The 288,358-nt window shown below is 45.9% G+C and overlaps 1 protein-coding gene across 3 annotated transcripts; it reads left to right on the top strand.

Moving 5' to 3' along the window:
• The first annotated feature begins 53,305 nt into the window (after window positions 1-53,305).
• Window positions 53,306-288,119, top strand: DPYSL5 (dihydropyrimidinase like 5). Of its 3 annotated transcripts, XM_069233634.1 has the most exons (14): window positions 53,306-53,402; window positions 126,635-126,899; window positions 209,592-209,750; window positions 218,427-218,606; window positions 222,274-222,342; window positions 223,416-223,460; window positions 236,891-236,966; window positions 247,598-247,754; window positions 254,483-254,624; window positions 256,473-256,615; window positions 258,751-258,958; window positions 260,696-260,864; window positions 276,234-276,290; window positions 281,561-288,119. In XM_069233634.1, exons 2-14 carry the CDS (start codon window positions 126,639-126,641, stop codon window positions 281,644-281,646), a joined length of 1,752 nt encoding a protein of 583 aa, XP_069089735.1. In that variant the 5' UTR covers window positions 53,306-53,402; window positions 126,635-126,638; the 3' UTR covers window positions 281,647-288,119. The 3 variants fall into 3 exon arrangements, with proteins under 3 accessions (XP_069089735.1, XP_069089736.1, XP_069089737.1); XM_069233635.1 differs by lacking the exon at window positions 276,234-276,290; XM_069233636.1 differs by lacking the exons at window positions 276,234-276,290; window positions 281,561-288,119 and adding an exon at window positions 275,744-275,827.
• The last annotated feature ends 239 nt before the right edge of the window (window positions 288,120-288,358 follow it).

Genomic DNA, 288,358 nt, shown 5'->3' with positions numbered 1-288,358 from the left:
CAAATCGATTGACTCTTCTGCTTGTTGTCTGGCTTGCCTGAACTCAAAGCGTTCGTAGTCTATGTTTGCCATGGGTTCGAAATGCATGTTTAGGGCAGCTATCAGGGTCAAATGTGTTTTGGGGGTGGCCTTTGTGAGGTTCTTGGATATTTTGTAGATGTCTTTTTTCCCCCGAGGTGCAAGATCATAGCTCTCTTCTGTGCATTTTTGACTTTGGTGGCCTCGAAAAATAATAGAACCATGTCGACCCAGTCTTTCCATCGCGTGGCTTGCACAGATTGGGGCCCCTCCAAGGACAAAAGGCTCAACTGGAGGGATGGCTGACATGTTGAGTCAGAGCAGGTAGTGTATGACGTGGCTCTCTCTGATTTGCAGTGCGCGAGGTGGGGAGACCTTTGTGTAGAAGTCACAGTACCTGTGCCATTTGCAGTTTACAACGAACACTTCTTGTTCTGTTGCACTACGCCCTCTTGCTGATGGCTGTGCGGTGTGCATTCAATGTTTTTTTTACTTTTGCCTCCTTAATGTTGTGCAGCACTGTGTTTCCTGACTTGCATTAACCAAGGCTTATTTCTTTTGTTTATTTTTTGTGTGCTACTTCTGTGTGCTTGAGACAATCACAGTACCTTCTGGGTGATGCTTTGATGGAAGGATGTTGAGTTTGCAGCTGCCACCAGCTCTTCTCCAGTCTCAGCACGATTGCTTCGCCCATTAGCAGCGTGCGGCTGACCGTCTCTGGTCTTGGAGCGGGCTCGGGGGAGGTGGGGTCTTGGAATTGGGTGAGAGTGCGTGAGCATGTGTTGAGACAACGTGCTCTGCTCTTCACAACAGGTGCATAGTGCTCCGATGGACCGACCAGTGATTCCACAGCCTTCGCGATGATCGGACCATGTAAGAGGCGTCGCCGTGGAAACGCACGTGGCACGAGCACCGCATGTGAACAGCGCCGCCATTGCGTGAGGAACTCTGGTAAGGCTGCGACACCCTTGTCGCCAAAATATAGTGTTGGTGCACTACAATTGGCCTGCGCGGCCGCTAGCGCTGAAATGATATGACGACACAGGGTGTGTGTTTTAGGTGGCGGCATCGGCTTTTACTCCTCTATCTGGGCCTTTCTCCCTGACCCCACACACTGGCCACACTTTATTAATATAAGATTTACCACGTGACCTGCAGGTCAGATGCATTTTACACGGACACGGAGGGGGAGTCAGGGCGGCTCCCCTCTGCTTACCTTTTTATTACTAATGGTTGTGCTCCGCGACCAGTTACATCACTGGCACAATACTACAGGCCTAATTTAGGAGGTCCTCGAAACACACTGTGCCACCAAATTAATCATGTTTTTTTTGTGCTCCAGTGGCGCAGTGTGCTGGCCTATATTTACCCGGCCACGCAAAGCCACTTTGCATGGCTTTTCATGACTTATAAATAACATAACACTGTGTGAAAGGGGCGTTCCATGTATGCTGCTGTAGATGTTACCACAAAACATCCATGAGACCTGATGGAATCCCAATGCATTCCCAGATTTACAAGTCTGAGAATGCATACAATCCATATGCCACCTCAGGGGTGGTGTTAAAGCGGCGTTAAGGGGAGCAATAACATTATTTTTCCCCATGTTTTCCTCTTTCTACGTGTGCTGCTTTGTGCAGCATACATAGAGGAAAACGCCATTAATGATTGTTTATGTGCAGGAAGGTGCCCCTTTCTGCACATAAACAATCATCCCCGCATCACAGGTACCCTTGCACCATGGTGCCTGCGTTGGTGCTAGGCAGTAATTTGTGAATGAGCGCAGGGGACAAGGACAGGAATGCGCTGTATCTTATAGATACAGAGCATTCCTGGCCTTTTTTTTTTAGGCAGGGCAGCGCAACAAAAAGGCTCACTGGGCTGCCTTGCACCAAAACGTAGTAAATGAGGCACTGAATTTTTTAGAGAGGGATACAAGATTCAATAGATAAAAGTGGTGGGCCCACTCTTGTGCGCTTACTTTTTATGTGCAAATATATTGGTTCAGAAAGTGTGCCTTTTGTGGGATTGTGTAAATTCATTCAGTCGTTTTTGAGCAATTACAGCTCAAGAACTTTGTATATTTCACACTGCTGAGGGTCTGTGAAGCTGACAGCTCTCATAATGAGAACTGATTGGCTGCCTCCACATTGGCAAGACGTGGCAACAGAACATCTTAGGACTTTTAACTCAGTCCTCAGCTGTAGGAAAAAAATGTAAAAAAGATTTAAGGGGACAGGGTAGGGATACTCTGCCTCCCTTGGCCTGGTGGTTAGGTCCTAGAAAAAACACCCCTTGGGCCAAAAACATAGTTTTCGTTTTAATTTTAAATCTTAAAAAAGCACAGCACTCTTAAAAAATAATTACTTCATGGGGTGGGCCAGGGCCTGGAGGGGCGGAGCATCAATATATTTTGGGAAGGGGGGATGCAGTCGTCTCCACAAGGACCCAGGGACCTAATCCACTGGGGCCGATGTAATAATGGGAGGGGGCATGTGCCCCCCCCGGTCCCACAATGAGGCCTGGGGATCACATTCTTCAGTGCCAAATAACTAAAAAGGGGAGGGGCATGCAGCCCCCTCCACAAGCCGCTCTAGGGCCCCGTGCACCTCATCCCCTAGGGTCGATTTTTTAAAAAGGGGAGGGAGTGCTCTCCCAATTTCCCCAGCCTGTTGAGGCCCTGGGTACCCCATCTCCGAGAGCCAAATTTATTTAAAAATGGGTGGAAGGTAGCACGCTCCCCTCCCTGAGCTGGTATTGACTCTAGGGACCCCCACCCCTTGGGGCCCGATACTTCACAGTGTCCCAGGGTACCCTCCACCTGCCCACACTCTCCCACACAAGAAACACTAGTGCCATAGGGGATGAGGTCCCAGGGACAATGCAGCAGCATCATGCCCTGGAGTATGAGGTCCCAGAGGACAACAAAGAGTAAGGTAGGAGGGTCGTGCCCTCCTTCCAGTAGTATGAAAAGCAGCCCCAGGGTAATGGGGTACCGGGGGCCTAAAGAGGGTTCATGGAAGGGGCGCACCCTTTAAATGAAAAACAGCCCAGCAGATGGGGTCCCCAGGGCCTAGAAACACTTGGGGAGAGGGGGTTGTAGGAAAGTAGCATCTTTCTGGCATAATTGCCCCCACTTTTTGCCTGCTGTCAGTATATTTAGACTTTAGTACACTGGGATCCTACTAACCAGGACCCCAGTGTCTGTGTTCCCTCCCCGAAATTTAGTCATATTGTAACTTTCGCACACGACTATTGGCATACTGCTGCACCCATGTAAGTCCCCAGTATATGTAACTTAGCTACCCAGGTCATTGGTACACCAGGGGTCCCACATGGGCTGTAGCATGTATTGTGCCACCACTAGAGGCCATTGCAAACTCTGACTACAGGTCTACCATTGCAGCCTGGACGAAATGGTACATGCACCTTTCAAGGCATATATAAAGTTTACCTTATATCATAGTCCCTACACTCTGACCCTGTAAGTCAACCCTAAGGAAGGCCCTTTACTCCAAGAGCAGGGTGTATGGTTCTAAGTGTGAGGTCACTCCTGCACGATAAGAGGTGCCCCTTCAAAGCCCGGACTCCATTTCCTGGGCTTTGTAAGTGCAAGGAAGCCATTTTAAGGTATATAGTGGACACAGGTCAACACAAGTTGAGTACATAATAGTTTCACCAAATCTAGGCATGTTTGGTATCAAACATGTTGGAATCATGCAACTACACTGATTCCAGTGCTCGTTGCATGATACCATGTACTCTTGGGCTTCCCTAGGGGACAGCCTTGTACTGCCTGGCGGGGTCTGCATGCCAGCCCATGCTGCTGCCGACCCCTGACACTGTTCTGACCTCCTGCTGCTGAGCCTACCGCGGGCAGGGGAAGGCAGAACAAAGGATTTAGTTTAAGACAGAGATCTTGATGCATTACCTGGACTCTTCTTTAGAAATAGGTCTCTGGACTGGGGTGGGGGTGCCTCTGAGCGCCACCAGACTGCCACATTTGGTGCCCTCCTTGCATAAACCGGTTTGCACCAGCTCCGATTCTGGCACAAAAACACACAAAGGACAGGGGAGTGACCATCCCCCTGTCCAGCTCCTCCCCTAGAGAGGTGCACAAAGCTCTGCCAGGTGGCCATTTGATTCTGCCATCTTGGGAATAAAATGGGCAGAGGCCCCTGGGAGCATCTGACTGGCTTGTCCAGCTGGGTGACGTCCCTGACCCCCTCTGATAGGTGGGTCACTGCAGTAAGTATCCAACCCCCTTCCTGGCTTACTCAAAGGCTCCTCTGAGGGTGGATCCCTAGATTCATCTACAAGACTTCAGGAACCGTCCGCAAGTCTCCCCTGCAAGACACTTCTGCAACCTGGACACCGTAACCTCTGCTGTTCTTCTCAGGAACCAATAGCAAGACTGTAACCAGTAGGATGGCTCCTACCGCAACTTTGTTTCCAAGTCCAGCAAAGACTTCGCGGCTCCGTGGCCGTGCATCATCCAGAGTTACTGGGACTCTGTCTGCAATTAGGAAAGCAAGATCTCCCATTGGAGTGAGTGAATGACTCCCCTGCACCCGCTGGCACCTCAACAATGCCGATCAGTTTGTGGATCCTGCTGTCCCATGGAGTCTCCAAGGCTCTGCAACACAGGCACTCCAGAGGTCTGACCTATCTTACATGCAGTTGGGAAGCTTGTGGTCCCTTGCTGGAGCTGCTTGTCTAGAATCCCTGTGCACTGCGTCTGCTTGTCGTTGCCAGGGCTTGTTGGCTCTTCAGCCGGAAGACCTACTAGCTGCTAGAAGCCCCGACCTCCAGCACTCTCCAACTCCAAGAACGACGTCCTCTCTGCAACACCTGCTATGTGGGTATCCCTCTTTGCTGTGCTTCTGAGGCCTCCCTGTGACTCTCTGTGCCTACTACCAGAGGGTCCTGCTGGGGGCTCCGATTATTCCTCCTGGCTCTTATGCCCGCTGAGGGCTGGCCCTGACCTACCTGCCAAGGTTGGGTCACCTTGACCTTGCTGGTCCCCACAAATCCTGCAAACTCTATTCAATGCTTTGTTTGCCAAGGCTTATTGGTGGTCCTGCTGACCACTGACCCCTCTGCAACTCAACGACCGGTGTGGGACAGCTCGTGGACTACTCCTAGGATCTTGCTGCATTGCCTGGACTCCACAGCTGCACAGCTCCGTCCTACAGAGCATCTCCAAGAAGGGTGGGCTTTGCCCTCTTGCACTCCCGGGGCACATCAGGGTGGTATGGACTCTGTCCCCTATTTCCTTAGGTCCTCTTCTTCCGGAATCCACTCCAGGGTTCCACCAACCTGGTCCACGGGTCACAACAGCAGCTGAATAACAGTTTGGTGGTTTGTAAGGAGATCCGGCGCTCACAATACACTACATCATAAGTTTTACATCAAAAAATCACTCTGTTATCTCTCCATCCGACGGTGCTTAAACCAGGGAATCCACCCAAGACCCTGTAAGATAGCAATCAATTGATTGTCACCCCAAAATCAAATAACAGAAGCACACATCTTAAATTCAGTCCCAACTGGTTCAAAGTAATCTTCTTTATTCTCTTCTTTCACTTCCACTTCATCCAAGCCAACACGTGTTTCATCTGGGATGTAACCCAATGACTTTCCCAGTGCTTTTTAAGACTGTAAACAATATGTGGTTCATAGTACTTAAATGTACACCCATATCTCCCACCATCCCATTTCCGTGCAACACATTGTGTAAACTAATCTTAATAGGTGGAAACCAATTATATAAGTGACTCTCATGCTGATAGGTATATGTATTCACATTATATATATCCATTGTACCAATCACCTCTATACGCAGTGTTATCCAATCTCATACAAGATATCCCAATCTTAGGTATATAAGCATGCACACATAAGTGGAACAGACCCCTTGATATGGGGATATTTGTGATCTTGTCTTTTATATCCCTTATACCCTTGAAACTATACCTGTCCTAAACCACTACACTTCCGTGTAGTTTCTTCCCATACAATACGGCCGTAACAAATCCCGCTGGTCCTGTCAGTTTATATACTGCAGATCAAAGCTTCTGTATAACATGACCAAAAAAATCATAAACATAGCGATTACACTGACCCTACTTAATCCAAATACAACATAACTCTCCTTTGAATATCCTTCTCAATTACGCTCACCCGTTCTTCTCCAACTTCTTCAGTCTATCTCGCTCTTTGGTGCTTCGTGTCCCCTAATAACGCGATATTATCCGATGAGCAAATTGACATCATCTTAGTCTATAAACACCTCCGTAAGGCAATTTCTTATTTGTAATTTCCCACTCTGTAACGCTCAGCCCAATTCACACACCTCCGTTTCTTGTTCATTTCTTTGTGTATTCTCCGTAGTCCCACGAGTACACCACTGAAATTGTAAACGGAGTCCGTTTTCTACTCTCCTCTATATACCCGCTCTCTGTAGTCATCAAAAGAGGACTGTGTTGCATATAAGCTTAGCGATACTAACCTTCCCGAGCCAAATTAGTCTATACACTTGTTCAAAACGTTAAAGAAATTTCAATGTACTAATTTCTAACTTGTTGTTTTTGCTTTGTCGCCCTAAGTGGGAAGGGTATGCCCAGACGTGGGTCCCGTGCTTCCTATGCCACTGGATTCAAGCTAGCCTGGCTGATGAGGGGTGAAACCCCGAAACCGGTCCCAGGATGCTTGTTTCCGGTCCAGTGAGGACCTGGCTTGGCAGTTCGGTCTGGACTGTTCCCTTGAGGAACAGGGTCAAGACTGATTTGCATATGGCTGGGTCCAAACTGGGGTGGCATGGTGAGCAAAAGAACGATGGATTAAACCCAGATCTATGACTGGGGGTGAGTGTTTGACAATGTTCAGCATTCCGTCCATCACTTGTTGTTTTTGCTTTGTCGCCCTAAGTGGGAAGGGTATGCCCAGACGTGGGTCCCGTGCTTCCTATGCCACTGGATTCAAGCTAGCCTGGCTGATGAGGGGTGAAACCCCGAAACCGGTCCCAGGATGCTTGTTTCCGGTCCAGTGAGGACCTGGCTTGGCAGTTCGGTCTGGACTGTTCCCTTGAGGAACAGGGTCAAGACTGATTTGCATATGGCTGGGTCCAAACTGGGGTGGCATGGTGAGCAAAAGAACGATGGATTAAACCCAGATCTATGACTGGGGGTGAGTGTTTGACAATGTTCAGCATTCCGTCCATCACTTGTTGTTTTTGCTTTGTCGCCCTAAGTGGGAAGGGTATGCCCAGACGTGGGTCCCGTGCTTCCTATGCCACTGGATTCAAGCTAGCCTGGCTGATGAGGGGTGAAACCCCGAAACCGGTCCCAGGATGCTTGTTTCCGGTCCAGTGAGGACCTGGCTTGGCAGTTCGGTCTGGACTGTTCCCTTGAGGAACAGGGTCAAGACTGATTTGCATATGGCTGGGTCCAAACTGGGGTGGCATGGTGAGCAAAAGAACGATGGATTAAACCCAGATCTATGACTGGGGGTGAGTGTTTGACAATGTTCAGCATTCCGTCCATCACTTGTTGTTTTTGCTTTGTCGCCCTAAGTGGGAAGGGTATGCCCAGACGTGGGTCCCGTGCTTCCTATGCCACTGGATTCAAGCTAGCCTGGCTGATGAGGGGTGAAACCCCGAAACCGGTCCCAGGATGCTTGTTTCCGGTCCAGTGAGGACCTGGCTTGGCAGTTCGGTCTGGACTGTTCCCTTGAGGAACAGGGTCAAGACTGATTTGCATATGGCTGGGTCCAAACTGGGGTGGCATGGTGAGCAAAAGAACGATGGATTAAACCCAGATCTATGACTGGGGGTGAGTGTTTGACAATGTTCAGCATTCCGTCCATCACTTGTTGTTTTTGCTTTGTCGCCCTAAGTGGGAAGGGTATGCCCAGACGTGGGTCCCGTGCTTCCTATGCCACTGGATTCAAGCTAGCCTGGCTGATGAGGGGTGAAACCCCGAAACCGGTCCCAGGATGCTTGTTTCCGGTCCAGTGAGGACCTGGCTTGGCAGTTCGGTCTGGACTGTTCCCTTGAGGAACAGGGTCAAGACTGATTTGCATATGGCTGGGTCCAAACTGGGGTGGCATGGTGAGCAAAAGAACGATGGATTAAACCCAGATCTATGACTGGGGGTGAGTGTTTGACAATGTTCAGCATTCCGTCCATCACTTGTTGTTTTTGCTTTGTCGCCCTAAGTGGGAAGGGTATGCCCAGACGTGGGTCCCGTGCTTCCTATGCCACTGGATTCAAGCTAGCCTGGCTGATGAGGGGTGAAACCCCGAAACCGGTCCCAGGATGCTTGTTTCCGGTCCAGTGAGGACCTGGCTTGGCAGTTCGGTCTGGACTGTTCCCTTGAGGAACAGGGTCAAGACTGATTTGCATATGGCTGGGTCCAAACTGGGGTGGCATGGTGAGCAAAAGAACGATGGATTAAACCCAGATCTATGACTGGGGGTGAGTGTTTGACAATGTTCAGCATTCCGTCCATCACTTGTTGTTTTTGCTTTGTCGCCCTAAGTGGGAAGGGTATGCCCAGACGTGGGTCCCGTGCTTCCTATGCCACTGGATTCAAGCTAGCCTGGCTGATGAGGGGTGAAACCCCGAAACCGGTCCCAGGATGCTTGTTTCCGGGGTGGCATGGTGAGCAAAAGAACGATGGATTAAACCCAGATCTATGACTGGGGGTGAGTGTTTGACAATGTTCAGCATTCCGTCCATCACTTGTTGTTTTTGCTTTGTCGCCCTAAGTGGGAAGGGTATGCCCAGACGTGGGTCCCGTGCTTCCTATGCCACTGGATTCAAGCTAGCCTGGCTGATGAGGGGTGAAACCCCGAAACCGGTCCCAGGATGCTTGTTTCCGGTCCAGTGAGGACCTGGCTTGGCAGTTCGGTCTGGACTGTTCCCTTGAGGAACAGGGTCAAGACTGATTTGCATATGGCTGGGTCCAAACTGGGGTGGCATGGTGAGCAAAAGAACGATGGATTAAACCCAGATCTATGACTGGGGGTGAGTGTTTGACAATGTTCAGCATTCCGTCCATCACTTGTTGTTTTTGCTAATTTCTAACTATACTATACATGTATCCTAAACTTGTTTTCTCTTATTTTTCTAAAATCTATCTTATCTAACTATTTATCACATACATTACCACAGAAGGAGGATAAGCTTTCCTCTTTATATTTTCATTCAGCTCTAACATTATCTATTTTACCTCTCTAACTGTAACCTATCTAATTCAGTTCTAAATCAGCATATTAACATAGGACGAAGGACAGGCTTGTCTATCTATTTCCTATAAAAACCCTTAATCGACAATATTGCCATCCTTCCTAAAATAAAAATTATTAGTAGTGAGTTATACTCTCTTCTTTTCCTACTACAATTTCCATATTTTTATGTACAAAATCTGATAATATACTACTAATATATATATTGAAGTTCGACTTGTGCATGCATTACTCATATCTTAAATATATTTCACATACCTTTATATCCATATTCTATTTCCCTACATTATTCACAAATAATCTACATATCACAACCAATCTATTTCTCTCCCAGGAAGTATACTAATATTTTTTATTATTATTATTGAGGGTCCTTGACTAGTAGTGTGGGTTGGGAGTGACTTTTGCATACCATTTTTTAAAATATGGTTGTGCCCCTCCTATGGGGGCCCATGCTATTTTATGCCTTTGTTCAGCTGTTGCTAAGTATATTTTTGTATGACCATGATTATATCTCCGGTTAGGATATATACCAAAGTTAGTTCTAGTACGTGTGTTACAATAAATATAGAATATTTTTCTAACAGTGGTGTGGTTCTTTCCTGTGTGTATGTCACTGACTGACCTGTGTGGTATTTGCACCCACTTTACACCCTCCTGGATAAGCCTTAGCTGCTCTCCACAGCTACCCCTACGAGAGCTCTGGTTATCTAGAGCCACCTACACCATCACTAAGGGTTGCCTGGACTCAGTACAGGGTGCCTCACCTATAGGTGTACACATTATACTGAGCCAGCCTCCTAAAGGGGTCACAAAAAATTAAACTGCCAACCCCTCCGGGTCTTGGCGCTCGCTGAGCAGCTCAGATTTATAAAGGGCGGGACCACACAAACAGGGAATATAATCTTTATTCTGTGCCTGTACTCTTGTGGGAGGAGCAAAGTAAAATAGCCAGCTTTGGCGAACACCACAATGGGTGGTGGCTGGGGAGCTGTCTGGGTCTGCCGAGGTCCCCTTGTAGCCCCCAACATTGGCACATGTCGTAGATGCCCCAGGTGTGCACTGGGGTGCCCACTTTGTTTAAGAAAAATGCTAGCTCCTACCAGAACCACAATTGATGCTGGCTTGGGGGCTGGCTGGGGCCAATTGGTCCTTGTGGTTTACCTTGGGGCCCCCACATTGGCATATGTTGAGGGTGCCGAGGGTGGGCATTAGGGCACACACTTTTTTGCGATTACACTGACGCTACTTAATCCAAATACTCCCGCCAGCACCACAATGGCTGCTACTTGGGGAGCCGTAGTGGCCTTGGGGTTTCACTTGTGGCCCCCAACATTGGCATTAGCCCATTTATTATTCACTGCTCAGTACAGCGACAGCCCCATAATGCCTTGCAAAGACTTTTTAATATTTAATAATATTTTTATATCTTGGTGGTGCTCCTGGAAGGGGTAGGGGCACCACCAAGCAGTATTTTGAAAATGTTCTGGACAGCTGCTGCACAGAAGCCCCCTAGCAACATTAATAAACACAATACATCTCCTGTATCAGTGAGTACATGACCTGCATGCTTTTCAGCCGGAGTGCAGGGACCCTTTGTGGTTAGTCATACAGTTGCACTTTGTGGCCTGCAAAATGTTAAGAAAGACTCAAAGGCATGTTTAATGTTTCACTTTAAACAATGCCTTTTTGAAAATATATTCACTGTTATTAAATATTGCAATGTGTCAGTTTATGGAATATATATTTGATATTTATTGATGATTTTTTGAGAAAGTCAATGGGACTGTTTTATATATGTTGATGTGATGACCCCTTGATACCGCCAGTAAGCCAGCTGACCCTTTGACAAAGCCTGCCTTACTTAAAAACGTATCCTTCATATTGTTACACAACATTTTAAGTTGTGTGCAGTGGTTTGGTTAGACTGAGAGCCCTGTGCCAATCCCCCATCACACAAACTGCGATGAACATCTTCCTTTACATTAAAAAAAAGTAGAAATTCACTGACAAAAGTTTTGGTTTTGTTTTAGTTAGGAGTTGTAATAATATCTTACTTTACATTAAAAAAAGCCTTAGAAATTCTCTGAAAAAACAAAGGTTAAAGACACCTTATTGTTAGGTGAAAATACCAGTTAAAACATATCAAATTAAATTAACAAAACTACTCACGCCCCCTCTGTGCACAGTGTTGTTATCGATGATGTAATTTCCAATCTCACAGTGAAGTTATCAATGATGTCATGGAGCATGTCGTGTTTTATGTAATATTTTAAGTAATTAGCAGTGCATGGCGAGGGTGCGAGTTATAGTTACTTTAAGGCATGAGTTTTAGTTGCTTGCGATAACTGTAACTGGTGAATTTCAGTGGTTTTGTAATTTATAACAGTATATTTTCACTTATATTTTCACCTAGCTATAATGTCCCTGTAACTTTAGTTTTTTTCAGTGATGTTCTAAGGTTTTTTTAAGGTAAAGAAATATATTTTATGTATATATCTATATTCACTGAAAAAAACAAAGGCTACAGGGAAGTTATAGAAATATAATTTTAAAAACTTTAGAAATTCACTTAAAAAAACAAAGGTTACAGGGACGTTATAGTTCATTCTGAATTTACTTGCACAAACCGTAGAAATTCAGCAGTTATAGTTAGAGTTTTTTCAAGTAATTATAACTTGCAGCCTAAGGTAATTATAACGCCCTCACCATGCACAGTTTTTTTCCTCAATAATTTCAGTTCTAATGTTTCATTGATATTGTTATTGACGTTATAAAAGTTGTCATGAGTGCTTTAATATCTAGGGTAATTAGCAGTGCATGGCGAGGGCACAAGTTATAGTTACCTTAGGGCCACGAGCTTTGACACCTCCTGCCAAGTCAGAGCAAACACCTATGTCCCAGGAGTGGGTACCCTAGGACGAAAGCAGTAGCCGGCCCTGGGGGGTGGCGGTCCCCAGGGCCATCAAGGGCTCCACGAGGGGGAATGTGCAGCCCCCCTCCAATGTTGTATTTGCTACCAGGAGGTGGTGGTCCCTGGGCTGGACGGCAGCAATTGTCCCCCTTCATTCTTTCATTGTAGCCCTTCCTCGTATATGTGGCCTGCATATAATTCAATATTTGCCCCAGGGAGGTGGCAGTCCACAGGCCTGGTGTGGGGTGCTCGGCCCCCCTGCATATACTTGAAAGTTGGTCCTAGGGAGGTGGCAGTCCCCGGGGCTGCAGGGGGGCCATGCAGCACCCCCCCTCCGCATACAATCAAAACAGCCCCAGGGAGGTGAGGGTTCCAGGTGCACAGAATGGTTCTTATTTCAATTAAACTTTTGCCCTGAGGATGTGGTGGTCCCTGGAGCACAAGCCCTGCCCCCGCCTTCAGTGTAAATTAAACCCCAGATAGATGGCGGTCCCTGGGGCATAAATAAGCCCAGGAGTAGGGTTCCGTGCACACACCCTCCTTATTTTTGACATGGCCCCGTGGCCTGGCCCACCCCGGCACTTTATGAAAACAAGTGCGGGAGACCACGCTTGGTTTGTTTTCAAATGTTTTTGTCGCAGATTCACAGCCCCATCACAAATTGGTGGCAAAAAGTTTAAAAAATGTTTTCTTGCATTGGGGGGTCCCTCTCCGCACCAGAACCAAAGGGTTAGATTGTCCCTACCCTGGCCCCTTTTATTTTTTTAGTTTTTTTTCTTGGACTTCTCCTTGTCCTTCTCCTAGCCACTCTCTTCTATTGCATCTAGTCCTGCTCTTCATGATGGACCTCCTCTCCTTTTTCCTCCTCCTGCTGGTGATCAAGGTTGTCTTGGTTGTCTTTGGCCTCTTAGCTGTCCTCTTCCCACTACAGGCAATCTCCTTCTGGTCCTCTTGGTCCTGGCCTTCTGGTGGTTCTTGTGCTGGTCTTTCTACTACTACTTCTCCTTCTCTTCTTCCTGGTCCTTCTCTTTCTCCTGATTCTCCAGCACGATGTGGTCCCCACCTCTTAGTCCTCATCCCGTCCCTCCTCCTCTTCTCACTCATAATCTTCCCAGTTCTCCTTGCCCTCCTCCTCCTCATCATCCTGGTACTCATCTTCATCTTCATCCTCCTCCTACTTCTGATCCTAGTCTTTCTGGCAGTGCTGGTCCTCCTTTTCCTCCTGATGTTCCTGTTCTAATTGATCTTTTGTGGTTTCTGGGTCTTGCGGTCCTCTTAGAGAGCTGTCTTGGTCATGATCTGCCTTATTGTCAAGATAGCCATGTCTTACACCTCTTGATCGATCAGTCCTGTTGCTTCTGTTCGTCCTCGTCCCCATTCTATTCCTCCTTCTACTCCTCCCTCTCCTGGTCTTTCTGGTGTGGTTCTCTTGGTCTTTTTAGAGCTTCCCCTCCTCTTCCTCCTGTCCCCGTTGTCCTGTGGGTCATATTGGTTCTCCTGGTGTCCTCCCCTTCCCAATTGTCCTTGTCCTTCTACTTCCTCCTGATAATTGTCCTCTTTCTTCTCTTGGTCCTCTTCTTCCTACACCTGCTTCTTCTTTTCCTCCTCATTGTGGTCCACCTGATCTTAGTCCTCATGCTGCTGGTATGGGTTCTCCTGGTGGCTTTGCTCCAGGTGTTCATAGTACTGCTGGAGGTTCTGATTCTCTTTCACCTAATGGCCCTTCTCTTTCTCCTCATCTTCCTTTTCCAACACTACCTCCTGCTGGTCATCCCCATCCTCTTCATCTTCCAGAGCCTCTTCCTCCTCCTAGCCTCCCTCATCTTGATCCTCCTGGTCCTTGGTAGGTGTCCTGGAAGTCCTATTCTTCCTGATCCTCCTCCTTCTCCTCATCATCCTCTTGTCATTATTCTCCAGGTCCTGACCCTCTGGTTCTGGTTCCCTGGGCTTGGTTCTCTCTCTCCTTTGTCTTCCTCATTTTCATGATGCTCCTCCTCTGACTGGTCATCACCTTCTTCATCCACCTGGTTCCTTTCTTCCTCCCACTGAACACCCATTGCGTACCCCTTCTCCGCTTATCCTCCTTCAACCCCCCCAATGAAAGTCACCTAGTAATGACCACCCAGTAGGGGCGGAAAAGGGTGAATCAAGCCCGAGTAATCCTCCTTTTACTGCCCTGGATATACTGAACAGGAATTGTGCTGAAGTACTTGAGGACAGGTAACTTTTTTTATTTTATTTTTACAAGGTGAGGGGAATGCAGGAGCTTCAGGGCTGAAGCTTCCTTTTAGATACAGCTTTAGAAATACCTTTCACACCTTTATTGATTCTAATAAGGAGGAATATGAACACTTCGAGAGAAGCACCCCTGAAGTAACATTGCACTGGCCTCAGAGAAACACGCAAGAGCATGAAGCATGCCTAGAGACATGTGTTCATTGATTTTAAGGCAATGTTTGCAGTTGTTTATACAATGATTTCCAAACACTCTAGTAGGTACGATATGTATTATTTAAATAAGCATTGTTTTTTATCAACCTGAAACATGAAAAGCGGAGCAGACAGGGGCTGGGGATTGATGTCCGGATTCAGACGAAGTGACTAGGATTCCCTAGTCATTGTATTGTACTTATAAATTATTCTTCCTGCTGCCCGTTACAAAAACAATACATAAGGTAAGCATCAGGCGAGGAGACTGGTCCTGTTGTATTAAGGAATCTTTCCTCATGCATAAGTAGCTAGGCTTCCTTATTGCCACTCACATATTTAGAAAACACAAAGTCAAAAAGCTCAGACTGGCTCCTACCAACTGAGTGCCCTCTGCAAAATCAAGCGCTGCCTACCACAACCACCTTTCAATTAATAATACAAATGATCAACCTCTCTCACATCAATTTCGACAATTCTGTACTCAATTTTCCTTACCAGAGTATCCTCTCCTCTCCCTAAAATCAGTCTTGCAAGGCCTCACCTTGCAGCTAGCAAATGAAGGTTTAAGCACACAACTGTCACACTCCTCTCCACTCACTCCTCTCTAAGCCACATCACCATCAAGGTTACATGGATTCCCTTTAAGGCTCCGACACTCAATAAATAAATGTAACTAACCAAGAAACTGACCATTTCAGGATTTAGCCCCATGGTTCAGTGCTACTTAGGCTTGGAGATACCTAAAGGTCTAAAAGGAAAGATTCTGAAAAAGGCATTTGTCACCTTTCAGCCAAGACTTTGGAGCTCAATTGTATTCTTCCTCTGCCAATGGCCACCCTCATACCTTTCAGGTATGATTCTCTACTAACATCTCCCCAACTAATTTTGCTATTGTAAGCCAAATTCAATGTGACCATGCTTATACTGTGTGCACTTAAATTCTTCCATCTGGTGCTTAAGTAAAGCCTTTTATTAACCTGTAGGGAGGAAGATTCTCTACATCCCTTTGCCCCCACTAAAAAGCCATATAGCGGCGTGGAAATGGTTCTATAGGTCCCAGAGCAAGCAAGAAAAGCATTCACCCACCTAACCACTCATTGAATAGTGTGGGCGTGCAGTCAACCAGAAAATCTGTGTGTGCCTGAATTATGGGGCTCAGGTACAGTGTTAACCTCAAAGTCCATGAGGTAATGTGTCCCAGAGATGAGATTCAAATCCAGTGGCAACTGGTGACCTTTAAAAGTAGTGAAGCATAATCTTTGGCTTGAATTCCAGTGAGCGAGTCTGACCTGTCAGTGGGTTCGGGGGTGGGACGGGGCCAGTCAGTCCCAATCTGACCCACTCACTCACTCTCACTTCATCTCACTCTGACACACTTATTCTCAGTTACTCTAACTCAGTCCCACTCAATCTCACTCATTCTCACCTAGCTCCACTCATTCTCAATCAATCTCACTCTGACTCACTTATCACTCAGTCTTACTCTGACTCGCCTAGTCTCACTCAGTCTCACTCGTTTTCACTTAGTTCTACTCATTCAGACTCACTCAGACTGTGACTCACTCAGTCTCACTCATTCTTAGTCAATCAGTCTTGCTTTGAGTCACTCCATCTCGCTGACTCGCCTTGTTTTAGTAAGGGGTGGGGCAGTGCATGGAGTCCTGCTACGCAGAACTTTGCAGTAGCAAAAAAACTCTGCTGCGCTACGCGGATTTCCACGGCAGGCAGAGTTCCCCGTTGCACCCATTCGCATTGCATTTTACATCGAAAGCAATGTGAAGTATATGTTCTGGCGTTCAAAATCGCACGTGAACAGCACCACGAGGTTCGCATGAGGGCGGCCCTCTTGTTTTTCATTCTGTTTATGGTCCTGGGTCTGTTTTTTCATCCCTCATTAACCTTTTCAATCCTCCACCCTTCTAATTAATCTACCCTCATTTTAATTTATTGCATTAGTGTGTCTTTTTGGGCCCAACTATTTTTCATTTTTTTTCATTTTTTCGTGCTTTCTGTGAATTTTTTTATTTTTGTTTATTTTTCCCTCATTTCTTCCTTCCTTCTCCTCCTGTTTCTTTTCTTCTTCACCCCAGCACCCAGCACCATGGCTGAGCAGGGTGGCGCTGGTGAACAGGGCAGCAACAGCGCCAGGCCTCCCTGGACAGCCAGCAGCAGCCGCCTACCTTATGCTTGGCAGCGCTGCCAAGAGGTGCAACCTTGGCCCATCTTTAGTGACGAGGAGGTGGCAGCACTGTTTTTTTATGTGCAGCGCCACCTCCCGTTCATGCTGGCAGCGGGTGGCAGGCCGGATAGCAGTTACTCCCTGTGGAGCATCGACTGCGTTGGGCTAGGGTGCGCCGGTGTGTCTGACGCACCACTCATGTCCAGCACACAACCGAGCAGCTGGGCAGATATAATTGACCGTGAGCAGGACCTGCTAGGCATTGAAATTCTGGGGCTTGGTGAGTACTAATGATATTATATGTTGTGTTTGTGTTTTACAATGCTAACTTTTTTTCTGAATAGCATGCTGCTCACACTCAGAGGTATATTATGTTTAGTTTACATTAAGAATATTATTATGTGATCCAGTTTGAGCTAGGCAGGTGTTCAGCACTACCTAATCGTATTCGTCAACTTATTATTTCTGAAGACTTTGCAATGTATACTCCTCTATCCTCCGGTCACCATAGTGAATTAGTGATATCAATGAGTTAATGTTCTTTGTGACTTTCCTTATCTAGCTCGTACAGACCCAAGTAGTTTCACAATGATGTGTATTCCTAGTATGCATCTATGCATTGCAAAAAAGGGAGACTGAGTTGGTCTATCTAGGGGTTGAGAAATGAGAATAGCATCAAAGATCATTCATTGCAATGTATTAATTCCAAATTTTGTTTGCTAATGAAATTTGGAATAGGGAGTTTAGAAGTTTAGCCAACTCAACAATAGTCGATCATACTAGTATCATAGGTGATCTGATTTAGATAACTATAGTGTTACTGTGTTTGCCTGTTATAATCATTTTGTGGAGATTAACTGTACCACTAATCTACTTTTTATCTTCTTTATTTTTTACTTCACCACCTAAGAGAAAGAAGAGAGGCACCACAGAGGCGGGTCCTGCAGGAGCTGGGGAGGCGCAGGCCACCAGCGCTAATGCTGCAGGCTCTGCTCCTCCCGGTAAGTCATGTTATTTAGTATTGGTATTATTTCCCTTACTTTTACCTCTGCCCACTATTATACTACTTTAATTTTGCCTTGTTTACTTTACTTATACTGTCTCCTTTTTTTCCAATTCCTCTATCCAATTTTAGTTTAATTCCTGTTATCCCTGTATTATCTTTTTTTTACTGTCGTTCATTGACCATTTGTATTCCAGCCCTTCATTGCGCTTCTTTGATTCCGAGTCATCATTATCGTAGGCTATAGCTCTGCCTTTCCATTACGCAAAGTTTTTGGTTAGCTTGACAACCTGGCTTTTCTAACACTGTGAACCAACAAAATGCCCAGAGTGATATTTTTGATAGAAGATACTGCAGTGCTAACCGAACTGTAACGATGTATTGCGGTTGCATTTTTTTATTAAAAAAATTAAGGGGAGGCGTACTCGCATTTAAAAACTGTATAATATTTTTTTCTAGCCACACTGACCACCAGTGGAGCCAGCTCAAGTTCCGCTGCAGGACCAAATGGAGCAGGGGGAGAAGCAACTGCAGGGACGGGCCGTGGTAAGTCACATTGCTTGCTTATTGACAATTACTATAATCAGTAGCTACAAGGGCGGCGGCGCGATCGTGAACCCCCCATGTTACATCTACAGTGGTGGTTGGGTTACTTATGGCCTCTTCTATCAGCAACTCAGCAAAAGCACACATAATGCACTCTAAAAATGATGGCTTGACTTGATGGAACCGGGAAAGAACTGAAGGTTCAAAGAAAGGGTGGGCGAAATGAACAAAAGGAAATGATGCATGGGTGGGTGAAAGGGTGCATGGGTGAGTATTGGGTAAATGGATGGATGGATAAAAGGATGATTGAAAGAAAGGGTGAATAGTGGATACTGAGTGGATAGATAATAGATTGTGAATTTTGGTGAAAGACTGGATGAGAGAAAGTAAAGCTTAAATGATGGTGGCTATGGGTGAATAATATAGCGGGAAGAATGCAAGGCTGATTGAATAATTGCTTGGATGCATAAACAAGGAAGCTTTTCTGTAGAGGGGCATGGTGCTCACCTACTTCACTTTATGTTTTATAGTTATCAAAGCTATGGTTCAAAGTGTGGGGTATTTTAATTTATGTTCTAATCCCTTGACTTACTGTATTTGTTAAACAAGACAGATATGTATCCCACCCATCATCATCATTCATCACCTCCCTCCCTGCCCATGGAATTTCACCACCCATGACCGAAGAAGTGTAGTATGGTTCAATTCGTACCTGCAGTGTTGGCTGTGCAATGTGTGTCTGCTTCGGTTAATGTACTATAACAAAGTTTTCAAAGCACTGCAAACCAAACACACAAGGTGTGTTGTTTTCCCTCTGCTCACTCAGTCACCTCTTAGTACTTCACTCCTTTATTTTTTCCTAAGTTCTTCCATCCCAGCCTGCAAAACAAACTGAAATATCTATTCTTAGCATGTGCCAAATTTTTATGGCTATGTGAAGTGCTTCCAAAATATATTTCATGGGTTCCCATAATAGATTTATTTTACGCAGGTTCAGATTTTTCCCTTTAGACTTTTGTTTACAAAGTGAGTTATTAAGCCAAAGCATAGGCACATGATGAATTGATGATCGCTGACACCCCTCTATTCTATAGCAAAAGCTTTTACCTATCCGCCTAATCCCTAGGCCTTACTCTGTCCTTTCCTTACTGCCCAGTGAATGAATTTGTTGGAAAGAATTTGTGGTGGTGGGCGAGGCCAGTGATTAAAGCAGGACTAGTGCCCAATTTGATTTCAAGTTTGACGTAGGAGATAATCTTTGACGAATGTGCCAAATACAATCTATATAGCCTGTTCCTTTTCCTATAGTGCAGTGCATCATTTTCCCTCGCCTATTTACGGCAGATAGGATAAATAATATATCTGCATTTTATACATGACATGTGAAGTATCTGATTTATTCATCTGTCTCTTTGGAATCAGGGTAGAAACTAAGTAAAAGGCATTTGGGAAAGAGCAGGGCCTTTGAAATTAAAGATAGATAATTGTCAACTACAGCTGCCCTAGCTGCAGACAGTAGCAAAGTACTCAAAGTGCTGACTAGCATGCCTCCATTAATTTAACACAACAACTTGTACTCCATAGTTCATAATGCCTTACTCATAAATGAGAGGTAATGTATGTTTATTTTCCCACTAAAAGTGTTGGTTTGGTTACTAGAAAAGCCTCTAAAAGAAAAAAAAATGAAATCACTGCTTTTTAATCTGGTGTTATTCTGCCTTAATTCTTTTCTACCTGACAGTCAGTGCTTTGTATCTGAGGCATGTGTGGGTAAACAAAAAAAATGGGTCCTGTGACTCTCCTAATCATAATCACATCTAATTCCAAAGTCCCTAAGGCACCAGCAATATAGTGCTACTGTGCCATCCACTACCTACTTTTGAAGAAGTGTTTGTTTAGATCATTGTTTATAGTTTGCCTTTTTTATCTTTGTTTTTCTCGATATAGCTACTGCTGCTGGATGACCACCGACCAGACAGGAGATAGTGACCTGTCTGTGGCGGCAGAGGCTGGAGAACATCCAGGCCAAATACCAGCGGCTGGTGGTCCTACAGGAGAAAGTGGGTAAAATAACTGCCTCGGACCCTGGACCCAGCTCAGCGGCATTCCAGCAACATTCTCCAGCTTTCCAGCCACTACATTGCTGACACTGCTGCCAGCTGTCAGGGTCTCTGACTGCCACTGCTGCCACCCCCTCCTGCTCAGACAGGATTTTCCAAATGTGTGTCCTGCAGCAGCTCAACTGCATTGAAAGCCAGCTAGGGAGCATAGAGCAGAGCCTGGGCCAGCTCCAGACCCATATGGACAATGCCCTTTTCTAAGCCCTTTTTGTAGTTTTTTGTTTTGGTGGGAGGGACTTGTTGTGGGTGGAGAGGGGGGGAAGGAGTTTGGACCAGGTTCACTTTGGACTTTAGATAGACTTTTTGGGGACAGGGCTACTTGTTTGGGTGGAAGGGTGTTTTTTTTGTATTTGGTAAAAAATAAAAAGAGAATATATATATCGTACTTGGTTTATGCCTTAAATATGTATTTTGGTGCTTTAGTTTGCACTGCTGTCTTTTAGTGCAGCCTGTTTTCTAAATCTGCTAAAACAAAGTGTATGTCATTTACATACACCCTAGCACTACTGTCCTCTGCTACTATATTGACCACTAGGAGATGACTGCCATTGCCTAGTTTGCCTATAAAAACCTAGATACACAGAGACATCTTCTTCAGTAGGAGTTAATTACTAACTAAACAAGTTAACTTCAATCCATAGTTCTTCTATTACCTGAATAGATGAAGCGAGGGAGTCTTCTTACTGCAGGGTTTTTCCCAACAACCTAACGGGGTGGTAGGTAGTGGTAGTAGCAGGCTAACAGGGAAGAAAAAAGATGCCACTTCCCCAAGGCAAACTCCAACTGCAGGATTAATCAAAGGGTAATCCATCAATGTCAACTAGATTGAAAGAAAGCAGAGAGTTAGTGGGTCATATTATATCATATCTTTAAGAAGACTGAGACCAAACTACCACAATGACAGTATTTGACACACAACAAAGAAGACCTGATATGATAATAAAAACTAGCAATGTCAACTTCTTCTGAGCAATGGTGAGAGCTAGTATTTAAAAACTAAGCTTAGGAAATGAAATCATGGAGTCAGGAGAACTTGGTTCATCAGAAGAGTGGTTGGACAATGTTAAGCATTTACGCAACACACAACAGGCCTTAATGAGGATGTTGATGGAGACGATGTGGAACATTGCTCAGGTAATAGAAGGTCATGCAGAGAGTTGGTGTTGCTTTCACCACACCCGCCCCAGCAAGTGTGTGATCCATTTATGGTGTAAAATTTAAATGCATTGCAAACAATCCTTCTGCCCTAAAGAGACCCAAGATAGTATATCTCTAAATGTTATATCTTCTAGATTTGAAAAATACAAATTATGGAGGATTGAAGTTAACTCACCCAGTTTTTAAAATTATGATTGTGTAAAGGAAAATTATACTGTATTGCCGGATTGGACGGTGCCTATCCATTCTTCTTGGAATATCTGTCACTCTTGGGTTCCTGGCTGAACCTGTTCTGTAGGTAAGCTGGAGACCTGAGCTTTTGTCCGTGCAGGAGAGGACTAAGAAAAGACCTGTGTATAGAAAAAAACAGTAACTGTATTATAGAGTAAAGGAGGAGGACAAAAGGAAGCAAGGTGAGCTTCATGAGGAGTCAGGAGTGTATCAAGAAGACTTAGAGTCTGAGCAAGAACATAAAGAGGAGTTTCACATTTGAGCCAGCAATGCAGCAAACACACACTCAGCAGCATTTCCCACATCAGTGCACTTCTCTCCAGTCCACAGAGCTGAGTGAGCACTAGGCCTCAGACTCTTTGCCATCATCATTTCCCTTTAAAGTCAATAGCTTTCTCTGTCTAGCTGTTGAGGTAGCCCTGCCCTGAGTCCGCCCATCCTCCTCATACAGATTCGGAGGAGCTCCATCCTAGTCCCAAACCGAGTGAGGTAGACCTGTGTTGTTAAGTGTACTGTGTTAAAGAACAAATAGAGAAACAGAACGGGACTATTTTGTGTAGATTTGTGTTTGGTAACTAAAGTAACTGGTCTGGTCTGAGGAACCAGAAAAAAGGAGTAGACCCTGCATGTAAATTTCTGTAACTCCCTCCCTCACTTTCAGCCACCACATACAACATCAATCATTACTCACAATCACTCAGTATATCACCACTCATTGGTGCAATAGTCAGTAGTAACTTCAAGCATGTGGTTGAACAAACTATTATCTCCTCCATTGGTAGCAGCTAGCAACACATTGGAATTTGGCATTGGCAGTGGCAGTCTTTTAGTCAGTGATCTTCTGGGGGGCAGCCCTGCTAGTTGATGTAAAAAAAAAAAGGATAGGCAATGGCATGTGAGAGAGGCAGGTATTGTCTCCAATGTCCCGAAAGAAATGTGGGGGCTTCTTCATTGCACATGGGTCCAACTCCAATCCGGCCATCTAAGAATATGCAGGGCAGCTTAAATCTGACACAAACATAATTTTACACTAGCAATCTTGTTTTTGCAAAGAAAGAAAGAAAGAAGTTCAATGAGAAATAATTAAAAAGTTCTATGGTGGCACAGGCATACTCACTCTGGGAAGTAAAGTTGTTCTCAAACTCAGGTGGTTCGCCCAGAAATTGGCCAGCAAACACACTTGATCCTGACCAATCATCCCCTTCTTCCTCCTGTGGTGTTTTGGGAACAGTGCAATTAGGTGGTATAAAAGTTAATCTTTCCATGTTTTGAGGTGAGATTGGTCCTTCTCACTGTAACAACTGTGCCAGCTGCACTGAACACATGTTCAGCAGACAAGCTGGCTACCGGACAAGCCAGATAACTTATTGCCAGCCTGCTGAGCTCTGCCCTTTGGCGAATCTTCCCATACCAGTACACCAATGGGTTATGATCCACATATACCTCTTTTGGGTCATCCAGATACTCCTGGAACATCCTCTGAAGTGTCATTGGTGCTGCCACTTGCTCAACATCTTTTGCATTCACCTCTGCACTGTACTTAAGACCTGGCACTTGAAACCAAGCCAATGCAGAGGCTGGGTCCAGCACTAACATTTTTGCCAGCTTCCCATTGTACAATGTGCCATTTGATGGTTGTGGTCATAGGGCCCCTCCTGCCTAAACATACCTGTAATTGTACTCTGGATTTTCTTCTTTTGTGGGGTTACTGTCACAGGTGACCTTTGAGATGTAGATGGTGTTAGACTCAATGTGCATCATGGTGCAGTCACCATATGCTTTGGAGCCTCCATCTGACTCTGAGTCTTCCTGTGCCATTGTGAGGTCACTGCGGCGGCTGATTCTGGTGCACTGCTGGAGATAGAGCTGCTTTGTGTGAGGATGTCACTCTCTTCTTCTTCACCTTCCACCATGAATTGACCAGTTGTAGCTGATGTTTCCTGGCTCTCCCCACCTTCACCACCACAACCACGTTCAGCAGTTTTTTTTAAAGTGCTCCATCCACTGGATTGCATGATGTTTTTTCATATGGGTTGTCTTGCCTCCAGTACTATAATGTGAACCAGGCTTACCTTGATGAACACTCGCATGGCAAATGGAGCATATTGCAATGTTCTCCTCCTGTCTGCTAATTGTAAAAAAGTCCCAAACTAGGGCAAAGTACTTTCTTAGTGAGCCACTGCCAATGCCTGAAGAAGCACTGGAGGTAGGTGGATGTGTCGATTGCTTCTCTGCAGTGCATACTTCTACTGATGTACGTGTTGGTGCAGCTCTCTGCTGGGGCCTTAGAAATATGGGATCTGGCAGTGCTGCCTGTGCCACATCCCTCGGAGCAGGTTGGATAGTAGTGTCAAACTCCTCTGTGCCAGCTTCCACAATGACTGGCTCGTTGTCATCATCCTACTCATCAGCATACCCTTCCATGAGTCTAAGGCTTTCTGGAACTTTTCTTTTCCCTTTCCTCTCCTGGTGTCTGCCAGGGGTCCACTCCATGTTGTTATCATCATCATCAGAAGTCAATCAATCAATCAAGTGATTTCTTAAGCGCACTACTCACCCAGTAGGGTCTCAAAGCGCTGGGGGGGAGTATTGGCTGGTTACTGCTCGAAAAGCCATGTTTTTAGGTGCTTTCTAAATGTTAGTAGGTCTTGGGTCTTGCATAGGTTTGTGGGGAGGGAGTTCCAGGTCTTGGCGTCGAGGTAGGAGAAGGATCTACTGCAGGAGGTGGTGCGTTGGATGCGGGGGACTGTGGCGAGGGCGAGGTCGGCGGAGCAGAGCTGGTGAGTAGGTATTTGGAAGTTTACTCGTTTGTTGAGGTAGGCCGGTCCGGTGTCGTGGAAGGCCTTGTGAGTGTGGACGAGGACTTTGAAAGTGACCCTTTTGTTGATGGGCAACCAGTGTAGGGATCTGAGGTGGGTGGATATGTGTTTGTGGCGAGGGAGGTTGAGGATGAGTTGTGCGGCTGCGTTCTGGATTCGCTGGAGTTTTCTTTGGAGTTTGGCTGTGGTCCCAGCATAGAGGGCGTTGCTGTAGTCCAGTCTGCTGCTGATGAGGGCGTGGGTGACCGTTCTTTTGGTTTCAACGGGGATCCATCTGAAGGTCTTGTGAAGCATGCGAAGGGTGTTAAAACATGAGGATGAGATGGCGTTGACTTGCTGGGTCATAGACAGCGATGAGTCCAGTATGAAGCCGAGGTTGCGTGCATGGGTGGTGGGCGTTGGGGCAGACCCCAGAGTGATGGGCCACCAGGAATCGTCCCATACTGATCTGTTGGAGCCAAAAATGATGATCTCGGTCTTCTCCAAGTTCAGTTTGAGGCGGCTTGCTTCCATCCAGTTGGCGATGGCGTGAAGTCCAGTGTGTAGGTTGGTCTTAGCAGTTGCGGGGTCCTTCGTGAGGGAGAGGATGAGCTGAGTGTCGTCTGCGTTGAGGCCGTAGGATTGGACGATGTTGGCGAGCGGTGCCATGTAGACATTGAGGAGGGTGGGGCTCAGTGAGGATCCCTGGGGGACACCGCAGATGGTCTTGGTGGCTTTAGACAGGAACAGGGGGAGGCAGACTCTTTGGGTTCTTCCAGAGAGAAAGGATGTGAGCCAATCCAGGGCTCTGTGGTGGATTCCGGAATCGTGGAGGCGTGTGCGAAGGGTGTGGTGACAGACTGTGTCGAAGGCTGCGGAAAGGTCAAGGAGGATGAGGGCAACGGTTTCACCTTTGTCTAGCCTGCTCCTGATGTCGTCGGTGCAAGCGATAAGGGCGGTCTTGGTGCTGTGGTTCTTGCGGAAACCAGACTGGGAAATGTTGAGTAGGCTGTTGTCCTCCAAGAAGCGAGATAGTTGGATGTTGACTATCGTCTCGATGACCTTTGGAGGGAAGGGGAGTAGGGAGATGGGACGATAGTTTTTAAGGTCTTCGGGGTCGGCTTTGGTCTTTTTGAGCAGGGCGTTGACTTCAGCGTGTTTCAGCAACGGAGTGTAGCCACTTAGCCCATTTAGAGGAGCCGCCACTGTTCAAAACAGCATTTAAAAAACCAGTCAATAAAGGACTGACTCTAAAAGATAGTTTGAGATCAGAAAATTTGGAAACAAAAAACATGATGGCTTTTTATGAATTAAAGTACAACTCTGAAACTCAGGAAAATGCAGATGCAGCATTGAATCAATAAAGGTACATAGAAATCAATTGCCATAAAGGCTGTCAGATATAGGGAAATACTAAAATGTGCAAAATTATAAAATAAAGAATATAGACTGAATTGCAAATAATCCGGTAAATCAATAGAAAATCTAGGTTGTATCCCTAGAGGATCAGGAAAGAGGCACCAAAGAATCTGTCTCACCCTGTCGGGCGAGCTGTATGCGTGGCATGCCGACGGTGCAGTCCCTTTAGGGACGGGGAGCGTGTAGCCTTTAAGTCTGCACACTGCACCGTGACGACTGCTCATCGTCTGCGACACTCTAACCCCCTGTACCTACCTGCTCTAATGTCCTGCTTATCCGTTGGCGTCTGTGTCAGCATTTTCTCGCTGCTCAAGTCGGCATCCTCCTGCCTACTTTCTCCAGTCCTTTGTCCCGAACGCTCTATGTTCGCCATTCTTCCAGAATCACAGCGGGTTTGTCGAGCTTTGTCTTCCCTTACAGAGTATGTGATGGACTTCATGGCGACCTGCAAAACAAAAAGGAACATCATGTAAAACTGTAATCCCTTTGCGCTGGGTATCATTATTAAGTCATTCTACTAAATATAAAATAATACTTATCAGATGGATTATTGTTGAAACTAACTGTTGTTGCTTGAAGGAACTGGTGAATTCAACCATTTTTGGTTTTCTAAAAAGGAAAAGAAACATATTATTATTTGTACAAGGTCTGATGAACTTATGAACACTGATAATGCGAGGTGTTTATTGCTGACTTTATTTCATTAATGGCATTTGAAACTAAATCATGAACTTGTTACACACTTTACAGAAAGTCAGTTGTTTGAATAAGTAGAAAAGTACTTAGAACTCCAGACTCTAGACAACCTAGGTAGGTGTTAAAAGGTAAATGTTCCGTAGTCATATATATATATATATATTGTATATGCATTTTTTTTTAATGGTTCACATGAATTAACAGTTCTAAATTCTGTTTTATAGATATAGTGAATACCAGTTAAAAGGAACCTCTTGCTCAACTAAGGAGGGAGGGACATTAGGTAAGGTGTTAGTGGGCCACATTATTCTAGACGTTCAATTTTTTAGATGTTCTAAGCCCTAAAGTCTTGATATCTATTTTCTAAGCTGAAAAGACAACCCCAATGTCATCAAGTGGGAATCTGGTGTCTGCCTCGATTAAGCTCCGTCCCAGTGGGTCAGGCTTGACCATTTTAGTAATCTGCTTTGCTCACAGGGAAGTAGGGGAATTACTTCATGTGCATTTCACTCTTGTGAAAAGGTAATAGTCTGACAGTCCTGACACCCCCCAAATTTGAGGGTTTAGATAGCTAATTTGGGCATAGAAAAGTATGTAAACTGCAAAATCAGCATGGTGTAAACATCGTTATAACAAATCCCAATTTGTATTTTTAAAACGTCTCATAACCCAGCCATTTTAACACTAAGCCACTTCATGACTATTGATTCACCAGTTCTAACTTAATCTCATCCAGAGGTGTCAGAACAAACAAATTCTGTAAACAACAGTAAGCAATTGTGAATGAATGCAATACAGTGAGCAAGGATGAAGAGCCCTAGAAGTGTTCCTCCAGCATGTTCTTCAAGAGCAAGAACAACATGTCATGAAAATAAACAGTCCGCATTGGACGAGAAATATAAACAGAGAATGAACATCAAGATGCAGCATCCATTTTAAACAAGTTGGCGTTCAGGCCTAACTAAGCCCTGCAGTTAGCCTAAGCCAGAAAAGCTTTAAAATACATCAAAATAATTTTGTTTCAATTGAGATAGCTCTATTTCAATACACATGTGATTTAAGAAGCAGAACCGCTAGTGTTAACGCACATTTCAGTTTAAGCACAAAACGCTTCCTTAGTAGTAAAAGACAGCCATAACTGTGGCTCAGAAGGCCCCTCGTGAGAATAGTCTCTGTACCACTGCACCTGCTGCACTGGTAGCAGCTATGCCCATGTGACTGGCTGTGTGACTTTATAGCAGGAGCATGTGAGATGTGGTGTGTTCCACTACATAGGGTCTGTTTGTGAGAGTCTGTGCAGAAGAAATGTATGGGCGTTGCTTCGACAGAGACACAGGTCGGGTGTTTGTGTTTAGTAGATGTATGTGCATTTGACAGAGCATGTCTGTTGTGTGAACCAGACCAAATCTGTGTGTACTCAGTGTGTGTCTGTGTCAGATCAAGTAACTGCATAGAGTAGATTTATGAACATGCTTGTGTACATGTTAACTATTTTCAAAAGTGTGCAGTAGATGTGTGTGACAGACTGTGTGCAGGCATGTGTCCTCTTGCAGGTGAGCAGTGTATGGATCTTACACCACCCTTTACCACTTTGTTTAGGTTCCATCCCAGGTATTCCTTTGTAAATGATGCTTGAAACCGACATTTAGTAGGTTTTAAATTGATTACAATTATTCGCAGACAGGTGAACTATCATATTTCATGATTTAACCAGACATAAAAGCTGGCAATTACTCCAACTTTACTCATGAGACAGATTTTTTGCAAGTCCACAGTGCTCTTAATCTCACACATTTGAAAATCTCAAACCTGTGCTTCAAAACCCCAATCGCTTAGAGGTGCTTAGGTTTGCAGTGTTCACTGCGTGTATTAACTCACTCACTATGGGCTTGAATTGAGGAAAGTGGCCACTTTAGCACCCCCTAACGCTACCATGTGTGCGCCGAGTGTCGCCCAACGCTGCCATGTGTGCACCGTATCTAAGATACGTTGCACCAAGGTGGAAGTTAGGGAAAACAGCGTCAAATCTTTTGATGCTAGTTGGGAGCTTTGCAGGACTAGCGTCAAAAAATGTTGCACTAATCCTGCAAAGCCAATTGAAGCCCATTGAAAACAATGGGAGCCTCCTTTTAACACCTGCTCTGAGCAGGTGTTAAAAGTGCTGAAACAAATGACACAAAGAAATCTTTTTGAGCCATTTTTTCGGCCTCCCTACGGGGGAACGCCCCCATAGCATAAATTATGCCTGGCGCAGGCATAATTTAGCACAAAGGGTTACAAAGTGGTGCAATGCATGCATTGCGCCACTTTGTAAATCTGGCGTGGCGATTTTGGCCTCGTTCGGCCACATTAGTGTAAAAAAGATTACGCTAATGTGGCACAAGGATGCACTACGGTCTCTTAAATCAGCCCCTATGTATTCTCTGTGGTTTCAGCTTCTCTGTAGGAGTGTACCTTGTAAGTGCCTACTGACATGTTAGTCTGTTTTTCCCTGGTCTCAATAGATGCACAGCTGGAGGCATGGGGAGAATGGAGAGAGCCGAGTATGGATAAAAGGGGATGGGAAAGAGATCCAGGATAGTTGTGCTGCCCAGTGCTCTGTCAAGGTAAATATTAAATCTAAAAAATAGATGCACACTGGAAGGTTGTACTTAAATATACTTTTTCTGTTAAAAGTGTGTCATACAGTATCAGGTGCCCAATGCCCATTGGGCTAAAACAGATTTTCAGTATTTTTCCCACTTTGTATGTGTTTTGTACAGTGAAGAGTTGGGAAACTGTGGACATTTTTAAAACATGCTCCACCATTACGACTGCCTTGAGGCAATGTGAGTAGATGGGGATTTGCCTTATTTTGTCCTACTTTCCAATGCAGACCAATCTCAGGGGGGACATTTCGAACCAACTGGACTCTCCGCAGATCTGCCAGTGGGAGACGCTCATGGCCTGCACCGTTCAGGCAGAGGACTGTCCTCCCTGTTTACAGATCCCCCCCTGCCTGGCCGGGATTTCTGTGCTGTGAGGGCAGCCATCATGGCCCCCCCCTTCAGAGCACTGCAGGTTTGCTGAGCAGAAACCATTTTATAAAACACCCACTCTGCAAACTTCTTTGTAATGAGAAAATCAGCTCAAAGCAGAAGCTTATTTTCTCAATACAAAACACAGATTGCCAGACGTGCAGAAAGCTTTCTACCTGTGTGTGTGGGGGGGGGGGGTGGGGGGCATTTTACCTTTTACCTGCCTATATCCACCTTGTCATGGCTCTGTTATGTTACTTCTCTTGCTGCTTCCTTTATTTGGAATGCACACCACCTTGGCCTGTGCAAAACAGATGATCATTCTCTGTTTAGGAAAGCTCTTAAAATTCATGTGGTTTATTCAATATTTTATTTTATTTTCTGATATAGTTAGTAAGTTCATAGCCAAGATGCCTTAAGGTATTCATTGCACTTTACAAATAACAACTCATTGCATTTCTTGCATGTATTTAGTGGGTGCCTTCAGGCACTAAATGCAGGACCGGTTATATTTTTAGAAGAAATTGAGCAGAAATGATGTTTGTGGCCCTTGTCCTTTGGCGATGTAGCATTACTACCTGGGTGTTTTGCACCTGACCTATGGGTAGAATGAGGGATAGCTCTGCTATTTGAAGCCTGAATGTATAATTCATGTCTCACCGGAGGCATATCCCTGCTACCTAAAGCAAACCCTTCTATGATCGGTTTCTCAGAGTACATTATAATAGAGGTGTAGACTTGCTTTATTGCATACCTTGTGTCTTTTTTCTCTGAGATGTTGAATGTGCAGAGGAAGCATGCTAGCACTCCTCTTATGTAGGGCTTGCATCACTGTGCCCTTCAAGGGTGTGTGGTTTGGCAGCACAAAAGCTGAAAAACTTTATTCTGCTGTCAAACTAAGCTTGGTGTTGTCAAAAGCAGCATAACAGTGATATTGTGTACAATACTTTACCAATAAACAAATGTAATGCACATGAAAACATACTACTTTGTGCATTAGTTCTTCAAGTGTTGCAATGACAACCTGGTAACCATGTTATGTGCCTGGTTTCTGTTGTATGCTCCATTCAAGGCTGTTGCTTTCTCTAACAAGACCAGACTAATTGTTATAATTAGAATAGACATTTAGGAACAGCCTATAGAGATAATTTAGTCATTCTTCTCAAAGGAAGTTTGAAGAAATTAGTGACAAATGTTGCATTTTGTATTACAGATTTATTCTGCAGGATTTAAAAACACCACATATTTTGTGGATTTGACACTTTATGTGGCCTTCAGAGCAGAATTGAAAGCATGTTTTATCAATATAACATCTGCTATCAACAGGCACAATTTCTGCTACTCTTTAAGTGACCTCGTGTCAGGACATTCACCATTGACCACACATTCTATATGTTCTGGAGCTTGAAGGAATGCTGGTATTATTTGCATGCATACTATTAGAGTTATTTCAACACAACTACTTTTTTGACAGTTATTTAGGCCTCTTGGCCTCATTCATCTCATATGGTAACTGCTCAATGTGGGGTGCAAACAACTATTTTGTTTTGATTTACAGCAGCACAGATTCCTGGCAGAGGCGGCAGTAATGCCAACTACCTATTCAATCGCAGGTGGAATGGAAATTAGGAATCATACCTACGACTTGCCAGTCACACGCCCTGAAATCAGGTGTGTGAAATCAATAAGTTCAATATTCTGAGGCATGCACATGTGTGCAGCGTCATACAAATGTATGTTGCAATGTTCCAATGAGCAGACTTAAGCAGAACCATTGAGCAACAGTCAGACAGGAGCTTCTTTCTGAAGATGAAATTAAAAATATTTCATTTTATCTGAAGGAACTGTTAAAAAGCATCATTGCCTCGACATAGACTTGCAAAACATGGTTCTGAAGTGCTTTGTGTTGACACTGGAAGTTGGAAGATGAAGCTTTTTAGATGTGAAGATCTGTCAGTAGCCCACAAACATTATAAAATCCAAAAAAATATGTTTGTTATAATCCTATCAGATTTGCCGAGTATGTTTAAAATCAAGAATTTAATACTTTATTTTTTTTGTATTGGCTCAAAGGATAGTTGTGCCCAATTGTTTGAATTGTCAGGTCCACCTCCATTGGTGGACCTGTTAGCATCCTCTCACCCCTGGAGCTGTATCAGTGGTTGTTTTATAATAAAGGGTAGCCAAAGCCAAGTTTAAAGATCACATGTCCTGGAACACTGTTTCTGAAAGGCTCAGAAGCAGAGCCGAAGGTGGGAGAGCTTTAGCTCCCTTTGGAGTGATAATTGAAAGCTAGAACGTGATGCTGGTGGCCGGATGATCTCATGGTCCTCATCGCCTGGTACTCTGGCAGTGCTGTTGCAGCCACTGCTCCCTATCTTTCCATGTTGTGCCTTCTAGGATAGCTCTTCTTGGATTTAGTTCTGAGTCATAACAAATTGTATTTATGAATAATTCTCTTGTCCACCCACAATGGCACCAATGTTTGCAAGGTTGGGATGAACCAACCATTTATCATGTCTTATATTGTTAAATACTTCACAAACAAACCCTGCATTAGTTGTGTTGTGAAAGTGTTCTGCAGACATATGGTCTGCTTGGCCTTTTTCTCCTTTGTCCTTCCTTGCAGGACTTTTCTCCTTGTCCAGCACAATAAGTTGTAGTTAGGCTCCCCATAATGGCTTATGGTGTCCCGGTTAGCCTGTCTCTCTACTTCTCTTTGTCTCGTCTTACTCAGTTTCTTATTCTGCTGTTTAAAGCTCAGAGGTACTATGACATGTTTACACACTGGGAAAACACATGGTTTGAATGTGGCATTTGTGTGGAGGAGGAGCATTCAAGCAGTCAGGCAAGCATGTAGGTGTGTGTTGTAGGATGTATTTTCCCTGATCTGCTCTTGACAGCCTAGGCTGACCAAAAATCGTATTGAAATTTACATATACAGTTCTGTACTATTTTATATTAGGGCACTTAGAAATCTTTCTAATAGCTACACCTGTACCAAAATTCTGTAAGTAGCAGGTTGACCTCTCAACTTCATTGCGCTAAGCAGCTTTACTGCATTGCCCTCTAAACAAACGTTCTCTAAACGTTTAAATATGCAAGGTCCACAAACCTATGTTTATAACATACAGAGAACATATGTGCAGATATGGATTATGCAAGCCACACATGCTCATTCGCAAGTGTTTGAATATTTCAAGACTAGCACTTCGGATTTTATTTTATTCTATAGCTTTTCAACCAAGTTCTTTACCAAAGCATTCGGTAAAATGCACATGTTGCCCTCTAGTTTTCAAAATTCTACATATCAGCAATCTCATCTAAAGAAAGTGAGATTCTTCTTCCCAACAAGCGGCTTCAGACCTGCTGCTCAAGCCCTCATACTCTCGCATCTATCACCTCCCAGGCCCAAGATTAACCCTTTTTAAGGGCATCCTACACGCCACAGCACATACACACTGGCAGCTGGTAACCTTTCAAAGTGGGGGAGGGGACATAAGCGTTGGGGGTGATTTTGACTCTGCAAGCGAGCAAGTCCAATGAACAAAATGGGGTTTCGGGTGGGGTGCAAAATGGGCTGGAAGGTTTCTCCAGTATTTTAAAGTGAAATTTGATAAAGAATTTGTCGTCTTCCCTTCTCTCACATTTGCTTTATCCCCTTCTCTGCCTCCACTCTTCTTTCGTCACTTCTTCAATCTTACTCATCCCTTACTGCCTCTTTCTGTTTTCCCTCCCTCGTTTCTTTTGTCTCTTGCTCCCTCTTTTCTCTTAATTGGTCAGCTCTTTCCCCTTGCTGTTTCCCCTTTTGTTACACTCCTTCCCCCACCTCTCTCCATCCTGTCTCCCACATACTGCCATCTTCTTCCCTCACTGCTGACATCCTCTCTCCTCCCATTGTGTCCACTGCACACTGGACAAGTGTGTTCATTCTGTGGAGCGAGTAGAAGCGCTTGGCATCAGCCACTAGGCGCTCACTGTAGTTAGAGTCTGTAATTGTAGGTCTGTGTGAACAGGCCCAGGAATAGTTTGTGCAGTTTTATTCCTGTTGTCCCTGCACAGTAGCCATCTGAAGTGCTGATTGGGTTGCATAGTGACATAACTTTTAAGCCCACACCTTATGTAAAACCTTTTTGGTTGCATCTCTAGTTTGTGTGCAGTCATCACATGGGATCGTCACAGATTTGAGGTTACATCTGAAAGTAAATGCCTGAAGGAGCAACCTCGGATTGAAGGCAGCAAATGGGATGTAACTGGGACAACTTGGCCAGTCTCTGTGATATGCTGAACAATGATATTTAAAGGTGAGAGTATTACACACAGCAGTGATGCTGTGTGCTGACCCACGCTGTGCCATGTACGGAATTATAGTCGGTAAATTAGGACTCGCCTTGCTTCATAACAAATTCTAACTGCTCAGCCACTGTTTGAGTCAATCAGAAAATCTTGATTTTTTTGTTATCATTCATATTCAAAAGCCAGACTTGGTTAAACACAGAGATGTCTTAAGGCCTGGGCAAAGTGGGCGCTGGCCCAGGGTCCCAGCTTTCAGAGGCTCCCTGATAGAGCCAGCTCTGTTCTGCAGACAGTCTTGCCTTGATGACCTTGAATAATTCTTAAGCAGATTGTTTTATACGCTGTTCTCCTTTAATATATTGCTAATGTAGGAGATATGTGGGTTTATATTACAGACAGTTTGCACATAAATGTTGTTTATGTTTCATGCAACATTCATAAAAAAAATGTTTCTTTTAAATCAAAACAGTACCTCACATGAGAGAAATGGGAAGGTGTGGCAGCGATAATTTACAAAAATATTAGTGGCTTGCTCCTGTGTTACAATATTGAAAACACAGTCCCTATCCCGGAATATTAGGTGTAAACAGATTAAGAATTTGAACAAGTGTGCCTGTGCCCTGGCAGTGACCTGGCCAAAAGGGACATGACAGAGGTGAAATGGGATCATAAATTCATAGCTGTTCTGAACAGGGTCCCCGAAAATACATTTGGCCCAGGGCACCCAAACTCCTTAAGATGTCCGTGGGTAAACATTTCATACAGGTCAACCCTGTGGCAACTAAATCTTGTTCTTGGTTAATAGCAGGTTCAGCCCATCCTTAAGGGCGAGGGACACTGTTCATGTTCAGGTCAGACAGACAGACACTAAATGCGCAGGTACCTGGCTGCCTGAGCTGAACTTTGCGGAGCTGAAGATTTCAAGGTCCCGAGGGTGTGAACGCCCCAACCCAGCAAAGGGCTTATAGGTCCTTCCCCTCATAATGATGGGGAGCATGTCAAAGATATACTTGGACATGGTCACTATAGATGTAAGCTCTGAAATGCCCAGAGCCGACTGTCCATCAGTGATGCTTGTCACAGAGTGGGGTGGGGTCAGTAGTCTCACTACCCCAATCCTACTCTGTGGTGAGTAAAGAACTGCTGTCTCCTCTTATTGGTTCAACCAGTCAAAATCCTCCAGGAACCACGTGGCTTCCCTCCCACCACCGAGATCCCAGCTGTGGCCGGAACATTTGTTTTTTTTAATGTTTGGTACCTGCATGCATGTGTATATGTATGAATATGTGTGTATTTTTTGGATGTGTGCTTGCTGTGAATGGGTTTGTGCATGCGTATGTGCTTGTAAATGGTGCATGTATGTGTGCACGCTTGTGAATGCATGGGTGTGATTGAGTGTACATCGAGAGGGGAGAGTATGAGTGTGTGTGTGGGCCCCCCACTGCTCAAATTACCGACTGCCACTAGTCAATGGGAAAGAGGATAGCTGAAGACCTTTTCTTTTTTTCCCATTTAGGCAAGTTATTTATTACTCACTGAACCCCAAAGAGGTTATGCTACCAGGTTAATCCTGTATCCAATATCCTAGCTGTAAAGGAGTGTTTAAGTGTACTGTTGGCTTTGTTCTGCAATACGGTTTGATTCCAGGTGGAATGTTAGCGCATAAAACAGCCATACTCCCAGAGCAGACATAACATCCATAAGCGGCTTGATGGCGAATGAAGGACCATTGTCTGAATGAAAGGTATGAAGCACTTTTTTTGCTACTGTGCACTTTTAGTCTTTTATGACCACTCGAGCAGTGGCAGTCTTTTGTTGGCAAACCCAAAGGAATTCAAAGCACGAGTCAACCACAACCAATCTATATATTTATATCGATTAATCCTTGAGAGTAGCTCGACATGGTCAAGTAAAATTACCCCAAAGGGTTTATCAGAGATAATAAGCGGAGTCTATGCTGGTCTTGCAACAATTCAATGCTTCACATATTTTTGTGAGCTTTGATAACTATGGCCACCAGGATTGTTGCTGCAGCACTGGTACAGTAGCTCTGACCCAAGCATGCGCTGAAGCTATCCCTGCATGAGCTCTACTAATTAGTACTAAACTATACTGCTCATCTCCTACTCCAGATATAAAAACCATCTGAACATTATCTTAAATTGGGGTGTAGGAATATTTAGAGGGCAAACCAGCAAGAGAGTTTCCCTTCCACCAGTGCTTGCATTGCTACTTAAATGTCCAAAATATTCTTAGTTTATGATCAAGTTACAGCAACAACCTTCGAGGTTTGTACCACTGTTTTTGCAGCCAAATTTGCTGCATAGTTCCCTTTAGCATGACTTCCTTCACTTTTATGGGCCACGGTGTGTCATACATGGAACAAAGAAAGCTTGTCTTGTAGAACAGATACCATTCTCCAAAGTTGCTTAATTTGTATTAACTTCCCTTTTGAATCTGTGAATCTGTTTTAGCACCAATGCAGGAAATCTACATTATATCCTTGAACACAGAATGCTGAATCCGTAACAATAACTCGAGGAACTAACAGATCAGCTTTCCGAAGAGCAAGTAATATTGCATCTATTTCTGTAAACTGTGCAATGGAATCACCCAATCCTTTAGTGTGTGCGCGCTGTGCTTTAAAGTAGCCATCTTCAAAAAATCCCTGCACTGTGGCACAAGCCACAGAGTACTTCTGTTTATTGTGCAGAGCTGTCCACGTAGAACATGCTCTCGTACTCATGTACAAGTAGTGCGTTCAGAGTTTGTGGAATATTTTGTGAGTATTGGAAAAGTTCTTGATATATGAAACTATCCATCAGTACCATTTATAGAAGCAGCCCGAAAACATCCACTGATTTCCACTGATCCACTGATCTCTCCAGTGATACAAGGGTTGCAGCCATACTCATCTTCTTACCCTGTGACAAAGAGCTATCATTTAGTTAACAGAACTGTGTGTGCTGTGTCTAATGCCATCTTTGGGGATAAAGTCCATCACCAGATATTGGAGCCTCTAGAAATGGTTCAAATACCACATGTCCTGCGCATTTCATTGGATTACATCATCACACCAGGCCTGATAGCTGTGGCAGTCAATGCAGTTAAGCAGCTCTTGGGAAACCTCAATTCAATGATGATCCTTATTTCGACATGGTGAACTGTCAGGAAATGTATTGCTCCCAATGCTCTGGCCACCATTTCCTTTATTACTTTAGTGCTCAACATGAATTCTAAAATTTCACACAGTGTAAACATTATTATACACTCCATGAAAAAAGCTAGAGAGATTTCCAAGATCCTGTTTTCAATCTGTAAGGGACATGGCAGTGATACAGGAGATAGTCCCAAGCTTCAGGTTTCATGTGGGTACAGTAAGAGGTTTTGTTCTATTAGTCTTGAATGTGACCTCGCCAGAACTTTGAGAGACGGTACCCTTATTACAGAGCATTAGAAATGAGCTGGCACGGTGGCTGAATATTCAGCATTTACAGAGCGGGGTGTCACTGATGCCAGTGGTATGGTGTGGGGTGCAGTCTTGAATGAGAGACTCATGCAGAGTCATTGTACATTGCAGGGTCTCCTGGACCTCACAGGATCATATTCAGAATCCTCATCCTCAAGTCTATGCAAGGAGTGGAAAATTCCAATTTTGGATCTCTTAGTCTCATGGTTTTCCACTGATCTGCAATGTTGTTCCAGGTATCAGATTTGGGGAGGGGGGAGTGGGAGGGGGTAGATGCTGTTTCCTGTCCTTCACCAAAAGGTCTTCTGCATGTATTTCCTCCATTTCCTCTGATCTTGGGGCTCCTCCTACATATCAAAAGAAAAGAAACTCTGTGATGCTGATAGCTCCTTCATGGTCCTACTCTTCTCTGTGTCCTCATCTTCAATAGATGAAGAATTACCCAAGTGGATCCAATGGATCCCTCTCCTCTGAAGTATCCATGTCTATCACTAGATGTTTGGAACCATCCACGCTTATTGGCCTGGAGGTTGAACGGTTGGGCTTACAGAACAAGGGAATGTCCAGAGAATTAGCTATTACTGTAAAGGTTCTAGAAGACAGTCTACTTGAGATCTTATTCTGGATATTGGATGAACCTCAGCGGCAGTTGGCTACAGGGCCGGGCCTGCTGCCAGACCTGTAGCGAACCCCTATATACCCCCAACCCCATGCTGCTCACTACCTTGAGCCATGCGCAGCAGGGGTTGGCCGCAAGGCTGTGCCTGTGGCTATGCCCTGCGCCCAACCCTATAACCACCCAACCCTACGCTGCTCATGGCCTATGGCCGTGTGCAACAGGGATTTTCCTCTACGCGTGGACCCCATTCCCCCTCCCCAGGCCAATGTCGGCCCCAGGGACCACACCCCCTGTGCTCAGCCTAATTATTTTAATTGTTTGGGGGGAGGGGGCCATGGGCCCCCTCCACAGGGCTGACATTGGCCCTGGGGACCGTGGGGGGAACCTGTAGGTCCCTGTGGTCCCATCAGGCTCCCCACCTCCTGTGGGAGCTGGCATTGCTGTCCCAGAGAGCTAAAGCAGCCCCTACTCTGTGAGAGCAATGGTTTTGTCTGTTTATCTGCCTGCATCTCTGAAGGCAGGGAAACAGAAGAAACCTCCACTCTGAGTGAGGGAGAGCTGTTTGACAGCTCTCCCTCACTGAGAACGAGTGTTTGCTCTGACTTGGCAGGAGCTGTCATTGCTCCTAACAAGTCACAGCAAACAGCTATGTCCTGGGGTGCGCACCCCGGGACACAGCCGGAGCTGGCCCTGTGGGTTGACGGTCCCCAGGGCCATCAGTGCCTCCTCGAGGGCGCCGCATGCCCCCTCCAACTAAAATAGCCAGGGGAGGTGGAGGTTCTCCGGGGTCCAAAACTGACCCCTTTCATTGTTTTATTTAAATCCTGGTGGATGGGGGTGGCCAGGGCTGTGGGGGGCCAGGCGGCCCGAGCATTAGGGGCCAGATGTAGCAAGGGTTTTGCGACTCGCAAACGGCCAAAAACGCCATTTGCGACTCGCAAAAGCCTCACCGGAATGCAGAAATGCATTTTGCGAGTCGGCTCCGACTCGCAAAATGCATTTCCGACTCGCAAATAGGAAGGGGTGTTCCCTTCCTATTTGCGACTCGCAGTGGGATGCAATTCCATTTGCGACCGCGTACGCGGTCACAAATGGAGTCGCAGTTACCATCCACTTCAAGTGGATGGTAACCCACTCGCAAATTGGAAGGGGTCCCCATGGGACCCCTTCCAGTTTGTGACTGGCCCCAAAAATATTTTTTCAGGGCAGGGAGTGGTCCAAAGGACCACTCCCTGCCCTGAAAAAATACCGAAACAAAAGGTTTCGTTTTTTTTTTTAAGTGCAGCTCGTTTTCCTGTTAGGAAAACGGGCTACACTTTAAAAAAAAAAACTGCTTTATTGAAAAGCAGCTCACGAACATGCAGGTCTGCTGACGTCAGCAGGCCTCCATGTTAGCGAGTGCCTATACTCGCTATGGGGCCGCAATTTGCGATCCACCTCATGAATATTCATGAGGTGGGTCATTGCGACCCCATAGCGAGTCGCAGTCGGTGTCTGAGACACCGTACTGCATAGCAATTTGCGACTTGCAAATTGCGAGTCGCAGGGACTCGCAATTTGCAAGTCGCAAATTGCCAATTTGCTACATCTGGCCCTAGGTTTGTTAAAGCACCAGGGAAGTCACTCCCCAGGGCTGTGGGGGGCTGGGCGGCTCTCCACACTTAATTTATTTGAAGCCCTGGGGAGGTGGCGGCTCCCGGGGTAGAGGGTGTCAGAAATGGACCCCCCTCATTGTTTCATTTTAGCCCTGGGGAGGTGGTGGGCCCTGGGGCTGTGTGGGGGAATGACCACCCATGCACAGTATATTATTGACCCAGGGAAGTGGCGGTCCCCGGGGCAGGGAGTCCAAAAGGGACCACCTCCACCTCACTATTTCATTTTAGGCCCCGGGAGGTGTGCACCCCCATGGCTGTGGGGGGGGTGGTAAGCGCCCCCCCCACACACAGTATCGCATTGCCCCCAGGAGGTGACAGTATCCGTGGTGGGGGGGCAGAAACGGACCCCCCAATTATTTCATTTTAGCCCCAGGGAGTTGGTGGTCCCTGGGGCTGCAGGGGCTGCAAGCGTCCCCCCCTGCATCACATTTGATTGAAGCCCCGGGGAGGTGGTGTAGGAAGGTACCATCTTGCCTGGCATGTTACCCCAATTTGTACATGTATGTCAGTTTGCTTTTGCCTGTCTCACTTGCATCCTGCTAGCCAGGACCCCAGTGCTCATAGTTGTGGCCTGAATGTGTGTTCCCTGTGTGGTGCCTAACTGTATCACTGAGGCTCTGCGAACCAGAACCTCAGTGTTTATGCTCTTTCTGCTTTAAAATTGCCACTGCAGGCTAGTGACCATTTTCACCAATTCTAATTGGCACACTGGAACACCCTTATAATCCCCTAGTATATGGTACCTAGGTACCCAGGGTATTGGGCTTCCAGGAGATCCCTATGGGCTGCAGCATTTCTTTTGCCACCCATAGGGAGCTCAGGCAAACCTTTAAACAGGCTGCCACTGCACTTAAGTAACTTATAGGTAACCTATATGTCTAGCCTTCACTTAGTGAAGGTTAGGTGCAAAGTTACTAAGTGTGAGGGCACCCTGGCACTAGCCAAGCTGCCCCGACAAAGTTCAGAGCAATTACCCCGGACTTTGTGAGTGCGGGGGCACCATTACACACGTGCACTACATATACGTCAATACCTATATGTAGCTTCACAATGGTAACTCCGAACATGGCCATGTAACATGTCTAAGATCATGGAATTGTCCCCCATGCCAAATCTGGTATTGGGTTGCCAATCCCATGCATCCCCGGGGCTCCACTATGGACCCCAGGTACTGCCAAACCAGCTCTCTGGGGTTTTCTCTGCAGCTACAGCTGCTGCCAACCCTCAGACAGGCTTCTGCCCTCATGGGGTCTGGGCAGCCCAGTCCCAGGAAGGCAGAACAAACAATTTTCTCTGAGAGAGGATGTTACACCCTCTCCCTTTGGAAATAGGTGTGAAGGGCTGGGGAGGAGTATCCTCCCCCAGCCTCTGGAAATGCTTTGAAGGGCACAGATGGTGCCTTCCTTGCATAAGCCAGTCTACACCGGTTCAGGGATCCCCCCAGCCCTGCTCTGGCGCAAAACTGGACAAAGGAAAGGGGAGTGACCACTCCCCTGTCCATCACCACCCCAGGGGTGGTGCCCAGAGCTCCTCCAGTGTGTCCCTGACCTCTGCCATCTTGAATGCAGAGGTGTGAGGACACAATGGAGACCTCTGAATGGCCAGTGCCAGCAGGTGACGTCAGAGACCCCTCCTGATAGGTGCTTACCTCTCTCTGTAGCAAATCCTCCTCTGAGGGCTATTTAGGGTCTCTCCTGTGGGTTTCTCTTCAGATAACGAATGCAAGAGCTCACCAGAGTTCCTCTGCATCTCCCTCTTCGACTTCTGCCAAGGATTGACCGCTGACTGCTCCAGGACGCCTGCAAAACTGCAACAAAGTAGCCAGAAGACTACCAGCGACATTGTAGCGCCTTCTCCTGCCGACTTTCTCGACTGTTTCCTGGTGGTGCATGCTCTGAGGGCCGTCTGCCTTCACCCTGCACTGGAAGCTAAGAAGAAAGCTCCTGTGGGTTGACAGAGTCTTCCCCCTGCTACTGCAGGCACAAAACTTCTGCTTCACCGGTCCTCTGGGTCCCCTCTCATCTTGACGAGCGTGGTCCCTGGAACACAGGAGCTAGATCCAAGTGACCCCCACAGTCCAGTGGTCCTTATGTCCAAATTTGGTGGAGGTAAGTCCTTGCCTTCCCACGCCAGACAATAATCCTGTGTACTGCGTGAATTGCAGCTGCTAGGGCTTTTGTGCACTCTTGCAAGGATTCCTTTGTGCACAGCACAACCCAGGTCCCCAGCACTCCGTCCTGCATTGCTCAACTCGCTGAGTTGACCTCCGGCTTCGTGGGACCCTCTTTTGTGTTGCTGAGATGACCGCCATGCTCAGATTTCTTGAACGCCAGTTCAAGTGCTTCTGCGGGTGCTGCCTGCTTTGCCCTGGGCTCTCTGTGTTGCTGAGTGTCCCCTTTGTCTCCTCATCCAAGTGACGATCTCCTGGTCCGTCCTGGGCCTGGGCAGCACCCTTTATCTTCAACCGCGACTCTTGCAACTAGCAAGGCTTGGTTTCGGTGTTTCTGCGTGGAAACAACTCTGCATCCTCCAGCATGCCGTGGGACATCTTCTGACCAAAGGAGAAGTTCCTGGCACCTTCCATTGTTGCAGAATCTTTGCCTTCTTCTACCCAGAGGCAGCCCTTTTGCACCTTCATCCGGGGTTTAGTGGGCTCCTGCCCCCCCCAGACACTTGCGTGACTCTTGGACTTTGTCCCCTTCCTTTGCAGGTCCTCAGGTCCAGGAATCCATCTTCAGTGCTTTGCAGTCAGTTGTTGTCTTTGCAGAATCCCCTATCTCGACTTAACTGTCTTTCTGGGGTAGTAGGGTAACTTTACTCCTACTTTTCAGTGTCTTGGGGTGGGGTATCTTGGACACCCTTAGTGTTTTCTTACACTCCCAGTGACCCTCTACACACTACACTAAGCCTGGGGTCTCTTTGTGGTTCACCTTCCACTTTCAGAGTATATGGTTTGTGTTGCCTCTAGGCCTATTGCATCCTATTGTGTTCTACAGTGTTTGCACTATTTTACTAACTATTTACTTACCTGATTTTGGTCTCTGTGTATATTTTGTGTATTTTACTTACCTCCTAAGGCAGTGTATCCACTGAGATACTTTTGGCATATTGTCACTTAAATAAAATACCTTTAATTTTAGTAACTCTGAGTATTGTGTTTCTTATGATATAGTGCTATATGATATAAGTGGTATAGTAGGAGCTTTGCATGTCTCCTAGTTGAGCCTAAGCTGCTCTGCTATAGCTACATCTATCAGCCTAAACTGCTAGAACACTACTAATCTACTAATAAGGGACAACTGGACCTGGCACAAGGTGTAAGTACCCTTGGTACCCACTATAAGCCAGGCCAGCCTCCTACAGGTGGTGGTCCCCAGGGTTGTGTGGAGGGGACACACAGCGCCCCCACGTGCCCTATTTAATTTATCCCCAGAGAAGTGGCAGTCCCCGAGCTCTAGGGGAGGCCTTAGGGTTTTCCCCATTTTAAAATAAACTTTTGCCCTGGGTAGGTGGTGGTCCCCGGGGCGCAGGGGGAGCCACGTGGCCTACGGCATTCTAATTACTGAGCACCCCAGGGAGGGTGGCAGCCCCCAGGGCTAATGGAAGTCCTAGGAAGGAGGCCCTGTACGCCCCCCTCCATAATTAGAAGCCCATCCAAAGGCTAATTAAAACAAAAGGGCAGGAGACAGCCATTTTTTTTTAAGTTGGAAAATCCACAGATCTGGATCTGCGGATTTTCTGACGTTTTAACAAAAATGCTTTTTACTCCGGGAGGAGTCCCTCTGGGACCCCAACACCAGAGCTAAGGAGTTAGAGTGTCTCTATCCTGGCCCCTTTTATCTTTTTTTACTTTTTTTTCTGAGACTCAGCTGAAGCCTAGTCCCAAGGTGGCTGCCAAACACTTCCTGCATGAAGTGTTAACAGCCAATCAGATATTTGCCTGTGACAGCATCACTCATTTGAACGGGACAGGCGCCTTTCCATGCGGGTGGGGACTTGTCTGCGGAAGCCGCTGCTTAACACCGCCACTGCGAAACGACGAACCACACAAACCAGTGGATATTACACACAAATACCTTTATTCCACCACCAGATAACACATTTTGACCAGCACGGTCTTAATCACCTGTCAGGAGCAGCCATTACATCTAAGTTTTATAGTAGCGCCATAGTGTGTGTAAGGACAAACAGTGAAAACATATTTAAGTGCATAAAATTCAAAACGTTACTGCAAAAAAAAAGCTAAATAAAAGCAGGCAAATGGTTATTTATATATTAACATCATATGTTATGCATTCATTCTGTGATATATTTCTTTGTTTCTATTCTCGTAGAGCCACAAATGGCTATACATTTTCCTCTGTATCATCAGAATTTGACATCCTTAGTTGCACATTCTCAGGTTCCCATCACCCTCGATACAGGCTCCAAGTAGCTAAATCACATCCTGAGAGTAAGTTGTAACTTGTTACAATGGTGTGATAGTCATCTATGCGATGATAGGTTGTGACTTTTAGTAACAAAATAACAAAGTGATATTGCTAAAGTAGAAAGTAGCACAAGGTGAAACAAAGTGGTTAGATAGATAGATAGATAGATAGATAGATAGATAGATAGATAGATAGATAGATAGACAGACAGACAGACAGACAGATAGATAGATAGATAGATAGATAGATAGATAGATAGATAGATAGATAGATAGATAGATAGATAGATAGATAGATAGATAGATAGATAGATAGATAGATAGATAGATAGATAGATAGATAGATAGATTAATATTGATTCAGCGCCCTCTTTGCTATCTGGAGATGGAAGAACAAACTAGTTACAAAATAAGAATGAACTATTGTGAATTAATGCAATACTGTGAACAGGCAGAAAAACCTTGAAGGAAAGTTACATTATTGAGTCTGTGCTAGAGACTCTTCTTCGAGAACAATTACATTCAGAATTAAACAAACATGACTTGCTTGAAAATGAATTGCATAAATAATAAACAGCGAATGTGACACTATGAGACATCTATTTTGAACAAGCTGGCATTGAGGCCCATCTGAGGCCTAGTTAGCATAAGCCATGAAAATGCACTTTACCAGGTCATATCAGAAGTGGTTCAGGAGCAATAGCATCATATAAGTGTACACCTGTAAATTCAAGTGTAGATCACTATCCTGCACATTGTTATTAATGCAGAATAATGTTAAATGCACAAAAACTCCTTTACTACTCCACCTCCTCTTTCTCTCGTTCGACCTCTGTCTCCTTTCCTTCATCTCTCTAAATATCTTACCCCTTTCTGTCTACTTCTGCTGCTTTACTTCTACTCCTTTTTCTTCATCTTCAACCCCTCTGCCTCCCTCCCGCTCACACATAAGCACATACTGACCACCGGCCCTCCTCCATTTCAGCCCACCCCTCCACCTCAACTATCTCTCTCAGCCTCTTTCTTTATAGATCTCTCTATCTCACCATCTCTTCCCCCTTTTTCTATCTTACAACTCTCTACCTCTTTGTAAACTGTGCTTCTCTTTCTCTCTTTCATGTAACTCTCAAGTTCTTCTTTTCATGCTACATCATATTCTCCTTCTCCCCTTTACACCTGCCTCGACCTTTCGCTCTTCCCTACTGCTGTCTTTTTGTCTACCGCCTCTTGTTTTTCACTCTCCCTACCTTGCATTAGTTTGCTGTTCCTGCAGGATCTCTGTCTACTTCCACCTACTGCTGCTTTTACCCCTTTAGATTCATCTCTTTTTCTAGAGTACCTCTCTCTTTACGTCACCCTTGGACTACTGTACTCCTCTGCCTTTCTCTACATTTCTTACACCTATCTCTCTCAATATATAGGGATGTATATATATATATATCCACCTCTCTATGGCATTGTTAAACCTTACCTAGTTCTTGGCTTTTTCTACCCAAATCTTACTCATTCTACCACTCCTTATGTTTCCTTCTAGCTGCCTCACTTTTATCTGTTTACTTTCCTTTCCTCCCAGCTTCTTATATATTTCTGCATCATCTCTGCCTGCACTCCTTTCTAACTCTTCTTGATGTTGCTTGCTATACTGTTCTCTTTGTCTCTGACCAGGTCTTCTCTCCTCCACCATTCCATTTCTTTTACTCAGTGGGGTCACAGGCAGCTGTCCTGCCTGCAAAGCGCACATTTATAAAGAGGAGGAGAGGGGCAAGGCACAGTAAATGAAATTAGGAGAAATATATGAGATTGTAATCTATGGAATTCTGATTTTTTTCAGAGCAGTTCTTTAATTTGCACTGTTGCAGCAAGAACACCGGTAGTGAGTGGAATTTATTTGTGATTACAAATATTCAGCAACTAAAGCTACAAATGTAAGCACAATGTGTATGGTATACATTAATATTATGCACTAGTCCACTAAACATGTAACAAGTGGCTGTGAGAAAGTCATCCTTTTACCATGTTCACCCCAATGTTTCTGACTGATACTAGTGGTAACCAACCCTGACTGTGCCCTGCACTCTGATTAACAGGCCAAGGGCCAGTGCTCTGAATAAAAGGTGTATGGTAAAATGGTACAATTACAATTGTCATTGAAAGACTCCTATAAGTCCCTAGTAGATAATAGGGCAAGGGGGATTCAAACTACCTATAAGTCCCTAGTATACAGTAGGGCAGGGACGTTTAGAGGCCCAGTACATTGCCTATACTGAAGTATGCACTGCTGTGTGCCTGCTATCATTCTTAAAGGCAAGCCTGCCTTGCAGATTGTCTTTCAAAAGTAAAATGTGTGCAAATTCGACTTTGAAATTAAAAGTACTTCAAAAGTGACAATCTACCTTATTTTTACATACAAGTCACCCCTAGATGTCCCAGGGGTGGGGTGCCATGTAACTATAAGCAGGGACATTATAAAAGATGTTTTATATGCCTGTGTGAGGGACAAACTGCACCTTCCATTTTTCCTCATTGTAGGTACTTAGCTCCATAGGCTAACATGGGAATATTTGCCGTAAAGATAAGTATTGCTAGTAAGGAGCTCAATGTATCATGAAAGGACTCAAAAGATTGGTAATGATAAAACCAACAATGTGCCACTGTTGAATTGATCATAACTAATAAAGCAAAGAAGTTAAAAAACTTTATTTTCTGTAATCCAAATTCCAGCCTGCTACTGGCCTCTCCTGATTGGTCAGCCTTAACAGGATTAGTAAGGCTGCTTTGGCGAGGTGATAAATAGCCTACATTAAGCAGAGGTTATCTGATGAAAGGAGGTTGGCAGATGTGGAGCCCAGGCCAGGAAGGGGGCTGGGTAAATCAAACAGGGCTTCAAATGAAGCAGAACTGAAAGGAATACTAGCCAGGCGTGCCCTCTCACCCTGTACCCGACAGATAGACAGCAGGCCCAGTAAAGGAATTTGCAGATGTCCAGGGGCTGGGGAGTGGTGATGGAACACAGCCTTGCCAGCAGGTTGGTTTAACTAGGTCTTGCTCCTCTGGAGGAAAATCGCCATCTTGGAATTTTAAAGTGCAGTGCTTTAAGGAACAAGAAAATGACACACTTTGGAGGAAGCTGTCATGCTTTTGGGTGGCACCCTGCAGCTCATTGAAGAAGGGTGCCCCCATGCTTGCCCCCCAAATTGATTGAATAAAAATGGCTGGTCTGCACTTCAACTCAAATCTGCTGCCTGAAATCACAGGAAGAAGAAGAATTGTCCTACTGGAACCCTGGTATGCAACCTCCAAGGGCTGCACTCTGGAGTACTGCTCCTGTTTTACACAATGGAACAACAGCCCTAAGGACTTTGCTTTGCTTCAAAAAGGACTCTGGAGTGAACTCCCTGAAAGCAACAGGTTAGCAGAGCTTCACCTTCATCATCTCCATGAAGAAGATCCCAGCTGGACAGCCTCCAGTAGCCATTGATGGAATTAGATGCATTCTGGTAAACGTGTCTGGAACCTTCTCAGAGCTTCTAGACCCTTGGATTGGTGTTGTGGACACCCAAAGATCCCTGCCTGGAAACAAGAAGAAGAAGGACTGCTCTGCTGATCCCCTGGTCTGCGCCAAGAAGAACTGCACTCACAAGGACTGCATCTGCTGCACACTCTGAACTTCACAAAAAAGGACTTGACCTGGCTTCTAAAGGATTCAGGAGTGGACTCCCTGCAAGCAACAGGTATAAAGGAGTTACCAAGAGTCACCTGCATCAGCTCCTTCCAAAACAGCCCAGCAGGACAGCGTTTAGTGGACTTTTAAGGATTTTGCCAGGTGCATTGTGGGAATTGTAGTCCCAACATACCAGGGAGCAATTCAGAGATTGTGAAATCTTCGATTAGGGTTGTGGACCACTTTCCTGCATCAAGAAACACTTCATTTAGTAGGTGTAAAAGTGTTACATTGTGGACTGCTGGAAATCTTAACTGTGTCCTGGTCCAGCGCAACCTTTATTTTTTAAACCTTTGAAACCTATTTGCTTCTAAGTGCTAGTTTTACTTTTAATCTTTGAAAATTAATATAGCTGGTTCCCTATATTGGATTTTTGTTGTTTTGGCGTCGTTTTAAAAATATAAATATTTCCTATTTTTATAAATTGGTGTGGGATTTTTATTGTGTGTCGTGTCTTACTTAATTACTGCACTGCTGTATTTAAATGGTTTAGATACCTAGACGATCCGTTTCCCCATTCAATATACAGTTATTATCCCCCGCCCACACAAAAAGCCTATCCACACTCTCCCCTAAGATCTCTGGTATTTTGGTATAAAAGGAGTGATCATCATTATTGGGCGCATAAGTGTTAAGGATAATGATGGGTGATCCATCCAACATATCTTCTACTAGAACATATCTACCCTCGACATCTACTTCACTGTACATGTGAGTGAATAGAACCCCTGGAGCCACCCATATGGTCACACACCTCGCGTAAGAGGAGAAGGAGGATTAGAACATTTGACCCCGCCATTTCTTGGACAGTTTTTGTGCTTCCTCCTCGGTCATGAACATTTCCTGAAGACAGGCAATATGAACCTTATGTCTCTTTAGAAAGGAGTGCACCCTGTAGTGCTTGGTGTATCTCTTCAACTCCCTGACTTTCCACTACAACATATTAATCTGACGACCCATATTGGTACTGAGCTTCCATCCCTCCCACTTTATCTCCACCCCTTACTGCACCCCACCCCATCATGGGTAGACAAGGAAGGTACACATTGGATATCTTGCCTATATACCTGTGCTGCTGGAACAACTTCAAATGTTGACGAAACTTTGCCAATCAAACCCCTCAAGCCCCCAACCCCCACCACGGATATACAGTAAAACAACCGTAACAAACCACACTGTGAATCCATACTACAGATGCTGCCAGGACAATAGCCTAAACCCCAACTACCCAGATCAGAAGTGCTACCACAGCCGTGGAGTGACCACCCCCCACCCCAGCATCAACCTACAAATGCCTGAATACCAACCCAACATAGCTCAATATTGTCATAGTCCCCCCCCCCCATGTCCCGTCAGGACCTTAGCCGTAGTCTAGCCGCATCTCTCCGCCAGAGACGTACTCTCATTTTGACACAAGCCCCACAAGTGAGGGCGCAACAGCAATCCCAGAATATTAGGGACATAGTCAGACCTGTGCAGAGACCCTCTCAGCTTCCCGCTCCAGCTCCCCATTCAAACCCTCCGCCGATCCAGCAGTCGCCACCACCATTATCCCATCCTGTTGTATCTCAACTCTATGAGTGAAGTCCTTGGCCGACACCCGAGCCACAGCATCCTCCAGGTGACCTTCGTCACAAGACCTCCAGTCCAGACCATCCGCTCCAGAAGTCCGAGGAGATACCCCCCCAGTCCTTTCCGTTCTCCCCGGAGTCACTTTATCCCACATTTCCAGCCATCTCCATACCTCCTCCGGATGCTCGAAAAGTGTGACCTACCACTTGAAAGCACCTTTACGCGCGCCGGATACAGGAGCATTTATCTGATGTTCATGGCACGAAGCTTCGCCTTCACCTCCAGGAATCTCTTTTGAGAACTCTGCACCTTGTTTGTGTAATCAGGATAAATGGATATTTTGCATTTCTCCAATACTGCCCTGTCAGATTTGCAGGCAGCCCGCAACACACAGTCTTGGTCTTTATAGTTCAAAAGATGGGCAATGATAGCCCTCGGCGGTGCGCCAGGCCGGGGAGGCGCAACAAGGGCCCTATTAGCGCGCTCCACCACAAATACCCTGGCGAGCCCGGTCGGTTGCATTACGTCTCTGATCCAAATCTCCACAAAAGTTTCTGCTGCAGACCCCTCTGCACGCTCCGGGAAACCCAGCTGTCTCATATTATTCCACCGGGACCTGCCCTTTGCATCCTCCAGCCTCACCTCCAGCCGTCCGACCGTGATATTGGCCTACACCATTTGTTTGCACAGGACCCCCACCTCCCTCTGTTTGCAGCTCCACAATAGAGCCGTCCGCCACTTTGACCTTGTCAGACACGTTTCTAAGGTCCCCCGGAGAAGGTTAACCTCTAGCGCCACCGTTTCTATCTTGCCCTCCAGGGCCAGCCTAGAGCCCTGGATGGCTGTAAGAAGTTCTGGCGTGAAGACTCCTCAGGATTCACCGGTGCGCTCAAACCTTCTCCATTCCCCCCCGATCTGGTCTGACATTGTGGTAAGGGCACCAGAGTGGTATATTGCTCCATGGTGTTACCCTGTGACGCTTCTGTCCACTTATGACGCCCCATTCCTCTGCGTCCCAAGATCAAAACAATGTCCCAGTTTCAGCTGACCCAACGATATGGCAAAAGTGTCTGGAGCTCAAGGTGCCGAAGGGACAGGATCCGCTATTCCTCCCATTGCAGGGTGCCCACTGTACACTGCTTCTCCGCTGTGCTACCAAGATCAGAAGTCCTAGGCACCCCCAAAAAAACACTCTCTGTAAGTCCAGTGCCTCCAGGCTCAGATGACTGAAAACTAGGCCCCGGGCTGTTGCCCGTGCACCCACTCCGATGCGTGCCGGCTAGCTGCCTTATCCCTTCAGGCCTCGCTGCGGTCCTCCAGAGCGGGCCCAGCTGCTCCTACCGGCTCTCACTCAGGACACCTGCCACCCATCCAAGGGCCCTGCAGTCCTCCACTCTCTGCTGGGGGTCGCGTAACTAGCGGGCCCACCGCCAGTCCAGCTGGGCACATCCTAAAGCATAGGTGCTCGCCTCCTGTGTACCTCTGCATCACCCGCCCCCAGGGGCCCACAGCCGCGTTGTCGATCTCGATACCCGATTTCGGGACCTCAGAGATGGGACTGCGCCTAACCGGACCACTCGGGGCTCCGTCCCACGGCAAGGGGGGGCTCCAATCGCCTCAGGCACCCCAGGATGAAAGAAGGATTAAGCCGAGAAGCGGGAGCTCACTAGGAGCGCGTCCCGCTGGCCATTTTGCTTGGTCACGCCCCCCACCTTTCTCCTAAGTTAAGCCTGCCTGCTCATTGCCAAGCTGCTAGGGGTTGAGCCAGGGGCTGACCTTGACTGGACCTAACATTGTTTTTGGTGCATTATTGCTCGTAGAAGCTGTGTACTTACCTCTGCTAATAACCAGCCTCCAACAGTCGCCCTTAGCATGTTTTACCTACAATGGGAGCTACAAGATGGTTATACACTCAGGGGCGTCTCCTCCATTAGGGTGGAGGAGTGTTGGCCCCCTCCTAAACTATGTTTATTATTCTTTTCTTTGAAAGGGGTGGGGCCACGGGGTGACGTGCACTGAGGGGGAGTGCCCAGCACTCCCCCTCAGTGCGTATGTATGTTTGGCCAGCCGTCTTGGGCTAGCCAAACACACATGCGCATAGGGCTCTCTCCAGCCCAGCAACACAGTTGCCGGACTGGAGAGAGCCTGCACAGGCTCCCAGTCTGCCTGGGAGCGCCCTGACTGGGTGCTACCAGCCAATCCTGACACTGCTCAGAGCAGCGTCAGGATTGGCCGCAGGGCAGGCTGGGAGCCTGTGTCTGCGTGCAGCAGAGAAGTGGCACAACGTGACGCGATGAAGGAGGTCCGTTTTTTTTCTTAATTTCATTTTTATTCCCCCCCCCTCCGCTCGCCGCCCTGCACCTTCTGCACCCCGCGAACTGCCTCTGTATACTCTACATTCCACATAGAATATTGTTATTGTAAGGAGAAAAAAAATCTAGATCCAAACTTAAAAAGAAATGTTTTTATCAATACAGTTTAAGTTTATTTACCCTACTATTAGGCTGGTGGACACTAGGCAGTTTGAGTAGTTGACTGTTTTTGCATGCACCTGTTTGTAAAGGCTTAACTTAAAATGAAATATTGTTGGAAATCAGGAGGGTTTGAACGAGCCGAAAAGAGGTCATAAATGTCCAAATTACTTACCGGTGATTGTACTACTCTGAGTTCTATTCCCTCACTTGCAGCCATTACATGTGGCTATGGTTGCAAGCGAGGGAATGTGCGAGGAGGTAATTCAAGTTTCCTCCAAACGTGAAGCCTCAAAATATATCTTGCCCAGAGCCCCACAAATCCTTAATATGTCACTGACAAAATGAGGAGTAATCCAGCAGTCCCTGGACACCAGCTAGCCAGGGCACCAAATTACAGCAAGTGGGCCGGAGAGTAACCTTTTTAATCAGGGCATAAGGAGCGCTCCAATAGGAAAAACACTATTTTGCCTGTAGCACTGAAAATCCTTACATCATTCCTGACCAGCGGGCTGTCGGTAGCCCTCGCCTGTCCCAGGGTGGGAGTGATTTGCATTAAGAGGCGACGTGTAAATGGCGACCTGACCTGGTGTAACAGTACAGGAAGGCACGAGAGGTTGAGCTGGGTTCCTGCGAGTCCTCGTGGAAGTAGCTATATTTTGCCACCCTGGGTGTGTGTGCACACAAAGGCAGAGGCTGGGGACCCCTTAGCAGCTGTGTGTTGAGAGAAGGTGGCCTTTTGTTTTGAATGTGTGGAGGAGTTTGTAAACCCCTTCTGAAGGTGTGATGTTGATTGGGGGAGCCCCTGTGCTTATGTCTCCATATGTTTATTCTAGGCACCGCGGGTAGGGGTTCAGCGACAGCTGTGTCTTTTGGTTTCAACCCATCCCCCAGGTCCAAAAGCCTTGGCTGTGACTGAAGGGGGGCCCCAGAGACCGTCTGTCTGCCTCGTGGCCCAGCACAGACACAGCCACCCCAGGCCTTTGTGAGGTACCCCTACTGATCACCATGGCAACCACGGAGGAGCTCGGTGAGGGGCGAGCCCTCTCTAGGCACAGACCCACCCGCCTCTCTGCACCCTGGGAATTGTAGTCCCCCCTCTGTCATAGCTAGCCAACACTGACTTGAGAAGACTACCGGGCACGGCAACCAATCAATGCGCCACTCTCTGGATCTACCTAGCCTGGTAGCAGCGCTCAGCGAGCGGCCATTGTCCGATGCGCTCTGTGATTGGCTGAGGGGAGGGGCCCGGCTGATTCCCGGGTACCGCTGGAAGGCAGGCGTGTACCAGGCTTGTGTGAGAGGCGAACGGGGCTCGCAGCATCCTTGCTGCAGCATCCAGCCAGTGCCAGCCCCAGCCAGCGCCCGAGCCGCCCGCGGAGACCGGAGCAGGTAGGACAGTCAGAGCCCTCACGGGGAGGGGATACTGATGGGAGTGCAAGTAGTCTACTGTCCTGATGGTTCCCGTCAATTCATGTATTCATCCATCATCCATCCCCACCCTTCCTCCAATCGCCAGCCATGAGCGACAACTATGTGTATTAGCATACTCTCTGCCAATCATCAATTCAACCAGAGGCATTCATAGAACTTTCTTATGTGACGTAATCACGGTCGGTCAATCTGTTCATCCATCTGCTTGATCCATCACCCATTCCTGCGTCAATCTTTGTGCGGACACACTCGTTCACGAAACATACAAGTGCCAGACACCCAGTGAGCTGCCATGAATTGATGCCGGCCTCACCAACCATGCATCTGTTCATCCTCTCAGTCCGTCAGTATTGATGTCTGTTCACCATCCACCCACTGCGTATTCATCCTCTATAAGTACACCTGTCAATTTTCTCATGTAGCTAGTTATGAATATATATATATATATATGTTCCCAGATACTACCCCCTTCATCCATCTGGATGTTAATGCAACAAATGTTTATCTGTCAAGCGATCTGTGCGCCTCTCAGCCCGCTCTTCAACACCCCACCTACCCGTGGCACAACCCACCGCTTCATTCATCCCCCGACCGTTCCATGCAACGATTCTTCCATTAGCTGTTCGCCGCCCCTCATACTCATAGCTCGAGCCACCCTTCCACCCAGCCACATATCCTACTTTGGCCTCCGCATCCACCGCTAAATTCATAAAACTACCCCTTCACGCACCCCTCCCCAACTTGTCTCTGATCACCGGGGCTGCATTTCACTTAAGTGGCCCCATCCTGAGCCCCCTGGTGGGGGCGCTGTAGGGAAGGCCCCACCGCTGTCCACAGACTCCGCCAGCTGTGGACCCGCCCCCGGTGGGCGGTGGTGGGCAGAACATTAGTACAACGGGCGCTTCAGGATCCCTGGCCGAGAGCCGCGTTTTCCATTGGTGATCGGATATTATGTGTTTTCACCCGTTAGTGTTGAGGCGCTAGATTTGTCGAGCTCCAAATGACCAAGCGCTGAGTCATCCTGTGAGCTGCAGGTCCTACACATATCTCTGCCGCGGTTGCATTATCCCTCGGAGCTTCCTAAACGGCGCCATCAGGCCGTCTCATTGTTCTCCAGAGGGCTCCTGTGTGGCGCTGGCCCTCCTGCGCCCTGTGCCGCCGCCCGGCCCAGAGGTTCCAGCTGGAATCAGAGGGCACCTTCTGGGGCGCGCTGGGGTACAGTAGATGTGTGTGTTTTTCCTGGGAGTGTTGGGGGATGGGGGGGATGTCAGGTGCATGGGCTGGGAGATCGGGGTGGGGGTCCGTCAGCTGCGCAGGACACACCCCTGGCACCAGACTGATTATTTTCCGTCGCCCCCTCCGGGAGTTGCCTCCCACACCACCCCGCCCACCCGTGCCACCTTGCCAGGTACTGGCACGGGCCGGAGGCCTCTGACTGGCAGCCTTCCCGGGCTGAGAAACAAAAGCCCGTGGAGACTCTGGGGTGGGGTGAGGGGTGATGGCCTGGTTAACCACCCTCTCCCCTCTCCTTTGTGAGCCGGAGCCCCCTCACAGACCACCCACGTCTGTGCGGCCTCTGCCGGGCGAGGTCAAGGGGCCCTGGACTATGCTGCTGGGGGTGCACTCGGCCCCTCCAGCTCGCTCCCACCAGTCACTGGCATCGCTTACACAGCGGAGGGGGGGTCCGCATGCTCTTGTGGTGGTATCTTATATTTATGTTCGGATGTGATTGGCTCCCCTGTTCGTGGGGCAGCCGAGCTCTGCTCATAAGGGGGTGGGACAGAAGCAGATGTCGGGTGACCGCCTGGCATGGCGGCAAATTAAGGGCAACGACTGTTAAAATTCAGGACAAAAGGTCAACATTCAGGGCAAAAAGGCAGAACTAAGGGTCAATTTTACGGGCAACTCTGAACCAGTGAAGCAAGAAAATAACATTAATTAATCAGACGCCAACACATGTCAAAGTAGGTGGATTTTCTTTGGTGTGAATGTAAAATAGCATTATTGAGCAAACAATATGTAAATATGAACTTATATCAAGATTAAACAAGCAGTTGCAATGCAATGGGTCTTGCATTTGCTCGAGTTAGAGCTATTAAAGTTATTTCCTAAGTGGACTTTTCTTGCCACATAAATTGAAAATGAAAAGTAAAACAGTTGACATAAACGAGTCAATTCAAAGCACCACGGCCGCCATAAGCATGAGCGCGAAGGAGAGACACAAAAATGAAAGAAGTTCGCTCGCAGTCAAACGTATCTGCAATCGTGCAATTATCCATCTAAGAGGGTCAGTGAGCAAGGCGGTAAAAAAAAAACGCTCCAAGGAAAGACAAACGTAAAGCATTTACCAGTGATGATAAAGGATTTTTGAAAGGTAAGCCCACGAACGAGTGAAAGTGATGAACATGCGGTGGGCGTGGATAAAAGCCCACAGTACTTACATCAGGTCGAAGCGCTTGCACACTTGACCTAAAAATGGATTCTCCACACCTAAAGACTGGCCTGTGAAGCTTTTTATTGGTGTTTCAACCCATAAAGAATGTTCAAGCAGAGTAATGTGGCACTTTGGATAAAATAAAGTCAACTGAAAAATATTGCGAGCAAAGAAAACAGAAAAACACCCATCCACCACATTGAAAAGGCGATAATATCATCAACAATTTTCATCAAGAAATGTCAGACTTGATTCATAGAGCCATTCGCATACCTACAGTCAACTTAGGTATACAAATTTGTACATACTTTGAGTAATTTCTAAATTGATTTTAGGCCTGTATGCTAAATCTACTCCTATGGCGTTCATTAAACATTCCAATGTAGAAATGCCTTCCAGAATGGGTGAACACCCACAAACTTTTAATTTGTTGGCTTTCATAAATGCTCCCGCCTTATATATAACCAAAGATTTAAACCCAACATGGGAGGAGTAAATCTGTATGTGGATGGGGATGGGACACATTGTTGGAGAGTAGGCAAAGTGATTTTGCTATGTGAAGAAGTGTTTTCTCCAGCGAAAAAAAGACAACTGAATTAGCTTGTGGAAAGACAGTTTCACTAAGCATCTCCTCAGCCCTAAATGTAGAGTATGTAAATGCGTGCTTGTGAGTATCCCATAGAAGCTGAAAATGGTTTTCCAACTAGTATTTCTGGAATTCTTTGGAAAGTCAAAATAATCTTTAAAGAAATAGATGGTGGCCAATTTTAATTTTTTATTAATTTGTCCCGTTATCTTGAAATATGAATCATAAAAATATCATAGCATCTCATAATAAAAGGTTCCAACCTCGAGGAACAGAAGACAGGTAACATTTGTTTAAGGTAAGAAGTCAATGCCTGAAGGAAAAAACAATTTGTTTGGATCATAACAATTGCAAGTTGCGATGTCTTTGTAGTTTGTATACCATGGTTAAAATGCTAAGGCACCTAGCAGTATTCACATCTGACAGCTACGCCAGTGATCGCTACAAAACAACCTGCTTATCTCCCCAAATCTACAAAATGTGCCTCTAGGCAAAGGTGAAAGTCTCAGCAGTTTCCCAAAATCTAAGTACTGAGGTCTCCATCACTAAGGGCTCCAAATCAAATCGACCTTTTCCCCCTCGAGACAGCCACACATTGGGGTTATTGTTCCCGGTTTATGGGAGGTCAGGTTACTCGCTGACATTAGAATTATTAGCGTTGTAAACTCCAACCAAACTTTTCTTGCCACATAAACTGAAAATGAAAAGTAAAACAGTTTCACATAAGCGAGCCGATTCACAGCACCATGGCTGCCATGAGCATCAGTGATGAGGAGAGACACAAAAGGAAAAAGAAGTTCGCTCACAGTCAAACTTATCGGCAAAAGTGTAATTAGCCATGTAACCGGGGCAATAGTCAAGGTGCTAACAAAACCTCCCCAAGAAGGGACAGAAGTAAACATTTACCAATGACATCAAAGGATTTTTGAAGGGCAAGCCGACAAACGAGTGATAGTGATGGGTGTGAGGTGGGCGTTGGTAAAGGTCCAGATACATACCAGCACATCAGTAAAGCAGCGCATGTGCGCTGCTATGCTCGAACTAAAAACTAGGTAACATATGCAGACAACACTAAACTTGAGAGCCATCATAAGGGACAGTGTCACTCAATCCCACCCTCTTGATATGAATGAGCACCCTGAGACTCTTATGGGGGAGTAGTTGCGCTTTACAAACTCCGATTGATTTATTGATTGAATGCCAGTGTCAGGAGCTCTCTTGGTGAACGTGCACTTGGCAGCTTCTAGGCTTAGAGCCATTACTGGTCACCTTAGAGAAGGAGTGAAATACAAAGTAAATGGGTAGAGCAGATTTGAGAGAAATAGTGCACGTTTGTGAATTTCACTGTGATTGTTTGTGATGAAACTAGTGAAGTGTCAGCCCCGCACTGCTACGTGCTCCACCCCCACCAACTTCGAAAGGGCCCGTCTCAAGTGGTAGCTGCCAGATCTTTCACTAGAAGAAATGCCAGCTGCCCCTGGATGTCCCTTAGTATTTAGATGCGCAGCCCTGGATGTCCCTCAGTTTTTAGACGCGCAGCCGTGGATGTCCCTCAGTTTTTCGACGTGCAGCCCTAGATGTCCCTCAGTATTTAGACGCGCAGCCCTGGATGTCCCTCAGTTTTTAGATACGCAGCCCTGGATGTCCCTCAGTATTTAGACGTGCAGCCCTGGATGTCCCTCAGTTTTTAGACGTGCAGCCCTGGATGTCCCTCAGTATTTAGATGCGCAACCCTGGATGTCCCTCAGTATTTAGACGTGCAGCCCTGGATGTCCCTCAGTTTTTAGACGTGCAGCCCTGGATGTCCCTCAGTATTTAGATGCGCAACCCTGGATGTCCCTCAGTAGTTAGACGCGCAGCTCTGGATGTCCCTCTGTTTTTAGACGTGCAACCCTGGATGTCCCTCAGTATTTAGACGCGCAGCTCTGGATGTCCCTCTGTTTTTAGACGTGCAACCCTGGATGTCCCTCAGTAGTTAGACGCGCAGCTCTGGATGTCCCTCTGTTTTTAGACGCGCAGCTCTGGATGTCCCTCTGTTTTTAGACGCGCAGCCCTGGATGTCCCTCTGTTTTTAGACGTGCAGCCCCGGATGTCCCTCAGTAGTTAGACGCGCACCCTGGATGTCCCTCAGTAGTTAGACGCGCAGCTCTGGATGTCCCTCAGTAGTTAGACGCGCAGCTCTGGATGTCCCTCTGTTTTTAGACGTGCAGGGCTCCTCCTGGACGTCTCTCCTCGGCAGGGCCGGGCAGGCTCCTTCCCTCTGACTCCAAATATATTAAGAATCTGAACCACATATAGGGTACACTGACGACTGAATTGCTTTAAGTTCAGTATTGACATCATTGCAGGGGTGGGGACGTGAATGTTTCTAAGTTCATCTTTGAAAGCTGTCACTTGTAATAAATGCCTCTCGATGAAGGGATATAACCTGATGTACCAAAGTGAAACGCTTGCATGTGTTAGAGAGATCTAATTTTTCAGATTTTGAAGCGGATCTCATTTTTGTACCTGTTTGTTACACAATTTACATAGCAAACATCTCCCTAGCTCGGCTCATGCAGGTGTGAGTCGGACCCTCAGCCCCAGCCTGGCGCAGCTTTCCCTCGCGATGCGTTGGCCGCGCCACCTGTACCAGTTAGTTTCAGCTGATGGAGTCATGTGGGGTTTATGGTGGCACAGATGTAGTGTACGGGTTCCCATCTGAGTTTGGTACCGTCTCCTTTTAATAGACATTTATTAAGAAAGGTTTACCTTAGGTACAGTTTAATGGCATGCTAATAAAAATATGTACTTTCAAAAGCACATTTGTTTCTTAAATGCTGAAGCTTTTTACACATTTTGTGGAATCATTCATATGCTGTGTGTAATTGTTATACACTTTTAAAATAATAATGTACAGATCCATGCTCTGCAGGAGAGCAGAGGCCGGGCCGGGCTCTCGCAGGGCAGTAGTTGCAGACAGTGACGTAACGAAACTTGAGGGGGACCCCCTGCAAAGTACCTGGAGGCCCCCTTGACCCAGTCAGGGGCCTGCGGCCCGTGCACAGTGAACTGTGCTGAGGGAGCCCCTTGGAGCCCTGTGGGGCTGCGGGGGCCCTTGTTAGGCCACAGGTAGCAGATGGCCTTCTCCCCTGTTTACTGGAAGGAGAAGCAGTGTCTCTGCTGGGCTCCTCGAGGGTCTGACTGCTCGAGACCCGCCGGCAGGCGCTGACACACTGAGATGCTGCGCGTCCCTCGCCGCAGCTCACCGATTACAGCTCCTGTAATTCCAGGCACAAGGCAGCCGCAAGAGGGAGCATAACAGAAAATGGACATAAGACTGATATAACTGGTTCTTGAAAATTCCGGACGGGTGGTCGCCCTGGGTTAATGGTGGCACACACCTGCGGCCCCAGCACGTGCGATTGCAAAGACTCACTTTCCATCTTTCTCGGGTCCCTTCCCGCTGTTCGACTGGCCTTCCTCAGCGTGGGCTGATGAGCACTGACGCAGAAATTAGCATTGTCCTAGATGACAGGGCTAGGCAGAGGACATGCCACCTCTCCCTACATACCGGAGCTAGGCAGAGGACAGGCTGCCACTCTCCTAGATGCCAGGGCTCGGCAGAGGACAGGCTGCCACTCTCCTAGATGCCAGGGCTCGGAAGAGGACAGGCTGCCACTCTCCTAGATGCCAGGGCTCGGCAGAGGCCATGCCACCACTCTCCTAGATGCCAGGGCTCGGCAGAGGCCATGCCACCACTCCCTACATACCAGGGCTAGGCAGAGGACAGGCTGCCACTCTCCTAGATGCCAGGGCTCGGCACAGGACATGCCACCGCTCTCCTGCATACCGGAGCTAGGCAGAGGATAGACTACCACTCTCCTAGATGCCAGGGCTAGGCAGAGGACATGCCGCCACTCTCCTAGAGGGCTGATCTAAGCAGAGGGCATGCCACCACTCCCTACATACCAGGGCTAGGCACAGGACATGCCACCACTTTCCTAGAGGGCTGATCTAAGCAGAGGGCATGCCACCACTCTCCTACATACCAGGGCTAGGCAGAGGGCATGCCACCACTCTCCTACATCCCAGGGCTAGGCAGAGGACATGCCGCCACTCTCCTACATACCAGGGCTAGGCAGAGGACAGGCCGCCACTTTCCTAGAGGGCTGATCCAGGCAGAGGACAGGCCTCACTTTTTTTCTGTTTACTTTACTTTCCTGCCAGCGTCTCATATATTTCTGCATCATCTCTGCCTGCTCTCCTTTCTAACTCCTCTTGCTGTTGCTGGCTATACTGTTCTCTTGGTCTCTGACCGGCTCTTCTCTCTTCCACCATTCCATTTCTCTTACTCAGTAGCGGCACAAGCAGCTTCCTGCCTGCAAAGCGCACTTTTATAACGAGGAGGCGAGGGGCAAGGCACGGTGAAAGAAATTAGGAGAAAGATATGAGATTTTAATGTATGGAATGCTGAAATGTTTCAGAGCAGTTCTTTAATTGGCACTGTTGCAGCAAGAACGCCAGGAGTGAGTGGAATATATTTGTGATTACAAATATTCAGCAACTAAAGCTACAAACTAGGACTAGACACAGGACATGCTCCACTCTCCTATAGGGCTTATCCAGGCAGAGGACAGGCTACCACTCTCCTAGAGAGCTGATCCAAGCAGAGGGCATGCCACCACTCTCCTAGATACCAGGCACAGGACAGGGTACCACTCTGCTGGATGCCAGGACTAGGCAGAGGACATGGCTCCTCTCTTCTAGATTCCAGGCACAGGACATGCCACCACTCTCCCAGAGGCCGGGACTGGGCACAGGGTATGTTATCACTATCCTAGAGGCCGGGGCTGGGCACAGGGTATGTTATCACTCTCCCAGAGGCCGGGACTGGGCACAGGGTATGTTATCACTCTCCCGGAGGCCGGGACTGAGCACAGGGTATGTTATCACTCTCCCAGAGGCCGGGACTGGGCACAGGGTATGTTATCACTCTCCCGGAGGCCGGGACTTGGCACAGGGTATGTTATCACTCTCCCGGAGGCCGGGACTGAGCACAGGGTATGTTATCACTCTCCCAGAGGCCGGGACTGGGCACAGAGTATGTTATCACTCTCCCAGAGGCCGGGACTGGGCACAGGGTATGTTATCACTCTCCCAGAGGCCGGGACTGGGCACAGGGTTTGTTATCACTCTCTCGGAGGCCGGGACTGAGCACAGGGTATGTTATCACTCTCCCAGAGGCCGGGACTGGGCACAGGGTATCTTATCACTCTCCCAGAGGTCGGGGCTGGGCACAGGGTATGTCATCACTCTCCTAGGGACTGGGCACAGGGTATGTTATCACTCTCCTAGAGGCCAGGCCTGGGCACAGGGTATCTTATCACTCTCCTAGAAGCCGGGACTGGGCACATGGTATGTTATCATTCTCCTGGAGGCCGGGACTGGGCACAGGGTATGTTATCACTCTCCTGGAGGCCGGGACTGGGCACAGGGTATGTTATCACTCTCCTGGAGGCCGTGACTGGGCACAGGGTATGTTATCACTCTCCTAGAGGCCGGAGCTGGGCACATGGTATGTTATCACTCTCCTAGAGACCGGGGCTGGGCAACAGGGTATGTTATCACTCTCCTAGAGGCCGGTGCTGGGCATAGGGTATGTTATCACTCTCCTTGAGGCCGGGACTGGGCACAGGGTATGTTATCACTATCCTAGAGGCCGTGACTGGGCACAGGTTATGTTATCACTCTCCCAGAGGCCTGGACTGGGCACGGGGTATGTTATCACTCTCCCAGAGGCCGGGACTGGGCACAGGGTATGTTATCACTCTCCCGGAGGCCGGGACTGGGCACAGGGTATGTTATCACTCTCCCAGAGGCCGGGACTGGGCACAGGGTATGTTATCACTCTCCCAGAGGCCGGGCCTGGGCACAGGGTATGTTATCACTCTCCTAGAAGCCAGGACTGGGCACAGAGTATGTTATCACTCTCCGGAGGCCGGGACTGGGCACAGGGTATGTTATCACACTCCTAGAAGCCGGGACTGGGCACAGGGTATGTTATCACTCTCCCGGAGGCCGGGACTGGGTACAGGGTATGTTATCACTCTCCCAGAGGCCGGGACTGGGCACAGGGTATGTTATCACTCTCCTAGAAGCCAGGACTGGGCACAGGGTATGTTATCACTCTCCTAGAGGCCTGGACTGGGCACAGGGTATGTTATCACTCTCCCAGAGGTCGGGGCTGGGCACAGGGTATGTCATCACTCTCCTAGGGACTGGGCACAGGGTATGTTATCACTCTCCTAGAGGCCAGGCCTGGGCACAGGGTATCTTATCACTCTCCCAGAGGCTGGGCACAGGGTATGTTATCACACTCCCGGAGGCCGGGACTGGGCACAGGGTATGTTATCACACTCCTAGAGTTCGGAGCTGGGCACAGGGTATGTTATCACTCTCCCAGAGGCCGGGACTGGGCACAGGGTATGTTATCACTCTCCCGGAGGCCGGGACTGGGCACAGGGTATGTTATCACTCTCCCAGAGGCCGGGCCTGGGCACAGGGTATGTTATCACTCTCCCAGAGGCCGGGACTGGGCACAGGGTATGTTATCACTCTCCCAGAGGCCGGGACTGGGCACAGGGTATGTTATCACTCTCCCAAGGGCTGGGGCTGGGCATAGGGTATGTTATCACTCTCCCAGAGGCCGGGGCTGGGCACAGGGTATGCTATCACTCTCCCAGAGGTTGGGGCTGGGCACAGGGTATCTTATCACTCTCCCAGAGGTCGGGGCTGGGCACAGGGTATGTCATCACTCTCCTAGGGACTGGGCACAGGGTATGTTATCACTCTCTTAGAGGCCAGGCCTGGGCACAGGGTATCTTATCACTCTCCCAGAGGCCGGGACTGGGCACAGGGTATGTTATCAGTCTCCCAGAGGCCGGGACTGGGCACAGGGTATGTTATCACTCTCCCGGAGGCCGGGACTGGGCACAGGGTATGTTATCACTCTCCCAGAGGCCGGGGCTGGGCACAGGGTATGTTATCACTCTCCCAGGGGCCAGGGCTGGGCATAGGGTATGTTATCACTCTCCTAGAGGGCGGTACTGGGCACAGGGTATGTTATCACTCTCCCAGAGGCCGGGGCTGGGCAAAGGGTATGTTATCACTCTCCCAGAGGCCGGGCCTGGGCACAGGGTATGTTATCACTCTCCTAGAGGCTGGGGCTGGGCACAGGGTATGTTATCACTCTCCTAGAGGCTGGGGCTGGGCACAGGGTATGTTATCACCCTCCTTGTGCTCTAGATCAGGTACAGTGTGTTAGCACTCTCTCACTCTCATCCTATTCTTCTTAGCACAAGTGGAATCGAGGGTCTGGGACATTGCTTCCGTGGCCACTGTTTGTGTCAGTTCTTTGGCAACCCCTGAACCCCACTTGTACAATGGCTGCAGCACGGTTCCACATACCCCTTTGATGGAGAAGGAAATACCACCGCACCCACGTGCACTCAAGTCTTCGTCCGTGGCAGCGGGGGTCGAGCTAGAGAATGGGTGAGAAGTCAGCCTATCTGAGTTTTCAGTTCTTTACTGATTTGCAGGAGGGTTGGTGCTGTTAGGTGGGGACGTTGTTACAGGTCCTTGGGGGCGTAGGCAAGCTAACAGAGCTTGTTTTCTGCTTCCTGAGGCATTTAGGGCCAGATGTAGCAAAGGTTTTTACCCATTCTGTGTCTATGGGAAAAAGTGTTCGTACATATGGCCCTTAGTCTCTAATCTGGTGATGCCAGAACTGCTCATCTGATACTGACCTTTAGATATTGTTACCTTGTTAGCTGGTTAAACACGGGTCTTGGTGCAGAGGGCTCGATATTTGATGCAGCTGATCTTGTTTGAAGATGATTCGCACTTAGAAGGCAGCCTATGTAGATCCCTTAGGGTGCTGGAGATCTGACAGGATCTCTTCTGCCCCTTGATGAGCCATGCTGCTGCGGGAAGGATTTATTTTAGAAAAGGACCAGAGCTTGAAGCTAACTAGTGAACTATAGTGTTCTGATGTCAACAGCTCATGTTGCAGGACCAGAGCTGGATTTCCATCTGCATAAAATTCCAAAAACCACAACCACTGATGGAGCAAGTTTTCGTAAATGGTTTATGTTTTGCGATCCTCATTTGCAATGATTGAGCCCCTGGATGTCATTTAGGGGGTCGCAGCTGCGACCCCTGGCCTGCCCTTCGCTACCCCTGGCACTGCCTTTGCAACCCTTGGCCTCAGAGGTGGCAAATTCAGTGCCTGGAACACAGTGGCAGCTCGTCCTTATGGAGGTCAGTTGGGGCGCCACTCTCCTTGTTTTCTGTCAATTTTATATAACACTAATAGCGAATAATAAGATAGTATTCACTATTAGTGTAATAAAATAGAGAACAATTAACTGGATATGCTATGGCAGCGGAGTAAGATAAAGAAAAACTTTTAAATGTATATTGTGTGTCTGCTTGCGGGTGAGAGTGTCTTTATGTGAGAGAGAGTATGTAAGTGTGACTTTATATATATATGTAAGTGTGTGTGTATGAGTGAAAGCAGAGGTCAAAGGGCGTGTGATGTCACGTGCTACCGCCAGCATTCCAGTGAATTGACGTCCATGACTGAGCCTTGATGAAGGACCACAGAGTTTGAAATTTGTCTTCACTATATAAATAACTTCTATTGTATATTGTGTGTGCTGCCCCATTGTTGTAGTTTTGTACATTGTAAATAACAGGAGACTTTGTTACTCAATGTTGCTCATTTATCCACCTCAGAAAGATGCCTGGCTTGGTCAGTCCTCTAGGGATGGCACTTGTGACCGAACACAACAGTAAAGAAAAAACATCATCAACGCAACATCACGCACACTAAAGTGGTCACGCACTATATTTGTCATCTGACAGCCCCAAGGAGTACGTTGCATGAGCAAACCCACACTACATAAACACATGTCTGCATGAAAGAAGGATCCAAGCAGGGCTAAAGTCGGGGTGGACATCCCCAACTATTTTTTAGAAGTGGGACTCTGTCCCCTTAGCCAGAGGGCGAGGGGTGTCACCTTGTGGCCCAGTACTGCAGCTGCTTGCATTTGTAAACACTTTAACCTTGTAACATGGCCTAGGGATGTTTGTAAATCTCCACCCCACTTTTAGCACCTTCCTTAATGGGGAGGATGGCCTAGTAGGGAGTTATGTTTTAATCTCTTAGCTGAGGAACAAAGAATCTGCCATCATGAACCCTTTTTTTGTTTAAGGAAGTGAAGATGTGCCGCACTTTGTGCTTTTGTGATAAAGAACACCAGCACGGAACAAATGCACATTAACAGCAAGTTTAATGTTTAAAAAATACACACAGCACATTTTGTTTGCACACTAACAAGCAGTTTAAAAATGTAAGTTACAAGTTCCAAATGTCTGTTTAAAACATATTGCAACTTTCAGCCATTTCCAGTCTGTTAGACTTTTGATATGTGGAAAAATAAATGTGATTTATTACAGGTAAAATCAAAACATGTTATTTTCATATTTCTTAGTGATTATGTTAATTTGTTCTTTCTGTAAAACAGGCCTGACAGTGGTGGGAGGTGGACTTGTTTTTGTTTTCCAAACTAGAAATACTTGGCAGGTGTTATCAGAAAGCAGTTTATTTATTTAACAGGCATTACGCTGGCTTTAAAAATTGCATTTAATTTATATTCTCAATGCCTCATGTAATTCTATGCTGATGAGCGCTGTCATTCTGTGCGCTGGGTTAAAGTCAAATCGTAGTCCTTCTTCAATTTAATGAAATATCCCGGTTTTTGGCTTTAAAATTCTGGTCCTCCTAGTCTGTGCCCTAGCACAAGGGCGCCGGCTTTAAATATGGCGGCCCTGCTGCGGCTGGTGCGGCGGAAGTGCGTCTTGGCGGTGACGTCATTTGGCGGCTGGGCCGCCCATGTCTTGTAATGAGCCCCGGGAGTGGGCAGCTGGGGTGGGAATCCCGGGGCTCTGCGGCCTGCTTTGTGCCAGAGGCTCGGTGCCCCTTTCAGTACCAGCTTCAAGGCCCAACACGGTGGCAGCGGGCCAGCCCAACCCATAAATAACCCTACACTGGAAGCATAGTATTGATGCTACAAACAAGACGTTTTACTCTGTCAGCGGCTGCGCCATGAGAACACTGCACCTCTGCACAAAAGCCCTTTATAAGGCAGTGGTCTGTCGGAGTGTTTATTTCACAGAGCAGGCTTGTGTTACCGCCTCGTTCAGTCTCAGATGCGCCTTATCGCTCCAAGATGTGGCCGGAGAAGAAATGAACTTTCCATCAGATTTACCGCCTGTCCAGCCCTACTAAGTTTCCCAGGTCCATGCGTGATGTACCGTTCCAGTCCAGGTTTTTGTATTTGAATTCTGGGAATTATAATCTTGTTTATTGCATTATAAAACAGGACTACAAGTTCCAGAATTCAACAGCAAAAACCTGTGCGGGAGCAACACATCATGCCTGTACCTGGGAAACCTGGCAGCTATGCGTGGCATGCGTGACACCGATATTCGGTCCAGGCTTTATAGCCAACAACACTTTGCACCCTGGCACTTGTAGGCCCATACTTTTGAAAGCAGAAGAGACAATGTTGTTCCTAATAGGCACAGCTGCGCCAGGTCCGGTGAAGCCATAACTAATAACGTGCATCCAGTTGGGACCCCTCTGTATGCCATGGATACTTCCAGCTGGCCCACATACTATGCATTGCATATTTACACAGTCCTAGGTTGGCAGCAATAGGTACCATCCACCCCAAGTGTTTGAACAAGAGTGGCATCATTTCTATGCTGGAGCTTTTTTTATTTTTATTTGACCAAGGCAGTGGCTGGCAGGTACTAGTCAGGGCTGGGCTTTTGTGGCTGGACATAACTGGATGCCCATTTCTCGGACTGGCAGAGATTGTGCTCTAAGGGCACCAGCGCAGGGCACTGTAGAAGGTACAGGGTTATTCTTGCTGTCTAGGAGGATATCTGTCCTGTGTCTGCTTACTAATTCATGGCATAGGCACAGCGAGCGTGCTGCAAGCCATAAAGCGAACAAGCAATAGGCAATTGGAAAAAAATAGAGGAATAACAGTTGGTACAGTCCTACCCTCGGTAATTCCACTCCCATAAAGCCTTTTTGAAAAAAAATACATATTTAGGTCAGTGCTCCTTACCAGGACCTGTTATGAGCAGGTTTCTGCCTCTTGCAGTCTTCATTTGGGCAATGCCCACGCCCTTCAGATCCCAGCTGGGTTGGTACCTTACCCATGCCAAGATGAAATTAGAGAAAAGCAACTCTACACCAGTACTGTGATAAGCAAGTCTCCACCAAGCCCCCTTTCCTTTCTGTTAATTCGCACCAACTTTAAAAAAGTTTGTATTGCTGTGCAAAGTTCCTGCTGCTTCTCAGACATCTCACACCGCCTCTCACCCATGTAGACATGTTCCCGTTGGTTCTAACATGTACCACTCCATGAAAAGAAAAGACTGTAGCTCAGCAGTGGGCAAAGAAATCAAGAAGCTTAATTTGAGCTGGTGATTCCCTCATTTTGGGAAACAGCACTTATTTTATCTCATCAGATATTGACCAAGAGCTCAACAGTGGAAAACACACAAATGGTAAAGAAAAAGGGCAAGGTTAGATGGAAAAACCACCCCTAAGGGAGAAAGCAGGTACTTGCCTGAGTGAGATAAAGGGACAGAGCGAAAATCATCAACAGACACCTCACCAAATACTTCAACAACCACCAACTCCTCAGCACCACTCAGTCTGGTTTCAGACCCAACCACTGCACGGAAACTGCCCTCATCGCTGCCACAGATGACATCCACATGACTCTGGATGGAGGAGACACGGCAGACCTGAACCTCCTGGGCCTCTACACAGGATCTGACACAGTCTTCTTACCCATCCTAATCCAATGCCTACATGACATCGGATCCCAGGACGCACACTCCGATGAATGTGCCCTTTCCCCACTAGAAGGACTCAGTCAGCCTGGCACCGTACACCCCAGACGCCTGTGACATCATCAGCAGAATTCCACAAGGATCATCCCTGAGCCCGACCCTCTTCAACACATACGTGATCCTCCCTGAGCCCGACCCTCTTCAACACATACATGATCCTCCCCTCTTCAACACATACGTGATCCTCCCTGAGCCCGACCGTCTACAACACATACGTGATCCTCCCTGAGCCCGACTCTCTTTTAACACATACGTGATCCTCCCTGAGCCTGACCCTCTTCAACACATATGTGATTCTCCCTGAGCCCGACCCTCTTCAACACATACGTGATCCTTCTAACCAGCATCATCCGCTCTCACATCAACATCCTCTCCTACACCAACAACATACAATCCATTCTCTCCATCACAGACAAGATGCCTAGTATCCGGACCAAGCCCCCCTCATCATATTCTGTTGGGGGCCCCATGTGTCTACTGTTACACCACTGCCCGCCACTGGATGTACCCTGGTAGGAGTGATAACTTGCAGTTTGAAATCTTACAACCAAAATGTGCCCGCTGTTAATGTAAATTTTATCCCAGGAAGTATGTAAAATGTAAAAAAGTGAATAGGTTAAACATATATGCATTAACTGTCCTCCTTGCCCGTGTCTGCTCAGCCTGCAGGCTCCACCCATACAAGCTTGCCTGTTTATGTCACTGGCGGCTGTTGCATATATCTCAGTTATGTACTTATTTTTTTTAATTATTTGTATGCATTTGCAGCTCATCGTGGAACGTGTACACGATCAATATTTATTTTCAAGCGTCCCTAAGATTTGTTACTTGTGCCTGCGTACGTTTGGCAACAGCTGTCAATAAGTTGCCGTTTTTTGTAAATAAAAAAGATTGGCACATTTGGTAGCCACAATGGAGACCCAATTAAAAGGAACAAAGGTTATTAGAACCCTCCATCTCAGTATAATCAATGTCACTCGTATATGGACCGCCCCTCCCGGCTCGAGGATTGAGCCCGTATAGAGAGGTATTTCCACTTCAGAAGCGCGCTTTACCCCCTGTAACGCGAAGGATGGTTATTCCATGTCATGACTCGGACTGAGGTCCAGGAGCAGATATCATGTGCGGAAAAAAACTTTTGTTAAATAACCCACCCGGCAGGGTTGCTGCAACCCCACGCGAGTGACGTCATAAGCCCGCTTTATGTCACTGAGATGATAAAACAGTTCTCTCCCGCCACGCATTCACTTCTACCAGGGCATTATCCTAAACTTCACTGATAAGTTCCTGGGATCCCTGGACTTAGAGGGCGGGTGACCGCCTCCCTCCTCATCGGTCCGGACACTTCCAGGCCTGACATGGATGTCTGAGGAGATGCGCCTTGAAGACGAGACGCTTTGACCGCCAGGATGGAAGCTCGGTGTGCGGAGGACGTTAGTTTAAATCCTCGATTCACAGGGGGAGAAGCTTAACCCTGGTTTTCTCCTTTTTGCACTCCTTGGATCTGATCCTGGGGATGCCTCGGCTTGCGCGACACTGGCCCCCAGATGTGGTTAGTTTTCAGGCCATGTTTGCTGCTGACTCTTTCAGCTTTGGTATAGGTGATCCAGGAGTTCTGAGGATGATCCTGGCTCTGGGAGACAGTCAGTGCAAGCCCCTCAGACTAAGAGGCACGAGACTGTATGTTTCAGCGCTTTGATGAGCCAGGAATGAGTGCCAAAGATGACTTCTACACCGGCCAATGTGGAGACCAGGATGCGGGTGGAAAAGGTGTTGTCACTTTTGTAGCGGGCGAGGACCAGGACGTTGTCAGTTGTCCTGACACGGCGGGGGTAGGTTTTCACCTTGTGCTCCATTGAAAGCTGGTGTTGTGCCAGCAGTGTGTGTCTCGTAGAGAGGGGGGTAACTGGTGAGTCGAGGTGTTTGTCGCTCCTGCGGATCTGAGGTGAGGCTACACCCAGATTCATCTCAGATAGCTTGTCTTGGGTCTGCACATGTCTGTTGTTAGTTTAGTTTCAGAGTTTGGTAGGGTTTGACATCCAGTTTAATTGAAAGTGAGGAGGGCCTTGAATTAGTTAATGTCTTGGAGCCGTGTCACTGGCCAATTGATGTATCTTGATGTGACTACCAGCCACCGGGACACACAAAAGGTTCCACCTAGAAATTACAAATGACAGGTGAGAATGTGTCCCTGAGGTACTCCATAAGTCCCTGGTAGCTGCTATGATCTTGGTGTCCCCCTATAGAGGAAATGTAGATTGGAATAACACAAACTACAGACCTGGAGTAGAGTGTCTGAGAATCCCAAGGTATTTGTTACGGCTAGCTGGGTTGCCAGTGTTGCTGATGCTGAGGAGGAGGGTGCCATCGGTGACGTGGAAGGTTGTGTTCCTGCTTGGTGGCCCGAGATCGAAGCAATTGTCACACAGACGGTGATTGTCCGTGATGTGATCAGGAAGGTGGATGGAGGCAGCTGTTTCCTGCGGTTGTAGGTCATATTACCTAAGCAATGATTACTGACCACTTAAAAATGTTAGGGACTCCCCTAGCGGCATCCCCCTCACGCCTCTGAAAAAAATCACACTGTGAAAGTCTGGAGGTATCCAAGCAGCGAAAAAACACCTCTTAGCTGGATACGAGAAGACTATTACTTCCAGGAGAGAATGTAAATGAAACCCCTTAAACTATTCCAAATACAGTTTAATTGACAAACAATTTAACAATGTTCTGCATAACATTTTAAGAATTAATGTTTTTTAAGGATGTTCATTTTTTAGATACCTCGGCAGTTTGTCTTAAAATGTTTTTCAACATCATATAGAAATATGAACATATATGAATTTGAACACAACACTTTTCAGTAGTGAAGATTGTTTTAACATTTAACATTCAATATTTAGTTTCAATGTTAACTATCACTGCCTTGTCAAGTATTTTTATTTTATTTTGTAATAGCTGTGTTGTTGTGTTTGCTATGGAAGTCTTTTTTTAAATAGTGTTTAGTGGTGTGTGGAATTCTTATGGCCCCTCCATGAGCTGCCCATGAATCTCGATTCGGCTGATAACCTACTAAACCAACCAACCCAATTCAATCCAACCCAACTCAACCTAAGCCAGCCCAACCCAACCTAACTCAATTCACCCCACCTCAACCCAACTCAGCGTAAACCAAGCCAACCCCCACAACCCAACCAAGCCCAATTCAACACACCTCACCTCAGATCAACTTAACCTACGCCAAGCCAAGCCAACCCAACCAAACCCAACCCAACCTCACTTCAAACCAACACAATATAAAACCAAGCCAACCCATCTAAATTCATCCAAGACCAAGCCAAACCAACACAGCACAACCCAACCCAATCCAGCACACATCACCCAACTCAACCTAACCCCCCAAGAGAACAAAACCCAACCAAACCCAATCTCACATATCTCACCTTATCTTAACACAACTCAGCCTAAACCAAGCCAACCCCCACAACCCAACCAAACCCAATCTCACATATCTCACCTTAGCTCAACACAACTAAGTCAAGCCAAACCAATCCAAGTCAATTCAATAGGTTCTCGACTTAGGAACATGTGAGGGGTATCAGGAGGTTTGAAAAATGGTGTTTAAGCCACGGTTGATCTCACTGGCGCTGATTCACCAAGGGTCTGTACGGCCATTCATATGTTCATTAGAGCACTCATAAGTTACAGTTGCACATGTGTGTGGTTTACAGAGGTTGGCTATTCACATACATTACCTTATGACTGGGACGTAAAGTATGCACGTCACCACATAGGTAGATAAACACATGGTTGGCGTAAACTGGTGATTAATGGCCATTTATTTAAATCTATGTATGTGAGTAGGGTAAACAATGTATGTTGCACGTATGCAGGGTATAAATATTGTAATCCTGTTGGATTTTTTGACCAATACGTTTTTTCATTCAAAACAAGAATGACTACATACATGGAGCCCTAATTCAATTGTGCCCTGAAAACTGGACTGATGTGCAGTTTAGCAGACGTCCTGCCAACCATCCCGGGTGTGCTTTTGGTGTACTTATAAGTGCAGGAAGCTAATCCTACATTTCTGTGAATAACCCAAAGTTAGTACTTTCTCAGTGGGGCCCAAAGTGGCCGTAACACTCAGTGTGAATTCACATATACATAATATATGAATGTTTGCACACACCGCTGTTATCTATGTCACACTCACATGTATACATCACGTAGTGATTTACGTCTGTGTATCGTTCATAGGTAAATTACATCGGAAATGTAGCCAACCCGCCAATGTACCACACCGACCACCATGGTGGTAGCAGCCGCTGGGCTGGAGATAACAATCTCCAACTCTGCGGCTGCTACTGTACCACCGGCGGCATTACAGCTCTGCCTACCGCCATGGTTTTTGTGGCGTTCGTAATGCCACACAAACCATGGAGGTAGGCCCTAACAGTGACAGGGAATTCCTTCCCTGTCACTGGTAGGAGGCCCCCCTCTAAGACCCCCAGACAATCCCCACCACCCATTCCATCCACACACCCCCTTCCAAACCTCCCCCCATACACGCACACTCGTAGGCACACACCACGCATTCACACACTCACTCACACAGGCATACACGCAGTCATACATGCATACATCCATTCATTCACGCACACATCCGTACACACATCCAAACTCACACACAGACACGCCTTCGCATTTGCATTCATACATGCAGTCTCACACATGCACACACACACACATGCAAGCAACACTACACACTCATGCGCATGCACGCACACACTCACACATTCATGCACCCCCCCCCCACACACACAACACCCCCCACCCCCTCCCCAAAACCCAACTTATCTGAATCCAGGGGGTCTTCCGGCAGGGGACGGGACGGGGCGCTGCTACCGACAGCAGTGCCCACCAGCAGAACACCTCCAGGCCGTATTATTTTTCATAATATGGCTGGCGGCGGTCTACTGGCGTGGCGCTGCAAGGCCACCTTAACACTGTCCGCCAGCATGGCCACAGCCGGATTTCCACCCTTCTTGTGGCGGAAAATCTGGCTGTGGTCATATTATGGCGGACGGATGTGATCTGCGGCGACGGTCTTTTGGCGGCTTTTGCCACAGCGGTAGGTGGTACTTACCACCAAAGTTGTAATGCCCACCTATGTCTATTCACCACAAGGACCATGAGCCTTACCCTCAAAAGGGATGCATTACATCATCCCCGCTCACCAAGAACTGAACACCATTGTCTGAACTTTGGAACTCTAACTTCATTTCTCATTTCCTACCACATCCCATTCCTGACCCTTAGGGGTACAAGAAAGGCTGTTTACTGGAAACTGGCCCCTAGGAAATATGTGACTATTGATGCCAACATTTAGAGGTCTCTTTATATCAGGCTGCACCTAGCGGTCTAAGCTCCTGTGCCTGATCTCAATCAATCAATCAATAAAGTGGATTTATATATTACAACTATCACCCAAGAGTGTATCCAGGTGCTTAAGAGTCATGATGTTTCAGGTGACTCAATTGAACAGCCAGGTCTTGAGTGTTATCCAGAATTTCAGTAGAAAGGTGGATGTCCGTAGCTGCAAAAACCACAAGAAGGAAAACGTGAGGCACAAGGAGGGCAAGAATCTGGCTGATCGTGGGCCGACAGCGAGTGAGAGAGATGTACCTGGGACCTACCCCATCTCTGATCGGAATGGCACTGTCTGGTTTCCTTGGAGAGTTCCACCTGCTCCTCCTTCCCAGCCCTTGTCCAGTCTGCACCACAGTGCTACCTGGAGGGCAGTGTCCAGACACATGTAAGTATTGATCACCCAAAGTCCTTTAGTTTCAGGCAGAGCATGAGTCTATGGTAGCTGCCACGGGGATGATGTCCTGAGGAAATACCAGTGGCAGAGGTTAATTCAAGCATTCCATTGTTCAGTTCTTGTTTGTCTCTTTGAGACGCCTTAAGTGGGTCGGGTATGTCCAGATATGAGTCCAGTAACGCAGTGTCCTAGGACCCAAGCTGCTCCTCGCGAATGAGGCCCAACATACATAAAACATGTCTGATGTTGCTTGTCTTCCTTGCAGTTGCAATGTGGCCCATCATTTCGGCTTGACTGTCACCTTTGTGGCAGTTCCAAGACTGATTTCCATATAGTTGGTCCCTGTCTCAAGTGGCACAGTAAGCAACAATATACTAACTCTTGCGTTATATTAATCTCTTTGTTTATTCTCCCTAAAAAAACACTATGTCCACTTGTACAATGTCTTCAGTCCCGAAAGTCATTAGTGTGGATAACAGAAATAGTCATTAGCCAATGCACCATCAAAAGTACATTTGTGTGAATTATGCATGTTTCCACCAATAAGGAAAGGACATAGGATGATGAACCAAGGTCAGTGAGAGGACATCAGTGACATGATGCACAAACTATTAGAAGGCTGTGATTGTGTGACACCCATTTGTGTAACTCATAATTTCAAGACCCACAAAATATGTTAAAAATGCTAAAACTCTTCAGCTAGAGCATGAACAATACCCCAAACAGATAGCAGCAGGCTAGGCGTAAAGATCTTCTTGGCCTGCAGGATGTCAGAGCATAACAATGTCTGTCTGGGTGCCACATCACATTACACACTCTGTGGTGTGTTCTAGATCACTGATACTCAAAGTACGGCCCGCGGGCCTCATGCGGCCCCTCTGACCTTTACATGCGGCCCTACGAGCAACAGGAGCACTGGGCAGCTGTTTGCTCGACTCTGCACTAACAATAAAAATATGAAATACACGCATAATCATTTATTTCAAGCTCAATTGGTCTTAAAGAAAGGAAGTAAGTAGGGACTCCTGCACTTAACTTTAGAAACACCTTCATTTTTAAAGACATCTTGCAACACAAATGTAAAACTAAGACAGCCTCTTCAAAATTAAAAAAGTGTATTTAGTTAACATGCAGAACCTTTTCGCCTTAGTACAATTTATTTTATCAGTGCATTGAGATGTATCCATTTAAAAGTGATAGTTTTCAAACATAAATTTGAAACATTAATTATTTCCCTAGCCCTGAGAACATCACCAATAGTAAATTAAAGAGGCAAGTCACTTGGTATGTGCACTTTATGGGTGGCCTGGGTTCCTATCATACATGAAAAACATTACACTTTAATAAATCAACCATAGAAGCAGGTTTTGTGCAGCACACCATGAATCATGTATTTCGAGGCCATATTAAATGTGATAATGCAGAAAAAGGCGGGAAAGTGAGACTAAACAATTGTCTAGGATCACACAATTTGAAAAAGCGGGTAAGCCGGGATTAGTTCCAGGTTTTCTGGTTTCCCATTGTTTATTTCAGCCACTAGATGTATATAATTTGCTTCTCCTACACCTACCTTGCCACCAATCCCCCCAGCCACCCCACCCGACCGCCACTGCCCTCGCATCAATGCGGCCCCCAGGCACATCACAGACCAAACTTTTTGGCCCCTGGGAAAATGTTTGCGAGTACCCATGTTCTAGATTATTACACCATGGGGGCCTTACCATTTCACCTTTTCCACCTGTGAGTTCCGTGATCATCTCCAGTCTTGGTATTTTTTATTGTAGTTATCGCAGGTCACATCCCTCTGTAGCCACACACTTGTTTTTGGGGGGAGGGTTTCTCCTTGCAGGGTGCAACCCTCCAGCAGCCTCCACCCCAAGGTGTTTTTGTCTTTGGCTTGGTGCCTCCTCTTACAGGTGCTTGATGACGGCTGCCATGACCCGGAAGCGTATTATCCCCACCTTGAAGGTCATGGCTGCTCCTACACCCCCCTTCATTCTGCTGCATGGAAGGAGGTGGTGCTTTGATATTTTGTTTCACCGTCACTGCTCCTTTCTACTTTCCCTGATGACACCGGCCACGTTTGGCGTACCTGTGGCGCACCCTAGCGGTGATACAGCGGTGGTGCGTTTGTCGCGCTCTCCTGCTGCCTCTACTCTAGAGGCTCTGGTGAGACAACCATGGGTCACAGGTTCTCGCTGCCTGAGGATTTACAGCCATGCTCTTCGAGTGACTGCACCACTTGCCTGCCGCGTGCTCTCCGTTGTCATTTCCTAATGAATGGGCGTGAAGTGTCATTCCACCAGGACCCATAACTCACGTTGGGGACGCTGCGCCGCGTGAAATCATTTGGGTACAATATGTTGTGATCGCCCTCCGGTGAAGGGGAAGGGGTCCCCAGGTGCATCTCTAAGCGACTGGGGAGTGATGCGACTCCTGGGAGCTGTGCGCCCATTCCAGCATCACTTGCAGTCATCCAAACCCCATTTGTGTTATGGTTGTTTTGGAATGTGTCTGTGTTCCTTATCTGCAACCCCATAGTATAATTTGGGCTTTTTATCTCTGTTTTTGTGGCATGATTGCTGCAATGACACCACTTACCATATGTTCATGTTTGACAAAATGGCCGTCTTGTGATGTCATTCGTGGTGTGAAATGTATTTCACCCTCTGATTGCTCTGCATGTCCACTGGGGTGGGGCAGGGAGATGCCACCTAGGACCCAAGAATGTGGAGATGGCATGGCAACCTATCTCTCCCCACCAGTGCCTAATTTGTAAAAAAAAAAAATATATATATAACTGCAATAGCCAATCTTTTTTCTTAGGAGCTGCGGTTGTTGCCAAATGCAAAGGCTGCCCGGTCTTGTTTTCACCTCACGCCTCTCTCTTCCCCCACATACACGTCATGTCTATTCATCTTGATTTTTCTACCTCTTTTTTTCGTTCCTGTTTCTCCATTTGTCTCTGTTTTCATACCTTTCCCTTCCTATTTTCTTCTCTCTTGCCATGGATCACAGACTGGTGCTGAAAAATGAGTGCCGGTGTCCACCATCTGCAGGCCCTGGCACAAATTCTGCACTGCAGTCAGCGTCTTAAAATTAAGATGTGGAATGTGTTTTAATGAGCAGTTCAGGGCATTCATTCAGGAATGACCAAGGGGAACATAAGGTCCTCGTCAATCTTACTTGTATGCAGGCTTTCTTCCGTTCCTGTGAGCAGATGTGGTCTGTTTTCGACACTAGATCGAAAGGGGGTGATCTCACAGAAAGCACCCCACTGCTCTTTACCACAGGCACACCCTCTGCAACATTTGTGAGCAGGCTTGACAATGAGCAGCACACACAATCAGAATCCCAGTTAGGAGCAGGCAACCATGTGTGTCCATGAGCCACCCTTCCATACTGGCAGTTTTTTTATACACTGCAATCAGGGCCACTGGAATTATGTGTCAGGAAAGGGCCGAATTATGCAGCAGAGTTGAGTAAATTATGTAGCAGGAAGAGGCAAATTATGCGGCATACTTTCTGTAACAGTATTACTTAATTATTTCATCATGTTTAAATTTGATAACACTGTCTGGGCATTGGTTGTGCCTCATTAGTACCATTTTAATGCCCAAATACACGGTCGGCCGTGTAGCGGCGTCTGGAGGTGCAGGGGTCTCGCGGACCAGGGGGGTTGCGCTGGGCGCGGCCGCGCCGCTGGCGCGCAGCCCGTCTGCGCCCGTCTGCGCTTGGACTGCGCCCAGCGCCACCCCCTCTGGTCTGCGAGACCCCTGCACCTCCAGACGCCGCTACACGGCCGACCGACTCAACGCCCTCAATCCCGGCCGCACCACAGCATGCTCCCAGTCCTCACCAAGGAACACCCACGGACCCTTCGCATGCCGCACCTGCAGATTCACCTGCGACAGAACAACAAAACCAACAAAGACCGAAACCAACCACTTCCACTGCATACTCCTCAACACCCGCTCCGCACGCAAGCATGCCATCGAGCTCTGGGACCTGCTCGACTCCACCACCCCAGACATAGCCTTCCTGACCGAAACCTGGTGGAACGACTCCTTGGCGCCCGACATCGCAATAGCCATCCCGGACGGCTACAAGATCATCCGTAGGGACCGCAAAAACTGAATCGGAGGAGGGATAGCCATCGCCCACAAATCCTCCCTCAAGGTCGACACCCACACTGACGACTCCCTCAAGACCGCCGAACACCTACACTTCCGCATCCACACTGACCCCAACACCACTCTCAGAGGAACGCTCATCTACAGACCCCCTGGACCACTAGCACCATTCAGCGAATCCCTCGCCGACCTCACCAGCACCCACGCACTCACCTCAACGGATTACAGCCTCCTCGGGGACCTAAATTTCCACCTGGAGAACAACAACGACACCAACTCCACTACCCTGATCGACAACCTCACCAACCACGGCCTCAGACAACTCGTCAACACACCAACCCACATCGCCGGCCACACGCTTGATCCCATCTTCTCCTCAAGCGCCCACGTCACCTTCAACCATACCACCGTACTCCACTGGACCGACCACCACTGCATCCACTTCACCTACAAGAAACCTACCGAGCACCACCGCACCCAACAACCAACTGCCGATGCTGGAGCAAAGTTACGGAAGTCCAGCTTACCAACGCCCTCGCCCAGAACCCACCCCCGACTCCACCGACCCAGACACCGCCGCCAACAACCTCACCCTGTGGATCAACGGCTGCGCCAACACCCTCGCACCACTCAAAAAACCCACCAACAACCAAGCCAGAAGAAAAGCCGATGAGCTCCTAAATTTCAAACGCGACTGTCGGAAGCTAAAAAAGGAATGGCTCCTCAAACGCACACCTGACAGCCTCACAGCCCACAAGGACGCCACCCGCAAGCACCACCAACTCATCAGACAAGCCAAACGATCCCACTTCAAGGACCGCCTGGACAACAACGCACACAACAGCAAAGAGCTCTTCATCATCGTGAAAAAACTCTCCAACCCCAGCGCCAACATCAACGACATCCCTCCATCCCAAGAACTCTGCAACGCACTGTCCATCCACGACAGCTTTGACGCCACTCCCACGCCAGACCCCACCCTGAACACTCCACCTGTGCAAACCACCTGACCTCCTGGACCAACGTGAACGACACAGAGACACGCAAGATCATGAACTCCATCCACTCAGGATCTCCGTCAGACCCCTGCCCTCACCACGTATACAACAAAGCCGACTCCACCATCGTCCCCCAACTACGGATGGTCATCAACATCTCCTTTGAAACAGGGACATTCCCTGAAAAATGGAAACACGCCGAAATCCGCGCCCTCCTCAAGAAGCCCAAAGCAGACCCCAACGACCTCAAGAACTTCCGACCCATCTCCCTGCTCCCCTTCCCAGCAAAGGTGATTGAAAAAGTCATCAACACACAACTAACCAGCCACCTCGAAGACAACGGCATCCTAGACCCCTCCCAGTCCGGCTTCAGATGAAACCACAGCACCGAAACCGCCCTTCTCGCCAAACGCCAGACGCCAAATGGACAACGGCGAAACATCAGCCCTCATCCTCTTGAACCTATCTGCCACCTTCGACACAGTCTGCCACCGCACCCTGAAATCACGCCTCCACGAAACCGGAATTCAAGGTAAAGCCCTCGACTGGATCGTCTCATTCCTTCCCGGCAGAACCCTGAGAGTCCGCCTCCCCCCCTTCCGCTCCGAAGCCACCGACATCATCTGCGGCGTCCCCCAAGGCTCATCCCTCAGCCCGACGCTGTTCAACATCTACATGGCCCCCCTCGCTCAAGTGCCCCGACAACACAACCTCAACATCCTCACCTACGCCGACGACACCCAGCTCATCCTCTCACTCACCAAAGACCCCCACACCGCCAAAACCAACCTCCACGAAGGAATTAAATCCATCGCCGATTGGATGAGAAACAACCGTCTGAAACTGAACTCGGACAAGACGGAGGTCCTCATCCTAGGACCCACTCCCTCCGCCTGGGACGACTCCTGGTGGCCCACCGCACTAGGAACCCAGCCGACACCGCCCGACCACGCTCGCAACCTGGGCTTCATCCTCGACTCCTCCCTCACCTTGTCTAAACAGGTCAACGCAGTTTCCTCCTCCTGCTACAACACACTCCGCATACTCCGCAGAATCTACAAGTGGATCCCGACAGAAACAAGAAGAACAGTGACACAGGCCCTCGTCAGCAGCAGGCTGGACTACGACAACGCACTCTATACAGGCATCCCAGCAAAAGACCTACTACGCCTCCAACGTATACAAAACGCCTCCGCCCGGTTGATCCTCAACGTACCCCGCCACAGCCTCATCTCCCACCACCTGAGAAACCTTCACTGGCTCCCCGTGGACAAAAGGATCACTTTCAAGCTTCTTACCCATGCTCACAAAGCGCTCCACGACACCGGACCAGCCTACCTAAACAACAGACTCAGCTTCTACACCCCCACCCGTCAGCTCCGCTCCACTAACCTCGCCCTCGCCGTCGTCCCCCGCATCCGAAGAAAGACCTCCGGCGGCAGATCCTTCTCATACCTCGCCGCCAAAACCTGGACCACCCTCCCCACCAACCTGCGACTGACTCAAGACCTACTCACCTTCAGAAGACTCCTCAAGACCTGGCTCTTCGACCAGTAACACCAGCTCTCCTCCCCCCCCCCCCCCCCAGCACCTTGAAACCCTCACGGGTACGTAGCGCGCTTTATAAATTAAATGATTGATTGATTGATTGAATAAACAACAAAAAGGTGACAGGTCCAGTTTTGCAAAGGGCCTTTCATTGTGCGGCAACATATGTCGCTGCATTTTTAGTAACTTTTGAACTGTTTGAGCTACAAACATTTTTTTTGTTTAAAACTGCAGATTATGCGGCAGATGATGGATTATGTGGCAAATGCAGCAAATGTATAATTATGCAAAAATTGCCATGGCTGCACAGTCACATAATTCCAGTAGCCCTGACTACAATCATGTTAGTGGAGGGATGACATGTTTCTGACCCTGTCATAATGGAACTGCTATAATTATTTTGTCAGGCACAAGTGAATAAGAGGCCGGCCGCCATGTTAATTGAAACGGAAGTTGTACCCCTCAATGTTAGTCAAGGACACTGCTGGCCTGCGGGGCACATCTCGAGGATGCTACACACCTCTTAGGCACATTCATATCTTTTGGTATCTTTATCTTTTTGTTGAATATTTCACTTGGAAAACAGGAGCAACATTTGAATATATCATTATATCTGTATATTTTCTTTATTTAATTATTCATGTAGTAGTGACGTTAAAGTGAAATCCCTGAACATCACAATCTGGACGTTGGAGGACAATTCAAACTTAAGCAACTCTCTTATAGTTAGTAACAATCTAGCTGACCTGTCAGCTAGCATGGTGCTGTGGTGTGTCACACGATTTCAGCTCCCTTCACACAGTCACCCAGTGAAGACCCGATATCACACAGTGGCAGGGAAATCCGGCTGGAAACCACTCACTGATCGAGTTTCCAGCTCGTCTTTGGAGACTCCAGGCAGCTTATGGTCATTAGGTTTTTGCTTTTGGAGTGAGGAGGAGCTCGAGGGGACAGATTTGCCTCACATGCAGTTTTCGTCTTGAAGCCTCGCCCCGCAAGGCCCCACCCCTCATCACCAAATGTTTTTTTAAACTTTTCTGCATAACAATATTTGGCTGGCTCAGTGCTTAATTTGTAAATAAAGAGGTGCCGGTGCCCAAAACCCTCCTCTTAAAAACGTGGCTGCTGCAGTTAAATGTGTGAACACGGAATACTGAGGCAGCGTAATCCTGAAGCCATCTCGGGCCTCTTAAATCCATTTAAAGCCCCTCCCTGCCTCTCCAGCTCACTCTTGCAGCTTTCTGCTTTCTCCCTTTGTGACACTTTTCCGTTTTTCTCTTCATCCGTCTTTCCCATATGTGTCTTTTGCTCGCAGCAAATGCTTGAGGCAGAAGAGCAAGACCCGGCCCTCAAAAATAAGTGCCGGTGCTCAGCACCGGAAACAACAAGCACAAATTAAGCACTGGGCTGACTTTGACATAATTTGCACAAGCGTCGTGTTCACCATGAGGCTTTTCTTGATGGCGGAGTCAACAACTCTCTCAGCATGAATACCGCATCCCGCCACACTCTAAAAAGGCGGGGAAACTGAGAGCAGGGTAGGCGGGTCATCTGCCATTTTTTTGGCAGATGTTGTGTTATTGCCCTCTGCTAAATGAGGCTGTGTGTGTAGATTAAACAGTTTGTAGACCTCTTTGTGTTAAGCTGTGGGAAGCAGTCTATTAGAAGAATGGTCAGGCAGAAAAACATTTTTGCACTCAGATGGAAAATGACCAAACAGGCAAACCTAAGTAGACGTTGCTCCACTTAAGCTGATGAAAATCTCAGATACACTCAGCGACCTTTACATATTGATGAGCAGCGATGCCCATGTTATTCAGCACGCAATGTAACTGTGTCCCAAGGACATCCCTTACAAGTCAATAGTTGTGTCTGGGGGCAGCCATTTTGTTGCCCTATTTCGTCCCCAGAGATCAATCTCTTGCTCTGTCGTGATCTGCTGATCAGGGCTGTTGTTCAATCTTTAAAATGATCACATCTGTGAGCCAGGCCAGAGAGAGGTCTGCGCGGACCACGCAGAGAGCTAACTGCATACATCCCCACCAGCACAAGCTCTAGACCATGGGAAGAAGGCACAGACCGGAAGGACTTCTGATGACCTGAATACTCCAGAGTGAGTTCTGCATGCAGCCCCACTGCTCCAGATCCCACATTTTCCATAAGACCCGACTGCGGCCTACCTAGAGCTTTGTATACAGTAGAGGGTGACCACTGTAGCTCATTCTTGAATCCATCCCTGAATTTTGAGCATGTGCTGCCATCTTGGATCCAAACACATTTATTTTGAACAGCATCGACAGAGCTGGATTGAGATTGGTTTATCTATCAACAACAAGATGCGCTTCACTTTTCAGCCATTGGCTTGAGACTTTGTGAATCACATCTTATCTCCGCCCAGTAGAGTATTCATCTCTCACCAAATGCTATTGGCTATTTGGGTCTATGCTTCCGCTTATGCACTAACATTGAAAGGTCTGAGGGGCTCCTTTATGACCACAGCCCTATTTGAAATAAGAACAAAAATAGGGCTTTATCGAAGGCAAAGGAGCCTTCAATACAGTCCACTTTTTATTTCTTGTCTGAGTTATTGTCATTAAGCTGTGTGTGGGCACATTAAAGCCATAATTATTGGGTTTGCCAGTGCTTGTTTACTGTCCCGCCTGCATCAGGCCGATAGCTATTCGTTTTTATTTTTTATAAAGGTACTGAAATGTATTGTTTTTATATCTGTGCTCCTTCACTCCTAAGTACAATGCTCGGATGTCTGTCACAAAGGGCAGCACATGAGCTGGTTTCTGTGCTGTACGTGGAAATGGTATATACATAAGTATTTCGACTTTGTTATATATGTGCCCAGTTTGTTTTTTACAATAAGTGATTGCTGTTTGGGTTGTGTGACATTGATTGTCAAGTACTTGCCCACAATGTTTATGTTTGTTAGCCTTGTGGTGTAGGGCATGTATGGTAAATCCCAAGCGTGTTCTCCGTGTGAGTGGGATTTAGGGGAATATTCTTACATTAAGGGGTGGGTAATGCAGTAAAGGGGTAGGCAATTCAATAAAGGGGTGGGTAATGCAGGGAATGTCCGGACCGCATGTGTGGTGGGAACAGATCTAGTCAGTGTTAAAACTGGGAGACCTGTTAGGACATGTGCGTGGCATGATCCTATAAGCCTGGGATGCATGGCCTCACCACGGGTACATTTTTAACAAGCATTTGCAATGCAATATGTCTTGCATTTGTTTGAGTTAGAGCTATTGGCATTGTAAATGACAATGTCTTCTACCTATGTGTTTTGGTTTGGAGTGTAGTGGATGTATGCCAGGTGCCACAGCAACCCCCAGGCCTTTCGCTACAGGAGAGAGGACACAACAAGTCCGTCATCTTGGGTATGTTTTTGCCTTATTCGTAAAGACTGCCTGTGATATGTGATACCTGAGAGATGCATCACTTTCTAGTATGTTTACCTAAACTTTTATAGGACAAAACAAGCCACAAAGAGGCACGTTTGTGACATTTAAACACAGAGAATGAGGGGGTCAAAAGAGTTAGGAGCAAAGAAAAGGGGGCAGCCGTATATTTCTGTGTGTTAAACTTTTAAAGAAATGATTCCTCTACTTTGGCAATGCCAGCCTAACTTTTAAAAACATTGGCTGTATACAAAGAGAATAACAGAAGAGGCAGCTTAACTGCAAATTAATTATAGCGATTTTGTTAATAATGGCACCTGCTTTGCAGCACTATAAAATTGCAGAACCTGTATTACCAAGCACTATATTAAAAAAAAGTTATTTCCAGACTGCCCCAACACACACCAGACAAAGAACCCTAGGGGAGAGGATTTGGCGTAAGGGCCAGAGCTGCTGACCTTGGAGCTAGGGAACACGGTTTGAGTCTCGTCATCAGCTCAACATGCGGTGATTCTGGGCAAATCACTTAGGCCCTCATTACAAGTCTGGCAGTCGCATGACCGCCAGACTCGCGGTGGCAGTCCCGCCGCCAACAGTTTAGCGGTGGGACCGCCACATTATGACTGTGGCGGAGCCACCACGGTCGGACCACCGACACTGCCAGGCTGCCACAAGCCGGCAGCCTGGTGGTACCGGTGGTTTTCATTCTCCAGGGCAGCGCTGCTTGCAGCATCGCCCTGGGGATTAGGAGTCCCCATCTGCCAGCCTTTCCATGGCGGTTTATACCGCCATGGAAAGGCTGGTGGAAGGGGGGCGTATGGGGGCCTCTGCACTGCCCATGCACTTGCCATGGGCAATGCAGCGGCCCCATGCACAACTCCGTTGCGCATTTCACTGCCCGAATTACGGGCAGCGGAATGCGCGACGGGTGCTGGTGACGGAGCCGGCGTCAATGTTAAGGCCCTGTTCACCATAGGGCCGGCAGGTGGAAACACTGTTTCCGCCTGCCGGCCCTGCGGTGAAATCCTATTAGGGCCGGTGGGGTTCAGGTCACACAGGCGGTCTGTAGGCGGGAAGAGTTTGCGGGGCGGTCTCCGCTGCCTGCCAAACTCTTAATGAGGGCCATAATCTCCCCTTGCTACCAAAAATGAATGTGTTCTTGTGTAATGTAACTGGTGCTCCTGTAAAGCGCTATAATACCTTTGTATTGAGTTCTTGCTGACTGAATTCTAGTTGAAGAGGCTCAATTTACATCCAAAGGCTAGATGTTTTTGCTATCAAGCTTGAGGCCGTGAAGTGCTTGGGTCTGGAGTCACGACTCCTTTTCCACCATTTTGGAGACAACACCTTTCACCATCTTCTTGCCTAGAACTAATCTATGTGCTTGGTTGGTGACCCTCCAGAGGTTATCAAGAGCACGTGCTATCCCCTAGTGTTAAGCTCTACTCAAGTCATTTGGTTAATGCACCCACTGCAGAGGTCTTGACAGAACGAGAATGTCACAGATTACAATCCTGACAGCTATTTCACCTCTTCATCTCTGTAAGGTCGAAGCAAATGAATTATAGTGATTTTGTTAATAATGGCACCTGCTTTGCAGCGCTATGAAATGCCAGAACCTGTATTACCAAGTGCTATATGAAAAAAAAACGAGTTATTCCCAGACAGCCGCAACACGCACCAGACAAAGAACCCTAGGGGAGAGGATGTGGTGTATGAGCCAGAGCACTGACTTTAGAGCTGGGGACACGGTTTGAGTCTCGGCGCTGGATCAACATCCTGTGATTCCGGGCAAATCACTTAATCTCCCCTTGCTACCAAAAATGAATATGTTCTTGTGTAATGTAACCGGTGCTCATGTAAAGCGCTGTAATACCTTTGTATTGAGTTTGCGCTATATAAAACTGAAAAAACTAAAATAAATAAAGCACTCCAATACCTTTGTGTTGAGTTTTCGCTACATAAAACTGTAAAAAATAAAAAAGTCCCCGCAGACATCGCAAAGAAACAGCAAGATGCCTGAAACCAAGGAAGACGAAGAAACAACATACTGCGATGAGTAAAGCGTCCAGGGAAAAGAGAAAATAGTGCGCCAACACTAAGCTATCTGGCTGATCGTGCAATAATCCATGTAACAGGGTCAGTCTCCAAGGCTGTAACACAACAGCCTCATGGCGGGACAAACGTAAAGCATTTCTCAATGACATCAAGGGTTTTTTGAAAGGCAGGCCCAGGAACGAATGAGTGATGGGCGTGAGATGGGCATGGTTAAAGCCAACAGAATAGATTACAACAGGTCGAAAAAGTAGCGCTTGCGCGCTGCTATGCTCAACCTAAAAACGTGTGTCATGTCTTCATCAGACGGTGTGGGGTAATGCAAGTTGTGCAGTGTTAGAAGTGTGAGAAAGACTGACCATGGCATCACATGGGTAGGTGTTCTCTCTGGCCAGGGTTGTGGAGGGAGCGCATGGCTTACGCTGGCATGGCTCAGGATATATGTAATGTTGTACGACATGAGGCAGGCTTGGACTTGTGAGGGCCTGACCTGGGCTTTGAGAGTTTCTGTTTTGACAGTGCCATGAGACGTATGTCAGGGCTTAGCCAGGTCTGCCAGACCTACACATTTAACCAGGATATAGGATTCCATAAATCATGCTTTCTTATTTCCTGAAAGTGCTACCCATGCTTGAGTATTTCAGGCCTGACTCAGCCTGCTGTGCAGAGTTTTTCAAAACATGCAATTGAGTCATACTTGATGCATGTGTGCAGTGGCTTTGCCATTGTGTCATGGACTCTAGTGCAAGAAAGGAAATATTCCCCCTGGCCGCTGTTTGAACTGTGCAGAACAGCAACAATCAGGGTTCACTGGGCCCCTCAGCCGCTTGAGCTCCAGTGCCCATGCAACTGCAGCACTGATGGAACGTATGCTCCTGCATGTGTGTTGGTTACTCTGTGTGTGAGTTTGAGCTTTGGTGGTCGCTACGGTTGTGAGAGTTGTGAATCAATGATGGATTTGCACATTGTAGGCCTTAATTAAGACTTGGCCTGTAAGGACGTGCCTGTGCACTTATCTGAAGCTTCGTGTAATCCAGGCGCAGCTCCTCCGCCAGGGCGGAGGAGCGTCGCCTCCTTGCCAGCAGCAGCAGCTGCAAAACTTTTACTACAAAACGATAATAAACCATGTTTATTATCGTTTTACAGCAAAAGGGCCGGGGCCACGGGCTATGCACCACCGTCTCGGGCCAGCCAAACACACATGCGCACTGCGCTCTCTCCAGCATGGCACTGTTTTGCAGGGCTGGAGAGAGCAGGCACAGGCTCCCAGTCTGCCTGGGAGTGCCCAGCCAGGGCCAATCCTAACGCTGCGCTGAGCAGTGTCAGGATTGGCTGCAGGGGAGCCTGTGCCTGCGTGCAGCAGAGGAGCGGCGTGGTGGTGCTAGTGGCGGTGGTGGCAATGGCGAGTGAAAGTAAGTGTATTTGTTATTAAATTATTCCCTTCCCCCCCCACACGTGCCCCGGTGCCCCGCCCCTTCAAAGCCCTGCGAGCCACTCCTGCTTTAATCCTGTTTTTTGCCTGCTTAGGCTTCAATTTTAAGAATGTTTGGAGGCTGGGTTCAGAACAAGGATTTCATGCAATATTAATATTGTGAGAGATGCAATGGTTTCAGAAATACTCCCCAGAGGTTCCCGTTTTGTACCATTGATAAATACGTGGGGCAGGCTACTCCAACGTGTAAAAGCCTTCCTGAAATTGTCATTTTACTGATGCTCGTCTTACTGCATCTGATCCACCTTGTTGAGATTTGACTCTTGAACATGGGATTGACCTCAGAGCTCTCCGGTATAAAACGTGTGAGACGTACCTGAGCGTCTTATGTGAGCTGGGCTCTGCGGAATAGAGCGGTGTGTCGAATAGTCACCCAAGTTGGTGTCTTCAGGGGAGGGTTTATGTCACAAAATAAAAGGGTCATTGATGTGTTCTAATTTCAGGAGGCTTGATCAGTACGAGGCCTGACTCCAGGTTGCGTTGTCGGATTAAGGTCCTTTTTTGGCCAGGTGTTGTTTCACAATGAATTATGAGACTTTTCAGCATTTCCTAACTTCACTAAATTATGGTTGGTTGCAGAGTTGTGGAAATTATATTCTAGATGTGTGCTAAGGATGCAGCCAACTCACGGGCACAGCCACCTTCTGGCAAATCAGAGTTTTCTTAAACTTTTCCTTGTATCCACGGCAACCCCATTTTTCTTTTCTAACTCATCCATCACAGTATTGGGACACAAACACCTTCATTTTCACCATTGCTGATATGGCTAGGGTTAGTAATTGACTAATGGCCCATTAGATCACGCAGTCACAACCTCCGCTGACTGCCATTGGGGTCCAAGGTGTGGGTTTTACTCTGCCTTCTTACCCGCTTGCCAGTTATCCCTGCTGTCACACGGTGGCCAGTGGCACTTCATGCACTGTGCCCATCCTTTATCCTGAATTTCATTCCCATTGCTTGCAGGGTACTCCAGCCTCGCCTGCTGTCAGCATCGCAGGCTTGCAACACCTTGGTTTTCAGCTCCAATCACCACGTAGTATGCCAATAGTGGGAGCCTCCAATGAGCGAGTAGTACAGCTCAGTAACAACAATACAGTGTGTATCCACTACCAGTACCTGGCCATCAAGATGGGGAATTTAAAGGGATTCTTCACCTCATTCTTCAACGTCTGGAAAAACCCTTGACCGCACTGGAAAATCTGGATCAGTGCTACAGTTCCTGTGTTGGTGTTCAGGGGTAACTCAGCACTTGCTATTGCCCTGTCTGACCTTAGGAGAACCCCTTTTCTGGTCTTCATGCCCCTGACATTTTGTTTGTGTCATAAACCCATTTTTAGACTTCCTTTCCAAAAAACCTGATTGGTTGGAACAGGGGCATAGTGATGTTATTTTTAACAAAGGGTCTCATTATGGTGAAGGCTAAGTTACCCATCACACGTTTGTTAGAAATGAGGTCTCTAGCTGGCAGTGGTTTGCACCCTGTCCAAGTAGGGACCATCACTCTATTCAGGGTAAGGGAGTCACACAACTAGGATAACCCTTCTCACCTCCTTGGTAGCTTGGCTCAAGCTGTTAGGCTTATCTCAGAGGCAATGTGTAAAGTATTTGTACACACACACACACACGCAGCAACACAGTGAAAACACCACAAAAGGACTCCACACCAGTTTAGAGAAATAGCCAATATTTATCTGAGTAAAACAAGACCAAAACGACAAAAATCCAACATACACTAGTTAAAATATCTCTTTTTAAAAGTTTAAGCAAGTCTTAATCCATAGGACTCAATGGACATATCTCTTTAACACAAAGTACCTGGTATGCATAAAAAACAACGATAATGTGGGCCATAAGGGAGGCAAGGGTCCGGCAAAACAAAGCAATGCATTGGCTCCCTACAGCACAGGGGAGGTGATGTGTTGATTCTTTCCTTGCAGGTGAGACACTGCGTCGGTTCCTTACTGGCAGGGGAGGTGATGCGTCAATTGTTTCCTCGCAGGAAAGGTGCTGCATAGCTTTTCGGACACGCAGCCTCGGTTTCTTACTGCAGTGCGGGGTCAATAAAAAATTGGCACCCATGGACGATGCGTGGAAAATCAATATGCGCTGTGTTGATCGGTCAGCGGTGAAACAGACGCTGCTTCAACTCTGCAGCCACAAGACAAGTGCTGCATTTATTTTTCAGCCGCAAGACATGCGCTGTGTTGATTCTTCCAGGGCAGCACGTTGATATGTCAGTGTTCTCTTTCAGATCACCAGTTTGCACTTCCAAGGGCACAGGGACTGGAATTGGCACCACTTGGCAACTTAGGACTCTCAGCAGAAGCACCCAGGCACTGGCAGATGAAATCTTTGATATCCCTGAAACTTCTTACCAGGAGGAAAGCAATCCAAGCCTATGGAGAACCTTTGGAAGCAGGATGTAGAAAGCCAAGTCCAGTCCTTTCACTCCCAGGATAGAAGCAGCAGGCCAGCACAACAAAGCAACAGACAGAGTGTCAGTCCCTCCTACAGCATCCAGCTCTTCTTCCTGCAGAATGTCCTCAGTCCAGAAGGTTTCTAACTATGTGGTGTCAGAGGTTCAGTACCTATACCCATTTCTGTCTTTGAAGGAGGCAAACTTCAGAGAGAAGTCTTTGTAGTGCACAAGACCCTGCCTTTCCCTGCCCTGGCCCCAGACACAGACCAGGAGGTTGGAGACTGCATTGTGTGAGGACAGGCACAGGCCTATTAAGGAGCGAGTGTCAGCTCCTCCCACCACTCTAACTCAGGAAGACCCATCAGCCTGGTGATGGGTCATCAGGATATGAAGGGCAAACCTCAGCTCCCTTTGTGTGACTGTCTAGAGTGAATGCGCATACGGTCCAACTGTCATCCTGACCAAGACGTGTATTCAGCAGATAGGCAGAGGCACAGAATAGTTAAGCAAGAAAATGCCCACTTTCTAAAATTAAAAAAATAACTTCTCCAAAATATGTATTTTTTATTGGGAGTTCAGAGACCCCAAATTCCACATATCTATTTGCTCCCAATGGAAACTTACACTTAAATGATATTTCAAGGCAATACCCATGTTACCCTATAGGGGAGATAGGCCTTGTGATAGTCAAAAATTACTTTAGCAGTACATGTCCTACCTTTTTCAAATACAGTGCACCCTACCCATGGGGCTGCCTTGGGCCTACTTTAGGGGTGACTTAGATGTAGTAAAATAGAAGGTGTGAGCCTGCCAAGTGGGTGCACTTGCCAGGCTGAAATGGCAGTTTAAAACTGCAGACACTGCAGTGGTAGGCCTGAGACATGTTTACAAGGCTACTTGTGGGGGTGGCACAGCCCGTGCTTCAGGCCCACTAGTAGCATTTGATTTACAGGGCCTGGTGACATATAGTGCACTTTACTAGGGACTTACTAGTAAATCAAATATGCCAATCATGGATAAACTAATGACCAATACAATTTAGATAAGGAGCACTTTCACTTTAGCTCTGGTTCAGAGTGGTAAAGTGCCCGGAGTCCTAAAGCCGGCAAAAACGAAATGCAGCACACAGTCAAAAACAGGAGGTCAGAGCCAAAACATTTGGGAATAATCCTGCAAAAAGGGCAATTTCCAGCAACCTTAAATTGGAAGCGGACACAAGGCCTTCTCCCTGATGCTACCACAACTAGCGAGAGGTCACCTAGGGTTCATCTTCAAAGACCTGTGTGGCGATGTTCATGCCTTTTGCAGGGCAAGTCTTCTTGCCAATCCCAGGCAGGATGATCGATGGCTTTTGTCCAGCCTTGAAACAGTGGCCTTAGGTTAGTGCCTTATGATGTTACCACCAGCACAAGCGCTGGTGCTATGCCGCAAGGGTGACTCTGGCAAAGAGCCAGAGATGTGCTCCTGAGGCTCCCAGAGGAGCGATGGGCAGCACACTCCCTCAGCTGCCCACCAGGCGTTTGTGGAACTTGTAGCAATGAGTAATCCAATACGACGAATGAAAGAAGGAGGCCTCCAGTCCAATTTCCTTCCTTTATAAGAGATGTTCTTATTTTGTTCAGCAGTGATTCTAAGGTCTTTTGTACATAGCACAAACCTTTTTGCTGTCTTAAGTTAATGTGCTAATTAGATACTCTTGGCACAAATTGCCCGTCCCCCCCTGTGGAAACAAACAACTCTAATCTTTATCACCTGTTGGTGATGTCACTATTCCCCCCACACCGCTGAGGGGGTGTCACTTGTACCACAAGGGAAAAACATCTCAAGCAGCTGAAAGGGGAAAAACGGCAGAGGAACTGACAAGTTCATTGTGTCACAGACCGTAAGACAAAAGAAGGTGGGTCCCGATCAAAAGAAGTCACCACACATACTCAAAAGAGCTTGCAAACCCACCTTGTATTCTGTAGTATCTTAGCAGACACAGGTAGAAAAGTATCTCTGGTCTGTATGTCTTTGATGGACAGTTTGATTATTCTGGAAATTATGCTGGAAGAAAAGGGAATGTTTATGATAATATGCCATGTTTCTCTCACCCGCAATCTTATTCCAGACAGTGCTTAATTTGAGCCGTTGGTTTCTGTGCTCGACAATTAATTCTCAACTCTGGCACTTATAACAATTTGCCACATGGTGGCGCTGTTTGTGTAATTTAGAGATAAGTAGAACAACAGTTGTTTATTAATTCAACATGCATAAAAAAACAACTAATAACTGTCACCCAAGCCATTCTTATAGCTTTGGGGGCATCGAGCAGTCTCAATCATCACATTTGTATGACTTAGTAGTTGTGTTGGTACTATCATTGACAGCGCTGGCAGGGGCAATGGGTGGTACAAGCTGCAGTGGCCCCCTGGCGATGGCCCTGGCATCTATATGATTACATATTAAGCACTGGTCCCAGGTGCCCGCAGTGCTGGTATCCATGTGAAAGAGATGTGTGGGGAGTTTATCATATCGTCCGATTTGTAGACTCCATGGCAGACTGAATTGTATATCAAAAGTTTTTTTCACTTGGTGAAAATGAAATATCTGTCTCAGTTTGAATCCATTTGGGGCATTTCTCCTGTGTTTAGATGAGGAATTGTTTTAATGTTCTTATAAAACATTCTTCTAATGGCGGATTCCTCACACACAGGTCTAAAGCAAAGACATCACTGTAGGTAAATTCACCAATGATATCATCAGTGCTTCTTTGGAAATGCTGTTATTGCTGCAGTCTCGTCAGCCAAATCCCATCACAGGAAAAACAGCAAACATTGGCAAAGCCAAACGTTCTGTCCTTGACAAGCTGGTGTGATGGTTAAGAAAGAAAAAGGGGAATAGAAGGAAAGACTACAGCACTGCAGAAAGCGTGAAGAAATAAACGGAGAATATTCAAAAGTAAAATACTGGCCCATTAGCCCCAACATTGAAGTGCATTACTTTTTAGGCGGTGGTGCACCTATGATCAGGAAAAATGCTGCTGCTAATGAAACAAGTGAGCCAATGGTTGAAGAGGTGACCCGCTGCCCGATGGTGTATGGTGTGAAGAGTCAAAGAAAAATGTGAATGACAGCTGAACAGACTAATGGGTGAAGAGGGCTAACCCGTGTGTGTGCGTGTGTGCGTGCATGCGTATTGTTTTAGATCTAGTGTTAACCTAGACCTTTTGATTTTAACAAAATTATATACATAATATACTTAAATGGACTTCATCCTCTAGTCATTTGTTGTAATTCACCTTTTACTTCCGCGTACTTCTGCATATTTAGGGAATAAAGGAAGATTTTAAGTATTTTCTGTAGCTTTATTATGTTTTATAACTAGGGATCCTGGTTTTATGGTATTTGTTTTTGACAGTTCCATCTCCATTTATTTATTTATTTTTTCCTCAGGTTAGAGTTATTTCTTTTGTGTTTAGTGATAAAATAAAGCTGCAATGGGTATGATTCCACTTAGTGGGTTCTAGAAATTTCCAGTACAATGCAATCATCTAGAAACATTTTGTTGTACAGCAACTCAAAAATATGTACCTCTACAGTTATAAAGACTTCATTAGGAAATCTTTTTTTTTTTTTTTTACTTCCCCGAAATGTAAATCTGCATAATACTGACCTACCCTCATGAATGGCAGTAGAGAGAATCGTACAAAAGAAGACATTTTTCCGTTTTCTTCCATATTTAAAAACAAATGAAGACAGGAAAATAGATGGTCTGTGCCTGTATTTGTCTATAAAAATCAGTAAAAACGGAAAACTGGGAGCTTTAATTATAACATTCTAAGTACATTTATAATTTGATACAAAGCATGCCCCGATGTTTGAGAAAATCCTAATGTTCTATTTAAGGAAAGAAGCTTTAGATAGTCAGCTAATATATGCGATATGGCATGATTCAGCTACAGCTGTTTTTGTGTTCACTTGAAGAACATGACCCGTGTTACAATACTGACCTGACATCTTCTCCCAGAGTAAAGTGCCCTGTGGAAAACATGCATTCATAGTCTGTTCATGGTCACTTTTTAAAACAGTGATACTCAAAGTACGGCCCGGGGACCGCATGCGGCCATCGGGACCTTTACATGCAGCCCCCTGGCCAACAGCAGCACCGGACCCAGCTCAGCATGAACATTAAAAGATGTTAAATAAACATGGAAGCATTTATTTAAAAGCTAATTTACTTTAAAGAAAGAAAGTAACTACTGTGTCTTGCACTACTTAAATCTAGAAACACCTTTATTTTCAAAAGCATTTTGCATCAAAAGTGTAAACATATGATAAAGTCTGTTCAAATTTTAAAAAGTGTATTTCATTAACACGCAGCACCGTTTCACCTTAGTACATCAGATTAAATCAGTGAACTAAGAAGCATTTTTTAAGTGATAGTTTTCAAACATGAATTTAGAAACTTTCCTCCTTCCCCACCTGCCCCGACAACAATGCTAATTGTGAACTAAGAGGCAAGTAAGTTGTTACACACACTCTTTTATATTATACATTAGCAAAATGAGAGTTTAATAAGGAGACAACCTGAGGTCATCTATTTTGACATCCTTATATGTGACAATGAAACAAAAGGAGGGAAGGTGAAATATGGAACAATTGTCTGGGATCACCCAATTTAGTTAAGTGAAGAAGTTGGGATTAATCCAGGATTTTTGGTTTCCAACTGTGCAATTCAAACACTACCTGTATATAAGGTTCGCTTCTCCTACACCCAACCATACCACCAACTCCTCCCACCTCGTACCCCAATCCTCCAGCCTGCTGGCATCAGTGTGGCCCTCGGTCAAATTACAGACCAAACTCTGTGGTCCCTGGGAAAACGTTTGTGAGTACTCATGCTTTAAAATAAAAAGGCACCTCTTTTATTTTGGCAAGCCATCTCTGTTCTAATAGCTGACCCTGGATGTAGGTTGTTTAATGAACCACTTTACCTATTCTTGGCACAGACATCCCATCGCTGTTGTGCAGGAGGTATTTTAGAACTTATCAGATATTGTAGTGAGAATAATGTGGTGTAAAATTAAATGGCTTCATTGGTGAATCAAAACAGCTAAATGTGTGCATCAACTAGAGCGAGAGAGGAAACCATGGTGCAGACCCAAGAGGTGGCCCCAACCCCCATCTCAGATGAGAAGGGCCCCGGAAGCTGTGGGGACATTCTCTCCTCTTTCATGCCTTGGACTGTTAAAAGGCAAGCGGGTAACCTCTCTAGACTCTGGGGAGGTGCATTTATTCTTCCCATGTCACATTTTATGTACTTTAGGCCTGTGTGCACTCGTTACTATTTTTTGTTAGAATTTCCAGATAATGCAGCATATGATGGACCAGGGAAAATCAAAATTCCAATGATACAATCCTTGATGTGGCAGAAAAAGTGCATCATTCTTTTTGACTGGTCTATGATAAAGTCTGTTGATAGCCCCACTGTCAGTTCAGAGTCTAAGAACTGGATATTCATCAGAATGTGTGAGTTGTGTTAGTCCTCAGAGTGGTTAGAGCTGGCGGTAGAGAAGCGAAGTTTGCAATATCTGACATTAGCTAGCATCCCTGAGCCAACATCCTGCCAGCATGGAGGTCCAGAGGTGAGGAACGAGTATATCAGACAGTACTGCTCTGTATTGTAAATATATGACTTCGTAAGAGTTGTCCATGATCTAGCTCAGTGTTCCCCAACCCCTGGGCCGCGGACCGGTGCCGGTCCGTGGATCAATCGGCACCTGGCCGCCCCACTGTGGCGGGCGGTAAATGTTTGATAATTTTTCCGTGGCCCACTTGTCACACAATGGGACAAGCGGGCCACGGAAAAATTATCAAACAGTTACCGGTCCGCGGCATTAAAAAGGTTGGACAACACTGATCTAGCTCACTTAGCGGGGTGCCTGTACCGCCCGGGAGACGAGCAGAGTTACAGGGATCTCTATGTCCAAGGCTTCCAACGAGTGGACCTGGAGGAGGGACCCCTGCAGAGTCCCACCCGGCCTAAGAAGGCCTCATCACTTGTCTGTGGGCCACACTCACCTGCAAAGTATGGCCTCTCAAAAAAAGGACCACAAGAAAGAAAAGCCCATATAGAATGTGGAGATCAGGCGCTCGACCCCCACACACCTGCCTGTGACCTGAGACACACGACTTACTGATCTTCAAACCATGTCTTATGTTTACAGTTGTGAGAAGAGACCACATTTTCCACTTCGTGTTTTTTAGAAATACTTTGTCCTTTTCTGGGTATTTTTCTATCTTTTCAGCACGACAAGAATAATCTCTTCGTATCTTTGTCTGTGAGAAGAGTTGTTTTGCTCAGTTTGTTGTTTTTCTTGGTAATCATTTCACGGTTTGCCGTGTCACACAAACACAGGAATAAAACTAAACTACACTGTGTGTCTGCAACTGACTTTAGGGAGTGGGTAACCCGCTGAGGCATACTCACAAATGTGACAGTCATGCTACCTGCATGCTTTGCCGAGGAGAGGTCTCACTGGTGGTACCTGTGGAACCGGATGTGAGTACTGACAGAGGCTCACATCACACTTTGATTACACGCAGACTGAGAGGCTTCGCACAAACTGGGCCAACTGGAAACCTTCCTGTTGACTGGGCCGGTATTGCAGTGGCCTGTTTAATCTATCACATGACCTGTTGATGTTGGTAGCATCCTAACCCCTTACATAAGCACAGGAGCGCAAAGTCTGCCACGGTACTGAAAGTGCCACCCAGTGCCAGCACTGGGCCATCCCCTTTGGGGTCTGTGGTGTGAAAAGGCAAACCTTGGCATTGACTCCGATTATCAAGGAGGAAGTGGCTTGTTATGTCAACACGTGTTAACCTTGATAATAACTGATATAATCCAGTGCTTAATTTGTAAATGAAAACGTGCTGGTGCTCAAAGCCCTCCTCTTAAACACCTGGCTGCTGCAATTAAATGTCCGAGCACGAAATACTGAGGCAGCGTAATCCTGAAGCCATCTCAGGCCTCTTCAGTCCATTTACAGCCACTCCCTGCCCCTTCAGCTCACTCTTGCAGCTTTCTACTTTCTCCCTTTGTGACGCTTTTTCGTGTTTCTCTTCCTCCGTCTTTTCCATATGTGTCTTTTGCTCACAGTACATTTTTTAGGCAGAAAAATAAGCGCTGGCCCTCGAAAATAAGTGCTGGTGCTCAGCACCGGAAACAACAAGCACAAATTAAGCACTGATTCATATTGTCATGCTGTTTCTTGACTCCGGGGCCCTCCAAGCTCCCACTTGAAATAGTTCGACCATCGACAGCGGGTGCTAACACTTTCAAAATGGGAGGGGTAAGCAGGGCATGGTATGTTCGGCCTAATGTTTCACCCCTCCATCCTCACCTTGTAGGTTCCTCCTGGAAGCCCCTAGAGGCCTGTGCTCACTCCCCCAGAGTGCACTGCGCCTTTAAGCACTGGACCACCTTCCCTCACTCACATGTAATGGTCCTGTTTGGCAACCCTTAAGCCTGTCTCCCTGTGAAGCGTCTGCACTGGTTGACATATCCGTGGCCCACAACTCTCTCAGGCCTCCCGCATCTCCACAATCACTTCATCTACCTCTGCCCTATGTAGTCCCGTCTGTGAGAACTGGAGAGCATAGATGAACTATACCTAAGGAAAGGAACCCGCTGTGGAGATGTTGGTTCTGGTCTTGGGCCCGAGGTCCCATCTAGAGAGGATCATTTCTCTTGCATCTCTGTAGGAATGTGACTCTCTGCCAGCATCAGTGCTAGATGAATTGTTGAGCTTAGAATGCTTGTGGGTACAACAGCTCCTGCTAATGATTTTGTGCTGAATAAGGTCTCCGGGTGTGACCGAAGCGTGTCAGCATTTGAAGCTGTGTCTCTGCATGCTGAGGATAAAGCCTGTTGAGTGTCCCTGGAAGGCATCCCTTTCTTTGACGCGGCCACCTAATTTAAGGTAAAGGCTCTAAAGTTGCCCTTTGTGTTCCCTTCTAATTATCAAGCTTTTTTGGACCTCGTAAGGGCTCTTTGGACACCATTAACGCTGTCTGACTCAAATGATGCATCAGTGTAGGTGAGGGAGATCAGCTTTGGAAGGATGTCTGTGTTTTCCTCTTTTTGCTGAGAAATGCAAAGTTTTCTAAATCTTGTTTAATTTACAAGATGCATAGAAGGGTTTATTCAACTGTAAGACTGATTTCTCAAGACGCACAAAAGATGATTAATGCAATGTGAAGAATTTATGGCCCTAGAAAGGCACTTAAGACAGCTTTTATGAGCCACCTTAATGTACTTCCATGAGCAGCTCATCTGTGTAAATTAACACTCCAGACCTGCTTCGCTCCTAACACATTCTCTTCTGCACTTTGATGCATGAAAGGGCCCATAGATCACAGACTGCGAGGTCAGTGTGAACCTAAGAGCACTTTGTAGCCGCACGCGACGGGTTACGCCCGTCTCCAGCCATTTGTCGTGGTAGCCTCCTAGTCTGTCTAGATCTCCTGTCTCATTGATTGGGCAAGACGAGCTAGTACCATCTTTACGTTTGTGACGTGGCTTTTGATTGGTTAGAGCAGGAGGAGCAGTTGAGGTGTTCAACGTTTTCAAGACAGAAGTAAATATGTCACAAGGAGAATTTATTGTTCCCCAATGTTCCCAAGATAATAGATTCCCCATTTGAGAATTGCCTTTTAGCCCCTTGTCTTGCAGGATCCTGTTTGTTCTTCCATAATCGCTGCATCTGTTGTTATCGGGTATTGCTTTTAGTATGTATAAGATACCTTTGTGTGCACTTTGTATGATCATAAAAAAATCTGGAGAAACGTCTCTATGTTCATTCTGAGCCAATGCTTGATGGCCTCATGTCCCGCTTGTTCCGGGTCAGGCAGCGTCATCTGATTCAATTAGGGACATGGAACACAGCTCTGCTAGTAATGTCTGCTGCTGAGGCCGGAGGGGACTCTTCACGCCCCCGTTGCACTCCTCTAAATTCTGTGGCAGGACCGGAGTCTTCGGATTATGCTTTCTCTTTTCTTTACCGACCAAACAGCAGCCAATCAAATGTAACAAAACTTTAAACTGCATATCCCATGAGACATAGCCTCATCCAATCATATCCTTTCCTAAAGACTATTTAAGTGCAATACACCAAAGTCTGTCCTCTTTGTGTATGTTGGCGTGCGGGCTACTCGATCGCAGATCCCGGGTGCGGGGCCAAGTAGAGTGGGAGCGAGGCCGGCGAAGTTTCTTTGCGTATTTCATCGAGGACCGAGTACTCTTTTCTTTGCCGTTGATGCACATGCGCATCGAGCCGGATTGGAATACTTTTATTTTCAGACTGGCTCGTTGTGCTCAAGGCTCACCGGCAAGTGCTCTGGCCTCAGGCAACGCCCGACTGGGCTGCAATAAGCATTTCAGGGCTTGGCCCTGGGGAATTTGAAGGCTCTTATGAGAGCTGTGCATTTTAGCAGGTGGCTCCCACCACAAATAACTTGTCCTGGCCAGGCAGTTGTATGATTGCCTTACTGCATCTGAATAAATATATATATATCACCTACTACAGGACTTTTCCCCTCCTTGAACCTCCTCAGTAACTCCTAGCCACGCAGCTATGGCATACTATGCCATTAAAGAGGACCTATTTCAAGATATTTCAGAAATGCCTTTGGAACACCAAATAGAGGAGAGGTTAGTGGAGGCACATGGTCTCCATGTGCAAGACTCCGTGAACTGGGCCTTGAAGCCATTGACTCACCCGAGACTAACTTTGGCCGGAGGGAACTGCTGAGCGAGGCCAGTCAGTCAACGCATTCTCAACAATACACTCCAAGTTCAATGCTCGGGGAGTTCATCTTCAGCTGAGATTTTGGCACAGATGGCAGCCTCTGTGCTGCGTGATCATGAATATGAGGGAGTTCCCCTCGTGAGGTGGCAGACACCTTCTCCAGTCGGAGGATTCACAAAAGGATTCCCCCTGCTAAAGAAAAAGTGCAAATTCCATCACTTATCCTCTGATCTCCGTGCTCCCGGCAGTCGGAACCTCCTGTTTGCTCCGGAGTACATCATTCACCCCTGCTCCACTGTGTGGGTGACATGTGCTGAAGTGGCACACTGTGCACAACAGATTACATAGGAGCTTGAAAAAGAACGTCCGCAACACCCTTAGATCGGAATGCCCGCATCCATCCCTCTTAGGCAAGGTGGCGGACACCCCTGCTTTGAATCTTTCAGACCCACTAACAAAAAATTTGGATTTGGCAATCCAGGCTTAGGAATCAATTTTGCCGCTAGACCCTGAGGTCCTTTTGGAATGGGCGCAAAGGGCTATATGCCTTTTGAGCAATACGAACTGGGCCATGTCTACAGAACGTAGATGCTCATTCCTCATGCACCTGGACCCGAAGCTAGCAGATTTGGGCGGTCATTCTGACCGTACCGCCGCCCGCCATGCGGTCACCGCCATTTGGCCGCTCCGCGGTCAAAAGACCGCGGCGGCCATTCTGGCTTTCCCGCTGGGCCGGCGGGCGCCCACCAAAGGAGTGCCCGCCGGCCCAGCGGGAAAGGCCCTGCAACATAGAAGCCGGCTCCGAATGGAGCTGGCGGTGTTGCAGGGGTGCGACGGGTGCAGTTGCACCCGTCGCGATTTTCACTGTCTGCTAAGCAGACAGTGAAAATCATGCTGGGGCCCTGTTAGGGGGCCCCTGCACTGCCCATGCCAGTGGCATGGGCAGTGCAGGGGCCCCCAGGGGCCCCACGACACCCGTTCCCGCCATCCTGTTCCTGGCGGTAAAAAACGCCAGAAACAGGGTGGCGGGAAGGGGGTCGGAATCTCCATGGGGGTGCTGCTTGCAGCGCCGCCATGGAGATTCAGCCCAGACCTCCGGCGGGAAACCGCCGGATCCCCTTTTCTGACCGCGGCTTTACCCCCGCGGTCAGAATGGGCAGGGAAGCACCGCCAGCCTGTTGGCGGTGCTTCCGTGGTCCTCCACCCTGGCGGTCGATGACCGCCAGGGTTGGAATGACCCCCTTGGTCTCTAATGAAGCCAGGACTCTGGCCAGTGCTTGCTATTCAGCATCGAGTTCATCAAAGACCTAGGTAAGTACGTGACCACTTTCACAACGCTCAATAAGGTGGAGACTTCCATAAAGAAGGTCTTCAACAACATTCTTTTTGCCAGGTCTGGGCACTTCAGGGGCTGAGCTCCAGGCTGTGGTCACCAGGTTTCAAGAGCTGCCACTCAGAGAGGTAGAGGCGATGCCTACAATCCATCACATTTCTACCCAACCCGCTGCAGAGATGGTCGTGGGCGTGCCTCCGGAGGCTATCGCAGAGGTGGTTCCACTCCAGGTGCCAATTTCACAAGTAAGGATTATTCCTTCTTCGGAAGTGGTCTTGGGGGGAACAATTCAATATTTTCTCAGTGTATGGCACATGGATGCGTGGAACGGCAGAGCGATTTTCCCCTCTGTTCCAGAAGTGATAATACAGTTGGATGCCAGCCGGTGGGGCTGGGGAGCTCGTTGTGGCTCTTTAGAGACAGGGGGTCGATGGTCACAGGGCGAATTGAACTATCACATCAATTGCCTTGAACCTCTATTGGGATCTTTTGCGATCAGCTCTCTATCCCCATGCAAGGTTTTGTGCTGTATCCTGCTTTGAATTGACAATGTGTCTACAGTCCGGTATATAGATCACCGGGGGGTACCAGGTCTTGCCTGTTAGCGGAGATTGTGAAGGACTTTTGTCACTATTGTCTGCAACGTCAGATTTCTGTGGTAGTGGAATATATCCCGGGCCAATCCAATGTGATGGAGGATTGGAATTCATGTTTCCTTCAATACTCCAGCGACTGGAAGCTCAAGCCACAAGTTTTCAAAGCGTTTCAACAGCGGTGGGGTTGATGCCTAATAAATGTATTTGCCTCCTGTCTGTACATGCAACTGCCGACTTACTTCAGTTGGAGGCCGGATCCTTATGTAGCGGGATGGATGTGTTTCTTCAGTCTTGGTTGAACGGTCGGTCTTCTCTATGCCTTTCCTCCATTTGCCATGAGTCTGAGAGTTCTCTCCCAGTTACTTCGGCAAAAGGTGGAAGTAATCTTGGTGACACCGTATTGGAAGACACAGCCTTGGTTTCCGTCAGCGATGGCTCTATTGTGCGGGTCTCCGGTGCTGTTGCCAGCCTCTACAGACCTATTAACGGATCCGCTGGGACTTCCGCATCCTCTGATTCTGCAGGGTCAGGAAGATATCATGGCTGCGACTGATTGGTCCTCTGATTCTACTTTTAAAGTGGTCTATCATAAACCAGTTGTGGATGTGGTGCCGGGGTGGTGAGTTAGCTTTAAACTAGCATAATCCAAAGCCTCTGATCCTGCCGCAGAACAACACACTTTCTAGCTAGCTTGTCAAAATTTTTAGATTCTATAAAAGACACGGTGGCGAGGATTATCCCACCCTAACAAACTTTGTGTTCTTTATGTAATTTTATATGAATAATGTTTATTACAAGCTGTGTAAATTAACTGTGAAATTACCCGCCCCTGTATAAGTGTGGATCTTGGCTTATTGCTTTGTCATCTCCGTCGGGGTGAACAATACCTCTACTTGTATTTCGGTGGCCTACGGGGAAGGATGGCTACAGTTCAGGAGCGGTATCCATGAGCGGGCGCTGTCGCTGGAGATCAGCGTTGTTAGTTGCTGACACCGCTTCAAGGATTGGATGGCTGCTGGTGCACTTATATTCACGTTGGTATCTTCTTGTTGTAGTTATATTGCAAAAAAAAGGACGGACTTTGGAGTATTGAACTTATACAGTCTTTGGGAAAGGATATGATTGGATGCAGCTATGTCTCATGGGATATGTAGTTTAAAGTTTCGTTACATTTGATTGGCTGCTGTTTGGTCAGTAAAGAAAAGAGAAAGCATAATCCTTGCCTCCGTGTCCTTAATAGAATCTAAAATTGTTGATGCGAAAGCTAGAAATGTTTTAACTCTGGCACAAGATGTGTGATAGTGGCTCCCTTGGCTACCAGGGTGCGCGTGCCCGAGGACGTGATCTCATCACAAGGGGCTTTTAAATTACACCTCGAGTTAGTGATAAGGAAATTGTCAAAGGGCTCTGACACTAACCATTTGTTAACAGAATGACGATGTGATTATGCAAATGTTTTTAACCCGCTTGTTTTCTGAGATATTTGTCAAACATACATCTGTGTGTTTTCCGGTGGCCGGATTGTCCTTCGGGAGACAGAGGGCTGGGTTTGGCACCCATTAGCCTGATAATGGTGCCAGCTCCGTAGAAGGAAGCTGGGCCCCGCCTGCCATCTGTCACTTCAGAATACCAAACGAGTCTGCTGAAGCGCAGGCTGGTCGGAGCTCTCTGTGCGCTGTAAAAGTAATGTTTGGGATGGCAGTTCCGATATTTTACAATGCAAACAATCTGATTTTTGCTTAAATTTAAATTACATTTAATTTCCTTTCATTTTTATAAATTTAATTTTATAAATTGTGTTTATACATTTTTTTTCAAAATGTATAAATTATTTATCTTATACATTTAATTTATTTGTAATTTACATTTTTAATTTGTTTCGCTCAACTGTGAAGGGTCATGCATTGTTCTTATATTTAAGAGTCATTGTGTAAAATTACAAAATTGGTTTATGTGAGTTGTTGCCCCGTCGTTTCTTGCCCCGTCGTTGTTGCCCCGAGATCTCTCCCAGTCACAGGCGAGTTTCTTATTGCGCACAAGTTATACTATGTTATAAGGATTTTATGAAGTGCATTTCCCCTAGAAAGGTCCACGCGCCGCTGTTGTAAATAGGCGAACACTTGAACTCGGTGAAAGGGGCACAGGCCCTGCCGAGGGGCACGGTTTACAGTACACGTGCCTCAAGTTTTGGGGGGGGATTCCCAATGAGTAAGGGACGTTGTTAAGACATTCCATATAGTATTTTTTGACACAATAGAGAAATTATCTCTCTCGGGAATCTGCAAATATTGATTTTGCACTTCAGTTCACCATGGTGGAAGCAGAGAGAATGCACAAGTTCACACTGGTTGTCTGTGGGAGACAGGACTGAGCTTCAGTGCATGTCAGAAGTTTCTACTTGTGACCCTGTTTAAACCCATCCTTTATTCTAGAAACCTAGTAAAACATGGACACAGTCCCTTCTACCACGTTAATAAGTGACGGCGGCCACGGCAGATTGAGTGCGGTCGTTTAAAAACGAGCATTAGCAAAGCCAAATGGCCTCGCCAAAGCAAGATTTCTTGTTTTTTTAGCCAGCTTCACGGCTACTGTGGAGCATGGCCAAAAGTTTTTAAAAAATGCGGTATAAAGCGGCCAGCATATTTAAAGACTTTGCCCAAACCTGGTAAAATACGGTCACTAGCATGATTGTAGAATTTCATGGCAAATTGATTATTTTGCATGCTTTCGTCATCCACGTATGATGGTGTCATCACTGGGCACAAGGTGCACCATCGCATAATGGTGGTGTTTCCTGCCATATTGTGGCCACCCCTGGTATGATGGAGTCTGTCGCTGCCATGTTGCTGCTGTCCACAGAACGTGGTCATTCTTGACATGTCGTGCCTATCCAGGGCCCAGCGGTGCCCTCCCATGTCAAAGTGCCAGCTCTCGCAGGACGTGGGTAATTCTTAGCATACTATGTGCAACACTTGGCACATCGTGGGCATCTACTGCCCAATGCAGGTAATTCCTGACTTATAGTATGCATCCATGGTGCCAACACCTGCTATGAGGCTGACCTCTGCATAGGATGTGAATTTGTGGCATGCATGCAGGGATGGTGTCCGCTCTGGCATAATGCTGATCCTGACTTATGTTTGGTGGCATAATGTGGGCAGCCATGTCTGAATCTGCAAAGACAATGACGTATTTACATTCTGACTATATTAAAGTTCAAGCAGTCTCAGAGAGGATCGCAGGACAAGTGAACATCTGTAATCCGTCCCCTGGTGTACTTGCTTAATCAACCGCGCCTCCAAACGCAGGATGGAGGCATCTTTGCATTTATAAATACTGTGTTATTAATTTAGTTGGGACCTTAAACTCTTTAGTATTTTATTTCTCTTGCTCTGTGACTCCTTGTACCCTCTAACACTTCCTGGGAGTGTTTGAACTTGCCCGACACAACTAGAGCGAGACCTGGGCACTTGTAATGAGTTTTTGTATCCCTCAGCAGTGGCCCTCTGTCAAGGTCTTTTTGCGGCCTTCTTAGCTTTCAGGCCGTACTAGCACCTACAATGGTTTTTAGACTCTACCCTCCCACATTCAGCCACCCGGGATAAATTGTTACAGATTCTTTCAAGCACAGGGGCGCCATGTACAAAGGTGTTTTGCAGTAGCAAAGCCTTCCATTTGCAAAAAGGCACAGAGTTTCTGGTTGCAGTTCTCACAACCTATCAGAACCCTTCCACAGTCTTTTGCAAGCCCTAACGAATCACAGATAGGCAGGGCCACTGGAATGACGCGATTCTGCGCCCGCGCCTTTTTTTGCATAATTAATGCTTTGCTGCATTTACCACTTAATCAATCATCTGCTGCATAATTTGCAGATTCTAACAAAAAATGTTTCTAGCTCAAACAGATCAAAAGTTACTAAAAACGCGGCAGTGTGTGTTTGGGCGCGTTGGAAGACCCTTCGCAGAGGTTAACTGCTCATCTTTCAGTTGCTTATTGATGTTTTTGGTTGTCAAACTGCTACTAATGATGTGAAAACTTTGCCCAGACAGTATCACCATGTGTGCAAATGACAAAATATTGAAGTAATACTTTCAAAAAATGTGGCGCACTATGTCACATAATTTGCTCATCATTTAGTGAACTCTGCCGCATAATTTTGTGCCATTCTGCAGCATCATTTCAGCGGCTCTGCAAATAGGAGCGGGTGTGAAAGGGGAATGTCCCTCCTATTAGGAGGTTTACGCCCTTCCACGTGAGAGTTGCGGTGGACTGTGTCAATGGTTTGAGACCCTAGTTGAGGTCATAAGTCATTGATCAGTTACCGACCTCCGAGACGGGGGTTGTGATAAGGGAACCCTGTCCCACAGCTTCCCTTTGGGAATCATGTGGGTGGCCTTGGGTGAAACACATCGTGTGCCATAAAAAGGAGAACATTTGTAAAACAGTTACCTGCCCCTTTTGCTGGACATGGACAGCTTTCAAGAAAAATACTTCCTGTGTGGGGATGATCCCTGCCAGACCCTAAAGGCGTTGAATACTTCAGACCTTTCTAGTACTTCAGTATTTTCTATTCACCCACTAGTGCTGGGATTCCCACGGTAGCTATGCGCTCTACAAATCCTGGATAGATAGATTTGCCTATAAAAATGATTTCTTAGCTAATAAATGTTGACAATAAGGGTTAAAGATAAAACGTATGTACTCATGTTTTTAAAGCAAATTCATAGAGGGAAATCCTCCTTGAATTGGTTAACTTGTAAGCTCCGCCCACCCCCTCGGTGCGTCGTTCGTAGATACCCCACCAGCCACAGCAATGTACGAGGATAAACAGTACAATCTCCATCCCACCCAATGTCCTTTACCGGAAATAATATAAAACCGAGATAATATGTTTATATAGCTCTTGATTCCAAGTTTGCTGTTTCTAAACACTGTGGCCCATATTTATACTTTTTGACGCACAACTGCGCCAACGCATTCCTCCAAGTGATAGAAAAAATAAGTGTAAAGGGAGTCAAAAAAAGTTACCTTAGTGAAAAAAAAGGTCAACATGTTTCTACCATATGTAGGACCTTGCTACAAGGTTCTTGGGCATTCTTCAGCACCATCAATAAATTTCATTCTGCAATAGACATAGACAATTGTATAGGTGTAAAGACCACCAGATACAGAAGGTGGCCCACAGCTTTGCACCTGCGGAGTCCACCACCATTCTCACCTAAAAGAGTACAAAAACTTTTAAACATACACAAACAGCAATGAAGTACTATACACTTGAAATACAATGAACTGTGTCCATAATGTGGAAAAACTGGCATGCATAGGTGATATTGCCCATCACCAGTGTCATGCTAAGAAAGCAAGGCACTCAACAATGGGGTAAGTCTTCCCCTACAGCCGTATGGTGCTTTACATCAACTCAAGCCTAAATTTAAGGCAACCTGTGTAACAGTGCTACATACAAGTGAACACGAGAGAGAAAAAGAAAGGAAAGAGGTAATATTGTCTCTTTTCATATCACAAATCGTATCAGCTATTATCTTATTAAAAAGAGCTACCAAATGTAATTTACTCTATAAAGAAGCCTAACAATGTGTGGAAAATCAAAGCACACTCGAGTACTGTCATGCGCGTTCATTGGTATCTCTCACCCACGAGCTAATCAAACAGTTCGCCGGGAAAGGGCCTCGAGCATTGCAATATGTTAGAATGTGAAACGCATACATATATATATGGAAAATGTCACTTACCCAGTGTACATCTGTTCATGGCATTAGTCGCTGCAGATTCACATGCTGTGCACATCCCGCCATCTGGTGTTGGGCTCGGAGTGTTACAAGTTGTTTTTCTTCGAAGAAGTCTTTTTTCGAGTCACGAGACCGAGGGACTCCTCCCATTTCGACTCCATTGCGCATGGGCGTCGACTCCATCTTAGATTGTTTTTTTTCCGCCATCGGGTTCGGACGTGTTCCTTTTCGCTCCGTGTTTCGGGTCGGAAAGTATATATATACGCATATATAGGTATGTTCCAAAAAATAGAAATCTGCCAATGATTATGCAAAGAATGTGACCAACAACATAGACTTTCGCAATGGAGCCAAATGCAAAAGGCACCCATTTCATAAAGAATCAAAATGAAATGTATTTACCCTTAAATGGACCACTGTGTCCTGTCTCTGGTGTCCCCAGCGAGCAAGCAATGCGGGCCGCTAAACCACGCCATTTTTAAATCAGCGTCTGTCGTCCCACGCATCTCTTGCATGAGCTACAAATTCTTGCGAAAGAGCATGACGAATGTAAGGAAAAGTAGTCCCTGTGCAAAGGAGATATTTGTGATAGACCGTTAACTCTGACGATACAGATAGATAGTCGAACAATGTATATTTCAACTATATATTTTTTAGGTTAATTCTGTCTCTTACGGAACTCGCCTCTCATGCGTGAGGTTAGAAATTCTCACGAGAGGGCGTGAATGCTGTTAGAATTGATGATTCCCGTTGAATGGGGACATGTTCAATTGATTTTATTAAGTTTATTGTTTGGACTCTGTGCAGGGGGTGGGGCGGAACATTCACAAAAAACAAAAAAACAACCCCCCCCAAAAAAAACGTACCTGCTCTGTTGCCTCGGCGCCGCTCCTCTTTACCTCGTCATTCCAGGCACAGGCTCCCAGCCTGCTCTGTGGCCAATCCCGACGCTGCTTTGGGCAGCGTCAGGATTGGCTGGGAGCACCCAGCCAGGGCGCTCCCAGGCAGACTGCGAGCCTGTGCAGGCTCTCTCCAGCCCGGCAACACAGTGCCAGACTGGAGAGAGCACAGTGCGCATGTGTGTTTGGCTGGCCTGAGTCGGACGACTAAACATACATGTGCACTAAGGGGAGTGCACAGTGCACTCTCCTCATGTCCGTCACCGCCCATGGCCCTGCCCCTTTTACAACAAAAGGATAATATATATATATAGTTTATTATCCTTTTGTTGTAAAAGGTTTGCAGAGGCTGCTGCTGGCGGGAGAAAGAAGCTCCTTCCTTCATATCGGAGAAGCTGTAGATGTTCTGTCACATGTTATACATAACATATCTCCTCACTCACCTGTTACAGCAAATGCTAACATAGCGCTGTTATAGCTCTAGAGGAAAGGAGATGGTAGATAAAACTAAATCTCAATCTCAAGGTGAATATAAGAATCACAAGGATGACATGAATACAAGAACCATAAAGGAAATGACCTTCAATGCGAGGAAGAGTCCAAGGAGTCCCCTGACTGTCTCTGAGTTGTTTATGGGGTCTCGTGTGTACCACCAAATCTCTCAGGTTCTTACTACATTTAAATGAAAACATGGGTTTTTCTAGATTCATCTCCCGTGTGCTGAGGACGTGCCGATTCTTAGTGGTAACTTTCCTAATGGTGTTAGTCAGATGGCTAACAGTAGTAACACATACCAATCTATTTGAGGGCTGTTCTGGTTGTTTTTTCAGGACTGCATCTCAATGGATATTTTTTATTTTTTTGTCTGTCCTTCAAACTAGGTGCAAGGGGTAATGTCTTTGTATTAAACAATCACTGAATTCATTTGCATGTTTTTTTAATTTCTTAAGTTCATAGCAATTCCTGCGTATACTCAAAACTTGTCCAACCAGAAGGTTATTCCATAAGGCATTAGGGTGAACACTTTCCTACAGTAGCAAGGAGTGCCATTCTATTGGTTTCTTGAATAGCTCTGCATGCATACAACCGTCCTTAGGGTACAATAATAGGTCCAAGAATGAAGCATACTTTTACTGTATTCACAGGTGAAATGTGAATGATCATTCCTAGTTTTGAGCCATTAGGTGAACTCTAGAAGCAGCTCAGAGTTACCCTCCCAACTTACTTGGATGTCGTCAATATATCTCTTCCATAGGTTAAGGTTAGTCAGAAATGGGTTAATGGATAGATAGATATGTGTATTTATCAAAGTCATGCATGTACAAATTTGCCATAATGGGGACAAAAGTACTACCCATTCAAGTCCCTGTCACCTTCCAATATAGTTGATTCTGAAATAGAAAGACTTTTTCTTACATGGCTATTGTGGTACAGTCCATTATGAAGGATGTAGGTGTTGAAACATCTATTTCTCTGGTGTTCAATAGCATTTCAACCATCTGTAAAGTTTCATCTTATGGGATATTAGTATATAATGACTCAACATCATAAGTAACTAAGTAAGGTACCTTAGTATCAAACTGTATCCCAGTGAACAGTGTGAGAACCTGTTTTGTGTCTTGTAGATACAACAGCATCTCTGACACCATACATCCCAAGAAGCAGCCTACAAATTGAGAGAGTGGTTCAGGTAATAGCCAATTCCGGAGACAGTGGGTCTCCCAGGTGTTGGATGTCTTAGTTTGTGAATTTTGGGTAGTATATGGAAATACGGCATCTTAGGATGTTGAGTAATAGTGGCTTGATCAGTTTTTGTAATCTGGATGTGGGGTCTTTGTGTATAGATTTTAGTATCTTTGATCACTTAATTGCCTAAAGCATTTATCCTGATACTTATCAGAGTCCAGAATGGCAATTGCCCCTCCTTTGTCTGCTGGTTTTATCACGGTCTCATTGTCAGAGCCTAGTTGTCTCAAAATATCTATCTCTTCCTTAGACAAACTAAAAAAGGGTTGCTTAGCCTGACCTTTCAATTTGTTAAAGTCTTTGATAACAGCCTTCTCGAAGGTGGTTACCTCAGATGGCATCATATATGGAGGAGTGATTGAAATTCAACCTTTTCTTGAGGTCTGTGTCAGTTCTGACATTGGAAAGAACAGTTTCCTCTGTCTGTTTAAAGTAAAACGTCAAGCGATTTTTCTGCAAAACTGGGCCAGTTCTTTGTGTATAGTGAAGTCGTCATCCGAATTAGTAGGGACAATACCCATTCCTTCGTTCAATACATCCTCTGATTTTGGGGTTAGAGTATGTTAGTTTAAATTCACAATAAAGTTGTGTTGCTTGCCGATAGAGTGGGCTCCTTCATCATTCTGCAAGTTTGTTGCGGTTACGTTGTCACGTCGCATTGTACACGGTTCCTCTTTTTCCATTGTGGTTGCTGGGAAACCTCTGTTTCTTCGTCTTCTTCCTGACCTCCCACAGCCTTGTCCTAAAAAATGCATAAATCCTTGATTGGCAAATAGAGTTAGCTGGGAAGGTGGAGTAGAAAAACCCCAAGGTTGTGGGGACCATCAAGGCATCTGATGAGGGGGGGCCTGGGAAGAAACCTCATCCTCTTGATTGTCTTAATCTATTCCTGTTAGTGTTTTCAAAGGTACTGGCATCTGAGACTTCGCTTGTACTCCAATCTTCAGAACTAGAAGGCCATTCATCTGTGTCTTGGCTCCAGCCTCTCCCACCCCTTCGGTTCTTCTTAAGGTGTTGTGGTTGGAAGTCATCTGTCGTATAAGGATGGACCTTCTCATGAGAGAACCGTCTCATATCTTCCTTCAGTTTATTATTCTTATTTTGCAACTAGTGTTCTTTGGTTTCACTCATTATCTTATTCACTTCTTCAAGTGTTTTCTTAAACTGAGTCATCTGTATCGCATATTTCATTTGATTCTCAAGAGTCTGAATTTCAACTAGAAGTAAATCAGCTGTTTTTTGCTGTATTTATTATAAGAATTAACCAACCCAGTACATCACCAGGCAATCAGGGACCAGTATTTCTTAAATGTCTTTTTTGTCTAGGAATATTCTTAGTTCACTGTTTACTATTAATCCTTGAGGAGCTATATGACTGCGTTAATACTAAGTCAGAATCGCACCATGACAAGCTTTGCGAATGTGTTGCTTTTTTAGATTCAATAATTAATCGGTCTGAGAAATGGTTTGTGTCACTTATGTGTCTAGAAGACTAGAAGTAGTTAAAGTGGATTGTACCATCGTGTCATCAAACCCCAGGCCTGTGTTGTGAGTCAGACTGTTCTTAGGAAGTGAAAAAAGGAGAAAGTAGAAAAAAGAAGTGAATACTCTGTATGTAGCTTGAAACATATGTAAACAATGGTCAGTTAGTGCGACCCATAGCCGAAAGGCTGTTCTATAATCATAACACAACAGAATATCCCCTGTGCGCTGTCACGTCTCACTCTGAGACCTATAGCCAACAACAGAGTTCAGTCATGTATTGGGCATGAAACTCCAGAAGAATTCATCATTGATCTGATATTCCTCTCCCGATTGTTTTAACTCAATTGTTAATGTACAACACACACAAAGGTTATGTAAATCCTGCAGCTTAATTAACCATTTAACATTCAAATATTACACCAGGATGCCAGGAGACATTAAAGCATATGTCAGCAATGTTTCAGCACCACCATCTTCTGCAGCCTTCATCAGGGCAAATATAGTTTTCAGTTAATTTATTGAATACACGCATTGAAGAGAGGAATACAAGGATCTGATTCTTAACAAAATAACATCAAAAACTAATTTTAGAAGATGAGGAGGATAGTACAATCTGCAGTTGACCAGGTCAGATTCCACTACAATTTTAAAAGTCCTCTTGTATTCCGTACCATTGGTATATTATGTTTCATTAAAACATGGAATGTAGTTACTTCTCACAGTACTCAGAATGCAGTCATTCCTCTTAAAAGCACTGGAAAATGTTCACCCTTCCTTAATATACAAATATAGTTCCCAGTTGGAAGATTAACAACTGTTAATTGGTTCTTCCAACATAATTCACAGTGATTTTCTCTGGTAGAGTAAATTGTTTAACAGAGAAGGGAAAATATATACAGAGAGTCACATACAGGTCAATATCTGACCTTCTGAAGTGCTTCGAAGTGCTTTAACGGTTTATTCCAATATCCACCTGCTCTATAATTCTCAAATTGTTAAGATCATTTCTGTCCAGAACAACAGGGGTGGGTGGAGGCTATTTATTATTTTGCTTCCACTTGCCCACTAGCCTCCCTTTCCCCCTCTGTTGCCACACCTTCCGTAAAATGTGATTTGGGAGGCCAAATTGGAATGGAATTGGAATCCACAGCCATTTGAGCACACAGCTTGTAAAATAAATTCAAGCAATAAATTAATAAGGCAGCTTCTGAATATTACATCACCCACTAAGAAATAGTGTCAATAATTTATTCTGAATAGAAAATCTAAACAAGTTATGCTTATCCTGGAGGGCACAGATAGTGGGCATCTCACTGTCTAGAGGATACCTCTATAGCCCTCCATTCCCTGTCTCCAAGAGGTGCCGCCATCTGTCCACATGCTGCCCTGTCTCTCACCTATTAGTAGGCTTTGTTTCTCTGCTTGTGACTGAGCTGCAGCTGAGGCAGCCGGGGTTATAATCAGGGCCACTGGAAAAATGCAATGGTGCTGCTACAGCGATTTTCGTATAGTTATAGATTTGCTGCATTTGCCACATAATCCATCATCTGCCGCATAATCAGCAGATTTTAACAAAAGAAATTGCTTCTATGTCAAATGGTTCAAAAGTTACTAAAAATGCAGCTGCACGTGTTGCCGCGCAGTGGAAGGCCCTTTGCAAAACTGGACTGGTTACCTATCTGTTGCTTGTTGTTACATTTGGGTATTAAACTGGTACTAATGAGGTGCAACCAATACCCAGACAGTGTTACCAAGTTCAAAAAATGACGACATCATGAAGTAATACTAATATAGAATGTTCCACATTATGCCACATAATTGCCCTTTTCTTGCCACATAACTTACTCAGCCCTGCCACATAATGAGGCCCTCTCTTACCGCATAATTCCAAATGCCCTGATTATAATTAGTTGTTCAAAAAATGTGTAGGGATTAAAGAGTAGAAGCCTGTGAAAAACTATCATGTTTTGATGTGCCTCACTTGGGGGTATTGGATATAAATTGGGTTAAAAAAGAAATTGTGTCATTTGTGTTTTTAAATAATGACTGTATCTTCATGTGCAACTTCCCCATTAGGTTTAAAACATTTGATAAAACGTCGGTCCTGGTACTGCCACCGCCAAGACAGCCTCCATGTCCCTGGGTGGCCCAGCTGCACAGCAGGGAAGTGCTCAATATACAAGGAGTGGCCTGGACCAGACCTAAATAAACTTCAAAATGCTTTACAAAGCCTATTGGTGCTAAAATGTAAAAAATAAAGTGATGGAGTTTGAAGAGCATCTGCAGACATGCCAACTGAAGTCTGAAGGGGTTTATTAACAAAAGAAAACATAATGATATCTGAATCACAGGTTCAATCAGCCAGAGTTTCCCCTAGCAGCAGTCAGTGGAGCAAGCTGTCAAACAGAAGTCAAGGCGTAAATGTGTACCCTAGGAAGTGCGAGCTGTGAGCCTGGTCGTGTGTCTAAGCACTAGTGGGTGCCTTGTCAGCGATCATGGGATCTAGAAAATGCAGCCTCCAAATAGTTGCAACTATGTAAGTCAGTGGTTCCCAACCTTTTGACTTCGGTGGACCCCCACTTTATCTTTACTGGAACCCGGGGACCCCTATTGAATCACTAGTGGTATCCCGGGACCCCCTCTACTGAGTCATTACTGAAAGCTGGGGACCTAGTCTGTTAAGATAATTTAATTTTATAAGAATTTGCGGACCCCCAGGGGTCCCCGGACCACAGGTTGGGAACCACTGATGTAAGTAGTTTTGGCTGAAGAAGCTCTTCCCAGTTTTCACACCTCGGACGCTCAGATGAAAGGCAGCTCCACGTCAGAGATGGGCACTTCCTATGGGCGGTGTTAGCACGAGCAAGGACATGTGGCCGAAGCATGCGGCAGTGGCAATACCGCCTAATAGGAGTAAATACAGCTCTACGCTTTCACATGGGTGGAGGACTATGCTCGTTTTACAGAAGTTATGATGAAGTTCCCTCAAGTAGAGATGACCTGTAGTTTGTCGGGAATCGCCTTGTACTCGGATTGCTGCAGGAGTGATGCTCTCTCCCATCTCTCGCCTCTTCCACCAATGACCACCTACACAGGAGCACGAGGGGCAGCGGTAGAAAGAGAGGGAACAGAGACCCTGGACTCCGCTGCGCTGACCCGTCACCTATGTTGGTCAATCTGAAGCGAAGAGATGTCTATAGCACCTTGGGGCACAGGGTTCTGCAGTTAACTATAGTGTGCAATGGAGATAACTTAACCACACCTACTCTTGGTGCTTTATTCTGTATTTACTTTGGTACTTTGTTTGGTGTGGGACGCCTAATTCCTGACACTGAAGCATCATCACTGTGCACTCAGTGGAATGACTGTGCTTTGTCATTTATACATAACATGAGCAGCATGGCCCTGACCTGTGAGTTCTTCCTCTTCTGTTACAGGGTGGTGCTTACAAGTAATGCACCAAACCTACAGTCTCAGAAGGGTCCATATTAAAAGTTCAAACATGTCAGATTTTCGTATAGTGTGACCCCAGCACACATGACATTCCCACACCTGACCCCTGCACACTGCCCCCCCCCCCACCTCCTCACTGGGCCCACTCCAACATGTCACCATGCTCAGTTCTGCTTGTTCATCTGTTCAGCCCTTATCACTGAAATAAAGTGCCATCACAATACATGAAACTTTCATCCCAGCCCCCTACACAGCCCTCTGACATCCTATGTTACCTAGAAACCAAATCAGCATATGGGATGGTAATCTGGGTGGAGGCAACTCCTCTGAACTCAATAAATACAATATTGCTAGGTCAGAACACAGTTCTGAGATCATCTCTGGCCATCCTCTGGTAGCCACGGCACAAACAGCAGCAGATTCCCAGAGAACTGCAAGTTACGTTTAAGAGGTAGCGCCAATTTTAAACTCATGAACACAAAACAGTCAAATTCTGCAGCTAAATCATTAAACTAGAGAAATAACTAATCAGAAATAAGCACAAAACATTCCAAGATCATTATGATGGGATAAGAGAAACCAAAGATATGAATGTTAAATTTTAAAGTCAAAAAGCACCTACAAAAGGTCAATTGCCATTGAAAAACCGCAGTTTGCAATTGACTGGGAACTGTGATGGAGCAGAGGTCGAATAGACCAAGTCCAGTCCGGTAGTTTGCCTTTGGATTTCATCACTGATATGGAATTCAACATCCCTCAGCGAGCAAGGTTGATGATAGTACTTCGAAGTCGAGTATATCATTGTTGGGATCCTGCCGAAGCCATTGGTTTTGGTGCCAAAAGCTCTGAGTGAGACCAAGCTGGATTTCGTTGCTTCCGAGGTTGCTTCGCTCATTGCATTGACCTGCTAATTGGTTCAATTCCAAGGTTTTACCATTGGACTTAATCACATTTTTTGTCTCAAATTTCTCCTACAGCATAATGCTGGAAACCGTAGCTGGGCAGGGCTCTACAATGCCAGGTATCTTTACCGTGAGGTCCAGATGAACTAATTTTCAGCACAGTAACAGCTCTGATCATAACATCTGGGGGTTTGTTTTTTTCTTGCCCACCTTGAGTGTAACTTCCCGGGGCAAGCCTCAGCACCCAGGTCTTCCAGAACTGGAAAAAATAACTAAGTCACATTTTTTCCCATCAACTGGGGAAGTTCCTTCTGGTCAGTCTTTTAGCCCTAGCTCTTCAGGGCAGGTGCCTAAGCACCAGGTCTGTCCCCAGCCATGTCTCCTACAGGATCCAGTCTTCTGTGGTGATCTGGGCCCTTTTGAAGCCGGAGTCTGCCTGCTTTATTTGTCCCTGCAGAAAGCAAACAGGAGGCCAACCACTTTGACCCCTGGACAGCAATGTGAGTCCCTTGGTGCCGGCAGCAGCCAGGAGAACTGGGGTCCTTAAATGAGTCATTGTCTTCCAGCAGGAGTCAGGAGTATTCCTACTTCTAGCAGGAGCTTCCTCTTCAGATGGAATTCTCCCAGGTCCAGGAATGTTTTGAGGAGGTGATGGTGCAGAGCCAGTCTTATCCTGTGTGCTAAACAGTTTTTGGAGACGTTTCCCTTCCCAATCATGGCTAAATTCTTGCCCTTGTCCCATCTCCCTTTTGCAGCATGTCCTCCTTGTCCTACAGTAAAAATAACCATTAGCCCATGTTTCCGAATAGCAGAACACTTCTGCCATCAGGCAGGTCCTCTTCAGCTCCCTAGTCACTCTCCTTCCTACCATGGTCCAAGAGGGTTCACTTCCCCACTGAGACTGGAGCCAGGTGGCTATGAGGAACCTAGGAATAATTTGAGAAGGCTTCTTTGGGATCTCCCACTAAGAAGAAGAATCAAGGCTATTATTTTCTCTGCCAGGTGTTCCTGCCCACTTCCAAATACCCAATCCTCAGTCATCAGCAGTTAACACCACTCTGAACATCCTGGGCTTAGAGGAAGGCCATTGTCATCTGAGCTATAGTCAACAACTCTCCCAGGGAAAGGGTGTGTACCAGTGGCAAGGCTGGTGTTAGGCCAGTTCTGGCTGAAGGAATGGAAAGGACATTTTCATAAATGTACTTTGTCAATAATGTTATCAAAAATCTGGTTTCACTATTAAAATAGATTTTTGAAGGTTTTGAGAAAATTAACTTTTAATTATTTTTCTAGCATTTTTCCAGGCAGAGGTGCAGAATCAGTGTTTTAGTCACTCCTGGACCTGTTCATGGAAAAATTAGCCTAGCCTACATCGTTGAACTAGAGTTGTGTTTTTTATTGCACTGTAAGGACACGCTGCTGGAAAGTGTGTCATTGGTAGTGGTAAGTATGAACCTACCACTGGCAATAAGGCTACTAACCAAATATAGGTTCAGTAAAGGTGTCTGTAAATTAGCCCCTTGCTGAACCCTTGGTAGCTGTAACCGAGCAGGCAGGCCTAACTTAGGAGACACTAGTGTAAAGCATTCAAAAACACCAATACAGTAAATAAGTAAGACACAACACACAATAAAAATCCCACACCGATTTATACAAATAGGTTATATCTTTATGAGTAAATAGATACCAAAACGACAAAAATCCAATGTAGGGAATCAGAGATATGAATTTTAAAAGAATAAATACTTTCTGGTGCTTAGAAACACAAAGTGCCAACTTTACAAAATTCTCCAAAGTTCAGGAGGTGTTTCCTGAAGTCCTCCTTGCAGGTACAAAAGGTCCAAAACACAAATCCAAGGGTCTGGAATCTCCTGGTTGGGCCTTCAGATCTAAGATATGAATTTTTCAAAGAATAAACACTTCCTCGTGCTTAGAAACACAAAGCATCAACTTTACCAAAATTCTCCAAACATCTCCAATCTTCAGGAGGTGTTTCCTGAAGTCCTCCTTGCAGGTGCAGAGGGTCCAAAGCACAAATCCAAGGGTCTGGAATCTCCTTGATGGTCCTTGGAAAGTTGGACCTCAATTCCCACAATGCACCTGGCCAAATCCTCAAAAGTCCACTGGATACACTCCAGGCTGGGGACTCTTGCTGGGGATGATGCAGGTGAAGCTCTGTTCACCTGTAGCTGCAGGGAGTCCACTCCCGAATCCTTCTTGAAGCAAGGCACCGTCCCCAGGGCTGTAGTACCAGATTGTGCAGCAGGCACAGTTCACTCAGAAGTGCAGGCCAAGGGTGCAGATCCAGATTCCAGCAGGGCAGTCCTTCTTTCTCTGTAGTTTCAGGCAGCAGATCTTTGAGGCTTTGCACCTCTCACATATTTAATCAGGCGCAGACCTGGGCCATCTCTAGTATAGTGGTTAGTGTGGTGGATTTAGTCGGTTCTTTTGGGATGAAGGGACAAATTTAGCTTTCCCAATGTGCTAATTTGTTTGACTAGCCCCTGGTTCACTGATGAACACACATCATGCATGTTTATTCTTGTTGTTATGCCCTGCATGAACTGGAGGCACCGATCTTGAATGGGTGTGTGTCCGGCAGTGGTTTTCTTTTGTGTCTTCCAGTTGCAGGTACCAATTTGTTGTGTAATGACACAGTGACTCTGTTTGGATTTAGAGGCATTCAAATGCACAAGCATACCAGGATGCAGGTATATTGAGATCCGGCATACCAACATGCATATACTCACATTTACAGATGCACCACTTGCCAGGCCTAAACCTTCCCATTTTATACATGTAAGGCACCCCTAAGGTAGGCACTAGGTATCCCCATGGGCAGGGTGCAGTGTATGTTAAAGGTGGGACATGTACTTATGAGTTTTACATGTCCTAACAGTAAAATACTGCCAGATTTGGTTTTCACTGTTGCAAGGCCTATCTCTCTCATAGGTTAACATTGAGGCTGCCTTTAAGCATCTTTTAAGTACAGTTTCCCTTTGAGAGCAGATAGAGATTTGGAGTTTGGGGTTTCTGAACTCACAATTTAAAAATACATCTTGTGGTAAAGTTGGTTTTTAGATTGTCAGTTTGAAAATGCCACTTTTTAGAATGTGGTCATTTTCTTGCTTAACCATTCTGAGCCTCTGCCTGCTTGTGTATTCCACATCTGGGTCAGACTGACAGTTGGGCTGCTTTTGAATCTCCACTAAACAGTGACACAGAGGGAGCTGGGGTGTAGCCTGGATTTACTGATGGGGCATCTGGGCTAGACTGGAGGGAGGAGTGGTTACTTACACCTGAATGGGCTGTGCCTGCCCTCACACAATGCAGTCTCCAACCCCCTGGTGTGTGCCTGGAGCAAGGCCTGGGCAAGACAGGATCCTGTAAACAACAGAGACTTTTCTTTGACGTTGGGCAACTTCAAATGCAGAAAGGGGTATAAGTATTGGACCCAAAATCCCAGACTTCAGATTACTTCAAGGCTTCAAGAGGAACCTCTGCCAGGAGAACAGCTGAAGAGCTGAGAAGTGCTCCCCCTGCCTGTGACTGTGCTTTGTTGGGCTATCCTGTAGTTGCTGCTTCTGCCTGTGAAAGGGTGCAAAGACTGGACTTTGTTGTGCATTCCTGCTTGAGAGGTATCTCCAAGAGCTTGGACTGAGTTTGCCTCCTGTTTTTGAAGCCTCAAGGACAGCAAAGGCTTCACCAACCGGTCTCTGAGTCTGCAAGCTGTGGACTCTAGCTTGCCAGAGGGTGCCATTCCAGTTCCCAGGCCCCTGGAAGTTAATTTCTGGTGGAAATCCTGTGAAACGATGCCGGACGACTCCATGCGACTTCACTAACAGCGCTGCTGCCCAAAGCCTGCGATGCTGCCTACACCTGGATCCATGGACCTTGCTGAGGTGCAACTACCCCACAGTCAACATAGGCTGGACGTCGCTGCAGCCGCTTACGTCTGCATGAACTTGTGAGTTGGAGTGTTGAACACCCGACGTTCGTGACACCTGACTCCGTCACAGCGTCTGTGACCCTGTGATGTGATCGCAACTCCATGAGGTCACTCCGCAGCATCGTGACTTCACCGGACTTTGACTTTGCCAGAGGTGCCATAGGACCGACTCCTCCCAACCGACTCCGCCTCACCTCCACCGCTCCGCAGCAAAGACCCAATGCCTCTTCGTGACGCCTCTGCTCCTTCACCCCGCAGCACCAGAACTGACACTGCATCAGATCCAGCGACGCCTCACTCCCCGACTCTGGGTACCGGCCTGTTTTCCATACATTTTGCTAAGGTACTGTACCCGGGGGTTGTCTGTGTGTCTCCGTAAATTAAGCCAATGGCATTGCATTGTGGGAAACGACTCAGTCATGATGCCGCTTTAACATCAGATTGCAGCATTTGTGCCTCTAGGCACTATTTTGGTGTTTGTAATTGCTAAAGTCATATTTCGAATTGGGTATGCTGTATTATTATTGTATTTGGTCTTATTTTATTTATATAAATATTTACTATTTTTCTAAACCTGTTTGGTGTCCATTTTGTAGTGTTTCACTGTATGACTGTGTGTGTTGGTACAAATACTTTACACATTGCCTTTAGATAAGCCTGACTGCTTCTGCCAAGCTACCAAGCAGGTGAGCAGGCTTTATCTCAGTGTGTATCTCCAGTGCCCTGACTAGAGTGAGGGCCCCTACTTGGACAGAGTACAAACTGACTGCCAACCAGAGACCCAATTTCTAACAACTACAATGTATAGAGATAGGAGGTAAACAGGTATACACATTTCCAGGTGTGCATGTGCACAGCTGTACACATTGCCACCCGTACCGGTTATCTGGTGTGTATGTTTCCAAGTATACCTGGGATGTACGGCTATACATACATGCTCCTATGTGGAAGCACACGGATGCACAGAGGGTCACGCACACACCAATACGACGGCTGTGGTCTGGTGTCACCAGGGCTGGAGGGGGCTCTTTGACTGCTTACAGTATTTTGCCACCAGCAGGCCCTGCTGTTTTTTTTTTGGGGGGGGGCGGTAGGGGGCGGCTGCTTTTCATTGTGTGAAAGGCAATCACATTGCACATGAGCGGGCCCACCTGCTCCCCCGGGGTAGGGCAGCCTGGCAGAGCCGACAGCTGGAGGCCTGGCTAATTGTGCCAATTAGACGGGGTGTTTGCACATCTCTGGTACCCAGGAACACACAGGGAGGAGATGTGCGCTGGGGGCCGCGGAGGTCAAAGTCACCGGGGGGGGGGGTGATCGGACACAGCAGAGCGAGCAATGCACTCACTGGCGTATCGCGATAGGCGCTATCGGCTGCCCAGCATCAGACGGCAGACCGCGCATGCGCAGACACAGCCCATGACTCAGCCTCCGCCATCTGCACCTATAACGACTGGCCATGCTGAGTCTGGCTGAAGTCTGCCACAGCTCCTGACCATGTGTAAATCCCCCAGCTCCTGAAAGTGCCAAGAAGGCACGCCAGTGCAGAGGGTGTGCCATGCATGTGCGAGTGTTGTTACTGCTCGATTAATATTGCTTTCCAGAAGGTCAGATTAATCACCTCAGCACTGATCGGTTTTAATTGCCTCCCCACCGAGAGATTAGCTCGTCCACGTTCGCCTGTATAGTGAGTGCATCCAGAGTTCATCAGACATTACAGAGAAAGTGGTCATCTCAGGAGGCCCTCGCGCTCAGAGGTGCTGCGTCTACAGACTCAGAGCAACGATGTATAAGCAAGCAAAGCATTGGCAAATGCAATAGGGTCTGGCGTTTGCAACAACCATTTTGTCTTTGTCACTGCATGTTTCTTTAATGGTTTCCTTTATTGTTGGGTAAGCTACCGGGCCCTCAACAAACTAAAAGAAAACATTGTCTAAAATCAAAAATATTTTTTGAATGACACAAAAACAGACCATTTGATGAAGCCAGGCTAGTTCTGAGAGGCGCGCATCCTAGGATTGAGATCATATACCAAGAGTTGAGACCCATATGTGCATGATAGGTGGGTGTCTTAGGACTGAGATCTACATACCAAGAGTTGAGACCCATATGTGCATGATAGGTGGGTGTCTTAGGTTTAAGGTCTACATACCAAGAGTTGAGACCCATATGTGGGTGAGAGGTGGGTATCTTGGAAATTAGTTCTATGTACCAAGAGTTGAGACCCATAAGTGGGTGAGAGGTGGATATCTTGGGAATGAGTTCTATGTACCAAGCGTTGAGACCCATAAGTGGGTGAGAGGTGGATATCTTGGGAATGAGTTCTATGTACCAAGAGTTGAGACCCATAAGTGGGTGAGAGGTCGGTGCAGGTGGATGAGAGGTGGGTGTTTTAGGATGGAGATTACATATCAAAATTTGATATTCTTATATCTGCAGAAGGCAGTGTATTTTTAATCATACCTTGACATCATAGCTAACCAGCAGTAACTGTACGCCACTGGCCATGTCTGCATTTTACCGTATGCTTGTCTCACTAGCCGCAACATTTAAACAACAATCCATATGTCTTTGGGTGGATGTAGCAGAGGCAATTTTGAGAAGCATTTATTCCATGACTTGAGACCACAACAAAAAACAAACAAACTTTAACTTCTTTGATTGGAAGTCTACAGTTCATGCACAACACGTGCACTCAGGTAACAGGACATGCTGTGGGAGCCAACCAGAAAAAGACCGAACATTGTCTTATGTTTACCACCTGGTCCCAGTTCGACATTGAACATCTGCAAGACAGTCCCAGAATGTGATATAGCCATGTGCACATATATGACGGAACCACGCATGTATGTACAAGGCATGCCTTTACAACACGGTCACCACAAAGCACAGTCATTCCCACGCATGCATTTACAATGAAGGTTTTTACCACGCATATGCATTTACCATGAACATTTCGTGGTAAAGGCATAGTTGGTAAAGGCATATGCGTATATAAAATATATGTAAAGGCATTAATGGTAAAGATATATTTGTGGTAAAGACATGCGTGGTAAAGACGTGTGGTTAAGGCATATGCGTGGTAATGGCTCTGTGACGCGTGGTAATGACCGCTTAGTAATTGCTGTTTCCCGCCACTTGCACCGAGAGTTTGTTGGTATTGGTGACGCATGACAATGCGGCGGCTGGTAGTAGCTCTCATACTATTTCCAAACAGTCCGGCCTGTGATGGATATTTTTTAGAAAGTCTTACTCTCGACAGTTGCTGCAATGCCACACCGATGGCAGATTGCGCGCTATACAAGTGTCGTTTAACAATAAAGCATCACAGAAAGCGGATGAGAGACATCAGTGGTGCATGTGGGGCTCCCTTGCCTAGGGATCCAGGCGCAGGTAAAGCAGAGCCGTGGTTAACAAACCAGAGCCTGGAAGCATCACTTGAACCCATCATGTGTGTTACAAATATATGTAGAGAAATCAGTGCTTTTAAACGGTGCAGCAGGAGTAGTAATTTTTTACTCCTTTCCATTATATTGCATACCTAGCCAGGAGTAAAAAGATAAACATCCTTCGGTGCTTGTAGGTGTGGTTTCTAATCATCCAGCCGTGTACTAATCCACTCCGAGCCTGATGTACATCCTGGCGGAGGGGGTTACCCCATCACAAACATGACGGATATCCGTCTGCTGTATTACGATCCCATTATATCCTACGTGAATCGCAGTTTGGGGGATGCGACATCCGTCACATTTGTGATAGAGTAACCTGTCCGCCATACTCTGAATCAGGCCCTCAGCGTTCTACGCGTTACAGTTTTTAATCCACTCAGAGGCTCCTTTGAGGAACTTTAACAAAGAGGGCATGAAAGTGCTTAATTTTGTTCATGTTGGAATTTCCACATGTAAGGCTCACATGAGATATTGCAGTAACACTCTGTAACACCCAAAGGGGCACCAGCTCCTTCTTGGCCCAGCCCAACATTTTGGAAACTGAGTATCGAGGAAGAACCAGAACATGTTTGACTTTGAGCCAGAGAGGGGGCACACCCCCCAGAAAAGGGAAGGCAGGGTGCTCCAGTTCCATTCTGGGACTCAGAAACACATCGAACTAGTATCCTGGGGGGAGCCATGCCAAGCTCTAGGTTACGCATACCCCAGTGGCAGTGCTATCCTGGTCCTGTTTCTAGTGGCGAGAGAACAGCAAATGAAGACCAAGGTACATCACTTTATGGCACATACATGTCCGTCTTCTCCCACTTGGGCATCATCTGGTAATGTACTTAAAGAGCCTGGGTCCATGGACAGACCCTCAGCGGCCAGAACCTCCAATGACTGGTTCTCTCCATAGATGTGCACCTCTTCCCCATCGCCTGGTGACGCATCGTGCACCGCTTCTTGGCAGGAATGGCTTCCACGCTTTCAGGGTTCTGGCTGCCAGAGTCTGTATGCAATGGCATCACAGAGAGTGGAACAAAGGTTGGAAAAAACAGACAACAGCTTTCACTCCAAAATATTGACTGATGAAATGATGCACTTGCATAACTTTCTGTGAAAATATTAATATGTGCTAAACACCTCGGTCCTGCTAAAGTCACTTCTGACTTATTATGGAACAGGGCTACTTTGCTGTTTTAACTCCAGTGCTGCAAATGTTTGAGGCAAGTGCTGGACAGTGGGTTTAGTACAAGGCAAACTTTTTATAGGAACATATTTCAGTAAAGTAGAGAGTTTGGTTGTGTATTTTTGAGTTTACTTCTCTGTAGTCTTTCGAGACGTACGGGTTACCTTCGCTAGGCTCCACTCAGCATCGCACAAATATATAGACGAATGTGCTTTTGGAGAATAACTAGCTTTTCTCTGACTGCACCAATCACTACATTGCAAGAGCCCAACCAACACCCATACACCAGACCCCCAACATGTTATGTTAATCCCTACACCCTATAGTTCCAGTCTAACCTACAGTTCAACATACTCAGACTGCACACACCACACACACCATCACCCGCACAACACAGCAGCAAAGCCATAGAGTGGGCAAAATGCTGGCAAATCAATATCACTGCCACAAACCACAGCAGCATACACCCTGCAGCCATGTAGATGAGAGCAGGCCAGTCATACCTCTCCCTCCTTCATCAACAGCAAGTCATAAGACGGTGTCCTGGATTGTGATGCATGCATGGAAAGCACTAGACTCTGGTCAACCAAGCTTCGCATCCAGGGGAAAAAACCTGAAAAGGCCATTCGCACACAGAATGGTCACCAAATCAGTATTTCCTGCATCAAACTCATTTTACTTTCACAATGTATACAAACTACCTTTAAACTAAACATTGAAGAAGTTCTACTAACCACGCACAACCAAACACCAACAAACAGCGGAACCTTTCGAGTGATGGATCTTGTAGTTCCACGTGAAAGGGCGCTCGTATTAAAAATGGCTGCTGTGCCATAAAGTTGAAAGTGATATATGAATGCGAAGAACATTACCTATTTTTGCAGTCTGTTTTCAGATGCTACTGATTAAAGCATCTGCATAGACATCAGTTTCCTTCCATTCACAGCCCCTATTATAAAGATTATGTTGCCATTGAACAGACTGAGGTGCCTGCACAACCATTTAAGTAGGTTCCAAAAGCACCAGCCTTTTATGAAGGTTGCACCAACACTAACTTGTCGTGTAGCTTTCACCAGCACCGACCTCTTGTACAGGGTCTACATACAGCCGGTTGCCTGAGACCATCACTACAGTGTTTCGCTAAAGGGCCAAGTGAAACCACAGCCTTCGATCCTGGCAGTCCAGCTGTGCAACATCATTTATTTTCTGGCAGGACCATCAGTTGATCCCTTATCTGACAGATGATTGACTCAATATTTTAGTGTAACCTACCATCTTACAATTTTCGTACAAAATGGGGCAATTCTCAGTCCACATTCAAACTCGGCATTATATCGGGTTGGGGGACCGTGGGCACTGGTTGGTTGTCTGGTGTCTGGTTGGTTGTCTACCACGTATAAGCTGTCTCTAGAATCAGTTGCTGGTGGACTTTTCTAGACTATCTGACCCTCAGTCAAGGTCAAGACAGGGACATCTGGACCCAGCTGAGTGTGAAAGCTTTTTTGCCTTAGGTGTGTGTTTTGAGGATGTTTGCACCTCTGCAGATCAGAGAGTCACACTACTTAATCTTTCTAGCAGGCAATCGATTAGTTTTCCACAGTCACTTCTAGTAATAGGGGGAGGGTCTCCCTGGGAGGACCCTGATATGTCTCAGAAAAGGGACTAGGATATTTTTCTAGATTCACTTCTGAGTTGCGTAATCGTCATTGAACTTAGTCTGCTGTTTCAATCAGCCAATCAGAGCCTTCGCTTGCATCCTGTAGACTAATGCATTCTGTCTTTCCTTCCGTAGAGCCATGCATGCCAACTCTGCCAATGTGCGAATCCTCATCAAGGGGGGAAAGGTGGTAAACGATGACTGCACCCATGAAGCCGACGTCTACATCGAGAACGGCATCATCCAGCAGGTGGGGCGGGAGCTGATGATCCCCGGCGGGGCAAAGGTCATCGATGCCACAGGGAAGCTGGTCATCCCAGGCGGAATCGACACCAGCACACACTTCCACCAGACCTTCATGAATGCCACCTGCATGGATGACTTCTACAATGGGACCAAGGTACGGTACGCAGCGAGTGCATGCTAGGTGGCAGGAGTCAGGAGGGTAAGGCTACAGGCTGTCCCACTTTTCAGGTTTTGCCTATAAATTGAAACTGTGTGCACAATGGATAGGTTATTAATTCCTCTTCAGCTCTGGAGGCTGAGTATCCTGGGCAGGTGAAGCTGTTTTTTTATAGTATGCATGGGGCTGCCATTCTGTTGTCTATAGGCTCACATGTGCCCAGCTGTCCCCAGATCATCCTCTTAAACATCAAACATTCTTCTGTGTTCTTGGCTCGCCTTTCTTGCCAAAATGCTTTTGGCTTTAGCGCATATCTCATTCAATTAAATATTTTTCCTCTATAAAATCACATCTAGTTCCAGGGGCGGCTCCTCCATTAGGGTGGAGGAGCATCATCCCATCGCCAGCAGCGGCAGCTGCAAAACCTTTAAAAGAAAAGGATAATAAACTTTGTTTTAATGGGGCAGGGCCACGGTGGTGATGAGCAGTGAGGAGGAGTGCACAGCATTCCCATCACTGCGCATGTATGTTTGGCTGGCCGTCTCGGGCCGGCCACACACACATGCGCAGTAGGGTCTCTCCAGCCTGGCAACACAGTTGCCGGGCTGGAGAGAGCCTGCACAGGCTCCCGGTCTGGATGGGAGCGCACTCCCAGCCAATCCTGCCTCTGCTTTGAGCAGGGTCAGGAACAGAGGAGCAGTGCACGGCAGAGGAGGTGTGTTTTTTTTTAAATTTTATTTTTATTTAATTTTTATTTACACCCCGCATGCACGTGCCGCACCGCCACTTCTCGTTGTAGCGAGCCCTGACTGTCTAATTCATAATCAACATATTCAGTACCAGCAGCAACCTGATGTGACTGAGAGTCCTATAGACAAAACATAAAATATAAAAAATACAAATTGAAAAAGATATTAAAAAAAATATTTAAAGGCTTTCTTCCATAAGTATTAAATTAACAAAAAGAACCATTTTATCCTCATCGTGCTCGTGAAAAGTGTCATTTTCTTAATCTAACAAAGTCTTTAGAAACTAAGGGCCACATTTACCAAACTTTGATGCAGTGCGCTGCAGCAAACAACTCGCTGCCCTGCATGCACAAAACCAAACCTCAGGGGTGTTTCCCTCTCTCTCAGTGCGCTGCAGAACGCAGCACACATTGGAAGAGGAAACAACGAGGAGAAATACAGATATTTCTCCTTGCTGCGCCTCTGTTGGGAAGGCGTACAATTTTGATGCATCCCTTGGTTTACCAGGCTTGGTGAATCTGGGAATGCCCCAAAATACATGGTTTGATACGTGGGAACACACACGCTCCTCCCGGCGCAGAGTAACACAAGGCAGGGATGTGCTATATAGAAGGGCTGTAAAGTTATTAGACAATATGAAGATCCCCAGCACTCCTTTTGTATAAACACTTGTAGCATTTTTGTTGAAGACAATGATGCTCTTATTGTCAATGTCTTGTCTTTTCATGCGCAAAGGTGGGCATTACCCACTGATCACTGGGTACCAATACACATTAAGATACTGGCTTTCCCTGTAGGGGATATATGTTTGTCCTACTTTCCTTGTGTTTTTTTTACCTCTCTACTTGTCACTAGTTTTTTCACTACTTTATTTTACTTTGCATGAGTAATACAACTGTCCGGAGAATTTCATTACTCGTCTGAGTAAAGTAAGGTAGAGTGATTTGAAACCCAGCACAACTTGCAAGTACATGTTTTTGTCTTCAGAATGTGGAATAACATGCAATCCCTGAATTAGCAGATCGTTTTCCACATGGGGACTATCCATTCCAGGGTCAATTCTGCTCACAGTTACGGCTTGCTTTAAAAAGGTGGTAAATGGGGGGCAGAGTGGTATATCCCGGGCAGATACCTCCTCACCTGACTCCTTTTAGGCCCCTAGTCTCCGCAGCGACCAAGGCTGTCCAGAAGCTCATACTGCCTTTTCAAGTGCCTTATGTCCTGTCTTTGACTTTATTGTACATTAATGCCCTTCTGGACAGATTTCTATCCTTTTATATGCTTTCACCCCCACCTGGGCTGTTCCCCTTCTACCCACACAGCTGATCTCAGTGACTGTGGTGGCATGTGTTTTCCAGATTTGGCTCAGATGGCTTGTGTGGTGAAGGAGGGGTTTCATCAAGGACCAGTTGACAGTTCCCATAGCAACATTGCAAAAGGATTTCAGAATCTGTGCCCCAAACCTTTTCTATTATTGTCAATCCTTTATGAGTAAATACAGTTGAGCCAGAAACCTAATTCACACGTGGGTCCCAGGAGGCGCTTGCAACCGCCGCATCATGGCAGCCGCCGTATTGAGAATCTGGATAGAGGGTACCAGTGGGTATTTATTTCCCCATGGTCTTCAAAATCCCATTAAACCTTGTAAGATTAGATCCTCATGCTGTGAGGCACACTTGAAATGCCGCCGTTTGTATCCCATGGAGGTACCTGGGACATCTTTTCACATCAACCGCTTTGTGCTGCTCGCAGAATTAGATAATTTGTAGATTCTTTTGTAACATAGTTAGGAATATTCCCAAACATGCACATCCTTGGACAGAAACCTTATGCAAGGAATAGTTTATCACGGTTAGGTTATTTACAGAAAGCTACCAGAAGAGGACCAGCTACCAGGAAGGACGACATTTTTTATTTATTTTTGGAATTGCTGTTGATGCTGGTTTGTTTCAGTTGAAAATATATTTCCCTTCAGAAAAGAATGAAACTTGGATAGAGTTGCCTCCGCCTTGAGCCAGAGCGATACCATGAACGGACACTAGATGTCCCTACAAGAAGTTACATACATGTAGGCTGTAGCGGTCCCTGCCACACTAATGTGCTCTCTTTGCTGTTCCTGCCTTCTCAGTGGAGTGCTGTACATTTGATTGTTCTGTGTTTTTCATTGGATTGTTAATTGTACTGTGTTATTCCTGTTTTTGCGGCGCCCAAACACATATACTGGGACCTGAGGATTTGCAGGGTAGGTGATGGGAAAGAGATCGTCTACAGACTTCTGTACACAGGTGTTCACCACATCCACAGCCAGCAATCACAGGCAGGAGCTCTCTTAGAGGAGCATTAGCTGACCAAGGCAGGCAGGCAAGAAGTAGTCAAATTCTAATGGAAAAAAACAGACTGTAGAAAAGTGACGGGTATCGACGAGAACCAACATCAGATCTCTTGGGATCGTTTGACCCTGGTCTGCAATTTATTTCATGAAGTGGAGGAATTACACTTCTTGTAACTCACTCTGACAGTGGCACGTTTCCATCTGTTGCAGGGTGCATGCTTCCTTTACATGACTGGACTGTAGAAATTGAATTTCCACTAGGTGTTGACGACAAATAATGAAATATATGATTGTCTTTCCCCAAATGCTTAAAATAGCCAAACTTTGGAGAATTTTGAGTTCAGTGTTCAATATCACCTTTGTCACAACTGATGTGTACTGCACCACACCATTTTTTCTTTCCTCCCTATGAAGTACCTTATTTATATACCATTTGCTGTTATACAGAAGTGAAGTTTTGACTAATAAATATCTCCTTTTGGGCTAAGTGCTTGTTGTGTGTAATGATTCATTGTCATATGAGGACTGATCCTGCATCCGAATGAATACTTTGTGCCTGATTAGCAGTCTGGCAGTCTGAAGACTGCCAGACTTGCGGTGGCGGTCCGACCACCGCTGCTGTGGCCGTCCGACTGCCTCATTACGACCCTGGTGGTCCAACTGCCAGGGGACCGCCCTCTATGCCAATATCTCTGATGCCAATTGGATGACCGCGCTCTTGGTTGTGACCAGCCAGGGTGGCGCTGAAGTCAACGCTCCCTGCTGATTACAAACTTGTTCTATGCCAGCCTTTTCACAGTGGTCTGACCGCCGTGGAAAGGCTGGTGGAGAACAAGTGCAGGGGGCCATAGGGGAGGCCCTGCATTCCCAAGCCCATGGCATATCAGTGCAGGGGCCCTCTTGCTCAGCACCCTTGAAGTGTGCACTGTGTGCCATGCAGATAGTGGGCATTTCATGGGTGTTGGTGAACCCTGCGTGGAGCATCATCGCCCAATGCTGTCACCCCTTTCTCACTGGGCTGATGGGTGGGAGACCGCCAGTAGCGTGGCAGTCTCCGCTAAACTCATAATGACCCCCTAAGTGTTGTGACAAGTAGATCCTTAAAAACCCTTATACTGTGTGACGCTTTCAGTCACCCCAGGCATAACAGACAGCACTAGACACCGAAAGATCAATGAATGATGCTAGACAACTAGAAATCAAAAGATATTAAATAACATCAAAAGTTAACAGACTCTGGCAGGACACTTCAAGACCAATGAATGTTATTAAACAACCAAACAGGAGCAGAAATGTTCATAAACAAAGATACAACAGAAACTACCAGACAGCCAGAGATCACTGAATTAAGTTAGAGAACCACTATACAATGTAAGATTCGCTGGCTCTGTTGGAAGCATAAAGACCAGTAAATGCTTCCTGACACCCAAAGACAAACAAGGCAGGCTCAGACGCCCAGAGACTAGTGGACATTTTTAAATACCCAGATAGCGTCTCCAAAACTGACAAGGGGGTTATTACAACTTTGGAGGAGGTGTTAATCCGTCCCAAAAGTGACGGTAAAGTGACGGATATACCACCAGCCTTATTACGAATTCCATAGGATATAATGGACTTGTAATACGGCTGGTGGTATATCCGTCACTTTACCGTCACTTTTGGGACGGAATAACACCTCCTCCAATGTTGTAAAAACCCCCAATATGAGAAGCTCAGAAACAAGTGGAGACAGACACCCAGCAATCTCTGCAGACATCCACAACACAGTAAATGCTGTCAGGCATCCAGAGAAAAATGAACACTATCAAATGTCCCCAGAGCAACTGCTTGACCCTAACTGATACCCAAAGACTAATGCAGCCAATTAGACACACAGAGCCCATGGGGACGATTACACAGCCGACAATCGGTGTACACAATCAGACAGCCACAGAACTGCAAATGCCATCCGACTGCCAGAGACACATTGTCAATATCTGATATCCAAAGATATCCACTGTCCGAAACCCAGAGATCAATGCAAACCATCAGACACTTAAAACCCAATGGAAACCATCAGACACTTAAAACCCAATGGAAACCATCAGACACTTAAAACCCAATGGAAACCATCAGGCACTTAAAACCCAATGGAAACCATCAGACACTTAAAACCCAATGGAAACCATCAGACCCTTAAAACCCAATGGAGACCATCAGATACTTGAAACCCAATGGAAACCATAAGACACTTAAAACCCAATGGAAACCATCAGACACTTAAAACCCAATGGAGACTACCAGACACTTAAAACCCAATGGAGACTATTAGACACCCAACAAGCAAATCAGACTGGAAGGTAACCATAAAGCAGTAAATGCTGCCAGGGACGCAGGGATAAATATGCAAAATCAGATATCCAAAGACAAACACACTGTTAGACACTCACACACCAGTGGAGACTGTCTGACATTGAGAGATGAATCAAAGCTATCAGACAGCTGCAGAACAAGAGACAAACCAACATGACAAACATGGATCTGGACAAATATATATCACCATGTCTTGAACCATCACACCATCAACATTTTGTCACGCCGTCGCCTTCCCTGACGCGCTCAGTCTTCTGTACATTGTGTTGACAGCATAGACCATCATGTCCACATAACCCCCACTGGATATATAGATGGGTAGTGGCAGGAAGATGAGTCCAAGGAAGAGGGGGTTCAGGGCCCAATAATAAACTAAAGTAGCAAACCAAAACAAGAAAATGAGAAAAGGCTGGTTGCACACGTCCCTGTGGGAAAAATAATCAGACTTTAGGTATTCTCTAATCCACACTTAGGTTGTGAATTTCTCTTTTCCCAAGCTTTCGGTTTAGTTCTTTCCTGAACACTCACCTGGGTGTGGAGATGATTTGACCTGAGTGTATCCTTGCATGGACCATGGCTGTCTGGTATTGCCTGGAGTCCACCCTGTTGAGATAAGGATGGAAAGGATTATATGGTAAGGAATATGGGGCCAGTTGTATCAAAGCTTTTTGCATTCACAAACAGTGCGAATGTCCGTTTGCGAATGCAAATAACCATTTCAGGATGTATCAAAAGCATTCTGAAAGCAGTTTTAAGGAATCGCTAACATAGCGATTCCTTAAAATTGCGACCCTGTTTAGAGAGTCGCAAATTGCGACTCTCTTAATTAAAATCGCAAATAAGGAATCCAAGTTGAACTTGGTGGTAACCATGTGCAAATTTTAGAAATGCATTTAAAATGCATTTTTAAAATGTACATGTAAAGCACACATGCCCTTTTGGCATGTGTGCACCTTACATGTTTAAAAAAAATATTTTGGGGTGCAGCAGAGGGGGCCTAAGGCCCCCAGCACCCTGGACTTTGCATTTCCAAAAACTGCGAATTCCAGTTAGGAATTAGAAATTTGGGAAATGCAAAATCTTTGCAAATATGGGCCAACAGGCCCATAGGTGCGAATGGGGCCGGTATTGCAATTTGCGATTCGTTAATAGCATTTGCGATTTTTAAGAAATCCCTATTACCGAATCGCAAATGTGATACATTGCATTTTGCGAATCAGAAATAGCGATTTCTTAAAAATCGCTATTTCCGATTCGCAAAAGGCCTTCTTCATACATCTGGCCCATGGTTTTTATTGTCTCAATCATGCTTTATTCAGGTTTTTTAAAGAAATCATTTAATGGTGTTTTGCACCTTTTATGGTTTGTTTATAGACAAAATAATGATTAATTAATTGATTGACTGATAAGGATGAAAATATCTTTTATGAGACGTGTGACTCTTGTCGAGTTTCCCAAACATGCCTCCCTACCTAGCGAACTCTGGAATTCCTTACCCAGGGTTGATCTTGTGCGAGGGCTTTCCAGTTATTCCTCAGAGCCGATTACTCTGCCTCGTACTTTATCGCCAGATATACAAAGCGTGTTTCCGTTTGCAAACATCCTGATTTGCAAACTGAATTGGGCTGTTTGCAAACTCAGAAATGCTTTTTCGTATGTACCTGTTACCGAATTGCAATTTTGGTTTACGAATCGGTATTTGGAAGGGTCGTGTTTGGGGCATCCCTTTCGAATACTGATTTGCACTGGTATGCAGGAATGTTTTGCAACCAAAATGTGGATGCAAAACATTCGCATTTTACCACCAACTCGAAGTTGGTGGCAAGCCGTTCCAAAAGAGAAGGGTCACTGTGGGACCCCTTCCCGTTTGAGAATGAAAAAAATAATAATTTAAGAGCAGGCAGTGGTCCCACGGACAGACCACTGCCTACTCTCAAAAAATGAAAAGAAGACATTTTGGCCCTCATTACAACAATGGCAGAATATACCGCCGTGGCGACTGCCGCCAAAAGACCGTCGCCGTGGCTACCAGCTGTCCGCCAAATTATGACTGTAGTCGGAATTCCGCCTGAAGTATGGCGGAAATTCGGCTGTGGTCATGGCGGCGGATGGTGGTAAGGTGGGGCTGCTGCCAGCAGCAGCGCCACGCCAGTAGACCGCCGCAGACCATGTCATGACACATGATACAGCCTGGCAGTGTTCTGCTGGCGGGCGCTGCTGCTGGCAGCAGCACCCATTCCTGTGTCCTGCCGGAGGACACCCTGCAAGCAGGTAAGTCGGGTGCTCCGACAGGGGAGGGGGGTGGGGGTCTTGTGTGTGTGTGTAGGGGTGTGTGTGTGTATGTCTGTGCGTGCGTGTATGCAGGTGTGAGATGCGTGTTGTCCGTGTGTGCGTGTATGGATGTGTGAGTGTGTGAATGTTGTGTTGTGTGCATGCTTGTGTGCAAGTATGTATGTCAGTGTGTGTGGATGTGTGTGTAAATGGATGTATGCATGCGTGGATGAATGTGGGTATGAGTGTGTAAATGCGTGTGTTCGATGCTGCGTGAAGGTGCGTGTATGTCGTGGGGGGAGTCTGGAGTGGGAGGGGGGATAGGAGAGAAACCAGGGGGGGGAGGTGGGCGGGGAAGACCCAATCAGTCACAGGGAGGGAATTCCCTGTCACTGATAGTGCCTACCACCATGGTTTTGGTGGCGGTAAGATTGCCACAAAAACCATGGCGATAGGTGGGGTCATAATCCCGCAGGCAGGCTAGAGACGGCAGCCTGGCTGGAGATGGCAGTCTCCAGCCCAGCTGTCGTTACCGCCGTGGCAGACGGTGTGGTACATTGGCGGCATGGCTTGGGCCAAACATAATATGAGGAAAAGTTCCGCCACCCTGTTGGCAGTACTTTTCTCCATTTTGCCGCCATTCACCAGGGTTGTAATGAGGGCCTTTATTTTTAAACGCATCCTGTTTTCCTTTATTTATAAGCAATCACAGACATGGTGGTCTGCTGACGCTAGAAGGCCACCATTCCTGTTATTTTTGCTATTCCCAATGGGTCACAAACTGAGACGTACCTCATTAATATTCATGAGGTAGGTCTATTTGTGACCCACTTGGAATCGCACTTTAGTAGATTAGATTTTGCAATTACCAAATAGCGAATCACAAAAAAAGTACTATTTGGTAATCGCAAACGCTAATGTTAGTACATCTGGCCAGTATCTCACACTGGAAAAGAATCTTTCATATGCAAAATTAGTTATTTCTCATCACCTGTTACCAGGTGTGGTCTATCAATCACAGCAAAAGGTTTTCTGAATTATTATTAAGCAAGACATTACGGGACAGATGTATCAAAGGATTTTACCCATTCTGTCTCTATGGGAAAAAGCTTTAGTACATATGGCCCTACATTCCTTACCTGTGACTCACAATTAGTGCTCATGCAAATGATTCACTTCTCATAACAAGTCATATGATGATTTTTCAGCATAAAACATGCAATTAGCGATCCTCATCATTCCACTGATAACAGGACGATTAATTTACCAAAACATGTACATTTGTCCAAGCGTTATCTTATTTCCAGTTAGGATGTCACAAGTATGTCACAAGTATTTAAAGCCCTTAAAATGTTTTGCTCCATTGCAGTGGTCCCCAACCTGTGGTCCGGGGACTCCTGGCGGTCTGCGGAGCCTCCTCAGGGGGTCAGCGACTGCTTAGAAAATCAAATATTATTAACAGATTAATAAAGTGTATAGAAATAAAGTGGTAAAATCTACAACTGAAAATATTAATGCATGCTTTAAATGTCAAGGAATTTGAAAATGGAGGCTAAAAATGAAATTAGTATTAGATTTGTGGGAGAAGCGCAGGTGCATCAAACAGAATATAGTATCAACTGTGTGTGGCTTTACTTGAATTTAGAAAAGCTCCAGCCTTCCTATTAGAATTATTATTTTTACTTTTTTTATTTATATTTGTTTGCAAATTAAATAAAATGTGTTATCATTTGTGTTTGGGTTTGATAAATGCTTGTTTCTGTAGTTTGTGTGTATTGTTTTGCATTTCAAATTATCAACAGTGTTCAGGCCGGGGTCACCGGCTTCCAGGAATGACTCAGTGGGGTGTCCCTGGAATCCAATAATGATTCAGTGGGGGTCCCTGGGTTCCACTAATGATAAAGTGGGGATCCACAGAAGTCACAAAGATGGGAACCACTGCTCTATTGGGTTACTTCTCACCATCAGATGTCTCTTCCATACGGTTTGTTGTCCACCCCTGATATATCTATTTAATGTTCTGAACCACTGCTGCCTTCTCACAATCATTCATTCACTCCCTAGAATTGATCCAGTCTCACACAATCCCTTGTATTAAAATCAAAATCCCCAAATACTTATCTCTGTTTCCGGGCAAAGTTCTTCAGGAAGAGGTGAACTCCTATCAAGATCTGATCCCTTCGGATTCTCAATGTGAAGCATCAAGAACCCGAAAGGTGCGGTTTAAATAACCTCACCTTCTCAAAATGGCCACCAAGGTGTCAAATCTCACAGGAAATCTTTCCCACAAGATTTTGGCTTTTATGAAAGATGTGTGTAGCTAGTGGTCTCATTATCTTAAAGTTCCTTCTGGGGGGGATGCTGCGATGTCTGGGCGCGGATCTAGTCAAGGAAAACAAAAGACTTTTCCTTTTCCCTCATTTGCATTTAAATATTGTTTTGTATATCTCCTTTTGCATAGCTACAATTATCTCTGTGTCACCATCCATTCGTTCTGATGGCGTAATGCCAGCCTGCTGTTGCCTTTTGGTGCCAACAGCTCACCCATAACAAACAGAGTCCTGCGTCAATCTCCGCTACTCACTTGCCTTTCTTGCAGCCTATGTGGTTAATGATCTGCGGATTGTGCCTCCTGAATCATTTATATTCCCGCCTACACATTTCCATATGATTACATTCATTAGTTACTTTACATATTTTAACACCACTTAAAAAATTACAGAACATCAAACTGGAGAATTCTTTCATGTGGTAGAGTCATAACAAGTTCAACTATTTAATGATCTCTTATAGAGCAATACACTTAGAGAGATCATAACCTTTTTAAATTTATTTACACTTTGGTTGTTTTGTCAAGTACAAAATCAACAAATATATATTTCAATTACTGCAGTTGCATATATTTAGTCTGCCCTGGTTATATCCAAGTATAGTATCCATTCGTAAATATTTTAATTTGCTTGTGTGTCTATACAGATCTAAAAATCTTTATGTTATTTAGAAACTTACCTTTATTGTACTAAGTCAGTTTATCCATACAAGTTTCTAAACACTCATATCGAATTCTTGGCTCCCGGGTGTCCTTTAAACGTAGTTTTGGTAATCTTTCTTAATATTTAGGTGTAATGCCTTCTACAGAACTGAGAACTGTCATTAAATATTTGTTTTAAATTCAGTATCACAGGACAGAAAATGACTTTATGCTAGAACATCCAAACTTAAGGAATGTCTACACGAGAGGGGTGTATTCAATTTTCCCGTTTTGCTAATAGACTGTGTTCATATTGCAACTGTATTCTTGTTATATCGCCTTCATCTTCTTTCTGTTTTATTTCATTTAAACTCATTTACCATAATTAGTTGATTAAGTTGATTTCTAATAAAACTGTTGAGATACACTCTGCTCACATGTGAGATGGAGCTTGTCTAATTCCCCCCTGCAGTTTTAGTGAAACCGGTAATCTAGCGTCTATTTGAGAGTGATCAACCTTGAATGAAAAATGTAATCCTCGTGTAAGTAGCCTGCCTCACATTCCAGTTCTCAAGTTTGGTGAAATGTGATTTTGTCTAATTTAGTGATATTTGACTATATTTAGTTTCACCAAAATCAAGAGTCTCATAGGAACCACCCACAATTTAAAGAGACTTTTACCATTGCAATGATGCTATGACATTGTCAAGGACATCATCATTTCCCCTAATCATAACCCTGGTCCCAACCGCCTTCTGTAGCCCAAAACCATAAGTTGAACTCTAACCTCAACCTTAACACTCAAACCAAACTCATCAAACACCTAACCCTAATTCCCCAAGCACAACCCTAAGCTGTGCTCAACCCCATCACTTATGCCAGCACCTAACCCCAACCATAAATGTAACCCCCTCACTCAGACATGCAACCCTAACTCACCACACACTTGCTCAATACTTAACCCGTTCTCTATTGCCAGCCCCAACCATAACCCACCCAAGCTCAGGCCAAACTGTAATGCCAACCTCTTCACTCATCCCAACACCACCCCTGATCCTTAACCCTAACTCCAAGCCTCCACCCTAGACTCAGCTCCTCCCCCAAACACCTCATCCCAACTCCCAAACCCAACTCCAAGCCTAAGCCCTACTGCGTCGCTTTTCCCAGCACCAACCCCGGTCCTTAACCCTAACCCCAAACCTTAACCCTGGAATCAACGCCTCACCCAAACGCTTAACCCCAACTCTGTAAACACAACCTGAGGTCTAAACTCAACCCCAAAGTTATCACAGCACTATTTCCAACCGATAACTCTAACCCCAAACTTTAACCCTAAACTCAACCCCTCTCCAAAAACACTTAACCCTAACTCCCAGAAGATAACCCCAACTTTTAAAGCTTTTGCTAGCCCTAAACCAAACGCATAACCCATTGTCTTCTCAAAGTCTAAGCATAACCCAACCCTAACCCCAAACCCAAATCAAATCAAATCAAATCATTAGCATTTATAAAGCGCGCTACTCACCCGTGCGGGTCTCAAGGCGCTAGGGACAAAGGGGGTGGTTATCGCTGCTCGAACAGCCAGGTCTTTAGGAGTCTCCGGAAAGCGGAGTGGTCCTGGGTGGTCCTGAGGCTGGTGGGGAGGGAGTTCCAGGTCTTGGCCGCCAGGAAGGAGAAAGATCTCCCACCCGCCGTGGAGCGTCGGATGCGAGGGACGGCGGCGAGTGCGAGGCCAGAGGAGCGGAGGGGGCGGGTGGGGACGTATAAGTTGAGCCGTCTGTTGAGGTATTCCGGTCCCTTGTCGTGGAGGGCTTTGTGTGCATGGGTGAGAAGTCGGAAGGTGATCCTTTTGCTGACTGGGAGCCAATGCAGGTGTCTCAGGTGTGCGGAGATGTGGCTGTTGCGGGGTACGTCGAGGATGAGGCGGGCTGAGGCGTTTTGAATGCGTTGCAGGCGATTTTGGAGTTTGGCGGTGGTCCCAGCGTAGAGGGTGTTGCCGTAGTCCAGGCGGCTCGTGACGAGGGCGTGGGTCACGGTTTTTCTGGTGTCGGCGGGGATCCAGCGGAAGATCTTGCGGAGCATGCGGAGGGTGAGGAAGCAGGCGGAGGACACGGCGTTGACTTGCTTGGTCATGGTGAGAAGGGGGTCCAAGATGAAGCCGAGGTTGCGGGCGTGGTCTGCGGGGGTCGGTGCGGTGCCGATGGCCGTGGGCCACCAGGAGTCGTCCCAGGCGGACGGGGTGTTGCCGAGGATGAGGACTTCAGTTTTTTCAGAGTTCAGCTTTAGGCGGCTGAGCCTCATCCAATCTGCGACGTCCTTCATACCCTCTTGTAGGTTGGTCTTGGCGCTGGCGGGGTCCTTGGTGAGGGAGAGTATAAGTTGGGTGTCATCGGCGTAGGAGGTGATGATGATGTCGTGCTTGCGTACGATGTTAGCGAGGGGGCTCATGTAGACATTGAAGAGTGTCGGGCTGAGTGATGAGCCTTGAGGTACGCCGCAGATGATCTCAGTGGGTTCTGAGCGAAACGGAGGGAGGTAGACTCTTTGGGAGCGGTTTACGAGGAAGGAGGCGATCCAGTCCAGGGCCTGGTCTTGGATCCCGGTGGAGCGGAGGCGGGTGATTAGGGTGCGGTGACAGACGGTGTCAAAGGCAGCCGAGAGGTCGAGAAGAATGAGGGCGACTGTTTCACCGTTGTCCATCAGGGTTCTGATGTCGTCTGTGACTGAGATGAGGGCGGTTTCAGTGCTGTGGTTGGTTCGGAATCCGGTCTGTGAGGGGTCGAGCAGGTTGTTGTCTTCCAGGAAGGTGGTCAGCTGTTTGTTGACGGTCTTCTCTATTACTTTGGCTGGGAAAGGCAGAAGGGAGATGGGGTGAAACCCATCATTTATATCTGCACCAAACCCCAATTCCCTCACCCAGACATGTAACCCTGACTCCCAACCATGAGCCCAACCCTTAACCTCAGTACTACCAGTAACCCGAACCCCAATCCTAACCCCACACTTAGCCCCGCATCTAACTGCTACTCAACCCTAACCCCAGCGCCCAGCTGAAACCCTCTTGAAATGTTAAATAACAATGTAAATGATGAGAAGATGCCTGTGATGATGATGTAAATGTCTGGCGGTGTAATGGGGACGGTGCGGTGTCGGCTGGGGTGATGCCCGGTGACTGCAACAAATCCTGCACCCTGGAGGAGCATGCGGGAGGGATTGGACTGAGGGGTAGAGAACCAAGGCGGGAGGGGGGATGAAGTGGGTTGGTGTGGGGGGAGGGCGACGGTGGGTATTGTTGGCTACACTTTGTGCTGACATCTCAGGTTTGTCTTCTAAAAATGCCACGTCAGGAAACAGGCCTAAAATAGACATGCACAAAGAGAAAAGAAGGATTTATGAACCGCAGAGAGAGGACGGGCGGTGGCCAGAAAGGACACATGGAGCCTGCGGGGCTGGGGCCAGAGCGGATTTTTATTAGGTCGAGCGCTCAAATGCTCTGATGTGCTGTAATATATCTGTTGGCTTTTAACCACGCCCATCACTATCACTCGATCTTGGGCTTGCCTTTAAAAAAACCTTTGTTATCACTGGTAAATGTTTACGTTTGTTCCTCCTTGGGGCGGTTTTGTTACCGCCTTTCAGACTGCCCCTGTGACCTGGATAATTGCATGATTAACGATACGTTTGACTGCAAGCGAACTTCTTTTTCTTTTTGTGTCTCTCCTTCGGGCTTATGGCACCCATGGTGCTTTGAATTGACTCGCTTATATCAACTGTTTTACTTTCCATTTTCAATTTATGTGGCAAGAAAAGTGAGTGGGTGGGGGACTTCGGTGGGGAGGGAAAAACGGCGGTGCAGTGAGAGGAGAGATGGACCTAGAGAGTGAGAGTGTATTTGAGGGAGGGGCGGGGAGGGGGACTAATATTTAGTGAAAAGGTCGGTGGGGAATGTATAGGGGAGGAAACCGGTCTGAGGGGGCGGTGATTGACTCTTGTTAACCCCATCTTATTCATTTAAGTTTGAAACAGCCCCACATATCCCCCCCCCGCCAGTCCCCCCACCTCCAGCCATCCCCAATATGGCCTCAGTCTTGGGGTCCCTGGAGACAGAACGTCTCCTCCCAGGCTTATACCGCATGACACCATTTCCGCTCAATTTTCCTGTCAGTCAAGCAGGCTCTCGCCCTAGCTGGTGCAGATGGGGGCTGTGACTAAGTGGGGCGTCGGGGAAGGACAGGAGGGGGGTTCGTGGCAGAGGAGAGGTGGCCGCTGCAGACACAGCTGTGAGGGCTTTGGGGGTGCCGGGAGCCGGGCTTTGTGCCCCATCACCCCTCATCGGGGCGGCCCAGCGAGGCCTGAAGACGGCGTCCACCCCTTCAAGTGCCCCCCATGTCCTCGATGGCGAGCAATTCCATGAAGGCCCCGCAGCCCCTAGGAAGCCTTTGAAGATGCACCCGCGTAATCCCCCCTTAATTAGAAGTTATGACCTGCTGATTAAAGGAGCAGAAGAAGGGGTGGTCTTGAAAACGGGGGAGGAGGCAGGCCATTGACTCCAGTTTGCACTTACCTAGAGTTGCCATATTTTGAAAACCTAAGACCGGGACTTGCCACAAACATGGAGGTAAGGCTACAATTGTACATCCTCTGAGGTGGACGGAGTAACTTGATTGATAGCGCCCATCACCATAGAAAACCCAGACAATGAGGCACTATAGGGAATTAAATGCAACTTTTATACACTGCATTATCTGTTTTAACTAAATTGTTTTTTGCTCGTGGCTGGTACATAACTCTGCTCCGAAACACATGAAAACTTACCTCCCTCTGTGCTTACCTCACCCTCTCTGAGACTCGGGACGTGTCCTAAGTTTATTTCAAATTTCACAGGGTTTTGCTTTGAGCTTCAGGATGACAGGACTTGCAAACATTAGAAGGTATTTTCAAACTCGTAGGCCCCCAGATCTGGTAATCCAGACACCGAGTAACTCCCCAAGTCTGCAACCATCACCGTATTGCTTGGAGGTCACCAGGAGGTGTGATGGTAATACCACATCCCGCCTGGTTACTATCGGAAATGTGACTGGCAACCTTTAGCAGGAGGAGGAGATGTGAAGAACTGATTTGCGGAAACATTTTATCCGATGTTCTGACATCTTATAACTGTGGTATTGATAGATACCGTTATTATCCATACTGCCGCATTACCAGGAGGCTGTAAGGTACCCGCCACAAACCTTTTTACCACCAGGTTCTCAATCGGAGGCCAAGTCGACCCCATTTTAGGCCACCCCGGTAAACATGGCGGACATGTCCCCACCGTTCTTAATGCTAGCTGCAGCCATTCCGGCCACATGCAGAGACTTCTGGGGAAACTGCTATGTAACCAGCATTTGTTTCTGACAGTCATTTACGCGGTGTCCTTTGGCACCTGAAAGTAGTCACAGATGCCCTATCACCGCTAGGCCTCAATTTAACATCTGGAAATGTTTTGGTGTCTAGTAGAAAAATATCTACTGTAAGCATTACCAGGTATTTTTCCATGTGAGCCATCCCAGGCAGGTTCCCTGTGACCCGTGTGAGGGATGGGCTACCTTCAGGGGCGGCTCCTCCATTAGGGCGGAAGAGCATCGCCCACCGCACGCCCCGCCCCTTCTCGCTGTCGCGAACCGCGACTGGCTACCTCCATGGCTCCTTGGACCTTCTGTGCTTTCAAGAGGAACATTCTTAGGGCCAGTTTTACTTTTCTTACCCATAATACAGCAGGGCAGCTTGCAGCCCTGCGTTGAGTGAAAGAGAGAGAAGAGAAATGTGGAATATCTACTAAGCAATGACACTTCTGCTCCGTTATAGCGCTAGCACACTTCAGGCTACCTTGCACCAACACAGGCAGCTTTGCACCATGGTGCAAGGGTGCCTCAGTTATGGGCAGGATTGTTTTGTGCAGGAAGGGATACCTTCCTGCCAGTACCTAATTTGAGCCGGTGGTTTCTGGTGCGGGACACTGGCACTTATTTTTGAGGGCCGGCACTTATTTTTTGTCTCAAGCATTTACTGCGAGCAAAAGACGCATATGGGAAAGACAGAGGAAGAGAAAAACGAAAATGCTTCACTAAGGGAGAAAGCTGCAAGAGTGAGCTGGAGGGACAGGGAGAGGCTGTAAATGGATTAAAAAGGCCCAAGACGGCTTCAGGATTAAGCTGCCTCAGTATTCCGTGCTGGCACATCTAATTGCAGCAGCCAATTAGAGGAGATCTTTGGGCTCTGAGAACTTTTTTATTTACAAATTAAGCACTGCTTCCTACACAAGGATAATCCTCAGAGAGGCATATTCCTCTTTCTGTGTGTGCTGCAGAGTGCAGCAGGCATGGAAAGAGGACATAACAAGGAGAAGTGAAGATATTTCTGCCGTTACAGCTCTGTCGGGTAGGCGCACCATATTAGCACAATCCCAGGTTTACAAGTCTTTGCAATATCTGGGTTTGAATCAGAATACATGGGTGGATGTATAAGAATGCCCACGTTCCACCCATGTAACGCCCAGCCGACGCAAAGTAAAGCATTTCTTTATATTTGCTAAATAAAACAAAACCACACAAATGTATTTTGTGTGGCTTAGAAAATGCCAAAAGGGGTTTTGCTTTTGGGCTGCACCTCGAAAGTGATGAAAACCCGGTGCAAAATCTTAGTAAAGCTGAGCCCGGTGCTGAACAACATAGAGGGCCAGATGTAGCAAGCCGTTTGCATGGCGCAAACTGCGAAAAACGCAGTTTGCGCCATGCAAACGGCCTCAGGCGACGCTCATTCCCAAATTGCGAGTCGGTACCGACTCGCAATTTGGGAATGCAACTCGCAAATAGGAAGGGGTGTTCCCTTCCTATTTGTGACTCGCATCGCAATTCAGAGTTGCTTTGTGACCGCGAATGCGGTCGCAAAGCAACTCACAGTTACCACCAGTGTCATACTGGTGGTAACCCCTTCCCCTTTGTGAATGTCGAAAAAAACGAAACCAAATGGTTTCGTATTTTTTTCATTTTGCAACTCGTTTTCCTTTAAGGAAAACGGACTGCAAAATGAAAAAAAAAAACTGCTTTGTTTAAAAGGCAGTCACAGACATGGAGGTCTGCTGTCTTCAGCAGGCCACCATCCCTGTGAGTGCAGGGACTCGCTATGGGGTCGCAAAATGCGACCCACCTCATGAATATTGATGAGGTGGGTCTTTGCGACCCCATAGCGAGTCGCAGAAGGTGTCTGAGACACCATTCTGCATCCGATTTTGCGACTTGCAAATTGCGAGTCGCTCAGACTCGCAATTTGCAAGTCGCAAAATCGGATTTTGCTACATCTGGCCCAGAATGTCTTCAGTCGCTCACTTCATCTTCCAAGCGGCCTTGGAAACTACATTTTATAAATATATATATTTAAATAATACCAATACATTTTGTTTCAGTCTACACACGTATGTAGGGTGTTTCGTCGTAAAAAGGAGTTTTTCTGGGCTGCCAGAGAGTGGTGCTACGTGGAGACTGTAAGTAGGGCACCTGCTAAAATTAGCCTGTGTGTGGATGGGGAATACTTTGATGGCAGCCTGTAAGATGCTTGATCAACGGCCTCGGGGGCTTGGGGGTGGGATGGGGGATTTTAAACATTACGCGAGCTCACGGTGAGCTGGTGGAGGACAGTCGCTGTACAGAGAGTGATCCACAGACTCCCACCACAACCCCTGCCACCCATGGCTTCAGTAGCTCCCCAGCCTGTGCCCTCACATTCCATATCTTCCTCACTAGACTCTCCACACCCACTGCGCCACCTCCTCAGTGCCCACCCACTGACCCCTTCAACTTCCTACGTCTTCAGGGTCTGCAAGTCCCAGCTCCCTTCCCGCTGCCAGGGGCCTGGCCTGCTCCACCACCAATGCACCAGTCTGTCCCTCTGGCTTGGGGTGGCTGGTTCTTGTGCTGCTGTTGGTGAGTTCAGCTACACATGGGGTGTGGTGACGTGTGGGCCCTGGGCACTATCTGCTGCCCACTCACCTGTGGTCTTCTTTTTAGCTGGACACCGCTGGAGACACTGCTACACCTCAATTCAGCACTTCCCAGAACTGTGTATACCACTGTATTGTTAATTTTTGTTTGCAAATGGGGGTCCCTAGTCTGCATGCGGGTACACTTGGTGGGTTGCAATTTCTGCATCAGCTACACGTGCTGAAAAAACCAGTTTCACCTTACAAGTGTACTAATTTTACATCAATGTATCCTCTCATGGGGCATGGTCATTGATGGAAGCTCTCCCTAGGCGGCCATCTTGTTTCTGTGCCGTTGGGGCCTGGGCGCTGTGTTTTTAAGACTTCATACTTAACTCGAGGGTGACTCAAGGTGGGTGGGCTTGCATGACCTGCGACTACTAGTTGGATGGAGTCTGACATTCCTAGATCTCTTCCTCTGGTTAATGCCGGTTCCTTAAATGATACTGATGCTGGGCGTGTGGCTGCGGGTGCAGTGGAAGGTCCCCTCTACCCTTGTCACCCAGTGCGTCGGGAGAACCTGCGCAGCTAGTGAGCCACTCGTGACTTCTCGTGGAATGCGTGGTACCTCGAGACCCCACTGCCCCCTCTTGCTTCCATTCCGTGGTTGCTACTGGCTGTCAAACTGTGGTAAAAACAAACAGTCAAGGAGGCCTCAGAGCACTGGGGACTTCTGATCAGAGATGGAGAGGAGAACTTCTCCCGCTGTCCCCACTTGTGCGGCACAGATAGTGGAGTTTGGATCATGTTATAATCATAGACCCTTTTGGGCCCTGGTTGGTGAAGGTTGGCAGATTACACGTGACCCTGGGTGCCACTGGGTAGATGTAAGCATCAGTCCTTAACCTGCAGAAGCCACACTGTCACAACAGCAACGTGGGCCACAGAAGGGCGACTCCAGGAAGGTAGTGGCAGATAGCTCCTGGGTGAAACAGAAAATCATAACAGGCTTCTAGGTGCAAGTGCTTATGGCTGGACCCGTACATACAGCTGGGTCGTCAGGCTTGTAAAAGCGGGACTTTACAGAACAGGAGTGTGTAGAGCATCAGTGGCCAAGGCAGAAGCCAGGAGAGCAGGAATCTTGAAGAACACCCGAAGGAGCCAAGGCTGGGACGAGAAGGGCTTGAGCTGATGACCCTGCAACGAAGAACCAACAACTCAAAGAAGCGGGCTGGAAAATTGCCTCTTACAGAGCCACACCTGACGGCAAGGGGGATACAGGGAAGCGCTTCACGGGAAGAGGCGGGCTGAGGGGCAGCCATGATGGATTGGTCTCAACCCGCAATAGGCAGCAACCAAAGAACAACCCCCTTCAGGCAACGTGCCATCTTGTGGTGCCAGACCAGCCTTTCACCTCACTCCCCTCACACTAAATGCGTAAGTGTACCGCCCCCCAACACCCTCCGAAGGAACACCTGGGTGGGAGTGAGACACTACCTCAGGCATTACCAGAAGGGCTGTGTGACAGCTCAGTGCATTGGGCTGTTTTTGGCTGTTTGTGGTCTGATTGGCGGGGTTCTGCTGTTAATGCACCTATACAGCGTGTCTGCCGGAGTTCAAATTTGCCACAGTTTGCAAATGGTGGTCATTTTTTAGCTATTTTATTCGTTAATGGGGGGCTCTTTTATTTTGGGCCCCGGGCCTATTTTCTGTCCAAGTCCTGCTCTGTCTGTATCCCTGAAGACCAAGTAGAGATTTTGTGTAGATGAGGTGAGTGGATACGCGGCAAGGTCAAGTGTGTTTAAGTGTGACCTTATACAGTAAGTACTGGAGCATATGTGTGAGGTACAACTGGTGAGGCGCTCGCTTTGCAGCTAGGACAAGAATCCGTAAATCCCGGCTCATCCGCAAGGCGCATTGTGTGATCTGCAGCAGACGGCCTTATCGCCTTTGCCTCGGCTGCGTCCTTTGTTGTTTCCAGCAGGCTTCCTCGCCTCTGGCAAGGCATGATTTACTGGATTTTAGTGGTACCTGAAAATCTCCTTATTTTGAGAGGAAATTCTGAATTCGAAGGAGAGCCCAGCTGCTGAATTTCTGCTATGGTGGCATCGGGATTGTACAGGGCAGGCGGTTAAAGTGGTGGGTTCCAGTATGTATTTGGTATTTCCCCCCAGAAGTTGTAAGATTGTTAGTTGCCACACACCCTGAAATTCCGTTACTTCCAGTGGCCAAATGTAGTGCTTGGAAGCGATTGGCTGCGTGTCCTGGCACTTCACGGACAGCTGCAGAAACAAACAGGCCAAGGGTAAAATAGCTTTAAAACCACCTTTAGACCTTTGTAAGGGGTTTTCTATCTCCAGAGAGTTCATTGTAGTGTAACGTGGTCCGAGAGGGCCTGGGGCGGTCTGTAGTGAGGATATTTTTTCTTTCTAAAGGTGAGATTAGAGGGTGGGACCGACGCTCACACCGACCCCTGGTGGGTTTCATAGCAGTCAGGGCCGAGACCAGGCCGGGGTGAGCAGAGCAGGCCGCGGCGGGGCCCAGAGGCCTCCATCTGCCGTCACAGTTGGTACCTCTCCCTCTGAGTATCATAGCCTGGGCAGACACGCCATGATACTCGGCCTTACTCTGATGGCTGAGCGCACGACATGCGGAGCCCGAGGCTGCTGGGGTGAGATGAAGCGGGCACGGCCAAGTGAGGGCGGGAAATGCATATCAGTGCCTGGCCCGTCTCCCCGGGGGCACTGCTGGGGTCGGAAAACGTGTAATCCCGGAACCCGTAAACTGGGGGTCAAGGTGTGGTCGAGGGAAGGGGTGCAGTCACGTGGGGTGGAACTTGAAAAGCAGAGTGTGACTGTAAACTTATACACTTATTTAAAAAAAAAATACTGCACAGAAATAGACAAAGGACAAATGTGACAGTGAATCTGCTCTGGTTTTATTCATTGGTCACAAAGGGATTGCATTTTAAAATTTCTGCTGCAGCGATCTTAGGGGGTCATTCTGACCCTGGCGGTCACCGACCACGGGAGCACCGCCAACAGGCTGGCGGTGCTCCCGAGGGCATTCTGACCGCGGCGGTTCAGCTGCGGTCAGAAAGGGTAAACCGGCGGTCTCCCGCCGGTTTACCGCTGCCCCATTGAATCCCCCATGGCGGCTGAGCGCGCTCCGCCGCCATGGGGATTCAGACACCCCCTACCGCCATCCTGTTCATGGCGGGAATCCCGCCATGAACAGGATGGCGGTAGGGGGTGCCGCGGGGCCCCTGGGGGCCCCTGCAGTGCCCATGCCAACGGCATGGGCACTGCAGGGGCCCCCGTAAGAGGGCCCCCGCAAAGTATTTCAGTGTCTGCTTTGCAGACACTGAAATACGCGACGGGTGCAACTGCACCCGTCGCACCTTCCCACTCCGCCGGCTCCATTCGGAGCCGGCATCCTAGTGGGAAGGTTGATTTGCCCTGGGCTGGCGGGTGGCCTTTTGGCGGCCGCCCGCCAGCCCAGGGCAAATCTCAGAATCACTGCAGCGGTCTTTCGACCGCGGTGCGGTGTTCTGACGGGGTTACTTTGGCGGGCGGCCTCCGCCGCCCGCCAAAGTAAGAATCACCCCCTTAGTCCGCCCATCAATTTTGAGTGGCTTAAAATAGCTGTAAAATAACTTTGTTAGTTAATGCAGTTCTGTGCTTTGTCCAGTCACAGTTTTGAGTCATAAAGTAGCCTGGAGGGTTAATGTGCCTGCTGCAGAAGTATACCGTGTAACATACAGATCACAGATTTGTATTTCATGTAGGTAGGTAAGTGTCCTACTGCTTTCGGCACTTGGATCATTGTGTTGTTTCCACTTGAAAAGTTGCAGTCCTTCTAATGTAGCACAGTGATCTAGTCACCAGCATCAAGGGCCTGCGTGGCAACTGTAAGTCATGGGTTTAGATCCGTATTGTGTTTTTCCAAATCTGTTGTTATTCTAAGATTGCAAAGAAGAGCTCCTCTGGGAATTAATAAAGTCTTGTTAGTGCAGACAGCCACAAACACTGGGTTACGGTTTATAGCCTGACTTTGTGAGTCTCCCGACTATTCACTCTTAACATGTTGGGGCAGATTTACGTATAATTAGCGCAACGCAGCAAGACAGCGTGCTGCACTGCATCGAATGGAGAGGAGAGGGATGCGTCATGTCCCCTCTGTGCTGGTGCACTTGTGGCTGCCAAGCACCAGTGCAGGCCCCTTTGGCCCATGGTTCAAGGCGTCTGCCTTAGAGGCAGGAAAGCCTTCCTGCACAAAACCAACCACCTGAGGCTTTTTCCTCTTTCTATGTGTCCTGCAGAATGCAGCACACGTACAAAGAGGAAAAAACAAGGAGAAATAGACGTATTTCTCCTTGTTACGCCTCCCCTAGGAAGGTGTACTATTTTGACGCATTTCCAGACTTACTGGTGTTAGTAAATCTGGAAATGCACCAAAGACATGGGATAATGTGTAGGAACACACACGGTTCACCCATAGAACGCCTTCCTAGGGCAGAGTAACACAAAGCATCAACTTACGCTGCCTTGCATTACTCGAGATATACCATGCCACACACAGCCACGCAAAGTGACTGCGTGGCATAGTAAATCTCACTTGAGGGCTTGCGTTAACTTGTGTTGCCTCGCATGACGCCAGGGGAACGCAAGCTCCTAATAAATCTGGGCCCTGATGTCTACAAGTGTTGATGATATCTGATTCCTACAACCTATAACCCTCATTGTCTTAAGTAACATTTACTGTACATTGATTTACACATTTGTATGTTTTATTGTTTCTCTGTTCATAAACGTAAAGCACTCTGACACCCTACACTGGGATGAGTAGCACTATAAAAGATCTAAATAAAAAATAAATTAGTAGCTGTCATATAAATCACTAATTACTCATACACGAAGACAAAAACTTGCGTTCTTACAGTACATGCACATCTTTTAAATAGGGGGAGATGAAACGAAGTCAAAAACCTGGCTCCAAGTACTAGTTGCTCTAAATGAGTTGTGTAATTCTAAGCCATGTGCCTTTGTTTCCTTCCATTGCATCTAGGTGTTAGGCTCCAGATGGCTCCCAGAAATGGGGGAGACTTGAATAAAACAGTGGCTTATGGCCCTTTAAATCAGGCCATTATTTGTGCCCAGCTGGGAATCAGGATAAGAAAGCCCCCTTGCTGCTTCATGTTGCTGTATCGGATGCAATGCACAGTGTGTAGATAGTTGTCATGGGAAAAGCTGGATACATTTCAAGAGTCGAGAGACTGTAGTAAATCTGGTGCGCGGACCGACATTCTTGAGCTCATCGTTTGGCTTATCATGGCCCTTATCGCTACCTGACTTCATATCCATGATTTCAGAGACTCTTTGCTCGGAATTTAATTATCACCACTGTATCAGTACACGGTATATTCTTCACCAGATTTACTACAGTCTTTGGACTCTTGAAATGTATCCAGCTTTTCCCATGAGAACTATCTACATCTACAATTGCCTTGAAAAAGTCCTTGTGACGAAACACGTGTCGGCTGTTTGCAGAATGTACTCTTTCCATGAAGAATAAAATCTCATCAAACTCTACACTGTGTTTTAGCTTTGGACTCTTCTTTCCACTTTGGATTTGATTTTCGGACTACTTTTGGTGTGCCCTGGTATTCTGTGATGTTGCTCTAGCACAGTCCAACTGTTTTTGATCAGTGCACCAACACCCGTGGTGGTTGGGTGTTCTACCAGTTTGGCACCCACAACAATTCTACTGAACTTGAATCTACTTGTCATACATCTGAATGCAGCCGTGCCAGCACTCAGCATTGACCACCAATTTTTGTTTTGACCAGGACAAGTTAAGCCTGCCAGATCTGGCACAGAAATAGCTGCCGGAATGGGGGTCTGGTGCAATCCCCCTGCTTTCCAGCACTGCCTGCAGGTCTGACCTAAGCCGAGGTGTGAGCAGTGGAGGCCTGTGGTGCGAATGTGCCCTCACCTGGAGTAGTCCAGGTTTGGCCTGGCAGTGGGGTGACATTAGCATGTAATGGCTGAGCCTGGTTGAATGCTATACACCGCCTCCTGAGGGACTCAGGGCCTGGCTTCAGAAGCCTGTCTCGCCAGTGTCTGCTAAGGGTGAGATAGCAGTGCCTGGCCCCCGCTCGCATCCCCTGGTGCTCATGCTTTATTAACCAGACAGAGCCTTGTTCAGATTAAATACTCTCGGATCAGTGAATCTTTACAGTGCTGCGTCCTAGCATCAGGGGTGGGCTACAAAGGCTTGGAAGGGGCTGCGTGGGAGCGCCAGCCTCCCTAATACCCACCGTCAACACATCTCACTGGGAGAACGAATGTGTAGCCTCCATGATTCCTACCTCCTCCTGGCTGCCATTTTGCAGAAAAACATGGAAAAAGCTGCCTCAAAGCACACCACAGTAACTGGGCAGCGCTTCTTACGTGTCCCCCCTCTGTGGGGAAATGACTAGCACAGTAATAATCAAAGTGTCAATCAATATAACTTATATGAAGGGCCACTGGAATTATGTGGCAACAGCGATTTTCGCATGACTACAGATTTGCCACATAATCCATCATCTGCCGCATAATCTGCAGTTTTTAACAAAAAAAATGCCATTTCTAGCTCCAATGGTCCAAAAGTTACTAAAAGTGCAGTGACACGTTGCAGCAAAGTGAAAGGCCCTTTGCAAAGCTTAACTGGTCACCATTTTGCTGCTTATTGCTACATTTGGGTATTAAAATGGTACTAACTAGCTGTAACCAATGCCCAGACAGAGCTATCAAGTTTAAAAATGTTGAAATAATGAAGTGATATTATCACAAAGTGTGCAGCATTATGCCACATAACTGACCTTTTCCTGCTGCATAATTTACTAAACCCTGCCACATAATTTGGCCCTCTCATGCTGCATAATTCCATTGGCCCTGCTTATATGTGAACTTTACCAGATACATTGACTATCTAGTAACTGAATAACAATTTAATACATATTTCGACGAGCCTAATAATTACATTGACAAACTCTAAAAATATGGAAAGCGCCAATGGTACATGGGCAAGGTGTCACTATGGAAGTGTACCAGGGTTGTTATCACACCGCAAGCAGAGAGTTATAACCTTGGCACCCGGAAGTATTTCAACATTTGTAATTCATTAGCAGCTAGATGGAGTGAATGCTGCGAGAGGACACAGTGCTTAACTGAGATCAGGTAAGCAGGACCACTGAAATTGTGCAGCATAAGAGGGCAAATTATGTGGCAGGGTTTAGTAGATTATGTGGCAAGAAAAAGCAAATTATCTGGATACAACCGCACTTTGTCTCCAGACTCAGCAGTCCATCAGGGACCAAAAGTGCAAGAGGCAGCTTCATATCAGAGGGTACACAAGATAAGACCCCAGAAATGATAGCATGTCACCTTATAAAGCTCTGTAAAATGACTACCTAAGGAAAAGCGATGAACATATGTGATGATATTTACAGAAGAAGAGGGGAGCAAAATACCTTTGACCTTGTTTAAGAGGGTCGAGGAAAATAACACACCGAAGGGCCATTATATGCAATGTATTGTGCTTGCGCAGGTTAGTGTGTGCGGTCACGCCAATACACCACACAACACAAACTGAATTATTGTATGGAATTTTGTAATTGGTGTAAATTCCTTCTCAGCTCAAGAGCTCGCATTTTGTAACATGGAACACTGACCTGCTGAGTGAAAACCTGCAAGGACTGAAATATCTCAGTGCCAGGTCCCTGCTCATGTTTGCGGCCACTTAGGACTGACTGGGCTCTCTTGATAGGACTGGAGCCTGTGGCCTACAGGTTATGCAAGTATCTGCAACAAGCACGTCATAGACCAAACCTAGCACAGGAAACCAACACAATATGCCAGCAACATACAAACTAGTATAACACGACAACATGACACCTGCAAAATATCACGCCAGCAAAATATAACACACCAACAGAAAGCAACAAATACAGAACCCCACAATCGCACAATAAGGCAATGGGGTTGTTATATGAGGCTGCGTTGCTGTCTTTCCCTGTTATGGATTGTGTTATTATGTGTAGTTGTGTTGTGTTTTGACTTGGAAAAGCAAAGCTTGAAGTTCCAGAACAGAAAATGTCAGAAGGGGTTAGTGCCACCTGTGCCTCTGACACAAATCCTGTGCATGCATAAAAACCCTACAGGAAGTGTGCTCACTGCTAGAAAGGACGCGGAAGAGGAGGAACAATCCTTGCTTTTCAGCCTGGCCTTTGTGTCAGTAGCACTGCAGGTGGAACACACACTGATGCCTCATATGATGCCAAGCCCCGCCTCTCCCTGGTCTCCCCCCCCCCCCCCCGCCTCCTTTGCTTCTGTCTGTTTGACAGCTATTTGTGCCCCCAAAGGCAGCTGTGTGTACAGCTAAAACCCTGGGATTCACAGATCACTTCACACCTTGCTGTGGGCAGCATCTTCTTATTGCCTCAGGTGGTTGGTTTTGTGCAGGAAGGCTTTGCAACAGTGCAAAGGAACTAGTTAGCGTGAATTAATAAATGCCTCAAATACTTTGGGTGTGCCGGCCTACTACTAAGCACATATTACAAACTCAGTAGAGTTTTTTGGCAATTAAAAGCTTTGGTTGGATGAGTGTGAAGATATTTTGTATGTCAAGTTTTGTCAAGTTCGAATCATGAGATGCCACTTTAACTTGTTGGTAGTTTCACCAGTGAGATTTAAACAGTCATAAGTCTAGTTTACCCAGATCAGCAGATACAGTGCACCCTAGTAAGAAGGGAGTGAAGCTACCTTATCCCCCCCCCCCCCCCCCAGCATTACTCCTCCTGCAGCATCCGTTCCCACTGGGGCACATTCCAGCCTCTTGTGAAGTCTTGAGAGCTCCAGGATCCAGTGGGTCCCACTGGTACCACTGTTCCTAGAGGGGGTGTGACACAAACCTCGTCAGTGTCCTTCCATCTGAAACCTGCTCCTAGAGGGGGTGTTAGATAAACCTCTCTGTCCTTCCATCTGAAACCCTGCTCCTAGAGGGGGGTGTGAGGCAAAACTCATCACTTCTCTTCCAACTCTAACCCCAACTTTTCGAGGGGGCCGGAACACATGTCAAATACAGGCTGTGCCCAGTACTTTATATGGAAATATAGAAATGCTGGTAGACAGTATTCAGAGTACCCGTTTGCTCCTGAAAAGTGCAGGTACTCTCCAATTATATGTATTGCAGCAGTGCTTAGAAGTGCTGTACTCTCCCATTATATGTATGGCAGCAGTGCTTAGAACTGCAGCTACTCTCTCATTATATGTAATGCAGCAGTACTGAGAAGTGCAGGTACTCTCCCATTATATGTATTGCAGCAGTGCTGAGAAGTGCAGGTACTCTCCCATTAAATGTATTGCATCAGTGCTGAGAAGTGCAGGTACTCTCCCATTATATATATTGCAGCAGTGCTGAGAAGTGCTGGTATTATCCCATTATATGTATTGCAGCAGTGCTTAGAAGTGATGTAGTCTTCCATTATATGTATTGCAGCAGTGCTCAGAAGTCTGTACTCTCCCATTATATGTATTGCAGCAGTGCCTAGAAGTGCAGGTATTCTCCCATTATGTGTATTGCAGCAGTGCTCAGAAGTGCTGTACTCTTCCATTATATGTATTGCAGCAGTGCTTAGAAGTGCTGTACTCTCCCATTATATGTATTGCAGCAGTGCTGAGAACTGCATGTACTCTTTCATTATATGTAACACAGCAGTGCTGAGAAGTGCAGGTTCACTCCCAATATATGTATTGCAGCAGTGCTGAGAAGTGCCGTACTCTCCCATTATATGTATTGCAGCAGTGCTGAGAACTGCAGGTACTCTCCCGTTATATGTAATGCTGCAGTGCTGAGAAGTGCAGTTACTCTCCGATTAAATGTATGGCAGTGTTGCTCAGAAGTGCAGGTACTCTCCCAATAAAGATATGGTAGCAGTGCTTGGAAGTCTGTTCTCTCCCATTATATGTAATGCAGCAGTGTTGAGAAGTGCACGTACTCTATCATTGCATGATTTGCAGTAGTGCTGAGAAGAAAAGGTACTCTCCCACTATATGTATTGCAGCAGTGCTGAGAAGTGCAGGTATTCTCCCATTATATGTATTGCAGCAGGGCGGAGAAGTGCAAGTACTATCCCAATAAATGTATGGTAGCGGTGCTCAGAAGTCTGTACTCTCCCATTATAAGTATTGCAGCAGTGCTTAGAAGTGCAGGTACTCTATCATTGCATGATTTGCAACAATGCTTAGAAGTGCAGGTACTCTCCCATTATATATATTGCAGCAGTGCTGAGAAGTGCTGGCACTCTCCCATTATAAGTATTGCAGCAGTGCTTAGAAGTGCTGGCACCCTCCCATTATATGCATTGCAGCAGTGCTTAGAAGTGCTGCAGTCTTCCATTATATGTATTGCAGCTGTGCTCAGAAGTGCTGTAGTCTTTCATTATATGTATAGCAGCAGTGCTGAGAAGTGCAGGTACTCTCCCATTATATGTAGCGCAGCAGTGCTGAGAAGTGCATGTACTCTTTCTTTATATGTAAAGCAGCAGTGCTGAGAAGTGCAGGTACGCTCCCATTATATGTAACGCAGCAGTGCTGAGAAGTGCAAGTACTTTCCCATCATATGTAATGCCGCAGTGCTGAGAAGTGCAGGTACTCTCCCATTAAATTATGGCAGTGGTGCTCAGAAGTGCAGGTACTCTCCCTTTAAATGTATAGTAGCAGTACTCAGAAGTTTGTACTCTCCCATTATATGTATTGCAGCAGTGCTTAGAAGTGCATGTACTCTCCCATTATATATATTGCAGCAGTGCTGAGAAGTGGTGGTACTCTTCCATTATATGTAATGCAGAAGTGCTCAGAAGTCTGAACTCTCCCAGTATACAGTATGTATTGCAGCAGTGCTTAGAAGTGCAGGTACTCTTTCATTATATGTAATGCAGCAGTGCTGAGAAGTGCAGGTACTCTACCATTGCATGCATTGCAGCTATGCTCAGAAGTGCAGGTACTCTCCCATTATATATATTGCAGCAGTGCTGAGAAGTGCTGTCACTCTCCCATTATATGTATTGCAGCAGTGCTCGGAAGTGCTGTACTCTTCCGTTATATGTATTGCAGCAGTGCTCAGAAGTCTGAACTCTCCTATTATATGTATTACAGCAGTGCTGAGAAGTGAAGGTACTCTCCCATTATATGTATTGCAGCAGTGCTGAAAAGTGGAGGTACTCTTCCATTATATTTATTGCAGCAGTGCTTAGAAGTGCTGCACTCTCCCATGTATATGTAATGCAGCAGTGCTGAGAAGTACAGGTACTCATCCATTGCATTATAGCAGCAGTACTTAGAAGTGCAGGTACTCTCCCATTTATATGTAACGCAGAAGTGCTGAGAAGTGCAGGTACTCTTTCATTATATGTAATGCAGCAGTGCTGAGAAGTGCAGGTACTCTACCATTGCATGCATTGCAGCAGTGCTTAGAAGTGCAGGTACTCTCCCGTTATATGTATTGCAGCAGTGCTGAGAAGTGTTGTACTCTCCTAATATATGTACTGCAGCAGTGCTGAGACCTGCAGGTACTCTTCCATTAAATGTATTGCAGCAGTGCTGAGAAGTGCTGTACTCTCCGTACTATATATTACAGCAGTGCTGAGAAGTGCAGGTACTCTCCCATTGAATGTATTGCACCAGTGCTGAAAAGTGCAGGTACTCTCCCATTATATGTTTTGCAGCAGTGCTTAGAAATGCAGGTACTCTCCCATTATATGTAACGCAGCAGTGCAAAGAAGTGCAGGTACTCTCCCATTATATGTAACGCAGCAGTGCTGAGAAGTGCAGGTCCTCTCCCATTATATGTATTGTAGTAGTGCTGAGAAGCACAGGTACGCTACCATTAAATGTATTGCAGCAGTGCTGAGAAGTGCAGGTACTCCCCCGTTAAATGCATTACAGCGGTGCTGAGAAGTGCAGTTACTCTCCCTTTCAGCTTAAGGAACTGCAAGTACTCAGTACAGGACAGTAATTGCCCATTTAAATGACTGGCGGTGTCCTTATTTCCCATTCAAGTGGAAGTGCATGACTTTAGTAAGCAAGTAGTGCGAGAAAAGGAAAACTGCAGTGTTTGCTGCCACCTAGTGGTGTGACAGCATTAGCTGCATCAGGCCTGTTTTTATTATGTATATACTTACTGTTATACCGGTGCTGGGCTCCAGTAAGTGCGGTCCTAGGGCAGTGTGGCCCAGCGGTGGGGGTAGGAACCGTGTGGCACAGTGTGGATTGACCCCTCCCCACAGTTTGTTTGGAAGTGGGGGTGCAATGAGCAATATCCCTAGGGTGGTCCCTCCTCTTCTGCTTTCTGAAAGCAGAAAAATGAAGGGATAATAAAAATGTATTTTATTATCCCTTTATTTTTCCGCTTTCATAGGGTGGGGCTAGCCTCCTACATGTCAACAAGTGGAGGAGGAGGAATGGTGCGCTTCTAAGTGCGCATGTCAATTTGGCCAGCCGTTTGTAGCCAGTTAAACTGACATGCACACTTAGAAACTCTCCACCGACTGTATTTTACAGCCGGGTGGAGACCAAGCGTGGTGCCCCACTCCCTCCCTGAGTGGCATTTCTGCCACTCAGGCCAATCACTGCACTTCTTTCATGCTGTGTAACAGCATGAGAGAAGCGTCGGGATTGGTTGGGGAGGGAAGAAAATGAGAGGCGGCGGGAGCGACGGATCACGGAGGGTCAGTTAAGTTTATTTTATTTTTTTCCTGCCTCCTGCTCTGCGCGCTGCCCCCCCAACCCCCACCTCTTCCTGGCAGCAGCCGTGACTGAATATCCCCACAGATTTTGAAGTGGAAACTGAACAGTAGCGGACAGAAGATGTTCTGCTGAAGACGCACTGAGCATCCCCGGTCTCCTTGGAGAGAGGGAACCTGTGGAGCAAACTCTGTGGGGCTGCAAGACACCTTTCTTTTGTTAATTATGTAATTGCGGCCTAAAGTCGTGCCAGGTGAGCCAGAAAATTAAGGGAAGTCAGAAGGTGCTATTTTATGGTAATGTTACTAGTGGGTGGGCTGACTTAAGAGAAGGAATAATTTTCGCAGAGGCTTCAATGACTGCAATGAAATAATTAACATACCAGAGGTCTTAACCCCCCCCCCCCCCCCCCCCCCCCCCCCCCCCCCCCCCCCCCCCCCCCCCCCGAGGTTGCTCCCTGGGGTACTGCTGTTCAAGGAAGCACTTGCCAGGTCTGGCTCCAGACAGGCATGTTCTGGCACTGTTTGATCTTCAGTGCCTGTGGAAACAATGCACACAGAAAGCACCCCTTCAACTCTTGCAACTACACACATGTATGTATGTGTGTGCAGTGCCAGGTTTGTGGGAGGCGTTATAAGTGTATTTATTGAACTCTATATGCTAATATTGCGGGAACAACAGTCATTGAATAAACACAAAGCACTGGCGTTTGTTGCCAAATGGAAGAGAGAATGATGCAGTCCTGGACTCAAATCCCAGCTTCCCCACTTGAGCAAGCTGTGTGATCTGCTGCCTGTCGCTTTGATTCAATATGTGTCATCTTTCTAAAGCGTCCAGTCTGAGTGCACATTAAAGTTCTTCAGTTCACTGTCTTTGCTGTACGAATACCTCACTTGCTTATGGTTAATATAAAATCATATTACTTCAAGTTTAATGAAAATCTAGGCTATATGAATGGAGAACATGCTAGACTGCCGTGTCCAGGGTAACTTGTGGCAACATCATCAAGGCATGGGATATTCTTGAATGTTTCATGCTTAAAAAAATTATTACTTCTAAAAAATGTCACCCAATCGAGAGATATAATCGCATGAACGCAATTGAGACATAGAAATGGTAAAAATACAGTTTGTAATTTGTAAGTCTTTTTCATATTTTTCTTGACATCTGATGACTAGGTTCCACCTTTCAATGGCTTGACCTATCGTTTGGCTCCGTTCTGTGCTACAATGTCCGGGACCCCCAGAAATGTAGTGTCTCCCGCGCCTCGGCCCTCCTGTACCCGTAGGTTCCCAGGGTGGGCGGTAGAGATGGCCGGGTACCAGGCTGAATCTGGGCTAAGAGATATGTCTCTCCAGGAGCGGTGTAATAAGCTGTCTCGGCGTGGCAGGCTCTTCTTTCCCTGCCAAGAGGCGGGTGCCAGCCTCAGCCATGTGGTCTGCACCCCGCAGGGGTCTCGGTGGTCCACAGAGGAGGTGTTGAACGCCTGAGGCAGAGGGAAGCGACCATGCCTGTACTTCCTCACACCCCGCCTGCGTCTAGGATGAGGTGACTGCCCCCTCCCGCTCACCCCACCTGCGCCTGTGGTCCAGGCCTGCATCCCTCCATCAGCTGTATCCATGGCAACCGAGCACGGCGGGAGAGCCGACTGCGCCCCATCACTTTCCATGAAACGAATTGGCGTTTGGGGACTGGGCGGCGCAGACGCGCATTTGAACATTTTGGGGTCTCCGAACAGACCCTCTTATTCAGACTTTGAGCAGCACCTGCTCGAAGAACGTGTGTATCCGAGAGGGTCCGTGGCAGGAGGTGTGTGTGTAGTACGGGGGGCGGAGACGTATATCTAACAGGGAGGGGGCGTAAGTGAAGGGTGGGGAGGGCGCGTGGGTGCTAGGGAGGGCTTCTGACTCGGGGAGACTGTGCACATAACTGTGTGTTATGGGGTGTGCCGAGGCCGTATAACACCGAGGGTGCGTGGCAGGGCGGAGGAGTATGGTTCGAAGGTGGGGTTGTGTGTAGCAGGAGGGAGTGTCTGGCATCCCTGCGTGTGGGGGCCACAGCCATGGACGGGGTGTAACATGTCTCAGACAACTGTAGTGTGCGCTGGTGCCAGGGAATGCGTGTGCCAGGCGAGGGAAGATGCAGGGGGGATGCTGAGCTGGGTCAGTGTTGGGGGTAACAGGCGGTGGGGAGCGGCGTTGGGGGATCCCAGACCTGCGTGCGAGGAGGGGCGGGGGTGATTTGCCCTACGTAACATTTCTACTTCAGTCCCTTCTAAGCGCCTGCTGGTTAAGACGGATGATATCTCATGATAGCTACACATGGCTGTGCCATGTATGTAGCGTATGACGGCCTTCACCAGCCCACAGCAAGCCACAGACCCCCGTTCAGATCACTCACCGCATAATTCCGCCTTGTACCGCAGAGCGAAGGCTGGTATTTACCCTTCACCCGGCCTGTCTGTGCTGCCCTCCCGGGAGCTGTTCAGACAGGACGGAGCTGCAGCTCTTCTCCAGATCACAGCAAACCACAGACCAGCACCACACTCCTACCGTGGCACTACCACTCACCGCATAATTCCGCCTTGTATCGCACCCCCGTGGTCGTGTTTACCCCTTTCAGCCGGCCTGTCTGTGCTGCCCTCCCAGGAGCTGTTCACATAGGACGGAGCTGCAGCTCCTGCCAGAGGCTCTCCCTGCACAGCTCTCTCCATCTCATTGCCCCCTCTGCCCAGGATTGCTGCCCCCACCAAAGCGGAAGGGAGCGGGGCCAAAGGTCACGGTTCAGAGCAACAGCTGAGCAAAGTTTTCATGATCTGTGGTCGCCCTCCCTGAACGTCTGAGCAGTGTTTGTCTCCAAAACAAGCACTTGCAATGCAATGGGTCTCGCATTTGCTAGAGTTAGAGCTATTAGCGTTGTAAGGGCCAGATGTACTAAAGAAGCATTTTGCGAGTTGCAAATAGCGAGTCTTAGCGACTCGCTATTTGCCACTCGCAAAATGTCATGCAGAACGGTGTCTCAGACACCGTCTGCGAGTCGGTATGGGGTCGCAATGACCCACCTCATTAATATTAATGAGGTGGGTCGCAAATTGCGGCCCCATACCGACTATGGGCACTCGCAAACATGGAGGCCTGCTGTAGTCAGCAGACCTCCGTGTTCGTGACTGCTTTAAATAAAGCATTTTTTTTTTTTTTTAAGTGTAGCCCGTTTTCCTTCAAGGACAACGAGCTGCACTTAAAAAAAAAAACGAAACCTTTAGTTTCGGTATTTTTTCAGGGCAGGGAGTGGTCCCTTGGACCACTCCCTGCCCGGAAAAAATGTTTTTGGGTCCAGTCACAAACTGGAAGGGGTCCCATGGGGACCCCTTCCAATTTGCGAGTGGGTTACCATCCACTTGAAGTGGATGGTAACTGCAACACCATTTATGGTATTGCATACCACTAGGAATCGCAAATAGGAAGGGAACACCCCTTCCTATTTGCGATTCTGAAATGCATTTTGCGAGTCGGTCCGACTCGCAGAATGCATTTCTGCATAGGAAAATGCGATTTGCAACTCGCAAACGGCAGTTTTTGCCGTTTGCGAGTTGCAAATCCTTTCCTACATCTGGCCCTAAATTCCTAACTGGACTTTTCTTGCCACTTAAGTTGAAAATGAAAAGTAAAACAGTTGACGTAAGCGAGCCGCTTCAAAGCGCCACGGCCGCCATGAGCGCGAAGGAGAGAGACAAAAGGAAAAAGAAGTTTGTTCGCAGTCCAACGTATCGGCAAACGTGCAGTTATCCATGTAACAGGGTCGATGTCCAAGGAGGTAACAAAACTGCCCCATGGAGGGACAAACGTAAAGCATTTACCAATGATAACGCAGGATTTTTGAAAGGCAAGCCGACAAACGAGTGATAGTGATGGGCGTGAGGTGGGCGTGGTTAAAAGCCCAACTAGATACCAAGTAGGGCTTGTGCGCTGCTATGCTCGACCCAAAAAGGCCACTGTTGCGATCTTCGGTGTTCACAACCATCCTGTGTCCAGTACAAGGTGTTACATTGTTACTTTTGTTAACTCCGCCCTCAACACCTACCTTGCAGTGTAGTAGTAAGGACGATGTAAGGACGCTGCATTAATGTAATGTGATATATAGCACGCGTGATGCAGTGAGGGTGTAGCCACGCCCCAGGACAGTGTCACTCAGGGGCGGCTTTAAGGCGGTGCGAGCGCTGCAGCCGCACCGGGTGCTGACCTGGATTGGGGGGCGCTGACCACAAGGGGGCGCTATGTAGCAATGACTTGCAAAACTTACAATTTAAAAGCACCTGCTGAAAAGCTTCTTGTGCATCCAGCCTTCAAGAAACAATTAAAATGTCAAGATACTTCTTGTGATTAATGTTCCTGCTAGGGAGAGAGATGGGAGTTTTGTTTATTGGCAGCTTTGACTCGCCGTAAAGTAGCGTAGAGGGTTAATATGCTTTCTGCAAAGAACAGGACAATATTTTATGTGGATAGCTGAGAGGATTAGTGAAGCCAGCCTTTGCAAGTGCTTTAAAACAAAGAAACGTATGTGAAAGGGGGGCTAAAGAGAGATGAGGGGCACATTAGTCGGGTGGTAGTGAGTGAATCCGAGGAGGTGGTCATGGGGTGGGTGGCACAAAAAAAGACTGTCGCACAGGGCGCCACCAGCGCTAAAACCAGCCCTGGTGTCACTTATCACCCCTTGGGGTGTAATAGTCCTCCCAGCACACTCTCTGGTTTCCCTTTCTTTAAACTCTCCGGACCACGCCCTACAACAGATGCAGTTTTACACCCTTTGGCTGAGGTACATAACCAGAGATCACATCATCCTCAGAGATTTATTATCACTTCAAACATGATTCTGCCATTGATGGAGCATCATCCGTATTGGGGCCTAGCACAGGTTTTGGGGACAGGATAAAACCCACTTTTCTGGTTAGTGGCCCCCACCTCTCAAGGATTACCCCTGTTTTTAAGCAGTGTCCTGCCTCTTGGTATCTGACCCCTTCTACAAGAATTCTCCAGTCTGTGAGCAGTGGGCTGCTGTGCAGGGAAGGGTCCAGTACTTAATTTGTAAAAAAAATAATGTGTCAGGGCCCAAAGTATTTCTCGCGTGTCCACGGTAGCTGGCACCAGCCCAGCTACTGCTGTCAAATGCCAGTGACTGTACCACTGTGTATCAGTGCTTAATTTGTAAATAAAAAGGTGCCGGTGCCCAAAGCCCTCCTCTTAACGCGGCTGCTGCAATTAAATGTGGGAACACGGAATACTGAGTCAGCGTAATCCTGAAGCCACCTCGGGCCTCTTCAATCTATTTACAGCCACTCCCTGCCCCTTCAGCTCACTCCTGCAGCTTTCTGCTTTCTCTCTTTGTGACGCTTTTTCGTTTTTTCCTTCCTCCGTCTTTCCCATATGTGTCTTTTTCTTGCAGCAAATGCTTGAGGCAGAAGAATAAGCGCCGGCCCTCAAAAATAAGTGGCGGTGCTCAGCACCGGAAACAACAAGCACAAATTAAGCACTGCCGTGTATATATAAGTATATTAAAACATCACTGAGGAATTCAGCTAAAAAACAGGCACACAGTACCACCATGTGGTGAATAAATAGGTGCAGGTATTTAGAAAGAGATGCCTATGCCCTGCGCCAGAAAACACTGGCACAAATTAAGCACTGGAGGTGCCACAGATGAATGGCCTGGGTCATCTGAGGTCCCATGATGGTCTTCAAAGGGCCTTCATTTCCAGGGCCACCAGGCCTTAGAGAGGGTTTGGATTGCTCAGTCTGAGCTTGAGGCACTCCTACTGCTTTATGTAATTACGTTTCTGACATGTCTTCACCTGATACCCCCACCCCCATGATCTAATGAATAGGTTCGTGCCTCCCCACTAGTGTTCTTTTAAGCAATGAAGTCTCTTGGCACTAAGATATTGTTTTAATGTAAGCAAAGTCCAAAGTCAGATAAATTAGGGGGCGTTATAATAGGGTTGTTTGGGGAGCTCCGTCTCCAACTTTCCCTGAAGCAGTTTGAAGTTTGTAATCCCTTGAAACCCATTAGGAGAGCGTCCCAGGGTCTGATTCACTGATCGGGGAAGGACCAACCTCCCATGTGTCTCATCGGCCTCAGGGAATCCGGGTCCGACGACGTAGAGTGAGCACAACAGTGTAAAATGAAGTAACGCCTCTGCAGAGGTCTGGGCCTTCTGGTGTCTCAGGTATGGTACCAGTGAAGCATGGCCCATGCCCATGGACAGGATTGCCTTTCCCAGGATAAGCCTCGCGGCGTCAAAATCCAGGTCACTATTATTGGATAAGTCCTCACTTGCAAAGAAGCGACCCACCTGGACTGTTACTAACACTTTTCAGAAGCCTGAGCCCCAGGCCTGTCTGACAGCCCACTTCCCACCAACACCAAAGCATCACTTTAATGTGCATCACCTGGGATAACTTGTTACTAAGGATTTGGAACCTTCCTGGAAAAAACAGTCTACCACTTCAAATTGCTGCTTATGCCAATGCACGCAAGAATAAATCAAATTGTGACTCTGTATAACGTTTACGCTATGTATTCGGGGCTTTTTTGACCCCCCTTAGTAAAGAGACTGGTATCAGAAATCACAGGCAGCCCAGCATATGTTTCTACAGCTTGATGAAGGGAGGGGGTTGCCTCTGTTGGGCACTTGTATGTGCTGCTGTGTGTGGACCTCTCCATGAATATAGATTAACGTCAGAGGATTTATTTTTAGTAAATTGATTGGAACGTACAGGTCTTTTTAGATTCAGTTTTTTAATGAATTGGTTTTAATCATAACATTTTTAACTTTTAATGTTCTATTTATGTGTTTGTACCACTTTTATGGATATTTATGATGTCCGAATAAATCATATTGATTGATTTGATTTGAATCAATCATTCATACTCTGCACCTACAAATTCGAATTTTGCTCAGACCACCCCTTTGGCAACAACAAATTCTGACCTGTAGGTCGGCTGTTATTGCCTGGATGAGCGGAACCTCACTCCCTCCAGCCTGCCCAGGTACAACATTCCTGAACCAGGCAAAGATCTACTAGGGAAGGGTTAGTCAAAGATGCAAGAACGAGGGAATGAATTAAACAACAGACTATGACACATTGAAGGCGGTCCTTGGTCAGGCAGGATTGCAGCTGTGATATCAGGTTTAGTTTTTAGTAGATTTTATGCAACGGAAATGTAAGTAATCACATGTCTAAGAAACCTGGGAATTGTTTGAAATTTGGACATTTTTAACCTTGCAGAGTCTGTAATATATTTAAATGATTTTTATTAGAATAAGTGTACGTCAAGGGGAGTGAGACTGCCCCCTGATATGTGATGATTATTGCAACAGTTTTAAGTAACTATGCAATAAACTTTACTTACTTACTATTGTGTGCTGAGTAGTTGAAGAGCTCGAGCAGGGATATTCTACCACCTTAGATAATGGTAACTGGTTCTCGGCTTCTCGACCTTTAAAGCATTTGGCTGGAAATGTATCAGCATTTGTTGACATGTCCAAAGAAAACAAAAGAGCACAAAGTAAAATAACACAACAAAAACAGAACACATCACAAAACAGAAGAAAGTACATCCACCGCAGTACAATGCAGCAGCAACACAACAATGCAGCAGAAAAAAACAGAGTACAAAATAACACAAGACACAATACATCGCCACCCTAACAAAATGCAACACAACTAATATGCACAATCAGTCTGGGCACACATTACCACCTCCACCAATCTGTTCTCATAATACTGTGGTCAAAGGTGTTTGCACCAAGCTACGCCTTACTCACCACCAAGGGCATGTATTAGTGCCAGTGGAATACTTTACGATCTGGGCACCGACGTAAACATTGATTGGCTGGGCGTACACCTGTAGATTTCAGGTGCCTTTTAAACAGTGCTTAATTTGTAAATAAAAACATGCTAGTGCCCAAAGTTCTCCTCTTAAACATGCGGCTGCTGCAATTAAATGTGCGAGCATGGAATACTGAGGCAGCGTAATCCTGAAGCCATCGCGGGCCTCTTTAATCCATTTACAGCCACTCCCTGCACCTTCAGCTCACTCTTGCAGCTTTCTGCTTTCTCCCTTTGTGACGCTTTTTCGTTTTTCTCTTCCTCCGTCTTTACCAAGCGTGTCTTTTGCTCGCAGCAAACGCTTGAGGCAGAAGAATAAGCCTCGACCCTCAAAAATAAGTGTCAGTGCTCAGCACCGGAAACAACAAGCACAAATTAAGCACTGCTTTTAAAGCTTTTTTGGAGGAGTGTTGGCTCTCTCTGCCAGAACATGCATCAAGCGTAGACCTTTAAATGTAATGTAACCAGAAGCCAGTGCTGACCCTTCCTGGCCAGGAAAGGCCACCGACCACCCCCGCCACGGCGTTTTGTAAACACTGCATTTTTAGCCACCAGTGGCTGCAAACTCCTGCGCACAGAGGCAGTGTTAGCAGTGCAGCAGTTGCAGTGGCACCAGACCAAGGGGTTAGAGAGGCATCCTGCACCCCGGTCATAGATATGTTTTTTTTACTACCAAACAATGGGGGCCCAATTTGTAGCATCCATTCTGTCCCTCGCCCCCCCACCCCCCTTGCTGCACCTTTGGTTAAGTAGGCATTGTTAGAGAAATGGTGACAGGAAATGACAACTTCCAGGACCTCTTGCACTTTTTGGCAGAAGTTAGTAACTTTAAAAACATTTTTAGTAGGTGCAGGTGGTGAAGACCTATCTCAGCGCGGTTACCATAGACAGCTTAGGATCTGCGTTTATTTCCAAGATATCTCTCTTTCATGCCAGGCGCTGGACAGTGTCCTCTGAGGTGGGACTCTCTTCCTGTGGCCAAGCAGTCAAAGGCGCACGAGCCACCAACATCATCATCTTAGTAGGAGCTACTTTCAAAAGATGGAATCCAAAGCCTGTCCTTCCTGGGCACAGGTTTATTAATCACCCGTCAATCATCTGTATAATTACAGGGAGTGCAGAATTATTAGGCAAATGAGTATTTTGACCACATCATCCTCTTTATGCATGTTGTCTTACTCCAAGCTGTATAGGCTCGAAAGCCTACTACCAATTAAGCATATTAGGTGATGTGCATCTCTGTAATGAGAAGGGGTGTGGTCTAATGACATCAACACCCTATATCAGGTGTGCATAATTATTAGGCAACTTCCTTTCCTTTGGCAAAATGGGTCAAAAGAAGGACTTGACAGGCTCAGAAAAGTCAAAAATAGTGAGATATCTTGCAGAGGGATGCAGCACTCTTAAAATTGCAAAGCTTCTGAAGCGTGATCATCGAACAATCAAGCGTTTCATTCAAAATAGTCAACAGGGTCGCAAGAAGCGTGTGGAAAAACCAAGGCGCAAAATAACTGCCCATGAACTGAGAAAAGTCAAGCGTGCAGCTGCCACGATGCCACTTGCCACCAGTTTGGCCATATTTCAGAGCTGCAACATCACTGGAGTGCCCAAAAGCACAAGGTGTGCAATACTCAGAGACATGGCCAAGGTAAGAAAGGCTGAAAGACGACCACCACTGAACAAGACACACAAGCTGAAACGTCAAGACTGGGCCAAGAAATATCTCAAGACTGATTTTTCTAAGGTTTTATGGACTGATGAAATGAGAGTGAGTCTTGATGGGCCAGATGGATGGGCCCGTGGCTGGATTGGTAAAGGGCAGAGAGCTCCAGTCCGACTCAGACGCCAGCAAGGTGGAGGTGGAGTACTGGTTTGGGCTGGTATCATCAAAGATGAGCTTGTGGGGCCTTTTCGGGTTGAGGATGGAGTCAAGCTCAACTCCCAGTCCTACTGCCAGTTCCTGGAAGACACCTTCTTCAAGCAGTGGTACAGGAAGAAGTCTGCATCCTTCATGAAAAACATGATTTTCATGCAGGACAATGCTCCATCACACGCGTCCAAGTACTCCACAGCGTGGCTGGCAAGAAAGGGTATAAAAGAAGGAAATCAAATGACATGGCCTCCTTGTTCACCTGATCTGAACCCCATTGAGAACCTGTGGTCCATCACCAAATGTGAGATTTACAATGAGGGAAAACAGTACACCTCTCTGAACAGTGTCTGGGAGGCTGTGGTTGCTGCTGCACGCAATGTTGATGGTGAACAGATCAAAACACTGACAGAATCCATGGATGGCAGGCTTTTGAGTGTCCATGCAAAGAAAGGTGGCTATATTGGTCACTGATTTGTTTTTGTTTTGTTTTTGAATGTCAGAAATGTATATTTGTGAATGGTGAGATGTTATATTGGTTTCACTGGTAATAATAAATAATTGAAATGGGTATATATTTGTTTTTTGTTAAGTTGCCTAATAATTATGCACAGTAATAGTCACCTGCACACACAGATATCCCCCTAACATAGCTAAAACTAAAAACAAACTAAAAACTACTTCCAAAAATATTCAGCTTTGATATTAATGAGTTTTTTGGGTTCATTGAGAACATGGTTGTTGTTCAATAATAAAATTAATCCTCAAACATACAACTTGCCTAATAATTCTGCACTCCCTGTATAACATCATATGTTGTACCATTCTAGCATGTCCACCGATCCAGTTAACAACTTTTATTTTCCTATACTGATCCTCCACTAATCCACTTGGGTTCTGGAGTAGTGTGCTACTTGCTGAAAAGCGCTTCGACTTCTCGTCAGGGGTAGTAAGCACTATATAAATACAATTACAATTTAAAGCAATGGGCACAGAGATATGCTAAAAAGAAGGGGCCAGTGGCCTTTGCAGGATACCATAGGCCATGGGACTCCACTTTCAGGAGAAAGTGCCCAGCCTGACCCGCTGAGACCCGTCAGAAAGAAAGTAGCCGAACCCGAGGAGTGCACTGCTAGTCACCCCGTGACCGGACTGAAAGCCAAACAAGCCCCACACTGAAGGAGTCTATGACTAGAGTGGGACTATGCGAGCATGGTAGGGTTGGGGCAAACATTCCACCCTGGAAGCAGCCCCCTAGCCTTCCCAAAAGTGACAGAACCCCCAGAACATGCTAAAAGATTCCTTGATATATTATAGTTGACGGTGTCGAAAGCTGCTGATAAATCCTTCGAAATGACAGCTAAATTACTAGGGCCCATATTTATACTTTTTTAGCGCCGCATTTGCGTCATTTTTTGACGCAAAAGCGGCGCAAACTTACAAAATACAATTGTATTTTGTAAGTTTGCGCCGCATTTGCTTCAGGCTTCACAAATTAAGAATTGGAACAAGGACTTCATTGATGAATTCTCAGACGTCCTCACCACCTCATCCATCTGGCATGCCCAAACTATCCATCCGAGTGCCAACAGAAGCAGAACGCTCCTCAAGACAATCAAGCAGTGCATCAACTCCCTGCCAGACCACCATGCCACACTCCACAGACAAGTGACATGCCATCAACCTCTCATTCAGTAAAAAAGTACAGATGATCCAACCGCACATCGACAACACCAAGCCTTCTGCTCCTCTAAGACTCTCCTCTTCACATAGCATCCCACAATAGTCATCCTTCAAAGCCCTATCTCTTGCCGATCTTGCCAACATACGCAACTCCTCAAAAGCAACTCCTGTGAAGATGTTGTCTTACCCGAACCATCAACAAAGCTTTCTCCGTAGAAGCTCACTCACCCCTGCTCACCATTTTTAACATCTTCCTCACTAGAGACATTTTCCCATATCCTCTCAAAGCATTTCCTACCATTCCTTAAAAAGACCCACGCTAGACCCTCATGGACTCGCCTACCATTATCTGCAATTTTAGTAAAAATGTAGTCTATAGTTATCTCCAAGAGCATATCAACACCAATCATCTCATGCCAAACTATCAATATTTTTATATATTTATATCTTGTTATTGATATTTTCATCACAACAATAGCAGTACACAAACTGTGGCAGACGGGCACGATTCATTACAAATGTGTAACTGTCTCAAGCATGTGTCAGTAAATCATCGGCCATTCAAGTTTGCACCCTTCTTTTCATCCCGCCCACCATTGTCATTCTCCTGGGAAACCAAGAGATGCCTAACTATAAATATGATTTCAGGTTATGCTGCAGCCCAGAGACCACTACCTTACACATCGTAGATGAGGCTATACTGGCCGTAGATGAAGTTAGCCACTGCCTTCTGATATTGCTGGACCCCGTTTTTCACACCATTGAATATTCCATCCTCAACCCCACCCAATGTCTTGAATAGGATTCACGTGCAATGTTCTTCTATGGTTCTACTCTGACCTTTTCAGCCAACACCAGGTCATTCACATGGGCACCTCCAGGTGACAGAAGCAGAGCCCCCAGGGTTCCTGACAGTCCACCATCAACCACAACAGGGATCCCCTTGGTGCTCTACTCGCAGATAACAGCATCAAAATACACAACTGTGCTGCCAATACACAGCTCTACCTAAAAGTCTCCTCCACTCCAGATATTCAACTCATCAAACCCTGCCTGTGCCTCATCCAGATCTGGGTGTTCAGTATCGAATTAAATCTCAACCCCACCAAGACAAAATTCCAAGAGATAATTGTTATTTGTAAAAAAAAAAAAACAAGTAAGAAGTAGTACAAACCTGTCTCAAACACATGAACCATGACACGTTTGAACCCCAATGCCAAGTCACTTGGATTCACCATCTATTCCAACCTCACCCTCAATAAACACATCGCCAAGAAAACAAAGACATTTTGGTACCAGTACTCTGGACGGCAGAAAATGAAGCAGTTTCTTCCAGAAAACAACTTCCAAACTGCTGGTAAAGCCTTCATGCTCATATGTGGATGGTGGAAACGTCTTGTTCCATGGGCTCCCAAAGTCCACACTGGCCACCCCTTCCCAGCACATCTCATCCAGGGCATGAAGACATAGGATCTCATCGCTCCCATCCTAATGGAACATCACTGGCTCCCTTAGGCAGCCCGCAGCATCTTTACAACAGAACCCATCACTTACAAAGCCATTACAACCTGCACTCCTGCCATCCGGCTGACATCTGGCTCACCATTTCTGGTTATTCTTGGTGCGATAGAAGTGTAAAACACAGGGCTTTTCCATCAATGCACCCAGGACTGAAGCAACATCCCCGTATTCCAGAGGACCGCCCAATGCTGCTCCAGTTCAAGAACGAATGAAAAACTCACCTTTTTAAAGAACACTACATCATGATGCAGTAACAGTCCACAAACCAGCCACCTCTCAAAAGACCATGTATTGCCTCGGCACTATACGGCGCTCTGCTGCCCGCGGCTAGGGTCACGCTATACAAACCTCACACACAGATAAGTACATGCTGGGATTTAAATTTTGACCGAGTAAAACACGTTAGGATTGACCAATAGAATCTAAGAGTGTGTACATCGGTGCTTTATACCAACTAAAATGAAAAGTTGTCAGATTTGGTAGATCCTGACCCATCGCTTCAATCCAGTCAGACCTCTCCATGGTAGATGACATATTCCAGATGATTCTTATCAGTTTGTAACAGACAACATTACCTGATGGAACCTTCCTAAGTTTTCACGCCTTAGTTGATGTGAGCATTACCAGCAAAGGCCTGTGATCACCTAAATCACAAAGCAAAAGGTCGATGCATGCAACTTCTGGCTTACCCAGGTCCCTACCTCCAGCAAGGATCAGAGGACCATGTTCCATGTTAGTGATCCGAGCATTGAATTCACCCTTAATGTAAAATAATGAATAGGATATGTAGCTTATCGATCACATATATGATTTATGGTATCTTCCAGCAATGATAGATTCTGGAGGAATATTTAACGTATTACTACATTGCATGTAACATTCTGGACAGCTGTAAGAGCTAATCACATACCTGTTATATTCTGATTGGCCACATACACAGAAATATTACAACTCAAACCAGTCACTGAGTCCACCTTTCGCATGGCCTTTGGCGATGGCCTTCAGGACAATAATGCCCCACAAAATTAACAAAATCATAATCTTCACACACCTAAGTCTCGTGGAGGCACATGACGTCACAGGATCAACACAGCAATATCCCAACACAATATTGTGATGAGAGGATCAGGAACGAGGGGTGGATGTTTCCCCAAGTGAAGCCTGAATGGAAGAACAGGGAAACCAAAGTCCATTTATCTTCAGCCTTATCATAGGAGGTCTATCTATTAGATGTTTCCTTAGTTTGACACTTTGTTTCCCTGCTTGACCAAAATTTGTGATCCTTGACAAATCACATAATCTCCCTGATTCTCTGTATTTTACGGCACTGAAAGTGCTTTGAGAGAGGGCGAACCCCTGCATTGTGCAAAACTGCATTTTATACATATTGAATGAGGAGACTTGTGAAAGAGGACGGCATCATAGCGCAATGACCATGGGACAGGGCGGACCTGATGTGCTTGTGGTACCACAGAGCCCTGTTTTAGGTTTCGCCTGCACAGCACTTGCGCTGTGCTTACAAAGTCTTATGTTACTAAAAAGAATTATTTAAAGGGACTTAGAACCCACCTTTACTTCGCCACTTAATTACCTGAACTTACCGTTTGTTCATTCAAACGCCGCTCCAACGTCGCTTGAATTTGCCTGCTTTTTATTGGCTAGCCTGTCACTTCCTGCTCTTCTGCGCTGCTTTCTGTTCTGCGTATGCCGTCACATGCAGCGTAGCTGAGGTACACCGTCTCATTCTTGGTCGTTGGTGTTTGTACGTGAAAAGATGAACGGAACACAAGTCAATTCACGTTGACATGTATGTAAACGTATCGGCCACCGTGCAGTGGAGTATCGAGCGCAGCTGTAAAGGAGGCAGCGAGTCGGCTCATCATGTTGTGTTTTTCATTACTTAATAATTACATTTCTGATGAATAAAAATGCAATGACACCAGGCCAACAGCTGTCATAACTCCTCTAAATACCACATATTTCAATATTTTACTACTAAGCAGGCAGTCACAGGTGCAGTTATCTTGCAGGCACTAGGGTCATCATTTTAGTGGTGCAGCAGGTGCAGTGACAGTGGGGCGAAAAGTTGTCGGACCTCCTCTAAACACCAAATATTGCTATATTTTACTATGAAACAGGCAGTTACAAGTGCAGTTACCTTCCAGGCACTAAGGTCATGGCTTTAAAGGTGCAGGAGGTGCAGTGGCACCGCTGCCACAAGGTGTCAGAACCTGCTCTAAACACAGATTATTGCTAACTTTTACTATCAAACAGGCAGTCACAAGTGCAGTTACCTTGCAGGTACTAGGGTCATAATTTTAGTAGTACAGCAGGTGCAGTGACACTGGGGCCAAAAGCTCGAGGGACCTCTCTAAACATCAAATATTGCTATATTTTACTACTAAAAAGACAGTTACAAGTGCAGTTACCTTGCAGGCATTAGGGTCGTCATTTGTATGGTGCAGAATTGCAGTGGCACCGTGTCCGAAAGGTCTAGGAATCCCACTAAACACAAATTATTACTAAATTTTACTTCCAAACAGCCACCACAAGTGCAGTTATTGTGTATGCATTAAGGTCATGATTTGAGTGGCGCAGCTGGTGCAATGGCACCAGGGACGAAAGTTGCCATTGCTCCTCTAAACACCAAATATTGCTATATTTTACTACTAAATAGGCAGTCACAATTGCGGTTACCTTGCAGTTAAAAGGGGCATGATTTGAATGGTGCAGCAGGTGCAGTGGCACTTTACTGATTGCACATTACTATAATCTAATATAATGCCATATTAAATAAGGTACAAATTACAAGTTTGGAACCCATACATCACAACAAAAACAACTATTAATGGTTTATCAAATTTAAAGCAGGAATTGTTATAACCTTTTTCTAATATGTATAATCCAGTTAATAAAATATAATGCAAAAGAAAAAATAAAGGCGCAACTTATTGGCTTTGCCGATGCTTGTTATTTGTGGAAGAGAAGGATGTGTTTCATCTGTTTGGGTAAAACCCATGGCTTTCCCCAGATTACTGTAAAGTATGCAGACTGATGTTCATCAGGTCCCAGAGGCCGGGGCCTTCCACCGGCTGAGGTGCTTCCAAAGACATTGATGGTTTCTTCCATTCATGAAGCCTGCGTAAACTTAATGCTGTGATTATCCAAGGCCTGATGAGAGCTGCCCGTCCCATCCACATCTATAGGAGCAAAAGCGGGCGTGGTGTGTGGATCGAGGAGAGCGGGGTCCATCCCAGGTTTGTGGGACATCCAAGTGATAAACTTCCATAGGATGAACCTGAATGGAAACCAGTGACATCCTCTTGGACCGATTTGGACACCTCAACCTAATCCATGGTATTTCTTGCTCTATTCAATGCTGCTTCGTTTATGGTGGAATATTATCCTACTTAACAAATGGGGTGTCCGGAGTTCGTCCGTCCGTCCGTCCATCCATCCATCCATCTATCCATCCATTTGTAAAACACAACACTCACCAAAGACATCAAGGTGCTAAAGGTGCAACGACGACCCCTCACCTACAAGAGATGGTCGAATGACCCGGCAGAGAAAGGTCTCACATGGTTTCCTGAAACCACTGTGGACTGGAATGGAGTGTGGCTGCCGAGGAGGGACATCCATGCATCTTGGACTCGCCTCCTCCTTATGTGGGTCTGGCTGTGGGGATGAGTGACTGTGAACATAGCTTCTGGAGGATGAGTGACTGTGCACTTACCCTGCAGGGGTGAGTGACTGTGAATTTAGCCTGCAGCGATGAGTGACTGTGAACTTAGCCTGTGGCTCATGAGTGACTGTGAACTTAGCCTTTAGGGATGAGTGACTGAACTTCGCCTTTAGGAATAAGTGACTGTGAACCTGGCCTGTGGGGGATGCGTCACTGTAAACTTCGCCTGTGTATGATGAGGGAATGCAAACTTCGCCTGTGTGGGATGAGTGACTTCGAACTTGGCCTATGGAGGATAAGTGACCGCAAGCTTAGCCTGTGGCGCATGAGTGACTATGAACTTAGCCTGCATGGGTGAGTGACTGTGAACATAGCCTGTGGATGATGAGTGAATGCGAACTTCGCCTGTAGGGGATGAATCACTGTGAACTTATACTGTGTGGGGTGAGCGACTGTGAACGTAGTCAGTTTGGGATGAGGACTGTGAACTTAGCCTGTGGGGGATGAGTGACTGTGAACTTACTCTGTGCGGGATGAGTGACTGTGAATTTAGCCTTTGGGGGAGGAGTGACTGTGAACTTATTCTGTACGGGATGAGTGACTGTGACCGTAACCTGTGGGGGATGAGTGACTGTGAACCTAACCTGTGTGGGTTGAGTCACTGTAAACTTCGCCTGTGTATGATGAAGGAATGCAAACTTCGCCTGTGGGGGATGAGTGACTTCGAACTTGGCCTGTGGAGGATAAGTGACTGTGAGCTTTGCCTGTGGGAGATGAGCAACTGTGAACTCAGTCTGTAGGAAGGAGTGACTGTGAAGTTAGACTGCGGGGGATGAGTGACTGTGAATGTAGCCTCTGGGAGATGACTTGCTGTGAGGGAATGGGTGACTGTTAACATATCCTCTGGGGGATGAGTGACTGTGAACATAGCCTGTGGGGATGAGTGACTGTGAAGGTATCCTTCAGGGAATGAGTGACTGTGAACGTAGCCTGTGGGGGATGAATTGCTGTGAGGGGATGGGTGGCTGTTAACATATCCTCTGGGGGATGAGTGACTGTGAAAATAGCTTGTGGGGATGAGTGACTGTGAAGGTATCCTTCAGGGAATGAGTGACTGTGAACGTAGCCTGTGGGGGATGAATTGCTGTGAGGGAATGGGTGACTGTTAACATATCCTCTGGGAGGTGAGTGATTGTGAACATAGCCTGTGGGGATGAGTGACTGTGAAGGTATCCTTCAGGGAATGAGTGACTGTGAACGTAGCCTGTGGGGGATGAATTGCTATGAGGGGATGGGTGGCTGTTAACTTAGCATGTGGGGGATGAGCGACTGTGAAGTTTGCCTGCGGGGGATGAGTGACTGTGAAGTTAGCCTGCGGGGGATGAGTGACTGTGAACGTAGCATGTGGGAATGAGTGACTGTGAAGTTATCTTTCAGGGTATGAGTGACTGTGAATGTAGTCTGTTCGGGGTGAGTTGCTGTGAGGGGATGGATGAATGTTTACATATCCTGTGGGGGACGAGTGACTGTGAATGTAGCCTGTGGGAGATGAATTGCTGTGGGAGATGAGTGATTGTGAATTTTTCACAGTTAGGAGACCTCCCCCTATTTAGCTCTGATAGACATATATGACGAGTCACTGGTTCTGTGCATTCAGCATCTAACCTATATCCTATCAGTTCGATGACGTTATATCCTTTACTAGTCAGTGTTGATTTCAAAGAAAAAGTAACAGTGAAAACCTAACATTGCAATAGAACCATCGAAAGTTATTTTCTGTATTTAGTGCTCTCTACATTATTTGAAACAAACTTTGGTGCAGCGGGAAGAATGCTTCATTGCATTTCTCTAACTGAACTACACCAGAAGGAGAGAGGTGGAGGGATATGGAGGGATGTGTTTCCTCTGGGTGTAAAGGGTGTGGTGCCTAGCTCAGTGCCGGGCTCTTGTGGGGGATTCCTGGAGGCAGCCACAGGGAGCAGCAATCTCCTCTTCCTTTCTTAAGGGTCTTTGTTCCAGGAGAACATTTGTGGCTTAAACCAACCAACAACACAATGGAGGTCAGCGTGCAGTGTACCAAAGGGACCAGAGCTGGCCACCAGGGACCCTTGTTAGGTTCTAGCTTGACAGTGTTGGCAGTAGTGCACAGGGTTCAGTAGGTCACCCGTCTCCATTGTACACTGTCAATTTACACTTTCCATTTTGGTAAATGTCGCCACCTGGTGGAAGCAAGCAGCACTGCCAGTAAACCTTTCTTTAGAACAGAGGTCTTCAAACGTTTTGATGCCGGGACCCCCTCTTAAAAATTTTTTAGGTGTAAGGACCCCCTCCTGATAAACATTTCTATAACCTGGTACTCCTCATCATCAACTATAATAAACATCCCCATTTCACACAGCAAATCATTTTTGCTGTGAGGAAATAATATTAAACAGTGTTTAGCAAATCAAAGATCAGTGAGTGTGGGGCCTGGTCAAGGGTGTGGCTAAAAACAAAGGACCTCATTTATTAGGAATTGACATGGGGCAGAGCTGCAAGTCTTCTTGCTACACTGCCACACTCCAATACAAAAGGGCAGGAATGGACCGTATTTATGAGATACAGTACATTTCTCTCCTTTCGTCCTGTGCTGGCGCACAATTGTTGCCTAGTGCCAACATAGGCAGGATTGTATTTGTGCAGGAAGGGGCACCTTCCTGCACAAAAACAATCCAGAAAGGCATTGTACCTCTTTCTACATGTGTGGCAGATAGCAGCACACATGGAAAGAGAAAAAAACAAGGAGAAATTAAAACATTTCTCCTCATTATGCGTGCTCTGGGGAGACGTAAGGTTTTGGTACTGCTCCAGTTTACGTGATTTTGTAAATCTGGGGCAGCGTCAAAATCCATCTGTGTTGCATAGGAACACCCACCACTACGCCCGTGGAACACCTCCTTGATGCAAAGTAAGGCAATGCAGCAACTTGCACTGCCTTGCCTTACTCCATATCTACAAGGCCATTCAATCCGCTCAGGGTGGCCTTGAGTCAGCTCATAGGTGCGATTGAGAGGCTTGTGATGCTGGAGCATCAAAAAAAAGTGATGCTCCAGCAGCGCAAGCCTCTCATAAATAAACCCAAAAGATTCTCTAATTTTTTTTACGTCTTTCACCGCCAGGTAGCTACATATAAAATAATAGCCAGCTGAAATGAAAAATAAATAAAATAAAGTTGTTACTCATTGGAAAATGCACTGTAGTGCATTGTGAAACCTCTATTAGTTAATGCACTGCAGAGGTCTGTGTTTAACCGGAGAGCAACAGAACTAAATCTTTGTTAGTACAGTTGAGAATAGTGACTTGTGTATTTTTAGTGCCATGAGGTCACAGCCTGTGACAGAAAGCACTGTGAATATATAAAAAGGCATTATTTTATACTTGCATTGCACGCAGTATAATATAGGCCACTACAAAAAGGTTTATTATAAAACTGTGCTTCCAAAATGTGGATTTAAGTAATATCAGCCAACCGGCACCTTTATTACTTTATGTGACGTCATGACCAAACCATGCGTCCTTCGTTTTACAGGGTAGTTTCCCCTGCGTGTTCCCAACACACGCCAGTGAAAACACCCCTTCGCAACCTGGTATATTCCAGGTCGTAAACATAACATTCCTCCTCAACTTTAAATTGAATTTAAAAAAAAAGAGTCATTAAGTGATGACTTCCACCATAACCTGCAGATGCAAATACTGACATACCACTCAGATTATTTTAGTCATGAATTACAAGTACTATCAACGTATGACTAAAGGGGGTCCAAACTACGAACACACATAGGGGGTCATTACGACCTTGGCGGGCGGTATCAGCCGCCCACCAAGATCTGACCGCCGTGGCGGCCGCACCCCCGCCGCGGCCATTTGGAGATCCCTGCTGGGCCGGCGGGCAGAAACCTGGTTTCCGTCCGCCGGCCCAGCGGACATCACGGTCGCAACATAGGAGCCGGCTCCAAATGGAGCCGGCGGTGTTGTGGCCGTGCGATGGGTGCAGTTGCACATGTCGCGCTTTTCACCGTCTGCATAGCAAACAGTGAAAAGCTGCATGGGGCCCCCAGGGGCCCCAAGACTCCCCGTTCCGCCAGCCTTTTCCTGGCGGTGCAAACCGCCAGAAAAAGGCTGACGGTCGGGGAGTCGTAATCCCCTGGGCAGCGCTGCAAGCAGCGCTGCCCAGGCAGATTATCACCGCCGGTGCAGAAGTGGCAGAACACCGCCGGTCGAAATAGGCCAGGAAGCACCGCCAGCCTGTTGGCGGTGCTTCCGTCATTTTAGCCCTGGCAATGACCCCCATAGTCATTTAATTTTTTCGGGGCCGACATGCTGGGTCTCAGATTGTACCTGTCCGCGCCCCCTCGCGGGATGGCCTCCTGGTTCATGACTTCAGGACACCTGTTGCGATGTGCTGTCTCTTTACCTTGGTCAGGCTCTCTGTGCGAGGCAACATCTATTCCTTCACGCTTCTCGCTAACTGGGGACGGACAGCCTGGCAGCCATACCTCTCCATGTGACGGGGGCCTCCTGACCACTTCATTCTCTCTCACAGGACTTTCAGCCCTTTTCTTTCCTTCAGATTCTAGCCGCTCTCCATGGTACAGCTTGAAGCACGAAATGTTCTTGGTTACTGTCTCGTCCTTCCGCTTGACAGTCACTAGAGTTCCTTTCACTCGAGCAACGGTCCACGTGTTTTGCTCAAAAAGTATCTTGAATTTTCCACCCGGATGTCTGTTCTTCATTAGTACCACATCACCAACTTTCAGATTTCTCACCCTGGCTTGCCTTTTTTTTGACATTCGTTAATTTTTTACTTGTCTGTTTCGGAGTCTTATTTCCACTTGTTTCTGTGTTGGTGTGGTGACTCTAACTTGAGGGATCGTGTCTCTCACCTCCCGCTGTATGCAAATTGAGCTCGGGGACACTCCCGTCGTGCTGTGTGGCGTCAGGCGATATTCCCTCAGGAATTCAAAAATAGCACAGTCCAAGTTCCTCCCTCTTGCTACTGCAATTCGCAACACCTTATTTAGAGTCCTCATAAATCGCTCCGCTTCTCCGTTGGCTTGAGGCCATGGCAGAATGATCTTGCGGTGTTGAACAGCATGTGATGCCAAGTATGATGCAAACTCGTGACTTGAAAACGGGGGACCATTATCTGTTCGTAGCTCTTGTATGATCCTGTGAGTAGCCATTATCTTTTCCAGACATGGTATTACCTTGTCGGTAACAGTGGATTCTAGCAGCTCCACCTCCGGGTACTTTGAGAAGTCGTCAATTACAACCAACATGTGTCGTTCATCGGGCAGACTACCTAGGTCCGCACTGGCTCTTTGCCATGGAATAGATGGAATTGGTTCCGTGATGATGGGGGGAGGCGGGTCTGTCGGGCTCACCAGTTGACACACGTGACATTGTTGTATTGTCTGTTCCACCCGCGCATCCAAATCAGGAAACCACACCTTGCTTCGTAGCCTGGCTTTTGTTTTTACCATGCCCTGGTGAGCGGCATGAGCCAAATGGATCGTTCTTTGTCTCAGACTTTCAGGGATGACAAGGCGGCTGCCTCGTAGGAGACAATTTTCTGAGGATACAGCCAATTCCTGTCGGACACGGAACAGTGCTTGCAACGTGTTGTTGGCCTCCGTGGTCCTCAATGACAGGTTTTGTTTTAACAGGTGCCATCTTCCATCACTGACGCATGACATCGCCAGCTGCAAGACTTCGTCGTCCTTTGTAGCCTCTTGTATCTGCTTCACTGACATGGGTAGTGGTTGCGACCTCTCCACTACCAGCCTCACGTATTCCTCAGTGTTCTCTGCCTCATCTTCTTCCCCTGCAGTGACCGGTCTGGCATGTTGTGATAGGTAGTCTGAGTGCCTGGGCGGCATATGACCGAAAACTGGTATCCTTGTAGCTGGAGAATCCATCTCCCGATTCTCGGGGGAGGCTGTGACGCAGTCTTGTTGAATAAAGGTATTAGTGCCTTGTGGTCCGTGTATATTATGAACGTGTGACCATAAATGTACAAATGATAGTGGCGACATGCCCAGTTTACCGCAAGTGCCTCTTTTTCTCTGTGAGAGTATCGTTGTTCTGTTGCAGTCAACGCTCTACTGGCGTAAGCCACTGGTGCCCATTCACCCTCTTTTCCTTTTTGTGACAGTACAGCTCCGAGGCCCACAGGGCTAGCGTCTACTGATAGCTCTGTTTCTTTTGCAGGATCAAAGAATACCAATGTGGTCTCTGCAGATAGTGCTTGTTTGGTTGCTTGAAATGCCGTCTCCTGTGTCAGATTCCATTCCCACGGAGTGTGGGTCTTTGTGAGTTCCCGTAGTGGGGCCGTAAGGGAGGTTAGGTTTGGAATGAATCTCCCACAATATGTCACCATTCCCAAGAAACTGCGAACACCAGTGACTGATGTGGGGGCAGGTGCTGATTTTATGTCCGCCACCTTCTCCGGATCAGGTCGAACACCCTTCTCTGAGAAGTGATACCCAAAAAATGCAATGTTCTGCCTCAAGAATTCACATTTCTCTCGGTGCAATGTTAATCCATTTGAGTGTAGTAATTGGAATACAGCTCGTAGCCTCTGTAGGTGTATTTCTACCGTGGAAGCATGCACCAGGATGTCATCGCTCACGTTTATGACACCCTTTAGGCCCACCAAAACACCTCTTATTGTGTCCTGAAATACTTCGGCCGCACTGGCAATGGCAAAACTCAGGCGTCGGTATCTTCTCAGTCCTTCATGGGTGGAGAACGTCGTTATTGCGCGAGATTCGGGAGCTAGCATCAGCTGATGGTACCCTGCCCTCAGGTCCATTTTGGAGAACCACTTGGAGCCACTGACTTCCGCCACTATGTCATCAACCGTAGGGGTAAGGTGACGTTCTCTCCTAATGGACACGTTTGGAAGGCGCATGTCCACACATATGCGTACCTCTCCCGGTTGCTTTGGCTTTCTGGTGACCACAATGGGTGACACCCATGGGGTGGGTCCTTCCACTTTTTCAATAATGTCCGCCTCTTCTAGCTTTCGTAGTTCCGCCTCTACCTGTGGTCGAAGGTGGAAAGCTATGCGCCTGTGTTTGAGGGTGACCGGTTCTATGGATTTGTCAATATGCAGCTTCACTTGACGATCTTTCAAACATCCAATTCCTCGAAACAGATCAGCATACTCCTCTTGCAGACTCTCTAGCTCCCCCATGTGTATGCTAAATGCAAAAACCACCACCTGCACTGCCGTATGGCGAAGAGAGGGGTGATGTGGCATTTGGTCCAATGCTAACTGTGCCAGTATGTTAATTGAAGCCCCAGTGTCAATCAGGACGGTTACTTGGTGACCTGCCACCTTCACTTTGCACTTGGGGATTCTCTTCCTGGTTTGGCTGCCTGGTTCTGTGGCGTGGATTATATAAACGGTCCCTTCGGGTTCATCATCATCATCCATGTCAGGGATTACATCTGGTGGTTGTATTGCCTTTGCTCTGTGACTCATTTTCTGTCTATCACCCTTTGTTCTGGAGTTAGAGCGACAAACCTTGGCAAAGTGGTTTAATTTTTGACAATTTGTGCATTGTTTCCCTAAACCCGGGCATTTACCTTGATGTGGAAAGGTTCCTCCACACATGTAACAGGATCGTTGGGCATTAGTTGGCTTTGTCTTGTCTTTTCTTTTTGTTGTGATCCCTGAGGTAACAGCATTTACTGGTTCGGTTTTGATAGTTTGTGCGAGTGCCGATTCCATATGTGCTGCCCTTACTCTGGATAGTTCTTTCGATCTGCCCATGGTCAGCATGTCCGCCATTGCCATGCCAGGGATCTGTAGGATGTGTTCTCTTAGTTTTGTGGAGTGACATCCTTGAATAAATTGCGCTCTTATTTTATCCTCGGGATCCGATAGTGTACATGTGCTGGCCAGTTCCCTTAACCTTGCGTAGTATGTGTCCACAGACTCATCTGGTTGTTGCCTAGCTTGTCGGAGGAGAAAACGCTCATAATCTGGATTTGGCAGAAGTTCAAAATACGCCGTTATTGCCTTTTTTATAGTTCGGTATGTGAATGGGGGTCCTTGTTCCGCCACTGTTTTGCTAATTCTATGGAGCATCGCTCCCCCCATGTGAAGGAGCATCAGTCGTTGTCTGTCCGGGTCTAGTGCAATTGCTGCAAAGTAATTTTCTAGACGTTCCACCCATGATTTCCATTTTGCTGCTTGAGCAGATGGGGGCCCCTCCATGACAAAAGGCTCTAATATTGGAAATGTGGCCATGGTGTTGTCTTTCTGGATTCACTTGTGCTATTGTTTTATGTCCCAAAACCTAGTTTGCAGTCTTATGTTGTGCCCGTGGGGCCACAACATTGTGTATGTGCGTGGCTTGTGCCCTCCTTTTTTTTTTTTTTTTTGACTTATTTTATTCTTTCTCCCCTCCTTTTTTTTCTTTACTTTTTGTTGTTGTTGTTGTTGTGGTAGGGCCGCTGCTCACACTCACCCCTCAGGAGGCTTGCCGTCCTTTGAGCTGTCTGACAGTGCTCCACTCGATCGCTGAATGCTGTCTGTCTCACCTGGGGCGTCGCGTTTCAGCCACACGGGGCATTTCCTTCCGGTTCCCGATGAGGAAGGTGCTGCTAACTGAGCTCCCGGCACCAGCCGAAGAAACGGGGGGGGTCCGCTTCACACCTGCTCTACGACGCCGGCGCTGCAGACACCCGACTCCTGCGCTCTCCTCACCGGCTGGTTCAGCGCTCTCGTGTGGTCTCCAACGGTGGGCCCTTCCAGTCTCTGGGGTGCTCGAGCGTTCGCACATGCGGCGCTCAATTCAGACTTCGATTCTTGCGGTGAGGATCTCCGCGCGATGTGGAGTGGCGTTCGGCACACTCCCTCGTCACCAGTTTTGTTGCGTTCTCTAACGGTATTTTATGTATCAGGGCAACAACTTGAGATGGCCTAGTAATTGAAAGTTCGGCGCAAATAAATGAGCACACCACACACTAGATACGGTACTCGGGTTTCCTGCCTGTTGGCGCCCAGCCAACCGGCACCTTTATTACTTTATGTGACGTCATGACCAAACCATGCGTCCTTCGTTTTACAGGGTAGTTTCCCCTGCGTGTTCCCAATACATGCCGGTGAAAACACCCCTTCGCAACCTGGTATATTCCAGGTCGTAAACATAACAGCTCTAAGTTCTACCTGCACATCTCAGGGTTAATTTCTGTTCTGCCCACGGGTGAGCAATGAAACCTGCTTTTCTGAGTGTGGCACATTCTAAGGCCAGTTCATCAGTGTTTCCCAGTTTAATGGCACATTTCCTGAACTCCCCCCTCTGCTTCTAGTGTGTTTGCAAGGTGGTGTGTGAGCATGATCACCTCTGAGCGCCCACACTTCCAGGATGCAATTAGTCCAGTCTACTTAACAAAATATCTGAGGTAGTAACAGAGACAAAGGGCATGTTTTGGCACCCAATGACATTGCAGGGATGACCCTCACGTTGCAGACAATAAACACACAAGCACCTGTTGCCACCCTTAGCCCCCCTGCAGCCCCCTCTTTGCTGCTGAGGAAACAGGGGAGGGGTGAGACGTGAAAACTTCAGAAGAGAGTTGCTGCTCCTGGTTGAATATTTTGCAGAGTGTAAGCAGGCATGGATACTTTATAATGCCATCACCCCTTAGCAGCTCTTCAGTTAACAGAATGTAGCATGGGAAGGAGGCACCCCCACTCCTGTGTGCGGCCTTCTCGTCTCTGTCTGGTCCATCCTCGAAATAACTAACCACGAAGCAGACTCAAGTAACAGCTCACACAGCTCAGATACTGCACAGAACAGCTCAGCAACAGCTCAAACCACCAGTGTGTGGAAGATCTGTTCTTAGATGTCACCCACAGACATCACAGCACACACAGCTACTGCTCAAACCGCCCGTGTGCGTAAGATCTGTTCTTACACCTGTCTTGTCACATACAGGCAGCACTGCACACACAGCTACTGCTCAAACCACCAGTGTGTGTAAGATCTGTTCTTACACATGTCTTGTCACCCACAGACAGCACAGCACACACAGCTACTGCTCAAACAACCAGTGTGTGTAGGATCTGTTCTTAGGGGTCACCTACAGACAGCCTTTACCTGTCTGCTCTTGAAAAACCTCTTGTAGACCATAACAGAATCTTACAGTGTACTGAGAGCAGTGCCTAATTTGTAAAAAAAACAAATATATATACATCGCCAGGGCCTTTGTTAGGCACCCACTACAGCCGCACCACCTCCCCCAGCACTGCCAATGACGGTACCAACACAACTAATACCCATCAGACTCCTGCAAGAGTGACATTTGAGACTTTAAATACGCATTAAAAGTGACTAATACCTGCAGCACAAGCTATTCTTGTATCTTTGGGTGGGAGTTGTTAGTCATTTTTAATGTATATTAAATTGAACTTGATAAAAATAAAAACTGCCTGCAGCTAAACACAGACAAGACTGAAGTTCTGATCTTCGGCAAGAGCAGCAACATGTGGCACGACTCCTGGTGGCCTTCAGAACTAGGACCTACACCCACTCCATCCGAACATGCCAGAAACCTCAGAATCGTCATTGACTACAGGCTCACCATAGAATCACAGATTAGCACAGTCTCCTCTGCCTGCTCCTTCACTCTGTGCATGCTGCGTAAGATCATCAAGTGGCTACCCTTGCACACAAGACGCACTGTGACAAGGGGTCCTAATCACCAGTCAACTAGACTATGGCAACGCCCTCTACGTAGGAGTCACCTTACAGCCAGACTCATCATCGACCTTCCCCGGCGATCCCATATCACACCACACCTCAGGCAACTCCACTGGCTCCCCATGCAGAAGAGGTGGGTATTCAAGCTGCTGACCCAATCACACAAAGCTCTACACCACGAAGGACCCGCCTACATTAACCACCGTCTGAATTCCCAACAACCATCAAGAGGAATGTGCTCTGCCTCACTATCACTCGCCCACACACCATGCATCCACCGAAGCAGAAGTGAAGGACATGCCCTCTCCCACATAGCTGCTAAAACGTGGAACAGCCTCCCACTTATCTCTGGACCATCATCTCTCATCGGGAATTCCGTAGAGCCCTCAAGACCTGGCTATTTGAATGAGCCAATGAGACCTGCAAGCTCCTGGATACCCTTGAAGGTGATTAGTCACGGTTTACAAATCCTGTTTGATTGATTGATTATTGAACCACTGTTGTGCTCATTACAAAATCAGACAAACACTGCCACCATGTGGCAGGCTGCCGTAAGTGGTAAGCACCGGAAACCACTGGCTCAAATTAAGCACTGACTGCGAGCCAGCCTAGTGCTTTCTATTGGTTGGCTTTGTGGTCACTCTCATTATATTGCTTCGTATTTGATGGCTTTCCTTCCTCTTCTTGTGGTTGTCATTTCCCTAGAGCATAGCTTCTTTGCGTCCTTTTGATTGGATGACTTATATCCTTCCACTGCTCACACATACGGAACTACTTTTTATTTATTCCACATTCTTGAGAGTGCATGTGTTTTCTTGCTCTCTCCCTTGTGTGGAGCTCCCACTCAAATACCTGCCCCACATGTTCTGTGTTGCTCCCTACATCCCTCACCCCCGTTCATCCATTGCTTCCTCCAGTTGCTTTGGCCCGTGTGCGCTGCCTTTTCTCACACTGAGCGCTCCATGTTGCTCCCTTCTCCCTCTCCTATCCATTGCTTCTCCCAATCAGGCTTTTAAAATTAATTTTGTTTAATTTTTCTCCCTCACCTCAAGCTCATTCATTGCTCATCCGTTTCTCTCCCACTCCCCATTGCTGTAAGCTCCCCCCACTCACTTTATTACTCGCTCACACCTCATGCCACTTAAAATATTTTTTTCACTTCTTTTTAAGGGCACAATGGATGCCATTTGCTGTTGGGCCATCTAGTTTTTTTTTTAAAAAAAAGCCCTTTTGCACAAGTAGAAATTATTTTTTAAATGTTTTTTTAATCCGCCAGTAGTGTCCGCCATCTTGGAATGGTGCATTAAAAATAAAATACAACTTGCATCATTGCATAGGCACTTGCATGGATGGTGACGCATATTTCATCAGGCATGCACAGTGATGCCATCACACATGTGCGCACATACCAAATATCGCGCCTGCCAGCAGAATCATAAGGCATATACATGCATGCATCCCCTGGTGTCATCATGTCGCTTTTTTTTTTTTTTTTTTTCAATTTGCTGCACAGCTTTGGCAAATTTTTTTTGGCAAAGCCAGTAAGTCAAAAGGGCGAAATATGTTGGCTTTGCCAATCCTTGTTTTAGTTCACCGGGGAATAGGATACCCTATTAACTTTGCCTCCTGGTTCTCCATTTTCCTCTCACAAAAATAGGTAACACACCCATTTGAGGTAGTTATTTCTCAAAATAGCATCTTAAAGAAGCAGACGTTTTAAAGACGAGGACACCGCACATATGCCAATGTTATCCTTCTTTGCTTTTCCCAGTCTGCCTCTTAACTACCTTCCTAAGAACATTGCAAAAATAGAAACACAAAATTAGGGTTGCTTCCACCATCTGCCATCTGTTGCCAACATGCTATTTTTCAAATGTGTGAATCACATACTTCAAGCAGCAACATCTTACTCGTTTTTTTAAAATACAGGATCGCAACAACAGTTAATAAAATACGTTTAGAAAAACATTTATTTATTTGTTTTAATTCGGAAGAGCAAACTTTATCCTAATTGGACTTAAAGCATTGTAGTTTGAAAACAAAAAGATTTGTACATGACATTGGGTAGATCAGGAGTATTTATTTACACGTGATGGGAGAAGTCATAGGCATGATCAAACATGTATTTTCAGGTTTCCATGTACATGCCCATAGCACATGCACATAGAGTCAGAGAGAGCAAAGAGTAGAAATCAAGGGGCAGATGTGGTAAGTAGTTTAGTAGTTGCAAGTACCCCAATTCGGTGGTTGTGGTGTTAAAATGCTTTTTGCTATGTACTTATCCAATTTTAGAAGAAAGAAAAGTGTTTCCAACTTCCAAAATGGGTTACGGAATGGATACCAATTTGGTATCTGGAACGGGGGAGGGTCGCAGGTATTGTCTTCCAAATACCAAAACAATATCTAATGTATCAATGTTTTGTAACAGACATACGGATGCAACAAATTGACATTTTACCAACACCTCAAAAGGGGTAGCATGCATTTGCAAAGGGAAAGGGGTCCTGGTTAGACACCTTCCCCTCTGTAAATGTAACATAAAAGTTTGTTTTAGGAATAGGCAGTGCTTCAAAGGACCACTGCCAACTTTTAAACAAACTTAAAAACAAGAACTTTGCTTTATTTAAAAAGCAGTCACAGAGATGATGGCCTTCTGATCCCAGTAGGCCACCATCCCTGTTACAGGCTTCGCTCATAGTGGGTTGTGGTTTGTGACCTACCTCATTAATATTCTTGAAGTAGGTAGGATTACGACCCGATACAATTCAGAATTTTAATAACCCTCCTATTAGTACATAGATCGATTCTTAAAATTCTTTACTGGTTGCAAAAACACTAGTCACAAACTGAAGCCACTAATTAGTACATCTGACCTCTAGTGAAGTCTGTTCAGTCTGAGTCGAGAGTGCTAATAGTAGGAGAAATTCTGGCGGAAAGGGGGAGCCACAAGTCCGCTCCGCGATGTGCCAGTATCTAGTCGGTGCAGGCGCCCTTGTGGGCAATAATCCCCAGCCGAGGGGAAGCAGTAGACAAGAGCGCATGAGACTGAGGGTTTACGGTACGCGGAGTCAGATTGAATCCTGACAAAGAGTGGGATAAAACACAGATAGTGCTGCAGCATTTGGTTTCCAGGTGTGAGCTTTTAGTGCTCTGAAGAGTTGTACACAAACACAAATGATGGATGGAATGCAGAACCAAAACGATGGATTAAACCCAGATCTTTGTGACTAGGGGTGAATGTTTGCACTGTTTAGCATTCCATCCATCACTTGTTCTTTTTGCATTTGTCGCCCTAAGTGGGAAGGGTATGCAAGACTTGGGTCCTGGGCTCACTATTCCACTGGATTCAAGCTAGCCTGGCTGAATAGGGGTGATACCCTCAAACTGGCCCCAGGATGCTTGTTTCCGGTCCAGGGAGGACCTGGCTTGGCAGTTCGAGCTGGACTGTTCCGATGGGCAACAGGGTCAAGTCTGATTTGCAAATGGCTGGGTCCAAACTAGGGTGGCGTAGTGGGCAACAAAACGATGGATTAAACCCAGATCTTTGTGACTGGGGGTGAAGGTTAACATTGTTCAGCATTCCGTCCATCATCTGTTTTTTTGTTCTGCTTTTTTTTTTATTCTGAAGAGATGTATGACACAATATCGACGACCATAATATTAATATACATGTATCTTGAATCCAAAATATTGCATACGCACATATTGTTTCTAGTGAGTCCTGTGTCTTTTACCATTATATCACCTGGTTATGTATCATATTACATATAAGGTGAACACTTGCCTGATGAGTGTAGGCAATAGATTGGTAAAATGCATTGGGCATTCTAAAAACGAAAGTTCACCTAATCCTAACCCGATCCCGAATACTAGTACTTACCTCAACACTTGATGATGTGATGGGCAGGTGATGTAAAGAAGCTCGGTGCAGTGACAAAGGCTGTGTAATCAGATCAGAATTAGGGTAGGATGAAACTAAAAGCTTCAAGTGGGGGGACTCCAAAGATGCCTTTTGATCCCTGATACAGAAAGTCGCGTACTTAGGTAGTGAGGTCTGTAAAGTTTGCCTTAAAGTTGATAAGTCTAGTAGGAGTGTACATTGGGTGGGTGGGGGAGCCATTTGAACTTTACAACGCAGGGGTAATGGATGTGAATATTTTGGCGTTTGTACTCAATCGCACCACTGCATTGATGACAGCTCTCCTTTGGACAGTTCGAAGAAGAGGGACGCCCGTGAGGAACAAGATCACATATTCCGCTCTTCTGCTCGGGCCACCTCTAGACCATCGGTGGACGTGACATTTATTTATGGATTTCAGAGTTTTTAATCAACTTTTGCCCCCTGCTCAGTAGTATTTCTGGGTGTCTTGGTTGACTTCCTGTCTAATATATGCTGAGTGACTTTGCATTGTGCATCCCTTTAGAGCACAGACCAGGTTCTTGTAGGTGGGCCAGGGCAGAGAATGAGGATCTCACTTTTACTTGGATTTAAGTTGGCTGATGGACTTCCAGTTGTGAAATGTGATGTACAATCCTTCATTAATGTAGTTGGTGTATCATGTTTGATTCATTTTTATTTAAATGGGTGTATTATCAGGGCTACTGGAATTATGTGGTTGTGAGACATTTTTCGCATAATTTTAGATTTGCTGTATTTGTCACATAATCCATCATCTGCCGCGTGATCTGCAGATTTTACCCAAAAAATATTTTCTAGCTCAAATGGATTAGAAGTTACCAAAACGCAGTGACACGTGTTGCTGTGCAGTGAAAGGCCCTTTGCCAAGGTTCACTGGTCACCTTTCTGTGCGTATTGCCATAGTTTAGTGTTAAACTGGTACTGAGGTTCAACCAGTGCCCAGCTACTGTTAACAAGAGTAAAATGATAAAAAATGAAGTAATACTATCACAAAATGTGCTCATTATTCTGCATAATTTGCCTTTTTATGCCACATAATTCACTCAACCCTGTTGCATAATTTGGCCCTCCCCTGATGCATAATTCCAGTGTCCCTGCATATTATCCACATGGGTATACCTACTCTGAATACCCTTTCACTATTGTGAACGGAGTTTTCTCAAAGTCAAAACCACCGCTGTGATGTACAACAGTTCCAGTGCGTCACTCATGAGACTTTTAGTCGCCATTAAAAGTCTAAGAGCCACTGCATTCCCACAATGCAAAGGTGCCTCCGTTGAACATCTGACATGGCGTACTTCAAACTCAAGCACCACTGTTTAAAAAGAAAAGGTTTAAAACTCTTGGGCATATTTACAAGCCCCTAGCGCCACCTTGTGTCCACCTAGCATCATTTGTTTTTATGCTAAGGCGGCATTAAGGAGGCCTTTCTCCTGCGCCGTATATACAAAGTGGCACAAAGCTTGCATAGCACCACTTTGTAAACCCTTGCACCACATTATGCCAGTGCCAGGCATAATATATGCAAGGGGGACAGTCCGACGCAGGGAGAGCTGAAAAAATGGCGCGGTGAAATTTACAACATTTCACTGCCCCATTTTTTCCGTAATTTTTAACGCCTGCTCAGAGCAAGCATTAAAATGACGCGCCCATTAATCAGTGGGCCTCCCGGTCTTTGCTATGCTAGCGTCAACATTTTCGAGGCTAGTGTAGCAAAGCGCCACAAAAGCTTAAAAATGTTTGACACTATTGTCCTAACAACCACCATGGTGCACCCCATTGTAAAGGCAGCGCAACCATGGTGTCGTTAGGCGGGGCAGGGGCGACGCAAGAAAAGTGGAGCATCGGGACCAATGTGCCACTTTCTTGAAAAATATGCCCCTATGTTTCTTATCTCTTCCCCGCTACGAGACGCAACTGTCAGATAAAGAGTAGAAAGCCGAATCCACACTCCAGAGGGCAACTTTAAAGAAAGAAGCTGCAAAAGAAAAAACAAACCAACAGTCCAAAGAAGGTAGCACAGTAGCGTAACCAAACTTGAGGGGTCCCCCCTGCAAAGTACATGGATGGGCCCCCCCGTCCCGGGCCCACTACCCCTTACTACGCGGGGCTGTGGGGGCTTATGTTACGCCACTGAGATAGCCTTCAAGCGTTTGAAAGTAGGTGACGCTGCCTTACTGTACACTGCGTTGCCTCAGACAAGAAGTTAAACAAGAGGAAACACATTTACTAGCCATGCGCATTCACTCTGAAAAGGCAGAAACAAAAAGGGCACCAATTTTTTTAACTTTGGAAAAATGCAACATATAATCACAGGATTGTAAACTGTTGAAAATGAAACAGAATTTTCCAACATTATTTGTGCTTATACAGTAGATTATTGTTTTTTTAGAAAACTCTGTCAAAAAGTAATAGAAGTATATATAACATAAAATTATAGATTGATATATCAATTTCGGGGATGGCTTTCACCTCGGGTTCTGAGTCATTTAGGCAACTCAAGCTTCGCTCTGGTGGTCCATGATGTCACTCAGAACCCCTACGTGAAAACGTCCCCGTAACTGATGGCTTGTCATCTATAATTCTATTTTTTGGAATAGGCTATACCAAGAACGTTTAGGAGGTCTTCTAGTGGTTCCAGGTATAACCTAAAAAGGCTGGTATTGAGAAAATAAACTTCAGCTGGGAAAGTTATTACAAAAGACATGGAAGATGTTGTTTTCAACTAGCCTTGAGAGACAATATGAATGCGTAGAGGTGGATAGAAGCGTATTAGATATGAATACATGCTTGCAGATGTTGATCGGACTGGATCTGTGAGGAGAAAAAGGGTCTCCTTCTAGAGGCAAAATCCCTCTTGCAGGGCTGCCTAGGGGTACATGGACCTCTCAATGTCCACCTTAGGCCTCTGTGGTGAAGGGGGAGTGGGAGAGAGGTCAATGAATCCCATCACTATGTATCAAGGACCACTACAGGTATCAGGAGATGTAGTCAGTGTCAGTAGGGGTTAAGGAGTGTGAAGGGGAGCGGTGACCATCACTAAGTTCTAGCTGCCATTGTGGGCACTGGGGTGCATGAACCTACTAGATACCTCTGTGGGCAGTGGGCAAGGGGGATGCAGTGTCAGAAAGGGTTAAAGAGTGGGTTTATGAACCCACTACTATCTACTAGAGGCCTTGTGGGTATCAGAAGATTCAGGCCAATTTTTACTAGGATTTTTTGTCGAGATTGTGTCACTTTTGTGTCGCTGACCCTACACAAAAATCTTTTTGGCATTTGCTAAGCCACACAAAGCCACTTTGTGTGGTTTAGTAAATACAAAGGGAACAGCAATGCAGCGCATAGCAAAGCCTTGTGTTAATTTGCGTTGGGTAACTGTCACACGAGTGGAGCATGGGCCTTCCTAAGCATCCACCCATGTACTGAGATGCAAACCCAGATTTACGAAGATTGGTCAACCTGGATTTGTGCCAAAACATTGTGCCTATCGGATAGAAGTGAGACAAAGGGAAATATCTTTATTTCTCCTCGTGATTTCCTCTTTCCTTGTGTGCAGCCACCCTTGCAGTATGTTGCACGGGTCCCTGCGTTGGCGCTAGGCAGCACACAATGCACCGACACAAGGATAGAGCAGGAGTGCCCCATATCTTTGTAAATATGGATCGTTTCTGCTCTCTACCTTTCACGCAACGCAGCAAGTCACCTTGATTTACTGTGTTGCATAAAATAATAATAAATGTGCCCCTTGGTGTCAGCAAGGGTTAAAGAGGGGTGCATGAACCTGTCACTGTCTACCAGAGGCTTCTACGGGTGGGGGCATTCAGAGAATCCGCGTGGGTTAAAGAAGGGGCGCATAAACCCATCACTATCTACCAGAGGTTTCTGTGTGGAGCTGCAGAGAGTCAGAAAGCGTTAACAAGCATAAATGACAATGCATTTAATCATCATACATGCACTGTCACTCATCTTAACATTCAATCACCCATTCATCCACCCACTGACTCATTCTTGCATACATCCATTTATACACACTCACACACATACAAACCAAAACACATATACAAGATCAATTAAAACAATACAAGCAGAAAAAAACAAGCTGCACCTAAATATGGCAGGTGTGTGCTTCCAAAAAACATTCAATTAAACACAGCAGCAAGTGGTCGCCTTGCACGGATTGTATGAGAGTGGCCTGCCTCAGAGGCTGTGGTCTCATGGGATGCAGTGGATTGCAGATGAAATGAACAGCAAGTCAGCAGTCTATTAGCATTGCCTGGGGAGCTGTATATCCTTTAAAAATACAAAAAAATAAAAAGATGAGGAACAATTGGAAAACTAAAGGACTCTCCCTCCAGTCCTGACACTGAAGTGCACTCATTTTCAGATCGATGTGCATTTGAAAAGAAAAATGCAGTCACTCATAGGGCAGCAGAGTTGATGCCTCTAGAGACTGACCCATTGCACCACGCGGAATGTTATCACTGATGCAAACAGAATGCCTCAGCCATTGATTTTATTGCCTTTAGAGTGACAGCATTTCTCTGATCCAATTTCTTTTCTCTCCTCTATTCATTTCCTATGTATTGTTTGTTTATTGCAAGATCATGGCAGACAAGTAAGCATGTCAAACCTCTTGAAGTGATTCTAGCAAAATTATGACTGTGCACATTTTCTATCCCCGATGGTTTGTCAGAGGTGGTAATCATGACCAAACTCCTTACCTACAAAGGTAATCTCTGAGGTTTCATGTAACAAACTACACGTCTGTAGGCTTACTACAGTGGAATATCAATACACCCTTGAATGCTTATTGGCTTTAACATGTTTTTCTTTATAAATAAAAGGGACCTAATGAATTTGTTGTACTTGTTATAAGAAGAGATTAGAATTATGTCTTCTGGCTTAATTTTTCCAAGTGAATAAATCAAGCCCATAGCCTCTATCCCTGGCTTATCTTCATAGCCAACTCAGATCTACTATTTTGAGCATGAACTTTCCTACAAGGCAACCATCGGGTACAACATAATACAATTACAAATATATGCAAAATTACAGTTGTGGAAACCACATAAAATCCCTCCCCGGGGGGATTTATAATGATTATCACATTGTTAAATCTTCTGTCGCCACCGTTTGTTCCAGTAGGTCACCGGCACCAAAAGCCTTGCCTACTATGGTAAGCTGAGATTTCATTCAACAAAATACCTGCCCACAGACTTTGAACACAGTGTTATGACAATAAACTGTTAAAAGCCTATTGCCTTTAAAACATGTTTTTCACAAAAAGTATATCAGATGAACTGACTTTCTCATAATGTTCTCATAAAGTTTCACAATAAAAAGATAAAACCTATGAAATGTGAAAGAACTTTTCTGAATGAACCAATAAGGCCTACATGGCTTTTACCAATTGCTTAACAACATAACCGAATCAGGCCTACTGAAGTTTGCCTATGGAAGCAACCACTGTGCACACAGTAGTACAATTGCAAATATGTATGAAATTACAGCTGGCAGAACAATACACGGCCTGCCTTATGAGGGCCTAACATGGAATATCACAATGAAAATCCTCTAGTCCAGGGTTCGTCACAGGGAGCGACAGACTCTAAGGGCCAGATGTATCAAGGTTTTTTGCATTCGCAAACGGTGCGAATGCCCGTTTGCGAATGCAAAAAGCCAGTTCAGAATGTATGAAAGGCATTCTGAAGGCAATTTTAAGGAATCGCAAAAATAGTGATTCCTTAAAATTGCGACCCTGTTTAGAGAGTCGCAGATTGCGACTCTCTAAATAAGAAATCGCAAATAAGGATTCCTTAGTTGCGATTTCTTAGCACATGTAAGAAGCAATTCCTAAATGCGATTTGGGCATTTAGGAATCGCTAATTACCACCAGGTTGAACTTGGTGATAACCATGTGCAAAATTTAAAAATGCATTTAAAATGCATTTTTAAAATGTACATGTAAAGCACACATGCCCTTTTGGCATGTGTGCACCTTACATGTCCCCCCAAAAACTTTTGGGGTGCAGCAGAGGGGGCCTTAGGCCCCCAGCACCCTGGGGTTTTGCATTTCCAAAATTGCGATTTCTGGTTAAGAAATCGCAATTTTGGAAATGCAAAAAATTTGCAGATATGGGCCTACAGGCCCATAGGTGCGAATGGGGACAGATTCTCTATTTGTGATTCGGTAATAGCATTTGCGATTTTTAAGAAATCGCTATTATCGAATCGCAAAAATCATACATACCTTTTTGCATTTCTGAAATAGCGATTTCTTAAAATTTTGAGAATCGCAAATCGGTTGTATGATACATCTGGCCCTAAATCCCTTGCCTACTATGATAATCTGCTAGATTTCATGTGACATGGCCTTGGTGGGTGTCAGGAGATGTTGTGTCCGTAACTGTTAAAGAGATGGTGCATGAATCGATCACTATCCGCCAAAAATGTCTTGTGGGTATCACAAGACGCAGCGTCCGCAGGGGTTAGAGAGGGGGTGCAGGAACCGATCACTATCCGCCATAAGCCTCTGTGGGTATCAGAAGACGCAGCGTCCGCAGGGGTTAGAGAGGGGCGCAGGAACCGATCACTATCCGCCGTAAGCCTCTGTGGGAAGACGCAGCGTCCGCAGGGGTTAGAGAGGGGCGCAGGAACCAATCACTATCCGCCATATGCCTCTGTGGGTATCACAAGACGCAGCGTCCGCAGGGGTTAGAGAGGGGCGCAGGAACCGATCACTATCCGCCATAAGCCTCTGTAGGTATCAGAAGATGCAGCGTCAGCGGGGTTGGGGGTGGGGTTCAAGAGGTGGTTCTTAAGCATGTCACTATATATTCTCACATTTACAGAATTATTTTTTTATTCCACACTCCATGAGAGTGCATGTGTTTTCTTGCTCTTTACTCATGAGCTCTCGCTTTTCAAATCCCTGCCCCATGTGCTCTGTGTTGCTTCCTACTTTCCTCACCCCCAGCTCCTGCAGTGTCAGCAGGAGTTAAACAGATGGTTCATAAACCTATGACACTCCCCAGAGGCCTCTGTGGGTGTGAGTAGATACGGTGTCACTAAGGGTTAGAGAGGGGGTGCACCAACCTATCACTGTCCCCCAGAGGCCTCTGTGGAGATGAGAAGATACAGTGTCAGTAAGGGTTAAAGAGGGGTGCAGGAACCTATCACTGTCCCCCAGAGGCCTCTGTGGGTGTGAGGAGATGCAGTGTCAGGGGAGGTTAAAGAGGGGGTGCATGAACCTCTGACTGTCCCCCAGGGGCCTCTCTGGGTGTGAGAAGACACAGTGTCAGAAAGGTTTAAAGAGGGGGTGCATGAACCTATCACTGTCGCCCAGAGGCCTCTGTGGGTGTGAGAGGATACAGTGTTAATAAGGGTTAAAGAGGGGTGCAGGAACCTATCACTGTCCCCCAGAGGCCTCTGTGGGCGTCAGGAGATGCAGTGTCAGTAAGGTTTAAAGAGGGGGTGCATGAACCTATCACTGTCCCCCAGAGGCCTCTGTGGGTGTGAGAAGATGCGGTGTCAGGGGAGGTTAGAGAGGGGCTGCATGAACCTATCACTGCCCCCCAGAGGCCTCTGTGGATAAGAGAGATGATATGTCAATAAGGGTTAAAGAGAGGTGCACCAACCAATCACTGCCCCCCAGAGGCCTCCGTGGGTGTGGGTAGATGCAGTGTCAGGGGAGGTTAGAGGGGGGTGCATGGACCTCTCACTGCCCCCAGAGGCCCCTGTAGGAGCGAGTAGACGCAGCAGGAGTGCCAGCAGGGTTAGGTGGGGTGGGGGCAGGGAGCTGTGGCTCCCAGAAGCCTCTACTCCCTCCCTCCGCCCATCTGTCACAGGGAACAATGGTGCTGGCAGGAGCACTGAGGAGGGCACTGACCAGCAGCCGTCTGTGCCAGCCTCTGACACCCAGGCGGAGCCCAGGGGCTCAGCAGCTCTTTGACTGCTGTGATGTGATGGGGAGGCCGGCGCACTGCAGTCTGTCCAGGGCCCTGTGTGAAGCTTGGTGAAAGCATGCCCATCACTGGCCCTGCACGCACACAAGCAGGACTCCATGTGGGACAGGACCAGGTGCTTACCCACGTCACTTCCTCCCAGCAGCCCTGACTCCAGAGCAGGGCAGGGTGTACCTTTCATCCTGCCACAGAGGGGGGGCCTTCAGGACTCCTGCACCGTAGGGCGACAGTTCCCACCTGCAGTGTCCATCTCTCCCATCACATGCTTTGCTTTGTCCCCCGAACATCCCCTTGAAGCCTCTTGAACGCTAACTCCAGCGCTCCCAGTGACCCTAAGTGCTTCTGTGAGGGGGCACGGGGGGTATGAAAACGCCCACATCCTTTGCCCTTGAGGAGGGCACCCACCTCCTTGACTTTGTACTGCTGAGTCTTCGCTGGGGACAGGGACAGTTTTGGAGAGATGCTGGTTACACCCCTGTTAAAAGTCCAGAGACTCCAGTAGTGGGATTCCTTTTTCTTTCACAAAGAATGATCATTAACTTTCCTTTCCTCAGAGTTAGCTGACCACAAACACCCCATCGATTGTCAGAGGGCTTTCGAAAATGGGTAAAAACGTCTGCCCACAGAAAAGCAGTAATTTCACCCCTCCCCCTACTCCTTCTCCAGAGACCATGTGGCCGGTACGTGTGCCCAACAGCAGCCTGGCCCCACCTCAGGCTGTCTGGGAAGTGTCATGGACTATACAAATGGGCAAGTAGCGGGGAATATGTGCATTAATCCATCCTGTGCATGACCTGTAGGATTGTTGCACCAGTGTCACTAGACCTCGGATGTGTCTCACCTGCAGGATTGTTGCCCCAGTGCTGCTAGACCTCGGATGTGTCTGTCCTGCAGGATTGTTGCCCCAGTGCTGCTAGACCCCTGATGTCTCTATCCTGCAGGATTGTTGCTCCAGTGCTGCTAGACCGCGGATATGTCTGACCTGCAGGATTGTTGCCCCAGTGCTGCTAGACCGCGGATGTGTCTGACCTGCAGGATTGTTGCTCCAGTGCTGCTAGACCGCGGATGTGTCTGACCTGCAGGATTGTTGCTCCAGTGCTGCTAGACCGTGGATGTTTCTGACCTGCAGGATTGTTGCACCAGTGTCACTAGACCTCTGATGTGTCTGACCAGTAGGATTGTTGCTCCAGTGCTGCTAGACCGCTGATGTCTCTGTCCTGCAGGATTATGTCACCAGTGTCACTAGACTTCTGATGCATCTGTCGTGCAGGATTGTTGCCCCAGTGCTGCTAGACCTCGGTTGTGTCTCTCCTGCAGGATTGTTGCAGCAGTGCTGCTAGACCTCTGATGTGTCGGTCCTGCAGGATTGTTGCACCAGTGTCGCTAGACTTCTGATGCATCTGTTGTGCAGGATTGTTGCCCCAGTGCTGCTAGACCCCTGATGTCTCTGTCCTGCAGGATTGTTTCCCCAGTGCTGCTAGACCTCGGATGTGTCTCTCCTGCAGGATTGTTGCAGCAGTGCTGCTAGACCTCTGATGTGTCGGTCCTGCAGGATTGTTGCACCAGTGTCGCTAGACTTCTGATGCATCTGTTGTGCAGGATTGTTGCCCCAGTGCTGCTAGACCCCTGATGTCTCTGTCCTGCAGGATTGTTGCCCCAGTGCTGCTAGACCTCGGTTGTGTCTCTCCTGCAGGATTGTTGCAGCAGTGCTGCTAGACCTCTGATGTGTCTGTCCTGCAGGATTGTTGCACCAGTGTCGCTAGACTTCTGATGCATCTGTCGTGCAGGATTGTTGCCCCAGTGCTGCTAGACCTCGGATGTGTCTGTCATGCAGGATTGTTGCACAGTGTTGCTAGACTTCTGATGCATCTGCTGTGCAGAATTGTTGCACCATTGTCGCTAAACTTCTAATGGGCATGTCTTGCAGGATTGTTGGCCCAGTGCTGCTAGACCTCTGATGTGTCTGTCCTGCAGGGTTTTTGCTCCAGTGCTGCTAGGCTTCTGATGCATCTGTCATGCAGAATTGTTGCACAGTGCTGCTAGACTTCTAATTTGCATGTCCTGTAGGATTGTTGCACCAGCGACACTAGAGCCCTGATGTGTCTGCCTGGCAGGATTGTTGACCCAATATTGCTTGATCTCTAATGCGTCTGCCTGGCAGGGTTGATGAGCAAGTGTTGCTTGAGCCCTGATGGGCCTGTCTGGTAGGAGCTGTTGACACAGTGCCGCTAGAGCTCTGATGCGTCTGTACTGTAGGACTGTGAAATCAGTGCCACTAGAACTCTAATGCATCTCTCCTGCACAATTGTTAAATGAGTGTCTCTAGATCGCTCTTGCATCTGTCCTGCAGGATTGTAGAATGTGTGTCACAAGAGCTTTAATGCATCTGTCTTGCAGGATTGTTGAATGAGTGCCACTTGAGTTCTGATGTGTTTTTTCTTACAGGATTGATGAGCTAGTGTTGTTTGAGTTTTGATGCGTCTGTGCAGCAGGATTGTTGACCCAGTGCCACTAGACCTCTCATGCGTCTGTCCTGCAGGATTGTAGCACTAGTGCCGCTAGACCCCTCATGCATCTGTCCAGCAGGATTGTTGAATGAGTGGTGCTAGACCCCTCATGTGTCTGTCCAGCAGGATTGTTTAATGAGTGCCGCTAGACCTCTCATGCGTCTGTCCTGCAGGATTGCTCAATGAGTGCCGCTAGACCTCTCATGTGTCTGACCTGCAGGATTGTTGCACCAGTGCTGCTAGACCTCTGATGCATCTGTAATGCAGGATTGTTGAATCAGTGCAGCTAGACCTCTGATGCATATGTCCAGCAGGATTGTGGCACCAGTGCTGCTAGAGCTCTGCTGCGTCTTCCCAGTAGGATTGTTGACCCAGTGCTGCTTGAGCTCTGATGCTTATGTCCAGCAGGATTGTTGACCCAGTGCTGCTAGAGCTCTGCTGTGTCTGCCTAGTAGGATTGTTGACCCAGTGCTGCTTGAGCTCTGATGCTTATGTCCAGCAGGATTGTTGACCCGGTGCTGCTTGAGCTCTGATGCTTATGTCCAGCAGGATTGTTGACAGTGGCAGGCGCTGTAAATCTAAAGTGTGTGTGTGTGTGTGGGAGGGGGTGGTGGGGATTTTGGGAAATAATTTAATAAAAATGTACCTGTCCTGCCTCTGACTCTACCGGCTGCCTCGCTCCTTTTCTCTCCTGCTCCTGATGGTGTCCCAGCAGTCCCTGAAACACCCAGCACAGGTTCCCTAAGCAATCCTGGTGCTGCTGTCATGCGATACCTAGCATGAGAGCAGAGCCAGGATTGGTCTGATTGGCTTGGTCTGCCACTCAGACAGTGCATGGGAGTCTGTGCTGTTACTCCAACCCGGCTGTGCAACACAGCTGGGTTGGAGAAACCTAAGTGTGCATGTCTGTTTGGCCAACCTAAGAAGGCCGGCCAAATTGACGTGCACTTTTAAGTGCACTCCAGTGACTCCACTCCTCCCACTCCCATGGCATGGCCCTGCCCCTCCCTGCACACGCTGGCTCAGCCAGTAGCTGAAAAATAGAACAATAATAAAATATAATTTTATTTTTCAGCTGCTGGCTCTGGGCCAGTGAGACAATGCTCCCTCCGCCATTGTAGTGGAGCCACCACTGATTATTGATCCAGTGCTGCTAGAGTTGTGATGCATCTGTCCAAGAGGATTGTTGCATCAGTGCCGCTAGAGCTCTGATGCGTCTATCTGGCAGGATTGTTGCACCAGTGCCGCTAGAGCTCTGATGCGTCTGTCTGGCAGGTTTGTTGGCCCAGTGCCACTAGAGCTCTGATGCGTCTCTCCTGCAGGATTGTTGACCCAGTGCAGCTTGAGCTCTGATGCATCTGTCTGGCAGAATTGATGAGCTGGTGTTGCTTGCGCTCTGATGTGTCTGTCTGGCAGGATTGTTGACCAAATGTTGCTTGAGTTCTGATGGGTCTGTCCAGCAGGATTGTTGCCCCATTGCTTCTAGAGCTCTGATGCCTCTGTCTGGCAGGATATTTGACCTAGTGTTGCTTGAGCTCTGATGTGTCTGTCTGGGAGGAATGTTGACCCAGTGCCACTAGAGCTCTGATGCGTCTGTCTGGCAGAAATGTTGACCCAGTGCCGCTAGAGCTCTGATGCGTCTGTCTGGCAGGTTTGTTGGCCCAGTGCTGCTTGAGCTCTGATGCGTCTGTCTGGCAAGATTGTTGCACCAGTTGCGCTAGAGCTCTGATGCGTCTGTCTGGCAGGTTTGTTGGCTCAGTGCAGCTGGAGCTCTGATGCGTCTGACTGGCAGGATTGTTGACCCAGTGCTGCAAGAGCTCTGATGCGTCTGTCTGGCAAGATTGTTGGTCCAGTGCAGCTAGAGCTCTTATGCGTCTGTCTGGCAGGATTGTTGACCCAGTGCCACTAGAGCTCTGATGCGTCTGTCTGGCAGGATTGTTGCACCAGTGCCGCTAGAGGTCTGATGCGTCTGTCTGGCAGGTTTGTTGACCCAGTGATGCTAGAGCTCTGATGCGTCTGCTCTGCAGGATTGTTGAGCTAGCATCCAAAGAGCTCCTGTACATAAAACCTGTATGATTACACACTTTGCTCCACTTAGATGTCTGTTGTCTTGTAACCAAGGAGCAGGGATTTTCGCGTGTTTCTCTTCTTCCCTCTGGCTCTGCAGTTCTTATTGTACCTCTGGAGTGAGCCTGTCCTCAGCCCTGTATCGAGTTCCTCCTTCTCGTTCAGCAGTTCTTGGATCCTCATGAACCAACAGAGCCTTGTTAAACATTAGAGACAGTGTTAGGGAGCACTTGCCGGCTTTCACACTTTGCACAATTTAATAATATCAAAATGCCGCATGTGTGCGGACCTTCCTGCAAGACCCATGTGCGACCACAAAATCAGGACTCGAGCAATCCCTAGAAGCAATATCTTCATTTAGAGGAGGCGGGCTTTATGCAAATGAGGCCTTCCCGTCGTGCTTGTGCAAACTCTCGTTACGGGAGCCCGTTCAAGCCATAGCATTCCCTGGGAGAAGTGCAGAATGTCTGGCATGGACACATGCATGTAGGAGGGAGCAGTGGGTCTGACCCCTCCCACAGGATGGCCAGTGGGGCTCCCATTCACAGATCTCTCTCAGTGAGAGTGGGCAATGCCAGTACATACATGGCAACAGGCCCCACTCAGGTGGGAAATTCTACATTTGTTTATGCCAGAAATGCCTTTATTTTAGCTGTCTCCCTCCTAAAGCTGCCTCTTCTTCAATGTATGTCAGGGGGGAAGACACACCCTCGAATTTTCACAAAATCTCACACTTTACACTTTTTAAAAGTTGACAGTGGGATTTGCCCAAATCTTTGTTGAGAGCTCTGAGGGAGTCGGGTTCGGTCAGAATAGTGTCAGATTGCACCCTTTCTGGTGGGGGGGCTTCTTAGGTCCTCTTTATGGGTCTGGACGTATGTGGAGTACTCTACAGATTACATTATTTAATAACTTCCGAAGTTTCTCAGAATGTTGTTGTAAATTCCCTTTGGGTTTTAGCGTAGTGGTACTTTAGCACCACTAGGGAGCACTGTTGCATTTGTATTGCAAGAGTGACACCTGGGGGCAGAAAGTTACAAGACCCTTCTAGGTGAGGCTTACTTGCAGAGAAATCTTCCACTTCCCTGCTCTGTCCCACGGTGCATGTCATCGTAAGCAGCGCACACTGATACTCTTCCATGAAAATCATTGCTTAACATGTTCCTCGGCCCCAGTGGGAGTCAGAGATTTTCACTTTGTCACGCAGACAGGCCCCTCTGGACTTATTGGGGGATTTTCGAGTGATTCCCGCACCACCTCAGAACCTCCCCTTCCCTCATGGACTGCAGAGGGCTCTTAAGACATGGCTCTTCCAGACGAAACAGTCATGATTTCCTTCTCCCGCCTCAGGCCTGCCCTACATGTCTTCACGCATGATTAGCCACGCTCTACAAATCCACATAACAAAACATACATGCAGTTTTATATTGAGCTCTTATCTCATTGGAGAGCCAGTGAAGAGCTACACGGGCAGACGAGATGTGATCAAATTGCTTGTACCCAGATGGGGGGGCCAGATTAACTTGATCAAGACGAATTAGAAAAGAGTTTCCATAATCCAACCCGGAGAGAACAAGCACCTACAATAAAACCTGTAAATCTTCATCAGAGATGAATTGTTTGATGCCTCAAGAAGTCTGAGTTGGCATCTTGCATTCTTGGTCATGGAAAAGATGTGCATTGTAGGTTAAGCCTGCTGTTGAAGGTGAATCCCAGGCATTTGGCATCCTTTGCCATTTATGGTTTTAAATCTAACGGAAAGCAGGACTCAATTAATTCTTGGACTGGAGGGCTAAATTGTGTTTTTTTAAAGAATATTTGAAATTCTGTTGTTATGGGGTGAGAGGCGGGGAGGGAGGGAGAGCGACAGAGAGAGAGAGAGAGAGATAGAAAAAGAGAGAGAGAGTTTACTCTCTCAATACTTGTTTTACACTGACTTCATTTTGCTGCCCTCTTGTGGCAGGAAATAAAGCAGCCGCACAGGAAAGGGGGTTCGAGAGTATACATTCTCGCTCACACCCAAGTGATGTCTATAAGCAGGGCTGATAGATGGGGGTGGCAGAGGTAGTATTACCCCGAGGCTCTGTACTTTACAGGGCCCCGTGCTTTGATAACAGAATGTATTTAAACATATTTAATTTAAAGTGCTCCTGCCATCTCCAGTTATAGAGGGAGCATTTACATAGCTATACCACTAGATGGGGCCAGTCACCATGTTTTCTCTTTCCCTACAATATATTTGTCAATAGAGTAAGAAGTTTCCAAAGGCCACATAGGGCCCCACATCTAGTTTTTGCCCTAGGCCTCACAAAGACTTCTGACAAGCCAATCTGTAAGGCCGCTAGTGCGACACAGAAGCTTCTGGACTGCCAGGATGTGAGCAATGTACCAAAATGACCCTTTCTTAAAGGATTACAGTCGTTTGACAGCGTTCTCATTCCCGCCCATCAGTGCCACATATAGAACCGGGGGGACTGTGGCCTTCGGATGCCGGAGGGAGAATGCAACAGCTATGTAGGTGCTCTGTAAAAAATAAGTACCAGGGCCCTCGTCAGGAGGCCATTGCAGCTTGTACCTCCCATTGCCCTGCTGATGCTGCCACTTAACCAACTATTAACCATCACCGTCCTATAAGTTGGTCAATTAAGGCTCTTCCAGCCCCCCGAAGGTAAAAGAAGGGTTTGGGAGGCAGGAAATAGTAGTTTTAATGCATAGTGTATATTTAGCAATTGTTGTTCTGTTCATCTTTAAATTACACAAAACAGCGCCATCATGTGGCAAACCATCATAGGAACCTGTGTTGACAATTAAGTGCTGATGACCAGCACTAGAAACTACCGACTCAAATTAAGCACTGCTTCAGTGGGAAGAGTTTGGTTTCCAGCCAAAGCCCCAGCATGGCCCGGCATCTCCCGTCCAAGGGGGTGTAGCGAACGAGAGCGGATGTGAGAGTGCGCTATCCATGCACTACAGGACCATCGCCCCCTAGAAATGGCTGAGATCACCGCCTGTTAGATGCCTGTTATTTGTCGTATCTGCACACATGCCTGCTGTGCCGCACAGCGACACCTGTGAGTGGAACAGGGCTGCATGCGCAGTATTCTAATTAATAGACTCCTGGCGCTCACTGTATCTTCTATTGATCCCTGTGCTGCCCTGGACTGCCGAGTCCACAGTTTTACATCAACGCGTGCACTGCTTTTTCAGTAACAAATTATACCAGTGCTCCATTTTGTATGAAGGAGGTTTCTCCCAATCTTTTTTATGAGATATATTAAGAATCTTATTTGCACCCTCATCACCTGTCAGTGATCTCCTTGTTACTCTCTACTTTATACTTAGTTAGTTGACTGTCCAGGATGTATAAATTACTGAGGACCAAGATAACATGTTCCAAGAGTGACTGGTTGGAGCCATGCCTTCCTCCCAGAGAGGACCTGTCTGTGGCGGCCACTGGTTGGAGGCTGAAGCCATCTGTGAATCCATCCGTCCCGCAGTCCCGTCACCAGCCTTGGTTCTCCGGGCATGCACAGTGGGGTAACCAGAGTGTCATGAGCTGTTGTGCAAAGAAGAAAAGGGACCCCTGGTAGATGTTTGAACTGTGAATTACAGCAATAATCAGGGTTCAGGGGCCCCTCTGGACCCGGTGCCACTGCACCTGCTTTAGAAGTCGAATCTACGCCGCCGGCAGGCACACTCTTGACTTGGAGCCTAACATTGTTTGAGCCTCAGGGATGGGGAGCACAGTACTGGGAACCATAAAATGTAATAAAAATGACACAACTGTCAACATGAAGCAATTACAAGTGAAGAGTACAGTCCTGTATGGAGTCCAGTTCTGAGGGTGTTCAAGGGAAGCTTTTGGGGAAGAGCCTTGCGGAGGGGTGACGTATGTATTTTAGATATTATAATGTCAGAATACAGAAATCTCAGGGTAACAATACTGGGAGAAAATGGGAGATAAAAATGAAAGGGGACAGGTCAGTAATTTAGAGGTCAGGGTTAGCTTTGTGGTAGATCATAACAAAAGAAAATAATTTAGGGTAAAGAAAAATGGGAAACGGGGAAAAACAATTATGGCCCTGTAAATAAAGAGAACATATAAAAAATGAATTCTAACATGTTTTCAAATAAAGGTTAAGGGGCACAGGGGTCTCCCCGTAAATAGAAAACACAAAATTTACATTGGATTTCCTGAAATTAAGAATCCACCGTTAATTGAAAATAATACAAAAAATAGGAGATTACTCGCTTTGGGATTAATTGCTTTGAAATAATGTAAAAGTGAGGCAGACAAGTGACAAGTAAAGTAATTTTTGTAGGAAAGTCTTTAAGCATAGGGTTAGCACAGTGCCATCCACGCAACAGTGAAAAATGACAAAAGCCTTTTACCAATCCAGGAGCAGTATTAGAGCTTTTGATTAGCAAAATACCACCAAAGGCAACCTAGAATTAATAGAAGCAACCCCTTACATATTTGTTTCACTCTTAGAGAGGTGTAGCTGTGTTCAGACACAAGGGAGCACCCAGTATAAGTCAAAATAATACTAATTCAGACTTAGAATGCTGCATAAAGTATGGAAAAAAGAAGCAGGGAATGCTGGGTAGTTCCCAAGTTTAGGTGGTGCGCAGCTCCTTAGTATGGAGCACCTTCTTACAACACTGGTGACACTCCGAGTCTGCTCACTTCAAATGTCTGTTACTGTGGAATATCTTTAACCATAGAATAAGCTAGGGCCATCCATGCCGAGCTCAGAAATGACAACAGCCTTTTACCACTCAAAGCACGGTATTACAGCTTTGGACTGGTGATATACCATATATTTCAATATATGTATATCCCATCGTATAAATGAAACATATCTGGCATAAACATATGTTGTACATTTATATATATATATGTATATATATATATATATATGTGTGTGTGTGTGTGTATGTGTATATATATATATATATATATATATATATATATATATGTGTATATATATATATATATATATATATATATATATATATCAAACCAAAACCCTTTCAGGGATAGAGCGACGCATAAATTATGCAAAAAACAAAGGAGAACTCTGGGAAGTTCCCAATTTTAGGTGGAGAGCTGCTCTAGTAAGGAGCACCCTGCAACACCAGCGACACTCTAGATTTGCTCACCTCAAATATCTGCTTATCTAGCAAAGTCTTTAAGCATAGGATTAGCACAGTGCTATCCTCGCCGAGCTAGATAATGACAAAGTCTTTTGCCATTTGTACAGCAAAATCTTTAAGCATAGGATTGACATAGTGTCATCCTTGCCGGTCAAATACCATCCAAGCCAACCTGGAATGAGTAAAGCAACCCCTGACACGTGTTTCGCTCTCATTAGAGCTCTTCAGAGGAGTATAGCTTTGTCCTGACACAAGGGAGCACCCAGTATAAGTCAAACCAAAACCCTTTCAGGGATAGAGCGACGCATAAATTATGCAAAAAACAAAGGAGAACTCTGGGAAGTTCCCAATTTTAGGTGGAGAGCTGCTCTAGTAAGGAGCACCCTGCAACACCAGCGACACTCTAGATTTGCTCACCTCAAATATCTGCTTATCTAGCAAAGTCTTTAAGCATAGGATTAGCACAGTGCTATCCTCGCCGAGCTAGATAATGACAAAGTCTTTTGCCATTTGTACAGCAAAATCTTTAAGCATAGGATTGACATAGTGTCCCTTGCCGGTCAAATACCATCCAAGCCAACCTGGAATGAGTAAAGCAACCCCTGACACGTGTTTCGCTCTCATTAGAGCTCTTCAGAGGAGTATAGCTTTGTCCAGACACAAGGGAGCACCCAGTATAAGTCAAACCAAAACCCTTTCAGGGATAGAGCGACGCATAAATTATGCAAAAAACAAAGGAGAACTCTGGGAAGTTCCCAATTTTAGGTGGAGAGCTGCTCTAGTAAGGAGCACCCTGCAACACCAGCGACACTCTAGATTTGCTCACCTCAAATATCTGCTTATCTAGCAAAGTCTTTAAGCATAGGATTAGCACAGTGCTATCCTCGCCGAGCTAGATAATGACAAAGTCTTTTGCCATTTGTACAGCAAAATCTTTAAGCATAGGATTGACACAGTGTCATCCTTGCCGAGCTGTAAAATGACAAAAGCCATTTACCACTCCAGGCACAGTATTACAGCTTTGGACTGGTCAAATACCATCCAAGCCAACCTGGAATGAGTAAAGCAACCCCTGACACGTGTTTCGCTCTCATTAGAGCTCTTCAGAAGAGTATAGCTTTGTCCAGACACAAGGGAGCACCCAGTATAAGTCAAACCAAAACCCTTTCAGGGATAGAGCGACGCATAAATTATGCAAAAAACAAAGGAGAACTCTGGGAAGTTCCCAATTTTAGGTGGAGAGCTGCTCTAGTAAGGAGCACCCTGCAACACCAGCGACAAAGCTATACTCCTCTGAAGGGCTCTAATGAGAGCGAAACACGTGTCAGGGGTTGCTTTACTCATTCCAGGTTGGCTTGGATGGTATTTGACCGGCAAGGGACACTATGTCAATCCTATGCTTAAAGATTTTGCTGTACAAATGGCAAAAGACTTTGTCATTATCTAGCTCGGCGAGGATAGCACTGTGCTAATCCTATGCTTAAAGACTTTGCTAGATAAGCAGATATTTGAGGTGAGCAAATCTAGAGTGTCGCTGGTGTTGCAGGGTGCTCCTTACTAGAGCAGCTCTCCACCTAAAATTGGGAACTTCCCAGAGTTCTCCTTTGTTTTTTGCATATATATATATATATATATATATATATATATATATATATATATATATATATATATATATATTGCTCACCAAAAATGAATCATCGCACATATATATATGTATGTATATATATATATATATATATATATATATATATATATATTGCTCACCAAAAATGAATCATCGCACGATCAAGACCTGTTTAGGTTGAAATGCGAAGTGCGATGATTCGTTTTTGCTGTGCAATTATAGGAGTTGTGGTCGCCAACTCCGTCATCAGCACCGGCAGTAAGAACGCGCGATTGTCATGTGGCCATTTGGTGAATTATATATATATATATATATATATATATATATACTAAAAACAACTGAGTCAATAACTGAGTTACGACTCTAGCTCAAATTCCCCAGTTATGGTTCCCAACACACACTCAGTTGCTGTTGTTCTCTTGATAACTCTATGATTTGTTTCTGTAACGTTGGCAAACTAGTGTTGCCTCAGGTATGACACAGATGGTAGCCCTGTGGATATCTCAGGTTTACCTAAGTTCTCTCATCCTCAGGCTGTAGAAGGCCTCCTCAAGGAGCTGCTTTGCCACAGTGTGGGCCGCCATGTTTGAACCCACTGTGACCTGTCCCTCCCGCTTACCTTTCCGCAGGCGGCCCTCGTTGGAGGAACCACCATGATCATTGGCCAAGTTCTTCCCGACAAGGACATCTCACTCCTGGACGCCTACGAGAAGTGTAGGAGCTTGGCCGATCCCAAGGTCTGCTGCGACTACGCCCTGCACATGGGGGTGACCAGCTGGGGACGCAAGGTAAGGATGAGTGTACTAGCAGCCGGCCTGCACCACTCAATGTCAACTGTACACATTTGCCTTTATCTCAAGGGAAATAGCCCTTGGCCAGTCGGCTCTGTTAAAGGCTCTCTGCGTCTCTCACTGTCCTCGCCACCTTGTTGATTCCCACTAATGCTTACCTTCTCCCTATGACCCCTCCCCTCTCCTCTGTCTTTTTATTCTGCATCTGTTTGTGTGATCTCACACATTGCTTCTGTCTTGCTTTTTTCCTCTTTTCATCCAACAGGTCATTTAGCTGTGGGAGCACAGAGACAGCCAGGTCTATTCCAATCTTAGACAAGGTGGTGTGGCTACCTTCCAATAAATCACCTTGCTTCCCATCTGAGAGTGTGCCCCACTGAATCAAGATACACTTGAGCTCCTTTTGAGTCATTTCACACTTTGAATGTTGGTGCCTGTAGTTTCTGTCCTCCTCCATTCATGTCTTTAATCATGACAATCCCTGACACATACATTGTGCTGTTTTCGCATTGCATCTTGGGTAAATCAACAATACAAGTTGTGGGTGATATTTTCAGAGTCGGGGACAGAGAAGACTTCATTGGATCTCCTTGACCTGTCAACATTGTTTGACATGTTTGACTAAAAATCCTTCCTTGTCAGTCTAGATTTATACAAAGCCTCTTACCTCCTTCCTTTCAGGTAGAACAGGTTTGTACAGATGGAGCCTTGAAGGTCACCCGCACTAAGTGCTCTGCAGCCCTGCTCAAGGCTCCATCCTCCCCCAAGAATCATTTCAAGGTTACTGAGAAACTTAGAGATTCACACTGTCTTACAAGCCAGCATTGCACCTATGGTCTGTTTGGCCAAATTCACACCCAGGACACCTGCAGCGATTTAAAACCCGAAAGGACACAAAGAAAGGACAAAAAAGCAAGGGTGCCCTCACTCTGCACCTAGGTTCTACAGCAAACATCTCCCTCCCCTAGGAGGGTTGTAAGGATGTGTGGCACTCCACGGAAAATAGAATAGTGCTCCTGGAGCGCTCCCCATCAACAGCATTTTTTCTGTCTTTCCCTCTTCTTTGATATCGCCAACCTATGGCGCTCTGTGAAGGGAAGAGTGCAATAAATCTTCCCTCACGTATTTTTTAAACTTTCACTGGGCCACCTGGTGTCACTTTTAATTAGGTTGACCAGGGGTCCTGGATTTTCCGGGACAGTCCAGGTTTTTGAACAGCTGTCCTGGCAGATTTCAGCAAATTTGGTTCATGTCCTGGTTTTCAGAGAGTGTCGACTGAAAACAGTGGGTGACGTGTTTATGTGTTCCAAGGCAAGATGAGTTAGCAGCTGTCATCAGAAAGCAATTTAAATAACAGGTTTAACACTGGAATGAATTAAAAATTGCATTTTATTGTTCCTGGCACTGCTTTTGCCACCTCTGAGGCCAGGGGCCACAAATACAGTGCCAGGAGTTGCAAGGGGCAAGCCACGGGTCGCATCTGCGACCCCTGGGGATCCTTAAACAACGTCCATGCAGTTAGGGACAACATATACTGTCTAAGCCCCTGTCACTCCCTCATTTCTGAATTTGCTCTAAGGCTACTGCCATAACTATCCTCTCGCCCTCCCTGTTTCCTACTGGGAATCCCACAAAGGTGCCCTTTAAATCAGTTGTTCAGCCTCCTGAACTGCAAAAGTATCAGCCCCTGTGGTCTGGGACTGCTTTCCCTCCTGTGTACTGATTTTCCCACCACTGATCCAGTGCTTAATTTGTCAATAAAAACGCGCCTGTGCCCAAAGCCCTCCTCTTAAGCATGCGGCTGCTGCAATTAAATGTGCGAACACGGAATACTGAGGCGGCGTAATCCTGAAGCCATCTCGGGCCTCTTCAATCCATTTAAAGCTACTCCCTGCCCCTTCAGCTCACTCTTGCAGCTTTCTGCTTTCTCCCTTTGTGACGCTTTTTCATTTTTCCCTTCCTCCGTCTTTCCCACGTGTGTCTTTTGCTCGCAGCAAATTCTTGAGGCAGAGGAATAAGCCCTGGCACTTAAAAATAAGTGCTGGTGGTCCGCACCGGAAACAACAAGCACAAATTAAGCACTGCACTGACCCAATAAATCCTTTCTCCCCCCATGGATCTCTGCGACTGCACCAAGGGAGGGATGGATCACTTTGAGGACCACAGGGTGATGCGACTCTCAAGCGCAGGAGAGTGCAGACGATGCTGGGACTGAGCTCCCCTAGATGCTGGACTCTCCGAGGAAGAGGAGGATGTGGCCCTCTGCATGGAAGGCCTGCTTTTGACCTCCTGGACAAGGCTGGAGACACGGCTGCCAGAGATCTGCAAACAGCGCCTGCCTGGAGAGGAAAGCCCAAGACTAGACAGTTGTCTGTGCAGCTACCGGTGCGGCACAGGAACAGGAAGCTAAGCTTCACACTATCTCCTCTGGGGAAGAATAACCAGGGGACCAATCCCCCCTTACCACAGAGCCTCCTGGGTGCTGCCTCTAGTGTAGGTGCAGGTGTGCTGCCTTGCAGGACAATTCATTTCCTATCTCTTAACAGAGCCAGTGCCCGGGATATTGTGGTAAAAAGTTGCTAGGGTCACCACTGCTGGGTCTTTGTCAGCCCCGGTAGCCAGGTATCCATTCGCTGCAGGCTGACCCCTAAAATGTTAGTAGGAACTAGCCCACTTTGAGATACAACCACCTAAACATTGTGGAGACTGAAAGAGGTCTCTTGTGTCCCACTTAGTAGCTGGACTAAAACCCAGATGTCTCTGGAAAATCATACCAAACTGTGCCAGCTTCATTTTTATTGGATGGTGGTGTTTGCATGCTCACAGCCATTGGACAGTGCAACACTCACCCCTGTTTCTGGGACACCCACCATGGATTTGGCTGACAACGCAACATTTTCTCCATGGAATCCCGCCCTCTAGAGAACCTGATCATCCTAGTATACCTGTGACCAAGGGGTAGTGACACTGTGATACCTGTGCTTTGGAACAAACAGGGACCAAGCAAAGGGGTGTGAGTTCAGTAAACCTTACCCCAGCCCCTGCAACCAGAAACTGTAGAGAGAACACTGACTGCAATCAGTCCCTCCCGTGGTTAAAACGTAAAGTTAACCCATGCGTGGTGCGCAGATGTGCAAGTGATGAAATATTGTGTGGGGTTATGTCTTTGCCCCATTTACTGCAGACTATTTGCTTGTGTTGCATTATATCTGAGTTTCTTAGGCAACTGCTTCTAAGAGAAGACATGATTGGTCAACCTCGCTACCCTGAGACAGTCAGAACCAACATAGACGCCTATGCAACTCCGAGCAGTGCAGAAATAGCCAAGATCCTGGACCACCAGCGATAAACAACAGCTGTTCTGTACACAGCTGCCCAGGACCTGCTGACTGCTGCTTCACCTGCACGAAAGATCTGGCAGCTCTCCTATAGGGGTCAGTGTTTGATTGTGTGATGGTCTCTTCCCCAGCATGCCACACGCCTACCGTGTCCACAAGGCACATATCTAGCAGCTCGCTGCTGATTTATTGGAAGTACTTGCCATGACTGGGAGGCAGGCACAGTGCCTAAGCAACATTACTTGCATCTGCTCCTTTGTTTATTGATTCTTGGATTGTAGTGCATACCAGATAGTTCTTCACACATGAGCTTTGTTAGACCTGTCAGCCTTAGGGTTCTCTTTCCCCAAACCTTTTGCCTTACCCCTCCATTTCTGCAAATCCCATTCTTGTTCTCTTAGGACTCTGTGCACCTTGCCACTGTTAACAGTGCTAAAGTGTTTGTGCTCTTTCCCTAAAACATGGTAACATTGGCTTACACCCAATTAGCACATTTAATTTGCTTATAAGTCCCAAGTAAAGTGGTACTACATGTACCCAGGTCCTATAAATAAAATGCTAATAGTGGGCCCTCAAAAAGAACAGATGATGGATGGAATGCTGAACAATGCAAACATTCACTCCCAGTCACAAATATCTGGGTTTAATCCATTGTTTTTTTGCTCACCACCCCACCCCAGTTTGGACCCAGCTATATGCAAATCAGTCTTGACCCTGTTGCCCATGGGAATAGTCCAGCCCGAACTGCCAAGCCAGGTCCTCCCTGGACTGGAAACAAGCATCCTGGGACAGGTTTCAGGATATCACCCCTCATCAGCCACGCTAGCTTGAATCCTGTGGCGCAGTGAGCACGGGACCCACATCTGGGCATACCCTTCCCACTTAGGGTGACAAAAGGAAAAAGAACAGATGTTGGACAGAATGCTAAACAATGCAACATTTGCCCTCAGTCACAAAGATTTGGGTTTAATCCATCATTGTTTTGCCTAAAAGTCCCTAGTAAAGTGGTACTACATGTACCCAGGACCTACAAAAGAAATGATAGTGGGCCTGCAGCACTAATTGTGCCACCCATTTAAGTAGTCTGTCAAACATCTCTTAAGCCTGCCATTGCAGCCTGTGTGCAGTTTTAAACTGCCATTTCAACTTGGCAAAATAAACCTTTTGCCAGACTTCATCCTTTTTTAATACACATAAGAACCCCTAGGGTAGGACATACACAGCCCAGAGGGCAGGGTGCAGTATATTTAAAAAGTTGGACATGTACTTTTAACTTTTACATGTCCTGGTAGTGAAAAGCTCTTAAATTCGTTTTTCACTACTGCAACACCTATCTCTCCCATTGGATAACATTGGATTACCTTATTTCATTTAATAAGTGATAACTTTCAATTGAGCGCAAATAGGAATGTTGAGTTTGGTGTCTAAAGAATTGTAATTTAAAACCCTCTTTAATAGTAAAGTCGGATATTTAGTCACAATTCCAAAAATGCTGCTTTAAGGAAGTTGCCATTTTCTTGTTTCAACCATTTGGTGTCTGCTGTCTGTATTCTGGGTCACATGACTAGGTATAGCTGGCAATTGGTCTTTGTGCATTGCTAACTGACAGTGAGATAAAGGTGTTGGCAGGATGGCCTTCTCTGACTTGATGAGGGTGAGGAGTTGTCACCTACCACACTTGCACATCACAAAGAATCTGCCTTAGCACACTTGCAAATTATTTCACACCAGTCTATTGTGCACCCAGAAAAGCTTAGGCTAGGGGAGTATAGCAGGAAATTCCAAACACCTCTGGGTAGTGGAAACCTCCAGAACCTTCTCCTAATTTAAAGATGACACCAGCTATAATTATTGGACCCTCAGACCCAACTTGTCAGAACATCTCTTGGCCTGTGGAAGACTCAGAAGGACTGCTGTGCTGCTCTGCTGCATGAAGGACTGCTACGCTGCTGACCTGCAGTCCTGCTGCCTGAGTGAAAAGGACTGGGTCTGCTTCTTAAACCCTAGACCACCAGATTAGTTCCAAAGGCTAGTTGGCTGGCCTCTTCATCAGTGCCTCAAGGACAGAAAAGGCTCCAACCAGCTTGAACCCAGCACCTGGACTTTACCTACTGTGATTCTTGCGCTTTTGCATTCCAGGTTGTGCCACCCCAATCCTGGACCCTTGAAAGTGGGCCTGAAGGTGCTTTGCCAGCCCAGCTGTGGCCTCTAGGGCAGAACGAATGCAGCGTGATGCATCTTCTTACAGCTCTGCATCGGAACCACTGATGAGCAGCACATCCCCAACACAGGACCTTGCATCGCAGCACATAACTCCTTTTCACCACCGGTGTGTCACATATCCAACACAAGACCTCGCATCGCAAGCCCCATCAACAGCTTCATCTAAACCACCTCCGCGTGATGCATCTCCGACAAAGGACCTCAAATCGCAGCCCACAGCTCCTCAGAAAAGCAGAACTCCACTACCAGGAGTTAAGATACTTTGGTTAGCAGGCCTAACTTAGTCCCCATATCCAACCTGCCCTCCATTGTATTGCAGACGGACTGAACATGTGACTTTGTCACAATCTGTTTTGACCGGATCACCACAATTGGCGCTTTGTGGTTTTAAGCACTGTTTTTACCAAAATCTTTAAAATTGCATCTCTGGTCCTACTGATTGGATATTTCTTGTTTTGGTCTCAAATCATTTATTACATTTCATTCTATTTTTTAAAATTGGTGTGAGATTTCTCTTGTGTTTTTACTTTATAACTGTTTGAAGTGCTGCATAAATACTTCACACATTGCCTCTAAGTTACGCCAGAGTGCTTTTGTGCCAAGCTAACAGAGGATTAAGCACAGGTTATTTCAGGGTTTGCTTCTGTTTCACTCTGACTAGAATTGGGGTTGATGCTTGAGTAGGGTTTCTGCCCCCTCAAACAGGTAGCCCAGTGTCGTACTAGTTTCATTACTCAAACCCCCTCCCCTCTCTCATGGAATGACAATTCATCATTGAACTGCAAATGCCTCTATTTTTAATTTGTAGCAAATTGGACATTATCAACATTTTGCAGAAATCAAGGAAGAAATGTGTTCAGTTTTACAGACAGTTGTCAACAATAATAGGGTCAGAGCCTCTGTTCAACAGTCTGTTGATTCGGCATAGATTGGCCTCAAAAGATGCACCCCTAACAGGAACAAGCATTAGCAAGGCAAATATGCTTGGCATTGGCTGCCGGCCTTTTGGCTTTATCAATCCTTGTTTTATTTTGTCATAATTTTTGTAAAACTTTATTTTTGAGGATCTGCAGGACCCTTGCAAGTATGAAAAAATAAGCATTTGATAAACGCCAGAATATGTTTTTTGTCTCACAAACCACACATTGCCATAGAAGTCCCTGGCATTTACGGAGTTTACTTCGTGGGTGGATGTTTTCCTTGTGAGAGGCAGGATGCCATCACTCACAGTGAAGTTAGCCAGTGGCTAAATTGGGCTGGCCCCTTTGCCCCATTCTGCAGTGGATCGAAGACAAAACGTGAATGACACAACCAGAGACAAAGGATAAAAGGGCTCACTGAAATTCCCCATAAATAAATATATTATACTTTTGGAGTCTGTTGTACGAATCATTTTGCAGTTCCAAAGGCTGCGATTCACAAAACCACAGAGTTTGCAACTGCAAAATGTTTTTAAATCTGCTAAAACCATTTTGAGATTTAGTAACATGTTACCAAATCCCAAAATGGGGTTAGAAAGGTTTAAGAAATTGTGATTTGCAAGGAGCATGCTTAGAATGTCCCTTCCAAATAGTGATTTGTTATGGTAATTATCAATGTTTTGCAAACATAATCCGATCGTGAGTTGGGTTTGTAACACACATAGGTAAATGGGAAAGGGCCCCAATCTCTCCCCTTTGTGAACATAAAAAAGTTTGATGAGAAGCTTACAGGGGACCGCTGCCAGCTCTTCAACCTAAAAAAACGTTGTCTTTTAAATGCAGGCCTGTTTCCTTTAAGGAAAATAGGCTGATCTAAAGAAACAACTTATTTTATAAAACGCAACCACGGACATGGTGGTCTCCAGACCCCAGAAGGCCACTACCTGTATGATGTCATCCAGTGTTAATGAGCCAAAATGTTGAATCTAGCTCATGAATATTGATGAGGTAGGTCACAGTTCTACCCGCAACCGAATTTTGTGACCCGAAATAGTAGAACCCAGATCGTTTCCCAAAATTATTTTTCATTCGTAAAGAGTCTATGCACAGTTTGCGACCACTTTTTGTGAATTGAATGTTCGCACATGAGGCTCAGAATTCTAGTAACAAACAAAAGGTTCAACACTAACGCCAGAGAATCGGAATAGAAACACCGATGTGCGGAAGGAGATTGTGGTAATTTTCATTACATAAATGAACATGGAACGGGCACACTTTCACTGACCCGAATACGCAAAAATCATGAATATTGTTTTAAATGTAGCAGCAAGTGGACCACTTATTGGGGATAGATGACGGATACAGCAGTTACCTTAAGAAGTCACAGGGGTTCACCATGTTTCCGGAGCTGTGGTCCTGTCCTCCTCTTTGCGAAGCAGGAAGAGTGCAACTAGAGTGAGGTGAGGCGAGGGTGACGTGCTACAGAGCTGGGCTTCTCTCAGATAACTCCTCACCCACGCTCACAAAGCACTGCACAACACCAAACCAAAATACCGCAACAGACGACGCTCCTTCTACAACCCTACCCGGCATCTCCACTCCGCCGCCCTCGCAACCGTCCCACACGTCCGCAGAACTACAACCGGCGGTAGATCATTCTCGCACCTCGTCGCCAAAATGTGGAACACTCTTCCCACCCTCCTGCGCCAGACCAAAGACCTCCTTACCTTCAGGAAACTTCTCAAGACCTGGCTGTTGGAGCAGTAGCAGCACCTCCCCCCCCTTGAGACCCTCACAGGTGAGTAGTGTGCTTTACAAATTCTTGATTGATTGAGATAACACAACACTTGGTAGAACAGCCTGGATACTCTAAGAACCTACCTTTCCTCACTACAGGAACATTGAACCTAGTGAGGAAGCCACAGAGCACTGGACGGGGCTTGGGGAAATGATCACAAGTGGGGATCACACACATACACATTTTTAGGCACAGGGAGATTAAGTGGTTTGCCCAGAATCACACAATGTGGTGTCAAACTCCAAGACTAGGATTTGAACCTGGGTCCCCAGGTTCCAAAGTCAGCAGCTTGAGCCCCTAGGCCACGTCTCCTCCACTTTATAAACAGTTGTAGGACAGTGTTTATTAGGTGACAAGCCTGGTGTGACTGCTGCTCTGTTTCCACTCTCCTCAGGTGAAGGCGGAGATGGAGACCCTGGTGAGAGAGAAGGGGGTGAACTCCTTCCAGATGTTCATGACATACAAGGACCAGTACATGCTGCGGGACAGCGAGCTCTACCAGGTCTTCAACCACTGCAAGGACCTGGGTGCCGTGGCGCGGGTGCACGCAGAGAATGGGGAGCTGGTGGCCGAGGCAAGTCACTTTCACTGCATTGGTGCTCACGGTAACTACAAGCAGGGATTGGGGGAGGGGCGCCCTGATGCTGGTAGGAAGTGGAAGCAGGAAGTACTTATCCTTTTATTCCTGTCAGTAGTAAGTTAAAGCAGGAAGTGCTCGATTCAACAAATCTGCCAGTAAAGGAAAGCAGGAAGTGCTTGTTTCAATAATATTGGCAGGTAAGGAAAGCAGGAAGTGCTTGTTTAAGTAATATTGGCAGGTAAGGATAGAAGGAAGTGCTTGTTTCAATAATATTGGCAGGAAAGGAGAGCAGGAAGTGCTTGTTTCAGTAATATTGGCAGGTAAGGATAGAAGGAAGTGCTTGTTTCAATAATATTGGCAGGTAAGGAAAGCAGGAAGTGCTTGTTTCAATAATATTGGCAGGTAAGGAAAGCTGTAAGTGCTTTTTTCAATAATATTGACAGGAAGAGAAAGCAGAAAGTGCTCGATTCAATAAATCTGCCAGTAGAGGAAAGCTGTAAGTGCTTGTTTCAATAATATTGACAGGAAGAGAAAGCAGGAAGTGCTTGTTTCAATAATATTGACAGGTAAGGAAAGCTGGAAGTGCTTGTTTCATTAATATTGACAGGTAAGGAAAGCTGGAAGTGCTTGTTTCAATAATATTGATGGGAAAGGATAGCAGGAAGTGCTTGTTTCAATAATATTGACAGGTAAGGAAAGCTGGAAGTGCTTGTTTCAATAATATTGATGGGAAAGGATAGCAGGAAGTGCTTGTTTCAATAACATATGCAGGAAGGGAAGCAGGAAATGCTTTTCTTTCTATTCCACCAGTGAGTAAAAGCCGGAAGTGCTTGTCCTTTTGATTCTGTCAGTATTAGATAAAAGGTGAAATCTGGAAGTCCTAATTCCATTAATCTAGCCAGGAAGTGAAAGTGGGAGGGGCTTATTCTTGTAATTCTGTCAGCAGAAGTTAAAAGCAGGAAGTGCTTGTTCCATTGACTGTGTAAGTGAAACCAGGAAGTGCGTGTTTCAGTGCTAGAAGGGAAAGCAGTAAGGTGAGTGTTACAATAATCTTACCAGGAAATGAAAGCAGGCAGTGCCAGCTCCGCTGAATCCATCAGTAAAGTCAGGAAGTGCTTGTTCTTATAAAGTGTGTCAATAAGGAAGGCAGACTTATTACATTGAATCTGCCGTTGAGGCGAAAGGGCGTATTCTCTTGTTTGTATTAGCAAGTGCTCGCTCCTTTAATTTTGTCAGTAAATGGACGTAGGAAACACTTGTTAAATTAACTCTACCAGGAAAAGGGACGCCGAAGTGCTTGGTTCCCTTATTTTGTCAGTAAGTGAAAGGGATAAATGCTTGTTCTGTTGATTCTGCCTGTAAAATAAATTATAAGGCGTTTACATTTCTTATTTATTCTAGTAAGTGAAAGGACATAGTGCTTGTCAATTCGTTCTGCTAGTAACTGAAAGGTTGAACGTGACTAGTGCTGGTCTTTTAATTGTTCGTCTAGCTGAAATAATAAGTGCTGCTGGTTTTATCTTTAAGTAGAGACAGAACGTGCTTGTTTTTTTTGTTGCAATTTTGTCAGCAACTGTAGGCAAGAAGTGCCTGTTCATCGTCGTTAGCAGTAGTCAAAAGCATGAAGTGCTTCCATTTATTGTTTCAGTGACGAGAGTTGTATTTGTTGTTGTGGAGCGCCACCTGGTGGTTGACAAAGAGAGATTCTTCCTAGTTTGAATTGAGTAGCAAGCGATGCTCAAGGCTGATACAAAATAGGGGCAGAATTATGTATAAAAGAAGTCTGTGGGCAAAGCATGGAATCCGCCTGACGTGTCAGGCTCCAGTGACCCGAGCTCGCTGTTCATCACTGTGGCGGTGAGTTGAGTGCATGCAGTAGGGCGGAGGCGAGGTAAGGATGCAGTGACGTAACGAAAATTGAGCCCCGCCCCCCTGCAAAGTACCTGAAGAGGCCCCCCTCCGCCCCTGGACCCAGTGTACTGTGCTGAGGGGTCCCCCTGGAGCTCGGGGGCCTCCCCGCACCGCAGGGGCTGCGGGGGGGCCTTTGTTACACCACTGCAAGGGTGGCTGCACGCTTTGTAATTGTGAGCACGAAATTCGCATAAATTGTCTTGGCATACAAGGGCCTAGCTTCAAGGGGGATGTTTGTGGTGTTACAACTCCCTAATAAATATATTTTGTGATGAATAGTTGGGCACAGGTGCTTTCAGTCGGGTATGGTGCGGTGTCTGTCGGATTTCACCAGGAACTTCAGATAAAAACGCACACACACTTCTCTCTGTTTGGAAATACTTTAAAAACGTTGGGTAGTTCATAACATAATGTGCTTTCTCTCACTTTTTTACCCCTTTTAATCTGCATACCTCTCTCTTTCATCTGCCCCCCAAACCCCACTCGTGCGCCCTAACTTGTCATATAATGTATTTTACCAGTATGCATTATTTCCTGTGCTCGCTGTAAATTTTTACTGCAAATGGCGCATAACTATGTAAGGTGGCATAATGGCTTAACTACAGCAACTTCGCATTATATGCGTAATATGAAATTCCCAAAATTGCGCAAATTACACCAGCGTAGTGTACATTTTGCCCAGGCCTACTATGTGCAGGGAGAGCAGGCAGTTAGGTGCTCGCAGGCACGAGAAGGCGTGTCCTTCGTGCTGAGATGCTTCAGGCAGAGTCGTAATGTGGTGGGTTCAAGCCGCTGGCGCAAGCGTAGGAGCGCAGACGCACGTCGCTAGGGAAGCGAAGCCCATGCATATGGCGTCCATAAGGCAGAGCTGTGAGCAGCCTCTCAGCAGGCCCGAGTGACCCTCATTTCAGCAGTATCACCGCATACACCGACTCCTGTTACTGCATCTGTCAGTACTAGCATCACCATCACTGCCCATCACTCTCAGCAGCTAACGCATTAAAAAATATTTACTATTATCATTATATGCTTATTTATTACTAATACTGTCATTATCTATCATTCTTTTTTGGGTTGATATTATTAGTATCATTTATTTAGTTTATTATTATCACAACCAGCAACATATTATTATTATTATTATCATTATTATTATTATTATTATTATTATTATTATTATTATTACCATGATTATTATTATAATAATCATTCTTATTCTTAATATTATAATTTTCATCATTATCATCACAATCATTCTTCTTCTTAGTCTTATTATTATTATTAATATTATCATCATCATCACCATTACCATCATCATTATTACTCTCATTATTATTTTTTTTTTTTTTTATCATCACCATCATCATTATTACTCTCATTATTTTTATTATTATCCTTATGATCATCACCATCATTAGTACTCCCATTATTATTATTTTTATCATTATCTTCACCATCAGTAGTACTCTCATTTTTATTATTATTTTCATCATTATCATCATCGCCATCATCAATACTCTCATTGTTATTACTGCGTGTGAGTGAGGCGGGAAGGACCTCCGCGCCCCCTGAGGTTGTAGTGCCCTGGCTCCTGCTTCCAGTGTAGATGTCCTCCAGCTCCTCCCGCGCGGTCTCCTCCATCCCCCCAGCGGGTGTGGATGGACCCCGGCTGTCCCTGGTCTGCTCGAGCTCCCATCCTTGTCACTGCATCCTTGGACTGACCTATACTTTCTCCTTCTTTGCCTTCCAGGGAGCTAAAGAGGTGCTGGATCTGGGCATCACGGGCCCGGAAGGGATAGAGATCAGTCGCCCGGAGGAGGTAAGGTCTCGAGGGTCTTTCTTCTGGCTTCTGCTCCCCTCTTAGGCTGGGGGGTCTGAGGTCCCACCAGACTCCCTCTCACTGCTCCTACAAGACGTGTATTCCTCCCGATGGCTCTACCCATGCTCCATGCCAGTATCTCCCAGACACAGAGGTTTTCTTAAATGGGCTCCATGCCAGTTATCATCACTATGTAAAGAAATGGCCATTTTGTTCACCTTGAAAGTCCATGCAGGCAATCAGTTTGCAGAGTTGGCCACCAAAGTCTCCCTGATTGTTTAGTCTACTAGTATGGCTGTCGCTGAGTTTGAGACCTCTAGTTTCAGTCATGAACTCTAATGAGATGGGCAGGTTCATTGTGGTTCACGGGGCACTAGACAACATTAGATGTGCCAGGTGAAGTCTGCCCCACATGTGCTGAATAGATGTAGGACAGCCTCCTCAGCACGGTGACGCGAGGCGGGGATTGTAGAATGTTTCATGGTTTCAGAAGCCCATGGTTGGCCGTGCCCCATCCATGGTGACGAGCGCTCCAGTTCACCTGGTAGACATATCTGAATCTCGCGAAGCGCCCATGGACAGCTGCCATGATCAGTATGTGGCAACCATTTGTAGGGTAAACTCTTGGCCATCATCTTCTAGGCGCTTTCAGTTTCCCTACCCAGAGGCTACAGTTCAAGAGATTTCCCTGCACCTCACTCACTTTGGGTTTTATGCTTCTAACTTAGAAACCAGCGATTTCCACCCAAAGAATATTTATTTAGTTCACCTGGACTTCTGAATAAAGGGGTGGAGGGCAATGTTAATGTGATACCATTGGGGGACACATTCTGTGGTTAAGGATAGTTAACAATTTGGAATGTTCAAACATAACTGGATATGTGAATGCAAGCTTCACTTTACACAAGTCTAAGACCATGGCACAAGAACCCTTCGAGGAGTTCATAAGGGGTACTTTTGTGGCCGTCTCAAAGGCGTGAACTTCAGAGTGAGATGATCAGGTAGGGCAAAGAGATTCGAAGAATTAGAATGTTGTGAATTACTGAATTTATTTTGCTTTATTTCCCCTACAGCTCGAGGCGGAGGCTGTGCACCGTGTTATCACCATCGCCAACAGAGTGAGTCGAGGCGCTCGGACAAGACCGCTTATTAGTTCTCATTGGTGCATAATGTGTCCCCAAATCCTCTCAATGCTACTTCTACTGTTAGTATCCCAGCCCCTCCTTGATACCCCTTAGGATAAGTGTCCGATCACCTGCGGGCCTAGGGTTGGTCTCTCTGACACCACACGCATGATGCTTCGAAGTTACCCCACTTTCAGCCAATCAGGTGCACATCTGAAGATTCTATTACACTGCGCAGCGCATTTAACAGAGGCCAAAGGAACTAGGTTGTGTTCTTTCCTTCTTCTGAAACTGAGATGATGCTCCCCTGGGGAAGCCCCATTCTTCCGTTATCCTTTTCCGCATCACAGGTCCATCTTGGCCTCTGGCCTGAATCTCCCTGCTTCACTTCCGGGTACATACACAACAGCAGACTTTGGGGTGCTTCATGCGGAGCTGTCTCTGCTGGTGTATTACTTCACAGGGCATCAGGGTGTGTTGTTGTGAGTTGGAGGTTCTGTCTTTTGAAGGCCACCAGTATCTGGTGCCCGAGGCCTGCAGGGTTGGCACCTCGTGCTGAGTTGGTACCTGGGGCAGAGTGAGGGCAAAGGTTAAGGATGGGGGTTTGGCCTAGTCAGAGCTTAAGGAACTGCCAGAAAGAGGCAGGCGTGGTGTTGCACCTCGTTGAGATGGTTGAGGTTGCATCTAAACTTGTCATCTGAAGGGGGGGAGGGCTCTGTCCTTGTCAAGTACTGATGCACCCAGGGAGCTTTATCAGTGCTGGACTGCTGAGAACTGATGCAGGACGTGTCCCTGCATCCTTGTGTTGTTTGCTGTAAACCTATCTGTCTTTGTGTAGTTACTTGATGCAGAGGGGTCTGTCTTTACTGGTGTTGCTGCACCTTGCAAGTCACTTGTCTTCATCCTTGTTGATGTCTGCTGCAGACATCAGCTGTTGCTGGTGCTGTGACGTGTGGCAGGTGATATGTCTTCTTTCAGTGTTGGTGTCTGCTGTAGAGGGCTCTGTCTCTGACAGTGTGCATGACCTCAGTCTTTACTGGTGTTGTTACTTGTTGTCTTTATCCCTGTTGGTGTCTGCTGCAGAGGGCTGTGTCTCTGACAATGTTGGGACAGCACACAAGGGATGCCTGTCTCTCTCTGAGTGTAAGTACATGGACCGGAGAGCTCTCACAGCTGGCACTGGGACTGTGGCAGCTCTTTGTGCACTCTGCTGCAAATAGGGGCAGCTTTACTACTAGGAAACAGTAATATGAAATCAGTGACTAGTGATACGCTTTGCCTTAATAGTGACAGAGTTCCAGTGACCATTGATAAGCGTTGCATTAATAGTGACAGAGCTTTAGTGATTAGTGATAAGCCTTACATGAATAGAGACAGAGTTTCAGTGACCAGTGATAAGCTTTGCATTAATAGTGACAGAGCTTTAGTGATTAGTGATAGGCCGTACATGAATAGAGACAGAGTTTCAGTGACCAGTGATAAGCTTTTCATGAACAGTGGCAAAGTTTCAGTGACTAGGGATAAGCCTTACGTGAATAGCGAGAGTTTCAGCGACTGGTGATAAGCCTTACATGACTAGTGACAGAGTTTCAGTGACCAGTGATAAGATTTGCATGAATAATGACAGAGTTTCAGTGACTAGTGATAAGCCTTACATGAATGGTGAAGGTTTCAGTGACTGGTGATAAGCCTTACATGATAAGCATTATATGGATAGTGATAGAGTTTAAGTGACTAGTGATAAACCCTGCATGGATAGTGACAGAGTTTGAGTGACTAGTGATAAGCATTGCAGGAAAAATGACAGAGTGTCAGTGACTAGTGATAAGCCTTACATGAATAACGACAGCGTTTCTGTGACTAGTGATAAGTCTTACATGAATAGTGACAGAGTTTCAGTCACTAGTGAAAAGCTTTGCAAGAATAGTGAGAGTTTCAGTGACTAGTGATAAGTCTTACATGACTAGTGACTGAGTTTCAGTGACTAGTGATAACCCTTACATGAACAGTGACAGAGTTTCAGTGAGTAGTGATAAGCCTTACATGAATAGTGACAGAGGTTCAGTGACTAGTGTTAAGCTTTGCATGAATAGTGACAGAGTTTCAGTGACTAGTGATAACCCTTTTACATGGACAGTTACAGCGTTTCAGTGACTAGTGATAAGCCTTACATGGACAATGACAAAGGTTCAGTGACTAGTGATAACCCTTACATGGACAGTGACAGAGTCTCAGTGACAAGTGATAACCCTTACATGGACAGTGACAGAATTTCAGTGACTAGTGATAACCCTTACACGGACAGTCACAGAGTTTCAGTGACTAGCGATATGCCTTACATAAATAGTGACAGAGTTTCAGTGACTAGTGATAACCCTTACATGAACAGTGACAGAGTTTCAGTGAGTAGTGATAAGCCTTACATGAATAGTGGCAGAGTTTCAGTGACTAGTGATAATCTTTGCATGAATAGTGGCAGAGTTTCAGTAACTAGTGATACGCTTTGCATTAATAGTGGCAGATTTTCAGTGACTAGTGATAAGCTTTGCATGAATAGTGACAGAGTTTCAGTGACTAGTGATAAGCCGTACATGAACAGTGACAGAGGTTCAGTGACTAGTGATAAGCTTTGCATGAATAGTGGCAGAGTTTCAGTAACTAGTGATACGCTTTGCATGAATGGTGACAGAGATTCAGTGACTAGTGATAACCCTTACATGAACAGTGACAGAGTTTCAGTGAGTAGTGATAAGCCTTACATGAATAGTGGCAGAGTTTCAGTGACTAGTGATAAGCTTTGCATGAATAGTGGCAGAGTTTCAGTGACTAGTGATAAGCTTTGCATGAATAGTGGCAGAGTTTCAGTGACTAGTGATAAGCTTTGCATGAATAGTGACAGAGTTTCAGTGACTAGTGATAAGCCGTACATGAACAGTGACAGAGGTCCAGTGACTAGTGATACGCTTTGCATGAATAGTGACAGAGTTTCAGTGACTAGTGATAAGCCGTACATGAACAGTTACAGAGGTCCAGTGACTAGTGATAAGCCGTACATGAACAGTGAGAGAGGTTCAGTGATTAGTGATAAGCCTTACATGAATAGTGAGAGTTTCAGTGACTGGTGATAAGCCTAAATGAATAGTGACAGAGTTTCAGTACTAGTGATAAGCCTTACATGGATAGTGACCGAGTTTCAGTGACTAGTAATAAGCATTGCAGGAAAACAGACAGAGTTTCAGTGACTAGTGATAAGCCTTATTTGAATAGTGAGAGTTTCAGTGACTAGAGATAAGCTTTGCATGAATAGTGAGAGTTTTGGTGACTAGTGGTAAACCTTACATGAATAGTGACAGTGTTTCAGTGACTAGTGATAAGCCTTGCATGAATAGTGACATAGTTTCAGTGACTAGTGATAAGCTTGTCATGTATAGTGAGAGTTTCAGTGACCAGTGATAAGCTTTGCATGAATAATGACAGAGTTTCAGTGACTAGGGATAAGCCTTACGTGAATAGCGAGAGTTTCAGTGACTGGTGACAAGCCTTACATGAATAGTCACAGAGATTTAGTGACTAGTGATAAGCCTTGCATGGATAGTGATAGAGTTTCAGTGACTAGTGATAAACCCTGCATGGATAGTGATAGAGTTTCACTGACTAGTGTTAAGCCTTACATGAATAGTGACAGAGTTTCAGTGACCAGTGATAAGCCTTGCATGTATAGTGACAGAGTTTCAGTGACTAGTGATAAGCTTTGCATGTATAGTGAGAGTTTCAGTGACCAGTGATAAGCTTTGCATGAATAGTGACAGAGTTTCAGTGACAAGTGATCAGCCTTGCATGAATAGTGACAGAGTTTCAGTGACTAGTGATAAACCCTGCATGGATAGTGACGGAGTTTCCGTGACTAGTGATAAGCATTGCAGGAAAAATGACACAGTTCCAGTGACTAGTGATAAGCCTTCCATGAATGGTGAAAGTTTCAGTGACTGGTGATAAGCCTTACATGATAAGCATTATATGGATAGTGATAGAGTTTCAGTGAGTAGTGATAAACCCTGCATGGATAGTGACAGAGTTTCTGTGACTAGTGATAACCATTGGAGGAAAAATGACAGAGTTTCAGTGCCAAGTGATAAGCCTTACATTAATAGTGAGAGTTTCAGTGACTGGTGATAAGCCTTACATGAATAGTGACAGCGTTTCAGTGACTAGTGAAAAGCTTTGTGTTAGAAATTGGGTTTTTGGTTGGCAGTCAGGTTACCCTCTGTCAAAGCAAGAACCCTCACTCTAGTCATGGTAAGTCACACACAATCCAAAATCAGCCTGTGCCCACCCTCTGGTAGCTTGGCACGAGCAGTCAGGCTTAACTTAGAAGGCAATGTGTAAAGCATTTGTGCAATAAATCATACAATACCATAATATAGTACCACAAAAATACACCACACAGTGTTTAGAAAAATATATAATATTTATCTGGGTATTTGCAGGTCAAAACGATCAAAGATGCAATATGGATTTGTAAAGATATCACTGAAAAGTGATATAAAGTGTCTTTAAGTCTTTAAAAAGCAACAAAGTCTCTTTCAAGCACAAAGTACCTGGTTTGGAGTGGAAAATCTCCGCAAAGGGCCGCAGAAGAAGAGATACGTGGAAAAATGGTGTGTGCGTCGATTTCTCCCCAGCACACACGGACTTGCGGCGTTATTTTTCATGCGGAGAAGTCGTGCGTCGTTTTCCGGCGCGCGGGCAGTCTCTTTCTATGGGTCGCGGGGATTACCAGATGTCCCGGGTCTGTGTGTGGATTCTCCTGCTTGTTTTCCAGCTGCACGTCGTTCCGCGGGGCTGTGCGTCGAAGTTTCGCTCTCACGGCAGGCATTGCGTCGATTTCTCCTCTGGAAGTCGGGCGGCGTTGTACTTGCGAGGCCGTGCGTCGAAGTTCTGGTCGTCCCGAAAGCGTCGCGTCGATCAGCGTCAGTGTGCGGCGTTTTTCTCACCGCAGAACAAGCTGTGCGTCGAAAATTTCAGCGCACGAAGCGTCCAAGTGAAAAAGAGAGGTCTTTTTGGACCTGAGACTTCAGGGAACAGGAGGCAAGCTCTATCCAAGCCCTTGGAGAGCACTTTTACAGCCAGACAAGAGTTCAGCAAGGCAGCAGGCCAACAGCAAGGCAGCAGTCCTTTGTAGAAAAGCAGACAGGGGAGTCCTTTGAGCAGCCAGGCAGTTCTTCTTGGCAGGATGTAGTTTCTGGTTCAAGTTTCTTCTCCAGCAAGTGTCTGATGAGGTAGGGCAGAGGCCCTGTTTTATACTAAGTTGTGCCTTTGAAGTGGGGGTGACTTCAAAGAGTGTCTAAGAAATGCACCAGGTTCCCTTTAAGTTCAGTCCTGTCTGCCACGGTCCCAGTAGGGGGTGTGGCAGTCCTTTGTGTGAGGGCAGGCCCTCCACCCTCCCAGCCCAGGAAGACCCATTCAAAATGCAGATGTATGCAAGTGAAGCTGAGTACCCTGTGTTTGGGGTGTGTCTGAGAGAATGCACAAGGAGCTGTCAACTAAACCTAGCCAGACGTGGATTGAAGGGCACAGAAAGATTTAAGTGCAAAGAAATGCTCACTTTCTAAAAGTGGCATTTCTAGAATAGTAATATTGTATCCGACTTCACCAGTCAGCAGGACTTTGTATTACCATTCTGGCCATACTAAATATGACCTTCCTGCTCCTTTCAGATCAGCAGCTGCCACTTCAAACAGTGTATGAGGGCAGCCCCAATGTTAGCCTATGAAGGGAGCAGGCCTCACAGTAGTGTAAAAACGAATTTAGGAGTTTTACACTACCAGGACATATAACTACACAGGTACGTGTCCTGCCTTTTACCCACACAGCACCCTGCTCTAGGGGTTACCTAGGGCACACATTAGGGGTGACTTATATGTAGAAAAAGGGGAGTTCTAGGCTTGGCAAGTACTTTTAAATGCCAAGTCGAAGTGGCAGTGAAACTGCACACACAGGCCTTGGAATGGCAGGCCTGAGACAAGGTTAAGGGTCTACTGAAGTGGGTGGCACAACCAGTGCTGCAGGCCCACTACTAGCATTTAATCTACAGCCCCTAGGCACATATAGTGCACTCTACTAGGGACTTATAAGTAAATCAAATAGCCAATCATGGATAAACCAATCAATAGTACAATTTACATAGAGAGCATATGCACTTTAGCACTGGTTAGCAGTGGTAAAGTGCCCAGAGGTCAAAAGCCAACTACAACAGGTCAGAAAAAATAGGAGGAAGGAGGCAAAAAGTTTGGGGATGACCCTGTCAAAAAAGCCAGGTCCAACATGACCCCCTACCAGCTTAAAGCCAGGGGAGAACAATCACTATCCTGATGTACTTCCCTGTTTGAGGCGACAGAACAAGGACCCAGGCCCACAACAGCAGGGGCATGCTCCAGTTCTTCGCCTTCCTGACTCCAATTGGATCCCTCTGTCCATACTCTCAGGGCCCACTAAGCCAACCCATGGGGAACCTTTCTCCTTACCTGCGGATCCCATCTGTGCAGCACCTAACCTTACTTTGCTCACATATGTATCCCAGGAGCCGGATAGTACCACCAGGACCAAAACAGTGGTGTTGCCCACTCTACCCCCGGTGTGTGACACTTGTCCCCTCCCCAGGGATAACTCTGTCCACCCGGACAGCAAGCCACAGTGGTTACTGACAGCTGTCAGGGATGAGAGCCAGGCCCCAGGCCTCTCAAAGCTCTCCCACCACTGTGGCTGTGGAGAGAGGGGGGCAGTAGCCCCAGGTGCTGGGCACCCTTTGACCACTCTCCCTTCCACCAGGTCAGGGGTGACAGCCTGAACCTGGTCCTCCCCTCTGGGGCTCTGTACCCTCCCTCCTGGAGAAGTACCCCCAGAGTCCAACATGGTCAGGGTGCTTATAGAAGTCGCCCTGTACCATTCCTCCACCAGTGCAGGGCTGTTAACCTGCAACTGGCCCTCCCTTCTGGGGTCTGTACCTTCAGGTTGGACTAGGGCCCGGGGTGAGGCTTCCCTCCCCGTGCCCTCCCTTCTGGGGTCCAGCACCCTCCAACTAGCAGTGGCCTCCTCAGAAGACAACATGGTAGGGGCACTGTTATCAGTAGCCCCTCCCTCCAGGTCCGGGGGGGACACCCTGAACCTGGCCTATAAGCCCAGGGTCTGTACCCTCAGACTGGATCACTGCCTGGCAAACCAGGACTTTCTGGGAGGCACACCTACCCCCCACCAGGTCAGAGTTTAACCTCTGAACCTGGTCATCCAACCCAGAGTCACCACCCTGAGGTTGGACAATTGTCCGGCACGCCAGGACTTTCTGGGAGGCACACCTACCCCCCACCAGGTCAGAGTTTAACCCCTGAACCTAGATATCCAACCCAGGGTCACAACCCTGAGGTTGGACAATTGCCTGGCACACCAGGACTTTCTGGGGGGCACACCTACCCCCCACCAGGTCAGAGTTTAACCTCTGAACCTGGCCATCCAACCCAGAGTCAATACCCTGAGGTTGGACAATTGCCTGGCACAGCAGGACTTCCTGGGGGGCACACTCACCCCCCACAAGGGACACACCATCCCCAAGGGCCACACAAGAGGCTGGTTGGCGCAGGTCTCCTGACCTCTGCCCATCCGACAGAGTCTGGATCTCCCTCAAATCAGAAACGGTTTCACCTGGGTCATTCCTGGGGTGCTCTGCTCTCAGAGCTAACCCCTGACTCTCCAGGTCCTCCACTGGGGTCCGCAACCCCCTCTCAACCCTCTGTCTGGACTTCTGCACCCCCTCACAAGGAGTGGTACTGCCAGACACCAGAACTGTTGGGATGCTGGCTACAGTCACCCCCCAAGTTCTTCTGACACTGCTGGGCTTCCCTCAACAGGTAGTCCTACGGTACAGGCTAGGCTCTGGGACCTATCTGGGACACTATAATCCTCTCCCACCTCACTTGGTTGGGAAACACCTAGACCACTCCCTTCAGGAGCACCCCCAAATGCCTCTTCAGACTCTCTGGTACTTACCCAGAAGTCTGCCTCCATTGTAAGCTCTCTGGGGTCAGAGAACTCACACTCCACCTGGTGTTGGCGTAGCTCTGGAAAATAAGGACCAGACATATGCTCTCCAGCAATTACATCACTCTGCCCTTCGCATGTATTAACCACAGTACCCTTCACCCAACCATCCAGTAACTCAGCCTTGGAAAACCACTCTACTTCACCCTCCTGAGATTGGTGAGACATTATCTGACTGTCCCTGACACTCAACCCATACTCCTCTGGGATGTCTCTACACTCTATATCCAGGACGTTCACCAGGGGGGAACCCTTTTCTCTGTTGCTCTCTGCTAGAGCCAGTAAAGTGTCCCTCCCCCCAGTAGGAATATGACTCCCTGTGCCAGTTCCCCAATCCTTCTCAGGGACCCTGTGCATAACGGGAACTACCTCATACCCTTGAACCACCTGGGGTGTGTCAACTCCCTTCTTCAAGTTGGGCCCCACATCTCTGGGCCTGTGCCCTTCTTCAGCAGTACTGGATGCAAGATTTTTGCTGCCACCATCTGAACTGGACTCAGCCCTCCCGGCCTCCAGTTTCAGCTCTTCACAGCTCAGCTCTTGAGCTGCAATCTTTTCTTTTTCCAGGGCTAAGAGTCTTGCTGCCTCAACCCTTTCAAGATACTCCTCTATCTGTTGCTCCTGCCTCTTTTGAGCTAGGAGCCATTCATCTCTCTCTGGTTCTCCTTCCTCATCTGAGTAGTCTTCCTCCTCATGTGAGCAGTCCTCCTCCTCATCTGAGGGGTACTTAGTCATTTGGTTTCTTGCTGCCTCTCTCTCTGCCCATCTTTATTCCCCCCAGGTTATGTAGGTATCTAGCAGTTCCATCTTAGTAGATCTCCTTGATACAGGAAGGCCCCATTTTCTGCAAAGCCTCCTTAGGTCAGCCTTAGTGAGGTGGTCAGTAGGCACAAAGTATGACACACAGTAGATACCCATTCTCAATCTGATAAGGTATCACAGGCAAAAAACAAAATCCAAAGTCCAATATATCAATAGTATATCCAGGAGGACAACAGAGAACAAAAAGCAAAAAGATGAAAAATCAAGTTGACCTTCAACTGTGGGTAGGTAGTGAAATACTTAGCTACTGTATGTCACTGCACAAACACAAGTCCTATCCTCACCGCTGATCACCAATGTTAGAAATGGGTTTTTTGGTTGGCAGTCAGGTCACCCTCTGTCCAAGCAAGAACCCTCACTCTAGTCAGGGTAAGTCACACACAATCCAAATTCAGCCTGTGCCCACCCTCTGGTAGCTTGGCACGAGCAGTCAGGCTTAACTTAGAAGGCAATGTGTAAAGCATTTGTGCAATAAATCATACAATACCATAATATAGCACCACAAAAATACACCACACAGTGTTTAGAAAAATATATCATATTTATCTGGGTATTTGCAGGTCAAAACGATCAAAAATGCAATATGGATTTGTAAAGATATCATTGAAAAGTGATATAAAGTGTTTTAAGTCTTTAAAAAGCAACAGAGTCTCTTTCAAGCACAAAGTACCTGGTTTGGAGTGGAAAATCTCCGCAAAGGGCCGCAGAAGAAGAGATACGTGGAAAAATGGTGTGTGCGTCGATTTCCCCCCAGCACACACGGACTTGCGTCGTTATTTTTCACGCGGGGAAGTCGTGCATCGTTTTCCGGCACGCGGACAGTCTCTTTCTATGTGTCGCGGGGATTACCAGATGTCCCGGGTCTGTGCGTGGATTCTCCTGCTTGTTTTCCGGCTGCGCGTCGTTTCGCGGGGCTGTGCATCGAAGTTTCGCTCTCACGGCAGGCGTTGCGTCGATTTCTCCTCTGGAAGTCGGGCGGCGTTGTCCTTGCGAGGCCGCGCGTCGAAGTTCCGGTCGTCCCGAAGGCGTCGCGTCGGTGACCGGCATTTTTCTCGCCGCAGAACAAGCTGTGCGTCGAAAATGTTGGCGCACGAAGCGTCCAAGTGAAAAAGAGAAGTCTTTTTGGTCCTGAGACTTCAGGGAACAGGAGGCAAGCTCTATCCAAGCCCTTGGAGAGCACTTTTACAGCCAGACAAGAGTTCAGCAAGGCAGCAGGCCAACAGAAAGGCAGCAGTCCTTTGTAGAAAAGCAGACAGGTGAGTCCTTTGAGCAGCCAGGCAGTTCTTCTTGGCAGGATGTAGTTTCTGGTTCAGGTTTCTTCTCCAGCAAGTGTCTGATGAGGTAGGGCAGAGGCCCTGTTTTATACTAAGTTGTGCCTTTGAAGTGGGGGTGACTTCAAAGAGTGTCTAAGAAATGCACCCGGTTCCCTTTCAGTTCAATCCTGTCTGCCAGGGTCCCAGTAGGGGGTGTGGCAGTCCTTTGTGTGAGGGCAGGCCCTCCACACTCCCAGCCCAGGAAGACCCATTCAAAATGCAGATGTATGCAAGTGAGGCTGAGTACCCTGTGTTTGGGGTGTGTCTAAGAGAATGCACAAGGAGCTGTCAACTAAACCTAGCCAGACGTGGATTGAAGGGCACAGAAAGATTTAAGTGCAAAGAAATGCTCACTTTCTAAAAGTGGCATTTCTAGAATAGTAATATTAAATCCGACTTCACCAGTCAGCAGGACTTTGTATTACCATTCTGGCCATACTAAATATGACCTTCCTGCTCCTTTCAGATCAGCAGCTGCCACTTCAAACAGTGTATGAGGGCAGCCCCAATGTTAGCCTATGAAGGGAGCAGGCCTCACAGTAGTGTAAAAACGAATTTAGGAGTTTTACACTACCAGGACATATAACTACACAGGTACATGTCCTGCCTTTTACCCACACAGCACCCTGCTCTAGGGGTTACCTAGGGCACACATTAGGGGTGACTTATATGTAGAAAAGGGGGAGTTCTAGGCTTGGCAAGTACTTTTAAATGCCAAGTCGAAGTGGCAGTGAAACTGCACACACAGGCCTTGCAATGGCAGGCCTGAGACAAGGTTAAGGGGCTACTGAAGTGGGTGGCACAACCAGTGCTGCAGGCCCACTAGTAGCATTTAATCTACAGGCCCTAGGCACATATAGTGCACTCTATTAGGGTCTTATAAGTAAATTAAATAGCCAATCACGGATAAACCAATCAATAGTACAATTTACACAGAGAGCATATGCACTTTAGCACTGGTTAGCAGTGGTAAAGTGCCCAGAGGTCAAAAGCCAACAACAACAGGTCAGAAAAAATAGGAGGAAGGAGGCAAAAAGTTTGGGGATGACCCTGTCAAAAAAGCCAGGTCCAACACTTTGCATGAATACTGACAGAGTGTCAGTGACTAGTGATAAGCCTTACATGAATAATGACAGCGTTTCAGTGACTAGTGATAAGCCTTACACGAATAGTGACAGAGTTTCAGTCACTAGTGAAAAGCTTTTCATGAATAGTGAGCGTTTCAGTGACTAGTGATAATTCTTACATGACTAGTGACAGAGTTTCAGTGACTAGTGATAAGCCTTACATGAACAGTGACAGAGGTTCAGTGACTAGTGATAAGCTTTGCATGAATAGTGACAGAGTTTCAGTGACTAGTGATAACCCTTACATGGACAGTTACAGCGTTTCAGTGACTAGTGATAAGCCTTACATGGACAATGACAAAGGTTCAGTGACTAGTGATAAGCCTTACATGGACAGTGACAGAGTTTCAGTGACTAGTGATAACCCTTACATGGACAGTCACAGAGTTTCAGTCAGTGACTAGTGATAACCCTTACATGGACAGTGACAGAGTTTCAGTGTCTAGTGATAACCCTTACATGGACAGTCACAGAGTTTCAGTGACTAGCGATATGCCTTACATAAATAGTGACAGAGTTTCAGTGACTAGTGATAACCCTTACATGAACAGTGACAGAGTTTCAGTGAGTAGTGATAAGCCTTACATGAATAGCGGCAGAGTTTCAGTGACTAGTGATAAGCTTTGCATGAATAGTGGCAGAGTTTCAGTAACTAGTGATAAGCTTTGCATGAATAGTGGCAGAATTTCAGTGACTAGTGATAAGCTTTGCATGAATAGTGACAGAGTTTCAGTGACTAGTGATAAGCCGTACATAAACAGTGACGGAGGTTCAGTGACTAGTGATAAGCTTTGCATGAATACTGGCAGGGTTTCAGTAACTAGTGATAAGCTTTGCATGAATACTGGCAGAGTTTCAGTGAGTAGTGATAAGCCTTACATGAATAGTGGCAGTGTTTCAGTGACTAGTGATAAGCTTTGCATGAATAGTGGCAGACTTTCAGTGACTAGTGATAAGCTTTGCATGAATAGTGGCAGATTTTCAGTGAATAGTGATAAGCTTTGCATGAATAGTGACAGAGGTTCAGTGACTAGTGATAAGCTTTGCATGAATAGTGACAGAGTTTCAGTGACTAGTAATAAGCTGTACATGAACAGTGAGAGAGGTGCAGTGACTAGTGATAAGCTTTGCATTAATAGTGACAGAGCTTTAGTGACTAGTGATAAGCCTTACACGAATAGTGAGTTTCCGTTAATGGTGATAAGGTTTAACCTAATATAGTCTGTCTGTGGGTGAAACGTGTAAGACTCGGAGAGTACGCAGAATGCTAAGGGCCTTCCAGTGAGTCATGTCAGGCTTTCTGTTAATGTTGTCATGCTTCCTGCAAACTGGGACAAGCTGTTGGTCACTGATGATAGGTATTCTGAAATGGTAAAAGGCCTTCTATAAAAGGTACTTTGCTGTCTGTAAAAGGTGACAAGGTTTCTGTAAATAGAAAAATACATTCTGCCAACGCTGCCAATAACCCTACCAACTCAGCTAACTACTATGACACTCCTACAAGTGTGACAGTTCAGACTATTCCAGGCCATTCAAAGCTTTAAGAATGGCTTAGGGCGCAGGTATTATTAATATGCAATGCATTTTAAATAATGAACACTCTATTCTTTTGCACATCTCAAAATTAGCCAAACAGCGCCACTATCATACGAGTACCAGCAACTATTGGCTCAAAATAAGCACTGGACATGCTGCGAAAGAGAGGTGCCATACTTCACTAAAAGGCGTGCCACTCTGTGCCCAAAAATCAACATGGTTAGAAAAAGCCTTGCCATTCTTTCCACAAATGGTATCATGTTTGAAAACAGGGATTCCTCATTTGCCCAAATTGTGACAGACTTACAAATAGAAATACTGCACTTCGACCAAATGGTGCAATGCTTAGTAATAGATGCCACACTACGCCCACACAGCGACATACTAAGACACTTAGATGCCACACTACGCCCAAATGGCATCATGCTTAAAACAGACATGCCATACTTTGCTCAAATGTTGACACATTTAAAAATAGTGATGCCTGTTTTAGACCCAAATAGTGACATGTGTTTGTTAATTCTCTCCTCATCAGACCTTCTGCCCTGTGTACTTGGTTAATGTTTCCAGCATATCCGCAGGGGACGTGATTGCTTCAGCCAAAATGCAAGGTAAGTTGTGATGTCGTTGTTCACCACTTGAAAATGAGATGCTCTTTGATTGCGTTTAGTGCACTGTGTGCCACACAATAAGGAGGTTGCATGAGCCTGCTGTCCCAGTGTGGTAAGAGGCGTGCTTTACTTGCTTTGGCATATACAAAAAGGTGAACAATGAAATGCTGCATTAATCTCAGCCATTGGTAATTAAATGGGCCGCATCCCAGTCCATTATTATTTTGCACACCACGCCACCTCAGCTTGGACCCAGCCATAAGCAAATCAGTCTTGACCCTAAACCTCATGAGAACAGTCCATCCCAAGCTGCCAGGCCAGGCCCTTCTGGAACTGGAATACAAGCATCCCTTGACCAGTTTTGCCCTAGTTAGGGCTCCCTGGTTAGTGATTCCAGTGACATAGTGTGCACGGGACCCACGTCTGGGGATACTTGTCCCAGTTAAAGTAACACTCTAAAGTATGAAAAAAAAAGCAATGGATGCGATGCATGAATTAATATCAGCCACTGGTGATTACTTGGGCCGCATACCAGTCCATCGTTATGTTCTACACCATGCCACCTCAGTTTGGACCCAGCCATATGCAAATCAGTCCTGACCCTGCTCCCCATGGGAACAGTCCAGCCCGAACTGCCAGGCCAGGTCCTCCCTTGACCGGAATACAAGCAACAAAACAAAATGGTTTTAAAGAGTGCTTAATGTGTACTTTAAAACCATTTGTTTTTGTTCTGTTTATTTGGAAGCAACGCAAGTAGGAATGTGACTGGCAGGTCCCTTGCAACAAAACCAGCCCTCCCCAGCAGAGAAACAAGCCCACTCTCTTCCAGCCCACCGAAACGTCTGATGCTCGGTTGGCTATTCCGGCACTGTTAGGCTTTGGCACAGAATAAGAGCGAGTAAGGTAGAAAGGGGGAAAGAAACAGGAAGAGAATGAAGAAGACAGTGACAAATGGAGAAAGCCGGGATGGAAAAAAGTGAGCTAAAGAGGCAGGGAGTGTCTGGTAGTGGATTAAAGAGGCATGAGGAGGAATCCAGACTACACATCTGTGGTATTTCGCACACTGCCACGGGCTTCTGAGAAGAAGCTTTGGCCCAGGCACCTATTCTTTTACAAGTTAAGCGCTGGCGGGCTCTGAGAATATCAGTAAGACAACCTGTTAACCCGTTGCATTCATGCTTGTATGCAAGCGAAATGTATGAGCCATGTGATTGGCATGTGTGAAGCAATTTAAAATCCATCAGCTACCTCCACACTCCTAAAGGAACTGTAGCACAAATTCAGTGGTCCGAAGGGGCTCGACAACCCGTTATTGTCCCTTTCTGTCTGAAAGAGTCAGAGCCGATAAAAGGCACAAAGCAGGAAGCCGCACTCACGCCAAAGCAAGAGACAACACCTTGAGCTGGACAGATTGTTAATGCTCGCATTCGGCACTTTCATTGCTTTGGCTCCATATTGTGTCAGTGCTGCTCATCTGCAGCCATTTATGAAGAAAACACAAAATTGCTTTACGTTCGTCTCCCAACTTTGCTCTCAGCTGTGTTTTCTCAGGTTTTTTCTGAAAAACAGAAAACACTTTTGGGCTTATTGACAAAGATAACTTAAGGCCTGATTATGAGTTTGGCAAGTCTAGGACCGCCAAACTCACGGTGGCGGTCAAACTGCCGCAATCTTGCCGATCCGACCACCAGATTACGATCCTGGCAGTCAGACCTCCAGGAGACCACCGCCTCTCCCGGGATCAGTGATCCCGACGTGTTGGTAGTGGTGAAAGTCGTGGTCCGCCACGGCGGTACCGTGCTGATCATGACTTTCCTTTCTGCCAGCCTTTTCATGACGGGCTCTCTGCCATGAAAAGGCTGGCCAAAAGGCAGAGTTGGGAGCCAAAGGGGGACCCCTTTACTGGCCATGACCATGCCGATGGCATGCAGGGGCCCCTCTGTCAGCATCCTCGGAATGGGCACTGTCTGCTCTGCTATAGCAGACGTTGCCCATTCCGAGGGTGCTGTGTGTGACAGCACTGGCCCGGCTCCCTGAGCCCAGTGCCGCTGCACTGTTTCTGCCAGGCTGACCGGTGGGAACGTCATAATACAGCATTTCTGAAAGTCAGCCTGGTTGAAACATCGTAATACGATGGCGGTGAGGCTGCCAGTTTGACACCCGCCTCACCACTGCCGTATTGGAGTTCAGGTGGGTCAATCGCTGAACTCGTAATCAGCCCCTTAGGCTTGTGAGTAATTTACACTTGTAATTGACTCTTTCACTTTTGAATAACTTTACTATTTTTTTCTATTACCAAAATCTGAATGTAAAGTTACTCAAAAGTGCAGACTTAGACGTCTCCACCCTTTGAAAAAAAGGTGTAGCAAAATGTATGTGTTACTACTGCCAAAAAGAAACAGTAGTAAGTCTAGTACCACACATGGCCAACCACTTATCCTTCCCATAGAAAATAATGGAGACAGACATAAAATAAAACGTCAACGGAAATAATCTAAAGTTAATCCAACTATTGAAAATACTTCAAAATATCATTAAAGATAATTGAATGTTAATAATATAAAAATCATACATTGTTTTATATATTTAAAACATATTTTAACAACCTTTGGAATGCAGGTATTAACTTATTTCTTTATTATATTCAATTAATAATTGTTAATGTATAAGAAAATATTTTTACTTTGTGGGGATTTATTTTTTACTTTAAAGTTCAGAAATAAAGTTTAATATTATTCAATATATTTAAATTAATCAATAAATTATTTAGAATTAAGTAAATAATGCTGTAGCATTATTCTTTTAAATTGTATCTAAAAAACATATAAAAGTATTTACAGTACTTTTTAACACAAAGTATAATTTATTATATATTATTCAACTTTTACCAATTCTTTACCATAAGAAGATCTCCACCACACTTTGGAGTCTCCCTATGGTAAATATAGGGAAAAGTAGAAAATGTATTTACCTAAAAAAATAGTAACAATATATTTATGTAAAATTTTATATATATATATATATATATATATGTTCGATGGCATGTGTAGCTGCAGGTACACATGCTGTGCACATCCCGCCATCTGGTGTTGGGCTCGGAGTGTTACAAGTTGTTTTTCTTCGAAGAAGTCTTTTTTCGAGTCACGAGACCGAGGGACTCCTCCCATTTCGACTCCATTGCGCATGGGCGTCGACTCCATCTTAGATTCTTTTTTTTCCGCCATCGGGTTCGGACGTGTTCCTTTTCGCTCCGTGTTTCGGGTCGGAAAGTTAGTTAGAATCTCGGAAAAATTGTCGGTATTGTTTGCGTTCGATATCGGGTTAGTTACAACAGATCGACACCGAATTAAGAAGAGCTCCGGTGGCCCTTCGGGGTTTTTTCCATCCCCGTCGGGGCCTGGTCGGCCCGGCCACGTGTCTCTTCAAGGCTGATGGAACGGACCCCATTCCGCTTCTGTCCAAAATGCCATAACAAGTATCCATATACAGATCAACATCTGGTCTGTAACTTGTGTTTGTCACCAGAACACAAGGAGGATACTTGTGAGGCCTGTCAAGCGTTTTGGTCCAGGAAGACACTCAGGGACCGAAGAGCAAGAAGACTGCAAATGGCGTCGGCGCCGACAGAACAAGAGCGTTTCGAGGAGGAGGAAGAAACATTCTCCACCCAGGAGTCGGACTCTGAGGAGATCGATCCCGAGGAAACGCCTAAAACCGTGAGTAGGACGTCGAAACCAAGAACTCACGAGAAAAGCGCTAAAGCCCAGGGGACGCCACCGCCAACAGGCCATGGCTTAACCCGAAAAGTAGGTGACCGTTCATCGGCACCGAAAAAGGGCGAGCTGGTGTCGAAGTCATCCGACTCCGGTCGAGATACCGGCACACAGCAATCTCGGGCCCGAGATAGTGGCTCAGAGAAGATTCGGCACCGAGACAGCGGCACCGAAACGGGTCGGCACCAAGAAAGCACGACGCCGAAAGTAAAAAAGGTTTCGTTGGAGCCGAAAAAAGCAAGCGAAAAGGTTTCGGTACCGAAATATCCGGCCTCGGAACCGAAAACAAGTTCCTACACTGAGGAACAAGGACTGTCCACACAAATGAAGACACATAGATTTGGACAGGAATTACAGGCAATAGAGCCAGATCACACACAAAGACGGCTCTTTATTCAAAAAGATACAGGGAAGATCAGCACTCTTCCTCCAGTCAAAATGAAATGCAAGCTTGCCTTCCAAGACAAGGACAAACAGCCACACGCAAAGGTGGCTAAACAAGTAACACCGCCACCATCCCCACATCACACTCCACAACCATCACCGGTAGCCACTCCACCAATGATGCAATCCCCAACTCATACAGGAATGAGTCAAGATGACCCTGACGCATGGGACCTTTGTGACGCACCAGTGTCAGATAATATTCCAGAATGCTATCCAGCTAAACCATCGCCACCAGAGGATAGTACAGGCTACGCACAGGATGTGTCAAGAGCAGCGACATTTCATAATGTCAGCCTTCATTCGGAGCCCATTGAAGACGACTTTCTTTTTAATACACTGTCGTCCACACACAGCCAATATCAGAGTCTTCCTATGCTACCCGGAATGCTAAAACACTCCAAACAAGTGTTTGAGGAGCCTGTTAAAGGGAGAGCCATTACTCCAAGAGTAGAGAAAATATATAAACCGCCACCAACAGACCCAGTGTACATTACACAACACCTAACACCAGACTCTGTTGTAGTGGGAGCAGCGCGCAAAAGAGCCAACTCTCATACTTCAGGAGATGCACCACCTCCAGATAAATAAAGTCGAAAATTCGATGCTGCTGGCAAAAGGGTGGCGGCACAGGCAGCAAACCAGTGGCGTATTGCAAATTCGCAAGCTTTGCTAGCCAGATATGATAGGGCCCATTGGGATGAGATGCTACACCTTATTGAACATTTGCCCAAAGAGTTCCAAAAAAGAGCGCAGCAAGTAGTAGAAGAAGGACAGGGTATCTCCAATAATCAAATACGGTCAGCAATGGATGCTGCAGACACAGCTGCTAGAACTGTCAACACAGCAGTAACCATAAGGAGACATGCATGGCTGCGTACATCAGGATTTAAACCAGAGATACAGCAAGCTGTGCTGAATATGCCATTCAACGGACAGCAGTTGTTTGGGCCGGAGGTGGACACTGCGATCGAAAAACTTAAGAAAGACACTGACACGGCCAAAGCCATGGGCGCACTCTACTCCCCACAGAGCAGAGGCACATTTCGAAAGACACAATTTCGAGGGGGGTTTTGAGGGCAAACCACAGAAGCCACAACCTCACAAACAAAGCCCACTTACCAGAGCCAGTATCAGGGGGAGGTTTTCGGGGACAATATAGAGGGGGACAATTTCAAAGGAATAGAGGAAAGTTCCAAAGTCCCAAAACTCCTCCAAACAAGCAGTGACTTCAAGGTCACAAATCCCCAACACATAACACCTGTGGGGGGGAGACTAGCCAAGTTTTACAAACATTGGGAGGAAATAACAACAGACACTTGGGTCTTAGCAATTATCCAGCATGGTTATTGCATAGAATTTCTCAAATTCCCTCCAAACATCCCACCGAAAACACACAATATGTCAAAATAACATATAGATCTTCTAGGACTAGAAGTTCAGGCATTGCTACAAAAAGAAGCAATAGAGTTAGTACCAAAACAACAAATAAACACAGGAGTTTACTCCCTGTACTTTCTGATACCCAAAAAAGACAAGAGTCTGAGACCTATACTAGATCTCAGAACATTAAATACCTACATCAAATCAGATCACTTTCACATGGTTACATTACAAGACGTAATCCCACTGCTCAAACAACAAGACTACATGACAACACTAGACCTAAAGGATGCATATTTCCATATACCAATACATCCTTCACACAGAAAGTACCTAAGGTTTGTATTCCAAGGGATACATTACCAATTCAAAGTGTTGCCATTCGGAATAACAACTGCACCAAGAGTTTTTACAAAATGCCTACCAGTAGTAGCTGCACATATCAGAAGGCAGAAAATACATGTGTTCCCGTACCTAGACGATTGGTTAATCAAAACCAACACGCTAAGACGGTGTTCACAACACACAAAATATGTCATAGAAATCCTCCACAAACTAAGTTTCTCAATCAACTACACAAAGTCACACCTTCTGCCGTGTCAAACACAGCAATACTTAGGAGCAGCAATCAACACAGCAAAAGGGATTGCCACTCCAAGTCCACAAAGAGTTCACACATTTCACAATGTGATACAGACCATGTATCCAAATCAAAAGATACAAGTCAAACTGGTGATGAAACTACTAGGCATGATGTCTTCATGCATAGCCATTGTCCCAAACGCAAGGTTGCACATGCGGCCCTTACAACAGTGCCTAGCATCACAATGGTCACAAGCACAGGGTCAGCTTCTAGATCTGGTGTTGATAGACCGCCAAACATACATCTCGCTTCAATGGTGGAACAGTATAAATTTAAACCAAGGGCGGCCTTTCCAAGACCCAGTGCCACAATACGTAATAACAACAGATGCTTCCATGATAGGGTGGGGAGCACACCTCAATCAACACAGCATCCAAGGACAATGGGACATACAGCAAAAACAGTTTCACATAAATCACTTAGAACTGTTAGCGGTATTTCTAGCGCTCAAAGCATTTCAACCCATAATAAGCCACAAACACATTCTTGTCAAAACAGACAACATGACAACAATGTATTACCTAAACAAACAGGGAGGCACACACTTGACACAGTTGTGTCTCCTAACACAGAAAATATGGCATTGGGCGATTCTCAACCACATTCGCCTAATAGCACAATTTATTCCAGGAATTCAGAACCAGTTAGCAGACAATCTCTCTCGGGATCACCAACAGATCCACGAATGGGAGATTCACCCCCAAATACTAAACACTTACTTCCAAATGTGGGGAACACCACAAATAGATCTATTTGCAACAAAGGAAAACTCAAAATGCCAAAACTTTGCATCCATGTACCCACAAGACCAATCTCAGGGCAATGCGTTATGGATGAGCTGGTCAGGGATATTTGCTTACGCTTTTCCCCCTCTCCCACTCCTTCCATATCTAGTAAACAAATTGAGTCAAAACAAACTCAAACTCATACTAATAGCACCAACATGGGCAAGACAACCTTGGTACACAACACTACTAGACCTCTCAGTAGTACCCTATGTCAAACTACCAAACAGACCAGATCTGTTAACACAACACAAACAACAGATCAGACATCCAAATCCAGCATCGCTGAATCTAGCAATTTGGCTCCTGAAATCCTAGAATTCGGACACTTAGACCTCACACAAGAATGTATGGAGGTCATAAGAAAAGCTAGGAAACCTACCACTAGACACTGCTATGCAAATAAGTGGAAAAGATTTGTTTATTACTGCCATAATAATCAAATTCAACCCTTACACGCATCTGCCAAAGATATAGTAGGATACTTACTACAATTGCAAAAGTCAAAGCTAGCTTTCTCTTCAATAAAGATACATCTGACCGCAATTTCAGCCTACCTGCAAATTACGCACTCAACTTCATTATTTAGGATACCAGTCATAAAAGCATTTATGGAAGGCCTAAAGAGAATTATACCACCACGAACACCACCAGTTCCTTCATGGAACCTCAACATTGTCTTAACACGACTCATGGGTCCACCTTTTGAGCCCATGCACTCTTGTGAAATGCAATACTTAACATGGAAAGTTGCATTTTTGATTGCCATCACATCTCTAAGAAGAGTGAGTGAAATTCAAGCATTTACCATACAAGAACCATTTATTCAAATACACAAGCATAAAGTAGTTCTACGGACATATCCAAAATTTTTACCAAAAGTGATCTCACCGTTCCACTTGAATCAAACGGTAGAATTACCAGTGTTCTTCCCACAGCCAGATTCGGTAGGTGAAAGAGCACTGCATACATTAGACATCAAAAGAGCACTAATGTACTACATTGACAGAACAAAGCTAATTCGAAAAACAAAACAACTATTTATTGCTTTCCAAAAACCTCATACAGGGAATCCAATTTCTAAACAAGGCATTGCTAGATGAATAGTTAAGTGTATTCAAACCTGCTATCTTAAAGCAAAGAGAGAGCTGCCTATTATACCAAAGGCACACTCAACAAGAAAAAAAGGTGCTACCATGGCCTTTCTAGGAAATATTCCAATGACCGAAATATGTAAGGCAGCTACATGGTCTACGCCTCATACATTTACCAAACACTACTGTGTAGATGTGCTAACGGCACAACAAGCCACAGTAGGCCAAGCAGTACTACGAACATTGTTTCAAACAACTTCAACTCCTACAAGCTGAACCACCGCTTTTGGGGAGATAACTGCTTACTAGTCTATGCACAGCATGTGTATCTGCAGCTACACATGCCATCGAACGGAAAATGTCACTTACCCAGTGTACATCTGTTCGTGGCATTAGTCGCTGCAGATTCACATGCGCCCACCCGCCTCCCCGGGAGCCTGTAGCCGTTTAGAACTTGATCTTGAACATTTGTAAATTTGTAAATATATTACTTTAAACTTCATTATGTACATACGTATTCACTCCATTGCATGGGCACTATTACTAGCATACACAACTCCTACCTCACCCTCTGCGGGGAAAACAATCTAAGATGGAGTCGACGCCCATGCGCAATGGAGTCGAAATGAGAGGAGTCCCTCGGTCTCGTGACTCGAAAAAAGACTTCTTCGAAGAAAAACAACTTGTAACACTCCGAGCCCAACACCAGATGGCGGGATGTGCACAGCATGTGAATCTGCAGCGATTAATGCCACGAACAGATGTACACTGGGTAAGTGACATTTTCCATAAATATATATATATATATGAATGTATATATATATATAAATATGTCATCCAAAGATTAGCAGTGCACTCCATCAAGGTGCGAATAATTCTTGATTTAATTAACTTGAAACAAAAGAACAGAACAACGCGTTTCCACCGCAAGGTCTTTATCGAGTTCAAACATCCAGTTCACACTTAGTTTGTGATGTTAAATAATGCTTTGTTGAGAATTTTAGCAACTGTCTTAACCATCTTGTCTTAAATTGTGGCTTGTGAATAACAATGGGCTTACACTGTTGTGAGTGGGTGCATGTCCCTCCCTACCCCTCACTTATCCCCTACTTACTTTTACCTAAATCCCTCCCATTTAGTAGTAAGTATGCCTCTTTTTCAAGCCACTCTCCTGGTTTCGTCTACATTTACCACTGAGTAGTAAACTTACATGTGTGAGGATCTTCCCATGGAAAAGATAGCAGTGGTGATTCACACTTGTAGGTTTGTGAATAGCACTTTGCAGTACTTTAGAAGTACTATTAGTGACTAGACGCCTTTAAGTATTTGCATAGGGATTGCTACTACTGCGTTATGTGTCCTGTGTAGCCCTTTGTGCTAAGTAGAACCATAGAGCCGGTTATGGTGAGGATTTGTTGAGTTACTGTCATCAGGTTGGGTTAACCTGCCACCATCACACTTTTAAGGCAGTTTAATAGTAGGCTGTGGTTTATGGCATTGAGTAATATATAGAGTACTAATTATGAGTGCCAGTAATCTTCCCTACCAGTGCTGTGCTAGGTGGCCGTAGTTCTCGTTGGTTCCATTCGTGAAGGTTGCTGTTGATCTGACAAGGGCCAGGTTGTAGGAACAAAGTGTTGCTGGAAGACAGAGAGGGCAACCTTCAGTCATCGAGATGACTCTGCAGTGCCTTACTGGCAGCTACTGTAATTCATTCTTGGATGGGACTGATGGGTGCAACTATGCAGGCTGAGGAAATATCATTAGGCAGATGAGAGAACGAGGAAGGGTCAGTCAGTGTGATCAAGTGGGAAAGGCAACCTTCAGACTCTAGTCTCCTGCCACCAGAATCAACAGTGGAACACATCCACGGTAAATCAGTGTGGCCACATGTGTTTCATGTACAGTTTCAAGCTCAAGTGCATGGTATTCCTGGTTATGTCATTCCTTTCTACAAATGTTATCAACACATTGAACTGAGTGCCAGATCAGAGTAAATATGTTAGAGACTGCCTGGTGGATCTTGAGGCCTTCTGGGCATGCAGTTGGAGATACCACAAAATACCACAAAGTACCACTGAGTTTTATAGGGTACCACTGAGCAGTCATAGGATGTTAAATGCTCATCTCTCCTGGATTTCAGCTTGTACCACTTTTGTTTCTCAGGACATAAATGTACATCCGTTTGGTCAATGATGAAGCGATAGCGTGGATGGATATTGTGAATATACAACTCATCTCGATATGCCCCCTGTAGCCTGCTTAGGATGCTGTCAGACAATTCATTTGTTGGGGTTCATTGGCTCGCTCTTAGGCTCTGGACCCCACTGTGCTTTTTTCTTGTAGCCTCTTCAAGCACCCAATTAATTGATGCCCCCCCTCACCATGTGTGGTTGTGGTTCACATGCTATGCCAGTGCATGACTCACCTTTCCTAAAATCTGTTTACATGCTTCCACATGTGTGGTACTGTGGCGCGATCATCACTCTGGTGTAATTGTTTTTTTCAGGTAAGGTAGTACACGGCGAGACGACAACAGCACACGCCACACTGAGCGGCATTCACTATTACCACCAGGAGTGGTCTCACGCTGCAGCCTACGTCACCGTGCCCCCGCTGAGGCTGGACTCCAACACACCAACCTACCTCATGGGACTGCTTGCTAAGTAAGGCGATTCCCCTGTCCTTCGTCTTTGCACGTGCTGGTCTCTCCTTCTGCGAGTCTCTCGGCTACTGTGCGTGGTGTTCAGCTTTGTGCACTCAGTGGTCTGTACATCTGTGGCCTTGGGTGTGCTGCCATTTTATGCTGCTTCAAGCTTTTAATACTTTGTTTCTGTATGTAACGCGGTGTGTCGTTTCAGCTTCGTACACAGCAAGTCAGTGTGCATGGTCACTTGCACGAGAGCAGTGCTCTCTATTGGGACTTGTGTAGGTTGGAAATGTCTCACATATGCACATAATTTGTTCTTATTGTGGTCCATGGCCTTGAAGAGATCCTTCACTTTAATGTGAATATGATGTCGATAAGCTTCCTACATAACTATGAGATTTCCGTAGTGCTGCTATGATGACGCTCCTTTCATTGGTGGACGCACACGTTAGCATAGCTGCTTCGATTCATTGATTCCTAACACATTCTGCTACAGGGGTGGGTTGTGAATTTCTAATTGCACTTGGAGAGTTCCATGCATGGGCCCCCTCCTCAAACACTCATAGTTGCTTAGATACACACAATGTATGTAGATATATATTCAACATTATGTCAATTTGAGGGTCTGACAGGCTCACCGAGCTGTGCCCTTACGCACAGCACCAACAGTCCTGCCTTTGTTTCATATGTAGACTGCATTGCAGGAAGTCGTGCTCGTTGACCAAAAATGTGTCACATCCACGGATAGCTCGTCTGATGCCAGCCCATGTTGGCTGCGCTTAAGTTTTCCCTGATCTCTTTGTCCCCTACCTATGACACATTGTTAGTTTATCGCCACTGGAAGGAAATGTCAAACTTCCCTAAAAACAGTGACTTCAGATCCCTTTACTTTACAGTGTGAATGACCTATTGTCTTATACATAGCACACATATGTCAGAGATAGGTAAATTACTGGGAATATTGTGACCAGGCAACAGCAGAATCACATGGACCAACAAAGAGTTCTGGATCAATGCCCGTCAGGGTATCAGGCACACTGTGGTGCTGAGTCAGTTGCCCTAGACTTTATAGACCACATTCGACTTCAGAGTGGTTAAGGGTCCAAGCAGTGCTGGTCCTCTCACTGACCTTTGACACAGGATGTCATTTGTGGGAGCTGGAACCCCTTCAACGTGCTGAATTTGATTGCGTCACATTCTACTTGACCCACCGTTCTACGTCTGCACATCTTGGACTCTTCTTCTCTCAACCAACCATCTCCTGGTGTGGCGGTCCACGCATGGATCACTGGTGCCATCATGCATATTTAATACATATACCAAGCATCTTCTTACTCGCAGCAGCATCTGGAACCTTAGACTTCAGTGCTACGCTGATGACTCACAGAATGTTAGTAAGGTGCATGGCTCTTCCAGGCCATACCAAGATCTCAGTATCTCGCTCAGACTTATAGCGATGCTGATGCAGTACAGTGGGCTTTGACTAAAAAGGGGAACAAGTCTAGATGTATGCTAGGTAAATCTGGTGTGCACCCTGAAATCGCCCCCTGAATATTGATGGGAGGAATATTGAGGACACAATGTTGAAATAAATGATTGACTGGCAAGTAAGTCTAGATTTTCTTTGAGCCCGCTTATATTTACCTACGCTGTACAGATATCTTCAAGGTCTGTAGATGTGGAGTTAAGAAAAGTAAATCTATACTTTTATACCTTTTTCGATATTTTGTCCCTCCACAATCTGTCCTCAATATTCTTACACAAAGTAACTCTGGGGGTCGATATTCAGTAGTACAGCTGTGAATGCCTCACAGTTATAACTCTCTGTCTAGGAAAGTCAATGTTCACCTCTGACAGTATAACATAAATCCTGTAATCCTCAGTGACATTCAATTTATTGACCGTAGAAGGACTAGTGAACTCGCAAATCGATAGCTGCAGCAGTCTGTATCTGGGAGCAACTACAAAACTATTACCCATGCGCAGAATCGGTAGAGAAGGAAGTCACTTTACCAGGATGAGGAAACCAGGGAACCAATGGTAAGACCAGTTAATGCAGTAACACGAAGAGGCCACCCCTGAGACAGGACCAGAAGACCCTGGATGTGGAGGAGACAAGCTCCTTATTGAAATACCACCATTCACCACATTGTCACCACTGAATTGGTTTCTTCTACTTTTCATTGAGCTTGCATTATTGATTTTTCATTCATTTATTGGGTTTTCTCCAAGAAATAAACTCAAGAACACTCAAATGTTTATGAGGGATACATAGAAAACAGAGTTGATTGTTGGCATACCCGTATACTGTCTGCCGCCTCAGTCCAGAACCTCAGCGTTGATATCCTTGTAAATAGTTCCAGACGAAAATCTTAGAAATTGTTTTTCGTAAGCAAGGGGCAGGCTATGTATGCCCTCTCTGTCCTACCCTACCACGAAGAAAGGTTTATGCACTGCACGGTCTTGTCAGATGTTCCTGCCTCCTCTTCAACAGAAGAAGTTTGAGCACTAAACTCCATCTTCTAAACTAGTATGTGGCCACTGCCCCGGATCACGCCTTTGGCAGAGTCCACGTCAAGATGTTTAGCACTAGCTTTGGTTTGGTGCTGGACACAGGAACCCTGCATCACTCTAGATTTACCTTTTTCCAGAGACAGAGTTGGAACAGGAGCTGATGTCTAAAATGACTCCACAGCCATTTGACATTCTCAGTGAAATTGGGCCCAGAATAGGACATCATCGTCGAATTCATCACAGTGCTCCCTGAGGGCCAGGCCCTAGGTACAACCTCAGCATCAACAGGTCTCTACAGACAAACTAATTTCAAAATTACCTTCAGCAGCATCATCCATTTGGCTGCCTAACCACTTAAAAGGAGACGCAAGATAATGTAATAGCTACATTACTAGCCAATCACTGAGCAACTCACAAGTTACTGAGTTACTCTGTCTGGCAAAAAATGTAAAAATGAGCTATAAACACATGTTTTAGAGCCACAAAAGCACTTGGTTTGTGGTGATGACAGAAGACTAGAAGGTCAAAAGACTGGCTGTTTCATCAACAGGAGGACTAGTGAGGAAGACCAAAGTGCAATAGTGTAGATACAGTGGGCATTCTGTAAATATTTTGAGAAAAGTCTCCCTTGGATGAGGGAGGTTTTCCAGAGCACCTTGGCTGTATGTAGAAGCAGGATGGAGATGTGATTTTCTGTAGGATGGTGCTTAATTACCTGGGGCTTAGGCATAGAACCGTGTCTTCCAAGGAAATCTAACCTGTAGGTCTTGTCTTATTCTCAGAATAATGAATTACCTGCACACGTCTTGATTTGATTTCTGTGGACAGGGGCTGAATTGTTTGGCCAAGCAGGGCTACATGTCCCTTCCCTCTTAGAGTGCAACCATTATCAGTGGGACCATTTACTAATAGGACACACTGGCGTCTCACAACCCCTCCTGCGTAGGTGTTTTTACTTCAAGTACTGATCTGTGGCAGTGAAAATCGTTAATTATAAGAGCCGGGATCCCTTACTCAAATACGGTAATTCACTATTTTAGGTAATCTAGCATAAAATAGATGCTAAGTGGTGATCACATCAACAAACATTGCAGCCATCTTGTGGAAGGGCATCTCAGTCTGTGACCAGTGCTGTGAATAAAGCACTGGTGGGCTGCTGGGGGGATGCCAGTCTCTTGGGTTGTGTTATCGCTGAGCTCCTCCACTGCAAAAAACATGATTCCACAGCGGTAATTCAACGATTTCAATGAAAAACTTGTTTCACCTTTGGTAGCTTGGCCTGAGCAGCTGGACATTCACCAGAGAAAAGGGTGCTGTGTTGCACTTGACAACCCAATTAAACAATGCAGTTAAAGAAATAAAGAACTTAAAGGTCCACACTAAGGGGGGTATTTACAAGCCCCTTGCGCCACAGGTGTGTCACTTTTTGTGACGCACCGGCAGTTCATGTTCCACATCCATATCTACGAGGCCACACAAAGCCACTTTGCGTGGCTTTTCATGGCCTCGTAGATATGGGGTAAAGCAACTCAGCACAAGTCTCTGCGTTGCCTAAGACTGCGTCAGAGAGACGTTCCACGAGCGTTGCGGTTGGTGTTCCCACGCAACACCTATGGGTTTTGACGCAGTCCCAGATTTACAAAAATCTGTAAACCTGGGAATGCATCAAAACTGTACGCCTCCCCAGGGCAGGTGCTACGAGGAGAAATATCTTTATTTCTTCTCGTTGTTTCCTCCTTCTATGTGTGCTGCATTTTGCAGCACACATAGATAGAGGAAAACACCTCTCTGGATTGTTTTTGTGCAAGAAGGTGCCTCTTCCTGCACAAAAACAATCATGCCAACAATGCCGACACCTTTGCACCATGGTGCAAGGTTGCCTGCTTTGGCGCTGGGCAGCAACTGGGGACCAGCGCAGGGGGAAAGACAGAAATGCACTGTATCTTTTAAATACAGTGCATTTCTGCCCTTTCGAATTGGCGTAGGGCACTGCAGAAAAAAAACTGACAATACTGCCCAACGCCAATTCCTTGTAAATATGCCCCCAGGTTTAAGAAGAAAGAGAAAAACATGACAGGGAAACTGACACAAAAATGAACAATTATGAATTGGGGCTAAAACAGTATGAAACATAGATAAAGAGTATAAAGAAGGAACCCTCAGGCCAAGGATGCTCACAGAAGCCAGTAGGGCTTGGCAGAAGTCATTTATCTAAGCGCTGTGAGCCTGATACTCCCACAGTAGTGACTAGCTCCTGCGTCTCCAGGCTAGTTACAGAACAAGGTTTCTTCCTGGGGATGCACTGGGACTGACCTCAGAGGCAGACCTCCAGCCTCATAACATCAGTTGTTCTGGGCTCCACACAAAGGTCTCTAGATCCTGCCTCAAGTACATCAGTCACCTCCCTCACCCTCTGAACTGGTCAGCAGACTCTTCTGGTCATAGACCTTCTACCCTTCAAGCTGTCCAGCTGGTTCATTTCAAACAACTAGCACGCCAATGTTTGGTGATCCTATTCCAATCCCTAAATGTTCTAATACTTACAATACAGTGTGATGTAGGTTCTGTGGCTGGTGCCACCAAAACCCTCCCAGACCCCTTTGCAGTTGAAATCCAACATAGTTGATGATGGCATTGTGACTAAGATGCCTGTTACTACCCGCGACTCCCTCTGCCAGTACTGGTTAATCCAGGTCCAATTCAAAGGCCTTTGAATACTCCATCCCTCGCCGCACACAACCCCTGGTGTCTCCACCCCCCCACGGATGAGTCCTAGTGGGTCAGGGTATCCCTCCCGTGCCCTCTTTCCTGTTTTTTTACTAATTCAGGACACTTCGACAGACTCCCCGTATCCTGCAATGGCTGCTGCAAAATCTTCCTTTAAGTTGCGGCCAGCCAATCAGCAGGATGAAAAAGATTCACAGAAGATAAAGTTCTCTCAACCAATCAGAGGCCCTTATATTTTGAATGTACTCTACCACAGAACTCCCATGGCACTTCCGGAGGAGCAACCGTCCAGATATCAGTAAAGTTTTAACCCCTTCATTACCACCCGAGCACCCTTTTAAAAGCACATTTCTTGAAAAACAATTGAGACCAAATAACAAAAAGCCTACTTTCTGAGTAAAGTTATAACTTTCTGTCAGATTTGATGTAATTCCATTCAGCCATTTTTTATTTATTGCTTCAGAAAATGTCCTATCGGAATTAATATGGGGAATCAATGATTTGGAACCCCCTGTTTTCTCCTGGCTTCCACTTGACAGATCATCCTGAAACCTTCCAGGAGGAAGCTTAGGTGGATAAACTTTATTTTTGGAACGTTTTGTGAAGATAAATCAAACAGCACCAATGTTATTAGTGTCTGTTCATAAGCGGCCCTCCATCTTGCCTTTGATCCAGCACCATGGGGCAGGAATGCAGACAAATATAGCAGCACAAGGTTTTGTTGGCAGAGGCCTGTGTGCACTTGTGGATGTTAGCATCAGAGCCCTGTAAATACACAGTATAACACAGCAGTGCGTTCTGTAATGCAGCCATTCATTTATAATAGATGTCAACAAATGTGTCCTGGCTTTGAGAGTGCGCGCTCTTCATGCGTCCATTGGTGCACTGCGTTCTGTTTGTGCATGTTCAGATGCTTGTTTAGCTCTCTGAGGCCCAGATGCAACACAGCGCTGTATCTACAGAGATATGGCACTCTCCTCCGCTCTCCCTAGGGCTGGTGCAGAATTAGGCTCTTCCAGTACAAAATACTATGCTTAGAGGGACTTTACAACTTTTCTTACTTTTTATGTGCTGCGCAGTGTAGCACACTTGCAAAGTTGGAAAAGAAGGGAGAAGTGAAAGCATTTCAAGTGGTGTTCATTTTTGGTGCAAACCTCCAGCTACTAATGTTAGTAGATAGGATGTTGCATCAATACTCATGGGTGGTAGTGAAGAAACCCTTATTTACCACCCATAGAATGCCCCTTGACACAGAGTAACACAAAGCAATGCTTTAGGATGGTTTGTGTCACTTTTTCTTACAAACCAATGCAAATATCAATTTACGTTGGTTTGTAAATCCCAAAAAAGATTTTGTGTGGGGTCTGCATTAAAAAAGCAATGCAAATCCGACACAAAAACTTTCTAAATCTGGGTCCCAGTCTCCAGCTGGAGCAGATGACTTGTGCTGGCGACGTTGATTATTGCAGGTGTCTTGACATCATCTTTCTTGTTGCTCCTCAGCGACACTCTCAACGTGGTAGCTTCTGATCACAGAAACTTTACCACAAAACAGAAAGCTATGGGTAAAGAGGACTTCACCAAGATCCCTCACGGCGTCGGAGGAGTCCAGGACCGGATGTGTGTGATCTGGGAGCGAGGCGTGGTAAGATGTCAAAGATCTCGGTCACTGTACCTTTCAGAGTGGTCCTGTCAGCATAGGCTGCTAATGCACCTCTTAGTCCAAGTCCATGACCAGAACCCCACAAACAGACCAGAATTCATAAGCAATCCTCCAGAATGTTCTTCGCTGGCACCAAAATCCATGCGCAGCCGTTCTCAAGCAACCCACAATCAACCTGGTATCCACAAGCATCCTCTCGTGAGCACCTCACAGTGGTTCCCCGGTAACGCCCAGTGACCTTGAAACATATGACCAGCACCTCCCACTCATCTCAAAATGGCACCAGAATCCACAACCATTCCTTCCACAGGACAATGCAAACACTGCAGGACATACAATAAGCAACTCCACAGCCCTCTGTCCCTCCTTTCTCTCGTCCTTCCCTTGCTACTGCACCATCTTTGGTTATTTCTTCTGCTTCCCCTCTCTTTTCATTTCTTCTGCTTCACTTTCTTCTTTCCCGCACACTTCTGCTCCTTCTCTGCCATTCTCTCTATTGCCTTCTTGCCTCTCTTCCCTTCCTCTTACAGTCTCTCCTTTCGACCTTTCTGCGTCAGCTGTGTTACCTTTCCTACCCACTTTGGCCCATATATATATACTCTGTTTGCACCGGATTTGCGTCATTTATTTTGGCGTAAATTCAGTGCAAACTTAACTCCATATTTATACTTTGCCGCTAGACCCGTCCAGTGCCAAAGTTATGGAGTTTGAGTCATTTTTTGTACATGAAAACCTACCTTGCACTAACGACATGCAAGGTAGTCATTCCCGTGCAAAAAATTACTCTAAGGCATGTGCGCCTTATTTATCCTCCGGCGTCAAAATGACGCACAGGAGGAGGCTGGCCTTAAAACATGGCGCCAAGCTGGATTTGCGCTGTTTTATCACACCTGGGTCAGGGCAGGCGTTTAGGGACCTTTGGGCTCATTTCCACAGTGGGAGACCATGGAAGCAGTCCACAGGTGCCCTTCCCTGCACCCAGGGACACCCCCTGCCACCCTTGCCCACCCCTGGAGGACACCCATGGATGGGGGGACCCATCCATGGTGAGTTCAGGTAATTATACATTTTTTTTTTACTAAGCGGCATAGGGGGGCCTAACTTGGGCCCCCCTACATGCCACTGTGCCCAATGGATATGCCCAGGGAACAGAAGTCCCCTGGGCATGGCCATTGGGCAGGGGGGTAAGACTCCTGTCTTTGCTAAGACAGGAGTCATTTCCATGGGGGTTGTGCGCCAAAAAATGGCGCTAGTCAGGTTAGATCCAATATTTTTGACTCTAACCTGACTTGCACCATTCTTTGGCTCACAACCCCCAGTCTTCCCTTCGCCTCCGCAGCCCGGTTACCGTAAATTATTTTGACGCTAACCAGGCCGCAGCGCCGGTTAACGTAATTACATAAATAAGGCGCCTGGCTGGCGCGTTGTAATGGCGTTAGCCGGCGGTAAACTTTTTGACGCAAATATGCGCTAGCGCTGATTTGAATCAAAAAGTATAAATCGGCCTTTGTATTTCTGTTCTCTCATCTTACTGTATTATTCAATATCTATTACTTTTCCTTCTGTGTCCCCAATCCATTCATCTAATTACCTTCATCCCTTCTTTCCTTAAATCCTTTCCTTCTTCCTGCCTCTTCTTCATACAATTGCTTTTTTCCCATTTTCCTCCTACATTCCCACCCACCCCATCCTTCTTGTTCCTGTTTGCGACTTTGCCTTTTCTCCCCATTCCTCATCTTACACTTTTTCTTTTCTGCCCTCTGTTGATGCTACTTTCATCCTTTCCTTCTTCCATTCCCTTTCTTTCTTCTTCCTTCCCCTATTCACCAGGTTGGCGGAAAGATGGACGAGAACCGGTTCGTGGCAGTGACCAGTTCAAATGCAGCAAAAATACACAACATGTACCCCAGAAAAGGACGTATCATCCCTGGTGCTGACGCGGATGTCGTCGTGTGGGACCCCGAAGCCACAAGGTGAGTGTCCTAGATGCACAGAGGGGGTGCGCAGGGTTGTAGATGAACTACATAATAGGCTGGGAGTAGGTTTGGGGGGCAAGTAAGCAATAGGGTGAGTGTGGAAGTTGTGGCTTTATGTGAACAGCATGCATATTTAACACAGAAAATAATTTAACTACATACAATCTAAGCAGGTGGAATATTATATGACTAATATTTTGATATATGAGCAAATATTTTAATAACCCTTTGGAAAATGAAGGTCAACTATGCAGTAATGGTTTTTTTTCAACCTTGAATGTTTAGAAAACATAGGGCCTGATTACAGCTTTGGAGGACGGTGTTAAACCGTCCCAAAAGTGGCGGTAAAGTGACGGATACACCACCAGCCGTATTAGGAGTCCATTATTTCCTATGGAACTCGTAATACGGCTGGTGGTATATCCGTCACTTTTGGGACGGTTTAACACCGCCCTCCAAAGTTGTAATCAGGCCCATAGTAATTAAAATGTGTAGCATTTGTGCATTTCTGTTCTATAATATGTAAGTTTCAATGTCATGGTCTCCCTCACACATGTTCCATCCCCTCACATCTCTATGCGCCCTATGTCCTGATGCAGTGTATCTGCACCCTCACACACCTTTCTTCATATCCCTGGCATATTTGTACACTAACCAGTGCACGTGTCAGTCAGTCAGTCAGTCAGTCAGGTAGTCAGTCGCAACAACTTTATTTAGGCAACAAGCCATAAAAAGCAAGGTGGTACAGCTCACAACATACGTTCATATGAATAACACCCCAAGGTAATAAAACATATAAAATCACCATCAATAACATTCCAAAAAATCAGGAGGGAATAACTGCTCTTTCATATTACAATCTCAGGTTAAATTTACAAGCTCATACTGGTCTCTGATTCGGATTGCGCTCTTAATAAAATTTAACACAGCATGGCACAAATAACTGTCGTTAATTTCTGTAGAAATTCCATCGCAGGACGACATTGTCTAAACTCCTCCAGAAATTGTTAAATTAATAATATATTAAATCTTAATCCATTAATCACTATAACGCATCGATCACTTGTATGCTGGATGTAGCCAAATCAGATTTTCCTATTCTTATATGTTTATATATATGTATATGCATATATATAGTTTAATGACTAAAAATATTACGTAATTATTTTATTATTTTACAACATAATAATAAACGTAATTTAAAAATAAAATGTACATACATTTTTGAACTTTCGTTAAAAAATTGGAAATAATTTAAATGTAATACATATTAAATATAATAAACATGTTATTGTTGGTGGGAATTTTTCAATAAATAGTATTCTTCAATAAATATTATTTATAAATTAAATAAATATTGTTCAATGTTTTAAATTATTTAATACACATTTAATTTAATGAGTTAACGTGCTGTAAGGTTTCAGTTCAGTAGTTCTAGGCATTTTAAGTTATTTTATATATATACTAAAACGTTTCATTATATATTTTTACAGTTCAATGTTTGTCATCATTTTTCAAAAATAAGAAACGTCGTAACATTTTTCTCTCTACTTTCCCATCCCATATGGCGATCTCTACCACGGAGGCCCAGATTTGCTTCCTTTACACTCGTAAATCCTGTTGCAGAAGGCGGTAGAGATATATAAATCTAAACTCAGAAATGGTGAATAGGGAATAAGTGCAAACTCACACCTCGGTGTATTATTAGTAAATATACATGAGTAAATCTACACTTGTATATTTACCTTTGTAAATAGCCCCGAAGTTCCTAAGCCTTTTTTGAGTTGTACATCTTCTTTTTCCTTGTTTGAGTCCAGTACAAAGGGAATGGCGCACACCCTGTACCAAGGCGATGTGGCTGTGATTGTCCATTTACTATTCATAATTTACTTTTCATAACAATCAGTTGTTATTTCTGGAAGTGTACAGAGATAGCCAGTTGTACCACATAAAACCCATGCAGTCATTTGTATAGACTAATTAAGATGTTTGAGGCGCCAGTGATGAATTTACTATTGGGCCATTTAAATGGGATTTCTTTGGATACTTAAAGACCAGCCGTTAATTTTAGGTCTTCAAAGAAGCTGCTGCTCACCCTACTGATGTCATATGTCCCCTCTCTGCCGTTCCAGAACTATCTCTGCTAGCACCCAGGTGCAGGCAGGTGACACAAACCTATACGAGAACATGCGCTGTCACGGGGTGCCTCTGGTGACCATCAGCCGCGGAAGGGTGGTGTACGAGAACGGCGTCTTCATGTGTGCGGAGGGAACGGGTGAATTCTTCCCACTCAGGACCTACCCTGACTACCTGTACAAGAAGATGGTGCAGAGGGAGAAGGTAGGATGGCTTCAGGGGGTCATGGATTCTTGAAAAAGTTAGTGTTGCATGGATGATGCTGGCACATTTATGGGCATAGGACATGGCCACAGAATAGGTCAATCTGTCTTTTAGCAGCCACATGTACACTGGATGCGCTAAGGCACTCTTGGTGATAACATGGGCCACAAACCTTTGAGTGCAACAAGAAGTTCACTTGGACTCAACCCAGGCCAATATGGCGCTCAGAAGCGAGCAGAGCCAGGGTGTAGAGAAGCAACGTCAAAGGAGTTACTTAAAGTCCTCCTATGAAGAAGTCTAAAATAGTTGACGGTGCAACAGAGGTCTAGGAGAGACGTAGAGTGTCCTACAGAGAATGTGATAGACAAAGACGGAGCGCAAGGAAGGGAAATGGTGGAATGCTCCAAAAAGGGCCTCATAGCGAGCGCCCCGATGTTTGGCACATTATGTCTAACCCCCTCCCCCTGTAGTTGTCGATATCAGGAGCATCATTTTCTCAGGAGCATAACCCTGCAGGAGAGCTAGGAGCAGTGGCAGCTGGCGCAATTTGAAAATGGTGGGGCATAAGATTAAATCGGTAAGTATTCAGATGAGCAAGCATTGTAATTGCTTGAAACCAAGGAAGGTGGCTACGTGAATTGAGGCCCATATTTATAGGAAAATGACAGTGCACGCGCTGCGCCAAAATTGCCAGTACCGCGCTCCGTCATTTTCACAATGCTGGGGTGTGCGGTATTTAATTGAATATGGCGCACCCCTGTGTTGTCCCCTGCATTGCCACTAAATATAGCTGCCAACGCAGACACCCTTGCACCATCGTGCAAGGTTGTCTGTTTAGAGGTGTGATTGTTTATGTGCAGGAAGGTGTCCCTTCCTGCACATGAACAATGTCGATTTGCCACTTCTGTGTGTGCTGCAGAATGCAGCACCTTCAGAATTGCCAAGGCATCATTTTCAAATGATTATTTAGGTGCAGGAAGGGACACCTTCCCGTACATAAACAATTGTGTCTGGCATTTTGCTCTTTCTATGCGTGCTGCAGATTCAGTGAGTACCCCTAAGTGGTGAAACACTTGCTATTTAAAAATAATAAAAGTATAATGTAATGCAGAACATGTTCATTGTATGCACCGCAGAAACAACAGACTGTTAATGACCCAACACAAAAAATAAACAGTGGCTGCCATGAACACCGAACGCTGATTGTGAAGGTGTTGACTGTCTATGACTCTGTAATTGGGGCATGCGCAAAAACAGTTCTCGGCGTCCCCTTTCCTTTAAAATACTGTAAAATCAATGTATGCCGCTCCATTGCACTGATCTACCGGCCGCTGCTGGCGAGGATCGTGATTGCACAAGCGTCTTGTGCAGGTCTGTTGTAAATAACTTGTCAGCCAGAGTGTTGTGAATTAGTAGGACTTGTATCTGAATTTCAGGTCCTCATGGATGCTTGATCTACCAGTGCCTCAGTTCCTAAATAGAAAGACTGACTGATCTTCTGCAGGGAGATGCTGGGAGGTACCAATGGACTGGATCTCAAGTTTTTTGGCACTGCCAGGCAAACTGGTACATAAGGTCTATGCTGTTTCCTAGCTTGTTTCTATCCTTTCCTAGTTGTTTCCCATGCACACGTCATCCCAGCGTTCAGATACTTCATAGCCCGGACCAGGAACATTTTCTCTGCAGATTTTGATCCATCACTGAACCATCAGTATGAAACATCTTTCTCCTTGCCAGACTCTCAACATAAAGGGAGTGGAGCGCACCCCGTACCAAGGCGACGTCGCAGTGGTGGTGCATGCTGGGAAAAAGGAGACAGGAAGTCCGCTTGCAGATACACCTATTCGACCCACCACCCGGCACGGAGGCATGCGAGATCTCCATGAATCTGGCTTTAGTCTATCTGGTAAGTGATGTCAATCCTATTCACCTACCCTCCTGAAGACATCTCCAGGTTCTTCTGTGAGTTTATAATGTATTGCAGCTTTTATCTCAATATACAATTATGATCTTTATTCTCTAATTACCTGTGCATTCTAAAGTCTGAGTGCCTCTGTAATAAAAAAAACACATCATTAGTCACTGGTAATATTTTATTACAAGCAAGTAGGGGCATTGCAGTGGAGCACGTTTGAACTATGGTATGGTACTATGGCACACACAGAGCACATGAAACATGGACGACTAAGCCCTGGGCTTGAGACATACACCCGCAATGCAGGAAGTGCACAGACCCCTCTTAGGAGCTGTGCTGCTTCTTGTGGTTAACACATTACAGAAGCAGAGAGGTGGTCTATCAGTGGACATGAACACAGAGCTGAGATAAATACAGTGACATGCCAAAGAAGAAGAGAGAGGTAGAGAAAAAATAGTATTATTTGGAAACAGCATTGAATGGAACTCCTGGATAAAGTATTTGGGAAATTAAGGCAGGGAGGAGAAAACGAGCAAATGGTTTGTCAACTATGTGTGTGAAATATGCAAGTACCTGGGAAGGAAGATGAGGTGAGAGAAGCTGAGACGCAGCAACTGTGAAAAAGAGGGAAAATAGAAGGGGCTATCCAGTATATTATAAGAAATGTGCAAGCCGCAACTATAAATAAAAACAAATACTGCGTGTCACCTCCGAGTGCTGCGAGCTTATAAAAGCAGAAGCCTTCACATGGTGGAGGAGCTCATTCCCTTCAATGTATAGTTGGAGGGACATTATACCATATATATGAAAAGAAAGTCAATTGTCTCCCTGTAAACCCCTGAAATGTATTTTTATTGCATGCTCATTCCAACATTGTTCCCTGCCTGTAGTAAGAAAAAATACTTTTATTGTATCCATTTAATACAAACGAGTAATAGCATTGCTTCAATTTCGATTCAATGTCTGACTTCCCTCAAAACCAGCTGCCACCCAAACACAGTTTGAGCAGCAACAATTGTATCCCTCTGAGCACAAGAACTAGGGCCTCATTACCACTTTGGCGGTGGCTCCCACCACCCTACCCCCATCGTATTACATTGTTACCACCGGGGTGACCGGCGGGAACTTTCTATTATGACATTGCTGCTACGGTATTGGTCTCGGCTCACTTAAGGGAGCCGATACCATAGCTCCCCAGCACCCTCGGGAATGCACACAGTCTTCAAGGCAGACAGTGCGCGTTCCGAGGGCGCTGAGCAGGGGGCCCCTGTAATGCCCACGCCATGGGCAGTAAAGGGCCCCACGTGCCCCCAGCACTGGCTCTTTGCCAGCCTTTCCATGACAGGGTCCCCGCCATGGAAAGGCTGGCGGTAAGTGGGGTTGTGATCAGCATGGCGGTGCTGAGTTCAGTGCTGCCATGGCTGAGCACAACCCCGACTGCAGTCAGCCCGTCGGGAACCAGGGTCGTAATGTGTGTGGATGGACCGCCTGGAGTGCGGCGGTCCGACTGTCACCACGAGTCTGTCCATCCTTAAATCGCCAGACTCATAATGACCCCCCCTAGGTTTGAGCACAGAAGGACATCTCTCTCAAACTCTGCAGGAGGGTGGGCTAGGTTCAGTTATCTCTTCTCTTGTTCACACACATTAACTGGGACAGAAACTGGACACAAGTTTCTAAACTGAGGGTGAACTTATAAAGTATTGGAAAATAGGGAATATAAAGGGAAATCACAAACAGTTGCAAGGATATTGAGCATCCAGTTAAGCAGGAGACAATGTTGTGCAGCTTATGCCTGAAAGGTGGGTTAAGCAGTGATATTTGCTTCATTTTCCTGCCTCATGCTCTCATAGCAAGATGATTTACTACTCCACAGACACTGCACAATTTCCCATTTTTACTTCGTATCTGCTGCACTGTAAAAGCAGCCCTGGCAGGATACTTTTGCTGTCCTTCATATTGGAGGAAACATTGGGATGAAAGCAGTTATGCCTGACCCCAACATGGCCGCTGAAGACAGGCGCTTCATTAGTATCACCCACAACTCACAATACGACCTGATTTACAAAGATTTCACCAAACGCAGCACAGCACCCAAATCTGCTCTGCTGGGTGCATGAAAAGAAGAACACAGCACAGAGCTTTAGCCATGAAGCCTGCCCAGCTGCTAATGTCATCCCTTGGGCAGACGCACACACATGCAGCGGACGCACACACAGGCAGCGGACGCACACACAGGCAGCTGTACGTAAAGTATTTCTACTGGAAGCATACGCTAGGGCCAGCAACAGGAATTAAAGTCATCAAAGTGGAAACACGACTTAAGAGCAGTCTTTGCTTTCTTGTTACAATAAGGGATTAGTGAAGTCTTTGTCTCGGGATAAAAACACAAGTAACATGAATCTATGTCCTGATTAGCTTGGGGCCTTCATAAATAATTATTAACAAAATGAGACGCTAAATTGTTTAGAATAATAAATCAGGAGCAATATCAGAATCAAGGCTTGTCAGATGTTGGGCAAGGGAGAGAAACATGCTTCCTTGAATGCAGTGGGCTGATCAGAAGGGTTTCACTTTTGAAGGGGATTGCTAAAATAAACTGACAACTAAGTGTGTATCCTTGGTACATTTTCTATAAGGAGCTCTAAGGTGGGCATGGGGGCTGGGGTATAACAAGGGATGCACATCTTTTCAGAGATAAAACAATATCGAAGCTACAGGCCTGATAACCCCAGGCTGGTGAACCAGTGTTTTGGGGAATTTTTAAAACATGCAAAACATTTTTACTCAATGCACTTGAGGAACTCCAACCAAAAGAACACCAGCAAAAGTGCCCACGTACTAAAGAAAGGATTATTCAGTTCCTTGGAAATCAAAAAGTACTTCCCCACTGCCAAAAACATTCTTATTAAAACTGTTGCAAAGGCGGCTACTAAAGAGCTGAGTTTAATAAGCACCAATCTTCAGTCTGTTGCGCTGCCCAACAGAGGGGGATAGGCCGCCATATTAAGGCCCATATTTATACTTTTTTAGCGACGCATTTGTGTAATTTTTTTACGCAAAAGCAGCGCAAACTTATGCGCCGATTTTGCATCAAAAAACAACGCAAATGCGGCGCTAAAAAAGTATAAATATGGGCCTTAATGTCCCGCCATCAGTCTTGGAATTTCTATAGCTCCTGCATTTTAGATGCTTTTGGATTTGACTGCAGCAGTCATTATCCTTGTCCATTGATTTTTTTTACCATGTTCGGGTAAGATCTGCCAGGGGTGTCAAACGTGGCTAATAAGTGGATTGAGGCCCATATTTATGAAATGTTTGCACCGCCTTATATATGAAAGTGGCACAAACCTAACTCCATATTTATATTTTGACGCAAGACCAGTCAAGCGTCAAAATATTAGAGTTAGCGCCATTTTTAGGATGCGCCAACCCACCTTACGTCAATGAAATGCAAGGTAGGTGTTCCCGTCCTAAAAATAACGTTAGCCCACCAGCGCCATATTTAACTCCCGATGCAGAAATGACGCGCAACTGGATGCAGGCCTAAATAATGGTGCCAAGCCTATTTAGCATCATTATTTAACGCCTGGTCAGACCAGGCGTTAATGTGCAGGTGGACCCATTTCCATGGGGAAACACCATGAAATGGGCACAAAGATGCCCACCCCAACCTCCAGCATCACCACCACCCACACCAGAGGGACACTGCTGGAGGAGGGAGCCCATCCCAGGTAAGTTGCAGATACATGTTTGTGTGTGGTGTGCCACTGGGGGCCCTTACATGGGGCCCCTGGCTGGCATGGAGGATGTAGGGCTTGCCCAGGGGACACTGGTCTCCTGTGGTGGGCATTGGGGTAGTGGTAATGACTCCTGTGTATACCTAGACAGGAGTAATTTTTTAGCTGCTTCTGCGTCAAAAAATGACGCTAGGCTGATTAGCGGCAGAACTTTTGCTGCTGACCAGCCTAACGTCATTTCTGACCCATTAACGCCATTTCACCTAACGGCATCCTCCACCGGCTAGCGTCTTTTTTGTGTTGCTAGCCATTCCTTACCACCATCGTGCATCATTTCATAAATATGAAGCACGGATAGCTTTAAGGAATGGCGTTAAACGACGTTAAAAATAATGATGCACAACGGCATTAGGGCAGTTGTGCCATTTTTCATAAATATGGGTCTGAGTCTTTTCAAGCCAATATGTTAATGAGGCTCTGTTTGGAGGAGGCATGTTTCGATCTAGCAACACAAAAGGATGATGGACTGAGTGCTGAAACTTTTCAAACACTCAGCACCAGTCACAGATTTGGGTTTAATCCATCGTCAAATGCAAAGCAGGGGAGTATTTGAAAAGTTTCAGCACTCTGTCCATCATCCTTTTGTGTTGCTAATGTTTCAATCTAGCACCTGTTAGTTTTGGAATCCCCTGTGGATCTTGTTTATCACCATTGCTATTTTCTATTTATGTACAAGAACTACATCAGCTCTCTGTCCCAGGGGCCCTGTCTCCACAATGATGTTACAGAGGTGACAGATGGCATTTCCAATCTCCCAGAGACAGACCAGCAAAACATCTGAATTATCTTTAATATCATCCAGGCTTGGATGCCTCAAGTCCTAATGAGACTTGGCACTGTGTTTCTACTCAGAAAAATATTTCAATTCCTTATTTTCTGTCACTGACCACGTAACCTATGTACGACATTTACCCGAAAAGTAATGCATTCTCAAAATCTGATAACACTACAAGATTAGCAGAGGAATAAATGTGATGCTTGTGAAGATCTCAAATCAAATGATCCCCTTGATTAAAAACAAAACAAAATTAGAAAAAATAAAATAGATGGTATACACTGGCTTGAGGAACAGCTATTTGAAATGGTTGAAGCACCAAAATAAGATAAAAAAAAAAAATAAACTGTAAAAGGAAAGAATGCATTGAAAAACAGTTTACATTCAGCTGCAAGACCTCGTCAACGCTAACCATCTCCCGCATCACTACTTGTCTGGCGTCAGATCACACTGCAGCATGGAGGTCACAAGCTTACACACCATAGACGATGCCCCTTGACCACAGATGAAGATGAGCCCGCCAACTGATATTGCTGGACCTCTCAGCTGCCTTCGACACAGTCGACTATCACACCCTCATTCGCACCACGGAGTCTCAAATGGGATTCACCAGCGGTGTCCTTCACTGGTTCTACTCCTAACTTTCTAACCAGAACCAGTTTGTTAACGTGGGCACCAAAGATCCCTAGCACCGGTGGAGTCCCCCGGGACTCTATACTGTCCCCTTTCATCTTCAACCTGTAGATAGCACTTATTGGTGGTCTGCTCCCAGATAACATCATCGAGATTCACTAATATTATACAGCGCTGCTTGAAAGTCTCCTCTGCTTCGGATACTGAACACTTCAGACACTGCTTGCACATCATCCAGACGTGGAAGCTCAACATAACCAAGACAGAAGTCCTGATATTTTCGAAGAACAATGAGCAAACCGTAGAAACCTGGATCAATGAGATAAACCTTGGTGGCTTCAAACCCCAACTTTCATCGAATGCCAAGTCACTTGGAATCACCCTGGACCACATCCTCACCCTCCAGTACACGTTACCAAAAATCACAAAGACTGCCTGGTAATAGTGCTCTCTTCTCCTTTGAGAAAGCAACTGCAGAACTGCTGTTCAAGCCCTCATACTTTTGTATCTGGACGGAAGTAATGTGCTAATCCATGGCCTCTCAGACTCCACCCTGGTACCCTTTAGGGGCATCCTACACACTGCAGCACCTCTCATCCAGGGCCTGAAGGAATATGATCACATCACCCCCATCCTGATGGAACTCCATTGGCTCCCCTTGTTGGCCAGCACCATCTGCAACATCAGCTGCATCATTCACAAAGAAATAAAACCAGCACCCAGGTTATCTTGCACACAAGCTCAGCATCTCATGTGGTTCTCAGCACACCCACAGCCAGGACATAATCAGACTGCAGACTATGAAATATAAAAACATAAAAAACAAGGGTGCAGGCCTTTTCTAGGCATGCACCCATGCTCTGGAACAACAGCTCCACTTTAAGAAAAGTTGACGAGTCACCGATTTTTGCTCGTTGACCTCGTGCTTGTCTTTGACGGTGCCTTTTGGCTAGGTTTGCGCTACAGAAATACCATACACATGCATTAATGCATACAGACATAAAAACTATACTCTGCAGGCTAACAGACTTAGGGGCAGTTTTTGAAAAGTGGCGCTGCACCTAGTGCTGCGCCATTTTTCTTGCGCCCCTTAGTGCCCTCCGGTGCCACCATGTGTGCGCCGTATTTAATATACGGTGCACTATAGTGGTAGTTAGGGAATAAGCTAGTTCGGCGCTATGCAGGATTAGCGTAAAATATTGTGACGCTAATCCTGCAAAGCACCCTGAGGCCCATTGAAACCATTGGGAGCCACCTTTTCATGTCTACTCTGAGCAGGCTTTAAAAATGCCGAAAAAAATGATGTCGATTTCTGTGCACCATTTGTTCGGCCGCCCTAACAGGAAATGCCCCCTTTGTATGCATTATGCCTGGCACATGTGTAATGTAGCGCAAAGGGTTAAAATGTGGTGCAATGCATGCATTGCTCCACTTTGTAAATGTGGCGTGGCGATTCAGGCCTCCTTGGCCCACATTTGCGTGACAAAAAGTGACGCTAATGTGGTGCAAGGAGGCGCTAGGGGCAGTTAAATCTGCCCCTTAGAAGCAGACTGGGGAGGCTGGACATTATCAAGACAACTGTTTAAAGTTCAGAAGTCGTTGTAGAACTCCTGCTTTCCTAACTTAGGGCCAGATGTAGGAAAAGAAAATTTGGCGAGTTGCAAATTGCGAGTCAGACCGACTCGCAATTTGCAGCTCGCAAAATTGTATGCAGAAAGGTGTCTCAGACACCTTCTGCGACTCGCTATTGGGTAGCAAAGACCCACCACATGAATATTAATGAGGTGGGTCGCATTTTGCGACCCCATAGCGAGTCCATGCATTCACAGGGATGGTGGCCTGCTGAAGACAGCAGACCTCCATGTCTGTGACTGCTTTTTTAATAAAGCAGTTTTTTTTTTTAGAATTGCAGCCCGTTTTCCTTAAAGGAAAACGAGTTGCAATACAAAAAAAATAATGAAACCATTTGGTTTCACTTTTTCAGAGTAGGCAGTGGTCCATTGGACCACTGCCTGCTCTGAAAAATAATTTTCAGCGACATTCGCAAAGGGACTCCCTTCCCGTTTGCGAATGAGTTACCACCCACATCAAGTGGGTGTTAACTGCGAGTTGGTTTGCGACCGCTTTCGCGGTCACAAAGCAACTCAGCATCGCGGTGCGAGTCGCAAATAGGAAGGGAACACCCCTTCCTATTTGCGAGTCGGATTCACATTTTGCGAGTCGGTACCGACTCGCAAAATGTGAATCAGCATCGCGAAGGCCGTTTTGCATGGCGCAAACTGCGTTTTTCGCAGTTTGCGACATTCAAACCGGTTCCTACATCTGGCCCCTAGACACTAGGGGGCATATTTATGGGGATTTGCCCAAGAACAGCCCAGCAAGTCACCTTGCTGCACTGCCCTGCATAAAAGTGAAAGGGCAGGAATGCGCCATATCTATGGCATACGGCGCACTCCTGTCTTTTCCCCCTGCGCTGCCGCACAATGGGCTGCCTAGCTCCAAAGCAGGCAGTCCTTGCACCAGGGTGCAAGGGTGTCTGCGTTGCATGCAGGATTGTTTTTATGCAGGAAGGTGCACCTTCCTGCACCAAAAATCCTGGAAGGCTTTTTCCTTCTTTCTATGTGTGTTGTAGAATGCAGCACATATAGAAAGCAGAGAAAATGAGAGGAAATAAAGATATTTCTCCTTGTTGCACCTCCCCTGGGAAGGTGTAAGGTTTTAGTGCATCCCAGGTTTAAAACTCTTTTAAACCTGCGGATGCGTCAAAATCTATGGGTTTTGCTGGGGAACATCCACTGCACCGGCCATGGAACGCCTTCCTGATGCAGAGTAAGGCAACGCAGTGATTTGCTCTGCTGTGCTTTATTCTATATTTATGAGACCATTCAAAGCCACGTAAAGTGACTTTGAATGGCCTCATAGATATGAGTTCAAGGTTTGTGCTGCTATTGCGTCACAAAAAGTGACACAACAGTGATGCAAGGGGCTCATAATTATGGCTCTTCATCTGTTTCTAATTAGTAGCCTGCTCCCTGTGAGGAAAGGGGGGCACATCCCTATTCCTGTTGGGGGGAATCCTCCAAAACAAGATGGAGGACTTCCTAAGGCAGGGGTCACCCCAGCTCAGGACACCTTAGGGGCTGTCCTGATTGAAGGGTGATTCCTCCTTGCTTTTCTCATCATCTCCTCCAGACTTAGCGCCACAGGTGGGGGCTGTGTCCGCAGGGGGCATCTCCACTAGCCCTTGGCTTTGTAACACCAGGCTTGAGCCTTTGAGCACAAAATGATTAATAATAGAGAACAAATAGTTTGTACAGCTATGACAGACTTAAAGCAGTGATGGTGAGGAGATTAATAAAAAGTAAACAGAACTAGCTAGTTAAAAAGAAAGCAAACCACTACTTAGAAACATTCCCAGTCATGTTGTACCCTTTGTGAATAGTGAGTTGAGCATCGTCCCCAGGAGAAACCAATATAGACTTTGTTTCAAGTATCCAATCATTATTAAGATAAAACTAGACTAACTTCTGGGGCGATGTCTTACTGTTGTATTTGCCTCAGGATGACCTTCCTACTGAATACTTGTGCCCCAGTCCTGAAAATGTTGAATAGTAATCCACTGGTGTAACCTAGGACACTTGTCAGTCACCTTTTCTATAAAAGTGACCAATGCATCTGTCTCAAGCTTTGTCATCACACAATGTGGATAATGAAGAAAATAGATTTTTTGCACATTGACTCTCTACGATAACTAGATAGATCTAGAAATGGAAATCTTGTACATCTTCCATTACACCTCGCGCTAAAATCAAAACGCTGGAGTTATCTTACTGTCCCATATCTGCGGAGCTTCGCTTAAATATAGTAGTGACACCATCCTGTCCCATCTCTCCAGAAAGTAGATGTCACTTATAGGGCCTTTCCCAGTACAACTCACAAAAGATTATATTATTCTTCATTGTTGAGTCTAGTGAAAGTGCAGACCAGTGAGCTGGTGGAACATTTCTATCTGCACCAGCAGGGCTCCCTGCGTGAGCATCCAAAAGCACTCTTCCACGAGTGAAGGAACCTGCATTTCATGCACCTTCTGCTGAGGTCTTCTAAGCAGCAACTGTGTTCACCACTCTCAAGGGACACAACCTCCATTCTCTTTCTTTCGTTTGTGTTTTGGGGGACAGCCCAGTACTCTTACAGACTTGTCTCTCTTGCCCAGTGCCAGGCACATTTGACACCGATGAGCCCTGAATGCTATATAGAAGATGTGACAGCAAGTAAGAAGCCACCAGTAACTGCTGTAAGCATTGTCTGAAGGACAGGAGTCTTTATAAAGTTGGCATGCACAGTCCTTTTTAATGTCCCTATTACTTTTTTTGTCTAGGACGTTAGTGAAGATTACTTCTCCCATTCTGGTCCGTTGGCCACCTATGACCTCGCATCACGCGTCCATCATCAGATGTATGAACATTTTCCTGGATTTTGCTCTGAATAATTAATTGTGCCAGATTCACAGTTGTCTACTATTGTAAGATGTTTATAAACATGTGCACCACTTTGCAGATGCAACTGTTCTCAAGTTTCAACAATTGCTGTTCTGGCTCCCCATATTACATTTCTTTCCTCTGCTAGCTCTGAGAGGATGAGATTAGTCTAGGTTTCCTTTGTCAATTAGTCCCAGTAATTTTATTCTACAATAATCTCCAGGTTTTATTTGAGCAGTGTGAACCCTATTCCTAGAGTCATACTCCATTTTTAACATTGATTGTTTTTAATTTACTCTCCCTCTGTCTTTCTTTTTAATATTGACTTACTGTTTTTTCATCCACATCTCCTAATTGCTTAATCACCAGTGAAAGAGTTGTGATTCTGGATTTCCACCCCTGAGTAAAGGGAATGGCCCGGGTCCAATTACAGCTTGAAGCTGACTCTGTAAACCCTTATCCTGTCTCTCATTGTGACAATCTACAGGACTTTCATTTGCATTGCTAGTATAATCCTATCATTGGATTAACAGGTAAATTGTTCAACATTTGGCATTGAAATGCAGGTCATAAAAGGATGATGTGACATGTCTAATGTGATATATCTAGAATAATTATATGTCTCCTGAGACTAATTATACACTATTATCCATGACCAAAGTTTTCAGTTAACCTTTCTAGCGGAACACGTCTAGTAAAAAATCCAATATAGACTTTGTAATGGTAGATTTACTAAATATAAAGTCTGGGTGATAATTGATAAGGACCAGGGCAAACCTCATGTTATATGGTAAAGTCTTAAAAGGACCACAGAATTGAAATGGTAATATTTGCCATTCTCATTTTGTCCATTGAGCAGGCAGTGTAGGTAATAAATGTGGTATTACAAATCTTGTCACTTGAGGCACAATGTTCATGTACAACATGGCCGAAGGAGTGAAGTTGTCCATGCAAAGTTTTGACCAGAGGCCACCCTTCCACCAATATTGTTTTAGCCAATATTATTGACTCACCTTTACTTCCAGCTGCTGCAAGTTCACCCTCTCATATTCCCCAAACAGACAGATAGACTACATCATGAATTGCAGCAAACACAGCAATTTCCTCTTTTTTGTTCCAATGTAAAAGGTGAAGAAATAGGATAGGGGACAAACAGTCGGCTGCTTTATTCCAACCTGGAACAAATCTCACATTGACATAATATTCATACAGTTTTGAGCACAGACGGGCTACACATGCAATGGCAGAGAGACCTCAGCCTGGAGATAAAATGCTCATTAAAGATTTGTTATCCATGTCACTATTAAAGGGACTGTGTGCAGAGTTATGATACCTATTACATAAAAGGGTTTTAAGGTGGGTGCTAAAGCAATAGTGTCCTTGATAACCTCAAAGGCCTTTTCTTGACAAACACTAGATATGAAGCATTTCCCTTTACTCATTAATTCTCCCAGTGGCTCAGTTTTCTTCCACAAACTCACTATAATCACTCAGCCCAGCAAAGGATAACAATTTTCTGTTGTATCAGGAGGGGAAGGGAATCTACTAAAGCTTCCTTTGGAAATATTCCATCATAAAAAAATTATGTGTCCTAAATAATACATTGCAGAATGAAACATTGAACATTTGTCAGTGATTTAAACTAAATGCCCCCTTAATAAATGAGAACACACTACCTGGAAAATAACCACGTGAGAGTCAATAACTTTCCTACAAACCAAACGTTTGTCATGAGAGATCTAGAAGCAAGAGTCAGTGTCCGCAAAGGATAACAATTGTCTGTTGTATCAGGAGGGGAAGGGAATCTACTAAAGCTTCCTTTGGAAATATTCCATCATACAAAATTATGTGTCCTAAATAATACATTGCAGAATGAAACATTGAACATTTGTCAGTGATTTAAACTAAATGTCCCCTTAATAAATGAGAACACACTACCTGGAAAATAACCACGTGAGAGTCAATAACTTTCCTACAAACCAAACGTTTGTCATGAGAGATCTAGAAGCGAGAGTCAGTGTCCTTAAAATTTGGAAAACAGCTCTCTGAAGGACTGAAGATGCAGATGCCAACCCAAATGGCATATTTTTGAAGCAAAGTAGCCCAAAATGAATGATAAATGTGGGTAAAGTCTACGACTGCAGTTTCATTTCAACTTGATGGTATGTCATTCGTAAATCAAGCATATACCAAACAGTTGGCCCTGCCAACATGGGAATCATTTCTTTGATTTTTGGCAATGGTTGGTTAATAAAAAAATACAGTTGATTGGAGCTCTTAAACCTACACATAATCTCAGACTACCATTATTTTTCTTTGCAAAAATGATGTGTGATATCCACTCTATAGACACTTCTTCAACTATGCCTTGTGTCATCATTACCATGTCTTTATACATCACTTGACAATCCTTTTCTACATTGATAGGCACTCTTCTTATGCTCCTCTGAAGCTGATAATTCTGAATGTACCCAACTTCTCACATAAACCAGAGGGAATGGTTTAACAATATATAATAATTATAAGGTCTTCTACTCCCATGGGTAGTACCTCTTCAGAACCACAGGGGTTTAAAATAATCTGCAACCTATGCTAAACTCGCCAACAGAGAACACACACTCCTTTGTTAGCTACACACATATTTATCCATACTGTCTTTTCTTTAAACTTTACTTCAGTGGGAAAATATCAAATAACTTAAATAGTATTCCCCTCCAATGATACCTGCTCTTATACCGAGTTCTTGTAATTCGATCACAAGTTGACATAGCACCAACAATTCTTTAGTGATAATGGCGCATGGCAAACCAGAGTCTGCCATGACCTCTAGATCTTTGCCTAAATCTACAGTCATTCACATCGGAGTACAGGATTCCTCTTTGTCAATGCTGTTACCAGCACTTCTCACAACCAGGACCTTAGTTTTAATCTTATTCACTCTTTCATCATGCTCACTCATATCAATGACTTGGGCTTCCCTTGCCTTTGAGAACCTTCTACCATCCTTGCATATCTTGGCCAAATGCCCGTTCCTCCTGGACACTTTACATTTTTCATCCACAGCAGGATATCCTTTGAAGAAGACACTATTAAAATGCTGCCACAATGGTAACAAGCAGTATTATTTAGCCATTTTTTCATCTCTGATGCCATTTCCCTTATTGGCTTCCTTATTACTAGGGGTGGGTGAAACTTGCAGAATGTGACTCTGCAGAATTCCCCTGGAGTTACATAAAAACGCTGCAGGATTCTGTGGCGTTACACCAAAGGGCAGAAATAGGAATGCCACACTGCTTGCAATATGATTTAGCGACAGGAGTGCGTTCCACACTGAAAAATCTGCGCAGACAGCACCACACAGCGCACCTTAGTGCGCAGCTGCTCGAGTTTATTTTGCTGATGCTTGAGTAGACTTTCTATTCAATAGGCAGCCTTCTGATTGGTAAACTGACCTGATGTCCTCTTAGCGACCAGAAATCACACTAGGGGATGCCAAATCTCGCTCACGCTCACCAACTTACCGTTCTGGAGCTGCGTGCAAGAAAAAATTCTGTCACGTGGCAGAATTTCATCGGAACTACGCATTACAAAAGTAACGCAGAGTCACCAAAATTCTACCAATTCTATTGGCAGAACTGACTATTTCACCCACCTCTACTTATTACTAATACTACAAATATTGCTTGAATTATTTTCAGACATTCACTTCCATTACCCACAATACAGACTGTTCTATTGCCTGGGCTGTAGTAATAATCACTTCAAGCTAAGATCTCCCATGACCCACAACTGCTTCAGAATATTCTTTGAAACCATTATTTTTCATTTTGTCAACCAATGCACCAAAGTGTCAAGAATTCTCTTATCTTTTAAGAGCTGCTAAGTTTGTCAAATGATTCATTACATTTTTGAGTATAATATACCTATCCAGTGTTACTTTTATAGGAAGTTTAAAAGGCCTTTCCAGTCTAGGGATAACTTTGTCAAAATTATTTAAGTTACCTGCTCTCTCCCCAGAATAATTCCAGGTAGAGCCCTAAAAATGTATTGGCTGTTGGAGCCCAAACAATGGAATACAATACAATACAGTTTCAGTTAGCATCTTGTGAGCTTACATCACCACTACATATGTTAAAACGTCCTCCTTCCATCTTTGTGGTGGAATCTCCTTTGCACTACAAAAATCATTCAGCAGGTCAAACTGCATGTTGAATAGCAGCTGTCCTTCCAATTAATACTAAATACTCACACTAATCATACAAAAAAGTACCATCAATTTAATACATATGATGAATAAAATGATGTTGCTCCCAGTTGCACTGTAGTAGTACCTTGAAAATAAACGTTTGGCCTGCAGAGATTAATGAATACAATACCCTACTCTAATTACATATATCAGTCTGTGTCCCAGATGATTCAACAAAGCTATGTACATGAATGTTTTTTGCCAACACAGGGAGGTATTATTATATAAAATATAATGTACAGTACTTGGCCCACTCGTACTGGACGTAGGTTAAAACTTGTGTCCGCACTGCAGTACGGATCAGACAGAATCCCTGAAATTTGAGAATTACGCATGCACATAGTGCTGATCTATTGCCTTCCTGGGTTGAATTAGTGTTTGAATGTGTACATTGCAGTAATTGGCTGACGTGCCACTCTAAGATGGTTTCCTTAGTTCCAGTCACTAGACCGAGTCAGGCTCTGATCAGCAACTTTGAAAATGATTTCTGATGCAGTGGACTCTTTACAACTGAGGGTTTTAAGGAGAGAAGGGGGGATGTTCTATGGCTGAGGAAAGGGGGTATGTTAGTACACAAAGAGCAGGCAAGGGAAGAGAATAAGGTTAAGATAGCCTTCAGCAAGGAAAGATATAACAGCAGGCTGAGAGCCAGATGAGAAAATACCCAGAAAATGACAAGTGAGAGATGCTGAACTGGAGGATACTGTGTTCTGAAAGAGAGATCAAGGAGAATAAAGATAACGTAGAGTTGGTTCTAATGAGGTGTGGACATCATGTGGTTGAGGGCTGCCGTAGGTAAGTGCATTTGCAGGATCCTGACTGCAGAGATAGATAGCAGTTGAGTTGGCTGCAGATGAGCTTCTCAATCGTCTTAGAAAAAATGGGAATATGGAGACTCTGTAAACTCTTAGCATGTGTCTCATTGTGACAATTTACAGGTTGGATTGATTGATGGGGCTAGCAAAGGACTTTCTGAAGTTTGGTACCAGTGAGTGGAGACCCATCAAACATTGGAATGTGAGAGGCAAGTTGTTGGATGATTTAGGGATTGAAGCACCCTACAGATGTGTTGTGCTAAACCGGGTAGGTTAAGAGATTAGCAATTGCATAAAAATGATTCCAAGGCCTTCACTGCGGGGGTGTACAGTAGTGTGTTTCTGTTTAAAATCTTTTTGTAAAAGTGAAATGTTTTCACTTGCATTGTTTCAAAGACAACATTCTTCGAAAGGCTCCCTGCATCACCTCTTTTTTCAGAGCGAGACAGCTTTTAGCTCTCGTCAACTGTCACTATGTGTCAGTGCAAGTGTTGTTACCACTTATACCCTTCACTGTTTGTTATGTGATGTTGTTAAGCTTTGCACCGTGCTCCAGTGCCCCCCTCTGGGCGGCGTCCACTCTGAATAATTTCTCACATAAATAAAATTACAGGAATGTTGCTGCCTGAAACCCCAGGGAAGTCTGTAGGAGAGAAACAGAAGTTTATAGGTGAGTTTAAAGCTACTTGGAATCTTTGCTCCTCTCCCATATTAACACATGGTATTAAAACAAATATACTTATTACAAGTCATCTACCAAAATAAATTGGCGGATGAGCCACATTTTGATGCATGGTGGCCTTGTACCTGTGGCCAACTTTTTACAAGCCTGTGTGAAAAATCTGCCTGTTTATCCAACTGAAGGTAAGGGACTGAAATTAAATGTTTTCTAGTCACAGTACCCTTTAAAAGGATTTTTCCAAGGTTGGTTGAAGGAGGGGGGGATACAAAATGTTCCCCTCCCTGGGATCATGCTCCTGTGAAAGGATAGGGCAAGAACCACAGTACCCAAAGGGAAAGAGTAATTCAAGCCCATTTGAGTAAGAAATTGGACAAATGGTAACATTTGTCAGAAAACTCATTGAATGTCCATATGATATTCATGGTAAGTCATTCCTGAAGGTAGTCCTTCAATATGTTTCAAATAATGCCAAAATATACCTATTAAATTCTGAAAGGACTGAAAAGAGGAAAGGGCTCTCAAATGTGTGTGCAAAAACAGTTGAGGCTACAACCTGGCTAACTGGTGATTGTAGCTTTTATGAGCAAGAGGTACATAGAAGGTACATTGAGAAAGCCTGGACGGAAGTTATGTCTGGTTCCAGGGTCTGCAATGGCATTATCGTCTCAGGTCCACAGGAAAATATAGCAGACATTAAAGAAAGATTAGTGTGCCCGGTGGCAACTACTATCCAATCCGACTTTATGCAAAATTTGAAAGTTTCAGATGTAGAAAGACAGATCAGCAGAAAACAATTGGATAAGAGGTTTTGGGGGAAGCTAGGGAGACGGAGGGTTTATGATATCACAGATGAAGATTGTTTTATTTAGAAACAGCACTAACACTCATCGTTGTGCAGTTGTCATTCTCACCTTTGCTGTATTTTCATCTACATTATTTTAGCTTCATCACATTTTATAAGGAAACATACTTAACACTACAGTGAAAGCAAGAAGTGGGGGGCAAGTCAGAGCACTCAAAGGAAAGGTCAAGCCTGGGGTCCTGCTTGACTCTAAAAGCCAAAACATGAGCCTGCAGGTAAATTGCCATATGAATTCTAAAATATTTGTTTGTGAATCACAGAAAAGGTCTAAGTTGTGTTAAGTAGATGTAAGCCAAACATGAAGTTACACTACATTACATAACACAACATAGGACAGCATCACTGGTGCTTGAAACAGAAATCTAGAAGTGCAGGCACTCCTTGTTCCAGATTACCTGGAAGTGCCTGCAAACGTCCACTAAAAGCATTGCCACAGTACTGGGAAGTGCTGTTACTGTCCCTTTCAAATTAAGGACTTGCAGGTACTGAGTACCTGACAGTACCTGCCCATTTAAAGCACTGTACAAAACATACCACAGACAGCAGCCACACAGCAGAATATAGCAGGAGCTAGGAGGACGTTGGGGTTCACTATCTTTGCTGCTGTGTGATGCTGCATCTTTGACGCTGCGTAAACTCTACTCTATGGCACCCCACTCTATGACACTCCAGTATACTCTTCTCTTTGCAGCTAACCTTTAGCCATGCTGAACAGCTGCCATGCTGGTGTACAACACAGGCAAAGCCAAGAGAGTTCCCGTGGCGAGACCTGCTGGCTTTGCCAGTGCTTGTTTTGAAGAGATGTTAAGCATTCATCTGCGTCTTTCATTATGCAACTTACACCAGCTTGTTTACTGTCTGTGATGTCTTAGTATGAAAAGATGAACGTGTGGATTCGGCTGCAAGACAAATAAACCATACCTACCTATGCATTTCAAAGGGAACTCAACCAAATAAAATGTTAACCCTTTTGTGTAAAAGAATGCAGCACTTGGCACAGGCAGAGAAATTAAGAATAAAAGCAATCATTTCACACCTAACTTAATGTCAGACAAGACTGCATTGAGATATTCAGTTAAACGCACAACTCAGTGCACTACGTTGATCCACACTTCAGTAAAACTGAGTTTGTATCCTCAAGCCAATGTGTTCTGTTAAAGAAAAATTAGATTGCCTTGTGGAGGCATGGTCTCACTTCTTCAGTTCTCATGCTTTACCAAAAACCTCTTTGTTTGCGCTCAGCTAGCTATAAATATAGTTGACAAAGTTTATTCGGGGTGGGTATTCAGTCCGAGGACTCTCTCTTTGTATTATTAATATAACAGGTCATTGGGAAGGATGAAGCTGGAGACCACACAGGGCTTTTGTGTCACAAAGAGGCAGTGTGTGCACAGACAGGGTGCGCTAAGCTCATCTTTAGCTTCAGGATCCCAGTTGACTTTGAGCTGATCCAGAAACAGGAATCTGGCTCAAGCCTTCAGTAGTTCGCCCACCTGTTAAGCAAGATGACTATTTAGGAGACGTACGTTTGAGCATAAGTCAGAAACCTGCAGATGAATAGAGAGTTTAACAACCTGAAGCCAATTCCCTCTGCCCCCTGGCAGGAAGAATCTCAACCTGACAATACATAAGGTATATATAGAAAACATTTGGAAGGGTGACCAGGCCCTCTAATAGTGACGTCCGAGACCGTGCCTGGCTCGGTAAACCATGGCCTTGTTATACCGGATCCCTCCACAAACCACAGGAAGTCATTGAGGTTTTCCTGCGGTGGGTCTTGTGTGCTATGAGATGATGTGCCTCAGCATGCCAGCAGACTATTGCACAACTGCTATCCAGTGTCCTCTCTCCAGGGCAAATCAGGCAAAAGCACTCTTCTCAAAATTCAAAGATGTTGAATCAAAGCAAAACTGAGATCAGAAATGTAGGTTGCGGGTGTCTCAACATAAGTGAACAATGTTCACACTATAATGCACCGACAATACACCAGCAACACTGAAATGTCTTCTTTAGGTCAAAGTCTTAGTTATTGGATCAGTAAAATATCCAGGTCATAAAGGCTTGTGCTAAAGATTTGCTTTCAGGAGCAGGCAGAGGAGTGTGCAGTCCCTGGAAAGCCAATAAATGCCTGCTCTCACACCTGCAACTTCCTGTCTTTGCAAGTTCTGGTTGCTGTTGAACAGGACCTGGGATACACACCTTGGGCACATGGGTTTATCAAACTCCATGAATGACTGATGAGTCGACTGGGTATGGCTGCAGCTTTAGGTTTCCATCCAAACCTGTAATCACTGTCTGATTGTTTGCTGTCCATGTTGCTCTTCAGTCTGTGTTTTTTTCAGCTGCATTGTAACCTTACAAATCCTGGGGAGCTGTGGCATTGTGGTTACTTACCGGACAGTCTATGGCAAAAGCCTGCAAGATTCCAATAAGATGGTGTTCATGAGATTAAAACTAGAGCCCAGAATTGGGCCCTAAACATATTTTGTAACCAACAACTTCCCATCAACGGAAAAAGCGCATGACAAAATAGTAAAACAAGTTTAGCCTTTTTATGTTCATTTAGCATCCTACTTCATAAGCCATTTTAGGGTTTCTTAGGAAAGCATCATAAGTGTCCAGGACCTGGAGGATGCGTTGTGCCCACAGGTTTGTTTGGTGTCATTACTGGATGACCTGAAGTAGGGCGGCGGGCGGGTGATGGGTGAGAAAATGCAGGTGTCTCATTGAAGCACACCGGTGATTCAGGACTGAACTTCCTAGGTTCTGGAGCTGGCAGTGCAGAGATCACAGAGGTAGTCTGGATATCAGTAGGTGGGTTTGTGTGAGAGGAAAGTGAATCCTCGGATAACTCTAAAAGGAGTCATGTGGTGTGTTGCATCTTCTGGAGTACACAGCAGAAAATAAATTATTGTGCTGCTACTCTAAAAACAGACGAGGTCTAATGTAGAGTCAACATCTTCATTACAGAGCACTAGTGATCGATGGATGTCCAACACTAGTTGCAGAGTTGATGGAAAAATCAGAATAGAGAGGTTTTCCCTAGATTCCTAAGAGCATGGTGAATCTACAGCCTTTGGCGGGACTGCACCTGTACAAGACCAGTGTTGGGGGATGGCCTCTTTCCATGCATTATCTCCGGAAGCTACTCTTCCAAACTATAAAGTTGCACTGCTCCTTGTTCCTTCATGTGTGGGTGGCCTGGAAGTGTCTAGCCAGAGTTACCCAGCTGACCAGATGGGCACTCCTCCTCTGACATCCTCCTATAGGGTCCCTGGGTCCCCAGGGATACTTTAAGGTTGACCAGCTGACAGCATGCCATGATTGTTCTCTTGATACGGTGGGTGGTCTGTTTCATGATGCCCATCTTCTGACATTTAAGCAACTTCGACAGGACCATGATGTCCCCCTGGACCAATTTCTGTTACATGGGCTGTTGTTGGCAGCAATTCAGACTCTGTGGCATACGGTAGAAGAAGAACCCCCTACTCATGCCATAGCACATACCTTAGACATCATGAGGGGAGGAAGTCACCTCATGACATGGCTCTACAAAGCAATGAGAGAACAAAGGGGACCCCGTGGACCCACCTTTATCACATCTGGGAAGAAGATCTGACATGACCTTTGCACTACACCGAATGGTCGAGGGCCCTAGAGTAACCCCAGGTAGTGTCAGAAAATGCATGCTTCACAAACATCCAATATATAGTGCTGCACAGGGCATATCTTATGTCCTCCCGGCTGAACCGCATATTCCCTGAGGCCGGCCTCACCTGCCCTAGATGTCGGGCTCCAATAGTCGACCTCCAGCACATGCTCTGGCCATGCCCCACTATAGCTAGCTATTGTCTTGCAATACAAAGCACACTGGTCACTGTTACAGAATTTGTGACATTTAATTTTTGTTTAATTTTCTACAAAGAACTTTCCTGACCCTCAAAAGACTTTCCAAAATGTATCCCTCTGAAAGTTTTGACTGCACTAGATGTGCCGTTGGGGTGGTAGACTTCTTTCATATTATCTAGATGTGCAGCAGTAATAGCAGAATCTTAGGATAGAACAGGAAACACATTGGGGGAAGCACCAGGCAGAATAAAGCTCCTGGTACCTGAGGTTTGCCTGCGTCTGCTGATGACGCGACCCAGGAGAAAGAACGTGCTTAACAGGTTCATTGACTTAGTACTAATGTTAGTCAACAGGTAAATAGTGCAGACCTGCTAGTCCCCTAGAGATGCTCGGCTCATGCAATGTTACTTTTTTCATTACAATGGCAGAAACAATCATGTTATATACCCATGATTAATATTTAAAAAACAATAAAAGTTGAATGGGGAAAGAAAACCTGGCAACCGTTGAACTTCGGTGACTAACAACCTTGTGTTTTACGTTCCAGGTGCCCAGGTGGATGACCATGTCCCGAAACGCGCATCTGCCAGGATCCTGGCTCCACCAGGAGGAAGGTCCAGCGGCATCTGGTAATATCGACTCACCTAGCCTTCTCAGTCCCCACCACCCCTTCCTGTCCCACCGCCACCTAACCTATCCTCTTCGAAAAGGGATGCAACAAAAACACACTACTACTCGTTAACGACTGCCACACCACACAGAATACAAGCCTGCTTTGGAATGAAAAAGGATGTGACCGCCAGACCGTTACCACAATGTCCTTCAAACTCTTGGAGTCAGCAAAACATTTATAAAAGAGTACTCTTTGTTTTTCAATCAAAGAAATCCCCATTGGATGCTGTTGTTGTTCTTGTCCTTTGGAATGGCTTACCAACACTCTGTCACTGGAGCAAGAAGTGGGGCTTAAGGGAATGAGGAAATCCTTGCACTAGAAGCCATGCTCCAAACAAAAGTGGGCAGAAGAACTGTCTGAGAGGGAAGTCATCTCTGATGCTGGTAGTGAAAGGTGTCCACAAAGATCTGCACTGTATCTCTCTGATCAAGCAACCGGTTTACAGGGATCGGTTATTGTTTATCTGCTGAGACCAATATCTGTCATTCGTATAGTGTTGATGGCCTTTTGCCTCTGCGCCATGGCAATGCACCAACAAGTTGGTCACCACCATCAAAGTTTACGTACAGAGGTATAAAGCTATTACCCCAACCGTAATTGGTGAATGAGACACAGGGAGCCAAAAGTCTGTGCCTTGATATCCAAGGGGAAGGGCAGGTGGAACCCCTGATATTACTGTGATGCATACATTTGTGCTGAGTCAGCAACCACTTGATTGCATGTCTGCTATAATGTCTGTTCTTCGTTCACACAGTGTTGTCAAAGCTATAGAGAACTCCTTACCAGAGGATTCTGACTGTTTGTGTGTAAATCCTGCAGGCCTCGTGAAACACAATTGTTTACAACATCTTTACAATATCTCTTCTGTTTTCTACTTAGAATTCATAACCCTTGCTTCTGCAGCATCCATACCGTGCTCTGCAAATTCTAAGGCTAAACAAAAAAACACCAGATTCCATAGACATTGTAAGGTTGGCATTTTCTGTTGTGGGGCACACAATCGCTCAGTACTTCCTTCAAGAACACTGCTTAACCTGTGTGCTTTATAGAGAGTTAGAAGCACCTTCTATGACTGATCGTCTCCACTGACTAAGTTTTGCCTAAGTTGACCTGCTTGTTTGATGTTCAACCACTGGAGACAGTTGCATATGTTATGAATACTTCATTTATCCACCAGTTGCGATGTGTATCTGCGCTGCATTTACTGCACTGGGCTGTAAATTCTTCCCCTGTATTTAACACTGGAGAATGCCTTTTCATCTATGAGATGGACAGGCTGCGTTTACACAAAGTCCAGGCATCACGTCAGATTCCCAAATTGTGGGACCAACTGGCGTCAGATCGTTTTTCCCATGAGAGGATGCCACTGGTACACACTGTTGGTTTTTTGATTTACATTGGAGTATGTTGATGATCCCAAAACTCAGAGTGTCTGTCCTGGGATGGACCTCATCTTCTAAATATGGGCCTCATTGTGCAGCTTTCCTGTCCAAACCTAGCAGGAAAATGGCTTCCCAGGAAAAGTCCTAGACAGATTTATCTTCTTGAACTTCAGTGTATCTTCCCTGTTGGACAGCAAGGTGCCAAGAATTTTAGCCCAAGTGCCTCTGAATTTGATACAGATGATGCAAAACAGTACACATTGCCGTCATTAATATGCATTACAGGAGGCAGAATGTTTTTAGTGACTCAACTGTAGGTGTAATCAATGATGTTAGCTCATAGCCGTGAACCGTCTTATGTGGAATAATCATAAACAAAATGAAGCTGAACCCTCTCCAGGTGCGCTCTAGGTCATGTACAGTTTCACAGATTAGCATATGTTTTTGCTAACCCACTTGGCCCTTTGAGGAGTTCCCGAATGCATGCATTAGTACTGAGAGCAAATAATACAAGCAATGACCATTGGCAGTCTTATCTTCAAGTGCAGTGGTTCTTAGCCTTTTGACTTTTGGGGACCCCCACTTAATCACTACTGGGACCCACGGGCCCTCCCTGAATCAATACTGGACTCTGGGGACCCCCCACTGTGTCATTACCGAAAGCCGGACACCTTACCCTATGCATCTTTGATCATTTGATCTGCTAAACAATACACAAAAAGTTCAGAAACAAGCATTCATCAACAAGTATATGAATGATTAAATACTTTATTTAATTTACAAACAAAGATTAAAAAAATAAAAATTTTAATCGAAAGGTTGGAGCTTTTCTAAATTCAATTGAGGCCACTCATTATCCATACAATATCTTGTTTGATGCCCATGAATCAATCTGAGGATACTAACTTAATTTTTAGCTCCAATTTCAAATGTTGCTTCTTTACACACTTTATTAACCTATAAAATTATTTCATTTTCTAAGCAATTGTAGACCCCCTTAGAAGGCTTTGCGTACCCACATGGGATCTTGGACCACAGTTTAAGAACCAGTAGTCTTGGGCATTCCCTTTTGATTAGTTCCGCTTTCAATAATTAACGTTATAGACAGTGCTGGTAATCAGTGCAGCAACGCTTTAGGTAAGCATGCAGATGGTGGGTTAAGGTTGCCCACATCCATTGCAGGTAGTTTTATAGACTAATGTAAATTTGAGTGTGTATCCAAAAGGGGACTGAAAGTACTGATTGTGGGAAAAATGGATCAGACTTAAAATCTATAAAACAAATTGTGCCATTTTCAATTAAATGTGTCTCGAATCCAGAATTCTATACAAAACTCTTAACTAGATCATAAGGCTTCCAAACTTGCCATTCAGCTTAAACTGTACTACCTAAATCAGCCAATCTAATTGGGTGATTTTCAATTTACAATTGCAAATTAGCTGATCGCTTTTTAAAACTGAGATTAGTCAATCAAATTGTCTGAATCTCTTGTAATAACTACAGTCATTTAAATGTTGGCTGACTCATTGTTTAGATCTTGAATTATAGAATCAAATTTGTTAATTCAAACCTTAAACGAGTAGTTAGCCAATTAGCCGACTGACTAATAATGTGAATTTGTCAATCAAATTGACCAATTCAAAGCTTACACAGTAATTTGGTCAGTTAAGCCAACATGTGTAAACGTTACAACCACAAATAGCCAATCACATTTGTTTATTGAAATCTAACATTTAATTACACAATCTGACTGGGTAATTCATATCAACTTTATTCTACTAATTACATTGGCTGAATAAAATCTGAAATGCAATGCAGTTGTTTTTGTGAAGTTTCCATCAAGCCAGAGAGACACATTTCTTCCAAAGAGGTTCTTGTTTAGCCCTTCCATCCGGCTGAATCAGAGCTTCAGGAAATCATTGTGCCTGATTTATAGGTTTCAACTAGCCAAATTGAGCTTCCTTACCTCCTTCAACCTAAAACCACCAATAGAGACCCTAGATAAAATTGTAGAATGTTAGCCATCCAACCAGATTAAATGATTCATAATGTGCACTTCCTTGTTACTTCTGAGGTGTTTATTCTTATTGGTGGGAGTATGAGTTACACCAGATCTTCTTAGTTTCGTATTGTCAAAGCAAATCTGCTGCCAGAAGCACAGTGATGGTACTGTGTCTTGTTGAATGATGGGTATTGTTAAAGTACTTGATCAACTCTTCCTCTCCAGGAGAGCCGGTCCCTTCCAATGGAAATCTTTACCGTAAGTGTAGTGAGTCCTCCTGAGTTTACACAAATTCATGAAGCCAATGTGCCTCCATGCATTCTTAACTGAGAGCTAACTTGATGCAGACAAGGCAAAACAATCTTACTCAGTTCTTGGGACAGTCCCAGGACTTGCCCAAGAGATGTCTTAACCTAGGGCAAAAGTGGTTGATGTCCACATGTTTCAGTTAAGTGTGTTTCCCCATCACCTTTAAGCAACTAATTCCTAAATTCTTCTGCCAGTGACCATAAAACTACATATTGTCTGGCTGCCAAAGCTCTAGCCACCAAGAAGACAAAGTCCTGTTCCCTGAAGAAGGCCGGCCTCTTTCACCACTCTGTTTCCACCAACTTCCAACCCCTGTGTGTCTTCCAGGAAACGGTCAATACTTGAAGTCCAGACTTGTGTGTGGATTGAGTACTGTTCACCCTTTCTATGGGAGCCTTATTGGAACAGGATGCAAATTAGTGATAAAAATGTGTCGTGAAAGTATTGGAATCAGCATTTAGAACATGGAGAGGGTTTCTGAGAGAGGGTCAAATGTATCACTGAAATCCAAAATATCTGCGAGGAGTCAGATAACTAGAAATAGTTCTCTTACAAACGAATTGCAGCCGTCGTCATTTAAGTCAATCTGTTTACTCCAGCACCTGACTGATACAATAAGGATATTTTTACAGCCAATTAGAATTTACATTATTATTGATTCCCCTGCATGTTCTCACCTTTGTCGGAAATTATGCAAGGTCACGATGCAGCATGAGGTTGGAGAGGTTCAACCTTCATACCTGCTAAGTGTTTGGACACCTCATCGGGGTCAATCTCGGTGCAGGTTCATCCTGTCAAGTCGAAGGTGCTGCTGGCCTCCGCCAGGAGGGCTGATCTTTGCAAGGCTTACCCTATCCTCATGTGAAACCATTCCTGGTGTTTATATGTCACAATATCAAAGGGTTAATATCAACCTACACATTTGACAACTCCAGAATATTGAGTATCAAGATATTGTCAAGGTCAGGATACTTAGGGAAGTATAGAGTTACTTATTCTGAGCCTTAATGACATGTTGATAGTCGATATTCGGTAGTCAATCCATGTGCGGGACAACATGAAACCTTCAGTGTAATGGTAGAACATTTTCCTGACTCTCAAACTTCCTGCAAATGCCTTCATCATTAACATATGATGGTCTGCAAGGTTCTCAGGATTTCATATCTTCTCTGAATATCACTTTGTAGATGCTAGCTGTCTTATGTTCAGCCCCTTGCAGAAGATTAACTTTTGTGCCTGAACACAGTGGAATGGACTAAACATTGATTCTGCAGGATAGATGTATTTCTGTATTTGAGCTATGGACTAGGAATACACTACAGTCTAGGCATGCAATGTTACTATTGTGATACACTACACCTGAACGCGCGCACTAAATAAGTGTTAAAACCACCCAACCCACTGATATTTCTTTTAGCGGTCTTTAAAGGATAAAAAGGTAGAGACTATCAGCTTTGATTTGGTGTTGCAGTTTATAAACAAATCTCTGAAGTGAGGGATATTCACAGAGTGTCAATGGCTGTCATAAAAATAGCACTTGGCTTGGAAGAGCTTCAGAGCTCATGGCCTTGCAAGATACCTAGCACTTGGCCAGGTTTGCGCCAACGTGTTTATTTCCAGTATCTTGAAGATTAACGCTAGATCGGTGTCTATGATAGAGTGGTACCTATTTGTCTATAGTATGGATAAATTACTGAAATATTGCAACGTTTGTAGGTTATAAAATATTCAGTCATGTATCAAGCCTACCATTGTCCACCTGGCAGATGGTTTTTGTGTTGGTATTTGTAAAAGACAACTCCTAGATGCTCTTTCTATAAGTAAACTCTGCATACTTTGGTCCCTATATGACGGAACAGAAGAAGCTGCTTAAAACTCCTGCTTTATGGAAGTTGATGCATTTTAAAGAGAATGGTCAGGAAAGGTCCATCCTGGTCAATTCTGCCCCACAGGAACGCAGAACCTTCTCAGCCTGTCTTTGCCCAGTTCCCTCACTCATCCCGCCAGCGGACAGCCTGCAGACCAGGGAAGTGACGTCACAGCACGAGGACTGATGTCACCATAGACAGGTCCATGATGGTGCAGAAGGTAGGAAAAGGGCAAATGGTATAAACTCAGTTGTCTTTATCAGCGGCTTTGTCAGCAGAGCAGAGTGGTTGCTGATTGGCTAATGACCATTATTAATTTCCTCCTAATTTGATTTGGGAAGTTCCAACCAGTGCCATAGAGTCGAGCTGGCGGTCTGTTGAACCAATGTCGTTTTGAGCATCCTTGCTTTTCCATTGATTTCCTGGCCTATTCTTGCCATGTTATATGTGTGTATGTTGAAACTGCAGTAAGTTGTACATGTTGTGATAGAAACACTGTTTTCGCTAGACCTTGTGCTGCAAGAATGTTGTACAGTTACACGACTATTTATACTTTCGCTCGACTCCGCGAGACAAAACAGAGAAACAGGTAGAATGAACGAAGCTGGTGCGAAACCAAAATGCTTTTTTTTAAATTTATTTATTTCCACGGAACTTGAAAACGATGGGTCATTGTTGGGTTTTTGGATCATCCCAAAGCAAGGAAACAAGATGTGAAACAAATGCAAAATACAGTACGTCAGCATTATGGTGCTATGAGTGTGTCAACACAAAGATCACACCACTTCCCTGTGCTGTAGCCTTCTGTTTCCGAGAGGGAAAACGTGTTGGTTCTATTACAAATTTTCATTAAAATGTTGCTAATTCTCTTCCTCCTTGCCATGCTGTGTGCTTTTTTCTTGGGAATGGGTGGGGTCCTCAGTTACTGTCTGAATATTAACAACTTTGAGGACACTTTCTGTGGCCTTCAGGAGGTCAAGCCTTACGTGAGCTGGTGCTGTGTGTACAACAAATGAACTGCGGCTTTGTGCCAGTGGTGAAGACATTGTTGTCTGGAGCACTACAAAAGCTATTCGGAAAAGGTCCACAGCTTTACTCGCAATCAGTACAA

This window comes from Pleurodeles waltl, chromosome 5, assembly GCF_031143425.1.
Source record: "Pleurodeles waltl isolate 20211129_DDA chromosome 5, aPleWal1.hap1.20221129, whole genome shotgun sequence".
Lineage (NCBI taxonomy): Eukaryota > Metazoa > Chordata > Amphibia > Caudata > Salamandridae > Pleurodeles > Pleurodeles waltl.
This window is presented reverse-complemented; position numbering and strand designations above follow the sequence as displayed.

What these genes read in the sequence shown, in the direction of transcription:
- DPYSL5 (XM_069233634.1), top strand. Translation starts at nt 126,639, where the DNA reads ATGCATGCCAACTCTGCCAATGTGCGAATCCTCATCAAGGGGGGAAAG. An exon ending in ACTTCTACAATGGGACCAAG is followed by an intron (nt 126,900 to 209,591) that starts GTACGGTACGCA and finishes ACCTTTCCGCAG; the next exon opens with GCGGCCCTCGTTGGAGGAAC. An exon ending in TTATCACCATCGCCAACAGA is followed by an intron (nt 223,461 to 236,890) that starts GTGAGTCGAGGC and finishes TCTCCTCATCAG; the next exon opens with ACCTTCTGCCCTGTGTACTT.